A 242,910-nucleotide genomic window follows, 5' to 3' on the forward strand; every position below is an offset into this window, starting at 1 on the left:
CCTATTACGGCTCTCTCTTGCAGACAGCTTACAGTGGATTGCTGATGCTTAACTAGGGAGCAATTCTGCTGCAGCCAGTCTGCACCGTGCATTGTTTTCTCACTGCCAGAAACATTTCAGCCTCTGCATAAGGCGCAGCAGACTTGACTTAGCATGATACGTGGTACAGGCTTGCAATGGATGCAGCAGGACATGGGACAGCCACGTTCATGGCCCCAGGATGCTGCAAGACTACAGCTCTCCCAGACATGGTGGGTTATTCAAAGGTGACTGTGGTATCTTCCTATCATTGTTCGGCAATGAGGCCTGAAACTGTCCGCCCAAGACACCCAAGGCTAAAGGGCTCTTTAGGCACAAGGACCCTCTCTCAAACATCCCAGATCTCTGCAGAGCCTCATGTCCCTGGGCTGATACTTGTAGGCACACGCTGTGGGAAAAGTACAAATATCAGACTGTGACACAACTGGAAAGGGCTCAGATTCCAAAGACAACTGGAGATTCACTACTTTAAAGTGCCTCAGGCTGTGAGGCAAGCTCTAGTCGAGAGTTGCTGGGGATGGGAAGGGGAAAAGCAGCATCTTCCAGGCACACAAATTGACACAACACGGCAAACTCCAACTAACCGACGTCCACCGGGACAAAATCCAACACCGACCGAGTGCCTTCTCCGCGGAGCGCGCCTCCCGCCCACACCGCCCCCGCCGCCATCTTGTCTCTCGGCAGCCGCCCCCCGAGACTCCATTTCCCGTGGAGCCCAGCGGCGCCCTCACGGCAGCGGCGCGGCGCTCCGAGGCGGCGGCGGGCGGCAGAGCAGGTACGGGCGGGCCGTTGTCCTGAGCCCCCTTCCCGCCCGCGGGGGCTCCTCGGCGTAGCTCTGCGCTCCCTGCAGGTCATTTCTGAGAGGGCCCCGGCGGGCCTGGGCCGGGCCCGGTGCGGGTGGCTGTGCCGAGGGGACCCGGGTCCGCCCGTACCGTGCCTGCAGTCGGTGTACGCGGAATAGCCGCAGAACAAGGCCCGGGGAGGGAAGTTGAAGACTTTCCACCTTTTCGTAACGACAGCAATAATTTTGCTTTTTCTTTCTGACTGTAACCTCTCTTTTGAGGAATACCAGGGCAGAATGTGGTTCTGCCTCACCTAGCAGATGGTGAAATTAAGGGCTTGAATTAAAACATGAAATAGATCTGTGAATAACTGAATGTGTACTGACATTAGAACTTGGATGGATTTTAATGTGTATATTTACAATGTGTTTTATAGGTCAATTTCCTTAAATAGTGCCAAAGGAAAGAGGATGGAACCAGAAAATAGTGCCAAGGAAACAGTCCTCATTACTGGAGGAGGTGGTTATTTTGGCTTCCGGTTAGTGCATTAAATCATTATTACATACAAGAATAAATGCAAAAGATTGCTGCTGGTAAGGCAACAAAACCCATCTGTAAGAGGGAAAACTGTGGGCCTAAGATGCCTGCTCCTGTTCATCCCCTCTGATTTATCTCAGACCTCAGTTTTAAACAAACATGTTATTATGTTTCCGCGTTTTAAGTAGATATGTTGTTCTGTATTACCTGCCTGGTCACCTTTGTAAAATGGGAATTTTACAAATTCATCATCTTTCAGCCTACTCTGAAGAGCAAGCCTACACCTGTATGCAGATCTTTCTTTTGACAGTAGGCCATGGCCTGCAAATAGTTACACAGAACCTTGGCTATGTAGATTAAATACTCCAGATTCTCTTTACTGTCAAAAATATATTTATTTTTATGGACAGTGATGTTTTAAGATTAGAATTTTTAATAAGGTACATATTTCAATGAAATCCATTTCCCCTTACTGTAGGTGGCTCTGCACAGGCCATGTAAAGAAAAAAAAAACTTATTTTGAGCCCTAGACTATCTTATAGAGTACCTTCAGAGTCATAACTGATTATATAGGTGAGAGATTACAGTCATGACCAAAAAGTAAATTTCAAGTGGTGGGGGGGGGTAAAGTCTCAGAAAATACCTGTCTGACTTCTGTGGCTTTTTCCTCCACTGTCTCCTTTAAGCGCTATAGAAATACAACAGCTGTAGGAAAGGGGGAGAGGAATACCAGACTTACACTTTGTCTCAGTAGCCGTGTTTATACCTGTGACTTGGAGTAAAATGTAGACACGTGGCAAAGTAGTCATACCAGCTTAGAAGCATCTTGCTCGTTCCTCTTCTCCATAAATTTCAAACACAACAGCAAAGACCACCCTGTTGTTCTGACAGAATTGGGATGACACAAAAGCTGTAATAAAACAGTAAGACTTCTCTTTTTAAAAACTATTTGGCTACAGTTTTACATCTGAAAGGTTTGCTACTGCTGATCTGTAGTGGACAGAAGCTGGTTTCTTCCAAAAGGCTGCTGAAATCACTTCAGTTATTTCTGTTCTGAATTTTGCTTTACAGCAGTTCTGCCTCTTCCCATTTCTTTTTTTCTCCAAAGTATTGATGGAGCCCAAGAAATTAGTTCATACCTAAAGTATCACAGTTGAATCTTCCCCACAGTAGATGGCTGAATATTTAAAAGACTCCCATCAGAAAAAAACCACAACAGTATTAAAATAGTTAATAGTCTTCTCTTGCCTCCAGGTGAAATCTTTCCTGCATCATTATGCTATGCATGCTAACATACGGTTTCTATCATGTTTTAGTTTAGGTTGTGCCATATACCAAAAGGGAGTTGATGTGATTCTCTTTGATGTCGTGAAGCCGCTTCAAACCGTGCCAGAGGGAATAAAGTTCATGCAAGGGGATGTCTGTTGCCTGTCTGAAGTGGAAGAGGCTCTTAGAGATGTAATCTGTGTATTCCATATTGCTTCCTATGGAATGTCTGGCAGGGAGCAGCTGAACCGAAAACTTATAGAAAATGTTAACGTGAAAGGAACAGAAAATGTCATCCAAGCCTGCAAGAGCACAGGAGTGTCAAGTCTGGTTTATACAAGTACATATAACGTGATATTTGGAGGCCAGATTATAGAAAATGGGGATGAATCTCTGCCTTACCTACCTCTTCACCTTCATCCAGATCACTACTCCCGGACCAAATCTTTAGCTGAAATGAAGGTGCTGGAGGCAAATGGTGCTGAGCTTGGAAATGGGAAAGGTGTATTAAGGACTTGTGCTCTCCGACCTGCAGGCATCTATGGGCCTGGAGAGCAAAGACATCTTCCAAGAATAGTTAGTTACATCGAAAGGGGACTGTTTAAGTTTGTATATGGAGATCCTCTTAGTTTAGTAGAATTTGTACATGTAGACAATCTCGTTCAGGCTCATATCCTTGCATCTGAGGCCCTCAAAGCCAACAAAAAGCACATAGCTGCAGGCCAAGCCTATTTTATTTCAGATGGCAGGCCTGTAAATAACTTTGAATTTTTCCGACCATTAGTGGAAGGTTTAGGTTACAAGTTCCCAACCTGTCGTCTTCCTCTCTCCCTTGTCTATTTTTTTGCATTCCTTACTGAAGTAGTTCATTTTCTTGTGGGACACATTTATAATTTTCAGCCTCTCCTCACTCGCACAGAGGTTTACAAAACTGGCGTCACACATTATTTTAGTATGGAGAAGGCCAGAAAAGAGCTGGGGTATGAGCCTCAGCAGTACAGCCTGAATGAAGTGGTTGAGTGGTTTAGATCTCAGGGATGTGGACCAAAGCCGAGAAAGTACACCATTATGCATCTTGTAAGGGATGGAGGATTGCTGTTGCTGCTGATTGCTGTGACAGTCTCATGGTTTCCATCCGCAGTTACATTTTCACTCTGAAACACTGAATATGGAGGACACTGAATATGGAGGACAGAATTTAGTTGGGTTCTACGAGTACTCTTGGTTTTGACAGACAGGTAACACAAAAAACCCCCAAGAAAATACGTATTTTTGTCATTCAGGTCAATACCTTTAACAGTTTTATCCCTGAGGAATGCAAAGCTGAGTAAAAAGGTGTGATTTTTATACATAGTTCCTCTTCAATGTAAAATTGATCAGAACACTAACAAGATGAAGCTCAGTATTACTGCAAACAGCATTTTATTTTCAGGTACAACAGCACACTACAGTGTACATGTACAAATGTCCTTAGACTGACCCTTCTTCCTCCCTGATGGGATTATACACTCTTGATCCCTGCCCTTTATTCCTAAAAAGTTTGTGCTACATGATCCAGAGGAGAATAAACTTATTCTTTGATCACATTCCAAAACCAAATTCTGCTTTCCAGACTGGATGTATATATGCCTAACCAAGATTAACTGATAAACTGCTAGAAATAAATAAATGTTTTGGGGTTTTTTTTAATGAATACATTCTGGTATGCTTTTCTGAGTCAACTCTGTGATATCTAATGACATTTCTGGAAAATGCACAATGGTTAATCTAAGTTATAGCAAAGTGCTTGAAGCAGCACAGATTTGTAGATTTTTCTAACAGTAAAATATGCCTCTTTAAAATGAATGAGCTAGCTAAAGTGCATTCATAAATAAGACCTATGATTTTTCCCAGCATTATTGAGTGGTTAAACAAATAATCCATCAAAGACATTTGCTAAGTGATCACATTCATGTTCCACTGTTTATAAAACATTTTTAGTCTTTAATAATATTTAACACCTGACACCATTTCAATAGAACTTCACCTTTGTAGTACAATGATAAACACTTGATACAATGAAACTCATAATTTTGTGAATTTTTAAGAACAGAAAGTAAGACCTGGTTAAGTACAGGTCACTACTGTCTCTAGCAACTCCCTCATCTCTGTCAGTTTAATACAGGAAGAGATACTGAGAAACTTCACATGAAAATGTTAAATCACAAAGTTATTTTCCCTTAACCCATCAGTATTAGTTGCAGTACTTCTTGATGAAAGGACAGTCCTTCAGAAAGTTCGCACTTCTCTTTAAACTTTAGTCTTTCCATTTTAATAGCTGAAGCTACACTGATCTAAATTTTGTGTAAGTTCCAGTTACTTCAGTTCTGTTAAATTACTGTGATTTAAATGGGGAAGTGAAAAGGAAGAGACAGACAGTAGTTCTACTGTGTTGTTAAAGGATTCTCAGAAAACCAAAATGCCTAAATAGTGAAACCATGCTAAAAGTCCACTGCCACCCGTGTTTAGAAGATGGAGATTTTTGTAGTAAACAATGACTGAAGACAACATTATTTTTTTAATGTTCTTTTCCTGAGTTTACCTTTTTAAAAAAAAAAAAAACACAACTATTGATAACTACATGTTTTGTTTTGCTTGAAATCTGACTTTCCTCCTCCTTCATTCCTCTATCAGTGTGTACACCATGAAAGAAACTGAATGTAATACTTAGCTTGAGGGACAGCTCAAGAGAGAACTACTTTTTTTTTTTTTCCCCTATAATAGCAAATAAATTGAGGGGGCCTGGGGCACTGTTGTTTGTGTAGCAGTCTTGCACTCCTTTATAAAGGGCTTGTGTGTCCCCAACAGAGTGCTGATGGCAGAAGGGCCACTTTCCAGACGTTATTAATATACATCATCATAGTCTGCAGAAAGAAGAAACCTTTTTTTAATGAAGAAAAAAAAAGACAGTCATGACCTCATGAAAGCATTGGACTGCTGTTCTCTTTCCAAGAGGCCCTGTTTTTTCAAGGAAAAACCACTTAGTTATTTTCCCCTTTTAAGTTCTCTGGTTTTGACACAATGTTATCAGAAATAGATGAAGAAATTTTAATGTCAGCAGAAGCAACTGACAAAACCAAAATGTACAAGAAATTGCACAAGCCTGTTCTGCAGAACTATAGTATCAGTATTTCATGCTAAGTCTTGTAAAAAGATCTTTTTAAGATATGGAACATAACTCCTGTGCCCCAGAGAAATTTCTTCTGCTATTTCTGATCTTTTTATTAGCAAGACTCAGCTACTGCCATTCATAATTATCTCCATGGTGGGGTTGGTGGGAAAATCCATGAAAGGGTCCTAAACTCATGAAGCCTAACTCCACACTGTTAATACAGGCTGAGGTTAAAGCCCTGGATAGCTTTTTAGGTACAACAGAAGGGGAAGCTCCTGAGAAGAAAAAAAAAAACCCACAAACCCAATGAATACCAGAACTGCAGAAGCTGAGCTCAACACATGAACCTTCTCATCTGTCTGGAGTCAAGGGCAGAACTTTTCACTGATAACAGAATAGGAGGCATTATTTTGTCCTAACGGCCCAGGACTTCTGCTTCAGCACAGGGTACTAAATCAGGTACTCATTAGGAGAAATAGGCAGCTGCTTGGCAATGGCTACCCTGGACCTCACCACCAGTGTACTAGTACATTCATTAATTCCCTGTCATTCAGCTTCATCTAGTAAAAGAAGCAAAGTCCTGACTACAGAAGAGGGGAAGGATACTTTTTCAAAAATGAAAACAGGAAATCTGTGGCTTAAGGAGATACTTTACAATTGCTTAAAAATTATGTATGTATAAAGCCAGTCACAGATGCTCTATTTTAACTATTTTACAATGAGAATGCTCTCTCCTTCTTGCTGTTTTTTATTTGTTATTACTACCTCTGCATGAATAGCTGAGTAAATCAATGTTATCTTTGGTACATAGCTAATGCCATCTCACCACTTAGGTTAGTTTGAGAACTGCAAAACAAAACAAAAAATATTTGCAACAGAGAAATTTGCATTGGGGTGGAAAAAAGTGAGAACATAGGCAACGAAACACCTGAATGAAGCAATTTTTTGGACTTCAGAACTCGTGCATACCAATAGTCATAAATTAAAAGGTGATAAAGACCATTTGGCTCATCTAATGACCCTTCACAAGACCTAGGCTGCAGATACCTCATACTGATTCCTGCTCAATATGTATATAATTTTTATCAAAAGACTGAGAAAAATTTTGTTCCCAAGACTCCCAACAATGAAAAAAATCACAACATAAAGACAGTGCTCATACACCCAGCAGCACTTCTGCCTATGCAATTAAGGTGACTTTACGGGCAGAAATAATGCTGATATAATTTTATGGTGAACATCTAGATTACTGTGCTTCCAAATTACTACAAACTCACCTTTGCCTTGTTCAGACTTTATTGTTTGAGTTAATCCAAACCTGATGCTCACTAGGGCTGAGGTTTATACCTACCTATCACTGAAAAAGGTCGGTTAGAGGTTGCAAGTTAAACATGATCTTTGACCTTTTCCTTCTGCCCTGCTTGTTTGCAGCCAGATGAAGTGCAACAATAACCACGTCTATGGAAACAATCAATAAGTCAGTTCATCTTAAAAACACAGAAATGCCCTTCCCCTAACCTGTAGCAGAACACACCATAATACACCAGCAGACCACTTTTCCGTAAGAACTCTCATACTGCCTCAAATGACTGGCAAAGTTCACGAAATTCAATAAGCAATGCTTAAACAAAGAAGCATGCATCTGGCATCATTCACATCACTGCTGAGATATCAAAAATTATTTATTAAAAATAAGTTATTTTAAGGATTTAAAACAGTTTCTATAAGAATATAACAATTTCACAGATATTGTTAACTTCAAAAAAACTTATAAATGTTTTTCCTCCTAGATTATAAAATTAGCACACACATTCAAACCTACTTTCATATTAAAACAGTTGCAACTGTGAAAAAGTTGCTAGGGTCTGCCCTGACAAGGAATCAAGAGGTGAGGTTTTGCTGTTAAAACACAGAATGCAAAAAACAAGAGAAGAGTTAATATATAGCCTTGCCTATCACTTGCAAGACAACAAAACAGTCAATGCAGTATTTTCCTTCTGAATACAGTGTAACATTTTACTCTGGGGAAAAGTCTTACTGTAAAATGAAATGCATTTTCATAAACAGTGAAGGAGCGCCTCATAACTTTTGACATCATGTATGTGTAGAGAATGTGCACAGGACTTTTCAAAGGACTATAAAGTGTCCTAATTCTTAAATATTTGCACAGCAGCAGCACAAGGAACTCCTGTGTTCATCACACAATGGCTGTGTATTCCTGTATCAGGGATATACACATCAACAAAAGAAGCCAGGACAGATAGGCAATTTGGTTATGTCTGCTCTGGAACTGAGCTTAAAAAAAACCAAAAGTCCCCACAAAAATGGAACACAAACCCCACCACAGCAACCGCCTTGAGCTCTAGGGTTTGATCTCCCTAAGCCCTAGCATCTTGTAGTCTCCTATTTTTTGTGATCAGTCCAAACCTAGCTGGTACTCAGCTGCCTATAAATCCTCTTCCACCTGTAGCAACAACCTCAGGACCTTCCAGACAAGGCTTTGGGCCACGTTGTCTGATCGACACTGACAACACAATGTTCCATTAAATGGGAATCATGGAGGTTGTTGAATGAAATATATAGCACAGGGACTGATCATATGACAAACTAACCACATCCTGGAACATGCTACAAAATGCACATGTGCCAAAGGTCCTCCACCTCAAGGACCAGAAACTGGATCATCCCATTACACCTGGACACTGCAAATAAGCCCAGCTTTACACAGCAGTCTAGGTTACAGTTCCACCTCCCAAATCCACAGTTGATGTGATTTTTTTTCTTTGTTTGAGGGGGGTTTGCTCCCATCTAATTCTTAAACAGGTCAATCACAACTAGGTACTGAAGAGATTTCAGGCAGGAGGAAGAAAAACAGAGAATTGTCTTTAACTTTGTTCTCTTTTCCAGTTGGGTGATTAGTAATTAATTTCTTTATAATAAAAACTTTACAGAAGCCACCCTGTTGTGGGACACACTATTATAGCACTTTCATCTTCAAGACAAGACTGTCTTTACAGAATAACTAAAACCTCACTGGGGTTCCTCAAACCATCATCTGTGAATGCACAATGACATCAATTAAGTGCCTCTTGAAGCAACAGAAGTCATAGCGTGGGGAGCAAGAGAAACTGAAAATTGCTGAGGCAGCTTCATCAGGCTATGAATCCCAAATCCATGCAAGTTTTCTGTGATCAGAAATACAGCACTATGTATGCAGCATTTTATGCCTCAGGCAGTCACTTAGAAAATCTTAACTCCTCTGCACACATCTGAAAGTTAAAGTCAAGCATACAGGTAGCACAACTCCACCCATGTCAAGATAAAGCAACTAGGAATTTGGTAGTAATAACATAGTGCTAGCACAAAGAACCAACACAAACACAGATTACAACAACTGGTGTTAAATACGCCATTGAAGGACTTCAGTTCTGCTCTGGGAGGAAAACACATTTGCTAATCTAACTGTAGCTCCATGTTCTTCATTTCATTAAAGCCGTAACAACAATGTACCTCTATATTTGTGCATACTATCATTCTTGAATTAGATATATCTTTGGAAAAAAGTCTACATTTACAGAACACTCAATTTGACGCTATCGTCTAAGTAGGATTGCAAGATTAAAAATGGACAATTCATTAAAAAATTTGTTTCTAAGCACATTAACAGCTGAAAGGGTTTGCAAAATAGTATACCAAAGTAAATGCTTTTCAGAATTTGAAATACCTTTCCATTCTGCAGACAGATACTTCCTACCGCATATCTTAAAACTTTTCGACCAGTGCGTTGAGGTTGTGAACACAGGTTCACAGGGGCTATGAATACAGGTTCACACATTGTTCCTTTCTTAAACCTTTACAGAGAGTTCAACAGGAAAAACACAACTACAGTCACAGAAAATATTTGGTTTCAACAAAATTAACATATTATCTAGTTCTCAAAAATGTAACAGAAAACTTTTAACAAGAGACAATACAGTATGAGCTATCAGCTGCCCAAAATACTTTATGCAGTATCAGAAGTACAATGTGCTGCCTTGGGCACTGTAACACACATGACATGACAATGCTGGTGTAGAAGTGCTTTTACAGCATGTAATAAATTAAAAACTCACTACCAGTTAATCTTAAGGAGACAGGTTGTTAAAGTGGTGTGATTCCATGCATGCAAATTATTGTGAATGTCTTATCTATAGCCTGTGTACACAAATTCAGTAGATGATTTATACTTGTACTTCAGGTATTGATAACTGAAGTGAGGTCTATCCAACTACATGCACTCAAATTTTTAAAATCTTGAATACATAGAAGGTCTGGCCTGCACAGAGGGTATGGTTTGGACAGAATATAAATTATTAGAAATTAAAACAGTTTTTCTTTTAACAAGAAATTATTAAGGAAACCCATCTTTCCTCCTCCTCTTCTGCCAGTCACGCAGTCTGATGAGACCGTCATTGAGTAGGATGGCCAGGATAAATGAATATCTCTTCCTGAATTGCACCACCAAGTACGCATCAAAGAATGATTGCTTTAAGAGTAGAACTTGCTGTTACTGACTTTCTTCTCCTTTAATCTTAAGGGAAAATAAAAGGAAAAAGTCAAGTCTACTAGGAATTTCTCAGAGGAAAACAGCCTACCAAGTTCAATTTACTGAGATATGAACAGTGAGTAATGTATTAGCAACAAGCATCGCTATTTTTTTCCTCAATAAATGGGAGTAAACCAGTGATTCATATAGCTGTTCAACACACAAAAAAGGGTAAAAATATTTAAAGAAAAGTCTTCCTCCTATCCCATCCTGAGACCTACTCAAGACATCCTCCTGGTACTGTCTGTCTCCCTCACACCCAGCCCAAAGGTGGCAGCAAAGGAGAAAGATCCTTCCCCTAAGCTTTGGATAATGTACTGACACTTAACTGACAATTCTATGCTGTTTCAACTCAATACTGTTTTTATCTTTCGTGGTTTGTGTATCTGGAAGCACCTTCTGTTCCCACATATCTAACATGCTAACAGCATTTCCAGGGACATAACTTTGATAGTGTAGATGGAGTGAGGCAATTTATTTATTTGAAGTATATACAACTTCCAGGCTTTCCTCATGGAAAGAAGGAGAAGAGAGGAATATAAACTCACAGGATTACATGTTTCACTGTGATCACTGAAACTAAGATTTCACTGAGCAGACATTTCCCAGCATCTGCTGGCCTCTAGTGGCTTGCAGCCCAGCCTTGCTTCACTGCAGCCCTTCCTTGCTTCAGATATGCTCATTCTACCCTCCCCACTCTTTAGATGCTCGTTTTGAAAAATCTGAGATTTCCTTACCATAAATCATGTCTAGATAAAGCTGTCATGGAAAGGAGAATGATTATCAACCCACCTGCGGTTGCATGTCTCTTGATATATCTGTAGTTTGTGCTCATTCACACTGAATTCTTTTAATATAGCATCTCTGTTAGGATTCCTTAAATTCATATGGGTGTCATAAAGGAACAGCTGGTTATTAAGCTCCTCCTGGCGCTTTCGAAGTTGCCGACATGAGGAATAAAGCTCTTCTTCACTTTCCTTCAAAAGAACATTGGTAATCAACGTAACTTGTAAGACACATACCCAAAATGACACAGAATCAACATAGCTTGGGGAATTATTTTGTTTTCCTAAACACATTCTGTTAGCTTTATAGAATGTTTTATAAAATTAGTTTTAAAAGATGTTTCTGGAATGTTTACAGAAATAAACTAACTAAGAAAATACTAAAAAACCCCTCAGCCTCACAGTATGAACAGCCATATCCTTTCACGGGGGCATCAGGAACATTCCAGCAGAAGTCATTAAATGTGTATATCTAAGCACTTCTAGTAGAATATTTTTCTCTAATAAAACATGGCAGTCTGTTGAGGAAAGGACAGCAAATGGTATATCACAATGGGTTATCAGATTATAACTGGTTTAAAAATACTTTTTTTAAAAGTTTAATTTTTTACTGTTCCATCATACTTGTGTATTATGCAACATACTACCAATCCTGGTGCTTTCCTATTGAAATCTAGACTAAAGGTGAAAATACTGACTAGTAAATAGGGCCCCTAAGTAAGTACTCAGATGATCAATAAAGAAGGATGGATCCTGTGTTTCTATGGAGCTATGGCAATTCAATAGTTGCAGAAGAACTAAGTATTTAAAGAATAATTTGCAGCAGTCTGAGTTTCTGCTGTTATATGCAGCCCACAGTAGAAGGTCTCAAAATATTCCACAAGCATAAAATAATCATCATGATTCCCTTTATTACTTCAAATTATACAATACTTTAAAACTTTGGTTGCAAAAGCTGTCTCCTTTATAGAGTTACTAGTGGGGAATAGTACTGGCAGGGCTGAAGTCTTAATTTTCACATCAGCAGCAAAACAAGATACTCATCCTACAAGAAATGACATGCAATCAATAAATGTAATAAATCCAAACATTTTCAGAGGTGGCATACTAATAAGAATGCCTCTTTCTGCAATCAGTTGAGATCTAGAAAAATTGATAGGTTAGCAACATATCCAAGGGGTTTCAGTTAGGGCAACTAGATCCTTTCCTAAACCTTCTTTTGCCTCCCAAAACACATTCCTACCCAGGTAGGGGTTGAAGCAACTGAAACAGCCTCAGCACTATGTTACTGATTAAGATTGTTAATGTATTTTTTCTTTTCTTTTTTCTTTTTTTTAAAGGGGAAGGAAACTTTGTATTCCCAAATCATAAAGGGAAAAGCAGATTGCCAATTACCAATTTGCAGGTGTAATCATCAAGATGCACACGTACTACTATTTGTTGTTGTAAATAAATGTATCCACAAAGCTAGACTTTAAAACCCCATTTAAGAATGTCCACTTCAATCTTTATCTTAAAAACATATACACCATCAAGGCTGACTGTAATCAGAAAATGCTGAAGAGATACACACACTTTCTGAAGCAAATAAGACATGCTTCTAAATGTAACAAGATCCTCAGTATAGTACAATTTCTACAGTATCAAAAAACCCAATTAACTTCAACAGAAACAGCATAAGGTCCCATATAATACTTCACAAATGTGTGTGCTTACGTCTACAACATTCTTGCTTCTCTAATCCTGAGAAATTCCACAGCCATCTGTAATTCCCCTTTATAATTTTGTATTTAATCTCCAAGAATATGCAGATGGGCTCTGTATATAAACAGGCCTGTTATTAAACTATATAATTTCATGGAGGGTCATCATTTTTTTAAAAAGGGCAGAAGAACAGACGGAGACAGCCTTGATCTTTTGTCATGCTTCTTGAATGATCTGGCAAAAGTTCTAGAAGCTGATTAACTATGGCAAGTCTTGCTTTGTTGCAGACTGCCAAACAAAAGGGAAAATTTTTGAAAGTTCTCCTGCCACTGCATTACCACTGAGAGACATCAGACATTGTAAAAATACAGATCTGTGCTGCATCTTCATTTGGCTTAACAAGCAGAAGGGGCTTCAAGAGTGCGAAATGTGCTACTGTCAAAGGACTCGGTGCTGACAGATTGGGAGACATACTGCTGCTATGAACAACACTTTAAGAGCTACTCCTGCCCCAGGCAAATAATGATCTGAATTTCTGAAGAGAAACCACAGCAGGAGGAATTCACAATATATCTACAAGTGATGTCCATGCTCAACATATTAGGCAATGGTGAGTTGCTGCCAGTTTTCCCAATGGCAGCAAGCCAAAATGTAGCAGTTTATCAGGCCTCCTCTATCATTGTGTCCGTGAAATACGAACATTTTAAACGTTGTCTTCAAAGGTCATAGGTCTCTCTTGTTTACACACACACATACTTGGTCTTGCCTTCTAGCCCTCTCCTGCTCGCATGAGCCTTTGCTAGTCAACAGAAGGAACCTACCACGGCTGCCAAACACTGTCATTACACACAGCCATTTTACATCCTGTGTTATAAGGTGGCTTTATAGAAACCTTGATAAAGAATGTTTGAAAAAGGCTGCCACTCCTTTGTGAAAAAGAATGAGACTGAATTCAGTAATTTCCATTTCAGTGTATGCAACTGCAGGCGCAAATCCCTCCAGAGATGTAATGACTTACAGTTAGCAGAAGTTGATGCTTTAATCAGGAAAAATAATGTACACTGGTGTGAACTGCAGCATAAGCCTGAATGGCTGTAAGAGACTACAAATAAGAAGTTGGACTTTTTTTTTTCCCTCTGAATCTGAATGGTACTGGAAGGCACCCTGAAATATCCACTTCCCAGAAACATCTTTAAATTTTCATTACATGGCCTCTACACCAGTTTATTTAAATTACATAAAATATTATTGAGATAGAGTCTGAGAATAATCCTGCTTCAAATCAACATATACAGCACAACCTTTGGAACACCAACAAATGCTGTTCACACATCAGCCACTTTAATACCTGGCTTCATGAGCAAGGATGCATCATTATTTTTTCCCCTGTACATTTAAAAGTACTAGTGCTTCAATTAGGTGTTTTAGAGAGGCTTAAAAGAAGCAGATTAGCACTTCTGTAGGAACCAGAATATGTCTTTCACCTGATAGGTTTTCTATTTTAACGAAATACTGAGAGAAATTACTATCTTCTCTTCCTGAAGTGATTTCTTTTTATGTAAGACCTTTAAGAAAGATTATTCTACAAAGTCAAAGCTGAATTTAGCTGGCTTTGCATGGCATCGGTCAGTTAACAGAGCAAGACAATGACTATGCTGTTACAGCAAAAACTAGTGGAGGTAACAAGGCTCTGTTAGTGCATTATTTCTTTTAACATATGTAATCGGTCCACCCAGAGGGACAGTAACTCAGTTTGCACTATTGGTCTTTCCCAGTACCAAAGACACAGAACAGAAAACTAAATCCTCATTTCCTGGTTCCCACAAAGAACTGGTAACATACACTCTAAGTTCACAAAAACCCCCCAGTGGTTCTCACCAGAACTTGTTGCATTTCACAGTGAACCAGAAGTGAGGCCAACTCTATATCTTCACTGTAGCCGTTCTTGAGAGGAACTGATCTAAAACCTGGGATGGGAAACATATACAAAGGACAGTTAGAGTCAAGGCAAAGGGTTATCTGCAATCACAAAAATGGTGCATACAGTCCTGAGGGCTAACAGATTCTTCACTGCCCAAATGCTCTGCTGCTGAGAGCATGCTGCACTGTGACAATAACAAGGAAGCAAAAGGCAAGAATGGCGAAATTGAGAAACACATGATTTCACATGCTCTTGAAAACTAAAGCCAGAAGTAGAGGAAAGCAGAAGACTTACTCTACATATGTCCACATCCAAGATAATTAACAAAACAAATGCACTGACACCAAAACAGAAAAAAAAAAATCTTCCCAGATTTTACTCAGAGCACATAACCCTGTTGCTGAAATGCAGCATGTGGTAAACACAGTGCAAATTATTCTACATCATGCTTTCCTATCTCAGTTTTAAAAAAAAGGAATTTCAAAAGGATGAGAGGATTATTTTAAATACTTATACACTACACATCCAGTATCTTAATAAACAATGGATTAAAGGAACTCCGATCAAAAAAGCGCTTGTCCTTTAGCATGTTGTAGCTGCTAGTTAGAGCAAAGTCACAATACAACAACGCTGAACAGCATCTTTCTGACTTAGCCCACTGATCTTACCTGACTTGATTCCTTTGATAGGAAAAGTAGCATGTGCTAAGAAATTGGGATCACTGAACATATCCTCCTCATAAACAACAAAGCGCAGAAACGCTAGATTTGGATCATAAATTTCAAATTTCACTTGCTCTGGACAGGGTGCCCAAACTGGATTAAGGCCATTGTCATCTGTAACAAAAAGGAAACATTTGCAGTATGGAGCAATAATTTCACTTCATTCACATATGGGTATATCCCAGGACATTTTCTGGGGATACAAAGGCCCAAAAATCCTATTTACCATCTGTCTCCTGTTGTAACCTTGCTTCAGAATGTTTGTATTTGTTTATTTGGGTGGGGGAGATAGGAGGAAACTTGGCAGGGATGGAAATCCATGAAGAAAAGCTATTATTTGTATTTAAACATATAAAACCTCCTTGGACATGTATTTGTGAATAAAAGCCTATTCGTTGCTCATATTCATGAACCTCATGCTCCATATCAGAGTAAAAGCATGAAAAGCCCTGGGAAGACTAATGTACAATGGCCCAATTCTTACAGTCCTTAATAGAACACTGAGTAACTTGGTATGTGTGACACAGCCAGAAAGTTTACTCTCTAAAGTCTCGGTCACTTCCCACAAAAACTTAAAATCATAATTCTCTTCTCTGAAGTACTGAAGAGCCACAACGTACATTCTGCTCCACTGGTATCAGTGGTTTGGACAATTAGAGCCAAAGCCTCTTGTCTACTAGAGGAACATTGCTGCATCCAGAAATATGAAATGGTGAAGTATTAAGTGGCTGAGATACTACTCCATTTCAGTGCACTTAAATGAAGCTTGTGTACACACATGCAAACACAAGCACACATCCCTTATCCAGAACTCACCAGTAACGAGCTTTGATTAAACTTCTACTGTGTTGTAAGTTATACTACTTTACAGCCCTATATACCCAAGCTGTCTCCAAGGGGATGCCAGTCTTAGAATCTGAGTTTAAATAAACACAGTCTGGATCTCACAGTAGTAACTCCCCATTTGGGCCAGACTTTTGGGAACTGACTAGCACTGTTGGAGGCACTTTCAAGACAGCAATTTTTAAAGATATGCAAATACACAAAATTATGCATAGGCAAAAACATAACAGAATTGTGACTTTTTTTTTTTCTATAAACTGCAACAGTACTTTTTTTCCTAAATTTAATATAGATTGAAGTTTTTCAAATTAACTGGCCCTGAGGCAAGCAAATGAATAATATTGTATGACTCACCAGTCCAGAGCAACAGTTAACTTATTCCTCCCTATATAGGCTGGTGGCCAATTACAGACAAGATAATTTCATGGTCATCCTCTACTCACTTTATTTAAGCACACTCAAAGGATAACCATATCCCTACAACACAGAGAACCACAGATACTCACTCACAACTGTTGTCTTGAATTTGTTGTTATCATATTCAGCCCCACAAATTTCTACCTCTACAAAGGGACAGGCAATGCTTCTACCAGGTTTAGGGAGATGACGAGCACCTAAAACCTGCAAACGCAACTTTAAATTATAACCACCTCCAAAGGAAACTTGGCACCGTTATTTCTGTACAGAAGGTAGCCTACAGAACTAGAGGGGGGAAAAAAATCCAGAACAACATGCAAAAATACACAGTCCCTCTCTTGAATACGTTTGCATGAATTAAACATACTATCTGCGTTGCCAATAATAATAATATCTCTTCCATTGTTTGGGCAACCCAATTATTTTCATTGTAAAATACTTTAGCTGACATTCATTACACACAATATGCAGTTCCAGACCAGGCCTGTAACATAAGCTTTGTTATCTTTCTTCAGTCTTTATTACATATCTATTTTAAGACATTCCTGCTTTACATTCATAGCCCCTGTTTTACCTCTTCTCTAAACTATAGCGAAAAGCAGTTAATGTGTTCCTTCTTCCCCAGAAAACATATTTTTAAAGGACATCTCTTACTGTATAGGAACTGAGAACAGAAACAAGTTCAATTCCTGTTTGGCACCAAAAGACAACAGGGGATAATTTTCAAATGACAAACCCATCTCTCCATGAAAAATGAGAATGACATCCTGATTAAGTCACAGTGTACTCAATATGATGAAGGGGGGGGATCAGCTTATTATTTTTCTGCTTAGTTTCTATATTTCATTATAAGTATCTTTCTTCCACACTGGAAATCTCTGAACTAGTTAGTCTGCTGCTAACCAGTTTCAAATAGGACCCTTCTATTGAGAAGTCATTAGATTAGAAATGCAAGTTAGTTCATTTGGAATTTTTATTAGCACTTACATAAAATTATCCCAGGATTCTGTTTTCAGTCCTATAGCATGTGCTTCATTAGCATGATAAAGATATGTATTTCTTTTCAGGAACCAGTGGAATTAGTTTTATTCTCAAACACACTGACATTTAAAAACAGTATTTTGACAATCTGTCAGATCTTGCTTTGAAACATAATAGCTTTATTTTTAGTTTTATAGATATTTATGACTTGTAAAAAATACAATTTACAGAAGAGATTTACCCTCACTGTCATAATCATCTGCAATTTCCTCTTCGAGTCATTTGGCATCGGGTCATATTCTTCATTTCGCATGCTTTCTGGCTGCAGAACATAGCCAGTGCGTCCATTAAGTGAAAACAAGGCATGGTTCAGTTGCATGTATTTATCTAGGGAGAGAGTTAAACAGTCATAACAGAAGATCCCTATTTGAATAAAGTGAAGGAAGTAGCAGACTAATGTAATTCTCTGTAATTCTTTCTGGTCACCACTTTATCAGAAAGGGCTAGAAAGGTAAGTTGGAAGACTCAGTTCCCTTCAGTAACTGAACCTGACAGGCCATTTCTCACCAATTTTAATCCCGATAAACCCATCTCCATTCACCATTAGTTTCCTATCAACGTGTCATAAACTAGCTGGCCCCTACCAGAAAGTGGAGTACAGCTTCACTGCGGCTGAACAACTGTTCATCCACCTGAAACTTACTGTAAATATCTCTGCTTATTTATCACAAAGAGATCAAGGTGAAATAAACCTTTTAGAGTTTGGGGCTAGTCAGGCCCAAAGACAGGGCTTTTGGAGACTGATTTTTGGGGACCAGCTCTATCAGGTTATCCACACATTCAAGACCAAACTTCAGTTCTTGCATATCCCTTCTTGCAGGGAAGTACAAACAAATAGGACAGCCACAGTGACTAGAATGGCAGAGGGGACAGAAAGGGGTTTGTTTATGGTGAAATGGAAGGTGGATTAGACCCTTTTTTAAAGCAAGTACTACCTGGAGTTTGGAAGTTAAGAGCCACCATCTGGGAGCCACAAAGCCAGAGGCGAAATGGGTCGTAATTGGATGAGTCAACCCTCTGTCCTTTAGGATAGACACGTGTCAGTCCCTTCAGGTTGTATTTCAACAACTCAACTGGCTTTTGCTTAACAATGCTCTCTGCCTTGGTTTCCACAAAAGAACGGATTTCTTTGAAATCAGGATTTTCTACAAAGGGTAGAGAGGAAAAAGAGTGGTTACTAAAGGAAGAAAGAAGTCGACATTTATATTGCATTTCTACTAACACTCTGTTTTACTTTGTTTTGCTTTGTCCTTTAATGCAATAATTGGCACAGTTTTCATGCAGACATGGCAAATTGGTTGAGCATCAAGTCTGGAAGTTAAAATTGCCTGCTTGCCACATGCTTTGCAGCAGGGCAGATAAGAGTCTATAGTCATGTTCTCATCTCATCATTGCTAATAATGTACTTCTGACCACTAGAACACATATTTAAATAAGACATCTTTTCCTGGGTTTAAATGGGGAGAAAGAAGGGTGAGCCAGGGTTAGCCAGTGCCTCAAACAATGATTATAATTATAATGTCTTAACCACACTGACAGCTTATTAAAACCGTTTGCAAGAAACTTAAAGAAAAAGGGCACATTTGCTGGCTTCTCCAACAGCAATGACAAAAAACTGGAATAAGAAGTCCGTATTTCAGTGTCAGATTCCACACCTGCACTTCACAGACCCCAGTTCTCATTTATATTATGAAACCATATACCATTCCAATAGCTTACATAAATAGCAAACAGGTTCTTACAGTAGAATGATATAATGCACAGCAAATCCATTTTGAAGGGTTTTACACACAATTTACAAGTGTTCAGCCAGAGTTTTTCATTTTAAAAAAGTCAACTGACACATAACTAGTGAGCTTCCCCACGAAAGACACCTATAAGAGGGTGTCTCTAGTTGACTAGTTAGAAATTTGTGACAGGTTTTTTGTGACAGCTGATCAAGTTCCCTAGTGTGCAATTTCAAAGTGCCACTGAAAACTGCATGGGTGAGGCAGAACTTTGTTTTCCAGTTGAGAAAGGATAGATTTTATCTTCAGTTCTAAAATTTCAACTAACATCTGGAAAGATGGTAGAAAGGGTAAAATTTAGATGTAATATTAAAGCAAATACCTAAATTGTCCTTGGTTTTGCTTGTTGGCTTGCAGTAGATTACCAGATCAGATAATTCAATAGCAATCAGTTGATTCTTTTCCCAGTATTTCCTCCTGTTCTCCTGTAAAACATAAGTTTTAAATTACAGATACACTGAGTATTATGCTACAGTAACTCCAGTGCATACCCTCATGAAATGACAAAGTTGATGCATTCCTTGTTGCCCAGATTCCTACTGATACTTTAGCTATATAGATGTAATGTACTTTAAGATCCAATTCAGAGAACAGGCTGACCAAGTGGTTTTGGATTTTAGTTGAGGGTGCACTTGGGGGGAGTGGGGCAGGCTGTGTTGTTTGGGTTTTCTTAAGCAAGTGTTTCAGTGCTTCCCTGAGCAGTCCTACTCCGAATCCTAGCAACAATTTTTTTTTTCTTTTAATGTGGCTCTACTCAATTTTAGTTACATTCTCAACTCTATACTTCATATAAATGCAAACGTATGCAGAAAAAATGCAAAGGGTAGTGAAGTGTCTCTATTTATTTACAATCCTGAGCAGGATTTAAGTTTTGTTAGTAACTCTCCAACAGCTAAATTCAAACCCTATGAGCATCATTCCTGTAATTTTCTATTTGTGCACTAAACCAATAACGTTATGCATGGAAAATCATGTGCAATCTTGTCATCATCAGCAATAAACCCACTATCTATTTCTGTGTTTGCAAGCACCTGCCCTGTGGAAGCTCAGCAACAGCCCCTGCAACCAGAGATTGGGAACTACTGAGATCAGCAAGACTTGTGGAGTGGAGACATTTGGGCTAGAGGCTTTTCAGACATAATAAGCAATTACAGGATAAAACATGTTAGAAGAGTCCCAAACTGAACAGCGATTAGCTTTGGTACAAGAGGTTATGAAGCAGCAGCAATTAGGAAGTCTTCCAAAAGAATTCCCTCAACAAGACAAACTGAAGAGGAACAAAAATCAGAGCTAGGGAGCCACGGGTTTCCAGAATGTTTCACTGAAACAGAGATTATACATTGAAGCCTAAGACAAGCAAAGAGGAATATGGCATTTAGACTTGGAAATAACTTGGGGAAAAAGCGGTATAAACCTCATTGTACTCAGTGATCCACCACAGCTTCCCAGACATTGCTCAACAGTAATCAGAGCTCCAAATAGCAAAGGACCACTTCTAGACACCATGAGCTCATCTGGACATAACCCTCTAGTGATAACCAAGCAGGAGAGCTAGCAATGAACAACCAGTCCTAGGAGCATGGCAAGTGTCAGCATTATACAGAGATGACAAGATACACGAAGCTTAGTTTTCCTCATTGTATAGAATGGACACAGCCCAAAAATGAACTCATAAAAAAACCTGTATTGTACTGTAGCATAATGTTGACTCACTATGCTTTTTCCTTCCCCAAAATTCAGCCTGTAGTGGCAAAAAGGGCCTTTCCTCATCTTTCTCCTCTCCCCATACAGCAGCCTATCACGTGAACTTTCTAGAGGCCACACTGCGAGAAAAGCCACCTGACTGATAGAAATTAGTTTTAAAGCACCTTTGAACACAGAGTGTTTAATACTTCTTTAACTGTACAGAGTGAGAAAAAGCTGCCAAGCTCCTGTACCAAAAACATTCCATTTAGAGACACTTCTTCTACGTCATGTTTCTCTTTTTCTCATTTTTATTTCTAAATTAAAGCCTTGCATAAGAACCATATCTCTTCTCCTCCAAGAATAGGTCAACAGCTCCTGTTGCTTCTTCCCTTGCTGAATTTGCAGTCCTCTGCTTGAGACGCCAACTTGCCTGCTATAAATAGGGTTATCATGACCCTCAGAGCATTACCACTCCAGATGACAGATAAACAGCATGAGCCAACATGATACTGAAACACATTTTTCATCATTCATCACCCACTTAACAAAAAAAAAGTGAATAAAAGCAACAAAGAATATACTTAAGCACAGTCATTGTAAGGGCTTTTTGGTCATGTCAAAGACTTCTTAAATACTAGAAAAGATGACAGGGAGGTAAGTTAGTACATCAGAACAAGAAAAGCAAGTCCTGAAGAATGTCTTTAAGCAGCAGTACTTGTAGAGGGGCGTAGAAGCTAAACTTAGGCAGAACCATTTAATTTTTAGGCAAGGATTTGGAAATACTACTGTTGAACATCTGGTAAATCCAGAATGTGCCCATGAGTTACAATTAAATAAAGTATTTGCCAAACAACTCCCTACCAGTGCCACTACATTCACTGGAGAGCAGAGTTAGTACACAAGATTAAGAAGAGTTTAGGCAAAGGCATCTCAGATTTCACATATAATGACTAGTGGATTCACAACGCTGAATGGAACAGTCTTGATATCTGAGTTTCTTCTGTGTAACACTAGGACTGAACCAGTGTAACCAGAGGTAAAATTGTCATGGTATCTACTCGGTACTACTAAGCACACTTCACTGAGGTGCAGGGTGCAACACAGATAGTACTCTGCTGAAAAACTCCTGTTAACATAAATTTACATAAAATGCTAATTTACATACAATTCCCAAGAGTTTAGGGAACAAGATTCACAGCATCAGTAACATGAACAGACAAACAGCAATATGCAATAGAGTGAAGGACTATGTGTTCGCAAGGTTTAGCAGTGTATGGCAGCTAAAGACAAATCCTATTGTAAATTTATAGCAGCACATTATAAAAAACCAGGATCGGAGAGTTTTTATCAATACCTCTTCTGTAGTTTTCCAAGTGATTTCACGGATACTTTGGTACCATTCAAAGAGTTCTTCTACTTTATCAGTTGCAAACTCAACACATGGATCTTCCGGATTCTTGGGTTCCAGAATGAAGACAAAAGACTTTTTGTGTTTCCCTTGTGGCATTTTCACTGTTAGGCAACACAGTAGCAAGAAATTTATACTAAAATCCAACAGTTCTTCTTCCAAGCTGTTAGTGTTGATTTATTGCAACAGTTAGTATCATAAAGCTTCATCATATTAACTGCATTAGCTATATTAATACAAGGTGGTGTTTTGTTTTGGTTTTTTTCAGATCTTTCCTGCTGAACATAAAAGAGTCTACCCAACACAGAAAGCTCAGGAGTCCACGTGTAAGCATCAGAAAATACATACCAACATTGTACGTATTGAGTACCAGTATGCCACGACACAGAGAGCCTAATGGATTGTCCTCGATAATCTGGAAAACATGAGTTAAATCTGACCCTAAATCTTCTCTTGAGTGAATATACACAGGACATTAACAAATAATAAACATACACCACTAAATCTAACCTCAGTTTCACTGACAGCATGCCCAGCCTGTTTCCATATCAAGAACTTCTCATTTTGAGAAACACATGAGAATATAGTGAAAATAGTCAAAATGAGGAGTACAGCTTCTGTCCTGACACAACTGCTCATTTTTCAAGCCTGCTTAAGGCTGCAACAACCAGGGGGCAAATCTAATACATGTGTTTTGCTCCAAAGACACCTGGAAAAATCACTGGAAGTGCTTCAGAACAACAAAAGAATTCAATGTGTTATTTTTAAAACTCTAAAATGTCAAAACTGCTTACTATGAAGTTTTGTTTTCTTTTGTTCAAGAGATCTTTGTCCAAGACCCTGAACTAGATTTTTAGACATTTCTGACAAACAGTATAGTGTTAGTTATGCATTAAAAGCTAATAATGGAGTGTGAAATGGCTAGTAAGATGTGTTTGGACACATAGTTTTCTTATTTGCAAATATTAAGGCAGTAATTATACAGCCAAACTAGTTAAAAGTTTCAGGCACATTAACGTTTAGCCAAACTATCTGAAAAATCTAAACGGGTATGATTTTCATTAGCAAGAAACCATTATAATCTCCTAAACCCCCACCAAATCAGCTATGTCCTTAAGTAGTTTTCTGTGAGGGATGTTCTGACAAAAATATTCAGCAGCAGAAAACAATGAAGAATGCATTCATTTCTCTATTCTGTGTTCTCTCAGACTTCCACTTCCAGTAGGTAGCATCCTCGAGGGAAATGCAGTGGACAAACCTTAACCCTCACCTGGCTTTCAAGGTCAGCAGAGTTATCAGATGACATGTCTTCAACATAATTAGACGGAAAATAGTGTTGGACTTTTTCTCCGTAATCCCCCTTCCACCTGAATTTAAAAAGAAAAGTATATATAGAGAAAAAATAGTTAAAGAGCTTCAATAGGTGATTAATGAAGCAATAATCCTCAAAAAATTGGTCATTAATACCTCATACTAGGTTGTCTAGCTGGCTATCACCAAAATATAAGTGATGAAGTAGCTAAAAGCTCTAACAAAGTGATCATTAACTGTAGTAACAGATGATTTCAGAGGGATTACGATTACTGTAAACTGCAATTAATGACTTAAGAGGCTTTTTCCCCCTCCAGTACTAAAAATACTATTATGTGGTTGATTACCCTGCAGAAACTACAGGGAAACATTAGATTCCCAAGCTTTCCAAGCAATTTACAAGTCAGCTAAGAAAGAAAACCTCTTACAAAAGGAGACTGTACAGATAACTAAAAAAGGTGGGTTCAATTCCTGAGAAGTACTTAGCAGAGCAAGAAAAGAAACAGAACAATGACAATAGTAATAGATGCGTGACTCCCCAGAATACACATGTTCCGGAAGGATGACTATAGTACAGGAAAAATACTGGATACACTGTGCTATGGAGGTTCTGCAGGCTGAGGTTATTGTTGTAGAATAGCAAAATGGAAAAGAGATGGAAGGAGACTTGAGGATGAGGGGATTTTGGTTTTTAAATACACTGGCATTAATATTTATAAGGCCACAGTTAATAAGCAGCAATCAGACAATAGGTAAAGTTTTTACAAACTACTACCCAAAGCTCAATTTTTAACTCCATCTAGTAAGTCACCAGAAGTTCTCCTATGAGGAATCTTTGTCCTTACCAGCCTCCAGTTTCCTTTGTGACATTATGAATTAAAGCTCCTCGAGAGAAGCTCAATTCATCACTTCTTTTGGCTCTGTAGTCATACAAGGCTTTCACTGTTCTCTGAGGCTTTAAGAGAAACAGAGCAAAGGGGTCATCTAGGGGGATGGGTCATAAAATAATCAATAACGCAATCTTTAAAAATAAATAAATAAAGGAGGGTGGAGTAAATCCCTTTTTTTTTGTTACGAAGCTTAGAAAATATAATACTAAAGTTCCAGAGTGCCATCTATTGGTGAAAGCAAGTGATGCTACTTAACTGCTATTTTTCTAAGCTGATACTTGAAGAAAGAAAAAAAAAAAATCTTTCTTTTATGGATGCTGCAACATAATTACTGTAAGGAGAAAAAAAAAAAAAGAAAAAAGAAAAGAAAACCACACAGTGAACTATCAATCCTCTACCTTCATTACATGTATTCATATGCAGTTAAGAGTCTGTAGGCTTACATGCCTGCAAAGCCTCTACTTCAAAACCACATCAGCTATCCTGCTGGTCACATTTCCTTTAGGAAGACATCCAGTTTTAGCAGGACAAGCAATTTCTTTATCTTGAATTTACTACTACCCAAATTCTTCAGCAGCAATGCAAATTCATCGTCCAAAAAGACTAAAAAGAATTACAGCCACAAAATTTACAAGCAGGTGAACTTTTATGAGAATTTACAAGTAGGCAGGCCCCAACAAGAATTACAGATAGTAGATATTTGCTGTGCCACTTGTTTTTAAAACATTATATGTATATATATATCTTAAAAGAAGAGAAAATTTAATAGCTCATTAATAAACCAAAGACACCGTTTTTATATAGAAAGCATGTAAATAAACCCTGCACCTATTTGTGCATGCAAGCCATGTTTGCTAATGGAACTGTGATAATTTTATGCACAGACAAGTAACAGCGCTCAAACACACAGACACACACATGCACAGACCCGCACACTTGGAGTTTACGTGTTGTACTTTCTTTCCATGAAGATTTGACCTTCTCAAATTGAATCTTCTCATAGGTTATTTAATTTGGGGGCATACCTGCATAAGCATGCATGTCAGATCAAATTGCCTCCACAGACTCAATAGCGGGAAGTGCCCAAATTCCCACTATGGATGAATCAATACATCATTTGCACACAAGGAAATGTGTGGGTACAAATTTTAAAAGAGATGCTAAAGTCACACCCTTTAAATTTCTGCTGTCCAGTCCCCCATAAATCAAGCAGCCTAACGCTTTCAATCATCCTTTTCACTACTGCTAACAGGAAATCAACAAACAAGCCTCATAATTTGCAGAAGTCTGCAGTAAGTGTGAATCTCTCTCTTTAAGCATACCACTGTAGGGGTGATTTCACTGGGTTCCACATACATCTTGACATCATAGAGGGAGTTAATATCTTTTTCCTAAAAAGAAGGAAAAAAATAATGAAGTTACAGGAATCAAAAATTATAAAAGTACTTAATGTTAATAGAACATTCATTGCTGAAACCATCTTTCTGGCAATACACAGGCAAACAGAAGAGGAGGGAAGCCAGACACCTATGTTATGGCCATTTCTATAGTTAAACATAGCTGAACACAAGTTTGTTATTTAACCTGTCTATGCTTCGGTTTAATGAACAGTAAAACACAATGAAACAGCAATACCTTACAAAGATATCTCTTAAGTCAAATAGCTTTGAGATTGTGCGTATCCTTTTATGTGCAACCAGGGAAGACAATGATTTCTGTGTTACAGTACTTTAGTTTCAGTATTGGCTTCACTATTTGATATAAATTCTAAAACAATATACACAGTCATATTTTTCATTTTATCTTCTCCTTGTGTTCCCATTTGGACCCAGTCCCAGGATACAGAACCTTAGCTATAGTCAACGTTATAAAAAATCCTGAGGTCTGAAGTCTTTTCAGTCCCTTTTGGTCTCCCCAGAAGAAACAAAAAAACCTAGACTTTGATTCCTCAAAAATGCCAGACATGTTTTTCCTGCAGCTTCTAAGAGACATATTTGACAACAGGAGACCACATCTCAGGCTATTCAAAAGCCAGTTACTTTGGCAAAGCTCTCTTGTCATGAAACACATCCATCCAGAAAGTAGGCCTCTATCCTAAGCTAATTATCCAGCTTCCTAGTTTAGTCAATGGACAGACAAGTATCACTTGGGGAGATTTCCTCATGCTTATCTCAGGGAATGAGCTTTCAGAGGTACTTCTGACTTTTTACTACAGAAGGCAGTTGAACACCATCCCCGAGATGGCTCCAGCGTGGTGAAGTGAATGCCTCTGCCCATCCAGACGGAGAGGTACAGCAGAATATTTCAGTTTTTCTGAAATGCTTAGTAACTGGCATCTGCATGATCGTTTCAAGATCTTTGCTTACTCCAGCAATAGAAGACAGGGCCAACTGCAAGCGAGGCTATTATCAAAAACTCGTATTAGCAGAGCAACAATCCCCACTGCACAGAGCTGCTTTTCTCATCAAATCATGATGAAGCCAAGAGTTGACCTGTACCCAAAAGGTGAAGCTCTTTCCTTCACGTATCTCAAAACCTTTGTGAGAGGAGTCAGTACCACCATCTCAGTTTCACAGATAAAAAAACTACCTGCTTAACCTCCCCGAAAGGTCACCTACCACAGCCAGAATCAAACCCAGCACCCCCAGGTCTAGATTTGGGGCTCTGTCTGCTACAGCAACTGGCACTTGCACAAAGACCATCACTTACCGTGCTGTAGCGCTCCAGCAGCTCCTCAGTCACTGGGTAACGCAATTTCATTTTCCTGTACAGCGGATGCTTCTCATAGTACATTACCAGCTCCACCAAACTCTCAAAATAGGCCGAGGTTCCAAGCACAAAATGGCGACCTTCTTGCTGAATTCGGAAGTGCTTCACCTTCCCCTCCGCTCTGTGAAACAAGTGCAGGTGCTGTAAAAGGTATTGGTACTTGCAGGAAGAGCACCACTGCTGTAAACTGGACCAAAACTGCTTTGTGCACCTTAATCATGTGAAATCGTTTCTCCCTCTTCTAAAGCCCCTTTTATTCAAATTGAATTCTAGTTGCCTGATTAAATTCACAGACATTCTCACTTTTCTACAACATACAGGGCCTTGGGACAAATCCATGGTTTTGCTTCAATTAAATTGCCCTATTCTTTTCCCCTACAGATAGGTATTCTGTCATCTTCATAATAACACAAACGTCTCCGATCAGACTGAGAGTCCCCCTGGAATCTGCTGCCACTATCCCTAAGCGACAGACACACTCCCCTCAAAACAAGTAGCTGTCTCTTCCCTATAATCATTTTGATAACTACAGGAATCAATTTTGAAAGAAAAAAAAATATCTTGTGCTTGAACACAAAGTTTGTGCTTGCATTGATAACAGTAAAACTATCCACTGACAACCATCCAACCCACAGAAGACCCCTGCATCCTTTTCAAGCTGCTGAAGTTTTGGTACTTCTTGTTTTCCCCACTGTGAAATGGTTTTATGGAGATGCTGCAGCTGAAGTTACTTCAATATCCACCTTGGTAACAGCAGAAAGCTTCAAACTAAACTACACAGGGGACTGGGGAATTCTGGACATCTTCAACACACAGTAAGGCATGTAAATAAGAGGAAAACAAGTATTTGTTTTTCCAATTTTATATGTTACAGAAATACACATTTTCAGAGAAACACCATTTGATTTGAAGGCACAATGGAGAACACCACAATTCTATACGTTTTATTAATGTTGTTGCAAGAACCACAGTTTCAAAAATATCTTCCCTGCCAAGAAAAGCTGACAGTTTCATTGTGACATTTCATTTCGATCAGTTATATGACAGGCCAGGATTTCCAGGGGATAAGGACCTAGAATCACTGCTGAACCTGCACCAAAGAAACTTAAAAATAACAGCCTGTAGTAACGAGTGTCAAGGAAGTGAAGAAGGGCCATGCACCGTTCTGTATGGGAAGAAACGGACAGTCGGTGTCGAAATATTCTTTATAAAAGCATAAAGGTTTATTCCAGTCACAAATTAATTCTTGTACACATTCTCATACATGGACCTGCTGCATAAATCAACCATGGGAATTACTCAAAGTTTGAAAGCCGAAACTTTATGACTCTAAAAAGACCACAGTATTTTTTAAATAAGAAAAAACCAGAACATTGTTGGGCTACTAGGTAATGTAGTCATATCTGTCTTTTCTTACCTGAAAGTCATGGCAAATGAATCAGGCTCATCTCTCTTTCTAATCAGAAAGGCTCCATCTCGAGGAATTCGCATTAGCATGTCTTCTGCCTCTCCCCGACTCAAGTTGCTATAGTACCAACTACAACAGGTGAAAATCCAAATGGACAAAGGATTACAAGCTTGTCAAATGTCATTCAGTAGGAATAACAGGCAGCGTTATTAACAACAGAGTTTCAAACATTACAAGGAAAATTATGCATTAGATTTTCCCCATCTTGCTACCTATGACAGCAGCTTATTACAAAACATTGTAACCCAGGAGCTTACTTCAGATGAAAGCGTCAAGAATGTATCAGAACACCCTGTCAGTCTGAAACCATAAAACATAAATCTGAATTTCTTCCTGAAACAAAGGCACTGGATCTTGCTTTTAGTTTGCCATTAAGTTTTCATTAGTTTATTCAGTTTTGACACAGTAGATTTAAGGAAAAGCCCAAACAGACAAAAGAAAAGCACCAGGCATTTGAATTCTTTTATCCAGAGCTTGATTTTATCTTTCACTGTAGGGATGGACCTATGTTGGATCCAGTGTGCCTTCAGTGAAGCTGTAGTCACTTAATACTGGCAGCACATCTCCACATTATACAGCAAGGCAGGAAAGTGTAACCCTTAAACTCTACCCTCCCCACTCCGTGGATTCCAAAGTTATCTACGGGTGGTCAGAGACTTCCAGATCCCAGGGAGGGGGGCCGGGGGGGGTGTGTGTGAAAAAATAAGTTTAAAGTCACAAATCAGTATTTCACACGCAAAGGAGATTTACTTTTTCTCAGTAAGGGCAGTGATTACAGTGTTCTGCCAGCAAACAAGAGCAAGCTCTGCCCAGGATCTGCATCAGGCAAACACCAACTGGAAATAAACACCAAGCTATACTACTTCCTATCAGCATGGGGTGAAGTCAGCCTAATCAACTCTGACAGGGGTGAGGTGGAGGGTGGGATTAGGAAAACATAACTGCGTAACTGTTTGGGCTCACTGCCCCTGTAAATAAGACTTTCCAGATGGCACAGACCATGACCACTTAGTTGCCAGACCACAGCCAACTACTAAATATCTAATCCAACCCACTGGGTGTTGTAAAACACTGAGCAGAAAAGGAAGGAATTGGCACACTTCCACAGCATTACAGTTCTCAGTGATTTTCTTAGATGCTACAAGTAAATTGCTTTCCCAGTGTCTGCTCTCTGTTGTACCAGGTTCTTACAAAGTCAGTAATCTTAGTCAGCATCTTTCAGGGAAGCCAATTCCTATGACATCCGCAAACAAGCAACACTCAGGTGTGCTTCTGAATCCAGGAAATTTTCTGTGCAAAAATCCAAGATCACCTAAACCAAATCAAAGGATGCTGACATAACAACCCCAATGTTTGCCTTCTGCTGTACATACTCTTTAGTCTCATGAGGGCTGGGATTAGGCACAGCATCAGTCAGACGCAGCTCAAATTCTGCACATCGCAAGTGGACCTCCTTGTAGTGTTGAATGAGATCATAGATGCTATCAAAAGTGAGGTTGTCTGTCAGGTAGTATTTCACAGTGTCCCCATCACTTGAAGAACGGATCCGGCAGTGCTGGACTCTACCTGACCTCCTGAAGAAATAAAGAGGGGCATAAGGAAAAGAAAGGTTTTATAACAGGTTTTCTTCTTTTGACGAGCTTCCTCACCCGCTCCTCGTCAACTACTTGGTGAGCTTGAGAACAGGCAAGAAATCTGTATCATCTCATAAAACAACCAAAGTAAGAGCAGCAACAAAGATCCTGACAAGTAAGATTGCAGGACCAAAAATAATAATTTTCAGCCCACAATAGTTTAAAATCTGGCATACACTTACTCCCTGCAAAATTTGCTCTGACAGCTCTCTGGGTCAGAAATCCATCTGACACACTATTTCTCAATGTCCCAACCAGAAGAAAAAATACCACAGACTACCAAGAAAACCCCCAAACACACACTCCCCTTCCTGAAAATTTTTTATTATTTTCCCTCTAGATGATCCTTTCATTGAAAAGATCAATCTCTGCTAATAAAGGTATACTCATGAGACTACCTTTTCAGTGTAGAAACCAGTAATTTATCCCTAAATTAAAAGATCAAATTTTGGCCCACTCGTTGAAGAAATAACAAATCCTTCATCCTGCTAGAGCACTAGAAAAATTGGGGGGTGGGGAGGAGGAAATCAAACCAGTTGGTCCTCCCTTGACAACTGTAACATTTCAAATAAAGCCTACTCTGCCAAAATGCATTATGGTACATGGAAGATTAATTTAGAAAGTAGTCTTTCACAATCCCATCAATAACATTCTAGTAATTACAGCAACTCCTTATTCCTATTTCCTCTCAGCTATAAATGCATATTTGACAAATACACACATTTTTGTGCAGTGCCATAAACCAAACAAAACCCACATAAATGTTTTATGACAATGACCATACCAGAATGACAAGGTGCAATCATTAGGGAAAGCCTCACTTTCCCTAACTAGGAATGTCCCATCCTTGCCACCCATTTCAGCACAATATTCCTGGAGCAGTTTCTCAGCAGTTGCTCTCCCCTCTTTCATTTTCCCATGGAACCACTTCTCTTTTAAGTGCAGTTCAGTACGTTTCACCTCCTAGACCAGAAAATAAGAATTTTTATTGTTCATTTCTAATTTTATGATTTTGAAACAACTTGTTATTGATATCTACTATTCCAGGATTTCAGCTCCTCCTAGCCCCAAACTATCCTACAAACAAAGCAATCACCTTTATAGTCACCCTTGACTCTCTTCCCCAGTCAACCCATTTCCTTGGAGCAGCAATCAACTTCAGCCTTATTCAAATCAACAGAAAGTGAAAGAATGCAGCAAGGCAAAACACCCTACTGCTAATTCACAGAGTTTCTAACCAGCTTTTTGCAGGATTCATCTGTGTTATTCCTTACACATTAATTATTTTACTGACATTAACATCTAGGTGAATGGCTAAAATGTTCAGCATGTGCAGAGAGATCTCTGAACCATGGACATACATGTTAGCAACAAAAGAGCATGCATGGAAACCGAAAAGGTCAGAAAAAGAAACCATGCTGAACATCACTGCTACTGCAACCCTTATCAAGCCTCATGTTTTCTGCTTTACCATGCACAACAGCCAAGTAATACATGCTCACCTGTGACAAAAACTTTGCAAATGTGACATGAACAACATGCACTGTGTAAGAGGTGTGCTGTATTACTAACCCAACTTAGTTCATCATACTGTCTGGTTTGAGAATAGCAATAATACTTAGCCAAAGCCATATAAATACTTTGATTGTCAGTGCACGCATCAGCATTGGCATTTTAGTACTAAAATTTTATTTCATTGTCTTTGTACTCCTCTTTGCAAGTCCCCAATTAGCCAAGGAAAAAAGTTATTTTATTAAAAATAGGGTTAACTGGAAAACCTTGACAAAGAGCCTTTTAAAAATATTTTTACATTTGTTATCTGGCAGGAACTCTCTGTAATTTCAACATCAGTATAAAAAAATACACATCTGTAGACACTGAAATAATCTGAGAGAATAAAAAGAACATGCTTAAACAACAAAACACAGCCATCACCTTTGATGAATCTTCATCAGCATTCTGTTCTATATCATCGCTGAATGAAAGCTTCTCGTCAGCAATAGCACAGTAGTGCCGAGTCCATTTCTAAAAGTTGAGTGATATTAAAACCATTAACAAGACAGAGGGAAACTCACTAACCACAACTTCAACAAGGTGTAACAATAAACAAAATACCTTCCTCCCCTCATTCACATCTGTTCAACTGACAATATCACACAAATATTGAGAAAATTCCCATATTACACAACCTAGAAACAAACTAGCAAATGTCACATAAATTATACCTGTTCTATTGTGTCCCACATGTAAAGTTCTCCTTGTTGCTTTTTTTCTTCTTTCTTGTCTTCCAAGTTCACATCAATGTCTCCCTTTGGCCCCAGTTTTTTGTGCTTAAAAACAAAAAAACCCCACCTCATTCATACACTCACATGGAATCATATATAAAATCGGTCATAATATTTCAGCATACTCCTATTACTGGTAGTATTTCCCTCCATTGCACAGCCTTCTTCTGTCATTACCATAACCACAGCTGTTCTACAAGGCTTTGTGCAACAGGGCTGGAATTTCTTTCTTTAAAATTTAAATCTCATAATAAAGGTTAAAAAATTATTAGATATATCATTCAAGCAATGAAGAAACAACTAGTTTGGTAAGAGCTCACCATTCTTCAGAGGTCAGAAAACATGAAGTGCCACATACTAACAAATAAGGATAAAACCAGAATCGCTCTGCAGAGCGGGACACAAGGAACAAAAACCAAAACAAAACAGTAAGGAATTAAAATGCATGGGGAATTCACTCTTCTATAAGAAAAATGCGTAGAAGGGAAATCCTTTATGAAAAGAGGGGGTAAATTCTACTTTCTTGAGAGCGCTCACAAAAAACAGTGGCTCAAGGGGCTACTAATGGTAACATCAAATAGTTAACTGCAGTTAATGATGGGATTAATTGTCTCATATCTAGTAGTTCTCAACTGCATTCAGTTCCGCATAGCCTACTGTAGACACATTTCAATTTGACAGGCTTATCTGGAAAATCCCACAGGCCCTAAAGTAGGAGCTGCCTCTGACTGTTTACTGACAACATTTTCCAAACAAAAGCCAAATAACACAACTAGCTCACTGGCAGGTGCTGATCTATTTAAAGACTCTTTAATGCTCTTTTAGACGGGACAGAGTGATACAGATGTTCTCTTCTACAGACTCATATATGTTTGTAATTCCCTTTAAATCAGATCTGTCATGTTATTTATGTGCCTATGCAACTCCCCCCTATGCTCTGCAAGGTAACAACAGACAGTTTGGAGGGAAAACAAAACAAAAACAAACGCAGAACTTTTGCACCTAATAGTGGGGTGCTATTATTTCCAGTCTTACATTCAAAAGCCATATGCTTATATCTATCTACCCTTATTCCTTGTGTTCAGAAGTTTAATACATAGGATTGAGTACTGTTACGAGAGCTGGGAAACTGAAGCATGGACAAAAGTAAGAATTATTTCACTAAAGAGATCATGAGCAGCCCTCAGATTCTCCACCTATTTTTGCCTTTCAAAAAGTTCTACTGCAGTTTCAATCTGAGAAGTCTTCTTTTGGTTATCTGCCTCATGTTGTTGCACAACAGCACTGAGTAAAGGATCTATATTGCCCAGAAGGTAAGACACTCTAACAGTAACTGCCTTCTAATAGGAGCATCTCCGCGTTTCACAAGTGGCTCACTAAACTGCATCTTTAAATCACACTGAGTTAGTAAACACCCATCAATTTTTGAAGTTTGCAAGCAGTCCTGACAACTTCAGTGTGCAGCCTGCAAGTGCGTTGGGTTTCAGCTGAATGAGACGCATTCTTTGGGAAAAAAGTTAATAACACTAATCTAACTTTCAATTCAAGAACATACTTTTATCATTTTTAAGCAGGCCACGCTATGTAAGAAGTCTACAACGAGCATCTGCAGCAGTGAACCCTTGCTGAAATGCACCAGTGACATTTCAGGATCTGGAAGACCTTTAGAAAAGAGCCAACATTCTGTCTGGCACCTGAACTAGCAATACTTATTGCAAAGAAAACCAATAGTGAGCACGTTAATATGTAGTATTACAGAACTCTGTACAATATTGCAAAATGTTAGTAGTACACACTTCAGGCATGGGGTTTCTTGTCTCTCAACAGAAACTAACAGCTAAGCTGTGAAGCCAGAAGTCACGTTTCTGGCTCCTGCTCTTGTTTTCCTATTTTATCTACCAGCACACAAAGCAAGCCTACCTTGATGATGATTTTTTCTTTCAGCTGGGTTGGTGATGGTAGCTGATCTGCACTGACTTCAATAGGCTTCATTAAAAGCTGATCCCCAAATACCTCCTTGAACACTTTGGCCATGTGTCGCTGCTGCTCCACACTACAGTGTTCTTCAATTGACAGAATGACTGGGTATCTTTGATGGAGAAAACAAAAGTGAATGAAAACAATTTCTTTTTGCTGCAACTGGCAAGGCAAGGAAAGGAAAACATCACACTCCCTCACCCTGAGATCAAAGAAAATACTTAAAGCAAACACGAAGACAAAAGAAACAGACACACAACAGATAATAACAGGTGTGCAATCATGAAATCGTTAAGGTCAAAAGGGACCTCTGGAGGCCATCTACTCCAAACGCCTTCTTTGGGAAGGCCCAATTCCTAGATTAGATCAAGTTGCTCAGAGCTCTGTCCAGCCAAGATCTGAATATCGGCAAGGACAAAGATTCTTTCCAAGTGCTTTGGGCACAGTTTCAGTGCTAAAGCACCATTGTGTGAAAATTTCTTTTTCCTCTCCTCAAAACTGTGTGTTTTCCTTCACATGCTGTCTGAGAAAAGAGTCTGGCCCCATCTTCTCTATAATCATCCACTAGGTTGTGGAAGACAGCAACCAGACTCCCTCATTAACTCTTCTTAAAGCTAAACAAACTTGGTGCTGCAAGCTTCCCCTTGGATATCATGTGCTCTGGCCCCAATATTGAAAACTGAGGCAGAGAAAGCACTGAGTACTTCAGCCTTCTCCAGTCACCAAGTCTCCTGACCAATTCAGCAGCAGGCTCACATTTTTCTTAATCTTTCTTTTGTTGCAATTGTACCTGTAGAAGTCTTTCTTGCTGTCCTTCACATCCCTTGGCAATTTCACCTCCAGATGAACTTTGGCTTTTCTAATGTTGTCCCTGCATATCCAGGAAATGCTTTGATATTCCTTCTGGGTAGCCTATCCCTTAATGCAAGTAGGGAAAGCATCACACTGCATTCACTGTACTGATGGCCTGAAACCATGATGCTTCATGTATTATGGTTGTCATTACCACAATATGTCTGTGCAGACACTGTCCCACACAAGAAAATAACGCTTCTCTGTGTCTAGCTGGTAAAGTGGAAAAACAGGACACTGACAGCCCTACCTCTTTGCCAATTTTGGGGCAGTATTTTTCATGTTAAGGACATCTCGGCACAGTCATAGAAGGGCAGAGCAGAAACACAGATCTAAACCCATGTTATCAGTTCAGGAGGCATGCTATGAATTCTACAGCTTCTCAGCTAAGATCTCCCCTACAACATGAACATCACCCAATAGACATTGTTTGTCACTTGTAGTATTTTATTATTTTAAAAAAAAGGCATACTATTCAGCATTTGAAGTTCCATGCTTCAATTTAATAAAAGAAGACCCGAGCAAGGACATGGGAACCACTTCAGGGTACTTGTTATCTTCCTTAGCAGTAAATTGTTATACAATGGGACTTTTCCTCAAAACTGAATCTATTACAGACCCACATTTGACAACAATGAAGACTACTGGAATGTCATTATTCTCCTATTATTTTTTGCTCCAGATTACAGAGAAAATAAGTTCAGGAAGGTCTAAGCCTATGAAAATAGGCTTAAGGAAAATAAATCAAAGCTTACTCAGATGCAACAAAGGCATGATCTTTGATTGCCTGTACTACGTCATCAAATTTGATCTTCGTTGTCCGTGTCCATCCATGGTAAATTATGGGTTTCCCATCAGGACCATCCCAGCAATCCACTAGGAAAGACAAGCAGTGGAAAAAGGAAGAGACCAAGCAGTTACTTAAATAAGTCTAGTAGAAAGAATACATCCAAATTTTCAATGTTCCACATACTGAGTCATAGACTTTAATGTTCTAATAGAATATTCTATTAGATTAATTTACATCTCTCACAGAGGAAATTAAGTTCACTTAAGTAAGAGCAATACAAATAAAATACAAAATTTTCCAAAAGCATTATCATGTGGGAATACGGAAATAAGGAAGCTATACTGTCAGTCTACTAGTTTACAGTAATTTTCCAGGGATAAATACACTCCAACAAGTGGCAAGTTGACAGCTTATCTCTTTTGTTGATTTTAACCCTGAAACTCTAATTTCAGACACATTTTGCATTAGCCAAATTGAACAGGCAGTTGCAACTCATTTTATAAATTAACTGATGAAATAACATGAAGTTATAGTCAAACTTTTCAATAAGGTACACAAGCACAGAGATGAAGACACATACACAGTGGAAAACAAATGCACAAAGATATCAACTGATTTACAAGCAAGTTAAACAGGATGACAAATGGCATCATGTTACAAAAATCTCTGTGCCTTAGTCTTGTCTGTATTACAATGAAGGCAAATAAACTATCTGTCTATCTACACTACACAAGTAATTCCAGTTTAAATACTATGTTTTCATATAGCAGATCCAAGATTTAATTTTTGGTGTACAGTGAGATGAGATTTAGAAAAACCTTAAAATTCCAAGGGAACAAGTATCAGAGCAATTGAACAGGGCAATAATGAGGCATAAGAAAAACAATTTAGGGAGTCAGTGGGTTTTATACGACCAACTTCAGAAAACAAACCAGTTCTTGATTTCGGTTCTTTTTTCTTTCTTGGTAAACAGGGGAAACACTACTTACATTGATAGCATGTTACAAACCACTCCACAAACTCTTTACTCACACTCAATACATCGACATCCCATTCTAAGGCACCTGATGTAAGCTTCTGTGGAGGATTCACTTCGAAGCTGGTCTCCTGTTAGATATCTACGGAGTAAAAGGAAATTGTAAAAAGATAGGCAGTCAGTTTCAACCATTTCCCACTCACTCACTGGGTGACATTTCTTCTCCTGTCCTGGAGAATATATGTTGATTTTTTTAAAACTTTTTTACTTGCAATGGAAGAACCGGACTCTGCTGAACCTGATGGGGAGCAAATCATGAGCTTTGAAACACACCTAAACCTCATCATGCTGAGGTGTAATCACGTTGGAGGGACATGAAGTTCAAAATACACCTAGAAGCTATATCCATATCCACTTCATTCCCTGCAATATCTAATTTGTTCATCTCTCCTCCCTCTCTTCACACCTTATTTTTATTACAATGCTAGATGAGCAAGTCCCCTTCATTTGAAGACAGTTCAAACTCATCATCACGTAGGTTTGTATTTGGGCTAAAGAGCTTGCATACCACAGATTGTCAAGGAAAAGGGCTAGATATCTTAGACACAAAATACAGAAATCAGCAGCTACATTACTAAGCATAAAATTCTAAAACCAGTAACAACAAAAATACAGTCCCCAGGCTTTCAAAGTTCTGGCTGTAAAATAAACTCAGGATAACAAAGAGCATGGATAGCAAATAGCACTCTTCCTATGCCTCAGGCACCTCTGTCTGCTCCTTGTCATCCAGGCGAAGGCCACGAATAGCTAAATCCAGATCAGTAGATGTGCTAATTTAAGGTCTCCATATTCCTTTCCTGCTCAGGACTAAATCTTTTACACTTTGGGACAGTGTAAACTGTCAGAGTATCTTATCAGTAGCGCACATCACTGCCTCCTTTCCCAAGGCAACAAATCTGATCACACGAACAGTATGGGATTGTCCCATAGGACAAGTAGCATCCTTATGGCATTCCTATGTTCAGGTACAATTAATGATGACACTAGTTCAACAAGGCTGTTGGTGCTTGGAGGAAATGGAAGCTCCTTCAATAACTTTAATTTCTGAAAGCAGAGAGGCTGGAACAGTTTCAATGCAAGACTGCTTTTTATTTTTGTAACAGGATTCAGGGTTTGAGTTTTCTGGCAGCTGAGCTTGGTTGTATCTCAAAACCTCTAAGATCTTAAGAGGAAAAGAAGTCTCACAAACTGTATTTGCCACATTTACTTCATACTTTAGGAAGGTTTCGCACATCCATGCAGTATATTTCTGGCATAATTTAGAAGTATTACTTTCTCCTAACACGTGCTAGGTCTGTTTGAACAGGGATAGACAATGGGACCTTGGTAACTTACGTGTTATGAGAGGAAGAAATCCAGTAGTGGGACAAAGGATTATTCATGTCCTGTGCATCTATTGAGTCGTATTTCTCATCCCAAATACTGTTTTCTTTTGCAAAAAGGTAAGTGAGGAACTACAATACAAAGAGACTCAATTTAAATATTTTAACCACAGAAGTCTAAAAGAAACCCAGCAATGTAGCAAGAGAAGCCTAGAGGATCTGCCATCCAATTAACAAACCAGGAACTAGCAGCAAAAGAAAAAAGTCCACGAGGAACTACTAGAAAGTACCATTATCTTACCTCATCAACAAAGAGGAAGGGTTCAGCAGTTTCTCTCATAGTGTCATCAATAAACTTCGTCATTCGTTCTCGGACTTTACTGAGATCTTGTGCCCAAGATTCCTTTAGATAATAATAATACAGTAGAAAAAAAAACTTTAGAAGCGTTGTTACTCTATATAAAATCAAATAAGGAACAGAGACACCTACAGATGTGATTTACTTTTCTCTCATCTGGCTAGTTTACTGATAATATGTTTTATTGTACCCACATATCTTAAATGAGTTTCCTCTGTGATGTCTAAGGGGGAAAAAGAAGATCTCCATGTAAGTATCTTTATATAGATTGGAGGCCCACAAGATACATACTACATAGGTACACATATGCATGCACACACACAGAATATAGCCGGCTTCCTTGAAGGATATGCCTTAACTATAATCTCTCTCAATTCTGAGTGCAATCTGAATGTCCTTTTAACACAGTGAAATAGGGAGAAAAAGAAAGTAACAAGCTTATACAGGAAGTGTAGGTCTCACTTTTCAATCATATTTGCAAACCTGGAGCTTAGCTGCACCTAGAAAATACGGCAGAGTTTTTTCCCATGGTGTCTGTGCTAAATAACATAGAAGACCACGAAGACATGAGTCCAATCCCTGCCTCCATCCTTATCTGCTTGCTGGTATGGGACATCAAACTGGATCCATTCAATAGAAAATTACCTTTGACTCAAACGCAGGCAGTCAGCTTAGCTTTTTATGTAAGAACTGCTAAAATGCGGCCATGGCCAAGGCATTACCCCAGATGTACCTGTGATGACAGCTGTAACTAGGCCAAGCTATCATCTCTGACATACATCCGGTGTTTGTTTCTAACTCTGTTTATCTACATATCTAAATGGAGACCTGTTAAAACCTTATTTACTTTGTCCTCCCTCTCATCCTCTGGTGCACCTTCAGAGTCTTTATATAGATGAAAAATAATAGTTCTTGTGAACTTCAATGGCAACAAAGAAGGAGAAATCTTTCCAAGGCCTAGTATCACAGCTAACATCAATCATATTTTATGACACCTCACATTTCGTTTCAATGAGCATAGAATTCTGAGACAACCTCAAGAAAAGAAAAACTCAGAGTTTCTGCAACCTTCCCACCTGCTGCTCATGTAGCAGGAATCTCTGAAAGTCATGGAGATGAACTGCTGAAGCATCTGGACGGTCAGTATTTCTTTAAAAAAAAAAAAATGGAAAGTGAAGATAAAGAAATAAGAGAGCAAGTGTCATCAGATGTTATAGCAGAAAATGACTTGGATTTGTATCTTGGATCTACAGTATAAATATGCTGCCACCACCAAGAAAACTTTTTATAACTTCAATGGCATTTAGATTAGGCCTGTAATATTGTATTATCTAATTTACTGTACTTTGAGCCTTTAAATAAAGTCTCCTGTATTCCTGATCTACTTTTGACAGTGATTCATTGGGAAAAGTACCAAATCTGTGCTCATTGCTTTGTAGCAAATGAGCAGCATTCACTTGACAGGGGTGTTGTTAAGTTTAGTTGCGGCATACGGAGATACTGTTCTTTTAAATTATCATAGAGCCACACTTCCACAAATAACTCCTTCCATGTATTATTCAGATGATCTACTGTGATAGATCAAAACCTCCTGAAAGAGGAGGCGAGATGCAGCTGCATCAAGAAAAACCAGCCCAACTGCTTTCCCTTTAGTAGGACACATGTGCCACATCATCTGGTAGCAATAAGGTATTTATAACCTACCCATCCTTGATTAATCTGTGCTTTTAAGCAGTCTCACAAAGTTTAATTCATATGATGTGACCAAGGGCGAAGGAAATACACAGCACACTCAGAGCAAGCTTTTTAAATAACTTCCTTAATCTGTTATTGTAATATTAAAAAACAAGACAAACTGGTTTAATTCACAGTCAAAATGTCAGCAATGCCTATGACCTCCTTTTTCATGCTGTACACATCTTACTTAAATTTTCAAGTCCACCAAGTGAAAGATGCAGAAACTGTTACTATCAGCATTCTGCTCAAGTCTAGGCAAAGCCTGTGCACCACACCACTCTCCAGACTGAAGTTAAAATTTCTCCATCAAATTGTCTTTCCATAGTTCTGTTCACCTCTTCGTAAAATCAGAGGATATGCAAATTCACTTGTTGAAGTCCATACCATTTTGTACTCAGAAAGTAAAAAACATTTATCAAATTACAATTCAGGACTTATTTCCATGGTAAGTTCACCTTTCTGAATGCAAAAAGATGTATCATTTCTTTTCACTTTCTAAAGCATCAGAACCAGAAAAACAGTGATGCACTTTAAAAAGCAATCCTGCAGAACTAAAACCATATGGAAATGAGGAAAAATAATACAAATTAAGAGTCTCACCCAAGAATGAACACAGAGGAATCCTTTTTGAATTCATCAAGAATCTTAAAACAAAAGAAACAAAGAAAAAAACACAAAAAAGGGGGAAAAGATAAATAATAAAAGAATATGCAATTTTCTATCTAATTCCATCTAATAATGTCCATTGGTTTGGGAAGGGGAAATATATGCCTGTCTGCTCTAGAGAAGCTGCATACAAGTTGGAAAGACACATTTTTAATTAAACACGTAAGAAAAAACATACTGCCAAGGCTGGCAACTGCACTTCAGGCCTTTCAGTGTGAACACATGCAATTCTCAAGCAAAAAACTTGCTATTGATAAGGTACCTTATACACACAATTGGTCAAGTTGCTGGGGAGCTTTTACTGCTTGATAACCCCAGAAAAACTGGAATTATGTATCATCCATCACATTTATTCACATGAATATAAAACCTAAATTGCTTCCAGCTTGGCACAGTATAGTTATAGACTGTAGGAAACTTATGAACTGACCCAAAGCAGTTGTTGACCAAACTGAGGAGTTTCTTTGACATGATCCACAAGGGGCAATAACAAGAGTTTAAGGCAGTCAGGTAGCCTTCTTACTTTGTGTTCTACTCTTCTACTTTCTGCTCCAGCTAATTAACTAGTCTTCCATGGCCAAAACTAAAACCCTGTCGAGTAACTGGAGATTCTTTATTACTTCACAATACTTTCAGCATCACTTTCAAACAGCACAAGAAAGCTCTATTGCCAAAAGAAACAGCACTGACTTTGACTATTGAAGCTTCTATTTTAGCAACTGCAAGTTGAATCAACAATCAACATGTCATCAACAAAGTCATTTATGCAAGTAATTTAAAATTATGTGTTTTCACACAGTTTTAAAGGGTTCCTAACTTTCAGAGACACTAAATGTATGCAGTTTCCAGCAGCTTCGTGAATCTATGCAATGAATGCATGGAAACAGTAGTCAGGCAGTTGCCCATATAAATTAGCTAAAATGTAATTCCTCTGCATTCATGCCTCCCAAGGACTGTCTGATGCATGTCTTGTAACAAACTCACCACAGATAATCTCCGAGCATGAGAGATGATGAGAACAATAGCTGTTATTTGATGCTCAGGATACGTCCCTGTGATTTATAGCATGTTCTTAGCGATAAAAGATTAATACAAGTATGGAAAAACCTTGCTCCTATTAGTAGAGAGATCAGACAAATCTAATGAAAAGACATTCTACATCCTGAACAAACTCACAAGAAAAGTTCTTCCTAGGAATATTATATCTGTGCATATCTGTACCACAAAGAAGCAACATGAATGACTTATCTTCTTAAGCCAATTGCTGAGGCGACTGTTATCTACACATCACATACAGTACTATACCCTTTTTCTGTTACACAAATGGGGTAAAGAAAATTAGTAACAAACAGAAACAAAAAAATAATCAGCATTCACTCTTTATTCTGATCAAGCAGTTCAACAGTATGGAGACTACTTATGAAAAAGCTTACCGATTTCTGTTGTTCAAACATGATTTTCTTGTAGAACAAATGAAATTGTTCAAAACTAAGCTCTTCCTTGTGAGCGCCTATTTCCTACAACAGAAAGTAGCACACAGTGAATTTAGAATTCCCTGAACTGCATTTGCACAGCTTACTCCAGCTGCCACCCTCTCACGCATTCCGTCCTACTCGAACTTCATTTGTTTTAACCACTTGAATTTTTAAAATTTTTTTTTCTTTTTTAAGAATACAAACAAGTAAACAGATTCTGGTTTGTGACATAGTGCTCCTAGCCCACATCTCTGGCCTTGCATTTTGTACCCTGACTCCATTTCCACTATGTTACTGAGAGCAAACAGTGCCTCATTTAGTTATTGTTAGATGGAGCAACAGAAGCAAGAATGTATGCTTTAAGGGTGGAGAGTTGGAAAGCAGGAAAAGGTGGGGATATTTAAAATTCCTGTAGGAATGGAAACGACCTTCAGAAGTTATTAATATTTGCACAAGTTGGACTGAAGAGGTTATTCCTTGATCATATTGAAAAAAAGTAATTTTCTTATATATTAATTTTATCTTAAACATAAACCAGCTTCCAGTGTGCTTGCATAGTATCACCACCAGAGCTCAAAACCCAGTGTTGGCTTTGGTCAACCATACAATGAAAAGAAGGAACTTTTATGGCTATATTTTCTTATAGCCTTAGATATAGGCAAAGCCAACTCAAGAAATTAACCGATATAATTTATTTAACTGTACATGGCAAGAAGCAAAAATATAGGCAGTATTCTGAAAAGAAATAGTACCACCTATCAAATAAGACCAAACAGATGGAAGTTATCAGGTAATTACCACAAATTTATCCTTCAGGAACTTCATGCTGCTCACTTTGAAGTTTACTTGGGGAAGGACAGTTTTCAGCTCTCTAAGACTGATACTGGAGAAAAAAGAAGAAAAAGAAAAAAACATAGCAAAATCTCCACATTTCTGCTGTGTCTAGTCAGCTACTAATATATTTTCTATCAACACAGAAATGGCACTATTGAAGCACTTTGGGTAGGGCTCATCTCACATAACTGTAAACTTCTATAAGCGTAACACCTACATGCAAGCAAGCTGGACATATTTTCTAGTTAGTGGGGAGAAATAGGCATTTCACTTAATTTGGGCATGCATATTAGGACGAAAAGAACCATGCTGCAGAGACACCCATTTCTCTCCATCACCAGTTAATCAGATCTAGATGATCAGCTCAAATATACATGTTTACACATGGTCAGATGAACTACAGCCTTTCTTCCATTGTTCCAGTCCCACTGAAACTGGAATATAGACACAGAAAACATTATACAAAGGATATACCAAATGGATGAGCGAAACAGAAGATAAAAAGCTCCAGTTTTCATTACCATTACAACCTTTTTCTCCAGCTGTTATTCACTTGGATGGTGAAACTGATTCACAGCAGCAAGACACTCCCCTTCTGCAACATCTGAACATGACTTCATCCTCCTCTCACAACCAACTCTTCCCAGATAGGATTGCCTTCCACACCCATTTACACAGACCTGCTGACCCCTTTTACAGAGTTTCAGAATGTCCAGTGATACACCAGCAACATCAAAACCCCAAAATTTTCTAGATAACAGCAAGGCCTTTCAAATAAGACATACTCATTTCAGATTTTAAGCAACACAGTGCTTACATACACCAAGTATTTAAGCAATACTTACATACAAAGCTACATGTATTAATCACTGCAACACTTTCTGGCCACACATACTTTCTGGCCATACATCAAATCAGGTATGTATGATGTATACATCAAACTTCTTTTGTTGAAGAAAGACTTTGTATTAGAAATGAACCTGTGAACAGCTTATTTCAAAAACCTCAATTTCCTTCACAATTTCCAGTCTTCTCATGAACCTCTTCTTTTATTCCAGTGTCCTAGGTGCCGCTGCCATAGCCTCCTTCACTGCAAGTTCAGAGCAGGTCACAATATTTGCTATACGTATCATCAAAATGGAAATAGGAGGTAGGGGAATGCTACTATAACTCCTGCATGAACAGAGAGAGGGGTGATTTCTAAAGGAGCTGGGTGTCCAAATGCTTTAAATGTGCCATAGCTACAGGTGAGCCAATCTAACAGCTCCCTGCTGTTACAAGAAGCAACCCCAACACCTCTCCTTGTGCCCCACACCATTCTGTTGCTATGGTCCCACTGTTTCCACAGGCCAGCTGTAATGCTCATCAAACCTTCTGCTAATCTGATTCAACTTGCTAGGTGAGCAGAAAACTACGTATCCGAGTGAGAGAACAAGTTTTCCACTAGCTTCATGAGGTCACCCAGCTCACCTCATGCCCAGATCCGAAATAGCACCATAGCCAGAATAAGAAAAGAGCTTGGAGCAACATGTAGAGATGGTAGAGGAAAAGGAAAGAGAGACTTTATCCATTCAGCAGCACCAAGCTTGTACACCAACTCAGCCATCTCCTGTAGCCCCATTTCAGACACCTGCTATTCAACTTGTCTTTGGATAGCAAAGAATGGAAATTAGGTTGCATGTGCTAGGACAGAGTCTCAAACTCTGGGTATTCTGGATAGGCACTGATGTGAGGTCTCAACAAGAAAGACACAGCATTAGAGTGGGACATCTGAAGGACACAGGGACAAGTCCTAGAGTGGAAGATGAGGGGAATCCATGGCAGCAAAAAGAAGTGGGGAAGAGTCAAGAGAATGCAGACACATCATCTGTGGGTCCTATTGCCAATGCCCACAAACTTTAATGCAATACCAACAGTACCTGAGAAACCAAGGCTAAGGTACTCTGTCTTGACCTACAGTGCAATTCATAAGCCATTAACTCTCTGCAAACACAGGGTCAGAACAGTCACCTGAAAGCAACAAAAGCAATCACCACCTGGTCAAAAGTAACACTGCTATTCTACTGTGTCCATACAAGCAGTTACCCTGTGAGATATTGTCATCTCCATTGTGTAGAGAGGGAAAGAGGCAAAGCAAGAAGGAACTTAGCCAAAGTCCATGCCAAAGCCAGATTAGAACTCAGGAAATTCCTGGCTTTCCGCCTTGTCGCCAGTCCTCTGGAAAAAACACTACGTTTAGGAGTAAGAACGAGCACTCAGTTTGTACCCTAAGCACCAAGCACAAGCAATTTCCTCTGGCCAGACAAGTGCAAGCCAAAACAAAGAGCTGGGACTTCATTGCCACTGGAAAAAAATTCAACCTGTGAAACAGAACTTGCCTGGAAGACTAACCTTTACAATTAACCTCCCTAGAAACTGCAATACTAAACACAATGAAACTCAGTCCAAACTCCTTTCCTGAATGTTTCTAAAAGCATGAATCATCTATCAAGAGAATGAAAAACCGCCCTCTCCACAGTGCAAGTCCCCTTGATCCTAAGCAGACTGCCTTGTAGTGATGAAACAACCCTGAAGCAACAAATGAAACCTCTTCAGCAGACATAGACTGTCAGCCACAGCTTCTCTATCCTAACGTTTGCTTTTGCTTCAAATCCCCGCCAACATATCCCTATTGCAGGTCTAGTTTTTCAGAATACTTTAGGAGGTATTGTCACGTCCCATTGACAGGTATAAGCCAGTATCCAGTAAAGGATGGTACTTTCCCCTTCACCACTCTGGGCATCTCAGAAAACACTGTTTTGAAATGGCGTCTCAGCTCACACTGAAGCCAGCTGCACAATGCCACAGGCTGTTTGCAGAATGGTGTTATTTCCTGCAATAACACGGTCTCATTTACACAATGAAACACCGCACTTTATTTTGCTTTTAGGAAAAAGCCTAAATGAGAGAAACGCATGTACTTTTCTACACTGAATTACATTATTAGAATAAAAAGCATGTTCCAGACAAAGAGCAAAAATGTGGTAAAGTAACAGTCATGGGGGCAAAAGGGTTAACATTGTTCTCAGTGTCACATGATTTCTGGCAACTCTAATGAGAGGTACACAGCTGAATTCATTTTTTTAAAAAAAACAAGTTTTCTTTGCTGCACAAAAGCTACAAACCCACACCACACATGGACCTGAAATGAACTACTGAAACTCAAACATAGAAAGCTACAGAGCACACTGGGAGCTGTAACCCATGGGACTTCTTTCACATGAGAAGCACCGGGTCAGAGGTGATTCTTTGGCTTTGGTTTATTCAAATATGTGGCAAAGAGATAAGCCCATGTAGCCAGGCCAATTGCTCAAAAGAAGAAAAAAAAAAAAAAAGATTTTGCCCTTGTTCCAAACCATTAACTTGGCTTCCTTCTACCCTCAAGAGTATCTTCTGTTTGCCTCTGTTAAAGCAAGTCTTTCACAGAGTACTACCCTGTCATACTAGTAGTCCTCCTCCTCCTCTCCTCTAATATCCTCAGGTACGTCTGTTATCTCCTCTTCCTCTTAATACTCTGTTCTGTTCTCCTCATAGGTCACTGCTGCTGTGACTAGTTTCAAAGTAGGTACCACACATACTAGCCATGTTCAGGCCCCATCAGGACTGAAACAAGGGAAGGCTGATCACTTAAACATTTACCCTGATCTTTAGCAGCCCATGTTGAATTCTGCTTATGCAGCTTCAGTGTTACAAATGCCCAAACAAGCTTTTAAAAGCTGGTTCTGGTCTGTCTACATTAGAGTGCAGTCACTCCGATGCAAACACACTTCAGCAATGAAGGAAGAACTGGTGGCACAGCTGCACAGGAAAGCTCACAGCGGATTATACAGTCCAAGCTGCTGGGCTCCAACTTGGCTACGAGAGCGCAAAGGCCTCTGTAAACCTAACATACCTGCACAGCTCTGCTGAACCTCTACAGTAAGACTGGAAGAAGACAACTCCCCTTTCTCGTTTGGGCAGGGTAATTCTAGGCTAAAAGCAAAACTATTTTTCATCATTATACCATGTACATGAACATGAGCGAGTGCTATGAACATGTGTTTAGCAAAAGGCAAAACTGAAGTTGTTAAAGCAGAGGCAAATGCCATTTTCAGGAGTCTCATATTTCACATCTTGGACAAAGAAGTATTTATTTCTCTTCATTCCACGTTAGAATCTGCAACAAAAGCTCAGTAAAACCAAACTGAACAAAGAGAGCGCTTCTTACCTATTTCTTCTAGTTTGATCAACAGAATAGATCTGCTTTCTCAGCCAGCTTGTGGAAAAGAGGGGAAAAAAGAAAAAAGAGGTTTAATCTAACAATTACAAAGAAAACACAGCCAATGAAATATCAAAATCCATAAATGAAATTCAATATAAATATTTAAAAGTCATAAGATACATCTCTCTTAATAAAGCAAAAACATTTCCAGGGCAGCATCTAAGGATTCATCCAGTTTCATAACAGTATTTGTAAATATATATTTTTCTGCTGCTTAATACTGCATTTTAAAGCCACATAAACAACACAGGAAGGGGAAGGGCGGGCAGGACAGAAAAGAATGAGCAACCAGAAGCTGTAAAAATATATATGGATAAAGTGAGCCAAGATTTCAGCTATTCTAAACTAGAGTAACTCCATCAAGTCAATGATTTATGCCAGCTGAGGCTGCTGGTTCAAACATCTGTTAGATGCATGAAAATTAAAAATTAGAGGGGAGGGAGAGGGGTTTAGAGAATTTTAAAGAAAATCCTCATTAGAGTGCATGTCAGTTTTAGGTGCACAGCAAAATACTATTAGCAGCATTAATAGTAAATATACACACACACACGATTTTGATCTAAGGGATGAACACAGCATGTCATTATTAAGTTTATCCTCAGTCTCTACGGGAATCACTCTGCTGCACAAACATAGCCTGGGCCACCGTAGCACCTTGTACAGCAGCTCACTGCAATACCATACCATAGATAAGAATACTTTCTGCCCAACTGGAACGGCAAGTAGGTAGAGACGTCAATGTCAAAGTCACAATTTGGGGAGGTAGCAAGCAAGGACAGGGTATATCCTCACAACAGGTAACAGCAGTGACCACAAACTAAAATGTCAGCAGTGATAAAAAGCAATCAGGTAGAGACAGCATTAAAAGCTTGTCAACAAAACTGGCATTCTGAGCATGAGTAGTTTTGCATGCAACATCCTCAGAAGCATTAACGGTGCAGTTTCACCATCACGTGACTGGCTGCTAAAAAGTAATCCTTAAAAATGTTCACTTTCAGCCTGGCTCTCCGAGTCAGCCGATCACATTGCCATACAATGCAATGGGTTCAATAAAAAGGAGAAACCACAAAAGCGCACCTCAGAAATATTGGGACACAGGACACGTGAACATCTACTAGAGCAAGCCTACTGTGATTGCATAAGACATCTGAACTTTCCAAGAAGCCAATGCACACTTACACCAGATGTTCTTGTGATCTCATTAAGAGATTTTTGGTTTGGTTTGGTATACAGAACAAGGTAAACTGCAGATCCACATTAGTGGATGCAGCACAGTGCAATTCGAGAACATGTATATAGCAGAACAGTCATGGAAAATTTCCATACGAGTTTTCTGTATCATACACTAACTGGAGAGTAGTTGTTCTTAAGGTAACTGGCAGGCACCACTTGTTGCACCTTCAAAATTTCTTTCAGATTTTCCACTTTCAATTCCAAAGAAACGTCAGGTCTCACAAAGTGAAAATATGTTCACATACCTCTCTGTGATCGCAGGTGTGGGAGCACTCATGACCTCTTGATACAAGATATTCAAGCCACACAACCACTTATCAGCATCATCTTTAGAGTCAGCTGAAAAAAATGATATGCTATGAGAAGCATCAAACCAAAAATCAACACAAAGTCAAGACTTAACTTGTGATGTTTAGACAAACCTTAGTATAGAAAGCTGCTGATAAATCTCACTGCAAAGCTTCATGTTGCCAATAATAAAAAACCAGCATAAATTTAGGGGTGGGAGGGTTAATTGTGGAAGGTCCATCAAAAAATATCTCCTTTTAGAAGTCTGCTTATCAGGGTAGGCATGTTTCAATATCTCAGCAGAAAGACTATGAAACTACTGCTGAGCTCCTGTAGTAACACAATCAAAATTTATTTTCTTATCTTCTATCTCCAAAGTGGCAAAAGCCCAGGGACCTAGATCTAAAGAAACTTGAAGCACACAGAAAAAAGAACTCAGTGTGTTATAGTGAAAAGCTAGTTCCTTATATCCCAAGCAACCTACAAGAAAATTGTGAAGTACTGGCTTTTGATGGACATAACCACCTCCTGTCTGTCCTAACCATGCCTCTAAACACAGATTGTTCCAGACTAGACTTAGGCAAGAGGAACAGGAAGGGAGCAATGCACAAATCTGATATAGTTTATATAGAACACATTTTAATTCAAGTTAATTTAAAAGGTCTAAAATTCTAAAAAAACTAGAAGCCAGGTACATCTTCCTCCCAACCTTACAAACTGGTTTATCACTATTTTCTTTTGGTTTAAATGTAGTTCACCTTTCCAATTCCCAAACCAGGAGAATCCTCCACTTAATGTGATCACATTTGGTAATGCTTTGACCCAACAGAAGCAAGATGATGAACTGTGTGCTGGGTATAGCCTTCCCTATGGAATACTGGTTAAGCTGAAATCAATTTTTTAGGCTTTGGATGAGATGCTACCATTACAGCCTCCAGTTGGGTAAAGTCCATTTGCTTTAGCATGCTGGTTCTGAAATTTCATGAAAGCATTCTTCAGTTAAACCAGTTCTGAAAAATTATTTTCACACAGGAGCTGTAATCTCTGCAAATTCAGAGAAAATTCAGCAAAACAGTTTCTCAAAAGATGAAAATTACATTTAAAAATATTTTCAAACAATGCTTTATCCCCCAAGGATGAAGCTAGAGCCCAGCCTCAGATCCCCATGAAAATGTTTTTCAATTAGTTACAATTTTGGAAAGAACACCCACTACCACTGCCAAACCAATTCTTCTCCCAAGACAATTCTGCCCTTTATGACAGCTACCATTCCCTTTAAGTAACAATTATTTTATATTGTTTTAAGAAACCACGACAAAGCACTTTAACAAGGAAAAGGATTTCCCCCTTAACTGAAAGTTACATCATGTTGTTCTGCAGTTCAGCATTAGAGCAACGTATCTCACGGTACCGAATGTTTTCAAAGTATTGGCAGAGGCCTGGTTTTGAGAACTGCCATGGAGGAGGGACAGGGGGGTTGTTACAGGAAATCAATCTGAAGTACCTGGCACAGCTGCACTTAAGCACAGCCACTTGCTCAAAATTTTCACAGACTTCAGCCAACAATGGTAAAACTTATTTAAAGTTAAAAGCCTGTAACAATGGATTAGTCACAAGCAGTCTTTAATTTCCAGGCCATCAGACTGCAAAAAAAAAAAAAAAACCCTATCTTCTAGTGCTGCAATAAGTAATTAATTCGATTTTTTAAAAAATATACTGTTAGCATTAAACCGCTTACAAAGCACTACTCTTTTCTCCCACTAAGATTCTGCAATGAATTTAATGATTTAAATGGACAAGCGTGTTCCTGCACAGGACAGAGAGAACTACCACTCCAAATAAATCATCTATATGATTCTAAACCAAGGATCCGTCAAAACTTTTTAGAGGAGAAATCTCTTTGTAAATTCCACTAGTTTAGAAACTGTATTCAGCCTGCATTGTAAGAATTTATATCCCTTTTCATTTCAAAATCTTTGGGTTTGTGACCCTAGATAATCTCACCTGAAATAAGAAGTGCCCCAACCCTTCCCACAGATACAGGATACAGCTTCCCTCTGTTTCACACGGACCTCTTCATTTTCAATTTATCACCTTCCAATTTTATTTATGGTCCCCTAGTACTTCTTTAGAAGAGGTTTAGTGTTATCGGGTGACATGCACACACACAACCCAAACTAGAAATTCATGTTTTGAAATTAGTCTGCAATTGTTCATAGGTGATAGAAAAGCTTCTGTAATACAGCTGTAGTCTAACTCTTGATGGCTATTGTTTCCAGAATCATTCTGGCCAGACTACAAATGCCAGGGCAATATTCTGGCCACACTGAATCCTTTGCTGACTTTAAAGAGGACAATGTCACCTCTGCTCTTCAGTGTTGAAAACCTTACTAGAGATATTTAACGAGCAAAAGTCTACCTTGCTAGAAATGATTGAGCAAATCAGAAATGACACTCACACGATACACTACTTGAAAGCAAAACATTACAAATGCATGAGTTCACAGACATGAAGGGCCGAGTAAAAGGTCTATCTCCAGATTTTAAATATCTGATGCACTCCTGAACTGCAGAAGTCAAAACTGCAGTATTCTTTGCATTTCTGTTCCATCAATGTATTTGATTTGTTCAATCAGTAGGTTTAAAGAAGAAATAAAAGAGGAAAAAGTACCTGCTAAGCTTAAGGTGTTGAGGACAAACTGAGTACCATAAAAAACAGTAAAGCAGTGTTCTTCTCTGTGCTTTGCTTTGCAACGCTCAAAGTCCTTTGAATTCTTTCCTGGGCGAATTTCTTTTATTTCCATCAGATCCACTGGAAGGAAACAACATTCAGTCAGTACAACTGCACTTATGTTCCAGCAGAGCCTGAGACAATAAGATGAACAACTCAAAGCATGCATATGTACATAAAATATACACACTACATAACTTTATTGGGCAAGAAATGCAAACTGCACCAGCTTGCAATCCATGAATCCACAACTAAATATGTTACTAAGACAACAGTAGAGAAGGACCAAAAGATGAAGAAAAATAACTTGTCATTTTTATTATTTCACTATCACTGATTATCCATGGACAAAGTGTATACACATAGACCCTTTGGGCTACAGAAGACATGATTTCACAAATGGCATTTACTCTAACAAGAAATTTTCAATTGCCATGACAACTGTTCAGAGACAAGGAAGAAAAGATACAACTTCTAACTTGCCCACCTAAAAATTATGCATCAGATCTTAGATAGTCAGCTAACCTTGTCAACTAGTCAGCTAGCACAGTCACTGACACTTGCAAGAAAAATATTTAAAGTAGGACTATAAAGAGTAAATCCAGCCTTATAATTAAAATGTTTTTGAGTTTTTTCCTGGTCAACTCCAAAAAGAGATCTCTGTCATTTAACATAACCTGTTGTACCACCTTCAACTTGCTGCTTCCTAGAGAACACATGTACATATTAGAGCATAGCAGAATGGGAACACTGCACAAGCACACATCCTCAAGTCGGCTCCTTTTTTATCAAACCCTGGCTACATGGCCTGCATAACAGTAATGAGACAGCACTGAAATAGAAATATGTGCACTCTCAAGATAAGATACTTATTAGAAAACTGAGGAAGTGGTTTTGTTCTGCCTGTGGACCAGACAAATAAACAGTTCTTCCCACTTCTGGGCAGTCTTGACTTACAAGCTACAGGATGAAGAGTGAAGAAAAACATTTCATGGCTGCTCCTGAAATGTGTTTATTGGACCTAGCAAGATCCAAGGAAAACAGCTGAGGGTTTCTGTCCATGCATTTAAGAATGCCACAATATAAAAACCCTGTTTTAAATAAGCACCTCATCAGTAACAGAATACAGTTAATAACATAATGAAAAAGCAACTCTGCTGCCAACGGAGGGGTAGCTGAACACTGATTAAAGCTTCGGCCTATGAAATGCTGGGTTTCTATGACGTTAACATGGAAGGGAGGGAGAGACAAGCAAGGAAGGTCATCAATAACATCTTGATAATGAAACACTAATGCATCTTGGAATTTCTTATTCTCTGCAAAGCATCCCAGGCTAAACTTTCCACCAGACACTTCTTTCTCCCAGTCATTAAACAACTTACCTTGGGAAAATGGGAACTCAGACGTTAACCTGAACTAATCACAGGACACAAGCATTTTTCTTAAACTAATTTTTCCAAGTGTAATTATCTTCAAGACAGAGCTTCTAAAGTCTCAACCTCTGTGTCTCAGCCACCCTCTCACACCATGAAAACATCTCCCAAGATCTGTATATCAGATTGGCCAAGGCTCCTAAATTTAGATGCAAACTTCTAAAATTCATGGCATTACCACAAATGACCAGCAACCAAAAGCTCCTACTGATGCCTCTGATCCCCTTACCATCCAGAGTCTCCCTTAGATCCCTAGTGGCGTATCCAAATACCCATTCCAAATTGCCACCGTCTGAAAAAGATGATCTGAGCCCACCAATTTACATTAGTGTCGGCAGAGAAGAATCAGGATGCAGAGACAGAAAGCACTCAAACGGAGAGTGAAGGACGGCATAGGACTGCACATCATGCTGGCTCATTCCAATCACGGGCAAGAAGAGCAATTCCAGTCACACCCTCTGCTTTCCCTTCACCCAACAAATCCCTGCTGAAAAACAGTTTTAACTTCAAAGTGAATCACACCTTTCATTTCAGACTCCTATAAATCCACACATACGAACACCACACCATGAAGACCCCCTCAAAGTATAAACTATAAGCAGAGATAAAACAGATTTCACAACGTGCACTGCTGTTGGCATTTCAAGTGGCTCTTACCTCATACTGACCTCTGAAACAAACACACAAACTTACTCAATGTCTCCCCTCAGTTACACATACTCACTACAGTTCTTTTCCTTGCATTACAACCTTTCAACCCTTGCATCCCATTCTCCTGCATGAACGTAGGTATATATACATATAGGCACAAGGATTTTTGTATGCACAGTTTTCACACTGGTAACCAAGTTTCTCCAACTTGTCTTTGAAATACTATACCCTGATTGCTAAACATTCAATAAACAGAGGAATGGTCCAGCAACAGAACAAAACCGGGGCGGGGGGGGGGGGGGCGGCAAGTATTTTATATAAAAAACCCTCAAATTCAGAATTTTAAATTCCTGTACTTTTCAGGTAACATATTATATATGTCCTTTGTGACAAGATACCATTATGGCTACTTAAATAATGTATGAAACAGATGTACAAAACACAAGTTTTATTAAACATTCTTTAGACTTTTACAGAAAGATATAATACATGTTATAGTTTCAAAAAACTACCAGAAACTACCTGCATGTATTTTAATGACATTTTATAGTGTCGTTTAGATGTATTATTCCATATTGCAGAAAATCAGAGGAGGAAAAGAGACATGCACAGTAAGCATAAATTTTGGTCTCGTGCTAAACTCTGCTGTCTTCCCAGGTAGTCTGGAGTCGCCCAGCACTCTCTACACGGTGCCCACTAAGTCCAGAATGGCTGATCCCAACTGAACCAAGAAAGGAACAGGCCAGGAAAAGCTGCAACATGTTTCAGACTCAGATTAGTAAATCAACTGTACCAACTTAGCTGTTACGCAGTTACTGTGAACTTTTTATAGCACAATCTGTCACTGAACAATTAAAATGTAACTTCATGCCTGTGCCAGAACTACAAGCACAGCGCCTCTGACACTCTATCTTTTTACTGCCTTGAAGTACCAGAGCCTTCCTTCTTCTCAATCCCTTGTGCAAATTGCAGAGCCGTATCCTGACCCAGCTTCACAGACAGATATTTCTGGAGCCTAATACACCTGAAAAAAGCACAGACTTGGACATACGCAGCTTGCAGTGTCAGATAAAATCCAATACGCTTGCAGGTGCAATTTCCATAAAATAGTGCAAGAAGATTAATTCACTTCCCAAGGAAACATAAATCAAAATATGCCCTGTAGAGAAGTTGACTCACACCTAGAAATACAAGAAGGACACTCCCAACGCACTCAGTCCCCAGCCAAACAGTTTAGAAGTCTAGTGCCACTCTAAAACACTACAATACCAGTTTACATTTCATCCATTCTTTTATGTGGTTATTTCCACGGGTTAAAAGAATCTCCTTGGCAGCCTCATCAGTCACCTACTGATTCTGACAACTCCGTCAAGTGGCTCTTTAACGAGACCGGACTCCAAGGCACCTTCAATTACCACCCTGTTTCAGGCTCTGATCTGGACATGCAGTATTCGTGGCAGTTCTGAGCCTGAAGCTGCTGAACTTCAGCTCCTGCTGTTGTGTGCTGCTCAGCAAATCGGTTAATTCAATGGATCATTACACTACAACATAGCTACTTTTCCAAAGACTGCACAGATTAATTGCTCAGTGCCTTCCAGAGCACCTGCTAGAGCTCTCTACTGCCATAAACTTAACAGGAAACTTTTGATCCTCAACATCTCCACTGATCTCCATTCAAATAACCTGGCAGTAGTGATCACATGTACTCACACACTGATAGGTAGGAACTGCTGTTACCTTTCCTCCAGTTATGCTTATAGGCAGACAGTAAAACAGAACTTGGATTCCACTACAGTAGGTGCTGTGCAAGCTGAGCAGAAGACATAAGGCAAGAACAATGTGAACAGGAGAACTGCAGAAAACATTACATTGTTGTACATAACAATACTGTTCTCATTCCAGTAGGAGAAAACAAACCAGCACTGCTATTCAAAGGGAGAAGTTCCGTCTCTGTCTGCCCTCATGCTCACACAACATTCACCTCTGGTTGGGAGCGCAAACATTCAGCACTGGAACAGACAACTGGGTTAGGGACAGACCCTGCTTAAAACCAGCCAAGGCCAACAGCAGAACACCTTATGTTAGCTGGAAGTGCCCGTCTAAGTTCACTGCACAGATCGGCTTCAGTCAAGTCAAGTAATTTTAGGCTGGACAGTCAGGCAGATTGTATGTAAACGGGATAAATCAGAAAACCTTACAGGCTGTCAACCTCGCAAAGTATCCTTGGCAGAAAAGTCTTGATAAAAGCTTAGCTGAGACTGGCATTATGGACTGCAGAGTCTTGTAAGGTAAGGCTCCTGATTCAAAGTCCAAAGTCTCCAGGAGTCTTTCAGTGTCTACAGCCACAAAACGAAGCTTGGATCAGAGCTCAGAGTTATGTACTTAATGAAAAAGAAAGACTCTACAGAGAGATTCAAAGGAGGCCTACAGAGTCAGAAATCAGGCCATGAGCACTATTTACTTCAGCAGGTATTTTCAGTAAGTCTCAAGAAGGCTAAAGGGAACTACTGGCAATGTTTTGGAGAGGAAAATAAGGGACTCTGATCACCTAAGTGCTGTGGACATGGGGTGGGCATTCTCTGCATGAATATATTTGCATTTTCATGTGTTTATATATGTAGCAACATTCTGCAATTTAGAACCAGTTTTCAGAATCCGTATTTTTTTTTCAACAATTTGCATTACAAAACATTCCAAAGAAGGTTTCATTTTGGAAAGGCAAAAACTGCCCCCTGCAACATAGGCTATGTGCAAATGAGCACCCAGTGAATGAAAAAAGTTTTTAGTATCCTTTTGTAAATGTACTTTACGGTGGTTAGTGAGGACAATGGCTTTGTTCTTACTTCTGCAGAATTAAAGATTAACTATACAAGGTGTGTCTTAAAAGCCTGTTTTATTCAGAGCAGAAATGAAACGCAGAACTTGTGTAACTCTAAAGGGAACAAGGTGAGGCTTCTCTCAGAGAAGGACAAAGTTGCATGAAAGCAGAAATCTGCAGCATGACAGTACAGACGTGGGATGGAAAGTAATTCAGCTCATACAAACAGTGAAATTTAGTGAGACATTCAGGGGGCAATGGAAGTCGTTATAGGTAAGCCACAAAATTATCTGAACAGTTACAAGGATGGAACATGAGAAACAGTGCACTGCATCCTGAGAAAGCACACATGACTACCTTTCCAAGGGGTCCTCTGGGGATTTAGCTGTGTGACTGACGTAAATTTTTGAGAAGTGGACCTTTTAAACCCACAGGTTTTTAAGTAATCAGGTCACACAGAGCTGTCATGTACAGTACCAACAAATTACCATTAAATTAATAACTTCTCACCGGACTGCTCAGCAGCATAACATTACAGACCCTCCCAGTTTGAGCTCTGAATTCAAGGGACCATACATCTCAAATGACTACTGGTTTCTTATTAAAAATTAAAAGGCATCTTCACAAAATAAGGTAAGAATAGGGTAAAATTTACATATGTGCCCATAAAAGTTTACATTCCACTCTCTGCAGCAAAACAAAACAAGATGTTGCTGTGTAAAACTCTGGGGAAAGTGTCCTGGAGTACCTACATCTCGCTCTCACTTTTATCAGTCACATTAGGGGTGCTCAGGTCTATGAAGTTCACTCCACCTCCATTTCGCTGGCTGGTCATGACAGGAAGTCTGGTCATTGTAAGTTAGCATTAACCACTGCAGAACTGAGCTGCTAAAGGGAAGAAATGATTTGAAAACAGCCAAAGGCTACACACATTCATTTTTTCATTTGACCACAGAAACCAAGCTCTAAATACTCAGCTGAAGATTTACACAAAGATCTCCTGGGTAACAACTGAAACACAGCAATTTCAAAACAGAAAAAAGGTGAATTTTAATGTTCCTTTGAAAAGATACTCCACAAAGAGCAAGAAGTGGATTCACTTTTTCAATGGCATACTGTTTTTTAACAGTATTCAGAATATAGAAAGAAAATAACAGATAAGGACTTGGGGTTTTCAATGTGAGTTAAGTTTATTATTACTTTATAGAAGGAAATTCAGACAGAAAAAATTCTGCTAGCAGGGAGGAAAAAAAAAAAAAAAAAGGCCACTACTAGAAACTAGCAAGGTCGAGTCTAACATTCAAGCCAAAAGAAGCACTCATTTTACACTCCTCAGCAGAATATGTAGGTAGTCATCACTTCGCCCAGAAAGGTACATGGTACCTTTGGTAAAGGTAAATGTTTATACCATCTTCTCCAAAGGGGGAAAAAAATAAGTTTTCCACCACAGAGGAAGTTCACATTGGCATTAACAATCCTACTAATTAAATGACTTAGCTGTTTCACCTATAGAGGAAAAAAACCCACCCTTCTATGTCTATGTTTAAGAACGTAAGCCACTTCCATAAATAGTCTCTTAGGTGTTAGGTTTTAAGTTTGCCAATGTATCTGAGAGCCAAAAGGATGCATGGAACTAAAATTTGCTCTCTTTGGCAGGTCATTTTAGGAAAGATTTTAAAAGCAAAATTAGAAAAATTTAATTTCCATGGAAAACATGCTGCAGGATAAAATTCAGAAAATACAGCAATAAAGATTAAAAAAAAAAAAACCTTGTTCGCTACAACAGCACCACCTGTAGCAATATACATAAGATGGTCATTACATTAAATTATACATCCCTGCATTTCACCTCACCCTGCAAATCATATATGGCCTGATCTGGCCCTGTTATCTATATGATTATATTACAGATGCACTGCTTCTCCAACGAGCTTTGAGGATTAAATATTCAGGTGCAACATTTTGCAGAAACTACTGATTTCTGCTTGGCAATGTAACACAATCTGAAAACACAGTGCAATCTTGCAGATCAAGAAAAAACAGAGCAGCTCCCACAGGTTCTAATTCTACATATAACTTGAATTTACTTAGTCCTTTGTTTCCATTCACTCCCTTTCTTAATATACCTCTGAAACATGAAAATTTAACTTTGTTTTACATTTTCTTAAAAAAATCATATTCTAGAGGACAAATTCTGTAAAATCTCATCTTTTCAGCAGGAAGAAAATCTCAAGTGAACTTAACAATCTTTGATAATTCTTTTTCATAGGTTAGATGAAAGATCACTAACACTAAATGAATTCGTGATGGCAAACATTTAAAAAGTGGACTGCAGTCATTTTGTCCTACAAACTATGGAAAAGTATTACAGAAGAAACAGCAGAAGAGAGACAATGTGAAATTAGCAGTCCATGTTAATCATAAAATAAAATGTTATGCATTGTCAATCATACCTTTCCATTAAAAATGAAAAAAGGTGTAAGATAGTCCTACTGCATTAATAAAGGTCTAAAGAAAAAAGAAATGGTTACTACGCGTTGTTATACTGAGGCATATCATCACCATCAAAAGCCTCAATTTCAGTAGCCTTTATTCCTCTGCTTCATAATTTTGCAGCTGCGTTAACAAGAGGTCTGCATCTCTGCCATTCCCAAACATGGGTATTTCATCCTCTGAGAAACAGAAAGTTTTCAGAATAAATTAATATTAACGCATTTATTCCCTTTTCTCTTTCAACCTTACCTGTACCCTAACCTCTTGGTCTACATACAGAAAGAGCATTTTAACAGCTGATATATTATATTACTTGTTTTCCTAAACATGGCCCTCCAATGCTTTAAAGCTGCTTCTTCTTGTGTGCTTGCACAACTAAATGGTCACTAGATTATTTTCTTGAGAATTTTGCAATAAATCAAAAAAATTAAAAAATATAGGTAATCTTTCTTTTCCAAAGATTAAGGGATTAAAATATGGCTTCAATCATTTTATAAAAGCAGGTCACCTCTTCACATGAAAAAAAAAAAAAAAATCCTAGGTAATCAAAAAATATGTCCTTAATAGAATATTCCTTGAAACATGCATGCTTGTACAGAGAAATTAGAGAAACACACACTTGCACATTCGAGGATTTCTTGGAGCATAAATTCTCCTGGCTGTAAATCATCACTTAACACAAGGATTCATGGAAGACTAATGCAGAAACTCACATATTTTCCAGTGACTAATCAGACTCTAGTCGCCACAGACTTTCCCTTAATATTGTCCTTAAAGCACTCTGCATCTGATAAAGAATGAAACATCCATTACGGATCAGCTTCCTGGAGATTTACACCTTGCCACCTACTTGCTCTACAATGTTAAATACCATAACCTCTTTGTGCCCTAGTTTATTCACATGCATATGTATACCACAATATGAGGAAATTTGGAACGTCTTATTTGTTAGTAGGGAAATGAGCTCTCAGTCAGCAAACCCCAGGTGACAGTCACACAGACATGTCTCTTAGCAGAGTACTGACAAGCACTTCTCACTCTTGGCCACCCCTTCTTTCCCCTCTGCCTTTCTGTCCAGTAGTTCCCTCCACTGCTATCTCAGCTATGACAGTACACTTGTTTGTGGGCCATTTGGTATCGAAGCAAAGAAACAACACATCAGAGTAGCTGACGCGGAGGCAGAAGTGACCCCCAGATACCACGGGGATGTACAACACACACCCATTGTGTGGCCAGCCTGTGCCAGTTTGAAGTGAGGAGAAACAACACAGGGTGTGCATGACCCAAGGGCCACCAGGCAGACCCACGCACAGTTGTAAAGCGTAAACACACAATAAAAATACACAGCAGAACCATAAGGAAGTGACACACTGAGCAACACACTGCAATAAATCATGCTGCTAAGTCACAGCTTCACAGTCATCTATCTAGCATGCATAAATTAGTTTCTGCAAGAAAAAGGCCCATTAAAAATTAAACAAGCAAATCAATTCCCTCCATACAAGGAAACTGAAGCTTCCTTCTTTCACGTGTTGGTAAAGCAAAAGTTACATTAGCTCTACTATAGTTACCAAGATCTGTAGTTCTTAAATTACAAACCCATGAATCTACAATGGTCAATAAAACCTATGGGTAAACGATCCATAGCCAAGGCACACTGGCTCCCACTTGCACAAGGTATCACTTGATGAAGAACACATTCCCCCACCACACACATTCCCCTGCTACATAATCAAAGTTGCCAAATACCTTCCCTAGCACCAGGCAGCTTCTAAGTCAGGCTGTGCTACAGCAAGGAAAAGCGGTGGGGGTAGACTGCGGTCCTCCACCCCACACTTCCAAGAGATTCATTTACTTTTCCTGGCAATGGTATCTGACACCAGCTGCAGATCTAGTGCCATGAGTTTTAGACCCATGGCCCTGCAAAAATTGTTCCTTTATTTCTGTGCTTTTACACTCAGAATTCCTCTCAACATTCAAATTACATTTTTATGCTTACAATGCTTTGCAACAGAACTCCCATACTTAAACCGACTGTATAGATGAGAGCAACAAAGCACAAAAAACCCCACACTGCCTCAGAGTTAGGAAGCTGATGTTATTATGCTTTTTATATAGTCAACGGCCAGAGCAAGAGACTCCAGCAAACAGTAATCCAGAGCAGGAACTAAACTTTGCTCTGGAGGAGCCTTCCATTCTCTCAGCTGACTATCTGAGCAGACAGGTGAAACTAGCCTTGTACATTATCTGCTTAATATTAGGCTGTGAAAATATTACCTCAAAGTTATTTCACACACAGTCAGAAATACTATTCCTATTAATAACCCTCACTCCCCAAGACCTCGTGCATTCTGCATCAAAGGCACTAACCTTTTTGTTGGGTCAGTCTATCTGTGGGGAAATATTAATGCAATGTTCCACCAAAACTTCTTATCGAATAAGCAGAGCAAATTTCTCCTACTGAAACCAATGACAGGGGCTCCACTGAAAGCAGAGTTAGTGTGCATACCAAGAAATATAAATGGGGGCAAAAAAACCCACAGTGGCTTCAAAGCATGGGTGATCCCATGAAGTATTAATACCACACTGCAACATACAAAGCACAACAGGAGAGGGGGAACAAAAGAAAACAAAAGAACTAAAACCCACACCATTCCTCGTCATCAGAAATTAAACCATTCTTTTGGCACTGATGAGCCACGTAACTTAGGATCAATAGCATTGAGATTCTGAGCCCCACAAGCAGTCCTATAGCCCAACTAGCAAACTTCAGGTTACCTTTAACAGTTTAAAATGAGGACAATGCAGAATACAAAGAAATGTCATTAGTAAGTAAGAGGCAGAAGAAAAAGCTCCGACATTTTGTAGCCAGCATCTACAAGTATTCCCCTCAGATGATCTTAAGAGCTATTAGGGCATCTAAAATGTCTCTATGTATAGAACAATAGCAAGATGACTAAAAGAAGCCCAAGCATGGGTGAACACAGTCACATTTAGCTCAGACCTGCTTCCTTCAGCTATTTGCATAGCTCTTTGCAGGCCCACATAAGGAAGCACATGTTGCTGGCATTCATTTTAATACACTGATGAAACACTGCATGCCAAACATCCACGATAAAAACATTTTTTCAAAGGTGCATTGCTCCCTTCTACCCATTTGGTTTTGACAGTGGGTTGTGTTGGACCTCGCTGACGTAGGAAAGGTATACATACATAACGTACTCTGCACTCTTAGCAGGTGACTAAAAGAGCAGCAGCACTAAAAACCTTCCTGGCCTCCACTAAACCTGAAAAACACTCCAGGACAGGCAGCCCCTCTCTTTTCATTGCCTATCTTTCCCCTCTCATCTAGAAGAAAACTTGAAGCTCCCACAAAATGGAAAACATGGACAAATTTTATTTAACTTGTCTTGAAAGGTGCTCATTTACCAGTCTCTCCTAACTCTACAGGCTAAAAAGAAAGGAAGACAATCCACAGTCACTCAATCTTTGTTTGGGCCTATAAAGCATTACATTTTACAACAGCAGGATCACAATAAACCGAAGAAACACAGATTGTACAAGAGGATCAGTTTCCTTACAAACAGCAAAATCCACTGTCTTCAGCAAGTCTGAATAACTTGGACAAGCTCAACAGCTAGCTTGACCTCATGAAAACTGAAATATCATCCAAGAACTCACTTGACTTGAACAACTCTTGGCTGCACAGCTCTACAGGAAACAAAGACTGTTCGTGCACAGGTTACCAACACCATTAGGACAACTCAGGAAGGGTGTGAGCAGACACTGATGGGTTGCTCTTTCCCCTCTCTTGCAGGTGGGCAGGGAGGACTGGCACTAGTAGAGAGCTGGTACATAATGTATCAAGTCCCCTCACTTTAATAGAGCAACTGAGGTTTTTGGTCACTCTTTTTAGCTCGGGAGTTACTGCGGTGCTGAGAATGGTGCTACACAATTTCTTAATTCTTCAAATACGGGGTTTTATTTTAGGTTATGGTAGATTCTATCTTTACAGATCAGAGAGGACTTGATACATACCAGCTTAAAATCTGGCCTTTTATTCTACTGTTGAAATAACCTATCCTTCCCTAAAGGACACTACCAACCTGTATTCTTTCATTTAGAGAAAAATACAGAGGTTTCATCCCAGTTCATTTTTATTAGAAAATTCCTTTTGTATATGGTGACTCAAGGCTTCCAGAAGGTCAGTGTAAAATCTCCAGTACTTAGACATTGTGTGGCCTGAGCCACACCAATGAAGACAGAGACTGCTTAAGCCAGATTTCCTAGCCTTTGTGTATCCTCACTTCTTACCACACCAAAGGCTTGGGTCTAGAAAGAGTTTTCTAAAGAAAGGTATCTCCATTTTACTTACTCATCCACAGAAACACATCTGCACTGAGCAGGAAACAACCATAATTTTAGCAACTCTTTTGCTCTATTCTAAACAGAAATGCTGACAGGTTTTTAATGAAAAGGTCCCTCTCAAGAGTAATGCAATTTAAAATACACAATACTGCCACATTTGGGGCCATGGGGTTATCTAAACAGTTATATCAGTATAGCTAATCCCACATCTCCCTTGCACAGGTCAATTTATTCTAGAATAAGAGTAGCTGCCTTTTTGTTATTGTGAGGTTTAACTTAAATCACTTCTAAAATAATATTAACCAAACTTGAAAAAGGCCTTTGTAATAATTATGAGCAACTCTGGCTTAGAGGAATTTGAGTGTCCTTCACACATTACAGTTCACCAGCAAGAAAATCAACACTATGACATCCAAAATTCCCAACACTATACAGGGCCGTTAGAGGGAGAAAAACAAACTTTTTTTCTTAATTTTCAAAGGAAGAGAATTAAAATATAAAAGTTGGTCTTCATCTTCTCTATTAGCAGCCTATTTCTGTGTCCCAAAGCTTAAGAACTCTCCCCACTATCTGATTTAGAAACACAAACCCCATAGCAGATGCAAACATTCAGTTCTCTGCCTTCTGTAAAGAGCAGCTGCCAAACTTGAGTTAAAATGGCACACACACAACAGGAAGCTATCTTAACTTTCCCACCCGTACTGACTATTAATTCTTATTGGACTGTAGCACATGTAAATAGCAACCGCTAAGACTGCATCACAAATATTTATTGTACAGCACAAGCACATTAAACAATATAATAATTGAAATGATAATTCTATGCCCTCAGCTGCTAAAAAAAAAAACACCTCAAAAATGTAGGTTTTGTTTTTCACAAAGCCAACACAATCCACCAGTGAATACTTGGGGTCATTCATATATACATTAATATATACACAAGCCAAAATAACTTTTCTCCTACCACAAAGTTGGTACCATCTCCTCAGTATAGCTCCAGAGAAATACAAATATTAATTGTCATCAGTATTCAAGAAGCTTATCCATTCAATTATCAAATATGAAAGCTTCAAATACATAATTTTTCCACTTTTCAAGCAAAAACAAAGCCTGAGTCTCAGTCAAAAGCAGCAGTAGCAACATTTAAATAACTAAATAAATAAATAAAATATTTCCTTCCTCTTCAGTAAAAACACTGTCAGCAAGTTAAAGCTGCAGTGACTTTCATTTCAAGTAGATCAGATACAGTTCATGGTAAATTGTAACAACTGTTCATAACATATTCTGAAACAATGCCTGCAAAATACATCTTGGTTTTGGGCAGATTTTTTGGTTTTTAAGACAACAAAACAGTATTTTGCATATTCGTGCTTTAGAGTATGACCTAAAGTTTCCATTGTTATAAAGGTCACTTAAATGTTGCTCAAGTAAAAAGACTGCTACAGTATTACAATTTTGGGGGAGAGAGGCAGATGACCTTTGGGTAAGTCACAGGTCTGTAGCTATATTCTCTGCTCTAGTAATGACTGCCTGTGTAACTGGAAGCAAGTCATCATCCTGTTGGAATATCCAGATGTAGAGTCCAACTATAATATCTACCTTCTTTTAAAAGAAGTGTTAAAATATATGCATAGAGCAAACTACTTAATTATCAAGATATATTACCACAAACACACACCACCCCCAGGAAGCTTTGATAAAAGGAGATTACAAGTCAAGCACTGAAAAAGTTGACCCTAAAATCTGGAATGCACAGTCTGTACAGCTTTAAATTCGGCCCTTCTGTGCGAACAGCTACGATAAGTCTTCAACTACATGACCACATACTGTTTTTTCCCAGAGGCCTCTATTGTTCACCCATTAAGTGGTCATTTTCTATTTTTTTTTTTGATCTCAGTGCTCTGTGCATAACCCCAGGCTTTATTTGTTAAGCATATTCAAGCCATGCTCTCATAACTGAATTATTCATCTCCTCTCAGGACTTTTTTTCTGGCACACCTCACTTCAGGATCTGGGCATATCAGAACCAGTAATGTACTCACATGTGTCATTATAGGAAGGGATAATTCCCCTCATTTTCACATGAGAAACAGGGGCAGTGCAAGATTATGATCCACAATACCTGGTAAATTAGGGGATCCAGACCTTTTTGCTTTTTCCCAGAACACTGCATATGACCATATTTTCACCACCAATGATAAAACCATCCTCCACACAACCAACCTTTCATTCCAACACATTTCCAGTTGCAGGTCCAGTCTGCACAAGGAATGAGACAGGAACCAATGGAAACAGTAGCAAACAGATTTACTACTTGTAAGTAAGGAGCACGAAGGACAGCTGCACAGATAATCCAAAAATCATGCAACTTTTCAGTGCCTGTCTTTGCAACCTTACAGATCAATGCATTTTTAACTTATTGTATTTACCAAAAAAAACCCTTCTAAAAATCCGCAACTCAACAGACAAACTCCATTCTCCTCCTTGCCGTTTGCTCTCACGTTAGTGTGTACTCACATCCAGAGAGAACACCAGGAGCTCCTGTCTGTTGCACTACTGGAGTACCTGCACAGTTGCTCTCTGTAGGGGATAGCACTGAAACAGTACCACGTAGATTTTTTCCCACTGGAATTCACATACATGTAGCCAAGCCTCCCCAAAGAGTAAAACGTTACAGGGAGAAACATCTGCTTTATTCTCCATATCTATGACTTTTTTTCCCCCTTAATTATGCCTCTGTCTCTTTCTTGCATTCAACCCTTTTTCTTCTCTCAGGCCTTGATTATCTTGTTTCTCACTGAAATCCCTCTCTGCCAAGTAAGTTTGATTTCACCTCTGTAGATTCTCCATGCTGTATTTATTCTCTCACTCCAATGTACCTGCTCAGCCTTCCCAGCTCTCCAACTCCAAACTCTGACTTCGTATCACAATTTCTTTTCCCAAATAGCCCCAGATCCTCATATTAGCTGAGGCTGACCAATAAATTATTCTGGCAATTCAGGCAAACAATTCAATGACTTTATTGAAGACAAACACCATTTAGCAGTTGCATAGTAAAATCATGCCCATAATAAATTTTTTAAAAAGTTACCATATAGTCATATGCAAGCACTGTAATTCCATTGTACTAACAGGAGCTGCACAAATGCCCAAAAGCACAGGCTGAGCCTGGTGGACATCAGCCATGTTCAGTAAGAACTGAAGATTAGTCTCACTTTATTCTTCTACCGTAGCTTTTGCAGTCCTATGTAGCTTTACACACTCCTATTTCCCAATCTTGTTATAAATGGTGGGTTTAGCCAGTTCAGATATCAAGAGACATTGTCAACTTATGACTTCATCACTTATATCTCACAGCTTCATCCTCCTAAGTCACTAGTGCTTTCCCATAATGGTCCTAAATAATGATTTCTAACCTGAAACAGCAAATTTCCTAAGAAAATAAAAATTAACATTTATAACAAAAATAAAACAAAGAATTTTAATTCCGTTTCCTTGTATTTTGAGTCATTTTCTTCTGGATAGAAAAGGGGTAAAGAAGTACCACTTGCTTGAATTTACAAGACATCTTGATGCTTAACGATTGAAAACAGTTGTCACTCAGTCACTCAATTCAGAGAACACTATATCACCATATTCAAAGATGAAGACTTTGAGAACAGTGCTTAGAGTAAAAGCACATTAACCATATTGAAGTGGTGTTAGATACCTAAATAACAAGCTGCAGAAGATCCTTCTCCTACAACTCTTTTCAGCCAAAAACTTCATTACGTCAATAAAGGCTCATTAAAACAATATTTGACAATCACATCAATTTATTAATAACTCCAAGTTCAGGTACACTTTGCAAATACTCACAGAAACCTTCAATCTTGTCGGCTGTCTTGCTCCATGCTACCTGCCTGGTTTCCATTATGACCTGAATAGTCCTCCTTTCTGGACTACTCTTCTTAAGGCTGAATACTGTCATAACAGTTCCCAACTCCAAGGTCCTTTTGATCTGGCTTCTCTCATACTCCGGCAGCACTCCATAGTCTACACTCTTTCTGGGCATTTTTTTTTCTTAATCAAACTTCTATGGTTTTCAGTGTCCTGGAAAGAAAAAAGAAAGAAAAGGGAGAAAAATCAGTATTTAAACCAGCATTTTTTTTCTTTAAAAATCACATTTGTGTAAGTTAAAGCTACCTAATAGAGACTCCTGCCCATTCAATACAAGGCAGATACACGGCTAACATTAACAGCATCCTTGCTGTTTCATCCTGACAGAAAGTACAAACAGTTTTCACAGAGGGCAGTATCAGTGACACTTTGGTAGACGCGCTGCTGCAAAATCTATTAAAAACGAAGAGCTGGGTGGAGCAGCTACTGCATGCAATGAATTGTGATCTAAATTTCTCAGCAAGACCAATGCCTCTCTTCTAGCTTCACCATACCGCTAACTGCTTCCTCAGTCTTCTAAAACAGAAGTATGTAGCGTTCCAGACCAAAATAAAGTAAGCCAAGGTCTGTTTAGCCCAAACACATAAAAATCAAGTTAAGGCGCATGACTCCCAGTATGCTTTTATGCACGCACATCTTCAACTGCATGTACATCCCCATCACTACAAATACAGATTTACATCTCTAAAGTCTCAGCATTATGACAGGAAAAAAAAGAGAGAAGAACTGGAAGAAATACAAAATGTAAGCATACCTGAGTAATAAGGACAAAAGAGCATAATACAAAGAATGCAAACCATTGAAATGTCAGGGAAAATAAAACCTAGATCATAACAAAGAAGGCATTTAAGCCTAAATAAAATTAACGAACGCATCGGAAACATAAAAAAAGGTCTTCAGATTAAAGCAAACTATGTTAAAAACCTCTTCTAAAGGAGCAATATTTGGTATCTCTGTAGCATTTTCTACCCTCTCCTAACCAAAAAATAGTGTATAAATATAAATATACTGCATAAATTGCTTTAACCACAGCAGTTTATTTCACTTACCAAGCCTCCAACATTTTTGCCAATAAAACCAGCAGCTAAGGAAGGATTACTTCCTGGGACGGTTACACAAACTACTCTTGATTAGATAGCCAAAAATGGTACCTAGTACAATTGTGAATAGAATACTCTTCCGTAATACCTAGCAGGTTTTCTGTAGTAAGTACATCACTTACAAATTATACATGCACATCAAATGTAAAATGTAAGCATAATACACCACATATTCTGTCCAAATGCACTTTTACCAAAACAGCACCTCATAGCACTAAGGAGTAAGAATGCAACCTCTGAAGCCTTCAAATAGCAATACTGGTTTTGCCCCAGAAAATGGCAACTGTTACTGGTAGGTCTAAAGTAAGACAGACTTCCTCAAACAAACTTCCAACCCCGACTATATTTATCTTGATTTGATGACTTGAAGAGTCTCCTAAGACATCAAAAAATGTGCACTTTGACCCTACCAAATTCATTTCAAGCATCAGATCTGCTTTTATTTGTTTTATAGAGTGAGATAACTTTGCTCACAGATATTTTCTCTGACAGAGACAGAAGTAGCTCTTATCAGAAATCACCATTCCTATAGGAATTTCTTTATTGTTTTAGGGTATTTGTAGAATTATGTTCCACAAAAACCTCATGAGTTCTATGCGAGCTGGAGGTTAAACTTTTCATTCTTGAAACTGAGGATAATTTAATTTCCACTACTGTGAGAAATATCTGGAAATCCATTTTGTCCTAAGTATTGACAATCTAGATATCAACTTGAGAAAAGAGATATTTGCAACAGATTTGAATCATACTCAAAATCTTTCTATTCTCCCAGGGCTTTTTTTATTTATATTCTTAAAGCTGTCTTCAGATAATCAAAGCGCTGTCCCCATGGTGAACTACAGCAGGTTTGTTCTTCTTCTTACCCTGTATTACTAAAGAAGGATCTTTGCTGCCTGAAAAGACCTCTGAAATCTGAGAAGCCTCACAGGCTCTGCAGCCAATGTTGCTGTCTTCTTGATACTACATCACAAGGAGCGAAGAAGTGCTGATGATTGAAGCATAGCAATCCAATGACAAGATAACACAAGAAATAATGACATCAGCTTGTGCAAACTCTTGCACTATATCAGAATTTAAATGTATATGAGAACTATATGAGAATTTAAACCAGCTGTCTTTCTGAGAGCTATAAAGAAAATAAGGGGGAAATATGAGTAAATACAAATACTGAAACAAATGTTGGCTATGTCTAAAAAGTCTCAGTTTATGCACTTTTAAAACTTCATGGCTGTGTTTCTCCTACACAGTCTACTCTTCCTTACTTACATGTCAGGTGGAAGGTATTTGTGTGCATACACTTAGGACACATCCTGGCACAAAACAGCCAAAAGAGAGATGCGTATACAGCAGCTGTCACAAATATTAGCAAGTTTCTGTGCTTCGGTCTCCCACACATCATTGCATCAAACAGCTAATTACAAGCATGATTACTCCTCAGAGAGATTATTTACAAACAGGATGCCCTGGAAGCTGCTCTTTCATCCATGCACAAAGAAGGAAGTGTATCGTTTTCACACAAGTAGCAGAAGCCGCTGCCACGCAGTTCCCAACCATCCCCCTTAACCACATCCCTGAGCCAGGCAGGTTTAAAGAATCTCTGTGCACATGCAGCCACCAGCCACAGCGTCTCCTCTGGTTCTCCTCCTCTCTCCTCAGTCCACTACTCTCCATCACAAGAAGTTTCAGTTTCCGTGTTAATAGCTAATTCAACCATACCACTTCTCGCTTCCCCTTCGTAACTTCTTCCAGCCCTCCTCCCCCTCACCCCATGTCACTATCTCCTGACCTGCTCTTCATTAAAGAGCGCTCTTTTCTGCTCGCTCTCATTAATACCACAAAACTGTCTTTCGACATCGTGTCACTAGCTGCTTTTGGTACAATCTGTCTGACTTTGAAGCTGTCCAGTGCAATCTTTCCAATCTCTTTTTAAATTCTACCACCTCAATAAACACTTTTTTTTTTTTTTTCTAAGCTAACAGAGAAACGAACAGTCCCTTCATACCTGTAGGGTGGCCTCTTCTGCATTGCCCACAGTGAACCTGAGGCACTCTACAGCAGGAACCATATCTCACTCAATGTTTTGCAAAACATTATGCAGGTTATTTGATGTTTAATATCTATAAGCTTGTTATTGTAATAAGAAAATGGAGTACTCTTTCCTTACAATACTGAAAAAAATACAAATACCCTGATCCTCCTTTCCTGACAGTGAACAGACAACTTTTAAGGGTATTAAGCAGTGGCAGATTTTAGCCAGAGTGTAACTGATCCTTTTTGACTCCCTGGAACTAATCAGATAATGATTTAAATTATCATGGGCTTGTATCTAACAAGACAGCCATAGTCGTCTTGCTACAATGACTTATAATAACAGAAATGAAAGGAGGAGAAAATAAAAAATTAAATTGAATTAAAATCTTTGTACAGTGTCTGGTTTTCTGACAAAAAAAGAAACCCTGTCTTCTCACTTTGCTCTTTTCATTAAGAAATGTAATAAAAGGAATATGCCATGATTTGGAACCAGGTTTAACCATTTTAGTAACACTTCGCTGCAATAAAACCCTCAACTTTAAATGAGTATAGTTTTTCAGGAGACTATAACAAAATACACATCTGCTCTGCCTTTTACAGTACCAAGTATAGCTGTAAAATGAAATATGACTTAAAACAACAAGGAGTTTCTAAATATAGCTATTTAACAAAAGGCAATGCAGCAGGTTTTTTGAGAGATTAGTCCCTTAGTACAAAGGAACTGTCTCTCAGAGGTGGCTTCTTAAACAGTTTCCGCTGAATATAATATACTGGACTTCCCCTTTTAACACAGCTCTTTCTTCCAAAAACAGACCAAATGGTGTTTGTAGTCTAACTTAAATCCCAAGTCATACCAACCTGCTCCAGTTTAAGAATAGTGTCACAGAGAGCTTCCTAACAGTAAAACATACTACACCTCCCAAAAGAACTAATGGAAGCCCTTGATATTAGACCTAACATTTTAAATATTAAGAGTCTTCTTACACTCACCCAGAGGTGCCCCTCAGCCTTCTTACACCCATCACTGCACAGCTATTTGAATCAACAATATTTCTAACTATTCACACAGCAGAACTCCGTAATGACCTTCATCACCCCATTATCTGGGTATCTCTAAACCAGCGGGCTGAGCTACAAGGCGCCCTTATGTGCAATGGAAGCATTACTGCTCTTCCACTGAAGAGTTATTGAAGTCTAAAGTCGAAAGGTCCAGCATCAGTTACACGATTCAACAAGTGAGATAATAATCACAGAGTTTAGACACAGACACCAATACATGACTTTTTCCCTTTGACTGCAGACACTATAGGAGCTGAACTTTGATGGCGTCCTGTACCACATGCAGAACTGGGACCATTTGTTACTGGTTTTGTAAGAGTGGTTTTGATACTATTTTTTATTGAAAAGCCTGATTTAGACTAAAAAGTCAGAAAGACTCGCTGTAAGCAACCAAGTGAACATGAACACAGAAAAAAGTCCCTGCTTAACCTATCCAAAAACTTGTATATTTAGTTTTACTTCATTACAGTACTTCAGCGTTTCAGAAACAAACCCTTCTTATCTGAAGATCAGTCTACAACTCTTAACTCTCTTTGTGATAACACAAAGAAAGGGAGGAAAAACTGTAGTAAAGGCAAAGTATAAATGTACAGGCTAGCAAAGGACATCTCAGATAATCACTGATGAAGCCATACTCTGTTATAACTTCACCCATATGACACAGCAGGTGCTTTCCAGGCACCCAAGGTCAACCAAGAAGTGCAATCCAAAATTTGACTCCAGTCAATTTCTAAGTTTTCCCATGTAATCTGGGGCACTGCACAAGGGTTGTTGCATCCTCTGCCCCTAGCCCTGCCTCTGGATGCATTTAAGGCGTCACTTCACCCGAGCAGGCACTGCCTCAGCACAGCACCGCCAGTATGAACATCCACCAGCAACACCAGTTCAGTACCACAGCCCTAATAATTAGTAACGATCAACAACACATGGCTCTCTGTGCAGAGCTCTGCAGTGCAGCTGCTGCCCTTGGAGCCTTGCGGTCTGGCGGAAAGCAGGGGAGAGGAACCACAGCAAGATGGTTGCCCACCTGCCACGGCCTGGCGGGGACCGAAGCCCTGGCCCCGGGCTGGGGCCCGCACCCCTAGGCACGGATGTGCGTGGCACGGGGCTGCCATCAGGCACAAGCCGACACCGTGAAGGTTTCCTTCCTTCTTCTTCGGCAGGGTGGCCTGCGGCAGAGCACGGCCAGTCACAAGGTGCGGGGTGTCAGGTCCCCTCAGGGAGCCCCCAGACGCCCTTGTCCCCTCCAGGCCAGGCGCCCTCCATGCCCCGGCACGGCTCCCCCTCACACCCCCCAGCCCCTCGCCCGCTGCCCAGCCCTCTCACCGAGCCCCCTCAAGCCGACAGGTCTCGCCTCCCCTCACAAGACTCTCCCTCACGCCCCCGAACCGCGCCGGGCACGGCTGCCCCGCCCCAGCGCGGTGCCACCTGCTGCCCACGGGGGCCTGAGCAGAGCCGGCGGGCCGGGGCCGCCCCTCACCGCCCGCGGGCAGCGTCCCGCGGGCAGCGTCCCGCCGCCGGCGCACCCCGGGGACGCCCTCACCTGCGCAGCGGCGGGGAGCTGCCTCCCGCGGCGAGGCCGTGCCAGCGGCTGCTGATACCGACGCCTCAGCTCCCCGCGCCCCGCCGCGCCGCCCCGGGGCTCCCACTTCTGCTTCTGCCGTAACCGGGAAGGGGCGGGGTCACGTGACCCCCCGCGGCCACCTCCTGGCGCGCGGGGCCGGACGGGCCGGGGCGGTGGTTGGTGGCGCGGTCTCCCCTCAGCCGGCCGCCGCTCGCTGGCCCGCCCCGGGGGCCCGGCCTCCCTGAGCGGGACGGGACTCCTTGTCCCTCCACCTCCCCCGGGGTTGGTCCGAGGCTTGTTCCCTGCAGCCAGTGTCCCCTCAGGGCCCCGGCCGCGGGCACATTGCCTCGTCCCCCTCAGCCATCCCGTGAGGCGGGAAGGAGAGGCGCGGTGTCCCCCCTCACGCCTGGGTTCGGCTGCGGTCATATGTTCTCCTGCTCATCTGAAGGGGAAATTTTACTAGTTCGGCTGAGAATCGATAAGTGATTGAAGAGTACCATGAGAGAGTGAGTTTAGATAAAGGCTTTAAAACTTTACTGTCACTGGAATTACGTTTTCAACTTAAAATTGACTGGCTTTATGGGGTCCACTACAAAGTGCATTATGTCACAACCACTTCAGCTTACGACTGGCAATGCTAAAAGTATTTCCCAGTTTGGGATTCAGAAGAGTGGTGATAGGAATGACGTGCTGTTTTCAGTTCAAGACCAGATACTGCCATGAAATTTGAGGTATGGGTCTTGTCCCAGACCTATTTGATAAAGCTGGGGGAAATTCCTACATCCCTAAGCAGAATATCAAAGTCATCACTGGGAAGAAGTCATGCCAGTTCAGAAGACTACAAAACAAATGCCTAGAAACCAAAGCTAGGGATAGTACAGGGTTTGCAAGGCACAGATTTCCCCACTCAGAGGAAGCTCTTGACCATTTCTGCAAGGGCCACTCCACGTTACAACAGCAGAACCCATGTTCCAAATGCTGGTTGCCAAAGACTGAGGTTAAGTGTGGCAGAGACAGCTCTTCATCTCTCCTCCCAACACTGGCACAAAGCAGTTAAAAGGACGTGCCTTTTAACAGAATAAAATCTAATCTATTGAGAGGAAAAAAGGTTTTCTGTAACTTCAGTCAGCTTTATAAATGGTCAAACAGTGGTCCAACGTTATTTTTTGTTAATGCTTTCACCCTATACATGCAGAAACTACTGAAAGAAAATGATATTTGGAGTGGGTTGGTGGCAACAAGTTCTGCAACACCAACAGCAATACTACCTAGATGCTTAGGTCAGAAAGAGAAGAAAATGTCCATTGTATCCAGCAAAATTTGTAGGAGCAATTTGGAAAACTTCCCAAAAGCAAACTAACCAGCCTTTATCATAGTTAAAAGCATCAGAGAGTTTCAAATGAGCATGACTTACCAGGAACAGAACTGAAGAGTGCATTCAAAATAGACTGCCACAAAAGGAAAAGAGCCTAAAACCCAGTACCTGTGAAAGGTGTGGATCATTTTAAATGCAAAATAAAAAGATGGCCGTTACAATCTCATCATTGTTCACTATTTCATGAACTGTCTCGCTAAAGATTCTTCACATTTTTCCAGATGTCAAACCTGGGCAAAGTTTCCCTCTTTATATCGTGTGATGCAGTTACAAATTCACAGACCAACATCTTACAGGAGACATGATAGTAAAAGAATGAGAATAGCAGAATATGTATCAATCACACCAAAGTGTCTCTCCCATACTTTATTTTTAGCTCTTCATCATTAAAACTTTCAATGTTTCATGTTGAAGCCGCCTTTGAAATTATATGAGCAGTGACAGAATACCAGCGCCAAGTGGCCAACTTCCCCAGCTGCAAAAGTTAATACCCAAACATTTATATGGTCTAAGCCACAAGACACACACCATACACCACAGAGAGCTGAAAGGTGCACGTGATCCTAGGAATTTTACAAGCGGGAGATAACAGTATTCTCTAAATCCCAGCTGTCAGATCCAGGATTCATCTGGTTATGTTGACAGTAAATCTAAGTTCCAGCAAATACCAGCTTCAGCAACCCCTCCTGGTTCTGCTTCACTAGGCCAGGTACTAACAGGCTTCTCACCAGTCATATGGCACAGCTTCAGCACAGGAACCACCCTTGAACAACCCACAAGCCACACAGACACAGAGCTGACCATCTTTATGGTATTCAGAGACTTTGCTGCAGAAGTTAAACATTGCTGCAAAGTATACCGGACTTTAGTCTAGACATAACTTTAGTGTGATTGTGCCTCAGTGGTGTCCTGGAAGGAAGACTAAAACCTACCAACTTCCAACCTCAGGCTTACCTGATAAAGCTCTCTCTCTTAAATCTGAAGAGTTATTACATACTCAAAATATGTACGTGGAAGAAAATCATAGCTGCAGTGGGGATCATAACATTGAATTCCATAAATTGCTGGATGTAACAAAATCTCAGCCATATAGATGGAGGAAGAAATCCTTAAAAACAAACCAATAAAATAGTAACTTTTAGAAATACCAGCTGTTACTCAGCACATCCATTACACCAGAAGTAAGAGTACTCAGACACCCTTGCAATCACAACAGAAGATTAAAAGTTACTGTCAGAATCAGCAGCTCCTGCCATCCAACTTTCAAACCTCGGAAGTGGGACCTTCCAGGCAGAGAACAAAACGAGTATGGACCTCAGAGTCACAGATGATTATCAGGTGACATTTTCTGTCCTTTTTTTGTAGTAAAAAAGCCTGTATATGTGTGTTGAGGAGAGGTGTGGGAGAATTAGTTGTCCGAGATGAAGAACCTGGCCCCAGCAAAGCCTGTGTGTTTAAAGAGAAGGTTAGCCATTAGAATAAAATCTTCCTTCCTTTTTTCTTTTTTTTTTCAGTTTAACTTTATTCTTATAATTTTAAAAGGCTCCTTAAATTGTTAAAAAATATAATCACAATTCATACTATAAGATCTGAAAAGAGAATTTTTCAGCTGGGAGTACATTTTTACATTTCAGTCATAAATCCCTCAAAAAGGAAATTTATAGTGTTGACACTGACACTTCCTTAACTACAGCATTGGAAACTTCAACCCTGTCTTATTGTCATATTTGGTAATGAAGTGTTGATTACTTCCCCTGAAGAATAAAGCAAGGCATGAAAGAGAATCACAGGACTGTCTAGGCAGCCTCATGGATATAATAAATAATGGTCACAAAACTAGTGCCACTTCCTCACAGGAGCTACAAAGAAAATACAGCTTTTGTGTGGAAGATAGAAGTTGAATAGCTTTATCCCATCAATTGTGAGAAATGTTAGTCATTACGCAAGAGGAACAAGTATTTTAGAGACCATCATTGACAGATTATCTAGCCTAGGTATTTATGCATCATCATAGTACTTACACTCCTTAGCAGGATGTACATTAGCTCAGCTAGATTTTCTGGTTAGAGCTGTAAAAGTTGTAAGCAGAAGTTTTATAAAGAAAACTTCATTTTCAAGCTTTTCTTTTATGAACTTGTCATGCCAATCCAGCTTCCTATCAGAAAGCAAGCGCCAATTTGTGAGAGAGAAGTCTCTGGTCATTCAAGACTAGCTGAAGACAGTTCCTGTAAGTGGAGTGGTGTTACCTCTGCAGAACTGTTTCCTGCTTCTTGGATGGATTTATGAGAGGGCACTTGCACGCACAACCACATGAACTGTTTGGCTGCTGGGATTCTAGAGGCCAGTGAATGCAAAGGACATGTTGCTTTTTTATAGCTTTTTTTCAAAAACTCCTTTATTTTGTCAAAGTTTTTCCCTTGCCAAAGAAAATGAAATTGCTTATGTACAGGACGTAGTAATCAAGGCTAGCCCTGGGCCTGAGGTTGCTTGTGGTGGCCCAGCAGCCATTGCCCAGCTGCCCTATTCCAGAGTTGAGATGGCAGCAACTGCTGCAGTCTGGAGGGAGGAGGGGAAGAACGTCCCTTCCAGTGGCTGTTGTCACTAGCAGAGCAGTCCTGTACCGTTCCAGCTCCTCATGGCAATAGCTTCAGCTACACTGGGAAGCCTTGATCGGGTTTTAAAGGTCACCTTTTGTATCTCAGAGGGCCTTCGTAGCATGAATATTCTCCAGCTGTAGCAGCACAACTCAAGTAACAAACTTTACAGGGGACCCACCTTCAAATACCATGTGACAGGTCCAACACCCTCAGCACATCTTCTCAGCATAACGGAATTCAGGCTCCATGCAAAGTGTATTTCTTGTAAAAGGTGTTCTAGTGTATATTTGGCTCCGTTCTTATCAGAATTTCATTTTAATCATGGTAAATTATTGTCACTTAATCATAATATTTAAAGTAAATATTGATTTAAAGTAAACTACTTAAGCTGCTAGCGGAAAAGCTGACATGAAGGAAGGGAGGTTGTACTTTTAAGTGGCTGGCCTGTTGCCTGCTGCAATGTTTGTCTGAGTCCTAAAATGTTCAACTACTCCCCAGTTCAATGACCCTGTCCCTTGTTATTTGCAGGCACTGAGTTTAAAAAAACTTCTGAGGAGTTACTGCACTCTGTTCTCATACACAAAATACAGTACTATCCCTTACAATTTCTGTAACAATTTTCATTTGTAGATGTCAAAACAATTTAAAAAAAGAATGGAAATCATTATTTCACATTTTCAAAGGCATCAGGCTCAGAGAGTGAGGAGGTTTGCCAGAGATCTCACAGCAGTAGCATGCCTTGGGCAGAACATGGCTTCCAGGTTTTATACTAATGTCCTGACTTAGGAATGGTATTTCCTCATAGCAAAGCTAGCTATGCCAGAAGAAAACTTTTCATTTGTCAGAATCGTATTTTTAAAAGTTTAAGTTGAGCAGAAAATCTGCGCTGTGGTTTGGGATGATCAATAAAAACCTAAAAATACATGTGAGAATATTTGAGCTAAGTGTCAAAGTGGGGTTTTTTTATACACATACTAACTAGCTATTTACTCAGTGTGTTAAGCTGGTTTTGCTGGCTGCACAAAACACCAGTATGTTTAAAGAGCCTGCAATCACACCTTCAGATGAAATGTGAAATACTACAGCCACTGCATCCACAGTGATAAAATGCCAGCAGCTCGTTACCAGTACTAACAGTGAGAGGTTTGATGTTAGTGAGGCCTCAGCAGAACAGGAAAACTGCAGGAGGCTCTACATGGAACCACGACAACTTTTCTCCTGTGCTTTTTGAGCCAGTAAAATGAAAATCTTTCATAAAAACAATGTGATTGCAAGTGGGAAGCTCTGAAAAAAAACAGCATTTGACAATAGTTTTGAATGAAGTGAGTTGCAACTCAGCAAGAAAAAGTCCAGCTCTTCCCCTTAGTTACCTTTCAGCCTTTCATTTCTTTCCCACTACGGAGTAGCACCACAGGAGAGTTTAGGAGAAAAGCGCTCTGTTATCATCTGCTTTAGCCTCCCACTCACATCATTATCCCTGTAAGCTCTGAGAGGCATAAAGAAGGTAACTTAAGGCAGGCTGGGCACAGCGATGAGCAAGGCTGAACTGGAGCATGTAGCCACTGCTCTGAACTTGTCACGGGGAGCCATGGTGGGATCTTAGAGTGTGCTGCACTGGCAGGAAGAACACACACTGAGCACTGCTGCAGTGTGCTCTCTCACTGGTCATTTCCCATTTTCCTCCCATTCTGCTGAAGTCTTCTTAACGTTGGCTTTGCTACTGATGGTGGAAGCTCTTCTGGGACCATTAAACAGACATAGCCCAGGTCTTTCTCAACTTTATGCATGGCTGATTGCAGGGATTTATTATTGTCTAAGGCCTTCCCTCAGGGCGCACAGGAAGGGAGGAGAAGTTCCTTGCATCTGTGCTCACTCATGGAAAGATCAGCTTTAATCTGACACACGCTACATCAGAAAAGTTTAGAAAAGCCCTTTAGCTAATCAAAGCGCTAGAATTAGCTGGGGATGGAGAGAGAACGCCGGTCCTAATACAGATAAGCGTGTAATCACGTAAAAACACATGTCAAAATCTCACCAAAATCAAAATATGATTGAAAAATTAATGATGTACTTGAGTGATGATTTCTGAATAGGGATAGAATGAGAGATACTCTTCTGGGATACGCATTGCAGACGCCTGTGCCTTGGAAGAGCGTCCATCTGGTGTATCTCTAGGATCAGCATATTTGTATAGAATGCAAATCATTATTGCAACTGCTGTTATCTTTATGCACTGTAGTCATAACTGAATGAGTCACATTAAAGGGTCAAAACCTTCTGTTCTACTTTTTATGATAAGCATCTTTTTAACATACAGTGTTAGAGATCTGTGCGTCAACAGATCGAGGTAGGAGTTGATGTTGGGTGAGGTATGACAGACCCTGGCATAGGGACCCAATCTTATTAACATATTTGTTAACAATTTAAAAGAGGGAATAAATGAAGGGGGAGAAAATGTAGATAATATATCTACTAATGACTAAAATCATGAATAAATCAGATATTGGGGATAGGCTGCTTAAGTTTTCTAGTCTCTCAAAATGCCTTCTATCTTGCAGAACGAATCAGGGTAGCTGTGTTAGAGTGTGATGGGTACTCTGCTCTGGGGCTGGTGGGTGGAGAAGACATGACACTGCAACCTGTTCAAATTTGCTGAGGCCCCAGGTCTGTAATAACGGTCTTCTGAGTACCCTGCAGAGCAAATTTAACTTTGCAGCTTCAGGAGAGCCTCTGTTTGGCAAAGGACAATTTTTCAGAAATTCAGGCAGGTATCAACCACCATATGACATGCTCTATTACTCAAATTCATCTGTTCACATATAGGTAGAGTCATATTATTTCACTTATATTAAAAACCATAAATAAGAAGCCTTTCTCATTTCCCAACAGATTCTATTTGTGCTACAAAATTCAAAAAGTTTGCAATATGTTTATAAGTACCAGCCACCAACACCTTCTCAATCAGTAACATTTGACTGAAAATCTGAACTTATACACTGTACAAGCTGTTTTAAAAACAAACAGTAAATCTGAACTTTACCAACAGAGAGAAAAACATGAAAAAACAACCAACCTTCTTTCAATGGAAAATTTCTAACATGTCTCTCATTTAACAGGAGACAATGTCTAGAATAAAGAACCTAGCAATGTGAATTTGCAAATGCTTATTTAGCCAGATCTCCATATTGGAAAGAATTAAAAATAGCTTGGTTATCTTCAGATGAGCATCCAGAACAATTTGAGTGTGTTTGTAATGATATTAAAAATTTCACACACATACACACAAAAATTGTTTCCTCCACTTTTTTTTTTTAGTAATTTTAAGACTAACAATTTTAAGATACCATCCCCTCTTTCAAAGAAAATGCTTTTTAGATTTCCTTTATGATTAAGCAATTTCTTTTATTCTGGAGCTAAGCTACAGAATAGTTTATTTTACAGGAGAGAAGACAAAAGCTAGAACACAGAAGGCTCTGCCAGGTAATTTAAGCCCAACTGTCTTCTCTCCAGAACGTTTCTGCCACACATCAGGAATTATTTAACCCCATTTCTGCAAAGGATAGATGCCCTGCTGAGTCTCAAAGGCAGCAATACAGAGTTTACCTTTAATCCTGTGCAGAATAATGAATTATATACTGCTGAGATTAGCAAGGAAGTGTCAAATGGAGGTTTCTTCCTCTTTGTACTCCGATTCCACCTGGATAAAAGCACACTGTTAAGACCCCTTAAGCATACAAAATCTCTAATTAAGTTTTCAGCAGCCTGGGTCTTCTAGTTAATTTAAAATTAAAAAAAAAAAAAATCTGTCACCTTTGATGACACTCTCTTCTCCTTCACCAGGACAGATTTTGTTATGGCTGCTGCTAACGGGGGGGGGAAAAAAAAAAAAGGAAGTTGTAAGAAAGCAAGTGGAACACTAGTTCTGAAATATGTCACTTCCAACTAGCAAGACTCTCCACATCTACCGTCTTCATGGGCTGAGCTCTTTTCATGCTGTGTCACTTGTGTCATGCATTAATAATGCAGTAATGCATTAATAACGCCCCCACCTGAAATCAACGCAACAATTATTACAACTTTCTGGTTTGTCTTAGGCAAATTTTGAATTCTTTGCTTTCTGGTTTCTAAACCTTTGGGATGCCCTCTCTTCCTGTTTTTAAGTTTTCTCTGTAACCAAGGGAGTTCATCATTTACTTTTTTAACAAACTAAATGTCTCATGGACTCTGCCAATTCCAGCAGCTGGGCTTTAAGGAAAATCTCTAGTATCTTTAATCCTTAGGAAAAAAAGCCCACGAGAATTGAAAGCACTCATTTCTGTTTCGAGATGTGCATTTATAATATATATATATATGCAACCTGTGTTCAGCCATGTGCTGTCAGGACAAAAATGGCTTACATGTGGAACCTAGGATTTAAAAGTTAGATCAGAAGACAACTCCTGGTTTATTACTCCAGAGGGAGGTAGATTAAGAGAAGGTTGCCTTTGTCGACAACTGATAATTTGCACCAATTTTGATTTTTATTTTAAAAATAATTAAAATGTTGAAGCTGAATAGTACCAGTTTTCTATTGATTTATACTTAAATAATAATAAAAAATTTTAAATAGGTCTATAGATAAATCCCTTTATAAATAAATATAATTTTTAACAGATTAAAACCAAAATCCAAATATTTATGTCAAAACAGTGTTCAAATGTGGCACAATGGAGTTAATTTTTCAAGGTATTTTATGAAAACAAAACATGATGAATTTGACCAAAAATAAAATATACAAAACTCAAAAAAACACAAAAAATCATGCAGAAATATAACTGGGGAAGTGGTTCCTTATAGGACCTCTAAAGAAAAGTAAGAACAACCTGCTTCCTGTACGTGACTGGCACCAGCTTCCACTGGTCTGGCAGCACAGATGGAGGGAACGCTCAGAGCTGCTGACTTGATGACAGAAGTCTTCAGTGGGAAGAGGAGACCTTGGCTACTCCTGTGAAAGGAAGGAAAGCCTCAGTTACAAAGACAAGAGCTAAAGTTGTTTTTTGATGATTTCTGTAGTCTAACAATAGCCAGACTTTAGCACTTGGCATTGCAATAGCAATATTGTTGCAGAAATTATATATTTTGCTAAGCAAATAGCCCAACTGAAAAAGCAGCAAAAGAAAATCCTTGCTAATACAGAAAGAGAGAAACAAAAGGTTTTCAGCCTCCTCTGACAGTGGACATCAGTGAGGTACTTTGATGTCAGGGAGGAGACCAGGCAACAGAATCGGAGAAGACCAGGGCTGGAGAGGCAGATGTCTCAAACCTGTCTCATCATGCATCACGCATATGCTCTGCTGTGTCTTTAGCTTACCTTCTTGTGAAGAGCAGCTTGCTACCCCCAGAAGATGAGAGATAAGGTCAGCAGATAAGCAAGGTATTGCCAGACTGCAGCTAATTTTTAAAATTTTTTTTTCAGAGAGGAAATAATGTGTGCAGAGCAACAGTGGTTCATACTGGGTCAGTCAGGAAGTGAGAGCCTGGGTATTTAAGAGACAGATACTTTTGTTTCATGTTTCTCTCATAGAAAAAAGCATATAAGAAATTTTTTCTTTAGCTAAAAAATGTAAAGTTCAAGTTCACCTATAGTTAGCTATCAGTGGACGTTGTGTTTCACACTGAAGAATGCCACTTCAAGTGAAACACTTTGCATCTGCCGCTGCAGTTCTATAGAAATGCAATTATTATAGCTAAAACCAGTGCGCTTTTGGATCATAGCACAGATAATAGCAGAAGACAGGACAGGAAAACAGAGATTATTAACTCTATTCCCACAGGTGAAGAGTTGAGGCATAATTGGTTTAAAGCTGAAGTTTCACATACATCTTTATCCAGCACTTACAATGAAAAAAGGCAGTCCCTGCTTCTGCTGCCCTTGTCTGCCTCTTGCCATCTCTACCCCGACTTGGCCCATGTAAATTAGAAAGAAGAGGGCTAAGGCATCTGAAAACATGAATCCAAAACTGCCATTGTGAATACTGCAAGTAATGGAAAAGAGAGAATCAACTGGAAGTATGTCTCTTTAAATTACAAAACAGCTTTTAATTTGGCATTTCATGATCATTACTTATTAGCAGTAAACTAGCTGATAAGCTTTACTGCTGTAAATGTTAATGAAAAATTAATGCAGCAAAACCACTTAGAAGCTTGCAACAATAGTCCTTGAACAGCATATTTGGCTGAACTACCTGGAATTTGATCTGCATGTTACACAGTTACATCTATCTTCTGATGAGGAAGCTGAAAAAAGTGACTCTGTAATTAAGCAAAGCATTGTGTGTTTTGAAATTTGTTAATGAAAAATCCACCCAGCCAGCAAACAACTGATTCTTGTGATGACAAAGAGAAAAGGAAAAATCTGTTGTGCCAAGACATCTGAATACCTTAAAATACATTGACATATCACAGTTGATTTGCAAGAAAAAAATAGAGTAAGCAATGAGACAATAAAAAAAAGAGCATTTTGCAAACAGAAAAAGAATCACCAAGATTTCTGAAAAATTCCATGAGGATTAAAAAAAAAAAAAAAGACACTAATAATTTCTGTTGAAATATTCAAGCAGAAAAGTTGAGAGTAGAGCTGCCTTGGAAATGCTATTTCTTGCTGACATACCATTTACAAATTTTTTTAGGCCTTCAAACATCATGGCTTTATTTATGTGTGTGCTGAGAACAAATTTGCTGCCTTCCCAGGCCTGTTCAAAAATGGTGTTTAATCATTCTATCAAAAATCAGGCTCTGCAGAGAAATTTGTATCAGCTGAAGATAAAACAAGCTGCAATTGCTCCTCAGTGTGTGTGGAGCTCCTGCATCACAGTGGTTTAACCCTACCTTCTTTTCACTTTTACTGTTCAAAGCAAAGATTAACATTTTGGGGATAGGCTGGTTCTGCCAGCATAATGAAGATGTTTTCTAATTAGTCTTCTCTCGAAGTGGAGAAGACCAGCAGTCTCTCTGGATATGTCTTAGTTGAGAAAAGACAAGGAAAAAATGGCTGTACTTCTTGTACAGAAGTGCTGGGTAACTGCAGAAGAAGAAGAAAGCCCAGGCAGGGTGACAATCCTAGTCGATTTTACAGGAAATGTTTTTTTTAAGAAATTACAGACACATTTTTAGCAGCTGATTTGCAACGACTTGTTCAAAAAAATACCCTAAAATCCCAACACAGGCACTCTTTATTTTTGTAGGGTTTGCTACAGGCCCTTGAAACCAAAGACCGTAATAGTAAAACAGAGGACATGACTGAGGCTGTGCTGTGGTTTTGTAGCATCGAGTCACATTTCAAACACCACCATCTGATGCGCTGCTGTGTGACCGCTGTTGGGCCGTTTATATTCGCACAAGAATGGTGGTGGCTCATTTGCTTGTTCATGTCGCCATGGGCGGAAGCCAGAGTAGGACTAAACAAAAGTCTTGCAAAGCATCCAGGAGAAAGCAGTGAACTCTATGAAAAGCGGTTGGCAGCTCATTTTCTTTCCTCATTTGATCTCAAATTGTTTGGGCAGCAAATATGATGAAAGTTGATATGGTGAAGAGGACAGGGACAACTCTCTGCAGAAAGGGCTGCATAAGCATCCCGAGAAAACAGCAGCACTGTGAGCCTTTTTCAAGGGACTCAGAACATCTCACTGCAAGGTGGTCTTCCCAGTCCCCTCACCAGAGCCCCTGCATCTGCTGTGCACGTGCTCCGCACAGCACGGGCTTTGCATGTCAGGGCAAATTTCCTTCTGGGATCGCAGCCGCAGCTGCACTCTTCTCTCCCCAGCTGCTCCTCAGTGACTTTGGGTGAGCCACTCTGTGCCTCAGTTTCCCCAACTGTAAAATGGAGAAGAGGATACTTCTCTTTGCTGAGATCTCCTCGCTTCAAGAGTACAGAGGGCAGTATTTGTGAATACAGTATTTATCAGCAAGGCAACTGTCTTCTCAACCACCATATGATAGAATCATGTTGGTGAAAAAAGAAGTATATTTAAAAACATCAGTTGTTTATGGCAACTTCAACATCTTCTGTTTCCTGAAGGCAAGGATTATGTAATAAAAAGCAAGTCAGTATTATAGCACTGAGGTTTGAAATTAGTGTGATAAATTGAATTTTAAAACAATACTGGCACTATCATGTACTTACAGATAATAAAATAAGAGCAGATGATTTACAGGTGTTTCCACTGAGAATATAACACAGGAGGAGACTGCCAAAGTAATATTCCTATTCATATGTGTCACATTACATTTATACGTCCCTTCCGTTGTGTTTCGCCAAACTGGAAGGCTGTGGTGTGTGGACTGTAAGCCTCAGTCAGGAAACTTGCTCCAGTTCCACTCCTCCTACCTAGCGCTCTCAGTGAAGATAAACCAGCAACCTTCCATGAGTTCCTGGCTGCTGTGGTTTCAAGCCAGTGACCCAGAAACACCAGTGAGCGTCTTTGTGTTATTCAGATCCTTAAAGTTCTCCTCTCCGAGGAGGTTAAAATATCATCGATGCTCTTTGTGAGCACTCTAACACTTGTTTTGTTACACATACCAGGATTCATGCACTTTCTTCTAGTACCATCTATGCCATCCTCCCTTTTAATGATAAAGTAGTATTGGCTCAGTGAGTCCAAATGTACCAGGTGTTTCCATCATCAAGATCTGTTATTTGTGCTGTGCATTTCTACAAGCCATGACCAAGGCACATCAGTTCACAGGGGGAGAAGAGATACATCACTACTTTTCTTATTGCTGGGGACTGTAGGGCAGAGAGGAAGGAGCAACACAAGCTCCACTGGCAGATGACTTTATTTCCATAAGCTACGGTGTATACAGTTTATCATGCTTGGGCATACGAACAGGAGTCTGAAATACAGGTAGGATCCCCATCCTGAGAATAACCCCTCTTCAGCCTCTCATCTGTCTCTCTGCTGTGTCTGATCATCTCCGGTTTTTGCTCTGCTGGATCTTCTGTGATACCACAATGCCACTCACTGCCTACATCCAGTATTAGCAGACTTTCTACTCAGGATTCATTTAGTAGAAATGTTGCCTCACTCAGCAGAAGCGTACAAGTTTCTGGATTGGCTCCTAAGAGCCTTTCTGCATGCTGGGCACCAACTGGATTTTTTTTGACTGGTCTCTTTCAAAGGGGAAACATAATTGAGCAGCTAAATCTAACTGCATCAGCAAAGTCACCTCCAGACACCCCAACAGCCACCAGCACAAGGTCTACTCCAGCCCTCTGACAGCTATAAAACCCTACAACAACCAGAAAAGATGCTCTTTCTGTCTGTGTCACAGCCCTTCATCCATCCATAGAAATTAAATTGCACAACATGTCCAAACACTTTCATCCCACCTTCACCAGTTACATCTGCTCTTTCCAAGGGTGCTGAGTTTGCATGGACACATGGTAAACCAGATCAAGGAACTCATGCAGAGTAACACCAGCCATGTTTTGTTTGCCTGGCACCAAAAAAAGAGGGCTGACTTTCTTCTGCCTTGCACTTTATACACTTATACCATTACAGTAGTTTTTAGCCTTCAAAACCTTGACTTTCTCAGCTACTCAGTGATTTTTCTCGGGTTTTATCGTTCAACTCATCCACGCAGGCTACTTAGTGCCTAGGGATCTTTTCTAGGTAGTGTATAACAAAGATGGATTAAAGATCAACTTAGCTATTAGCTCAGCTGTTTTAGTCTGCCAGCTTGAGTTTCTCCCAGAGATAGGCCAGTTTAGCAGCTTATCTTCACAAATCTGCTCTTGCACATGTGACCGATATTTGAATATGGCACATATCCCATAACACAGCGGTTTTGGTCCTTTGCATGCTATCCGTTACTAGCCATTGTACAACGAGCTGTCTTTGGTTTCAGTAATTGCTACAAGTGCGCACACACAGTTGTGCATCACATTGCAAATATTATCTTGAGATTTAACAACATGGAGGTGAACAGTAAGAACAACCTTGCACTAAAGTTAAGCTTAAATGAAATGAAAACAAAGGTCGACTCAATTATAACTAGGAATGGATGCGGGATACCGTACTGACCACATTCAGAGTACCAGAGTTTCTCATAGCTGAGAAGCAGGCTGAATTCAGACTTTCTTGATAGCTAGATCTGTAATTTGATACTTTGATAAAATACAGCGTTTACTTGTGACAGCAGGAAGAAGACCCTAATGCAAACAAAATTTTTACTATTATCATCAGGTTCAAACATCCTTCTTTTATATCTATTTAAAGCAGGGCTCGAGGCTATGTTTGGTCTTCAGGATGAGTAATATTTTCCTAGGTAATGATTTGCTCTTGAGAGGTCTAGCTGATTAGCTTCCTGATAACCTTGGATGGAGAGCATTAGTGAAGAGCAAAATGACATTATAAAAAAAAAAAATCACTTACCGAAGAGCAGACAAGGACTCCCTGTCTGGACAAGCGCAGATTGCTAGGTTAGTTTGTTAGGTATGTATTTCAAGACCTTTCTTACAGAAGCTCAGATTTATTGCTGAACATGGCTTTGAATGTGCCGAAGTCCAGCAACGACTGATTTTCAGTATTATTATTGTGGAAGGAGTTACATCAGCACTTGCAAAACTGCCTGCATTAGCCTGTATTAGCATTCAAAAATGAAAGATTTCATATTCAAACCATGCCTTTGAATTTGCCCAACAGGCTCGTTTTCTTACCTAGACGTGCCATGCGAGGGCAGCAGAGATTGTGAAACGGGGAGCTGCTGTGCTGGGGCTCTGCGGGGACAGGGGTGGCACTGACGGGAGGGTGTCCCCGGCCACCCTGGCTCCTGCCTTGGCTGCTTTCTTGGCTGCTGGGGACTAGCTGCAGGGAATCCTGGAATCTGTGCTGGACATCTCATGGGATGCAGAGGCTGTAAGGAACCAGAGCCAGCATCCAGAGAATCAGACAATAAATAAGTCTCTACTGAGGCCACAACATTTTAAACTTTTAATGTTTCTGATTTAGTTCTGATAAAAACGGCAAGAAGCATGCACAAAGCGCAGCTCTGCCTCAAGCCAGCAAATGTCACGTTCCCGAGCTGAAACAAAGCACAGTTGAAAAGGAAAATAATCAAGTTTGAAAGCCTGTTTTAGAACAGATGCATGTTCGCATCCCTCTCATCCTGTTGTCCACAAACAACTAGTTTACTTTAGCAGCAAGTTTCTCCAAAGCAGACACTGGGGCTGCAAATTTTCAGCCTCCCCAAAATTTGTAAGCAAATATTTATAAATTACATGAAAACAGAGTAGGATAATGGGAAGTATGGGGTGGCCTTTATGGTGGGCAGCACTACTCACCCCACCTAGAAAGCAAATGGGGGAAATGATACAGAGCAGCCAAAGCCTGTGTGCAACTTTCATGACTTGAGTAGAATTTGTTCAACAACGAGATTTTGGCTGCACCTGACCCTGATTTCCAGAGTCTCAGTTAAGTCTGTTTGACTTGGTGACACTCGGTGATTGTTTTACAAAGAAGGAAACAGTGTCATTCATCACCCCATGAGGCCAGACCACGGCTCTAATTCTTTCCTTGCATAATTGTGCACTTGCCATGAGGTGGAGTCGTGCACCAAATCCCAACCGCGAGCAGACCGCTAACAAGAGCTTTTAGCTCTTTTTTCTTCCACTTCAGCGAGGTTGATCCTAAGCCTCCATCCAAAGTCAGTTGATTGCTTACAAGCATCAATAAATCAAGCAAAAAGCACTGATGATAATGCTACTCGTTATTGATCAGGTGCTATAGGTGATATTCAGAGGAGGGTTAGCGGTTCCCACCAGTCACTAGGTAGCAGCGTTGCCTCTGGATGCAGTCAGCCACCAAGAAAGGAGCCGCTGAGATAATGTTTGGGGTTTCTGCATCAGTGGCTGAGTTGTGCTGTCCTGATTACCCTTGGAAAGGCCACTTTATTCTGAGGCTTAAAGAGGGCCGTACGAGTTTGAATGGATAAACCCCAACATGGAGCGGCAGCTACAGGTGCTTCTCTCTAAGCTGTTCTTGACCCTGTAAACTTTTTGTCCCCTATTAACTGAAGTCTTCAGCTTTTCCTGAAAGGCTACAGTGTGCTTCCTTTTACCTCTGTGCTCAAGGGGCACTGTGTTTGCTGGCTGCCAGGCTGGATTGCATTGCTCCACCCAGGAGATGACTGCAGGTGCCTTGGGAAGCCGAGCCTGTTTGCAGAATCTGGTGGGACAAAGCAACTGAACGTAAACCCCATTCATCTGATAGCAGCACAGGCAAGGATGGGTTTGAAATTGCTCCAAGCCAAGCAGTGTGATTTGGTTTCATTTGGACCACTCCACCTTGAAATAGCTATTCTATTCCTGGTATAATTTTCATGAAGGAAAATTGAAAACCTGCAAGATTTTAATTTTGCAGGAACACTATTTTCCACTTAAAAACAAACGTCTTGGAAAAACTCCCAAGAAGGTCTGAATAATAAGGCTGTAATACTGACAGGCGTTAACCCTGTGATCATATGTCTTTCGATGCCTGGGGTCTATTTAAGCTATAAATCCCATCTGTTATGCACAGGGATGGCTACTGAACATCCTGGTAAGAGAGGTACGATTTGTCTGGAAACACATCATACAGTAATGTTTTCTAATATTTGGTGTAATAAAGGAAATATTGTCGTCGATTACCTCACTGATATGTAACTTTCTGTTGGCAAATCTTTCACAGTAAGGTTATAATAACATCACTCTTTGGCATCTCTGCCAGATACTCAACTCTTTATTTTCTGTTCTGTCATATAAGCTGAGTAATTTATATGCCTGTTCAATACAAAAGGTGGTTATTATATGTTTGAAGAAAGAGATTTGACAATACCTGCCTTGTAAGAAATACCAACTGAGTCGTAGAGAGGAAAGGCAAAGGAAAATGCTGTAAATCAAAAGGTGACAAGGCAGTTTTCAGATGGAAGATTAGAACATTCTTCAGGGTTCCACAAACAAATATGTTGAATTATAGACAAAAAGCCACTTTCTAGCATTTGTCCCCTGTTGCTGCAGTCCTTTTAGGGACATAAATCCCACTGAAGTCAAATCATGTCTATAAACGAAATTCCAAAATTAATCCATAAGTAGAGTCTGTCATGGAAATGCTTATTATTAGTTTGATTTGTACAAGATGTATAGATATGATTTCAAATACAAGCAACATTATGGAAAAAATTACGTCAATTGCAGTTTTGTCTGAATAAGGACTGCACAGTATGAATGCTCTCCCAAAATAACACATCTGCAGTGATCTAAGTGAAGCTTAGCTAACATTCCCTGCACTGTATTTTTACACAGGTAATTTTGTGTGACTGCTTAACCACAGCTCTAAAATGACATCGATCCCCAGGCTCTGACAAATGTATAGCGAGAGAGCCTCTTGCTCTACCCAGTGAGAAAGAGCAGTGATGGACGCTGGCCTGATGCCAGCGCTGCTCTTCAATCCATATAAAGATGCAAGGAGATGTATTTTAGCTGAGGGAGTAAAAACACTTCGCCGTTTGCAGTTGTGCTGAAACGTGCCATCGCAGGTCTGCCTCCTGCCATACAGGCCAGCAGCTGGGCACGCATCTTGGAGAGCTTAAATAAGGCAAGAGCAGGACGTGACAGAAAGCCCGTTCGGGTGTGGGACTGGGTGGCAACACAGCTGAGAGGGAGCTGTGGAAAGCTCCTGCCCAGCTCTGCTATCCTGCAGATGACCAGGCTAGTTAACCCCAGCCCAGCAGGCAGGAGTCAGAGCACAAAGTATTAGGTAGGTTGGGTGCCAAGAACTGATCATGCAAACTGCCTTAATCCCCCTGAGAGAGGCAAAGGAGAATGCCTGAGCACTGTGGGAAAGAGCAGCTTGTCGTGGACAAACATCCAGCGTTGTCAGTCTAATGCTGAACTGCTCTGAAGAGGCTCACAGGACAAGCCCACCCTGCCTGTGCCGGTCCATACTGCCCTGCTTTCCAGGGCACTGCTGCTCTACCAGCAGCCAGCTCCTGGGCCATCTCCGTGGGGACTATCCTGGGGCCTGGACACCACTGTGCACCATGGTGGCCCTCAGCAGCCACAGGGAGCGGGGCTCATCCTGCTCCTGGGCAGCACCTGGTTTTTGCAACATCACAGAGGAACATCAGACCAAGGCATGGGAGGAGAAATCCATCCTTCATTCAGCTTCCCCATGCAGCAGAGACATCATTTCCCTCTCTGAGACTGGAAGCCCAGACCCCAATTCAGACAGCATGATGAGCTTGTTGTTAGCTCTCAAATAAAACATGAAGATCATTGCCACTGAAGATGGAAGGGGACATTCCCTGTCTCACAGCAGTCCACTTGGAAAAGGAGAAGCACCCTCACATTGTGCTGGGGAGAAGAACGCGCGTCACTGCTCTTTTGAAGAGGCGGCTCGGGTAGGAGCCTGGTGGCAATGGATGTAATCCTTCCTCTGGAGGAGCTGCTGAACTGTGAATGTGCAGAAGTGGATTTCCAAGGCGAGCAACACCTGCTGTCTTGAGTGACCTACTTTTTTGCATGCTATGTGAATAGGGTTAAGCAATAGTTAATTCGGTGCTGAAAACTAAAACTTGGGCAGCAACATTTATCACGTCTGGTGAACCCCATGGAAAACCTTACTGCCCCATGACAGTGGCTACTGGGCAATACCCCATTTCAGGCCTATGTTTTGGGTACATATCTATCAGGAACACAGCCATTTTCTAAATTGAGCATAATCATTCAAATTCGTTTATCAGATCCAATAGGATTTTTTTCTTATTGCTATGCACAGTAATTTACCAGTTTAGAGTTTTTAATGTTATCTCATAAATCACAAAAAAATGAAAGGCATTTTCATGCTGAGCATCCAAGCAGTCCAGTGCCTCTGAACGAGCAAGGCTGAGCGAGTGCGGCTGTCAGCAGGATGAGCACACCAGCAAATCCAGCTTTCCCAACAGCCTTGCCGCATATCACAAATCACACCAGCTATAAAATCCCACCCTACGTCATGTATCACTCTTCTCCTGGCCCTGTGCTAGCAGGTTTCTCACGACTCTTTCCTGCCATTATTTTGTCTCATCCAGGCCAGCAAGTGCTCAACTAAATCTATACTGAACCATTGCTAGTTGAGTTTTCACTGAGATTTTAAATGTTTGTTACCCATATGGGGAGGAGAAATAAATTAACAAGTTAATCACTCTTTTGGACTTTGAATTAGTTTCTAATGCCTGTGCTGAATGACTAACAACTGTTTCTGAAGTCAGAATTCGGTATGATATTTGCTGATACTTTGAGTCTATACAGATTTTTATTTTTATTTTTGAACAAAACCTGATTTCTTAATACATTGGCCAATTAAATTAAACAGCTCTCCTCAAAATGATCCCCAGTTACCAGCAAGAAACTTAACCCTGATGGTTGCAGCTCAAAAGCCTGCTATGTTTTATCTCCCTTTTTTTCCCAGAATGAGATCCTGGCACCCTAATTCACAGGCACCGGAGCTGATCTCCACAGAGAGTCGCAATCAAGTCAACTCTTTCTTTGCAGCACAAAGGAAATCACATTTCTTTGAAACGCCGAGGAAATCTGAATGTGTGTTCCTGTTTAGCATGATTAAGGTGTCACATAGCACTCCCACGCACCCCGACACAGAGAACTTCTTGCCGGCTGCTGATGTCAAAGCAAATCAGCTAAAAACACGGAAGGGTTCTGAGAAACACAACTAGGACGCGCCAGGCAGGCTGCCAGCGAGCCACCCAGCATCATACAGACCAGGCAACCTCAAGGGCCACCTCCATGCAGGGGATGGGGACAACACAGTAATGTCTCCTGCCCCCGCCAGCAGGTTTTTAATACAGGCATGGGGCATACGTCTTGCACCATGTAAGAATTTAATAGAATCATAGAACGGTTTGGGTTGGAAGGGACCTTAAAGACCATCTAGTTCCAACCCCCCTGCCGTGGGCAGGGACACCTTCCACTAGCCCAGGTTGCTCAAAGCCCCGTCCAACCTGGCCTTGAACACTGCCAGGGAGGGGGCAGCCACAGCTTCTCTGGGCAACCTGTGCCAGGGCCTCACCACCCTCACAGGAAAGAATTTCTTCCTTACATTAACTAATTTCTTCCTGTAGAATTCTTCATGCAGAATTTCTGCATGTAAGCTGCTTGTTACTAGTTATAAAACCCTGATAGGTAACAGTGCATGTACCCATCTCCAAGGGGTGCATTTCTTTGCTTTTGGCTTTGCCCAAAACCTTCTTTGCTTGCGCTCTCTCTTGATCTCAGCCACCTGGGACATCTTTCACCATCACAGTTCTGCCTCTCATCACCCTGATGGTTCCAGCTGCCATCCTCTTGTTTTTCTTCAGATCTTTCTTCTGTATATTTTTGCTTGTGTCCTATGGTTTGTCCACTATTAACATTAATAATTTAGGGAATTGTCTGCTTCTGCTGAAATCAATTCCTGTGCTACTGCTGCTAAGTGCTGGGCCCAGGCCCAAGAACCACTACGATGGGGCCCAAACAGAGCAAGTGAAATGAAATGAAAGCAGAGGAGAACAGACACTTCATCCTTCACCACCCTGTGAATTTAGGTGGGGACACCCAAAGCCTAAGGAACATGAGCCCCAAATTCCAGTTGAAATCCCTTCTTTTTCAAAGCTCTCCCACATATGTGTTATGGTCCTGGTGCTGGAAGGAGTCAGCCTCAATGCAGGAACCCCACAAGCTCTATGTCACCCCCAGGGCAAAGCTGCTTAGATACAGGGAAGTGGGACCGACTCAATGGAAAATACATCACGCTGTGCCTCTGCAGGTGTTCGCCTAATGAAAATTGTAAAGGACTGAGGTGCTTGTGCAAAGCTTTTGACGCAAGTGGCTCTTTCTCAGCCCCCTGTCACACCTTCACCTCACTGCTAGGATCCACTTCCAAGAGCTACACCAACCTCATGCAGAAGGCCTTATTTTTAGGCTGTTTGCCATCTTGATAGCAACCCACTTCCTTGCGAGTGGCAGAGGAAGAAAAGCACCTTGTGTCTCAAGGCTTAAGCCAGTGGGAACCAAGTTCTTATTTCTTTCTCTGGCATACACAGCTATGCTGCTGAGGGCCACACATGGGGAGACTGTCAACCACAGAGGGCACGGACTCTGTCTTGGAGAGACATTTTATGTTCTTAAGCTCAGGGCTTTAATAGCTCTGTGAGGGAGACAGAATAAATAACAAGACAACGTAGACAATGATTTAGGGACCAGGTATGCAGACAGTTTGACTAAGGCTGAGAGGATAAATTCATCTGATATAACATCATTGAAGCTCAACTCTCATGCATGTCATTGAGCCATACAGCTGGGCTTCTCTGTCCTTCCTTGAACAGCATTTTAGCAGGAGAAGGACTTTAGGACTTTTTTTTTTTTTAAGCAACTGGATTAAGACGCCTCCCCCAGACACAGGCAGGCTGCAGCTCTCCTCTGCTGACAGCTGACATTGGCTGGCCAGCAGGACCTGTGTAAGGGCTGGAGCTGGGCTCCCACCCGGACCTGCTAGCACCCCACAGAGGGACCCAGCCCCTGCACGCTGCATAGCCTGGCTCGTCCCGCACCCCGGGGCCAGGAGCATTACCAGGAGCACAGCAAGGATGCCAGCACACAAATCCCAGCCTGCACACCCTGGGGAGCAGGCACGCCGAGCAGGGTGCGGGCACCCAACGCCTTCTCCTCAAGGGCTTGGCTGAAGTCCCCCTGGGCCTGGACACTGGGGACCCAGCACTTTACTCACCGAGCCCTCAGCTGGATTCAAGTCACATCCTTACTCCACTGTTTGCTAACCACTCGCAGCACCCAATAGGCAGAGATGTGAGGACACGCTTCCCTTACTCACTGCTCTTTGAGAAGTACTTGGAGCCTGGGCAGGAATGTGGTGCCAGTTGTGATGGGTTATGGACAGAAGCCAGAGCAGCGTACCATAGTCACGTAATTAAATAACAAGAACAGATTAGGCAATCTCTGTGCTTCATGTTGACAAGCCTGAAGGAAAGAACAGAACATGTAATCAAATGAGGGGGGGTTCTTTCTTTCGTTATTTTGAAAGAAATACAATATTACAGCAATATAAGAGGTGGCATAGCATGCACGAATTATGCTGCCATGGATATTTCTCTCTTGCAGGTTAGAGGATAAGACCGAGATTTTTATTGAAGCCCAAGGGAGCAAAGAACTGGAGGAGCTGGCACTCACTGGGAATTAAGCGCCCAATTCATTTAATGCTTATTCAATAATTTTTGCCCCTCAGTTTGGCTAACCTGCATAAGAACACATTCAGCTCTCTCACATCAGCAACATGCAATCAGAAAAATCACCCATAATCCAACTTCCTCCAGGAACAGACCAATATCTACATGGTCTTCTTAATGACATGCCAGGCTAAATAAAAAGCACAAAATCACAGTCTGCTATCAGGAAACATCTAAGGCTTCCTTCTTTGATGATTTCTGCAGAGATATTCCTGCTGAGTCACTGGGATTGCAGTGTCATGTGCTAAGGGGAGTTGCGAGAGCTAACCCGGGGCAGGGGCTGCCCACTGCTGCTGCCTGCGATCGCTGGCTTCAGGGCCTGAACAGGAGATGTAAGGAGCACCCAGGTGCTTTTCTTAGGCTTTCTTGGCCAAAGCTGCAAGCCAGGATTGGAGTGAAATTGTACCGAAGAAATCATCTGACCTGTACACGAGGCTTTTTAGCTGAATTGCTTCACTGGCTTAACAGGCAACTAGACATCTAGTTATCCAGCTACCCATTTCCCAACCCAAGGTTGTAATTTGATGACTCACCACCATTCAGGTACCAGTAATGACAACTGAAGTTTTTCCCCAAACAACTGATTTCAGATATGTAATTCATTTAGATCCCGTTAAAAAAAATCTCCTGATTTTTATCTCTATGGTGCTAAACACATCAATATCAAGTAATGCCTTCTGCAGCAGTGACCTGGCGTACCCTGCTTTTGGGAATCATCCAAATGAGGCTCTTTGCTTTTTTGAATCACCCTTCTGAAGTGATCTGCGGAGAAATGATCTGCCTGAGAAGTGACAACCCCAGATTGCTAATACATGTCCCCAGGCTTTAGCAAACCTGCTACAAAGCTCGCTGAAATTAGCCCAGCATCTTTGGTTTAGTAAAGACCTCCTGCAACACGCAAGACAGCAGGTATCCTGGGCTGCAACAAGACTCACAGCATACACGCAAAGAGACATTTTGCCCTATTTAGGAAACTGCTGGCTAAGTTATAGGTGACACTATTCACTGGCAGTGTCATTTGCCCCGATGCCTTTTCAGTGGGAAGGCAACTCATCATAGCCGAGATGTGTGTGGAGTTGCCTTATTTACTCTCTTGGGGTGGCATGAATCAGAGTTGAAAAGTGCAGTATGCTGAAGCCAACCCGTATTCCCATGATGTGCGAGCGTGAGTCACTCAGTGGGGAGATTCTGCCAGGGTCCCTCCTGGGCGACCCGGCTCTGCTAAACGCGCCGGAAAATCCATGGATAAAAACAGCCCCAGTGACGCACGGGAGCCCAAGCAGGCTCCGTGCTTTTTGGGGAAGCTTCTGAAACGCCAGCATTTCCTCTTGATCAATAATCTGGCTGGCAGGGCAGGACTTTGAAGCAGTCCAGAAAACACAGCTTTCTGCTTGCAGAGTCACTGCTGTTTCTCTCTGGGAAGGTGACAGGCTGGGTAACACCAGGCGCAGGAAGGGGAAGGATTTCTCCTCCATGTATATTTAAAGCTGGCTTTCCCGTAAGAGCTCTTACTTATAGAAAAGATAATGCAGGATGTGAAAGACCCTTCTGTGGCGTGTGCAAAAAAAAGAATTTTAAAAAAAAGTCCCATCCCAAGGCCCCACAGCTGATTTCTGGTTTTCCTCATCATATCCTTTCTCCCTTCTCTCCCCAAAAATAAATACTGCTTGTGGGGTTATCCCAGGAATTAGGAAGCCAACCAGGTTGTGTTCTGCAGAAAGTCAGCCTGAACATTCAGAATGGGGTTTTTTGGCCTCAAAACCCATCACTTATCTGATCTTAAGCTTACCAGAGCTGATTCTCTGGTCCCTGCAACCATCATGGCGAGGGCACTGCTGTCCTCAGCGATCATTGCCATGCTATTGTCCCGACTCAGACTACAAAGAAAAGCCACTGTCAGGAATATTTCCAGATAAATATCTCATTAATTTCAACCACAGGCGGCTGTGAGTCACTTCCCCTTGACTACACTCCTCTCTTGTGACCAGAAATCAGGTAGTGGAGATCTGGTACTATGTAAAATTCATAATGATTTTGAAAGGGTATCAATAATTTGATAATCAGTCTCAAAAATTCAGGCCTAAAAAATCCTTCATTTTCTACAGAGATTTGCTATTAGTTAATTGTCTTTGCTCCTACCACAGCTGTGTAACAAAACTGAGTAATTTTACTGCAAAACTATTGGATTATTTTTACAGCATCTTTTAGAGTTCAAGCAGCAGGTTGGGCTTTCCTTGAACCGTAGTTCTGCCTTGTGGTAAGTCGTGTCTTTTTCCCCCCAAAATAAAAACATCCTGAGGCAATGCTCACCCTTGGGCACCGCTCTGCAGCCACCGCAGCCGCTGCCCATGGTGGGGGTTACTGGCAGGCCGGCTCTCCTGTGCCATGCGGGATTTGGCGGCTCCACCATGCCGTGCCACTGCTGAGCTTTTCCTTTCCTTTCCAGCAACTGGCTCAACTCAGCCGTGCTCTCAGCAGCGGCGCGACTCGGAGCCTGATTAATCGCAGATCCCGAAGCTTGAAAGCCAGCAGTGTCTCACATGCCAGCAGATGTTTCTCTTCTAGATGGATTGGTTCTTCTTTTTTTTTTTTTCTTCTTTTTTCTTTTTCTGAAATAACAACAGCTTGACCAAGATCCAAACCCCTGACTTCTAAAATAAAGCAGTACCTCAATGTGCAGACAGGCAACCAGAGGGTCTCCGCTGGGGTCGTGCAGGGCTGGCCGCTGCCACATTTGAAGTGATGCGGTGGCATCATTTGCCATGATAAATCACTGGAGCCTTTAAGCCTGTACTCAATATTCACTTAAAAAAACAAACAAAAATCCCCAGACTGCTTAATAATCACTCAAGCCTGCCTTAAAACATGCTAAAAAAGAACCTTTTCCATCAACTTTTGTGGGACTTGGATTATACTTTTTCATGAGAGGTGAATTCATGGCAGGACAGACCCCTTGGCCAGCAGCCACCGAACAACTTTACACGATGCTGGAGAGGTCTTTGGGATCCTTTTAGGCTGTCAGAGCTGCTATGGGAGCCCTGGTCAGGACGCTCATGCTTGGCCAGGCTACAGCACTGAAATCGGGGCTTTATTCAGACCCAAACCTCTTGTCAAATATTTTTCCTCACTTCAATCACTGCTTGTTAGCCCGTAGGTTCACCTTGGAGACTAATGATTGCTCTTGTCTGAAATCAGTGGATTTCAAGGAAATAACCAAACTTTAGGAGGAGTTTCTCATTTGTACTGATGAAGAGGGGGAAAACATGGTGGTAGGGAAGGATAAACACTGTTGCATTGTCTCATGAATTCCCTTAATTCTCCCTGGGGTGTGGTCGCAGATGCTGAGGGTACTCACAGGCTTTTAACCTGAATGACAGGAAAAGAAATGACACAGAACCGGCTTGTGCTGTGCTGACCTGGCCTCTCAGCAAAGAAACAGCCACAGATGGGTTTGCTTTGTGCTGTGTTTCAAGCCATGAGGGAATGTGAAATGTCCCACCCACCTGCTCCTCCACTGGTCGCCCCTCCAGCTGCTCGCTGCCCCAGCAACGGGGCCACACCACACCGCAGCCAGTGCTCCCCTGGGAAAGGAAGGGGCCCCACGCCAGGCCGGGCTCCCTGTGGCCCCTGAGCCCAGTGTCGGTCCAAACCGGACCCCAAAAACCAAAGTATCTTCACTCATTAGCAGGTGGAGGCCACCAGCTTTGGGCCTCCATGAAGATGTTGGAGTCCATCAATGGACAGGAGGGGACTCATGGTGCTGGCAATGGCTGGTCGCAGAGCCGCCGTGTCCCCATGTCATCCTGGGACGCACCGGAGTTTCTGGGACAGCAGCAGGGATGAAAAATGGACGATTTCACCAACTAACTTCCATGAGGGACAGGAAGCGGGGTGTAACCCACAGCCCCTCGGTGGCGGGGCAGGGCGAGGAGGAAAAGGAGGAGGAGGAGGAAGGCCCCAGGGCTGCCGCGGTGGCTGTGTGCCGGAGCTGGGCGGGTTTCCTTGGCAGCCGCAAGCTCAGGGCGCTCACCATACCTAAGTGAAGATTTTGTCACCATGGCAACATTGATGTCATCGGCTCTGCAGCGGAGAGCAGCATTAACCTCAAGTGCAACTTTTTTTCTTCGCCCCCCCCCCCCCCCCCCCGGTTTGGGGTTTTTGTTTATTTCTTCATTTCTCTCAGGAGGTGACCCCGCCGCTGGGGCCTGCAGCAGCAGCCATGGATGTCCACCAGATCCAGTACCCTCCTCATGTCATTTGGGGGTGGCGGGGAGCCCCGTCACTGGTAGCGGTGGGATGGGGCCATATTTCAGAAACTGAGCCAACAGGACCACGCTCTGCCCCACACACGCCGACCCGTTTCTCCTGTCCTCATAAACCAATGGTATTTCCAAGACAGACAGTTTGGAAGCTCCCGAAATATGAAGGAGATGACCCAGGGAGAGGGTTTGTACCCCAGGAGATGCCTCACACTGGCAGACCTACTCTGGACGGCGCTTGCGACTCTCACCATGCAGGAATACAACAAGCTCGCTGTCACACCGCGTTACGGCGGAGCTGCCACCGCTTGCTTTCCCATCAGGAGGAGTCAGACAGACCCACCAAGGTGGAAATCCCACGTCTCCACAAGGGACATAACACCTGATGTGAGCATCCGATGGCCACTCATGGCTCCAGCTGCATGGTGGAGGCCAAACTCTGCCCTTGGTGCTTGGGCGAGCTCCCTGCATGCGCCAGCACAGTGTCCCCCCAGCACTAAAAAGTCCCTCCTCAAATGATACCCAGCATGGTTTTTGAAGAAAAGATTTGCGAGGGAGTCAGACCTGGCTTCTTCACCAGGCTCAAGCGAGGAGACTCAGACTTCTGCCAGCCCCAGTTCCAGGGATGGATATAATCCCATTAGACAAATCTTCAATTCCCCTGGAGCCTCCTTTAACTTCCACGTATCAGGGCTATTGCTGTTAATAGTGGACCGTTGCAGAAGTCTGGGTCAGGCTGTTCCAGCCAAAAATATTCGACATGTTACCCAGCTCACTGCAATGTTAAAACAAGCATTTCACCTAATGGACAGGGCAGGAGTAACATTACAGCTGAGCTTGGCTTTCCTGCCTAACCCTCACACACAGCCCTTCTCCCTGAGTCACAAGGAATTTTTGTTTTAGCTGTAGCTGGGTTTTTTATAAAGGTCTGATTTTTTTTTTTTTTTTTTTTTTTGTTACACTGGACAAATCCTGTTTCTACACTAATTCATCATGCAGAGCGGGATCTGCTCCTTTCCTTACCAGGAAGGAGATCTTGATGGGCCTCATCCACCCGGCTCTGGGCACACATGTGTGGGGTGCTCACCCAGCCCCACCATTGCTCATCCCATTCCTCAGGGCTGGAGAAAGCGCCACATGGAAGGGAAATGGCTGGTAAAATAGGATCAGAGAGCAACATAAAATCCTAGTCAATAGACTAGTTTTACAATACTTCTTCTCTTATAAACAACAATCAACCAAAACATACTTCTTTCTAACATTATGATGCTTAAACTGAAATTCAAAGCATTCCTGATAAATGTGTTTCTGCAACTTTCAAGGTTCACAACCCTGCCTCTCAGTGCAGCAGTAAATAACAAAACCTAGCTCCAAGATCTCAAAGCACCTGGCAAATGAGTCAGTAACATTAGTTATCCTTGATGTTGTCATAATTGGTAAAATATGGAAAGAAAAGTATCCCTAAGCCAAAGTTTCTGTATTTTAAATATAATGAGGCATACTGCATACCAAAGACACTAGCAACACTTTAATAAAAGTGAGAGTGTCAGCAGGTTTCTGACCCCATATTCAAAGCAAACTTTTCTTTTAAAAGGAACTTCATGTAATTTAATACAAAGACACTGATTTTATGGTAAAGGCATATGTAAATATGGGAGATTCTGGGTAAGAGAGACTGCTGAGATTTAAAAGTATCTGTTAGCTACTGTGAACAATGCAACTTCAAATGTATGCTGTGTTAAAATTAAAGGATTAATGTTTGATATTATATCCCAGCTGGAACAAAAATTAACAAGAAACTGGTTACTATATCAACTGCCAGACCTGTGAAGCAAACTAGTTAATTTAGGTGTCGAGACCAATTCAAATGCTAGTAATGAACTGAACACGAGCTGTGAGCTATATTCTGATATACAGACCCTTGTTTTGATCTTTGTAGATTGGTAGGAAAAGGACACATATTTACGTTGGCAGTGCTGTATCAACAAGGTTCATTCATGACCAGTGGATCTCTGTGAGGTTTGTGTACGTATATATTTAAAATCTGATAAGGCCTATTTTAAAATTACAAATATATTACAGTACTTGTTCTAGCTTGTTGGTGAAAAGCATGAAAGTGAGATTGCCTAAAAAAAATAATTAAAAAAGCAGGTACCAGGCTAGCAGAAAACATACCTGCATGTTTAATATTACTGGCAAAAAGGATATTCCAAGATCTGTTATTAATAAAAATGGCTTATCTCAAATATTTACTTAAGATGTTCCCCAGTCAATAGAAAAGAAAATGGAAAAAAACTGCATGGCAACATCCGCTTAAAACAAATATTTTGATACATCTAGTCTATTTAGTTGGAAAAAATCATTAAAAATTCAAGACACAGCAATATAGTTGACTGATGTGTTCTAATAGGTACAGCTGGTCGGCTTTACAAAGGCTGGGAGAGGTCAGTGTTGCCTTTAGCGTGAGAACGATGGTAGCACCATGGTCTTACTGCTTACATTGTGCAGAAAGTTTCAAGGAGCTCTTTTCCAGATTAGAAATCCTTGTATATATGAGACAGGAGGTTACTCCTGCTCCCAGCCATCAGGGGAGTGGAAATCCCAAAGATGGGAACAGCCCCAGCTCCTGCTGTTCAGAAGACAGGATCTTGGGTGGAATTGGCATCCATGCTTTGCTTTTGAGCCCGTCATTACTACTTCGTACCTCTAGTGCATTTAGGGATTGCCAGTCCAGAGCCCAGGCCCTACACCCATCTACCAACAAGGTCTTTCTGCTCACACCAAAGACCTTCTTGCTCTATTTCCAAGAGAACCTTACCTGAATAGAGGCTTGATGCTCTCTAGGAAATGTAAGGAGTGAAAAATATCAGAGACACTTTTTGTGCTCAGTGCTGAGGCTCAGAGGTGGAGCCCCTTTCCCTGCTTGGCAGGGGTGGCCCTGACACGGGGCCAAGTCTGCTCAAAGCCCACTGGCCAGGCTTGCCCGCTGTGGGGACACGCAGCCGGCTCTCAGAACTCGACACCCGCAGACTCAAGAGGGCACGGAGCAACCTGTACACCTGCCCCGAGGACAGCCCAGATGCTCCACACCCGACTTGGTGGGGGTCTACCACATCTCCCCATGAGGTCCCACCACCAGCCTGAGGCAGGTGGCCTCAGCTCCTCACAGACAGGACTTGTAGATAACCCAGGCTCCACCCGGTGTGAGAGGACCATGTGAACACAACATACCACGCGCTTACCTGGTAAAAATACAATGGGACAACGCTTCAGGTCAACAGCCGTTTCAGTACTCCCCTCCAAGCAAATCCATGCTGAATTATCAGGATTTTAGGCATGTGTTTTACTCTTTGAGCAAGCTGTACCCACCCAGCTGGGAAACTGAAGGCAACTGGTACTTTGTGAGATTCATCTCTCCGTTTGGTCTTCTGAAACTCAAAACGTAGCTGTGAGCAGCGCAAGAAGCAATAGGAAGGTAGGACAACCGCGGGGTTTTAACGAGGACATGAGACAATTGCTCCTGAAACAAGGCAGTGCCGTGGCTTTGTGCTCTTTGGACTTGCATCAAAGCTATCGCACTAGTTCGGGTTGAAAGCCCAAAGCTGTGGGTTAGACAAACCCCTGGTATTCACAGTTCCCGGGAAGATGGGCTGCAGTAACCTCCCAAATGAACTCGGGCAGCTTTTTAACGGCTTTTTAACCAGCAAGCAGCAGCTGAAAGGCAGGCAGAAAAGCATCATTACCCAGGTGAAACCACCGGGGCCCCCTACAGGCCCCAGCGCTGTTGTAGAAAAACTCAGAAAAACCTTTCTGAGCGCAAGCTGAGATGCAGCAACTCTTATTACAGCATGTCTAATCCTCCCTCTTTGTAACCGATAGGAGAATCCTTAGAAACTTCTAACAATGCCACTCTAAAATCGCCGCGAGCTGGAGGCCAAAGGCACCTGCACCGGCAGAGATGTCTTCCACAAGTTGAGACAGACCACAAGTACCATTTTATTTAACAGCACACTGATCATCTCTGAGCTTGCTCCGATTTTTAGCCTGCTGCCATTACAGGGACAAATATTTGCTGGCTCAAGATTGGGAAGGATGCACAAAGGAGCGATTTGTTGGGAGGCCGCTGCAGAAGGCAGGACTGGGGCAGGTGTTGAAGGGGGATCTCCTGCACGCCCTTCCCCTGCTCACTCCATGTCACCCGTGTGGCATCACAGCAAAACCAGTGCACCGGGGATGTTCAAGCTTCCTCCACGGCTGAGGAGCCAGCTGAGGCTGCAGAACCCAGAAGGCAGAGCCTGGGGAGCAGCAGAGGTGGGGGTCACTGCCCACAGGAGGAAGAGAAGCTGCATCCAACGTGTGCCCGCACTCCGTCAAGGCCTATGGCTCCCCTTCCCTGGGCACTTTCTCAGTCCCTCATGCAACACCATGGGAGTATTTCTGGCTGTTCAGGGTCCAGGAGGGCTTTGTGAAGTCCCTGCTGTGGCCAGGGGAGGACAGCCCATACGCAGCAGTGGCTGCTCAAGGGGAAAAGACTCAAAAAGCCTGACAGCCTCAGCTACAGCTGTCTTGTTTCAGTGGGAAAAAAATAAAGGCACGGTTTATTCTCTTTATCAAAGGCCATCCTGTGAGCACTTCTTACCTTGGCTGGAACACAGTACAAATGCTTGTTTCTCCATGTGTCCTAAAGTCTGTTTTGTGGAATAAGACAGAAATATGGATAAAAATGAGAGTAAAAGAGCCAGGTAACATAGGTGATGAAGGTGGCTCTCAGAACATCTGCGGGAATTGGTTTCAAGTGGGGCCCGCTGGTTTAAAAGCTAAAGAAGTTTAGTAATTGTCTAGACAACCGAAGCTCCAGCTGATTTTCTGCTGCTGTCCAGCCCCCACACTGATGTGCTTTACTAAGGGCAGCGAGTAGACGCAAACGCTGTGTAGCCCTCCATTTGGATGCTGCCCTGAAATGCACCTTAATATACAGAAACCCCTCAAGTCTGGAAACACGCCAGGGTTTCCAGCACTGCCTACTTCAGGCAACCAGGGCAAAAAAACCACCAATGCAACTATTTTGACGGCCAGCGCGAGAACTCCTTGAGCCTGTGAAGGATTAGGAAGGAGCAGAGATAAACGGTCTTGGGGAGGGATAGAAGAACCAGACGCGCAGGGACTCAGCTGTCTTCCTCCTCCTCATCATCCCTTCTAGGTGACGGCGCCTTGAAACCTGGTGACTGGTGGAAAACACCCACACCAGCGGCCTGCTGGTCCCCCACCTTGTGACCGGAGGAGAGGGGCAGTGCCGAGGCACCAGCCTGTGGAGCAGAGCAGCAGCAGAAGCGAGCTGCGGGAGGAGCACGGCACTGAGACACTGTCCTGGGTAAGCTGTCGTCCTTTGGCTCTGGCATCTCTGCACCTCCCACAGCAGCCCCACGTCATCGGGCCGAAGAAAGCTTCCTTCAAAGAAAACACAAAGCACGCAGCTAAAAGATATTCACTTACAGTTTATTTTTGCCTGAAATTATTTCACATCTCTTTGTACACAGCTACAGAACAGTAGTAGTAAACCATTGGTAAAAGCAACAGTGCTAAGGAAAATGTTGGCATAATTTTTCTTCTTTTTTGTTTTTTTTTTTTTTTTTTTTTTTTTTTTTTCTTCTTTCTTCCCATACTGCATCCGCATACAGTTTGGGATTTGAAGGGGAAAAAAAACCTGGCACACTACATGAGTTAAGACTCAATTTCTGTTTCATTTATTAAAAAATAAAAAAACAAAAGAAAAAAAGAACATGATTTGGGTAGGGGTTGTCTATGTAGCAATAAAGTTTTAAAAACAAAAACAAAAACAAAAGCTTGGCTTCCATTGAATAAGATTAAATATATATATATTTATATATAAAAAATTACATTGGCTGTATGTGAAACCTTGAGGTGCTGAAGAATAAAATAAAGGTGTTAAACAGAGGAAAAACTTCTTTTTGTTTGTTTTTTTTTTTTTTTTTTTAAATAAGCAGCTCTGTACAATGAAGGCTCATTATGAAAAAAAAAAAAGTCAACAGCATAGTTATAAAAGAAACCACAATTTTTAAAAAATCATCTTCTAAGCAATTGTGGAATTTGAAAAATGTAGCAGTCACATTTACAGACAGGTCAGAGCTATCAGATCAGCAACAACGCTATTTTTTCAGTCTCCCCAGAGGAACATGCAGAACAATGCGTGCACAGAACAGGTAGGGGGAGGGAGGGAGGAAGGGAGGGTTGAGAAGAGGAGGGGTGAAAAAAATAGAAAAAGCTGATGCACAACATGGAGGGAGAGCTTTTTTTTCTCTTTTTGAAATATCGGACGTAAACAGAAAACAACCGAGGCAACTTGTAAAATCTAGTTTTGCGAATACCCCATTGGCAAAATAAACGACGTCTTTTCCCCATCTCCCATGTTTAAACTTGACATGGTTTAAAGACTAAAAAAGTTTACAGACTTTGGAAGGAAATGTGACTTTTATTAATCCCTGCGTCCCCCCCAATAACCATACCCGCCCTTGATAGATATTTTCCTTCCTATTTGATAACATTTGAGGCATTTTGAAATCAAAAAGACAACGCGATGAATGTTGAGAGAGGGAGTATAATACAGTATGCATTACTAAAAGGCAATTCTTCAAGGAGGACATTTCCTTTTAAAAAAAAATAATAATAACAACAAGACAGCAAACTAGTTTATACAGTACTATACGCCAAAAAAAAAAAAGGGTAAAAGAATTAATTCATAAATAAAAGACAGGTCCCAGACCTGTTATTTGTGAACCATTTTCTTAAATAGGTGCATTATGTAAATCTTATGTACAACAAAATTACTTTGCATAACAACTGCAAGGACACAGGAAGGAGGTGAAAATCATATTAGTTTTGGTTTTCTTCTCTTGAGATTTTTGTAAATTTGATTCTCTGGAGCAAAACTGGTGAAAGAGGAGTTCTGACTGGATGGGTGCCAGCCAAGGAAACCCAGGTAAATAATGACAAATGAATATATTTTTCTCCACACGGCATAAAACACAAAGGCAAATAAAATCCACAAAGGTGTTTTTTTCCTCTTTATAATCCTCTTGCTGCTACAAAGTCCTTTTTGTGGTTTGGGTTTTGTTGGGTTTTTGTTTTTTGTTTCTTTTTTTCCTTTTCAATTATGTTGATTCCAAAATCACAAAGCTGAAAGAATCCAGCCGGGTCCAGGCTTGCCCTGTCCCCCCCAACACACACAATGCCACTCCTCTACCCCACAACCACGACTCCTACTACCAAGTCCCAGGACTCACTGCTCTACACGTATTAGCCAAAAGTTATTTTCCGGTTTGCTTTTTTTTCCTGTTTGTTTTAAAAATCTTTTGCTTCTCATGAGAAGCAAAAGAGAAGAGTCAGAGGCAGGGAGAGTTCACCACGCTTCGGTGTAGCGGACATCCACTTCTTTCAGATTGGGTAGTTTAGCCTGTGTGGGAGGGTAGGAAAAGGTCAGAATTAATGACACGTGTTCAGGACGCAGGAAAAAAGATCCCATCAAATCTGTACTGTCAGCAAACTGGGCGGATTGATTTATCGGCCACAAACTGCAGGAAAACGTGCTATGACCTCGACCCCGCAGAGTACCAGTGCTGAGTTCAGCAGTGAGCTGACGCATACAGGTGTTAACGAAGGAACAAGATGCTGAGCCTTTACAGACACACAAGACTAAGTCACACCTGCGGCAAAAACAAGTGGCTCCAGTAAAACCCATGCACCAGCAATCAGGTTCAGATGAGACTCTGATCTTTCTTTTTTATACAAATGCAAAATTTGTATGTCAAACTCCAGCCATGAAGGCAGCGGACTCAAACTGCAGCAGACAGCCACATGTTCCTTCTTCAGCCTCTACACTAAGTCATTGCTTGATTTTTCCCTCCATATATTAAAAAAATTTGCAGGGTGTTGGCAACTTTTGGTGTCTTTGTGGTCTCCTTCCTGTAACTCCACTGCATTTGGATGTACTGTTCCTGAATTACCCTGCGCGAGGCAGATGGGAATTGGCTGTTTGCACTGTTCCTACTTGTCGATCCCGTTTCCATGCTCTCCGACCATAATTGTACGGCTAATTCTCTCAAAACAAACAAACACGTTTAATTAGGCTAGGGCATAATTGAGGAGTTGGAAGTTTCTAGGAGTCATTATTACCTCATTCCCTGATTTATGTGCACACATATTTTGATAAGAGCTAGTCATAATCCTACAGACACTGCCAGCAAATAATTTTTCAGTTAGGCAATAATGACTTCAGTAGTGGGTGTTTATTTATTGTCTGGTTCAGCCTGCCTGGTACATATGTGGGTGTCTGTGTGTGTGCAAGTGTGTTTAGTGGGGTGGGGGATGGAGCAGAGAGGAAATGTCATCACTGGTGTGTGCCCCAAATGCTCTCGCAGACCAAGGGGAGAAGAAGGAAAGATTTGTATCAAAAATACGTTCTTTGAAGTCTGAGCTGTTCTCAACAGACCTACAACCATGTGCCCGAGGGAAAGAAACTATTACCCTCCCTTTGAACACACACGGAGCTCTAAAAAAATGGCCACTAAGATAAATCTCAATGAAAGAGGTGAGAGGGGGAAAAAGTGATGCATGCCTGTTTTCTCAGCTTTTTTAATTCTCTGCAATCATCAGGATTTTGCTCACAGCCAGTTTTGCTGTTTGCCCTGGCAAGTCACTTTCTTGTGTTGCTGCTAAGGACTGCTAATGCAATACTAGAGCAGAGGGAACGGGTTAGGAAAATATGACTTTCGGTATTTCGGCAAAGGGGCTCAGAAGCAGGGGTAGGACTGGGGAAGCCTTTCAGTGGCCTTGATTTCAGAGCCCCGGGCCAAATAACAGCATTGACCTTGATTGTCTGTAAATGCCTGGGGCTTGATACAAGCTCCATTGTGTGAACCCATCTGCAAGCCAGCTGTTAATTCCAAGGACGACTTCTTTGCATATACAATTGTAACACAAGTTTTGAAAACTCAATCTTGAAATATCCATGCTAGCAGCATTGCAGCTGAGTCCCTGGGGGAGCCCTGGCTCCACAGCCACCACCAAAGACATACATTTGCAGTGAATTTTGAAAGCTTCAGTTTCAGGACTTGCCTCAAGTTCAAAACTCAACCCAAGGTTGTGACCTTTTTGAGTAAACCTGGCACAACCTAAGGTTTCAACACACAAAACAACATGATGTTGAGTTTCATCTTGAGTACTTGGGTTTATAAGGTAAGACTTTGGGAGATGCGACTCATGCAACACCAGAGTGAAGACAAAGCCCACGTGAAGTCATGAAAGCCAACGCATCTCAGGCAGTCTTTGTCTGAAACCACCTGGGGCCATTCCCCTCCCACAGCTACATTCTAGTTCTTTACACCATTTTGCCGAAGTGGTTGTAAATTCACAGTACAAATGGTAACACCGGACATCTTAAATGTCAAACTTGGGGACGGGGCATTTGTGCAGGTGTTTCTGTTTAAAGCCCAGCTCCAGTCTAAGAGGCATCAAGATAAACTTGCACCTTCCTCAATGCTTTTAATTCTCCCTTTGCATTCTGAATCAAAGCTCCATAATGCTGTTCACCCACGTTACTTTTGGTCCTGTTAACAGTACAGGACATGGCTTTGGAGGTGCACACTAGATTTTATCTGTCTGTGTATCCTCATCAGAAACAACCAATATGCTATTTATGAAACCTTTACTGTTGATAGCACTGGCAAAAAGATTCAGTTTCTGATTCCATCTCATACTCATCCATTCATCATATTAAATGTTTCCTGGGTCCATCAAAGCCAGCAACCTCCAAATGCTGTTTTCAGTCATTATCTCCCCAAAATAATCCACTTCACCCTCTTCAGATGACTTTCATGCTACCCACACCGTGGGGTCAGTTCTCTCTGCACTAGGCACTGCCACCACGCGCTTGCTAAATCTGCAAGTCCTCCTGGGCCAGCTACTTCTCATCTTTAGTGGAAGCAATTCAGAAATACCTTGAGATCTTCATACGTATCTGCTGAAAGTTTGGTGCTGTTCATATTTAAACTACACAGGCTCTTCATGGCTAAAAGAGAAAACACACAGATATTTATGATCATGCTGCATTTTCTTAAAATATCAGGCTTACAGTAGGCCAAAGCATAAACAAGACATGACTATGTGCAGCACTCTCAGGAAAAAGCTGAATAGTGTAAAATATAGAAGTACGAATGGATAAACAGCTGTTTGGGCCCTCATCCAGGAAAAAGTCCCTATTTAGGAAGGGCCATTAAGCATATGCTTAAGTCCGCTGACTTCAAAGGAGTTCAGGCAACTTCTCATAATCAGTTTCCTGCACATTATTCTGAATAGTGCCTGTTCTCAGTGCTCCGCATGGTGCATGCAGGGGCCATGCTGATCTAGCAGTCCTCCCTCTCCCCTCCCTCCCCCCCATTTCCATTTTAGGCTCCAGTACTTAGCAGAATAGTTTCCTAAGATGAGCCATAACTACTGGCTTGTCTGGCACGTCTGTGTAGGATCAAGCCTATTAAAGGAGCCCTTTAAACCCAACAGGCAAGGTTTATAACACACTGTTGGTTGTAGGAAAGGGTCTCACTCTGCCACATCCAGCAGCTCTCGGTGCACAGGGGAATTCTGAATGCTGCTTAGATGGCCCCACTCTGCCTTCCCCTATTTAAATTAAGAATAGTGAGAGTTTCACCTCCCCAAAAAAGAAGGAACAAAAAAATGCCAGAGAGGGTATAAAACCTGCTGTGCATGGTTGCTAAACTCACTAATAAGTTGCTACATGGCTTTGCAACCTTCCCCTCCTGCACCACAAGGTCAGACTCCCACCCAGAGGAGACAACCACAGGAGGGCGCGTGAAAAAAACCTGGGAAGTCCCAGGCCAACGGGTCACCACGTGTGAGACCAAGGCAAGTGCCATTGGTAAAGTTAGAGGCGAGAGAGCTGGAGCACAGTCTGGGACAACAAAGCCCACACGAGGCCACTGAGCGTGGTCAGGCTCAGATCACCGTCCTGCTTCCGCTGCCTGCAGCTGAACGACCACCTGAGTGGGCAGGGAGGAGGGAAGTTTAAACCCAAACACAACCACTGCCTGCCCTAAAGCCCTGCGGAAGGAGTGCTGTGGCAGGCAAGAAATCAATCTTCTATCTGAACCCACGTGAATTCCTCCGAACCCACATAATTTTCCTCTGTAGCTTATTTTGGTCACTTACAACTCAGTGCCAGCAGCCCAGCATCCGTGACAGGAGTCTCGCACAGGTTGAGCACTTGCAGCATCGTGAGGTGTTCAGACAGAAGCCGCAACCCTGCATCTCCAAACTGTGGGGCACAAGCAAAGTTGTTTTCAAACAATGCAGGAGCGTCGTGTGCAACTACCACAGTGCACACAGGGCACATTAAAACAAGGTTTGCAGATGAACCCTCAAAGCCACGCTCAGATTGTCTACCGCAATCTCAAATGACAGGAGAGAAAGCAAATAGTTTTATCCCTATTTTGCAGAGGGGGAACAGAAAAATTAAGTGACTTGTGCGCACTTAACCGCAGGCCATCATTTAATTAGAATGGTGCCTTTGAAGTCTGGACTTCATATGAGAGAGCTCCCACCCAGGCTATACAAGATGGTTATGGCAGTCTCAGCCAGTTCCCAACCACATCACAAAAAAAAAGCGTAATGCAAGTGGTATTAATTAGCTATTTTGGTCTCAAGAACAATGTACTATTGATTGGTAATTGTTCTATTGACCCACTTCGTTTCTGCTATTTCTAAAGTCTAGATTAATGGAAACCAGGATATCACAAAATAAAATGGAATCTAAACTTTTTTTTTTTTTAAATTAAAAAAAAAATCATACAAAAAGCAGGCTCTTTGTCCAGTGACATCAAACTCATTTTGAGAAAGAAGCATCAAAGTTTTCAAATCCAAAAGTTACACTGTTAGGACAAATCTGGAGGAGATACAAGACAGTCTTAAAATAAGCAAGCAATCAGATCCTACTTCATATTCCCCACACAAAAAGAGGAAATTTCTAGGATGCAAAAGCAGTTAGGAAAACAAACCAAGATATTTACATGACATTTGAGTGAAAAAAAATGCTGCTTTTCATGGTTGCAGTGAGAATAATCATATTTTCAGCAAGCACTACAAATAGGTGCTAACAGAAAATGGGGAAAACTTATTCAGTGGAGAATCTCAAAGACCAAAACCAGCAGGGAAATGGAGAATAAAAATTTAATTTTAAAAGCTCTTTCAATTAACAGTGGAATAATTTATTCGGTCAATTTGGCCTCTTTTTGCTTACAAAATAACCACATTCTCATTATAATTTCCTTCTATATATTCGTTATTTGCGTTTCTTTTTGTTGCTGTTGTTTTTAAAGAAATTCTGGTTGATCAGCATTCAGAGCAATTAACTGCTTACATTGCATAGACTGTGTTTTGCTTAACCAGATGAGCTGCACAGCCTCATTTTTTTCATCCTAAATGGGTGAAAGCATAAGCACTTCTCAGATGAACAGCAGCACATGTACTGCAAAGTACACAGTATCAACAATGCCTAACTGGAACATTCAACCCAAGATAGCAGCAACCCTTTTATAATTAAAATAAAAATTTTTAAAAGTCAATTAAAAAAAAGGGAAGAAGAAAAATCAGCCTCCAAGATGAGCTAGACCATAGAAAGGCCCTGTAAAAATAGCATGAGGACAAACTCATTCTAAGCAAGCCTCTTCACACACTCTTCTTGTGCTGACGTAACGTGAAATTTCAGAATTAGTCAGCTTTGGTTCCCGCTCTGAGTTTCAGTCTGCAAAGCACTTACCTGAGTTGACCACAGGTTCAGCTGCTTGAGTGAAGGCAGTTTAATGAGGTGCTCAGCACAAGCACTTGTCACATTGGTAAAGGCCAGGCTGAGGTTTTCCAAATTTCCAAAAGATCCCGAGCTTAGCAAGCGGGCCAGGTCTGCATCCTGAAAGCAAAGAACAGAGATTGATAAGCAAGATTGACTCCTCAGCCTGCAATCGTCTGCAGTGGTGTCACTGATACTGTTAACCAGCAAGAGTTGCACAATTACACCACTTGTTTACAGTAACAGAGAACCACACAGAGAAGTTTCTGTTTGTTTGGCAAGCAGCTGGGTTCTTGTGGCACTGTTGCTTCACACACCCTGGGAAAAATTTATCCAGACATTAGGACAAAACTTTTCTTTGCGTGTGTATCCTTATGAGACACGAAGGCTTCAGTGTCAGAACAAATGTTGAAGACGGGTCTTTTAACGTAATGAAGATTTCACTGCAAGTTCTAGATCCAAACTGTGGTCAGGACTGTTACCTGGCCTCAGTGAAGTTAGTCTGGGTTTACACCAGGCCTAACTGCAACAGCAATGGGTCTCTTTCAGACTTTTATATCTGAGATCCGGAACTGGACATTGTGAAGTCTGCTTTTTTAATGCAAAATTCTGTCCCCAAATCTACCATTAGATCCTACTGTAAATTCCAAATCTGCGCACCAGTATAAATCTGACAGTCTGATGCTTGTACTGGTGTTGGAAACTGCTGCACAGAGCTAAGAGCTTGTTTTACTTGTGTAAACTCCAGTTGTGTTAACAGAGCAAGTGGAATGGCTCCCCTCTCACTGACCAAAACCACTGTGTCACATGGCAAACATAAATCAAGTGTTTAAATATGGAAAGACAAAGCCTGTTTTTCTATTGACATGATTAACTTACTGTGGACTTGGATGGCAGTGTTAACCTTGTGGGACCACCTTTTCTTTGCTGCAAGAGAGAAGATATTTTGGTCAAACAAACTGCCATTCTACATTTCAGACCAACTGAAATACAGCAAGCTCTTCACTAGAGCAAACCCTGCTCTGATTTCAAAGCTCCCGGCCTGCCCTTCCACCTCTTCCCTGCTTTTTCTGCACTGACAGATTTTTTTCTGAGCGTGCTAGATGCAGGCCTGTTGCTACCCAGGGGACATCCACTAACTGCAGCTAGTGGTCTCTGTGCCATGGGTCAGCATTTTGTCTGATTCAGTCTGCCATTATTTGGTTACTTTCACTTTAAAGGAAACAGCCTTAAAATGCTGGACTAAGATAGCAAAGGGGTTGAGCCTGTGCAGCTGATAAAATCATTTGTTTGACTTCAGAAAAAGCATATACTTTTCAGGCTGGGAGCAGGGGTTAAAGAAGACAAATATAAATGTGAAAGAGGGAAGAGGAAGATTGTGGGTCTGTCTGCATAGGTGAAAAAGTGCTAATGAAAGCAGATCTATCTTCAACCTGTAGATCCTGTCTTTAAAATCAGGAAAAGTTATTTTTCTCATAGGCTCTAGCTCTGAGAACTAGACCTAAAGACCATCTCAGTGAAATGTTGTGAATGTCAAAGCATTAAGAAATGCTGGCCTGCATTAGAACCATTTGCTACTCATATGTCAAAAGGTGGCAGAATTTGACAAGCTGACTTGTAAGATCTTAAGACAGCAGGATTTCACCTTTATTCTTTCACACAGATTCCAAGCAGGTTATTGAATAACATTTAGAAACATAGTATGGGATTAGACACATCAGTAAATATCACACAGTATATATATTCACAGTAAAATCCTCCAAATACTGCTCCCATCCTGTTGTTAACTGGGAATTTCACACCCTGCTTGTCTTTCTTTTGTACCTCCATTTCTGGAGAGTACAGACCACAATGTGCTATGGCAATACTGCATGCAGGGCGACATACCAGCTCTTTTAACTCCCTCTGCCTGTCACACAGCTGTTCATACATTCTCTTTCCCACGTCTGTGCTTTCCAGGGTAGAGATGATCTGGAGCTGGGTGTCGTTATTATCGATGATGTTGTATTCCAGCATTAAGCACAAAATCTAGCAGCAGAATGAAAGAAGAGTGGTCACTGCAGTGCTTACATTCAATTTCTTCCAAATATCCTAATTACACTGGGCATGCTAGTTTAAATCACTGGGTCAGTTTTTAGAGCATGCATTATGCAGGCTAGATGAGAGGATTGTAGCAACATTTACTGACCTTCCAACACAAGAAACCATTTTTTTATTCATAAAGAATGAACGCTAGTCTCTGAAAGTCAGCCTATCTATCCTGTCTTCCATTTGTGCTCATTCCTTCTGACCAAGAGGTGCAATTACTTTGCATCAGTCCTGGCAGATGGCTTCATGCCACAGCCCTCTTCAGAACAGGTATGATCGATCCAGTATTTCCCAGGTACACCAGCTAGACTGCAGGTTGGCAGACCTGGGACATTACACCTGAGCAGTAGAGCCAAGCAGCTCTCCAAGCGCTGGATGTTCTGTCCCCAAGTGCTGGGGTTTCTGTGCAAGCAGAACACATGTGAAGTGTATCCAGTCTATGAGGCAGGATGGGGAAAGGCCAGAGAGGCTCCGAGAGAAGGTGATGCTGGGAGCTCGCTGCTGTGGGCAGGACACACCCTCCACCTCACCGGGACACGCCTGATCACCCCTGGGCAAGGGGCTGCCAGGAGCAAGTCAGACACCAGGGGATGATTCCAGTGGGTCACATGGGCTCAGGAGACAAGCTGCCCCCTCCTCCACGCTGCCCCTGTCCTTTTCAGCTACCTATCATGCCATTGCAATTAAAATGCAAAGTTTTTATTCCCTCTATAATTTAAATTATTTTTAATTAAAAAAATCAAGCAACATTATATTCCAATTCATGCAGCACACTCTTTTATTTACTGGATTAAATTAGTACGCACAGATCTAAGTCAATGAAAAACTGTAACTCCTTCCAGCAATTTAACCACCCTCTATTTCCATTTAAAATACACGATGACATTTATCAAGAAACTTCTCTAAAGAAACCCACAAAAATATGTATAAACCATTAGTTCAACAAAAATAACCAATCATAAGCACAAAATAATGTGTATTAATGCAAGTAAAGAAGGCTTTGTAAGTGCACTTCTTGTGCACTGTTCATTTTGCAGGTGGCAAGATAAGCATCAGGCATTTAGTCATGGAAAAGCCTTGTGGTACTGAATTCTGACCCCTTGCCACAGCCTATACCACCACAGCCATTTATTTCCCATCTTAGCCTCTCCAACTGAATTATAGCAAACAATCTTTCTCTCCAAAAATTCTTGCACCCTCCTTTCATGTAATTCAGACTCATATCTGCAGAACCACAATATTTCGTTCCACTTAATCAAGAGAAACACAACTGCCTGCTGCTGGTGTTTGACACGACACAAACCCGAACTCGGCTTCTCTAGTTCCACTAGATCTAATTCTGGGAAAGGCAGTGTGAAACCGAATCTGAATAGTGCTTGTAAACGTATATGACTACATATGTTTAGGGCTTACCTCTACCATCGTCTGGTTACCCCTCAAAGCCAGTAGCATGCAAGGTCCTAATTTATTTTCAGCCAGTGAAAGAAGGAACTTCTTTGTTTTATAGCAGGATCCCATTAAAATATGAACCTATTTGAGAAACAGAGCTAAAATTAGAGGTGTAAGCCTAAGAAACACATATACCTCCAGAAGGGACATTGTTACACAGTCAAACAAATGTAAGCATTTACAACAAACCTAAAGAAAAGGAGGCCCTCATCACGATTATGGTTGCAGTCTCTCAGCAGCTTTATTGCTGATGGAAGTGACTTTTTGAAAAAGGTGATGCCTAGTGAGATCTGAGGGAGTGGGTAGTTTTCCTCCATAAAGGAGCTCAGCTGACAGCCCAGAGGCATGATACAGGCTCTCCAGGAAACATCAGAGCAGCTGTGCAATTGCCCCCATCCCTAGTAACACGATGAACCCAGCCTCAGGGGAACCACAGTAGATTTTGCTTTCGCATCTGTTTGCATTTCAGTTTCTCTGGAAATGCCAGCTGGCGAGCAGGGGTTGTGTGGGCTGGATGTCTAGGTAAAAGGCAGTGGTGCTGGCAATCTGCTGGCTGAACACTAGCCCTGGTAAGGGGTGGTGATGGACAAAATCACCAGTTCAGAGTGAGGAGCTGACTGGGAAAGAAAGGAATGCCTTAAGAAAATCCAGCAGTTCTGAGCCCTAAGTCAGAGATGACTTCATGGGCTTTCAGGCTCTTGGGTTTTCCCTGAAAGAAAAGACATGCTGAGAACACCTCCTGAGTAAGACTCCTTCCAGTCCACTAGCTGACAAACATGGCCTGCAGACTCCCTCCTAGCTCCAGAAAGCACTGGGTAATATCACATAGTAACACCCATGGCAAAAATGCAAAGCCACTTGTACAATTCAAATATAAGAGTCTCTTCTCACAAAAGAGGTTGGCAATATTCTTTTGCGTTTAAAAGCCCTAGAGATTAGCTGCAGAGAATTTCAGGTTCCTAGCTGAAAGTCTTATTTTATGGCCCAGACGGCTGATTCACCAGCTTGCTCGTAGAGCACTACGTGAGAATTTGTACTTTCCCATGACCGGGGCAGTAAGATCTCCATTATGTAGACTCAACATCAGCACTACTCTACAATAAGCTTGTAAATACGTTCTGTGGCCCCCCTGGTTCATGGTATTGCCCGGACTATGTTCAATACTGCTGAGAATATCACAACCACGCCATGATGGGGTCAATTCTACACAGATCATGCACTACCACGCAGTTTGTCTTCCTCACGGCTTCATTACCAGCAAGGCCTTTCACAAAACAGAGAATCTTTTTTTCTTCAGTATCCATCAGCTCAGGTGGCCATTAAAAACAGTAAGCTTCAAGCCAAAAAGGATTTAATTTCATGCAGTTATCACTAAGCTTTTTTGTAGATTTTCTTGAGCATGGAAAATACTGCTAACACTAATGTAAGGTCCATCTCAGAACAGGATGTTTTTCAAACTTTATGGTTAGTCGTTAACAGCTCTTTAAGTATTTATCAACATCCTTGGAAAGGGCACAGAGCACTCCATATTAATGTGTGTTAACATTGTGCTTTCTCATGCACGCCATCTCCTGATGCTCATAAATATCTTGGACCACAAAAGCTCTCAGAAGAAATTAAGTAGTTCTGAAGAAATTTTCTTTTCAAATATAAAAGACATAGAATCAGTGAAGCGGGATGAAACCTTTTGTGGACAGTCTGTGTCCATTATCTGTTTCAAAGGTATCTGATCCATCTGAATTTAAGGTAAGGGTATAGACAAACATGCATATTCTTCATGTTCCAAAACGTTCAGCACCTGGGAGATGCACAAAGTGTAGATCCCCCTGAAAGCCACTTCCCTGCATACCCAACAGCCAACTTCAACAAATGTTTTGCCCCTTACCGGGGAAAGGAAGTAATATAATTTCCATCATACTTGCTATACGGAGAATTAATACACAGTGAGACCTACGTGACCTGACCCAGGTCGCACAGGAAGACAGCGCCAGCATCAGGGATTAAAACCTGTTATTTTCTGTCTAGTCCTTCTAAGAATTACAGAAGAAATAACTGCGGGAAATGGAATGCTGGTTTCTAATTATACCTCCCCACAACAATGTAATTGGGCAGAGAAATTGCTAACTCATTTTTATATCTATCTATCCATCCTTTGATTAATTCAGTGTTACTGTTGTTTTTAAATTCCAGGGTGGCCTATAAATGAAAACTATAGGTGTGGATGTGCAGAACAGTCTGTTTCCCCATCTCCCAGTATTCCATAGACTCTGAGAGAGTTTTTTTATACAGACACACAAACACATGTATTTATAAACGCAAAAATACATACATATATATGCACTCATATATATACATGCATGGTTTTGTGCATTACACTGTGAGTGCAAAAACATACCAGTGTTCAAAAAGAGAAAGCTAACATGTTAACCAAATTGCAACAGCAAGGAAGTTCAATCGATTTGGTGATATAAATATTTAGCTTTCCTGGTGAACACTTGTGGTTTACAGAACCATGGTTTTGGTAATTTTTTGACAAAAGCAAGTAAATCTTGTTACTGCCAACTACACATTAGCTACTTACTGCAAAGAAGTTACTAAACTCACATTATTGCAGACACGTACCATACTGGCAAACAGCTCTCCATCATCGTCACATGCCACTCCTCCAGGGCTGTAGAGCTGGAACCAGCCGTCTTTGCCAGCCCGCACACTCAGCAAACATGAATGGACCTGCCAAAAAGTGAAGGCATTGGGAAGGTTACAGTTCCTGCCAATAATCACCAGTGTCCCCCTCACTGGGCCAAAAGAAGTAACTGCAAAACCAGGGTCTGCTGAAAATTTCATGGTTAATATTCCAATCTACAGAGCTGCAGGCAAGTCTCCACTCACAGAATCCATTTTTTCAGTATAAACAAGGAGGGAAGCTGTAGCATCACTAATTGCATGGCGTTTTTCATTCCCTTTACACAAATCAAACACAAAATGGCTCTCATCTAGAATGGCTTCTCTCCCTTGGAAAAAAAAAAAACACTACCAAAAAAACCCCCAACCACCACCTCTAATTCTGAGCTTCGCCATTTTCCCCCCATCCTCCCAGCATGTGTGTCTATACTTCTGATGTGATCTGCATACCAAACGCAGTGGCTCATTCCAACCATTAAAAATTTTTATTACTCCTTCTATAATAAAATTTGACCAGAGTCAGGGTGAAGAAAGTCCACAAGGAAAATTCAACAGGGATACGTAAGACAGAAGTTGCACAGAAGAACTGGCACCAGTGAGCAACCACTAGACTAAATTTGGCCCACTGTAGAGATTACTATATCTAGTCCCACAGTTTAACAGAGGAGTCTTAATTAAGCTTTTTTTTTTCTTTTTCTTTTTTTTTCCCCTTGAAGAGGCAGATGTTCTATTCAATTTTTGAGGGGGTGGGGGGGGGAGGTAAAGTCCATGCTCTTTCCTTTGGGCATGTAACAACTAGTGACAGATGAAATCCTGGTGCCATTCTAAGACAAGGTCTCTCTTATCTGACAAGGATGACTACTGCTCAAAAAGGCAAAAACCATGAAAGCCAGGAGTTCTGGGCAATGATGATGACGACACAGCCTCCTCACCCACAGTTTGGGGGAGCTTTCTTCCCTTTATGCAAATGTTACCGTAAAGCCGGCAGAGGAACCAAAAATTAATGCGGATGAGAGGTTCCCTCTGACTCAGCCAAAACTGATGATGTTGAACAAGCTACATGTGGAGCTACGAAGCAGTCAGCCACCATGAGGCTACAGCTACGCACTCATTCCAGTAACACACCTCCCACCCTCTTTTTCCTGCTAATTCATGAGAATTATGGTCATTTGCACACAGTGTAACTGAAATGCAGCTAAATAAAACCTGTTATTTTGTAAGCTATATGGATCCATGGATTTTGCTTCCCTTTTTTGTACAAAAGATAAAAAGATCTGAGAGATTCAAAACGGGGAAAATCTTGCTGGTTGCAGAGCAAGGACATCAACTGATACTAGACAAGGAGGTTGCAACACAAGTTTATACATAAGGCAAGAAACCATTCATACTAAGACCACGTGCCCTGAACGGCTATTACTCCCTAAAAGAGACTTAAGCACAGCAAAACCACACCATGCTTTGAAACAAACTACTTAAGGAAAGATCTCCTGAACAAGTATACTTGCAATCCCTCCAAATAATGCTCTGTGTAAACTGGCAATAAACTCACTTCTTGCCTCGGGTCTTCTGCAAATCTCTGAATCACGTATTTCAGCTCCCTGAAAAAAGAAGTTAGAAGGACAAGAATGAGCAGTTGCTGGCTGCAGTATTCACACAAGTGTCGCATTTCTCTTGGATTACACTTTAAATGATATATATTCATGCTCTTTAGAGAGAAACAAGTTGAACTGCTTCCACAGGAAGGAAATATGAGGTCTAAAAGTAATTCCCAAGGACAGTGTCTATTCACAATAACCTAGAAAAGCTTTCAGAGAAGTGCAGTGACAAACTCATTTGTAAATTCTATCAGCATCCAGTGTCCTTAGTCCTTGGGCTCCTGCTGTCACAGTAAATTACAAAGAAAACTACATCTTCTTATTGCTAACAGAACATGCTTACAGCCCCTCACAGATAAAAAACATTAGAGACACAATATTGAATAACGCATAATGCTATAATTGACTAGTACAAGTATTTTAAGTAATTACCCCTTCAATAAAACAAACAAACCCCACAAACTTACTTTGTGAATTTCTCATGTGCAAGAGCCCTGAAATTTAAAACAGAGAAGAGTATGAGGATTTCAGAGAAAGGAGCTAGAAAAACAAAACAAAATAAAACAAACCAAAACCAAACAGCCACTTTTCAGTTCTTTCCAGATAATAAAAGGATTTGCTAAGCAATTGCACCACACAAGACAAAAAGAATAATCTTTCCAAAAAAGTTCAGGTAAAGTCTCCTTCATTAATCCAGGGGGAAAAAAATGAAGGGAAAAAAATAATCACTTGGGACAAATCTCGTAGCTTTTCCTGAGTCCCTTCTTAGACAAGGCTCTGACTAACGTTAGTGGAAGCTCTGGGTCAGAAGAAAGTAAAAGACAAACAGAATTTTGGCTACCTCCAAGAGTCGGGTGGATTCTTTAATTCCAATGCAATTAAGGTATAGTCACAAGTAATTAAAATCACACATCAGTAAAGCAATTAATGGTCATTCTGTGAAGTGCCTTGCATTATGGTATGGTTTACAAGTCCCCCAGGACTCACGTTTGACTTAGGTAAATGATGTCTCTGTTGTCTATCTCCAAGCTCTTGCTGTAGCCCAGGTAACCTAGCACAGAGGATTAGACCTCTCTGATTCAAGACATCAGGTCATTAGGGGATGTGATAAGCTAGCAAATTGTACAATTATAGGTTGTAATGTTTGTCCGTGGAGGTCTGCATTTTATAAACACTGCTGTTCATTAATAGGTTTCCGAGGGAGCTTGCTGATCCGTAGGGTAGCTCCTTCATTTAATGCAAAATACAAATGATACGAGTCTCTGTGACGCCAATAAGGCATCCTCCTCCGCTCCATCTCTCACTTTGCTCTCCTCCTCACCAACTTTTCTTCCTTTCCTGTCTGCCTGTCTCTAGTTAACCGTTTTTCTCTTCAGGATCGTCTTAGAGAAATTGGGAAAGATGATGAATATGAGGAAGTCTTCACATCCTTCTGCATCAGCCAAAATCACCTCTAGATTCTAAATCAATACTAGAGGCACAAAGCTCCTATTACCATCAGTTTTTATCTGACATTATATTTCACCATAAAGCAACAGTAACAAGAATAACCCAGTACATACTAAGACAGTGCAAACTTACTCCTTGGGAAATGGGATAGGTTGAAGCAAGCTGGCCAGGGCTGGTCTCCAGTCATCATAGTCTGACCTGAAAAATGAATATTTTATTAATGGGTTACCAAGTATTAAATATGGTTTGTCAACGGTTAGTTCAAAGAATTAAAAGCTTTTTACTGCAGGCACCAGCAACCCTTCTGTTTTACTGAGACACTCTAAAGATCTATGGTGACATTTCCCTTTCCATTTTCAGCACATTCTCCACTGAGGCACAATAAATCTGGTATTTACAATGACCTCCAGAGGGGCCTTCTTTATGTCAAGTTAAAGACATTTGCTGTTTATGAAACCTGTTGACATTTAATCACTAAGTAATACTTTCATCTAAGTTGGTACAGCAATTACCAGGCCATTGCTATTTACAGCTCTGCTCTGCATTTAATTGAAATATTTTTTTATTTTTTGCTGTAAGACATCAGGCCATTTGTAAAAAAAAAGACACTCCTCTGATCCATTTTTGACCTTGGCACAAAGGAATGGGTCAATCTGAAACAGTACAAAGTCTTTAGCTTAAGAGGCAGAAGAGTAGAGAAGGAAGCACTGTCAAAATTATTAAGAGTGAAAGAGGACAAATGAGGATAACCACAGCAGAGAGCTCAGGCCAGGTGAAGCAGGTACAGTTTCTCATGTAGGAATGGCACTTTGCACACTGCCACCCCTCTCCTTCAAAGGACCTCAAACATTTAGTGGTTAGCACTAATTAACTGCCGTACCAATGCACTGCACAAAGGTACAATCATTGTAAGATGGATGAAGTGAAAAACACAGAAGATAAAAGAATTTGGCAAGTCAGCACCCAAATGGGGTGCAGAACCCACCAGCCAAAGCCCAGACCCTGGCACTGGCTGCCAGGCCACTCTCACTCCAATTAATACCAATGAGTACACACAGAAGTAAGTGTAGTCAGTCTCATACGGGGCGCAACACCTCGGGCTGTCTGTAGAAAACAATGTAGAAGAGTCTACTGACTCCTCTTACTGCTGTTACCCTTTGGAATTCAGTTTTAAAAGCCAGATTATTGGCTGCAGCTTACTGCAAACTTGGCACAAAAGTATGGTGTTTCTTCAGGAAAGAACGAAGTGTAATGTTCTCAAATGGACAGTACCTACTGATAGCATTAGAAACAGACAACATATGCGCAGGAAGTGTTCCAAAATAATGCATTTTTTGCAAAGAGAAGGTTCTAGCCCAGAGAAATTGACGATGGATGCGTTTCCATAAAATCTCATCCATTTTTTGAACCACATAAACCAGAGATTTCCATAAACATTATAATAATACATATGACATTGGACAGTCCACAAAGGCATGTTCATGGACACAAAGAAAACTTACGTGCATGAGAAAGGTATTCTAAAGAAGCAACATGCAGAGAAATTTTAATTGAAGGGATAATCATGATGTAAAAATCCACTAGGGAGGCAGTTATCACTTGCCCAAGAGTAGTATGAGTTCAGGTTACAAAAATATTATATATCTCATGCAAGTAACCAATCCACAGGAACAACTGTGATCTGATAGTAGTTTAGCATATTAAAAAAGAGGAATGCCATACAAAAACACTGTGGGATAGGTTAGTAGCTCTTCTTCCATACTGCTGTGCAAAAGTCCCAAGTTCAATACAGACACTTTTCTTTCCCACGCCAGGTGCAACCTAGCACAAAACCAAATGCCTGTAATTTCAGTAGGCAACTTCAGCAACTAGTCCTGCCCTTTTCATGGGTGCCTTACCGGATAATGCTAGCACGTACTTTCCAGTCATTTCCTGACATCCCTATATCAAGAGGCCAAGAACCACAACATTGTTTTGAGTTCAGGGAGATGTCTCCTCCCCCACGTGCAGTTGTTAAAAAACCTTAAAAGCACTTAAATACAAGGCTGGGGCTTAAAGGCAGGCAGTTCAGCAATTGAGGTGGCACTAGTAAGCAAAAATCTCAGTGATGATTCTCTTCAAAACACCAAAAAAGTATCATCTGAGAGTCTTGACAATGTCCCCTAATAAATACAACTTGTTTATTTTCCTCTTGTTATCTTTAGCATTTGAGGCAGGAAGCACAGCGCATGTGAAGCTACAGTAATCCAAAAAAGAAACCTCATGCCCATGCCAGTTGCGCTAGAAGCCACTGAGCCTAATTTTCTCCTCCATCAAAAATTCTGTTCTCTGGTCTAAGCTGGCAGTAACTCTGAGATAAGGGGTGTTACATTAACCTAAAGCGAGCACAAGTCCATCGCAGCGGCTTTGCGATCACCCAGTCACAAGGTTCTTTCCAGACACCAAAAAAACCCTTACCTGCTTGGACACAAATAAGGAAGATGACCAACTTTGTTTAGTGCCTCAGAACAGCAAGACATGAAGCAAGACTTCATTACAAGGGGTTGTTTTTCCACTTTGTCTGTGTAAAGTGAGTATCGTGAAACACCTGAGGATGAGGCTTGTCATATAAAGTGAAGTAAGTCAAGGAAACCTCTGACATAGCACCTCTGAGATGAGCACTCTGGGTTCCTTTAACAAAGCTTTGATTAATTAAGGCTCTCTACAAGACTGTTGTTTCTGACCTACAGACAAATTGAATGTGTCATCTGAAAGTCTTGTTTACCACAAGAAGTGCCAGAGGTCTCAAATCCACACAGCCTGGGTTTCACTACGTTTGTTAGGTGTGAGAACACAGACCAGACCACAAGAAGTAGTCTGACTTTGAGCTGGCACCATAATTCCACGCAAACATCCATCTCTGTACTCAAGATGTTGTGTGCTACTCCTGTTACCATTTACATTCCCAGAAGCAGTCGGTCCTGCAGTGCTGTCCTCTTAGGATCACTGCTGTGCCCAAGCCTCAACTCACCCTCTGCATCACAGCCCCACTTCTTGCAAGCAACCTCTGAGTGACACCTGAACGCTGGCCCTGGAGAGCTCATGCATGGACCTTGGTGCCAGCACTTGGGTCCTCAAAGAACTGAAAAGTCTAATGAGCAGTCTTTTTTCTTTTTTTTTTTTTTTCCAATACACATACCCCTTGGAAATTCCTACTAAACCAGTGACTGATTTTACTCTAAAAATGACACATTTTTATTGGTAGATGCAAACAACTTTAAAAGCAGATTTTTCAGAGGAGAGACCTGAAAGTCAAAATGCTGAGCTAAGAAATTCAAAGGTGTTAAAGATGTTTTAGATCACATGAGATACAGATATAGCACCTACAAATCTTTCCTAACAGAAGCTTAAAAGCTGAGACCTACTTGGAGGTTCAGTTGCTGTGACATCTCAGGTTAAGTGTTACACCACTGAAATTCCTCCTTGAGCAATCTGGAGAGTTGTGATTAGTAATAATGTGAACCAATCAATTTTTCACGGCTGATCTTCAAAGGAAATTGCAAGAGGAAGAAAAAAGCTGCTTTGTAATAGACTAAGACTGAGTGAAACACTGCAGGCAGAATTGGACAGTATCAGCCTCTGACTTTTCTTGAAGCTGGGAGTTACGTATGGCATTCATTTGCAGAGGAGGTCTGTGAGAAGGCAGTGAAAATAAATGATAGCCTGTTTTCCTAGGAGGAGAAGAAAGAGAAAAACATCTCCTATGAAATATATAGAGTTTGGTCACATGAGTGGGACCTGAACATAAAATCTACACAGCCTGTAATCCCTTCAATCTGAGCTAGGAAACATGAAACAAACATAGCACAAGAATAAAACTAAACTACTTATTAAAAGCCTACGGTGTTTCTCCTCCTCCCACCTATTCCCTTTTCAAAAACATTTTCCTTCTGTCTGTGCTCATCTCATCTGCACTTTTCTTTCATTTCAGACAGTTGCTTTTTTCTTTTTTTTTTTTTCCCTGCATTTTTATTATTTTTGGTCCATTCAAAGCTTCAACACAAGACAGAAGTGTTTGAAGCAGGGAAAGAAAGGGAGATAGATTAGCTCCGGCTGCAGTTAACAGCCACCGCAATGAGCCAGACAAAGAGGCCATGCCAGGAAGAGGAGGGAGCACAGAGCTACAGGGAGAACTCTGGAGACTGCCTGTGACAAGCTCTCTCTGGAGCTCTTCAAAGGGTGCTGAGCTAAATGCTCATGCTCATCACACAGCTTAAACCCCAGGACTGGCCTTACAGAAGCAGAGGGGGAGAAAGACTCCCTGATGCACTCACTGGCTCTGATTTTTGCAGAATTTGAAATTTTAGGTGAGTAGCACAGCAGTCAACCTGCAGCCCAACCTATGGGTTCCTGGGAAGTGCGCGCTAGGCTGGAGGTCAGGGTGCCAAGGCTGTCAGAGCAGTCACCTGCTCCTGCACACAGCTTTACTTACCCAGAGACCTTTTTTAGGGGATTGGCCAGAATGTTGGCCAACCATAATAATTAAATAATCCCCAACTACAGCGACTCTGCCTTTGGGCCATCATCAGTATTGGCCTGCCAACATAATACATTTTCCTTCCCTGGGATCACCTTTCACCAAAATGAAAACCTGCCCATATGTCATGTGCAGCACAAACAATCCAAAACATATTAGCAGCCCAGGGCAACCTGATAAACATGACATAAGAGAATCCACTTGGGATATTCAGAGCATGCCACTGACCTATTGGGGAATGCAGAAAAGGCAGGGGAAGCTCCAGTGGGCCCTCGCGTGTGGAAAGCTGTTGGTCTTATCACCGAGAGACGGCAAGCCCCATGTCCTCTGTTTTTAGAGGATAATAAAGAGACAAGGAGCAACTACTTGGAAGCAGCTTGTTTCCCCAGACTGAGCAGCTTGACAAGATCAAAAATCTTTTAAGTAACTCCTCTGTTATCAGATCCCTGGCTGCTGAGAACAGAAAAGGTCTCCAGTGCTCACAGTTGGCATGACAGCATCAGGAAACAGCAATGCAAGTTTGCCCAAAGTAGCCGACTCCACCTTGGTCACACAGGCCCCAGAGAGGGGTGCACGTGTCTGGGCATCTGGAAGGACCCTTGCCACTACAGGTAGCAAAAAATAACACAGATGAAGGGTGATAGCTTTCAATACAACAGCATCACAGCCACAGCCTCCCTAAGAGGTGTCTATTCTTGCAGCCAGTTTAGTTTGCTATCTGTTGATCCGGATTTCCCTACAGGCACAGTTTAAGTGTTCCCTCCGTACACTGGGTGTTGTCAGGGGAATCAGTGGGGTCCTGCAGGTGACACGCAGACTTTGAAGTTATCGAGTCCGAGGAAGAGGACACACGGCCCCTTTTACTGCAAACTTCTCTAACCACAGTTTACAAGAAATTCTCTAATGCACGGAAACATTAACATGCAAGCAGGAGCTGGACAACACTAAGAAGCTCTCAGAGCCTCTTATTTAATATGATGAACAGAAAGATTTCAATTAATCTAGTGCATTTTCTACGCACCAGTTTAAGACTCGTAGCATCCAGGAGGCACTGACTGGCATCAATAACACTATCAGAGTCCAGAATGCATTAGAGAATATTGACACAGAAGTTTGATCCATTTTGGAGTGCAGGACAAAAATACCATGTTCCACTAGAAACTGTCTCCTTTAAAATCTGCCCAGACCTTGGGTCATCTGCCAACATCTTTAAAACCATGATCTTCTGTTTCCCTTTAGTATGCAATAGTCATGTTCTGTTACTCAACTACATTAGAAAAAGGGTCAAAGACGTTCTTGGTGCTATGATAACAGCCACGCAGATGAACTTTCTAATCCGCACATTTAGCCTTCTGTGTGAGTTGTCACGGTGATTATTAAATAATTGCTGTTACATTTTAATCAATATTAGAAGTGCTTTTTTCCCCAAAAAAGTAAGTATTGTGTAGGAGTTAGGTGAACAATAGAATGTCCTCTGCTGAAGATACTGTTAAGAATTCTTATTTGCTAGACTTTCAGTAATTAAAATCTGCCTAAATAAATTACTCCCTGCTGCCCTAAGTTAATTATGTAAAAAAGATATCATTGTTGGTGACTCTCTTGTTTTGATGATGATATTGAGTCAGACACCTAAAAGAACAATTAAATTCAATGCTAAGCAACTTATTTATGTTTGGCTTACCACTGTTATTAATAAGAACATTATTTTAGTGACTGCCCGCTGAGAGCTCAGCTCCTGGATAGCAGTTGTTTTATAATTCATGTTTTCTTCCTACTGGCATGTTCTTCAACTCTCTTTCTTCATATTCTCAAAGTACATTAATAGTATTTAGTGCATCAGAAAGAAGAGTTTGACCATGCAAGGAATCAGCATCACAAAAGCATTATCTTGCACTTTCATTAATAAATACTAGTCCTTACAATGCTTTTCCATCACTGGTTTCAGAGTTTAAAAAACAACATTCAAAATCTTTACCTATATTTTACAGATAGGGAAACTGAGGCTCAAAAAGCAGTGAATTATCTAAAAACCTCCCAGTAAGCCAGTGGCAGAATCAGAAGCAGAACTAGTTTCTGCATTAATGCTTTCAGGTCTGAAAAAAACCAAGGGATGAATAGAAACAGAAGGGAACACAAATCAGTGGAGCTACAATATATACCAGTCATGGCTCTACCTTAGAAACCATTCTATATTCTCACAGGTTGTGATTTCCCAAGCAGGGTGTGGGCTCTGGCAAGGCAATCTGAGCGGAGTTACACCAATTCTGAAGCATCACTGGTCCTTCACTACACACATCCTGTGGGTTTCACCCTTCAGAATTATCATTGTACAAGCTGAAAAAGGGGCACAAAGCTGTTCCACATGTACAACCCGTGCAATAAGAATAACAGATTTCCATTTTCACTGTTGCTATTGAAGAGCTTGATTTTTAAAAAGACAGCAAACACATCAAAAAATGTGTTATTTTAAGGTATGGAGTGAAATATTTAAAATGTTGAGAGACTGTGAGGAAGAACATGCCCATTTGTGAATTTGTTTGTAAGCATGTCAGCTGCATGATGAAACCAGAACTGTCAATGCTTAGTGAATTAGCATACAAGCCAGTATCAGGACTGAGAGAGTTCATAGTGTTTACGGAAAACATCTTCAGTCAAGGGGACAGGAATAAATGCACGAGGTGTTTAATGTAGCACCTGGGTGTGTGAAGACTTAGAAGCCAACAGATGAAGCAAAGTCAGATGCTGTGCTTTATTAATCCAAACATTTTTGAAGGCAGAAGAGGCTAGGCCAGAGGGGGAAAAAAAAATAAAATTAGCCTTCAGCAAGTTCCTGCTCAAGAATCTAATGGGTACTGTATCTTGGATTCACCTATCCTGTCACCAGTTCTGAGTGTGTGCTTAGGTATGTATTTACAAGCCACCTCTGCAGTGAGTGAAAAAATTATGTTGAAAATTGATACTATGCATTCTGAAAAAAAACAAAAACGTGGGATAAAACTTTCACAAAATCCTCCATCACGATAGTTGGACTTCACTTAATTCCCAAAGAGTGTACACCCAGATTTGCATTTGACTTCAGTGTAGCCACATGCTCATGGTTTACAGCAGAGTCCAAATTTCACCCACCATGTCTTGTATTCTAAAAAACTATTACTTCATTAAGCCTTACATTGTTCAAAAATAATTAATGTAGAAATATAAGAGTTTGCCCAAAGACATACTGCAACTCAGTAGCAGAGCTGTCCGTCAAAGTCAACAAAGTTGTTTTGGGTTGTTTTACTGCACTTCTATTACAAGCTTCCATTCTGCAGCCCACCTTTTGTGTTATTCCTTTTCATGTATTTATCCAGGAGAAAACCAAGCTTTTCCTGAATAACTTTTTATTTAACTTCATCTTGAAGATATTCAGAAGATCTGCCTTCCAGGAAACAACAGAGCCATCATTTTGTAAAGGCTACTGAAGTATTTGTTCACTAATACAGGTCCACTGTGTCAAAGCAACTGGTCAACAAATAGAGGTTGCACTCTAACACAGGTAAATCTGAACAAGTCATAAAACTTCTACAAACATGTGAAGGGAGAACACCTAAGTGAAACACACTGACCTCATCCAACCCCTACTGAAGCCAGGGGAGCAGTGCTGCCTATCACTGCACAGGCACCGAGCCTAGCACAGACCTGTCTTTTCTAGCTCTGTCTCGGGCAATCCCCAGAGCCCTGGAGGAAACAAATGGATTTTTTTTTTTTTTTTTTTTTTTTTTTGGGTGGGCAAGAACAAAACAGAAACCACTGGCAACAACATCTCGTCTTCTGTAATATGCCTGAGGCTCACTGTACAAATAAGCTTTCCGTTTTCATCTTCTAATGCTATTTTTAGAAGATATTGGCAGTGCCAGATGTCTCTTTCAAAGGCTGGACTCTCTAGAACTGGAGTTACATTTATAACCATGTGCTGGCTGGCCACAGATGTTGAAGATGACAGGCCTGTGGGAAAAGCCCCCCATTGTTAAGATTACATTGTTCAAAAAGCTGTTTAAAATAGTTACTCACAGCATCTTGAGTATTTCAACATAACAGCCAAGGATCCTGTCTGCCTGGGCACTCAGCTCAATGCTCATGGTGCTGCAGGTAGGACTGACCATCAAGCAGTCAATCAGGTTGGGCTCGCTGTCATTGCCAACATTGGCTGTCATCTTCTGATTAGCTGTGTTGTTGCGCTCCACTTCCACGTGGATCTCATTTGAAGTGACAATAACTGGTTTCAGACGAGATTCAGTCAAGGTGGCCTCTTGAGAGACCAGGTCAGGACTTGTGTGAAGAAGGCGGAGGGGGAGATTAGGCTTTCGGTCACACTGCTGCTGGCAGCCATTCCGAATTTCTTTCAAGCTTGGCGAATTGTCTCGACTGAATTTTTAAAATAAACAAGTAATTTCAATAGACAGACATAACAGCAGCAAGCAGGAGAGAGGGGGCAACACTGAGAAGCCAAGATCTTTTGCAATTTCCCACTGAATTTCACCCCAACCCACGGGATTGCTTTCTTTTGTGTAATCGGATTACCGAAATCAATTAAAAACATTAAAAGGCTCCAATAGGACTGTTCTGCAGCCCCTATTCTACAAAGATTCAAGCTTTTTATTACTCTGATTGACAAACCAGTTTAGTATAAAGGTGAACTTTCCCATCCAAGTTGTGCAAAGCTGTAACAGAATCCATGCCCAAGTATGTATCTGGCTACAGTACATGCCCAGACATTTGTCTGCAGCCCTCGCGTCTGGAATTTTTGTTGGACACTAAGCAGCCCCTGTCCATGTTCTACCATGAGGAAAGTCAGATAGGCATAAACAAACAGGAAACATAGTAGAGGGGAACCCTCAGTGTCTACTGGAAACTGGCTCGTGTGTCAAGAACTGCGGCATCTATTTTGCAGTTAGTCAGGAATCAAATTTTCCACAATAACGGAGACAGCGCTGTGAAATCAGCTCAGGTTCAAAGCTGCAGACACACAGGGATTTGCACACAAACCCTGGTTCAAGATCTCGCCCTTCCCTTTGCTTTACGTGTAACACACACTTCATGTGCCAGAAAGGGAGTAAAACGGACACTGCTCCGGGTAATTCCCAGAGACTCTTGTAGAGCACTCTCATCTTCTGCTGGCCTGAAAAGGCTGGTTACAGCTGCAGTCTGCCTTAGAGCAGTATCTCAACAGTGGCCAAGATCAGCATGCAGCTGGCTGTTGAGCTTCATCCTGGATACTGCAGCTCGCAGTACTTCTGTACTGGGAACTGCTGAGCTCCTTCCATCACCAGCACTGCCCCCATTTTCAAGCATGGCAGCCAAAGATGTGCAATAACAGACTGTCGTGCTCACTGCCTCCAAACATGCCTCAGTGAGTACACGTGAATGAAGGTTCAGCATCTATCAGGTTTTCAAGCACACAGTGTGTAACAAATATAATCACATATCTACAGAAACATGCATGTGATTGACCAGAACTCCCACAAGTAATGAGCTAGTGAGAATGAAGGCACACTCTCTCATACCCACACCCGTACCCACACCAATCTTGTTTACAGATGCCATGGGTTTGGAAGTGAGTAGCATGCGGTCAGCTGGGAATTCATACTGACCTGTTGATAAATTCCTCATAACACGAATAAATGGCTGCTAAGCAGACAGCTACAAGATTTGGCAGGACCCTGGGATGGGGGCATTGTCCAGTTGGACCATGCATGCTGAAAAACAAAATCCAAGATGACATCATCGTGAGGGAGACTTCAGCGGGCAAAAACAGTCAGACAGAACGGGGTGCCAGACCTGGATAGAGAGCCTTGAGGAATCTTCAGAAGGGTCATAACAGACTTATTTTAACCCTGTAAATCTCTACCCAATGGCCCTATTTATGAACAAGGCTAAGAGGCATTGTCAGTTTATTTGATGTGGTATCTCTACAGTCCCCCAAAATCTCACACACGACTGAGCATTATGAGGTTTAAAGTTAATGGGAATCTGTAGAGGCTCCGAGTCTAAATGTATAAAAAGAACGCGCACACAGCAAAGACCATTTGCTTCCAGTGTCTAACTAGGCAGAAAACCCCAGCCATATTTGAGAATTAGTTTTTTTTAAAAAAAATACTTCAGCAACATTGCCTCATGGACTCTTCTAATTTATTTGCTGTTCACCAGTACTAGAAAGCACCAGCTATTCTTAACAGCCAGTAAAAAGATGAGCAGGGCTAGGAGAAATAACACAGCAAAGCATGTACTCAGGACTGGAAATACACCATAAATTAGATGTAACTAACCTATGAATAAACTTCTTCACCACCTCCATTCCAGCATTCAGCTCATTCAAAGCCAGAATATACTCCTGAGTAAACAGCCGCAACCGAGGACACTTCCCAAAATCCTGTCCAAAAAGGAGAAACTCAGTGAAGATAGTGAAACATGTCTGCAGTGTACATCGAAACTGTAAGTTTTCAAAGGAAATCGACTCAAACACATTTGTTATTATGCTGACACATTCATGCTGAAGTAATGTTCTTCCCACTAATGACATGCTTTCCAATTCTCCTCTTTCCCCCATATCCACCTTGAAAGAAAAGACGTGTTTAATGAAAAACATTTAAAAATCCTACCTGCACTTACCTTCCTTTTGTACATTTCACTTTATACCTTTATTTTGAAATGGCTTTTTTGTTGTTTTGCATTTTTAATTCCACTTATAACTGTACTTTTTTACAAATAAAACTCAAAAATAATTTTCTACTTCCATGTTTGACACAATATCTATTCTGGTTTTGGACATAATCTTTTTGACACGCAATCAATAAGTGATCAAGTATAAAACCAGATATCAGTTCTTTCTCCAGGGATTTCACTCCAGTTACAATGTGAATTTGACAGGTGAGCTCAACATCACTTTCTTCAAATCCCGCAGTTGGAAAGGCACCTGCTAACTGAAATCCTGCATCTCCTCACATCACCTGCTATTTTTAGATGTGAAAGGAGTAAAATCTGCTGTCTGGTGAGTGTTATTCCACAGCACATTTCTTCACATTTACACAGATGCAACCTTTATTACACAGGTGTTACAGAACTACAAAGCTAAATTTCCAAGCAGTGACCAAGGCCCACTGAGGACAAACAAGCCCTCCCAGTTATCCCTCAAACAGCTGGCTGAAGAAGAAGAGTCATCCTGAAAAAATAAACGGCAAATTAAATTTTCAAGAAATGCCACAAGTGGTAACAAACTGGTGGTCTTTAAAAGGGAAGATACATTCCCAAAGCACTAAAACCTTCTGTTACTTATTTTGGTTTCAGGTACTTCTGTAGCACAACCTATATTAACATCTCATAGGTTTTACAGCTAGAGAAAATTACCAAAAATGTGAATACAAGCCTAGGCAGAACAGTGTCTCCTTCAGGCCTAAGTGTCACTCTTTGCTAGCACTGAATGGCTACCTGGTAACTTCACCCAGCAAAGGGACTGTGGGCAATTCCACAGTTGGTATTACAGTTAAAATCATTGAACTTCTAACAACTCCCTCTGACAGCTGCAAATACACTTGGTTCAATGGATGAGACTATGTGCTTCGTATATCATTTGATGCCATGTAATTTCATGAACACTCCTTGCAGGATAGCTTTTGCAGTTGCAATTTGTTTATGAATAATTTTTCAACCTGTGATGGTATCCTAACTAAAGTTAGAATAAAGTCCAAGAGATCATACAGAGGATGTCATTGCTGACCACTCTAAAATAAAATATCTCTCTAAACATAATACAATGCCCCATCACCATAGCAGGTACAGAACAATATACATTATCAATATTGTTTGCTCCCGCCCCCCAAAAAAACAATAGTGCTTATATTAAAACATTTGGGCTGAGCCTACAAACAGCTGAGTACTCCCCAAACAACTGGACAAGGACCTACTGGAGCAAGTCCAGAGGAGGCCACGAAGATGATCAGAGAGCTAGAGAACCTCTCCTATGGTTGTTCAGCCTGGAGAAGAGAAGGGTCCAGGGAGACCTTAGAGCGGCCTCCCAGTACTTAAAGGGGGTTACAGGAAAGATACACTCCTTTATCAGGGATAGGACAGGGGGTAATGGTTTTAAACTGAAAGATGGAAGATTCAGATTAGATATAAGGAAGAAATTCTTTACTGTGAGGGTGGGGAGACACTGGAACAGGTTGCCCAGAGAAGCTGCGGCTGCACCCTCCCTGGAAATGTTCAAAGCCAGGTTGGACGGGGCTTTGAGCAACCTGGTCTAGTGGAAGGTGTCCCTGCCCATGGCAGGGGGGTTGGAACTAGATGATCTTTAAGATCCCTTCCAATTGAAACCATTCTATGATCGTATGAATTCAGCATACAGCAGCCTCCAGTCCTGCACATAACCAGCAGTATCAGTAAGACAAAAAGCTATCCTTGTTCTTTTGAGATTTCAAAATGATAGATAAATGACACACTCTTTCCTCACTTTATAGGTAGGAAACTGTGGAATAAAACTTGTCATGAACTTACCAAAGACCACAAGGCAAATTAACAGCAAAGGTGGGAACAGACAGCTAGGTCTCCTGCTTTAAGTACACTGAATTGCATGGGGCCTCCTAAGGTTATGAAGTTTACTGCCAACAACACTGTTCCCCTAAAGGATAACTTTATTTACATGTATACACACACACATTCTCTAAAAGACTATTCAGTACAGAAGTCCCTGGAGAGCAGTAAAGTGCCCAAATCCACTCCAATTAATATATGACACCATAAATTCTCTGACTACACACTGCGGTACAGACATGTTGATTTTCAATCTGCAAATGTTAAGTATGGTAAATATACCCAATTCTCTAAAGCTAACCAAATACAAGCATTACACTACGCATTTAGATTTTATTTGAGACCCCTCAAGAGCCCTGGATGCTTTAAAAAAAAAAATCAGTCTGGAATCCAAGAATAACATTTACAGAATATTTCACTGAACACTACAGAATATTCAAAAATGTTTACATGTCTGCAGAGTGCAGGCACAGAGCCAGGAATATGACCTTTTTGCCATCTTGGGCTTTCTACCTAGTTCTGTAAACTCAAGGAGTTAAATAATAATACTGTTGTAAAAATAAGAAATATGAACTGTTTTCTACTGGGCTTATGCTATACACAACAGAACAGTGGATGGTCTCTAAAATTGTATCAGTTAGTGAAAAGAAGTTGATTGTGTAGTTACAGAGGTATGAGACCCATCCTTAAGATCACAGCCAAGTCAACTGCCTTAAATATTTTATTTATTTGTTACTCTTTGACACAACATTGTAAAGTAAAATTTCTTCATGTAACTTAAAAACCATGGCAGGAAATTTAATATGCCACAAAGAATGGAGGGCTTGGAAACACCCAGGCATCTCTTAGGAAAGCAATATGGGTCATGTAAGAATATCTTTGGAGTTAGCAGGGGAAAATCTGGTATACAGGGTGGAGAGAGCAAAGCTGGCAGGGCAGTCTCCTGGCATTTATTTCAAATCGCTACCAAGGAATTGATCAGCAATGAGAATAGAGAAAGCCTGGGAGAAAACAATCATAAAATGACAGAGTACACAATTCCTGGAATGAGATGTTGGAAGAATAGCAGAAAAGCATAAGGAAATTCAGGAGTCCTAGGTAAGGACTCATTGGACATGAGTCTAAAGAAAAATGGAAATCCAGAGAGATGGGAGCGTCTTACAAAGTCCCTATTCTGATTTTATTATTTAATTGATTTTAAGCCATTGTAACTATAAGGATGGCATGCGGGGAGTAAATAAGGAGCCAAGAGCTGGAGCTGCATCTGCTGGCACTGCCGCCAAAAGAAACGTTCCTCAAATCATGGCTTTGCTTGGATGCTTCTGAAAGTCCCAGTGAATGCTTATTAGTTCGGCATTTATAAAGCAACACATGATTACATGCAGCATTCACAGTTTGGGGGGTTAGATTTAGATATCACAGTGCTTTGTTCATTACAGGCAACAGAGCAGCTGTTAAGTACAAAAGATATCACAGTAAAACTTCTCCAAACTGACCAGGTTCCCGTAACACGTGCACTCACCATGTTGTGTTTGAGAATCCTCTGTACCACTGGTGTGAACACTTCTATCACAACCATGGACCGTGGGCGCTCTCGGCAGTGCTGTAATGAGCAACAAGTCATTTTCTGAGCTGCAGAAATCATGAAGATGGGTCTCGTCTGGCTTCACACTCTATGCATTGACTACCCCAAGATTAACAAGATCCAAGGGCTAAATTAATCTTTCCTGGGATTAGCGTACTCATAACACTGCTCTCTCCTATGGATTTGCTGGCATCTAATAGAATATTTCCATGGGAGCTCATGAACCACACAAGTTTCTTTCCCTACCACCTATTATTCACAAAACTGGCTGGAATGTAGTATTTTTGGGACTTCTACACATTTTGCCACATTTGGTCATTTTAAAAATAAAGGGGTTCGGGACAAAAAGATGTGTAGACACAGGCAGTGTAATGGCACAAACATCCTTTCCTTGGGATCCACACTAAAAACCTGTGGTGGATCTTGGAGGGTACCAATAAGCCACCCCCCCATCACAGGCTAAAACATACAATCATAATGTATCAGTCAGAGAAATTTAGGTTGGGAAGGACCTTTGGAGGTCATCTAGTCCAACCTCCCACTCAAGGCAGGGTCAGTTTTGAAGATACGTTAGCCTTCTCATCAGCCTTGCCCATCTCCGTTCTGAGGAGAAGTCCAAAACCTGTTTCCCTTCCTGCAATTACACACAGCCCATCCCACACATTTAAAGATCATTAGGTGCCCACCTCTGATAGAGACCAAAGACCAAAAAACCATAAGTTGAGTCCAAGGCTAGATATGACCCTAAGACTGGCTTATAAAAATGCAACAGTTGGAGGAGTTTCTGAAACCTGACTTAATTTTTGTAGGAAGAAGCTGCTGGTGAATAACTTCGGATGGGAATTATAAGTGGCATCCAGAATGTCTGACAAATGTACACCCAGTCATCAGTAAGCAAATTTAAGTAGAATTGAAACTGAAACATGAACAGGCCTAGAGGAAAAGTAGTATTTTCAAATCCAGAAGCTCTGCAATCCAAAGTACTCAGAAGTTTATGGAAAGGATGCAAAATGCAGCACAAGCATGGTTTTACTAGAAAAAAGGATGGGTCCTTGTGATCTTCCCACTGCCATTACCGAATGACATAATACCATTAGGGCCAAGTTACGCATCACATTACCAACTCATCCGAACACAGTGACTCCAATGATTTTTGCATTAGTTAAACAGAACATGCAGTAAGACATCTCTTGTACCCAGACTGAGGGGTGGGAGTCTGAAGATTTTAACTCTCACAGAGTATCAGGACCATGCAGTCTGATGTACTAAGGATATGGATCTATTTATCATAATGGTGCTGTTAACTATTCCAGTATCACTGGTTGTTGACCAAAAACTGAAAACAATTTTGGCATGAGGTATGGAGTTAAAGAAAAACAACAACCCCCTCAAAGAACTACACTCATATACAACTACGAGATTTCAGAAAGCAAAGCTGTTCTGATACCTTGCAGAAGAATTCACAGAGGTCAGGAGGAGGATGGTTGTTTTCCAGCAAAGGTGCAATTGCCTTTAAAAAGAAAGAGAGAAAGAGAGAGAGAGAAAAATTTAATTAGAGGACTGCAACTGGAGTAAGTATTTTGCAGGGAAATATTTTCCTTGGAGGAAAAAAGGCTCACTTTTAAAACAGAAGGACAAAAGCATCAACAGAGAAATTAGAGGTGGGCTGTGTGTTTATTTCACATGTAAGCTCAAGCACACCTCTGCTATGAATCCTCTCGAAAATTTTGCTTTTAACTACCTTGGTGTAGATACATAAAACACAGCAAAGGAGTACAGTTTTTATAATGGTTTAAATGAAAACAGGAACAGACCAATTGTTTTAGGATTTAATGCAGCAAGGAAGAGTTTGAGCTCTTTTTGTGAGAAATACCTCACTAAAAGTAATATAGCACTGTTCTTACCCTGGAAGACCCTATCCATCAAAATCAAGCACACAACTTTGTGAAAGTTGAGATCAACAATTTCTTCTTTGTTGCTATGCAAACCAATGTGCCTATGCTTGGTAAATATATTAGAAGTCATACCTGTCACTGAGGGTGTAATGAACTTATGTTGTTACTTCCTTTGGAAATTAGAAAACAGTACTAGAATAATGTATTCTCTCTCTGTGATGGTGCCTTCGGGCTTTTTGAGTCTTGAGCTAAAGGGATTCCCAGTACCCATTTAGAGTAAGACTCTAAATACAGCAGCTAGGACATTTTGTATCAAGCAACTGAACACCAGCTACTTTATCTGGATGGCATCTGGAGTTTTACTAAGGCAGCCTGAGTTGTTTGGGTTTTTTTTTTGCTCTCCCTCTTGTCTCCTTAAGGGTTTCAGCCCCAGCAAGTCTGCTTGCAATGACTGCATTTCACAATAGCAACTTTCACAAACAAACAGGTCAAGATGAATGTGAATTTTAACAATGAAATCCAAGCACATCTGCAAAGATCTGTTGTGGTTACAGATAACATTTGTGAAGTTTCTGTTCATTATCATCATGTGCCATCCTTCTGCAAGTGTTCACTCTTCCTCTGGTGGCGGTCCAGCAACAGTGGACTGATGGAGACTGCGACACTATTCAGTTAGACTAGAATATCCTCACACCTCATCCAACACCTGAGCTCAACATCTTCCTTGAATCCATCTTTTGGAGTGTTTGCTATAGGACCTGCCAAACCACAGGAGCCACGTATTGCAAAATCACCAAGTGTTTATACCTGTCTGGTAACTGTCAGAGGATCACCACATCAGATCACCACAATACATCAGAGATGTAACTGGCTGGTTGTCAGCCTAAGAAAAATGAGCTTTACTGTTTCAAGCCAGATCTTACAGAATGTAGGGAATAAGCACAACAGACACTGTCAAGCGGGTCATGGCTCCACCTGTACGGTCAGCATGGAAGAGTGAGAGCATGAAAGCACCCTGTATTTTCCTTGTGTGCACTGTGGTTAAAAGCAGAAACTTGCTGTCTCGTGTTGCGAGTTATGACAAGATGTGCTTCCCCTTCCTTACCAGGAATGGATCAGTTCTAACACTGATCTGTTCCAGCACCATCTAGAGAAGGAAAGCTGGTTCCATCTGCATGGCAAATCATTGTGTACCTAGAAAGTGCCATCTCCTTAATGATTTGGGCACAACCCACAGAAGGGCAGGACTTGAACTGAAGAACCCATCACCCAGAATTGATGAATAATGTAGGCTGAAAGGACCTTTGGAGGCTACCTGGTCCAACTTCCCTGCTCACAGCAGGGCCACCTTACATCTTTTATTAAAAAATCCTTTCCCCCTCCAAAATAACCAGCCATAACTGGAGGCCTGAATTACCCTTGGCACTAGAGTAAAATGAAACCTATAGCAGATCTCAAAGAAAAGTAAATGCCACTTCAGAAACTTCTCTCAGTGACCCGATTCCATAGTATCTTAAGCAGAAGTTCAACACAATTCACACCTACTAGCAGCTACCTGCCACCTTGTCATTTTGCAGAAAGAGTCACAGAGATGCAATACTATCAGGTGAAGTTCTAGATCAGATTACTGGGAAAATCTCCTGGAAATTGCCAGTGACTGAAATTAAATTACAGTGATGGGGAACCAAGTTGCACCTTTCTGATAAATTGTTGAGATTTTTATATTTTGTTGCACAAGGAGGAGAGCTGCCATCTGATTCACTTATTTCTATGTCTAAATAAATGCAACCTACAGGAAAGAAAGAAGTTGAAGAGGAAATTTTTATAAAGCAAGTAAGCAAGGGGTTAAACTGCAGTGACACAACCCATATCCACACTTACAAAAACAATCACTTGCTCACATACCATGAGCAATGGAGACATTCTGTATATGGTAGCATTAGCCCCTCAGGAAACTACTAAGCCCAAGGGGTTTTATAGGGCACATCTGGAAACGATGTTTTTTGACTATTTAAAGTACATATATAGATATGAACATTGCACTGTGCAGCCTAGTAAGGAGGCCATTTTGGGAGATGATTAACCCTCAACATGCTGTGCTGTTTCATGTAAGTTGACAAGGAATCTTTATTGTTACTCATCTATGAAACAAGAGGAATGACAAAACCACACAAGAAGCGGTAGAACAAATGGGTTTGATCCTGCTTAAGTTCACCAGCATTGGTGGAAATGATTTCATATGTGCTCTACTTTACTGAGGCAGAGGCAAGCATTAACAGAAGTGTTATCAAACAATACAAGATTTGTCCTCAGATTTTGACAGAAAGGTACTCACCACAATAATGCTCTCATGGTCTTGAGTGGTTAAGTTGTTGTTCTGAAGGAGTTGAACAGAAAAAATGAATGAGCAAAGAGCAGTCTGAGTTGGCACATCAGCAGAGACAGTCCTCTTAACTACCACCAGACACAAGCAGAAAGGCTAAGGACTGCAATTGCTTATTTCCAGAATAAAATGCATCAAATTAAAATCATTCTCTTAAAGAAGGTGGTATACTATCTCCTATGAGGGGTTGTGTAAGCTTCCATTTCTCCCTCAGCACCTTCAGATTCAAGCCACACCAGCCACGAAAGCTGAGCATACAAACACCACAATACCAGAGAAGGTCTCAATCAGTTGGAAAATTAAAGCTAGCGATACATTTCTCAAAAACGTTTTCTTAAGACAGGCTGTATGTTTCTACAAAAATTAGTTAAAGGGTGGTTGTGGTGTTCTATACCATTTGTTGGTAGTAAACTAACTGCTGCAGTTTTTCTGAAATTCCTTCTTCAATCATGGAACCAGCAAAAGCCAATAAATTTACTGGAAGTCACCTATGCTACCACCTATGCAAAAGAGTTTGCAAAAGAGTTTCTCAGCAGTATGATCCATTCAGAGGTTACAAAGTTGTGAGCGGCTAAGATCTTTGCCTACTACGAGAAAATTAGCTAGCATCTCTTTTGCTTATCACAAAACTTTGCACATCAGAACCAAGACATGAAAAACCTGCTTGGCATTACATTTCCTGCCCATGAAGAGTTAACTGTTTGAAACAGATGCTATAAAAGAAGGATAGATACCTCTGAAGAAGGAAAATATTTTTGTTTGACAGAACTGGTAATAATAAAATAGCTGCACAATGAATTTGTTGCTATAGACATATTGCTACAAGAATTATTGGTCATGGAAACAAAGCCAATAGAATAGAAGTCAAGTGGAGTTTTACCACTGACTTGAAATAAGACATGAATCAGACCCATAATAAATTTACCATAAATAATCAACAACCACAACAAAAAAGCCTCAAGTGAAATGTGTTTTGTTTTGTTTCTCAAAATTTACCTAACATGGGTCAAATTCTCCTCTCCAGCAAGTACAAACTCCACTCAAGTCAGCAGAAGTCACGAGCAGACTCAAAGGCAGAATTTTGACAGCCCAAGTTAAAATAAAACCCACCCACAAACTTTTAACTGTTTATCTCTTGTCTAAATGTGACAGTGTCTTGCAGGAGCACTGCTGAGGTCATACCTCTGAGAGCAGTTTTGAGACAATCTCCAGTGGTGCTTGGTGAATAGAGTCATCCTGAAGCGGAGATGTCAGCGCCATGTCCACCAGCGTCCTGATCTCCTTCAACACCACCTCCCAGCGGCTGGGGTTACTGAGCACCTTCTTGTACTTGTAAATCTTTTTCTGCAAGAAAAATTAAAGGGTCACACTGACACCACCATAAACCCCTTGAAAAAAATTGACTGGATACGTGCTTCCTACATGCCACTGTCAAGTGGGCTGCTTTGTATTTTGAGTTTTGCCTTTTCTGTTTCCTGACAAGCTGTACTTAATACATTTAAATGGAAAAGAAAATCTTGTATGACTAAACCAGTTTCTTCTGTGGAAGCAATGAAAAACTGTAACTCCCTTTTTTAATTTTAAAATAAGTTTTTTAACTCCAGAGCATCTTTCTTTCCATCATCTCCTCTTGCAAACACCTTCTTCCTCAGGCTAATAAGATACCTGCTATTGTACTGTTTCCAAAGCTGTAAGTCCTTTTAAAGGGAGTTACAGTCATTAAGGAGAGATTCTACATTCTACAGATACTTTATTCTGCATTGCTAATTGGTGAATTCACATTCAGAATGAATTAAAATCAATTTCATCAAAGTGAAAAATTCCAGTAGACCCACAGGCTTTTTTCTGTCTTGAAGGATCCTGAAAAGTCATGCTGTCACCCTCCAGTTGTAATAGAAACTAACTTGTAAAGTCTCCAAGTCTTCCACGCAACAGCATTTCACTCTGAAGAAAAGCATTCCTGACTGCCTAATCCCATCTGCCCCAGTCCTCTGCATGTCCTGGCATTGCTTCTGGCCATGCCCGAACTGTTTCACTGATTGCCCCATCCACAGACCAGGTGAATAAGCAAAAGACAATTCTTACCTCCTTGGCAGCCATGTTGCCACAAATGACTGGAACAGAGGCTGTTCTGTATTATAAATAGTAGAAAACCCACCCTCCCGAATTCCCAGAGGCGGCTTGATGAAACTTTAGAAGTACAAGGAAACGACGACGAGCATTAAAACACCACTCCCAAAAACAACACGAAGCGCGCACTAGAACCGGGAGAGGCTTGCCAAAGCGAGCAGTGCTGGGGGCAGCGCGGGGGGCAGCATGGGGCCACGGAGCTGGCAGGGAAGGAGCTCTGCTTGCTGACGGAGAGCAACGGCCAGGACTGCAGCGTTTTGTTTGGTTCACATGCCCTTCCACATCTCTCTGTGTGTGAATCTGGTCCTCCGGTCAAAGGGATGTCAAGAAGTCTGGATACATCCTCAGGTTTATTAAACAACAAAGGCTGGGCACTTCTCTATTTACATGAAAACATCAGTGTTTTGCACTAAAAATGGATCTTACATTCCTCGGCAGCATTTCCAGGGAAATCACAAAAACTGCCCATGTTGTGCAGCTTGAAGATTCAGCTTGCACATTTCGGGCTATACATCATCAGTGTAATAAAGGCAGAGGACTTTGCAAAGGGTCGGTCTGCTTTGTTTTGTTTTGGAGCTTTGCCACTGCACGGCATTTCCCCCTCCACTTGCACAGGGCAGCCCCTGCAGGAACCATCTGAGCAGGCTGGCTCTCTGCTTATCAGCCACTTCCTTCCCACCATGGCAGCAGATCTCATGCTCAACAGAAAACACAGTCACCTCTGTACCCTATCCGAAACACAGGAGAAGAGAACAATAGAGAAAAATACAGATTTCAGATGCCTTGGGTTTGTCAACGTTGTTAGAGGGGGGAGAAGAAGTTGGCACTGGGCTGACATGTAAAGGCTGATAAAGCAATCCAATTATCTTTTTAATTAAATTCATGCAAGTACAAAAGCACGCTGGCAGTAGTTCACACTTCCAGAGCATTTTAAGCCACTGAAAACCAAAAGGAACATAAAAACACGCTGCAGACACTACCAATGTGTTTGGGATTCCAGAACTGAGCAAAAATCTTTGTACTTTTGAGCTCCTTGGGGCAGAGAGAGTCCACTGGCATTTTTAAGCTACCAGCACTACTTCTACCATGATCAGAAAGATTTCTTAGACTCTTTAGGAAACCTGAAGCAGAGAATTTATCTTATTCATGTAGTGCCTTTTTTTAGGGTCTTTTGTTAGACCCACTCCAGCACTAAATAAAATCTAAACTTCAAAGCCAACCAGCCAGCTTTGTAACTTGAAGCAACTCCTTTCTGACTAATTGAGGATACTAAACAAAGCTAGCTCAACAGATACATCTTCCATGCTGAAATTTATTCCTTGGTCCTGTACTATGAAGAACTCAAATTCAAAGCAGAATAAAAAGTAGGGGCAGGGAGACTGCGAGAGCTAGACCACTGGGTTATTGTATCCCTGCCTGCTCTGGGCTGCCCTTTACTTGGGCGAGTTACGACGTGATTTTGGAGATCAGCTCCTTCAGCCTAAGGGACAGCTGCTGAAGGAAACCCTCTTGCCCAACAGGTCGCTGCTCAGACAACCCTACCACAAATATCTTTCTTCCGCTGTCAAATCCACTCTTGCTTGGGGGGGGGGGGGGGGGGGGGGGAGGAGCAAGGGAGGTTTCCTTTCCCTTTTAGAGATGTCCATTAAAAATTAAAATTCCGATGATGCTGACGTACATAAGAGAAAAGACAGCAGGACCTGTACTCCCTGCTGTGCAAGGGAGACCTACAAAAGCTGCTGCTCAGACCAGGCAGACAGTGACTCAAAGGGAGCATCAGGGAATAGCTACTTTTGCATCCACGCTGAGCCCACCGCAAGAAGAAAATCCAAACTTATCAGTCTCTGCTTCACGTTTTCAGCACAAAGGATTGTGCCGCACTGATATACTGAGCTGTAATCTGCAAGCAACATTACAGAAGTCTTGAATGATGGTGGGAAAGCAGCAGAAAATAAATAAATAAATAGAGGAGCCGTCCCCAAGAGGGTTGAACTCTGCTATCCTGAACCTTTGCCCATGGTTACGCTGCTGTTTTTCTCAGCAGAATGCTTTTCACTGTTGAGCGCCTTGCTGAAAGCCTCAATTAAAGCTTGAAACCTATCAGTTGGTTACAGAAGCAATTTGCTGTGTATCAGCAAGCACTTAGCCAACACTGAGCCATCTGCTCTATTCTACCTGCGCTGACTCCGGAGCAAGGAGAAACAATCACTCAGGAGCTTAAAAGCAAAGCTGCCTGGTAAAGACCCGTATCAAAGAACAGACATGTCAACACGTGCGAGGAGTTCATTCCCCCTGGATGTAGGTGTAAAAGATGCCTTCAGTTGCTGAAAATACTCACATACCATTCGTCATTAATAGCATGTACAAGAAAAATACTGGGGTGGGAATCCAGTTTCACTGGGATTTCACTAAAAGCAGCAGCCCCTGCGACAATTTATGTGAGTGAAAATAACACATGCCAACTTGGAATTTGACCCTCCTAGTTACTGACCAGCCAGAACCACACAGCTAGTACCTTTCCAAAATCTTCCTATGCTGACTTTAAAAGCAAAACCACTGAATTTAATAAGTACTCAGAAGAAGGAGCATGGGGAATAAGTGACACTGACAGGACATCCTTCATTCTCAAATCACTCTAATTAATTAAGTCTTGCAGAAACCCAAAGACCTATGTCTCAAGCCTCTTTTACAGGAGGAGGAATTGAAGTCCACATGTGAAAAATTACTTTTCCAGTGTTATTAAGCAAGCAAATGTGACAAAAATCTTTAAGCAGTGGTTTTTGCCATCAGTTCTCAAAACCTCCTGAACACTGCTGTGAACAGAAAGTTCAGGAGAGCCTAGGAAACTTTCAGCTTTTTTAAGTAACATCTTCAAATGGTCTTTCTATCCCATAATGGCCTCATCCTGTAGCCCTTGCTCATACACCACTTCCTTGGACAAGAATAATACTGATGTAGCTGACATCTAAGAAAAATGGACTCTAATGCACAAAATCAGATGGCATGGAACAACTGCTGGTTTAGTCCTAGGAAGACCTTTCATGTTAGGAACATCTTAAAGCAGCTGGCGCACCTGATCCAAAAAGGGCAAGATGAAGTTAGCCTTCTTGATGACTAAATTTCATCCCTGCTTTGCTACTAATGGCCAGGAAACACTGTGTACTCTTGGGAACCTGTCCTTCCATCAGCAAATACTATCTTCATTACATTAAAAAAATTGCCAACCCTAATCCAGAAGAGCCTAATAAATTCTAGCTCTCTGCTCTTCAGCCCTTTACCGCGCAATAGCATGCAACTAATGCTTCTTTATTGGAGAAGCTAGAGCTACTGCAGGAACGTACGCTGACTTTGAGGGTTGCGTGTGCCAGCAATTGTTTATTTCTTGCTGAGCAACGAGAGCAGTTCCAGCAAAAGGGAAAAGGTCAACCTCCCGCACAGAGGTCCTCCCCAGCTCATTGCGGAGATGGCTGAGCCAAGCTAGTGTTACAGTTTAATGTTGATGGCGCTTATGTAAAATGGGGGTGCCTCTTACTAGATGCAAATGTACAGAGGGAAAAAAACACTGAGAGCAGACACCGGAATGGTTTTCTCCACTGCAGCAGAACATTTTGTTAAAACACTGCATAACCAGAAACAGGAAGAGTTGCTTGTGATGTTCAACACAGATGCTTGGCTTGTCCTACAAAGCCCAGGAGCTGTACCATGTATTCTTGAGCACCACCTGCTGGCATTTTGTCTAGTAACTCATTACCTTCAAGAAAACAAAGACAGCGTGGCATCCCCAGAACTCCACTAGATCCATATTCTGCTTTTAACACTAGCAGGCATCACTCACTTCATGGTATTCTGAAAAATATGTAAGAATAACTTGTTGCTAACAGAAGTTTCCCTGATAGCCAGAGACGGACTTAAATCACCAGCTGGATCTACTGAAAGCCTTCTGAACTAAGTTCCTACCTGCAATATTTACCAAGATGAAGAAAAAAAGCAACTTACCTGAAAAAACTAGGTCTATAAAATGTCCCATTCCAGGCAGGGCTGGGGCCGGGATAAGATTATAGAAACTTTTCCAAACTGGGGACTTCAGACTGCTCATGCTGCAGTAATCAAACTCTTCATGCCTTCTGAAGGTTTTGCACAGAAAGACTAACGTGCTGCTCTCTAAAATAGCTGCAAAACAGCAGCAGCAAACTTTTGCACTCTACCACGTTTTCAGGTCATGGCATTTTCTGCATTTTTCATTCTACCCGATGCTAAATGCTGAAGTGCATCAACATCTCTGCTTCGGTTGCTTCTCTGAACCCAATCGCCTTAGTCATTCGAGACTCACTTGCCCACAAGCTCAGTGCCACAGGCAGGCCAGAGAACTAGAGAGAAACGTTATAAGCTAGACACTTCCTGATTCTCACTCAGTTAAGGTCTAAATAACATTTCTTTTTTTGCCATTTCATATAAAAAAGATCCTGACGAAATCGCCATTGTTTATTGCATGAGATTGGCACCCATGAATCTGTGCTCTGAATAAATATATCAAGTGACAGTCTCTGCCCTGAGCAGCTCACGGTCTTGATGATTAAAGGCAAGAACAAGAAACAGAGCAAGAAAACCGAGGTGATTTCCTTGAGGTCATATGGCAAGTCAGGACCAGAGCAGAACTGAGGTCTCCTGATTCTCAGGCCTCCAGGCTAATTGCTAGATCATGGCACCCCTAAGTAAAAGCACCACCCACATGCACTGTGGCCGTAGGGAGCAAGTTGAATGTTGATACCCTGTTGCTGCGCTTCCCCATCACAACATCTTCACCCACCTCCTTTTTCAACCTACACTCATTCACCTGTCTTTTTTCCCACTAGTGTCTACCACTTTGCTCCAGATCTCAGCTAACCCAAGCAAGAACCGCCGGACACTGAGATCAGTGCTGTTTCAAAGCCAACAGAGTTCAATGGGTTCAGCAAGTGGTGATGTGGGTTCAGCTGTTACTAATGCACAAGCTGGAACAAACACACAGATACTTCCCACGGGCACAGAGTTTGTCCTTTGCTCAGATACCACTGGACAATACCACTGCAAAGTAAAAGAATGCTGAAATAAACAGAATTTTAGAAGGATGAAACACGGATGAAACACATTTCTGCTTGGACAAAGAGAAGTGCAAAGTGGAAGTGGAACCAGGGGGCTCACAGGGCAGCCTCCTCATTCGCTTCCCAGCATGACACTGGGCAGCTGTGACATTAATGCACTGAAGAACTTGCTCCTGAAGCGTATTATGTATTTATATATATTAGAGAGAGAGAGAGAGAGAGAGATAAAAATACGTATCTCCACCTCCTTTGCACATGGCTGTCACCTGACTGACCATCCTTCTGGGCTTCTGCTCTCCCATGTGCTCAAGACTACTGCAAAGATATCCTTCAGCAACAAGGATGGGAAGAATATTCTATCCAAGGGGAAAAAGAAAACGAAAAACACTGGACAAGCAGATTTTAAATTTATGGGCTCCACTGAAGACAAATCTGCATGCAACTAAAGTGTGTGCGCCTCCAAAAACTGAAAGCAACTCAAAAATTGTGGTTTCCTTCTAGCCCCCTAAGTGGGGAGGGAAGAGGTCATCTTTGGTAGACCTTCCCACTGCCAAACAGAGAAACTGGGCTTTGTTTATGCTGGCATCTTGTCTTTCTCTCAAATCCCTGCATACAGCCCTTTGGTCACTAAGACAGACGGCTGATCCAAACCCAGCTCTCTTAGCTGTGCATTTGAGATGCCGTTTCCCCAGCTAGAAAATGCAAAAGGCCAACTGTGGCTCCAGCTGCACTTTGCATGGGCTAACGCGGTTACTATCGTAATCAGACCTGTCCACAGGGGAGGCATTTTTGGCACGGCCAACATTGATGCATTCCCCGAAACCCTCCATCCCTGCTTCCATTTCCTTTTGGCAAACACTCCCATTCTTCAGGCCCCAGTTCCAGCACCAGCTTTACACTTCAGGTTGGCAAAACATCAGCTTTCATCCTGCACACAGCAACTGCTGTTCCGTATTTTTCATATTGAAGCCAAGCTGGGGTTTGTTTTTAATGTTGCTTTGGCTATGCGGAATTTCACTATGACTGCAGATACGTTTCTAGCAGAAGCACACGACACTCCCTACTTGCAAAAAGCGTTGGTAGAGACACAGCTGCAATCTTGGGTTGCAAATCCCATGTAACATCTCCCCAAAAGAAGAAATATTTTAAAATATGTTGTCCATGAATGTTTGGGTGTTTTGTTTTGTTTTATTTAAAGCAAAAGTCACTTTCACTCCTGATCTTGGGCAGAAGGAAAAATGTCAACAACTTCAATACAGTTGAACAACACAGTTGTCCCACATGTACAGATCATGTACAGGAAAGATCTGCCCTAACTGCAGGCTGGGGGGTGGGGTTACAAAGCATCCTGAGTTGCTTTAAACTCTCATGCAGAATGAGTGAGAAAAACCTTCACATAGAGGTTGCTGGACTCACACAATTAGGGCAGGAGCCAGACACCCTGCTTGATCTACACCACTTCAACAGCCTCTGACTCATCGTCAGAGGGAAGGTTTCAAACATGTTTAGGCACAACTACCTCCTTCTCTTGCAGGACCTCACTGCTGCCTGCTGCAGCATTTCTGGCCCTTTTCTCCAGAACAGCAAATGCTCAACACGGACACTGTCTGGGTGTCGGGATCTCAGTGTTCTGGCACAACCCACAGCTTCCAGAGGGGTGCGAGTCTGACGTGCTCCAGTATTTGAGATTATGCAGTATGAGCTGGAGTCAGCAAAATCATGTTCCATTTAAAAAAAAAAAAAAAAAAAGCAAAAAAAAAGGCAGACTTCTAGATGAAAAGCAGGAATATGTGTACCATATACACTCCACACTTTGCAAAACCTTCAGAGGACTAACTGCATTGCAGTGCATGGGGGAAAAAATAGTATTAAATAAATAAACTATAGCAGGCACTGTAGGACTGGAGAGTTTAGCATGCATCACACAGAAAGCAGAAGACACACAGCACTATGACATGAACCTAGGTGCGGTCCTTGCTGTGGGTCTCTCTGTGCAGAGACCTACCATTACTGACTGCACTACAGAATGCCTCTGACACCAAGCTGAACCAATCAAGGTTCCTAATACCTTTATATTCCACACTTTATATTCCACACATGATGGCTGTGTCTGTGGAGCCTAGTCCTTGACATCCACCAGCTCTCAGCCTGCGGTGGGAATAAATGACTTTGCCACTGCAGAGAAGAGATAGTGTGCAGGAAAAAAAGAACACGCACAATCTTATCATCATTGCACTTTGACCAGGTCTGCCAAAGGAAAAGCTGTGTGCAAGGCCACCGTGGAGAATAGCCAGGCAGCATACCTGCTGTGCAGAAACCCCCCCAATCTGACACTACACTCTTCAGATCCCATTCAGGCACGAGAGAGCTGGACATCACCGGGAAAACAGGACGCTGCCTCATCTGCAAGGCTGCAAAATATAGGCCAGTAATTTCAGGCACATAAGAACTCTGATCAGAAGAACTTGCCACCTGAGAAACCACCCCAAATTGGGATTAAGCAGCTACTAACACTACACATTGTAGGAACTGCTGACAAAAAATAATATCTGAAAGATAATCCATCCCACTTCTATTTTCTGGGAAATGCCAGTTAGCTTAGGTAGCACCGAGTAGCACACAAAGCAATTATTTCTTCCCAGATATGCAAACAGGATTAAAAAGCCACGTCATCCCTTTTCCTTATTACTCTCCACTGCTAGCAGTGGGCACCCTCAGCTTTTCCTGCCCTCCTCCCCTCTCACCAGTCAGCAAAACCTTCCAAATGGACATTTACCCACCTGTTTCACTTTTTCCTCCTTGGCAAATGTATTATTTTGCTGAGTTTCTAGCACTTCAACACCATAAATGGCTTTGAAATTGGCTTCTCTCTCTTGTGCACCTGCATCATCAATGTCGTCAGCAAGAGAGATGTGCACGGCTCGAGGAACATGTTTGTGTCAGAAAGCTGCTGCAGAGCCTTAGGGAGAGCACAGATACTGGATGCTGATGTGATGCTTGCAAGCATCTTAAAAGGGACTTCAGAAAAGCAGGGGTATTTCTGTCTTCAGATCACTGGGCTTTGGAGATCTGAATTTTCCAGTTTCTCACAGGGAGATACCACATTTCAGAGCTGCATTTGTATCTGAAACAATCCCATCACTTTGTTCCATGTTTTTATATCACATCTTATCGCACCACATCAGTACAAAACCCCAAACCTCCTGCAACTCTTTAGCCTACCAAAATGCCACTGAATCTCTGCAATTTGCTTGTTTTCTTTCTCCTTTGTACAAATGCTGCGTGACGTGCAAGACTGAATCAAGTCTCATAGCATTCAGTTTTCTGATCCCAAGGCTAGTCTCCTTACAGAAGATCAGAGATCACTCGGGTGCTACCAAAACCACTGCCTTCACGTTCAGAGATGGGCCGATGCATATAAGTCACTCACAACAACCTCGTCCTTGATGGATTTTGCCTCTGGTCACACAGCCTAATCTAGTATTCCCATCTTAAATACTACAAGTAAAGAGCCCAGAAACCAGGCTATGGTAAATAGCTGTGATGCAATGGCTTCTGAATGAACACAGGAGAATGCAGGGCATACATACTTTTACTAGTACTGTTTTCTGATACTTTTTTTCTAATTTTGAAACAATCACTATGCTGGGAAAAAAAGACAAGAGGGTGTGACAGACAACATGAACATGTGACTTACAGCAAGAGCTAGGGCAGATGACACAGGCTGTGACACTTGCAACATACTGTTTCGGGGTTTTCTGTGGATATTGTTGGCAGTTTTATAATCTTCTAATACATTATGCATACTATGATGCACTCAACACACTAATTATATTGGAAGAAATAAATATGAGGACAAAACTGTGCAAAGAAAGAAAAGAGAAACTTAAAACAACATCTAGATCCCCTTTGCTCCTTCAGACTCAGCTCTTCTGACACCAAGAGTCCTGTAACATCCATAATGCAGAACTGGGCCCCATGACAGCAGCTTAACAAGGCACTTAGCATGTGTCAACTCCCAGAGCTAGGTTTTCACACCCAATGCATCATGCAAGGAGGATAATTACACACCTGGGAAAGACTACTAGTCTTGTCCTGTCTTCATAAGAGATCTCCTAAAACCAGATTTTTCTGCAGCTAGGAACCTAAATGAGAGACTAATTTTGGTGCAGCTCTATATTATGACAGTTATAGATAAGAAGTTGTAATTTGGTGCAACAGTGATCACCATGACCTGGAAGTCCTGAATTGCAAAGAATTAGTCATAAGGTCAGCCCTGGAATAATGTGGAGGAGCAATTCACCAGAACGAAAACCGAGGATCCCTCTTGGCCAGCAGTTCAGCATTCCTGAGAAGCAACATACTCCAGCAATTGTATTTACTCCTCTTCAGAGCCAAGACCTAAGTACACAATAACAAGCTGACCTGTTTATTCAGCTGGTTTTGACACCCCTCTATCTTCAGACCTAATATTAGTTTGAAAAGGGTAGCATACAAGTCTAGAGGAGAACATTTAGAGCTGGTCCTGACTAAGCTAAAGCAAAACAGAAAATAACTATCTACTTTCTACTCAAATTTCACCACTAGGCCATTAACTGGCTTGAGGTCTGCCTCCTTAGAAAAGCCTGTTTTGGCAATGCAGGAGGCATCTATGGGTATACAAACCATGTGTGCATATGGCTGGATGAGGGCAGAGCAGCTCAGAGCAGCAGCTCAGATCCAGGCTGGCATCTCAGCACATTGCCGAGAGCCTCTTTCGGTTGGACAAAGTGCTGTGCTGACATGGATATGCAGCTCCCAGATTTAAAGTGATTCACGTTAAGCCAATGCAGAGCACAGGCGGTAATCAGCTACCACTGCTGCAGATGTACCTTATGGGAGGAATTGTGCTGCAGTGTCCCCCAGAAACAGCGATCCTAATGCAAAGGCAAAGGCAGTGAAAGCTTAAAAAGATGAAATCTTGGTAGTAAACATCAACCTAACATGAGAGGGGGGGGCCATCAGGAACTGAAAAATGCCACAGTATATTTTTAGTCCCACTGTGTTCACCAGAAAGCTCTAACTGGCACCAGCTTCTCTTCTTGGCAACACAGATCCATTAACACACCACTTGGACCCTGCATCTGTTCCCTATGGAGTATAAAGTCCAGTCTGAAACTCTATCAGGATGCTCAAACTCTTTCAGGGGAGAGGCTCTGGCTATCTTAAAACCCTGTTCATGGTCTCCCACAACTGGTACCCGCGCATTCCATGGGAAGAGTAAAACCACCAGCCAAAAACTCATGAGCTGCCTTTTGTCCGTCAAAGAAAAAAACTTGCTCCTCCAAAACTTGTGTGTCATCAAAGCCCACAATGCTTTCAAAGCCCTGAGGCTTTGAAAGGCAAAACTTAATTCCACATCTTAGGTTCCCATCAATATATTATTGACTTGTATAGAGACACCAAAGGAAAAAGAAAAAATACAGAGAAAAAAAGATATCATTGGCCTAATTGTATGATAATTATTTATTGTTTCACCTCAAAATAACAGAAGTTGGGATCTTCTGTGTTCCTCAGGTTTTCAGCTAATGAAAACAAAGAAACAGCCAAGACAATTACAGTTGCATGTGCTGTGTAACCACCAAAGAGAGGGTCTGAAGTCCAGGAGCCACCACTCCAAAAAACTGCTGAGCTCTTTGAGTAATATTTTCACTATGTAGTACAGCACAGGGCTATTGAATTGTCACAGGGTATCAAAGCTTCCTCTCTCAAATCATAAATTAGGTTTTTAAATACCAATGACAGACATAGGCCTTTTTAACCATAACCAATACAATTTTTTCCTGATCTCATAGTTTTAAGGCATGATTTACCAAGATTTAAGGCTATAAATTTCTTTAATGTCATCATCTAAATTCTATATAAACCCCACTACTGTATCAGCACTATTTTTAATCATTACCATGGTGACAAAACCGTAAAGGTGCTTTACACAAGTAAGGCTTTACCACACTTTCAAGAACAGTTTCTCTCAACTTAATTTCTTGCAGTTTTAAAGCACAGAAAAATAACTACTTCAGAACTTTCACTGTTAGGTACAAAAATGGATACTCACCCACAGCTAGCGTATAAAAAATACTCGGTACTAACAGACAAGGAATTCATAAGATGGACAGAGGAACAACCAGATAGCATACTGTCATTCAGGTCAAGTATGACTTTATATACAGTCAATCCCTTTGCAATTAATAGGGCTGCTTGTGCACAGAAGTATCTATTTCCTGAAGACACAGATACAGCAATCCCTATGAGAACCAGAGAAATATTAACCCAAAATTAAAGTTTTTGAGTGAAAGCCAACATTGCTTGTTTTAGCATTCAATGCAAAATATTTACAAATCCCAAATGACAGCATTGTTCCAGTTTCCCAATTCATGGGAATCAAAACATGGAGTCCATGTAGAAAATTGATTTTAAAACAGAAGTAATGCGACTGTCGACTGCAAGTCAGGGATGTGTACGCATGCTGGGCTGCACGAGCATGAGCGGACAGCAGATGAGGGAGGTAACCACTCCCCTCCACTCAGTGCTTGCAAGACCACATGTGAATGCTGTGCCTGGTTTGGGGCTTCACAGCTTGGCTGTACAGGCTCTCAGCAACCTTGTACAACTTCAAAGTATACCCTGCACTGAGTGAGAAAAAGGGCAGCATAGGTGGGAAGAAGACCAGATGATGTTCAAAGGTCCCTTCCAACCTAAACAAGTCTACAATTAACACAGTTGCACTGTCCATGCTAACAGATGGGTAAAACCCCTAATCAAGCAGCACTACTCATTAGGGGACAGTCAAGGACTGGTTAAGAGCATCAATAGGAAAGGCAAGGTATAGGCAAGCCTTTCTAGAAGACCCAGGTCAGAGACGCACAAACGCTCAGCTTGAGTCATGCTTTACTGCAGACTTAGGTTTGTTCTTTCTGTATTGTGTCAATTCAGGACATTCCCCCAAAGGCCATCAACTGACACGTTTCACTGCTGCACCGTTCAGCTAACTAGAAAACACAAGCAACCCACATCCCACAATGAGGGCAGTGTTCAGAGTTTACTACTAAGCATGCTAAAAAATGCAACATGCCCTGTGTAACCTTTAGGTGTACTCCCCCCAACAAATGTAAATCTATACCTGTACTCCATATCACAAGAGAAGACCTAAAAACCCCAGAAGAAGACCTCACTTATGTCTTTTTTAATTCAAGTGCAACATGGTACTAAATTAGTCAAGCGGGTCTTTTAATGACTAATACTTTAAGCATGTGGTGTAGTAGGGTTCAATGTTTCCTTCAGAGGATAGTACCTCTACGTGCTAGGCACTATACAAATACACAGAAAGTCCTTAGCCCAAAGATGGCAAGATATAAACAAGCAAAGTAGATAGATACTGTCTGAGAAAATGCCAACAGTACATATTTGCTTATTTGTGTGTGTTCCAAAATTACTAGTCACAAGCCAAGCTTAGCTGCATTCATCCCGTACAGAAGTGATTGGTTACCACTGTATCTAGTCTAGATCCAGAAAGGGCAACGAACTGCATGTGCTATTCTCTTTTGTATATTCACAGAAAGTGTTGTTATCTTTATTGATACACTGTTATGACTTATCAGCTTCCAAATACCAAAGATTACATATCATGGTTTCAATCCAACCTCCCTGGTTGAAAGGAACATTTCTTACACAATGGATTAACGATTTGTTTATGTTTGAGGATCTGGACAGTTGTTAACATGTTCTGTTTATTCTCTGGACAAACATAGTTTGGCTTAGCTATAACCCAAAGGAAATTGGGATTTCTAAAAGTAGGCTGAGGTGGCCAATAATCCTTTAGGAGTTGTGATACACATGGATACCCAGATTAAATGAGGAATTATGAGTAACCTTTAGTGGGAGGGTTTGAAATGGAAAACCCAAAGAGAAAATGACTACGTAAGGAACAGTCTGTCCCTACATCCATACCCTCTTCAATGAACACAGTATTTAAGGAGAAAGGCACATCTAAAAAGCTGTGCAAGCATCTTGACAGCTAGTTAGTTGGATGACACATAAAACCTCTTGGAGCTCGATCTAAAACATGGATAATTATGTGTTTGGTTTTCTTTTATTTCTGTTTATCTGTAGCATCTCTTTTATTATTCTCTGGGCTGCAGAAAGAAATTATTCTTGATTTTTATTTCCATGTTTGTCTCTAGAACAAAAATTATTTCCAGGGTACTGGCTAGCAAATTGAATTCCCACAGTGTGTTAATCCTTAAAACCGCACCACATAAAAGCTCTCTCACAGACCTCAGCACCTTCATACAAGACCAAAGGATAACCAGTATGTGCTTGAACCTAAAGAGCTTCTCCAGATATTTAACAGCACAGCTATTCACTGGACCCAGACATTTTCCAGGTAGCTCAGACTACACGCAGCATCTGACTCCCAAAGCTTGAAGCACAGGGAAAAGCCAGGAGGACACTGACAGAACACAAATCTGCTCCCACAGCTGTAATTTAAGTATTGCTGGTTTAAGATCAAGGGGGACAGTCCCCAGTGCTGGAAACTCTCAGAATATCAGTTTGCCATCTGTAAAATGAGTTCCTCCAGCCTTGGGCAGGGCAGGGGAAGTGAAGGTCTTATGCTCCACCTACATCTAGTGCCTAGTACAGCAGGACTCTGGGTTCAGCTGGACCCTCTAAATGCTTCCACAACACCAGTACGAACAATAGCAAGCTCATCTCTGTTGAATGTTTTCCCCTGAATAACTGCTTCAGCTATCTGCACCAGTTTGCATCTGTGTTCTATATGCCCACAGAAATGTTTTGACCTATTATTTGTAAGACTACTGGACAAATATATCATTCATCAGCGCAACCACCCAATTATAATACAGCTGCAGCGATCTCTCTGCCAGCTGGTGCTTTGTGTAAACGACCCATTCCAGAAGAATAGGCTTCCTGTTTTTTTGTGGGTTCCCTCACTACCTGCTTAATCATCAAACCATACAAATTATGGAGTGAGATGAACCTTTGCACCTGGCTCTTAAAGTCACAGGCTGTGGTGCTAGCAAAGTGATAAACTTTACTAAGGTAGACCACATAACTGCACTCCTCCACTCTCCTAGATGCACCACTTGTCCTGCCTCTTAGTGCTGTTGTGTTTCACTTAAACCTGCCAAATATCAACCAAAGTAAAGAGCAGAATGTTACCAGGTGCTCTTCCTCTGAACTATTAAGCAACAAAACCTATCAAAACCATCTCCATTTTAGCAAAGAGGAATTTGTTAGTGAAGTACCTGGGCAGTGACTAAACCCTGTCACTATTCTTATGAGAAAAAGCTACTTGCTATTCTTGGTAAAGGGAAGGTCTTTGAAATCAAGATAATGTTTCACTTGTTTTTCAGAAACTAACTTAATGGGGGTGGGGAGGGAAGCAAGGAAGCAAAAATAAATTCTACTTTGCAACAAGTTCAATTACTCAGACTTTCCCAAAATGAGAGGCTTGGTCAGAAGCATTGGAAAGTTTAAGAAATACTCCTTTAAAAACAACTCCCACAGAGCAAAGCTCCCTCTCCATGACCAAAAGGCATGTGAGCAAGCCAGGTCATTCTGTCTAGGCTTTTTTTTGATATTTTAATTGATGGGGTGGTTGGTGGTGGGGCCAGGTTGCATCTTTACCACTTCTCACTTTTTCAGAGTTGCACCTCCGACCCCAATTTTCCCCTCACTGCAGGAGCGAAGTGGGCACGTGCCACCAGCACATTAGTGTCACAGCCATCCTGGTTGGGGGTGAGGTAGAAAAAGAAATTCCATCATCACTTCTGTCCATGCTTTCTCTGATCATCCTTGCCTGCCAAAGCAGGAGGGAAAGTAACGGCCACATGGAGATACTGTCTCTACATGCTTTAAGCTCTTTGTTATCCTCAGGAGTTGCAAAGAAAGCAAGGCTGGCTAGGCATCGTGTTAATGATACTGTCAAGAGGCCAAAATAAAGTGCCACACCACAGCACAGCCTTCTGCTATCAGCACTACTGTCCCACGCTCATTTAGGCAGTCAGGGTAACAGGCTGGAGAATATGCCAGTGGTCTGGAAAAGGAGATCTCGACACTTGGCTCTTACTGATAAGAACCTGGATCCGCTCAGAATATGATTCTGCCAGATGCTGATGGCTGTAACAAAGCACACCAACACTGTAGTTTTGCCACACAACTATTTTGCAACTATCAAACACACCTACAACAAAACCAGTTTGGTGGGAGGGACTTCCTTATATTTTCACATGTGGTTGCTGTCAGCAGGCTGAAATCTTGATAAGCTACACAGCCAACCTGGCTGACTTCACTGAAACCCTGTCGAAGGCAAGTCCTGAGCTGAAAAGCTACTGCTTGTGTTTCCCACCACAAGACGAGAGAGGACAACCATATTCTTCATCTGGCCAAAACTTGTTTCCAGCAGCATCAAAGATCCATACAGATTCCATCCAAAGGTCAACAGCTACAGTTTTTGATGAGGAATGTGCTGCTTTTGAGAGACAATGTTGTCACTGTGATCCACTTCCCCTACTCACGGCAATCAGTCCATTGTTCTCACTGAAAATGAGAAAGGGCTCGAGACCTCTGAAATGGAAACTGCCTATAAATCCAAATCATCCTAAAGCATAAACACAGACTGATGCATAACAGATTGATGCTACTTAAAATAAGCAACTCTAAAAGACACCCTTTCTCCCTAGTTTCCCAGAAAAATACAAACAAATAAAAAAAAGAAGTATCCCAAGAGTCCAGAGCATATGATTAGGCTGTAGTCATTCTGTAACATATTACACTTCATAGTACAAAACCAAATCCATCTGATCTCTACACCAGTTAAATGTGAATTTACTGGCTATCTACATTTTGAAGCCAATCACATGTTGATAAAAGCTGGGCTATGTAACAAGTTAATTTGTCCACTTCATTCACAATATGAACAAGTTGAAATTGCATACATGTTCTGATTTAGGGTTTCTGTAAGAAGAAGAATATGCATTCAGGGCTCTTACAATGAAGAAATAGGGAATGCTAAGAAGTATTCTTGGAGGCAGACGAGGAACACAATGAAGTGCAGAACTTACCTTCCACTGCAAAGAATGGAACCACTGATCCCTCAGGTAGCTGTTTGCAGCCTGCAATAAAAGTTACAAACAGCATCATTATTTTGTACCAGTGTTTCAGATCATCCAGTCAAAACTAAGCAAATCACCCATGTGTGCCCTAAAACCAGTAAGGGTGCACTCACGGTATTCTTCTGAACTTTATGACCCTGGCTAACTTCATCTCTAGCCTCATCAGAGTGAGCGAAACTCTTTGCTCAAACTACAACTTCACATTATAACCAGTTTATCTTCACAGAAAGCAGTGACACGAAGGCCTTGCTGCAAATGTAAAATAATGAAACAAAACCTTACAAAACATTAATCTCCTATGAAATGGTGTCCAACCCAAAGACTGTGAAAAATCCTCCTTGATTTCAGTCGGCTTTTGGTCAGATCTTTAAAGTCAGTGGAACATTTGCCTTTCCTATTAATCATCGGGAGCAGAGTAAGAAGATGGGTTGACATTTAACTAGGAGGGGTGGGGTTTTTTCCATACTCTAGTTTCCCTTCTTGTCCTGTTCCTCATCTGGCCCCAAAGCCATTCAAATAACGTTTTAGCTCTTTCAGAGATAAAACAGAGTGAAAAGCATAACACACAGACGTGCAGATACATGCACAGACTGTGCAGCAATGGCATAAATGTTGCAATAATCACTCCCAGCGATCACCCGTTTTTGTCTGTATTAAGCACAGCTGCCAGAAATTCTCAGTGTGAAGCCAGGTCCATAGCCAATGAAGGAATAGTTCAGCACTCCCAAAGGTCAAAAGGCTCGGTATCAAAAAATATAAAAGCATCTACAGTGACATAAATATGCATGCCTTAACAAGGTGACATAAGTTTGAAATATTTGAGTGGGTAGAGATGCCCTTTGGTTTTTCCAATTCTATCTCATCGCTGCTAATGGGCAATTTTTACTTACAATTCAAATGCTTTACACAATCAGTGAAAATTACAGGATAGCCTATAAATCTATGTTTTTTATTAAAAAAAAAAAAAGGTGAGGTTCTTCACCAGCTAAAAACCACATACTTCTTGCAAATTAAAGCATCATTCAAGAAATTTCACTCCCCAACACCTTCTCAGGTAAGTATTCAAAATCCACACCACAGAATTAATTTCATTTCCTGACACTGGTTCAGTTCACTTATAATGGCAATAATACTAGAAGTAAAAACATTGTGTGGTTACCAAAATCGTGTTTAATCTCAAGGTCAGATACAAATGTCTTGCTGACATAAATTTGGACTGACTTCTCTGAATTAAATGGAGTAATGCTCTTTTATATATGCATTACATATTATTTATTTATATATTGATGAGAATCAGTTGCTCCTCCAGTAGTACTATCTCTAGGCAATAAAGCAGAATAAATCTATCATAATCTTGGCTGAACAGAGTTTTTCAAAACAAGCTTTCCATTTCACAAAGAATGCTGACATACCAGAATATGAATTTGCTACAACTGGAAATAAAAAGCATAACTTCCTTTTTTCTTTGCATGTAATTAAAAATTGTAAAAACATTTAGAATGTAGATCTTCAGGATATTTGGTTTGCTGCTATTTAACGATTTTCTGTAATTTACACAGTACTTTATATATGTGCATTACAACATCTGATAAGATAGACCTTTTACCTATATATGTTACAGAACTGAATTTCAATTCAATATACTTTATACTATATTTTAATATAATAAAAAGGTCAAAAATAATTTGCCATAAAAAGCCTGAAGAACATTTTTAACATATATTTCTTATCTTTGTCCAGACAAAATGCTTCTAAAACCCACCAGATTTCTTTGAAAGATTCAATTTCAAATTGAACCTTTTTTCTTTTTTTTAAAGGAGAAAACTGCTTCATGGAGGGGAAGAAAACCCTTCATTTCCAATGTTAGCATCAAAACCCTTTAAAAAATAAGTAAAACTGAAAGGTTTTGTAGACTTGAGCATGTATACTAAGCAATAGCACCAATAATATTTCAAGTTACACATCCACTACTTCCTTTAAAAAATATATATGCAGATTGAGTATATAGCAGCTATGCAAACTAAGATACTGTTCTTTAAATTGATAAAATCTAAAATATTCTAGGGAGATGTAGTACTTCTCTCAGGCAAATGTCAACCTGATTTAGTCCGTGGTCTGACCGTTACATGACTTGAACGAAAAATGCACTGAAGTCTGAAGTAAGAACAAATGTTAAAGCCCTAAATGGGAACTGTTGAGAACTGTTAATTATTCTCCTACTTTTGGGATGTCAGTAGCTACAGATTTTAAGAACACAACAAATAATTAGAAAATACTATGTGTAGATAGACTGTGCAACTGACAGGAGTCTTACATAAACTGGATGACAGAAACTATTAATGAGGACAAGAGCATCAGGCAGAGGTAGAGACACAAGTGGACTGCAAATACTGGAACAGAAAATAAAGAATGCTATAAAAGGCAAAACCAAAACCAGTAAAGGGAAGACTTAGTGACACCAGCAATACACAAAAAACATTTAAAAAGTAAAAATAGCAAAGTGACCAGGTTCCAAGTGTGAGACCAAGCACTGTCTACACGTAGTGTTAGCTACTGTAGAGAAGTGATCAAGAAAACCTGCATCTGAATCTAGGTTAGGAGTTTTAACCACTCTAAAAGTAGAAACCCTTAGAGCTCGGGCTGTCATTCAAGACCACTTCCAAGGAAAACGAAGACAAAGAAGACAAAGTGAACACAAAAGTGGAAAAACAAACCTTTAGGGAATCCCCAGACTTCTATTAATGATCAGAATTCAACGGTAAGAGGAACTTGGAAAGTCAACGGTCATTTCACCAGCGCTCTTTCCACAGTGTTCAGCACAGATAGACTGAATGCATTTAACCCAACCACCATTATCTGGATGGAGCTGTCTGGCACCAGCATTTCCCACTTCTCTCAGGCAGCAGAGACTAATCCTTCCAGTGCACCCTTCCGTCTGCCTGACTCCAGCAAGCTGCAAAACCACAGCAATGCGCAGGAAACACTGGACCTTTTGCAGAGGACAATGAAGAGCTCATTCCTGCACAGAATCCCTTGTTCCTCCCTCCTCTTTTTCAGGCTTACAGTGAGAAAGGGACTACAGGGAATATTTCTTTCTTACCAAAAGAACTGGGAGCTTCACAGTATGCCAGGATGACAGAAGAGCCACCAGGTTCTCGTCAGCGCTCATCCAGACAGCTGTCCAGCCCATGGCCACCTCCACACACACTGACTTATTGTGCATAAAATTTCTGAAGTTTGGAGCAATAAGCGCCAAGGGGTAAAGTAGGGAACTACAATTCATTTATAGGGGCTGTAACACACATATTTACAGCTTTATCTGATGTGCATTCCTGGAGCCCAGCACTTCTGCACTGAAGTCATCACTTCCCGGGAACTGACACCTCCATTTTTTCACTCCAGCTAAGGGCATAACCTACTATATTTATTCAGCTCTAGGGTACAATAAAGAGGAGAAAATGAGACACAGCAGACTTTAAAACAGGCTTTCCTTAAGCATTCTGACCACACGGGGTAAGTTTTTCTTACTCTCAGCCTTGCCCACACAGTGGATCTGGTTCTACACCACTAATCTTACAGCTACCTTTCCAACTTAAAAAAGAGATTCAACCTGGAAACGTTTTGCCTGCTGTTGTTACAAAGAGTCAATGAGATGTACAATGGAGATTTCATAACCTAATCTATGTAAAATAATAGTTTGGGCTCCCTGTGTGTTTGGTATGTTTAGGCCTCAATTCTGCTATGAATTTTGTTCTCAAATGCAATGGCTTTAGCAGGGTGTGGGTGGCACACGGTCCAACTGATTGGAGCTTCTTGCACAATCACGGCCTCCCATTGTTTTTGCACAACCACAACATAGTAGAAAAGTACTTTAGAAAACAGAAAAATGCGACAGTAAAACTCTGAGAAGGTGCAAGAAGATTCAAACTACTTGTAGCTTGTTTATTATTATTCCAATGAGGACGGCGAGTATCTACTTTAAGTGTGCCTACTGTAGGTAATATCCTTTTTTAAGATGAGTTGATCCTGAAACTGTGTTCTGAAGGATTTTATATTCTAATTTTTGGGGTGTAAATGTTCAGTCAGGGAGGAAAAGCCACCTGGGATCAGCTGCAGTACCAACTTTACTCATAGGATTAATTTAATCAGCCTCAAAAAGACACTCACAGGAGGAAAATTGTGCAAGAGATTAAATGCCTGCATATACAGAGCTTTGGCCAACATGAGTAAATTTACATCTCTGCTCAAAAAGAGAAGTATTTTTTTCTGCACCCAAACTACTTCATTTCTTAGTCAACCAGTAGGAATACACTTTTTCATTAAAAAGCAGCAAACTTTTTAAAAGCAGATTTTCTTTTTGCTCACAAAAATAGGAAACTGAACACTTGTTTCATGCCAGCATTACATCCCCTGCAGTAATTTCCACCCAGGTGAGGAGGAGACAAAATAGGAAACTGCGTGCTGCTGAGAAACAGAACACCTGAAACTCTGCAAGAAATGAACCACTTCAGAAATGATGGTGAAGACCTTTGGCTAATATAAATACAGCTCCACTGATACCAATATGTCTGTAGCAACAAGCATCAGCAGAAAATTTGTCATTTCCACCACACCACACATGTCATGCTACCAAGTTCCTTTAACAGTAAGTTAGCACTATGGCATCCCTTTTTACTGGCATGTGCATTACTCAGAAGAATACAAGAACAGACTTGCCCACGTAGCAAGAAGTTCCCAGATTTTTTCCTTACAACAGCGTTCTTCACACATACCCTCCTAAGGGATTTTGCCATCTGAAAAGATGTGGCAATAAGTGGGATTTGACAATCCAGATTCTGTTTTTAACTCTTCCTGGTTTTATTCTATGTTTCTATTTCTCTCCCTTGTTTGCTCTCTGGTCAGCAGGATGGGGTTTTGTTATGCTTTCCTCCAGCTGATATTCATTACTGGGACTCATACTGTAGGCTTCTCTGCACCGATTTATTATCAGCCACAGGAACAGCAGAGCAGAGCGGCTCAGGGCTGCAGGAAGTCAAACCCCCACGGCACACACACTGCTGCCTCATGCAGACTGTACAAAACCTTTATATCGCTGATGCAAATCCCAGCATTGCACCTCCACAACACGGGCAGGCCTGCAAGTGAAATCTGCCACTCTTCTGGCTTAACTCAAGGCACAGAGTTGCCAGTAATTGCTAGAAATGCTGTTTTCCTCCCGAAAATATTCCCTGTCTCTGCTGGATTCTGGTCCTTGCATGACCTCTCCACACCAGCAACATCAGCTGGACTCACACTTAAAACAAAAGCCAGGTTCTCTGAGGAGACCAAAATAAAACGTTACCAAAAATCCAGTGGAAACGTTTACTGTGGGGACTCCCTGGCAAAAACAGCGTGCTCAAGCACCGAGCTGAACGTGTGACTGTTGTGCTTGGTCAAGGCTTCCTGTTCTGTTTGTTTTTCCTTCTGACTACACTTAATTGCCAAGAAATTAATAAAACAACACTAGCAAGGTGGAAGTGGCACCTTTAAGGCATTTAGGACCCATCTGAAAGAAAGGACACCACAGGAAAGCAGGCAGTACTGTCATGACTGAAATACCAAAGCCTTTTTCCTGGGGCTCTTCCTACATTTAGTGTTAAGCAGCTTGTGAAATTATACTCTAAGTTTTTTTTCAAACTCTTTCAAAAGGTCTTTCCAGTTATTTCACTATCAATAGCAGCATCCTCTTCATAATCATCCACACAATACCATAATCGCACATTGTGCTTTACAAATGAAAAGCAGAAGAGCAGAAGTTTAGCCCAGCTGAAGGAGGCCCAGCTATTACTGATACTAAAGAGCTCACACTTCTTCAAAGGCTAAATTTAGCTTCTACTTCCTGGCCTAAAGAGCTTGTGGCTTAAGAGCCAGCTTCAGCAACACCTTCTTTCACACCTGCTATCCCAATTGTAGGAAAGAAAAAAAATCTGCGAGAGTTGATTCCTGCTCATCAGAAGGACCAGGGACCACATAATTTGGCCAGAGGAAAGAAAACACAAGCCCCCAGCATGTCTAGAAAACTGACATCCCCCCCATAAGGGATGATGAGAATCCCCAAACACCGGGCGGTGAAACACTCCTGTGCTCAGGCAGTTGTGCTTATACAACAAACACTGAGTGGGAAGCACATGCACGAAGACGACTTTTCAATATGATCCCAGCCCAGATTAAGCTGTTTGCTGCCTGAGAACCAAATCACCCTCTGAAACCCAGGTAGACACGTCCTGTTACAGTGATCCAATTTCCTAAGAGGAGCTGCATCACCTCCGGCGTTGCTTGTCAGATCTTCACGTGTTAAAATAGGTTGGGATGGGTCAGTATTGCTATGGGAGGACATCAGGATGATGTAAGGAAAGGTAATGGCACTCTTCCTTCTCTGACTCATTACCGTGCAGTAATAAGCCAGAAATAGACCTTGGTGACAGCAGACAGGGGGGATGAGAACTTGAACATGGACTCGGGACTCTCTTGTGGCATCTGTCATATCTAACACAGACAAACACATGAAGGATGAACTGACACCACATGCTGACATCCTCCCGCAAGGATTGCTGGAAATTAATTTCCATCTGAGAGAAATGCCAGTTGTCCAAAATTTGCTTCTGTTTCAAATCAGAAGCAGAAGTTGGAAATTTTAATTTTTCTGCAAAATGAAAAATCAGGAAAGCCTGTGATTCAGAACTACTAAAAACGCTTCATTTTCTGTTAAACCATGTCAATAGTACCCTATAGTATTAAAGAATTTACAATACAGCATGTGCAAAAAACATGTATCAAAATATAAAATTGAAATTACTCAGAAATGTGAAATAAATCAGGGGTGGGGATCAAAACAGTTCATTTAAACATTTTGTAAATATAAACCTCATGTAGATCAAGTCTGGAAAAAACAACCCAAACAACCAGATTTCACCGAAAGTGCACTTCAGAAGAAAGAGTACTGGGAGCATGTTTTGGACTAGTTTGACTTGTTCCACTATCATACATTTCCTGATACCAGAGTTGGTCATTACAGCAGAGCATGCTCAGACCAGCAGGGCAGAATGATTTTATAGAAGATCGGAAGTCCCGTAATTTCCCATAAATGTTTTGAAGTCGCTCAGAAATCTGGAAATAACTGAAGTATGCAAGGGCTAATTTCTCAGTATCGCTGTTTCCCAGCACCTCAGTGAACATGTCTTTTGGATACTTAAACTCTTTGTCACATACACTAGACAGTTTCTGCTGAAGTCTGCCACTTGGCAAGTCCAATTTTTGCATCTCAATTTCTTAAGTATACTAAACGTAATTTTTAGTACTGTTTGGGATTTGTGAATACACATTACAACTGTATAAGGGAAATCTATTTTTATACTCACTCCAATCTGACCACATTTGATGAATCAAGACACTACCAAGGACCAAGTCATACTAAAAACATTTTTAAGTTTGTATTTTCAATTATGTCGAAATTCCCATAGTTATAATGTAATTTGATCCAGTCTGCTCAGCCAGGCAGCAATAAACTTAAGAGAAGCACAGCTCACTCCATTTTTTTTATCAGTTCCTATGAGGTTACATAGAGACACCAATCTTTTCGAAGAAAATACCAAAACATCCATGCTTAGATGTTACTTTCTCACAAACGTAATTATTTATGTGTTTGGTTTGTTGGGGTTTTTTTTAAAGACAAATGGCAGGCTGCTCCAGATTGAAGTCTGCATGCCCTACCCAACAGGGAGCTGTGGGTTCAAACTTTTGTGCAAAAGTGGTATCGTTAAAGTGTGTGTGTACACACCCAAATACACAAGCTCTATTATGATCATTTCTTTGAAGTTGCTCATATTTTTTCAAGAAAAAAAAATAGCCTTTTTAATTTTTCATGAGTTATCCACAGTTTAAACTGATATTTTCTTCACATTTTCTGCAAAAATTGCTCACCCAGTCTGTTTACAGTCCTACCTGCATGAAATGCATATACACAATAGTCATGGCTGTATATTCAACTGAAAAAGTAAATTTCCAAAGGGTAACAGGTAACAAATTGTGTTTGAAACAATGTTGAGAACTATGGTAAGAGTTAAGTTGGTTGGAGTCAATTAGGTCTTTTTAAGTTATGACTGTTCAAAGTTCTTTGAGGGTCAAGCAGCTGGGTTTTCAGATGCTTTTCTTTTCCTACTCTAGAGCAGTTCCAAAGCTCAGTGCTGTGGAGTGCTTTTCTGTCACTAAAACTTGCAATGACCAAAGGAGTCTTACAGAACCTCACAAGTGGATGAAGAAATCTAGAAGAACTAGCATATGTAGATATCCATACAAATATACTGAAATCTTTCAGTGAAGATCAGATATCTTTTAAGAAAAGATACCTGTCCGTTCCAGTGCAAATTATGGGTTTCCTATATGAATTAAAAGATGAAATTTTGTATTTGTTGCATGCAGGAATAGGACTATATGTAAAAAACCCCAATTGTTCCAGATCTGCATCAATTTGCCTTTCCACGGAGCACTATTTTGATGCACAGAATCAGCAAGAAGATTTAATCACTGTGGCCCAAAATTTCCATTCTGACTGTCAAGCATCATGAAGAGTTGCAGAGCTATCACCCTGACCAAATTTTCTGGTGGTTAGATAATTCAACAGCACTGAGTTCTCTGTCTTTTCTGAGTCTATTTAATTAAGATTTCATGCATAGCAAGCAGAAGTTAAACAAGATTCATAGTAAGAGAGAAAGAAAATTGTACTTCTGTGTTTACTGTACCTGCAGTAAGACAGTACCCCCTGGGATTGTGAGCTGTAAACAGTACTTAGGGGCATTCTCCCAGGAGAGCAGTTGAACATCTTCAATAGCACTGTAGGAAATGGAGTTTTCCATGTACCCAGTTGGCTGCAAGAAAACAAAGGAGAGGAAAAAAAAGTTTACTTAGTCATCAGAAGTTTCACAATTTCAAAGTAAGAACAGCACTATCAAAATTACTTCTCGTCTTGAAAATATCTGCAAAACACCTAATTGGAATGCAAAATTCCCATACAGGCCAATCTACAAAGAGATCCAGCCAGCCACCTTCATCCAATTCATTCAAGTGTTAAGATCACTCACATAAAAACAAAACCAAACCAGACCTAGGTGGCTGAAGTGTACTATATTAAGGTTTTTAGTCCACGCGTTCTAATTCTTCTCCCTGGCTGCAAGGTTGATCAAGCACATCATCAAAACCTAGACTGCCACATTTGATAGTGGTTCTTGGGGCTCTAAAGATTCAGCCCTCAGCGTTTAGACTCAAGCAAACGCAGAGCAACCAACCTACGCATCAGCATAGACATAAGTACTGGTGTCCTGCACATACTGCTGATGCCCAGTTTAAAGTGAAAGTCACAATTAAAACATAAATAACTAACTTGTGTTTGCAGTTACATGTACAACATAAATGGATTGCAGCAAGGAAACAAACTTAAACGTGAAACTCCTAATTAGTAAATTCCTAATTCTTAGGCATTACAGAGGCACAACTATCTCTGAGATAGGCTGAAATATAAATGTATATATGCAAACATACCTAAAATCATGTCCTAAACATACACAGAGATATAGCTGTGTATCTATTGAGTATGAGTACATACATTGTACTTTATGCCAGTCTTTTGTGTTGTTTAAGTAATTTAGAGGTCCTCAAAGACGTTGTTTATTTCGCTTTGTTATAGCGTAAGCAAACTGATCAGTATTGCTATGGCAGAGAAACTCTTTTCATACAGAAATGACTAATGCCACCACGTGGATAAACCCTTGGGTTGGCCATGTCTTGCAAGAGAATAGAGCTCATTACGTTTATGAATTATTTTCTCACTATTACTGGTTTACATAGAACTTAAACTTCTCAAACTTACTCCCACTGTGCCCAATACATAAGTTATTTTTAACTGACAGCCTTGAAATAAAGAAGGCAAGGGAGAAACCACATCTATTTCAGGGTCAAACAGGGCCAATGCTTAAAATCACAACACAGGATTCCTGGGGGCGAGTGTGAAATAAGCAAATTTCATTTGGAACGTCTCTACTTCTAATTGGTACAACTTTCTTCCATAAGTTAAGTAGGTGGTGCATCTGGAAATCATACTTTGAAGTTATACACTTCATACATGTTCATAAGGCCTTAAACGTCATCTGCCAAAATGCAATGATGTCCCTGTCATCCACCTTTGCTGCTACAAAAAGTCAGTTGTCTTTTCAGCAAGAAAAACCCAGCCAGCCAGGGAACTGAACTTTAATATCTTTTTCAGTAACGCTTGTTGCAGCAGCACTCATTTTACACTAGCCCTTGCTGAAAACAATTTTTGCTGTCTCTTTAACAAAAACCTTGTTATGCAGGAAGTATGATAAAGTTCTGCTTATTCATTTACCCACAATATTGTTCTACACTAGTGACTGGAATCCCAGTGGCTTAACGCTGATACCGTACGTCATGCATTGCCTACTGGAGAGTAATTATCTCACAGGAAACCAAAGGCCCAAGATCCTTCGGTAATCAGCATTACAACGCTCTGGGAAAAATATGAAAACAACCAGCATAAAATCTAGTATGCTCAGGAGGCAAAGTTATCAAAAACATGGTCTGAAAGACTAGAGAAGGCAGAAACCCAGACCCAGCCGACACAAATATAAAATGAAATGAATCAAAGCAATTTAAATTTCTCTCTTAAGAAGGTGCTGACTGCCCTTAATACCCTCCATTAACTTCAAAGAGGATTTGAAGAATTCTCACAGAATCTGTTCCCAAGAGAAGCCTCTTCTGTACTTTAAATCATCCATTTAAACAGCATTAAAGACAGCTGATCCAGCTCAGTCACAGCTCTGTAGCCATACACAAGTGATTCCATCCCAGGCATAAACCTCTTCTCATAGGACAGTCCTTTTCATTAAGGAGAATGGAGGAACACAAGAGTCCTGCAGTTTGCTAAGGATGGGAAGACTACCTAAACCATCACATGGAATTACACAGATGGTTAATGTCTCCAAATGAAAGCGTTATGCCATTGAGGTAGTTTATTTGGCACTCATATGATCCTACTTCCATACCTTCTATCTAGCCATACCACACACAAAGCTTTACTACAGCTGTTTGCTCTTGCTCAGAAAATGAATAGCCCAAATCTACTTTAATCCCTATAAGCAACATCATATGTATTGTTTCTGTTTTCATTAAAAACACCATGTTCTACGAAGTAAAATGTTTCCAGTTCTGAAAACAGCGGCTATAGGCAGTTTCACCTATGTTTCACAGTTGAAGAGCCTAAAGCGAAGTGATTTATCACTGTGTAGAGCTCCTTGAAATTGTGCTTCTAGATGTTGTCAAACACTGAAGACCACACTCCCACATCAGGGCTGTGCTGAAAAGTTCTGAAGCACTGAAACAGAGCTGTCCTTGCACCTGAGGCTTCCTGGGCCTCACAAGGCTCTGGTGCTCCTCACAGAGAGACCACGGCACTAATGAGGTGAAGGTCAGCCCCACACAAAGGCATCCCTTCCCTAATCCCTGCGCACACACAGATGTGAGGACAGAGCAGGACAGAGCGGTGTTCCCCGGTTGTGTTTTCTCAAGACCAAGCACAATTCAGCTGTTTATCAGGAAATGGCCTGAGGTAAAACCACAGCCTGAGTCACTGGTTCCTCTTAAAACACAGGCTATTTTGACATTCAGGTATGCAAACGTCAATCACAGTGAATCATTGTGGTTGATAAATAAGCAGTGCAAGTGTTGCATGTTCTCATGGACCAGCTGGTCTTGCTTGCACACAACCCCCAGGAAGCTGCATCCTCACCCCCAGGTCGCTCCATGGGAAATACAAATTAGAACAACACGCATGACCAGAAATGTGGATTCAGAGATTTAAAAATACCTAAAATGACACAGATCCTCAGTGGGTCACCATGAAGCATCTGGCATCAGTACTAATCTTAAGCATCATTCCCACCTCCATCCACCCACTTTGCCTCTGCCTGTACAAATACTAGTCTGGCTGTGGCATTGGGCAAATCAGGGAACCCATCCAGCTTTTGCCAGATTACTTTTTAGCTCCTTCGGCCCCATTTCTAACATGAAACAGAAACTAGTAAATTAACATAATTTGGGGGGCAGCATAGAAGGGAGTGAGCAGTGAGGACCTGAATATTTCAGTCTAATTATTGGTATGAGATAGTCTAAAGCCACAGCATTTTTGAGCAGTAATAGATGAAGTTCAGTTGAAAATGCCTTTATTTGAGAAAACAGTAATTCTTATTTTTATAGCTGTCACTGTTGAAAGAAGATTTATATTTCTTGGCAAAGTCTGAAATCTATCAAACGAAGCAAGATAATGCACTTTTCTCATTCACTCTACAAAATTAATCCTGACTTAGGAAACTTTGGCCAGAGAATCTACATATGTCAGCTTACAGATTTACAGTTACAGTTTTAACTTCTGTCTGTTTGCTGTTGAACATGTTCTGAAAAACTGTAAGATACTCAGAAATGAAAATGAAATTTATTACAACAAACAAAAACCTTAAGTCAAGGAAACATTTTTCTCTTCACTTTAGCCTTTAGCCTCCTTAACGAAACATGCTACTTCTCCATTGGGAAATCAGGTATGTTTTAACCTCAGTGAGAACTTTGTCTTTTTTCAGTTCCATAAAGATTTATTAATCCTACCACTTTGAAACAACTTTGTACCAGAATAGCCACACACCAAAACCTACTATAAATCAAATCTTAGGGGAATCCAGTGCTCCCAAAACTGGAAGAACATGTAGGCTCACGCATAAGGCTAGTTTTCTCTTAGAGTTTCTGGAAAAAGTTGGCAGCAGCAGACTACTCAATAATGCAAAAATCTGCCCACTTGTTTCCATGGGAAATTCTAAAAGGGAAAGAATAAACATGACGTCCATTGTTAATATGAGGCTTGTATGCACTTACTCATATAATAACGTACTAAATTTTCAGCTGCATAAGCGTCTAGAAAAGATGAATTCTACAAATAGAGATGGTTATTTGTATTAAAACATATTTAGACTGACAACTCCCACCAAGACAACAACAATGAAGAATGATTTTCCCAATTAAATACTCCGGATGGTAGGGGGAAATGGGGCTATTCTAGACCCTTGCTCTTCCACTGTCAGGTGCTTATTTCTCTCTTGGATGCTCTTAAGAACGAGCCATGCTGCTGTAGCCCAGGATGATGAGCATACTGTATTACATGTAAGTTTTCCATACCCAAATAAGATTCAGTCCTGCTGAATAACATGTAGGAAGAGTTGATTGCTCTCTAAACTTTAATGGGGGTGGAGACTTTTCAGTCGGCACATTGAAGGGTAATGGACTCTGAAACTGCTGAAAACAATGGACGGTTTGAAATAAATCTCTGTTAGGAGACATCCCCGGCTCCAGAGAACGCCCCTGCAAATGTAGCTATTTCAGATAAGAGCAATTAACATCTTTGTTCATTAACTATATAACCTATCAGAAGACATTTATCAAGTTAAGCAATTAGTAGTACTATGCCATAATATGCAGCACAGTACAATTTGTCTCACTCTTGATATGGAAGAATTTACTGCTATGCTCACTTGTCATAATGACTTGAAAGAGTTTAAAGTCAATGTTAATCTCACAGAGATTAATGTGATAAGAAAACAGACAGAAAGGCTAACAGTGGGGAAACACCTGACTCTTCCCCAAAACTGCACAAAGGAATTTCTGCTGTTGCAAGGAAGCTCATTCTCATCTAATCACACTTCCTGGACCCCCGGCCTGCCCATCATCACCATTCCCTTCCCACTCCTCCTGTTAGGTAAGAGGTTTCATGTCTTGGACCATAAGGGAAGGGCTCACTTGCTCTTTGCATTGGGAGTAGGACTACATTAGGTGAAATGGGTGCTTAATCCAGGGATCCATGGGGAAGGGATCTCTCCATGGGGGGAACCTAAATTATTTCTGCTTGTAGCTGCTTTGTTCCCAAGTGTCTCCAAGTTTGGTAGCAATGCTTGGTGGGGTTTGGTTGGTTGGTTTTGGAGCTTTTTGATACATGGAAACAAATTTGGACACAGTGGCCCAAATGTTCATGAGGCTCTACCAGTCCATGTCAGCTGAAGGGTGTACTAGTGCATAATTAATGACAGGAAAGAGAGGGAGGGGTTTTCCTACCGCATTTATTTGTGTGTGGGTGACTGTGTGTATAAACATCCATGTGTGTATGTATGTGTATAAACGTACACACACACACCCCTTTCTTTATAGCTATAGAGAGATAAAAGATAGTAGAAACATATCCCATATCTCTCTATACAAAAATACAGCAGCAACTGTCATATGCTCAGTGCAAAGTAGTTCAACCTCAGTAAGTGACATGATCTAATTAAGAAAGGCCAGATCTTCAGCTGAGCTGATCATCCAAGAGACTTCAGTGGAACTTCACTAATTTTTACCAGCTGGGAATCTAACTCAGAAATTCAACAGAAATTCAACCAAATAGAGCTTTGCAGCAAAAATGTGCATATATCTCCTTCTTTCCTCTAAATATTTAAGACGACTAAGACTTGAGGCTGTTGCATTAATTAACCTTACAAAACCGATAAAAATGTAAGAGTTGCCAGTAAGAAACAGATTACCCCAGACTGTGCAGAAAAAAACACCTTCCACTCTGCAGCAGGGCTGAAGTATCAGTTTTGTGGAGCTACAGAAAATGGACAGGCCGAAACTGTTCATCAAAGGGCTGAGAAGAAAAAACTGGTCTTGACATTAAGCTCGACATGAGCTACAAAATCTGTGAAATTGGTGCAGCAGACACCAGCAGAGGGAAGAACTTCAGATTAATTCAGATCTGACATAAGTTTAAAGCATGTAAGTTCATCATTGAGAAGAATGGAAAATAGTCATATTATGGGATATGTACCATGACAGGAGAGTCAAATAAGCAGGAAAAAATTACTGTGTTAGCTGAAATGCATATAGAATTTTTTTTTTTTTTTAAATGAGATCCTTCTCTTTTACTGTTAAACCCAGCTGAAGGTGCACTTCCAAGCGTTCAGTTTATTTTATCAACAGAACCATTTGACTTTCTGGGAGTAGAAGACGACACATATCTTGAAGACTTTCTGAAGATGCCCATCATCAAGATGACCTTGTCTAAGTGCCCCATAAGAAATAAACCATTTCTCTCTGGCTAGCTTAGCATGACAAAGGGAACACCACTGGGACTTCCAGTAGTGCTGAAGGCTTAATCAGTTGCAGTGCTGGTGTCCAAAAAGCTCTCTCTGGAAACAAGCCTATATAAGAAACCTTGTCTCCTGCTATCAAACCTCTGCTAACAGGGATGACAACATGCTGCAAGGTGCACGTGCCCCACTGCAGAGCTGGAGGCTGACCACCGCTTGTCACTGAGATGGTGGCCAAATCCGCCCGATCACGGCCCACAGGCAGCAAGGCTGCTCCCAGACCAGTGACCAGGAGCAGGAAGGGGATGGAGCTGTGTTTGACGCAACCTGCCAGAGACTTTCACAGACACTGGCCTGACTCGCCTGTCAGGTGGAGGGCCTCTGGTTGGAGCAGCAATTCTCCAAGCATGTGCTGCAGCCTTCAACCCCTCCCAATGAACACAGGGAACTTGAAGAGAAGAATTACTAACCCACACTTACCAACCTAGAAGAAAAAAATCTTAGTTAAGATTATAGCTGCATCATGCTCTTGATCATGCCTTAGATGACACAAGAAGCCCGAGAGATGTGGGAAAAGGGCTCAGACTTCCCGACTCCAACCATGTGAATCAGCTCTAAACGTATCCTCCTGCTCCTCCAAAACTGCATAACCGATTCACAAGAAGGACCATTCCTTAGCAGGATTCATGTTTTCCATCCCCTTGCATGTATCACCGCACTCCGTGACATCCCTCCTGGGGAGGAAGTACTCAATAACCTTGACAAGACGGGTAGGTTATTTATCCACACCACCAGCCAAAATACAGCAGGTACACACCTCACAGAAGCAGCAATAAGTAACAAGAGTAGTGGGGACTTACTGCAGAAGACTGTACACACACGTACTTCTGTAAAACAACTGTTAGAGGAATATTGGAAAATCCCTAACTTTTGCCCAGAACATAAAACATCTAGTGACTGCTAAACAGATCTTTGCTAAGTCACCATAGCAACAATGATGTGACAGAAAACAAAACCACATCCACAAACCGTTCTTGAGTCAAGGCTGCTCTCTATTTTCAATTCTCTTTCAATAAATCAGCCATGTCACATGCCATGAAATGTATCAAATGCTGATAAACCAGAAAGAGGAGTAAGGGTTGGGTGTAAGGATTTCAGACCAAGCCAGACACAATGTATGCTATACTAAAATGCCATCCTTTAATGACTACTTTAACCAGGGGCAGCCTTGAGAGCTGGAAATGAAAGATCATGAGCTGATTTCAAATACAAAGCTGGCACCTGAAAAATAATCAGTCTGTTAAATAACTGGAAACACGGCCAAACTGACATGTACTACAAACAGATCTCTGTTCAGTTGTGTTTTTCAGAACTGGTTTAGGTAATTGCAATAGTATGTTTCTAGTTCATATTGTCCTTGCACTTACAGTGGTTTTTATTTCTTGTTTACAGATCTCCAAAGGCCGGTCGTTCATTATCTCTAGGTAGGTCAATAAAAGGTGAAGAAGGAAACCGCATTAGTTATCAGTAGGGTCACATCTGCTGTGCAAGGATCTGCACCTCCCAGGGAAAATTTTAGGGTATTACAAACTGAAAAAGCAGAAGGCAGCTGCAACAGAAGCAATACATTCACCTCTGTTGCCTGTACATACTCAGTCTAACATGAGAGGTGATCCAAGTATAAAATACTGAATTGGTAAGAAGCTGAACTACCCAGGATCCCACGTCCCATTAGGAATACAGAATTTGACTCATGGACTCTGCAATCCTGACAGTTCTCACCACCTTCTTAATGTGCATTCCAGCTCACTTCTTACTACAATTTATTTACAAGATCTAGAAATTAAATTGTAAAACTAAGCATAGCATAAATACCCTATATATTAACTTCTTGTTCTTCATTTAAACAAGCATTCTCCAACACTACTTATCATGTCCATGCCTTTTACCTGTAGAGCCATGAAACCCTTAGACACTGTAATAGTCAAATGGTTTCCATTAAGAATTTTTTCCTTTGCTTTTTAATGGACTTTTAACCCTGCAGTTTCCACGATGCCACATGCAATCTCAATTTGGTGAACAAGTACAGGACAGGGAGTGCAGTAACCCAACTACGCTTCTGAATTCCCAATAGGGAATGCTCTATTCTGATCTTTTCTGGAGAAAAGATGAGCAGCTCTTGAGTTCCCAGCAAAATATTAACACAGCTCTCTGCTGTATGTTAGATAAGAGAAAGGACATGCAGCAGAGCCTTCAAAAAAAGCTACAGATACTCTGTTTATGATAGTCTCACTAAACGCTCACTGTTACTAGGCAAAAAAACCCAGGGACCTCCTGAGGATGAGTCACAGCCACTTGGAATCACCTTCTGCTACAGGAGGAGGTGGCAAAACATTGTTAAAGTGCCAGTGTTTTGTTTCACAGGTCCTACCTTCAACAATAATTTGGACAGTTCTACATAATTTTAAGTGAGATCCAGCTCTCATGTCTGCAGCAGTGATTCCCTCTTGATTTTGTATCTCGGCATTACAGAATGACACCATGACACTAACGGAAAAGTGCCCTTTTACTTCTCTTCATCAGGAAGACTTCTGCAAAATTGTGGTTGCACACTCCTGGCCCCACCCATAACCTCCTCCACTGTTGGTCTTCCTCATTGTTTAATGACTGACTGACTGTTTGTACTGGAAGGGAGTGTTGCTGTCTAAATAGAGGGTAACTGAAATACGTGTGATACCTCCATGGAAGGGAGATGGTGAGGGAATGGAGAAGGAGAGGGAAACTGCAGTGAAGTATCAGAGTAAATATTTGAGAAAAGTGTCAGTTGACTGGTAAATGCATAATGGAGAAGACACAGAGCACCAGCCAGAACCTAAATTACCTTCGTAAGCTCCCTTACTATGCAAAAGGATACAAATAAGTATTTAAAGTGACACTTTCTCTTAAAAAAAAAAACAAACCTGTATTTAGCTAAAATCATAAAGGCATTGTGCTTACAGAGAATGAAGTGGTATGAAACTGTCAAACTCAACAAGAAAACATTCTGTTTCAACACAACATTTATTAGCCTAGCAAGTTATTCTTCAAGATAGCTAAATAAGAGTGCCTAAAGTGAAACATGGGCACCTGCTTATGAAAGGTGTCGTTATCATCATCTCAACAGACACACTTTGAAAAGCAGAACAAAGAGCAACCCTACAATCAGACGCTGTGAAACTGGCAAACCCTTTTATCTGGGCGGCTCCCGAAAGGCTGGAGAACAATTCCAAGGAATTGCAATAGTTCCCCCAGGGATGGCGATGCATGTGGCTCCCAAGAGGTGTGTTTCAAGAGAAGCCTGGTTTATCAGATGCTAATGCATCACACACATGGTTCTTCTCTCTCGTGCTGTTTTTTGGAAAATTAAACCACCTTAGTCCTCCAGTAGTATTTTCTGCTCCAGTTGGATGATTCAGCCCTCAACAAGACACACTTGCTCATTTCCTCTATATCCTCTGATATCACTCACACATGAACAAAGAAACAGAGGCAGATGCCCTCCCTGCTGCTGTTTCAAGGGACCAAGCAGGGGCTCACACAACACACCAGACCACGCAGATGTGTCCCTAGGTGATGCAATTTTGGAAAAAAACCGCTACTTAACCAGCCAGCACCTAGTGATGCACATCTGAAGGTGAGAAGCAACACAAATGCTTCCCAGGCTGCAGGAAAAATCAGACAGCTTTCAGGATTTCCTCTGCCTATTTACTTGGCCTTACTTACATTCTCAGACCATAAAGATGCCACAATACTACTGCTTAAAGGGAAATTTATGCAGCACACTACCTATCAACATAGAGATGGCTTATACAGTACCACTTGAGAGTTATACATTCAGTGAAAAAACACCCTCCCAACAAAGCAGCTTTGCGTACCAGACTAGGTTGACTCCTTCCCTTCCTTCCAATTTCATATCAAAACTGTTTTAAAATAATTCCAGCCTTTTAGACAAGATAGATCTTCAGGTTGTGGCAGCAACAATGGCTGCAGGTTTCACTCCCACCCTTGGCAATTCTGTTTTGGTTTTCAAGCTCAATTTCATTGTCAAGTAAGCTTTTCTGTGCATAATTCTGCAGCAACATCCTTGCCCTCTGTCAAGATTATTTTATTATTTACTATCTCTAAAGAAAATAGCTTGTTTCTATAAAACCTTAAATATTGCAAACACAACTTTGTAGACTGAGTTTTCCACTCAGGGAGGAAAGGGCGAGAGAAGCATACCGTTTCAGAGCTTTGACCTCAACCACCAAACAGCTATTACTATTAGTCCAAGAAATTTCTACCAAGGAAATCTCAATGGCCTTCAGTGAACTGTTTGCCCAAAGTTAAGCTAGCTACAGATTTTCCAACAGAAAGCTATCAGAAAGCCAATATTACCAAAGTACATTAACGTTTAATGGTAAATCTGAATCCAAACCACCATGGACTTCTAACTACCAATGAGTGTTATGACGTGGACTTCAAACATTGATGAAACCATGAGTTGCTTCCCTTCTATGGCATTTTGGTTTTAGTAAAATACAAAAGCTTCCAAATTAGGCATATGTTTGAACTCTATACCTGAATACACATCACAGGTTTTGCCCACTTTTGCTTGCATAAGCTTTACCCAAGGCAGGAATGGAAAAAAGGATAAATGTTGCTGCCCTCCTCTATGTAATTAAAACCCACAAATACCACCATGTCACTGTACAACACCACCACTGCACAGCACACAATCATACAGTGACTGAGAAAAAGTCCTGCTCCCCCTAATCCACAAGTCAGGCTCCCTCCAGCTCAGGACAGCTCTGTTACACACCTACCCTGCGTCCCTAAGGGCAGAGGATCAGTGACACAGCAGGCCAGCCCTACAGTACAACCAGCCACCCGCACTGAACTGTGCACAGATTTGTTTATCTTCTTTCAGTTTCTTTCAGTATTTTATTTGATAAACTCAGTTCTCATGAAACATGGCTGAACAAAAGGTACATATGAATTTACTCTTAATATCGGCTTTCCTCCTTCTAATTGCTTTGGCTACATGTTACTACAGCATTAACAGAATCTCATAGCACTTACTGTGTTTGCAACTACAGAGAAAAATCTGGCTTATGAGAAAAACAGCCAGAGCAGAATTATTAGGTTGAGCATCAGGAATGTAACAGCTTCATTTTCCTACTTACATTTTGCCAGATAACATTTAAAGAAGAATGCTTAATATAGAGATTGTTTATCAATCATTTCCCCAGAGAGAAATAAACAGGTTAAATATCAAGCATATTAAAATAAGGCACAGCATCCATGTTAAGCTCTGAAAAAGGCCCAAGTGATCAGCAAGCTTCAACTAGGCATCATCAAGGCATTTTAGGAAAGTATTGTTACTGGAAAGGAAATAAAGCTTGCATTATAAAGTAACCTCTGCCTTTTTCTCTAGCCTGCATTCTGCTGAGAAAGACCTTTTTGCTTTCTGTTTCTGAAAACTATATAATTTTAAAATATAGATCTTTGAATTCCAAATCAGACTGTTCTTGTTTCCATGCAACAAATTACCAGCTCTTACTGGAATGAATAAAACAGAAACCAAAACCAAATTCAACGCTGTAAACACTGTAGCAGATTACTTCCAAATACTCCATACTACTTGCAAGATTTTGGATCACTAAACCCAACTCAAAAGTTCATAGAACGACCAAGGAATATGCTTCTGTGCTTCAGATTTTTCAGAACCTTAAGCTCAAATCCTATTCTTTGGAAAAAAAAAAAAAAAAAAAAAAATCATTTGGATCCAAAGTACTGATACAAAGTTTCAGTTTGACCCACATCCTAACACCTCCGCAGCCAATCCTAATAATTTTCTGCCAATACCACTCTCAAAGTACAGATCAAATGCTTCACTGTACATTCAGAGCCATTCCTGTGATGCAAGGATTAGGCATGAAGAAAGAGCATCATATTTTCAAAGGCGCAACCGCCTATAAGCGTATCTCGCGCATATCAGAGCATTACGAGTTCCGCCACAAACACCAGCGCCAGACAAACCACACCTCTGAAATTCTTGTCTTGTCTCCCATTTTCTTTTTATCTCATCTAAGCACACTGTCTCTACACGCCCAGTTACCTAGTCATGGGCCACTCTATTTTTTTTTTAATTAATATTTTCATCAACGTTTTCAGTTACTTTCCAGTATATCATTCATTTGGGAGGTTATTACACGGAGCTAGAAACACAATGTTCCAGCCTGCTGCTGTGACCCCTGCAAGAGGCAGCCATGCAGCAGTAATGCCTCAATGGCAGCAGATGTACCATAGTTGTCATTGAATTCTAACAGCACTTCCTAAATCATGGCCCGCACATGTAATCCTGGCAGTAATCTAGCGTTAGATTACATATATTGTTGTCAGTCCAGAAGTGTTATACCTGACTCTAAATATACAGCTGCAGATGCACACAAGATTCAACAAGACTGCATAGAAAGTACTGTCTTCAGGACGAATACAATAACAAAGGCTGCATCATGAAGCACCAAATTGGTTATTTCAGTGGCCACACTAGGCTTTACTCATGCGAGGAAAGAGAGATGTAACTGTCCTTCAGTAACTAAGAGCAGCTTGAGCAAGTCATTAGGAAAACTGTTGGTGCACTTCATTTAGAAGTCCAGACCCTGCAGATGCATTTCGAGACAAGCAACCAGTGGTTGCAACAATCTTCATCACATGAGTAAAGAACTGAGATTCAACCCCCAAACTTGTCATCTATTCCCTCACACCTTCATGAACAGAATGAAAAAACTAGTGAACTGCAAAATTACAAGTCAATGTAAAACTCACTGGATGAAGTTTTGAAGATGTCAGACTAGACAATCACAATGTTTCTTCTTGGGCATTAAAAACTACGGTCCTTGACTAATGCTGTGCCCATTCTGTTTTCCTAGTAGGAGAAAATCATACTAGGACAAAGAAGAATGGCAACCTTATTGTCCTTCATGAGAACTAAGTACCACAGGCTCTCAACGCTGCCACAACAAATACACAGAGCTATTGACAAGGCATGTCATGAGAATTGTCCATCAGGCTTACCAGACACAAAAGCATAAATAGCCATGTTGGACCATTAAAATGTTGAATAAACAGAGCTGAAGGTGACACTTTTACTGCCAAAAAAATGGTGTTTAAGGCATAGAGACACACAAAAAAAATCATGTATTTCACTAGCTGCTGCAGGATGAACACTACCCCTTGACTTTGTTGGTCCTCTTAACAGCATTCAAACCTGTTCTGAGTATCCCAAAGCAGTTGAGAGTTGCTGAAGGTCTACGGGAAAAAAGAAAACCCACAGTGGCTGAAGCTTTATAGAATTTATTTTTTCCCTAATAATCTACATCACACAATTGCTCTCCACAACACCTAATTAAAATGCCTTTGAAATTACTATTCTACAGGAATCTTGGATGCAAGTTATCAGGCCATTCCCAGAGCTGACTCCAGCCACTACTCAAGTCAGACACAGACGATCAGCAGTTTCTACGCTATTATACTTGAAGTTTGGACTCCTTGAGCTCTTATTCATCTCATGAACCATTTTAATCAATTAATGACATTCATTATCTAGATTATCTAGAGACAGAAATCAGCAGCTCAACCATCAGCACAGCTTTAAGAAGTCTGAGACTGAACCAGGCTGAGGATGGAGATGACTCAGGTGATGCTCTATGTGACTAACCAGAGGCTGACACTTTTGTCCTGAGCTGTAACCAAGTCTAATGCCCTCCACAAAGGAAAGCATCAAAGGTGTGAATTCAGACTACAGACAGAATTCAAAAGGCTGAAAGACAACCCTCTCAGTTATCTAAAGACAAAAGTAGAGTAAATCAAGTATAGCCACATGCAACTGCATTATGGAAAATAAGAAGTACATACTCCTGCATCTTCCTTTTTCTTCTGAACAGCCCCAAAATGCTCTAAGGATATCATTTAAACCATACGTGAAACTGGAGAATTTAATGAGACAACACGAGTCTTTGTTTTCCCAATTCCCATAAGCAATTGCATCAAGCCCAGGAAAATCCAGCCCCCAGTGAATCAGATGCTAAGACCCGAAATCAGGTGCCCTGGTTTCTGTACTGTGTTCCAGTCCTGGCATTTCACTGTGTCACCAGAACCAAGCCCAGTCAGATAACTGCCCAGAAAAGAAGACATTCCTGTGGCAAAAGCTGCACTTCTGATCTAACTTGCTCAGCTGGCCAGGCTAGTGCACATCCTGCTAACCTCCAGTGCTACCAAGGTACAGACTCCTCTGTGCTCATGTTTTGATCCTAACAGAAAAATCATACAGAATGGAAGATCTCAAACCTTTGAAATCAAGTGGGTTTTAGCAGAATTTAAACTGTGGTTTACAGAACCGGCAAACAACAGCAAGTAGTAGAAGTCACCTCACAGTGTTAACAGGAGTCCTGCCCTCTCCCTAGAACCCAGATTCACCGGAGTGCCTCAGACAAAACTAACTCCATGCTAACTAAGTCTATACTTTATAAAATTCTTAGAAATACCCTATGAAATACTGCAGGTTTTTCTTATAAGTTTTCTTTTTGGTTTTGGTTTGGTTTTTAATATTAATTAGTGCTGTATGATGCTCCAGAGACCTAAAGCTAATGGCAATCATGGCTGAGGACACACAGTCACTCTGCTCTCATCAAGATTCTGCATTCACAAAATACAAAACCTTACCAAGTGAATGTGTCAGTTTTTACAAGTCTCTTCTTTCACTACGTTTATCTGAAACAGTACTTAGAGATGAGTTTAGCACCACCTATCAGAAATGGTAAGAGCAGAGACTGAAAAAAGCACAAAAACCCCAATCAAATAAAAAATTTGCCATGTTCTTTTTTCTTCTAGCAACATACATCTCCAGCAAACGGAACAGTAAATCTCCAAATCCAGTGGGACTGATCAGAAATTACGTCTTCTCGGATGTTGGCAAGAATTCATCAAAAACATGCAACAATATCTCTTCTATCAGAAGAAGGTAATCTAGGACAACTTTCTATGACTGCTGTTCAAATATAAGCCTTAAATTCCTGAACAGGGCAAGAACACTGAAAAACTGAAACCGCTGGTCCGGCAAACATAATGGCAGGTCTTTTGTGTTCTCATTCTACAACACTGCACTTCATAACTCGTGCATAACTCATATTCACAGAAAACTGAAAAGTAAAACCACCATATGGTGAAAAGGAGCAGAATGGAAAATAGTCTCTTGCTTGATGTTTTAATCCTCTTCTGTTAAAACCGTGAGTTTGTGTGATGCTAAGTAACAAATTATGTGTCTGCAGAATCAGGCTCCCTTTTAAATTATGAGCTAATTATTTCAATACTGCAAAACAGAAAACCCCAGTCATCTTTCCTGCTCCACTCAACTTCTTTATAAATTATTCTCAAAGAGCAAATGAGATTTCTCATTGCAGTTGTATTCCAATGTGATCAAGACTTACTCCTTCCAACTCAGAACCTGTAACACTCTTTCATTTTAGGGACTATTAGAAATAAAAGGATGCCAATATTTTATCTGGCAATCATGCAAGCCTTTGAAGTTTGATGTCTACAATGTCAAAGGACAAGTAAGTACAGAAGCTAATTTGTGCAGTTGAACAACTGTTTAAAAATCAGCAGGGAAAATTTCAGCAACAGCCAGTTAGGATCTGGCCTCTCTGAATGTATTCCAGTGAACGCTTCCACCTCCAACCAGAACGTGCCTGTACACAAAGGTGTGAGTTTGAGATAGTGACCTTAAATACACACCAGGGGAGTTCAACATCCACCCTCTCTACATGCTTAAAAAGAACAGGGAAAAAAGCACAGCATACTTTTCAGATTTCACTGTACATTTTTGGACAGTCTTTCTGAATGCTTGCTTCTTAAGCTTGGGTTTGCTGTGCTTGGCAGTCACTTTTGTGTCTTTTGCAACACTGCGCACACACAAATGGCCTGTGGTTTCATGCTTTGCTTCCCATTTAAAACTAACACTTAAACAGTAGCTTTATTTTTGTTAAAGAAAAGCTTTTCTTTCCTTGAATTTTGACATTGATTTCTCTTTTTCAACATGAGGGAAAAATGATTTTTTTACAAGTGACACCAATCATTCTTAGGAGTAGTATTTTGTCTTTACCACTTTGATTCACTAACTCTCATTTGTACTATTCCTCAACTTTTTGTGCTGTGTTCCACAAAAGCAATGACAGCAGGTAGCATAATGCTGATTTTTGGGCAGTAAACTCTTGATGACACATATCTTTTGGTTTTGAGGCTCTGAACTGCAAAGAAAAAAGCTCAGGTAAAGAATACATATAAAGAACCACTTTTCACAAATGCTTATGTTGAGGGAAAAGAAAAAGAAGTTGGACAATTTCTACATATGACTGCAATCCATCTTCTCCTGAAGGCAAGGTGGATTTTTTTTCATTATCCACTTAGCATCAGATGAAGCCTGTATGGTTGACAATCTGGTTCAGGACAAGAGACCCCTCGCATTTCCTTTGGGGTGTTAACAGCAGCTGGCTCTGTGCCTTCAGCTTTTGCCTTCCCCAGCAAGCTGAGGTGCCAGCCAGCCCCCAGCCACCAGGTACCACCACACATCCCAGCAGACACAGCCTCAGTGACACGCAGACAACTCCATCGAGCGCTCAGCCCCAGTGGCAAGTCCCCTTCCAGTGAGAAGTCCTGACATTTTATACACCCACCAAGTCTCCACATTCCAGCAATATCTGCTCCTCGTGCCAACAAAGCAGCCAAGGGTGGAGGGAGACTTTGTATTTACTACTCTGTATCAGAGTTGTGATGCACAACTTCTGCAGTGACGTGGTCTGCCTTCCCACCGAAGATTATGAAACCACTTTCAATCGAAGAGCTTCCTCCCTCACACGCCTTCCAGGACCAGCGAGGGGAGAGCTGAACCCTGCAGCTAGCACTCCCTAATTGCTTCAGCAGAAGCTGAAAGACGTCAGCAACTGGACTTTCTGCTCCTTATTCCCTGAGAAAGCACAGGAAAATCTGCAAAGAGCAAACCTCCGATTTCAGGTTCGGTGTTAAAAGCAGCCTGATCTTTAGCCAGCCATGCAAATAAGATAAAGACTGACCTTGCGTGCAGCAAGCTGTGCTGCCTGACTGGGGCTCAGCAAGGGTTACTCCAGCAAGCACAATGTCAGTGAATGTACTGAGAGTGCTACTGTAATCTCACAAACATCTGCAGCTAAACACCTGCCAAGGGAGAAGCAGACCTTTCAAACAACCAACCTGAAAAATCAGAAGTGTTTTAATTGCATGACAACGGAGAGGAGCCGATCAGCTGCTAAGTTTGACCAGCGTGTTACTGCATTTCTGGCAGAGCTTTGCCCCAACTTCCAGCAATCTATCCTGCTGATTTTAACAGGTTGCTTTGACCTTTAAGGCTCTTGAGGGTTTCTAGGTTTCATATGCCTTCCTTTAGGACCTGCCTTAAGACTGCATCACTGGCTACCCGCAGACTTTCTTGCTTAGCTCATTTTGAAACATTTCAGACACAGAATCTGCCTTCTCTTTTCAGAGAGTTACTTTTATTCTTGGGCAAATGAAGCTGAGTCCATCAAATACAAAAAAATAAACTACCTAAACCCATTTGCTGTCACAGAGAGACAGCCACTTTGTCTTTACTTTGTATAAACAGTGAAAAAAGCACAGCCCCAAACTTGAACAATCTGTCAAAGTAAAATCATTTCACACATAAGATGCCTTATCGCAAAGTTGCATGCAACAGCTGAGCTTTGTTTTCTTAAACTGCCTAAATTAACTTAGCAAAAGTAAGGACAGCACCACTCATAACGCGGTATTGTACAAGCTTACACTATGTGCCATTCTTACAAAGCATCCCATCCAGCCTGCGAGTCCCAGATCCCTACAGGCACCCTAAGTTTCTCAACTAACATCATCTGCTTACCAGCAAAGAGAATGTTTCCTTAAAAAAATTTCAAGGGCTGCTGGGGTTGGCTCTCTGTAAGAGAGTGGCATGCTGTCAGAGCACAGTCTTGGTATTAAAGCACAAGATAACCAGCAATATCCCGAACATAGGGCACCCAGCTCATCCTCCCCCCAGCATGCCACTACTGCTAATATTCCTTCTAGGCCACTTACTGCCTTATGCCAGCAAACAGAATCTCTTCCTTTGACCAAGGAGTCAACAGACTTAAGCGCAACAGCAATCAGTACATAAATTGTACTGATGTCAGCTTTTGATGAAGTACAGACTGCTACATCCTTGGATCACAGAAGATGAACGTCCCAACCACCAACATGCACAGCAGTACTGACCATGGGTACTTCACACAGCAAGAGCACGAAGGACATTTCACTGTGAATTACATAAAGAAATGGAGAAATAAGGGAGAAACATACCCCCTAGGACAGGAGACAGCATTCGCATTCCTGATCTTGATCTGAAAGCTCTTGTTACAAACACAACACTGGGGCTTTGCAAAGTGACAGCTGGCTATCAATGAACAGAAGGAAAGCAACGTCATTCAGCCTCGAAATCTCTTTGTCTATCCCACTTAATTTCTTTGTGCTAAAATCTTGGAACACAGCAAATACAAAGCCACCACATATTTACCTCTGTAGGAAAGAGACTGGTAATAACCACTATCTAGCACAACTACACTTGGTGTGGACTGTCAGTGACAAGCAAAGTCAGAACAAAAGCCAAAGGAAAAACTGGGTCAGGAGTGTTAAAGCACCTCTGACCTTGCATGCTGTCCCCAGTGAGCAAGGGATAGGATGTGTAGTAGTGGGAGACTGTACTGTTGATACTCCAGCTCTGTAGATAAACAGAAAGATTTGATTCTGGAAGCAGATAAACAAACATCTTTCATCAAGACTAAAACAGATATATTTCAGAGCAATATGCAACTGCCACTGATCGCTATCAGAAAGTCCCCTTTTGATTTCAATTTCAGAAAAAGATCAGCTTACAAACTGAAAAACGGCACTGCAGCTAAAAACCACTCTCCACTTAGACAAGCAAAGCCTTGGCTAACTGTATGTGGGATTATTTACCTACGTCACATATCTGTATGTCAGTGAAACCACTATTTCACCAGCCACTTTCCGAAAAAAGGCGTCAGAAAATTAAATGCAACACAACTCTCTTCGCTCCCCTACTACCCTACTTCCAACTCTAGAGAAAATGGGAGGTGTCACAGGCATCAAAGGAAATAAAAAACCCAACAGAAAATACACACCTAACATTCATGCAAGAGCAATCTCCAGAACCACAAACTATAACAAAATCTGAGAGGGTTAGAAGGAAATTACATATAACTTTCAGTTAGGAGAAGTAATACAAGACAAATCTTCTAGAAAAAGATAGGCATGGAGTTACACAGCATGTAGTGCAAGGGTAGGTAAGTAGTCAGTAACAGTGGGCACTTGTACAAAAAATAAGTACCACTTAGTCCGCTGGGACTCAGAAGACCTTGCTTTCCCTTAGGGTTCAGTCACTGTCAGGCTGGATATTCGCTTTGCTTCTCTGTGCCCCAGGTTCCCCATGTTCTACTATGAAGGAATTTCTTTGTAAAGCACTTGGACATCCACAGATGAAAGGCACTGCAGCAGAACTAGGTCAGACAATGCTGGTGTATACAATTATCTCTGCAATTTACGTGGCTGTAAAGTGTAATTAAAACTCTAGGTCACTTTTCTCAAAGGTTCAAAATAAGGGTAGTTTTGATTCAAAAATATAAGACACACATTTACACTTTGTATAGTTGCATAGCAACTTTTTTTAAAGTAAATGCTGCAGTTTAGGAGAAAGAAGAGCTCAAATCCAGGGATTAGCTAGCAGCTGCGTCATTTCCTATGACCTATCTATTACTTTACCAAAACCTTAAAAAAAAAAAAACCACCACACACACACCAACACAAACTTCCTGTACTCTAACCACTGAATGAGCAAGCACAGTTACACTTCAAGAGATCCTCTGAGTAGCTGTACTATTGCACAAGCCGCTGCATACAACACCCAAAAACCAAATCCCAAGTTGTCGGTTTCTTCTAGTGCTACCTCACCATAAATCCAAAAATATGGTTGCACATACCAGTTAGACTGGGCCAAACAGTTTCTCATGAAAGATGCACACAAACTATTGGCTTTACAGTGGCATGCAGTGATAATGCAACATAGACATTTCTTCCTTTCTCTTCTTATAGAACCAAATCCCACAGGTTTCCCTGATTTCAATTACTAGTAGAGACAGCACAAAAACCACCATCACAGTTGGCAGCAGCTGGCACCTTTTCAAAGAGCATCTGTGGAGAAGTCTAGAAATGACTGGCACGGGATCTCTTAGAGGTGGTCTCACCACAAGGGCAGAGCACTGCAAGGAAACTTTTTTCCAGCCCTCTGTCCTCGCTACACGCAGATGACATCACTCTGCAAGGCTGCCTGTGAAGAGCCTCAACCAGCAGTAATTCCAGCTGTAGGAACATACCAGCCACTCATAACCAAAATTATCAGGCTCCATCTCCAACGCAGCAGCCAACACTGCCTTTGAAGTGGAAACTGAAGCCCAGGGCTTTTTCACTGGGTGAGGAGGGTGCAGATAAACAGAGGCAGCCTCGGTTTCCTGGAAGAGGGGACAGGAGTGAGGGAAGAAGTGCGTGGCTGGGGAGGTCTGACGTTTGATTCAGCTCAGCAGTCTGTCTCCTCTACTTACATACCTTTGCACAGAGGGAGCTGGTAAACATACAAAGGGCTCTGGTTGCTTGCTGGAGGTATGATGGGGACTGGCAGCTTCTGCTCAGGAAGTGACCAAGAAACGTAGGTGCTTGCAGAAGCAACTGTTGCTTCACCCACGCAACATCTGTAGAACCCATCTGTAGAAGAGATGGTCCCCCCATCTGTTCCGTCCCTCCCTGGCTCCCCAAATTGCAGAAGGACAAGACACAACAAATGGAGCAGAGACTGATGTTACTATCTTTCTTTTTTTAAAGCTGGTCTTAGCACTGGCAGCATGGTACAAACTGTTTCTAGACAACAGTTTAAAACATAAAGAAAGTAAGTAAATCTCAGTGAATCCTCCCAGAAGTTATTCATTTCAGTGGGCTGAATTTACAGGAGGGCAGGGGGAAGAAACAGTAAAGCAGCATTCACCCAGAGTTCTCTTTCTTGTCTGTTATATAGACAAAACCATAGGTAAAGACATTTTTCAAGCTAGTGATACAGTGAAAATGTACGAAAATAGACACAGATAATTGCATAATCTTTCCTACTATCCAAAGGGTTAAGGCTAGTCTGGATGATCTCCAATTGCATCGAAATGATACACTCAAAATGAAAAGGCTCTGTAGAAGTCTATGTTGGAGCCCTAAATGTTAAGGGTTTTTTTCCTCCTCTATCTCAAATATGTCAGCTGTTACTGGAATTTATTAGTTAAGTGGCAGCAGAAGACCATTTAAGTAAAAAGAAGGAACATAACGACAAGGGAATTTATTTTATGATTTGCAACAAGGTGCAAATCCTGCCAACCACTTTAAATAATCAGAGCAAACCTAATTTCCCCTCACTGGAAGGACAGAGAGTGTATAAATCCAGAACAAACAGAAAAAGGTCTGTCTCACTTCTGATCCATAAGAACCTTCCTGGGAGCAACTCTGATGAGTTACGGTATCACCTCTACCTTTTTGACAGGAAAACTAAGGCACAAAACAGTCATCTCTTCTTACACAATAAATCAGTAAGAAGGCTAGAAGGATGCCTTGCCCACAGGTGCCCAAGATGCTGCAAGAACTTTTCCCAAAACTTTTTTCCCCACAGCCCAGAAGCCTAGTGCCATTTGGGACACAGCAGGACCCAGTGACTTCTGCAGAAGGGCTCAGGTCTACTCCACATTGTTGTATCTGCCTGCCTGTGTATGTCCTAGATATCTTTAAGTATATAAATGGCCCTTCACTCTTATGTACATGTAACTGAATCACATCCTTTGTAACTACTGTTCCACAAAAAGTTATATAACTGTGTAAGACTGCCCTCCCCTCTTTCTCCTCCATGTTTCAACACCATAAACTGTAAAGAACATTAAACTAAAATCAAGGTGACAGAACAAGGCTTTCTTCAAAGGGTTGGCACTGGGGAAATGAAAAATAACCTCTTAGAGATGCAGTTGTATACACCAGCTGCACAAACCACCACTGAAATCCTCCTTTTGTACATTTAGCATCTGTCAGAGCACAAAATAGGGGAAATAAAAAAGCAGAGTCTTTAAAGGACAGAGCACTCTCCCAATGCTGTTTATGGCCTGCCTCTTGTTAAAATGTTTATTTGTATTGATATATTTAGATGGATTTTAAATGCAAATGCTCTCTTCCTCACGTCGATCTTTCATGGAGTCCACTGGTTACATCTGTTAGTATTTATATGAGAAACAACAACAAAAAATTTGCAGCTCTTGCAAACATGGGTAACCCACACATTATCGAGTGTGTGACTGTGGTGCACTTATACATTCCTTGTGGAGGAGATGAAAAGGCACTAGGCTGCAATCTGAAAGCACCACGCAAGACCAGCTACTCCAAAGAACTCAATCGTCAAGAAGCCTCCGCTGTCCCATGGGAGCTCAACAGCTTCCCTCTGTGTGCTGGAGCCTGCGGTGCAGCACAATGCAACTTGGTCCCAGGAGTCAGCAGGCAATAAAGGTGGTACTCTGCCTTGTACACAGCAGAACAAGTGCTCTCTTAATGTCTCCTTCTGACTCAGGGCAGGACCAGGCGAGGGACACACTGATCTGCTGCCGTTCACACCAGTGACTGGATGATACAGACAGAGGCACAGCATCAGTACACTATCAGGGAAGTTTGCAGGAATATTGTGGGCACACCAATTAATCACTTAAGAAAGCTACCTGATGTCATAAATATTGACTTTAATTCAAGCAAAAGGATACATCAAAAGGGGCTTCTTGCATTCATGCAAATCTTCACAGCAGAGCCTACACCCAGGACTCCTGTCTCTGCTAGACCTTTACTTCTGTAAAGACAAGTCTGAAAATGAAAACTTCAAAACTGGGAAGGACCATTACCTGAGCCTACAGCTACAGTGAGGAACCAACTCTGACCATCCCCACGCACATCTGAACTAGCAGATTCAATCATGCACAAAGATCGGCCACCAGTAGGCTATCCCAGAGAAATCTTTTTATCTGAGAAAGAAGAAGAGTAAAAAACACAGAGGGCAGAGACCTCTCCTCCTCCACCTGTGGCCAGGAAGCCTAAGCCAGACAAGCAGAGGTGGGCCCGCAAGCAGAAATGAAAGGTGGACCTCCCACGCCAGGGCTGGTTGCTGAGGAACATGGGAATCATTCATAAACGCGGCTGTTCCAACAAAGGGCCTCAAAAGTGTGGTCACTGTATATTTACACAGTTGCTTTATCTACTGTAGCTAACACCGTGTGTTTGCTTCAGTCTTTAAAAGTACAAAGTACCCACAGGCAGGAGCACCACAGCGAAGATAAATTAAATAAATAAATAGAAACCTAAAGAAAGACTCACCAAGGAGGAGTCTTCACCACCTCATCTATGAAAACAGGCACCGCACTGTGCACGGAGCAGAGGTCTGCAGGTGAACAGTCAAATGCCACTAATCATCCTAAGAAATGACCCTGCCCCCAGAAAAGTTTCAGGCCTGAAACTTGGATGATACACTTGTACGTCTAGCTCTACATTTTTGGGATGCTTGTATTCTGAATCGCTGTTGTCTTAAGAGGTCAGTGTCAAGAGGAGAGAAATTAGCTGAAGGTCAGCACTACCCATAAGTAAACAAAGGAAGAGAGACCCACACCAGGAGGCAGAGACACATATTAGGGTTCCCACTTGTGCACAGCTGCTGCCTCTAACAAAAATCAATTGCTGCGTGATTGGAAATGACTGCGTGCCTGGTCTGAGGGCTAGTCGGTAAATGCACAGCATGGGTGTTGCTTCCTGTCCAACTTGTTGTAAAAGTTGTTGATTGGAAATTATTTTTGTTGTTGTCCTTGCTGTCAGCCTCTAGCAAAATGTTAACTAAGTTTTCTGTGCAAAAGATAAAGGAGTTCAAATTCCATGTGTCAAAAATCCCAGTAGGAACTGCAAGGCGTTGACGAAGAACAATAAAATGAGCAACGAGTGTGACAGACAGATTAGACATCTCAGGACGTCAGATTTCTAGGCCTGCAATTAACCTCATCACATCTCCTAAGTTATCTTTGGTCAGAAAGAACTACCATTAGCCTGTAAAAGAAGAAACAGGGGATAAAAGGGAAGTAGAGCATGTATGCATATGGAGAATAAAGAAAATACCTCAGGGTAGATAGCTAGTTAAATTGATTACCTTGTTCCTTCAATCTTTAAAGATTAATAACTCAAACAAAAAGCAGAAAGATTCATTTGTATTTAACACACAGAGCTGTGTTCCACTCTGATCTATTAAATACTCCTTGAGATATGACCAAGTTTCTTGCAATCAAACATTTTTGGAATTTCCCATTAATTCTTGGTGACTAGTTATTCACCAACAGGACCTAAAGAGGGCCTACAGGAAAGCTGGAGAGGGACTTTTTACAAGGTCATGTAGTGACAGGACAAGGGGTAATGGTTTTAAACTGAAAGAGGGTAGATTTAGGTGAGATCTAAGGAAGAAATCCTTTACTGCGAGGGTGGGGAGACACTGGAATAGGTTGCCCAGAGAAGCTGTGGCTGCTCCCTCCTGGAAATGTTCAAGGCCAGGTTGGACGGGGCTTTGAGCAACCTGGTCTAGTGGAAGGTGTCCCTGCCCATGGCAGGGGGGTTGGAACTAGGTGATCTTTATAATCCCTTAGAACCCAAACCATTCTATGAGTCTATGGCCTAGATAACTAGGATACAGACTTCTGAAATCCCCATCACAATCAGGCTTAGAAGAAGATATGTAGCTCCTCTGAAAATGGCTCACAAGTATCTTCAGTCACCAAAACCGGAGTCACCCAACCAGTCAGTCACTCTCAGAGCTTATCTTTCAGCATATCAGTTTTCCCTCAATTAAACGAGGCTATTAAAACTTAACTGTAAAAGGAGCTATTCATTAAAGTTTTGTCACATCCTTGGACGAAAATGCCCAAAACAGATGTGAAGAGTTACAAGATCCGCACTCACAACTGAACCAAAGATGAACGTAAACAATTATGGTACATTTGCACACAGCATGGGAGATTCCCCCTCCTCCCAACTTCCTTCATACTTCAGTGCTCCCTTTTCAGAGGACAGCAGCTGTTAGCAAAACAATGAAGGAAGCAAGAGTACAAGAATATTTACACCGAGAATATAAGATTAGAACTCAGCAAACAATTTTCTCTCCTACTTGCACAGGCCAAGTACTCATGCATGCACATATATATATACACACACATATGCACGCACAAACGATTCTGGAAGAAGAGAGGATCTTCAGCACAAATTGCATCATCCTTAAAATCATAAAAGCACAGACCACTGTTAGTCAAATATGGACAGAAATTACTAGATGTTCAAGTTCTATTTGTAATTACTATTTATACACTAAACAGTAAAACGATGATAGTCTCCACCCAACTCCTGTATTGGTAACACACATCATAATAAAGGCCACACACCTCAGGTGTCTGTGAAACAGTGGATAATTCTTCCCAAATTTATTTCTAATGTACTTTGTCCAGAGTCAATGTTCAGGGGAAATGGTATAAATATGGACATTGTTTTGAATCAGAAGTGTACTTTAGAAAGTATAATTTACAAAAATCACCACTGGACATTTATGTGAAAATATTAAATAGATCTAATTTTGTAAAAAACACCTCATCCAATTCAAAGGACTGAATTCAGTATGTTCTCAACTATCATAAAAGTACTTTTTTCTCCCACAGCAAATCTACTTTACCATCGTATTTCCTGGAACACGTGCCTACTTCTAAAATGCTAACACTTTCTTTTAATGACCAACAAAAATTACAGTCACCAAATTTCCTGATAAAGTTGAGTAAATGTCGTCTTTGGCAACCATAAAGAACACCATGCATTTCTGTTCATGCCCCTCTATCTTCCCTACTCTTTGCTTGGTACTTCGCAGATTGTTCACATTAGTATTAGCTGGAGTTGAACATAATCCATACGCTAAAACGTAAGCACCATTCAAAAAAAAAAAAGTGTAATTTGTTGTTCATGTGCAGTCTTTGTACAAATTCAAAAACCTTCCCTAAACACGGGCAGACCCACAGTGCAATGGCTGAATTCATCTCCACCTGCCCTGAACTGGTTAATGGCGTGTGACATGAAGAAAGCAGAGCAGGAGGAAGGGACTGGGTTGAAAGCGATGCAGAGTGGTATTCTGAATGTAGCTGATGGAGGAGTTTAATAGTCCCGGTACACAAGTTTGCTGGGAGATCTATTACGCAGGTTGTGACCTTCACCAGCCCAGACTTTTATCAAAAGCCATTTTATGAGAATGTCAGAATGCCACACCACATTGCAGCATTCACATCAAGTCCATTCTCTTTGCCTCTTTCACTCTCTCAAAAACTGAAAACTCACACAGTGCTGAAAAGATTGTGAATACATCTATAGTCCAGCAGATACTGGAATACAGAAAACAAATTTTCTGCTCCTATTTCAAGGGAAAGGTTCCCCCAGAGTTCCCAGGAAATTAATCAGACATACGTGTTAGTGTGTCCAAAATGCCTGAAAAGTTTGTTCACGTGCCTAGATAGGGTCAGACACAGTAAAATACTCCCCACCCAAGCATATCTTTACCAGTCTGCTTAGGCCATGGGTGGTCCTTCAGAGGCCTATTTGTCTATCTGCAGTAATTAACAACTCTTCTGCGCTCCTTTGGTTTTCCACTCATCAGAGTGCCCTACCCAGCAAGGCAGCAGTTCCTGGCAGCCGATGCTGGCACTGAAAGCAAAAAATACAGATGCCAATTTCTCAGCTCAGTGAAAGACGGTGAGAGTAAAGCCAGATAAATTGAGCTGTCTTTCTCGGAATGTTCCTGTGTGAAGTTTCTTCCCACCACAGGTCTACTGCCACCAGGCAAACTATTTCACCTTAGCAGAGCACTTTTAGGAAATAAGTAAAACTACTTCTCTGTGGACTAAATTTTACAACATTGCTTCATCATGGACACTGGACTAGGGAGAGATCCACCACACGTTCTCTTTTCACACGACTGCAGATATTTATACTGGCTGATGATGAATATGGGTCAGTTTGGGGCCCAAACTCCATAAATACCTGCAGATCCTTCACAGCACTGGCTCAGAACAGCCATTTGGGGAAAAGCAACAAGAAAAAATTCCCTTCTCAACATGCTTTTACTGGCCAACCATTTACCTATTTATGGTAAAACTTTCCAAACCTTTGTGTGGTACATAGCACCAGGCTTGGAAAGACAATACAGCGTCCATGTTAGCAAGCCAGTGAACTCAAATACATTATTTGTGTCAGAATTGCATTTTAGTAAAATTTTGCAGGTCTTGGTATATGTACTCTCAGTGGAGTTTGCAACAATGAGCAATTAGTTTCCAAACAATGAATGGTGGGAAGTAACTCTTCCTGATGAAGTTTGTTCTGCAACAGTTACCACCACTTCAGAAACTGGAAGTATACTCCTCTTTTGAAAAAGAAATAGAGCTAGTTAGCAGTGCCTGGCAATACTTTTCTTAAGAAAATCTGAGATTTCAAAACCAGAATTTTAGCTTTTTAAATAAAAGCTAGTACAACATGCCAGCTGGTCTTGGGCATTGTATAGGGTATTAGGACAAACCTACAACTGGGCCTATGATTTGTAGCTACAGAGGCCGGCAGAATCGGCTTTTCTCTTCTGCAGTCCAGAGAGAAATCCTTAGCCTGACATGAGCTCAGGGAGATGTTCCCTGGTATACAAGATCATCGACCCACCTTTACATTTTACTTTCATAACGCAAGGCTTGACAAAGCAGCAACCTTGAAAGCTGATTTGACATCAACAAGTTAATCCTCTCTAATTGCAGTGTTGCCTCCAAAATTTAATATATTACCTGATGAAAAAAAAAAAAACACACCCAAAAAAAACCCCACACAACCAACCAACCACCTTCTCACACGCACACAGATTGCGCCACACCTTTCCCAGCAGTATGGTGCTGGGAGGAGACGTGCATTTTAATGTACCCGGCATTTCAGCATACAATTGAAAAGTCATGCCTTTCTGGAGCAGACTGGTAGGTGGATTGCCAGTTCCACTCCTTTCATTGCTATTTGGGTCTCCATGGCAAATGGCTGAAGAAGTGACAAGAGCAAGGAGAAGAACCCCCCTGCTTCAGTTTTCAGCCATCCCTGGTTACACTTGCTCTTTTTTTTTTTTTTAAGGGAGAATTCAAGCCAAGTTTTAGTTCTAAAAATTCCCAATAATAAAACCATAGTTATCACAGAGCTCTAGCTAATCTAGAATCTTTACAGGAACAGCATGGCAAGAACATATACCTACACTGAAGTTCATAAGGTTAAATTTGTCCTAACACAGCCAGAACTGGATGAATGCTACGTAGCCAAAGCCCTATCCCTGATGAAAAGTTTAGCAGTGAAATTCACTGGGCTGATCAAATCAGTTTATTTTTAAAGAGAATTTGGTGCTTCAAAAATTGTGATGGAGCTGCTTCTATAGCTTACATGAACCAGCACAACATACAATAAACCTCTAGCCGAGAAGCCAGCCTTAAAGTTCTTTATTTAACCTACGGTCAGTGAAAATGGACTACTTCTCTCAGGCAGGGTTATGATCTAACCCTTTCCCTTCTCCTGCATCCCATTTCTGCTTCACCATTGTCCCATCAACTGAGCTAGTTCAACCATTCGCAGGCCTGGAAGGTAAACGGGATTAGAGAACTGATGCAGGCCAAAAATAATCCCCCTTCCATTTTTTCAGTGCTGATGGATTTCTTGACCTCACTCACCAGGCTGCCTGTAAACAGCTGGACCACCCAAGCAAAGGATGGCGTGGGGGTGGGAATGACCGGACAGGAGGCCTGAGTTGCTGCAGCCAGCACTTACACAGAAACAACTTCTCAGCTGACAGCTTTTGTCAGTACAGCGATGCCCTTTTCCACCAGCTCAGAAACACCTCGTTCCTATCACAATACCCTCCTCTAGAGACAAGGAGACCCCCTAGATTCACACATTTCTTTTTCTAAAACTTGACTCTGTTTTACTTTTAAACCCAATCTCATTTCTTTGCATAGATTTATACTATAGAGGATTTGTTTCTGTTTACAGTCTAGTATTTTTTTTATAAAGCACTTGATTTTCAAGCATTTGATTTGGCTTCACAAGACATACTCAACTGGTTAGCCAAGAAAGAGTTGAAGGGCTGCGACCTGCAGCATCCATCCTTGCGCTGTATTAAGAATGACCAGGGGTATTTTCCCCTGAGCACAGATTTAGAAAAGAATGAACAGCCATATACATATACATTGGATTTCTACATGTGAGAACCATATATTCAAAACTCCTGAAGGCAACGAAGCTGGTGACAGGATGGCAGACCCCACTGAAGATGCAGCCACCTAGTTCAGATAGATGAGTGCACTGGTTTCCACTAATTGCTCAGCAACAAGACACGAATTAAAACAAGTGCTTTGGGCAATACTTGTTACAACTAACTTCATATTTTACAGCTTCCACTGAAAGCTGGTTGAAAGTTAACTAAAATTTTTCACCATTTACCTGAACTGAACAATCCAGTGCAGTGAGGTCAATGAGTAATTTCAGCTTCACATTCACACTACTCAAAATATTGAATAACTCCCCAATTCTACAATATTTTGCCTTTTTTAAAGAATCCTAATTCAAGGTCTGGGAAGAAATGCAAACACACCGAGTTCAGCTACATGCAGAAGCATGAACACGAATTAGCATCAGGGTATCCCACACCATTCAGCATTGGCAGCCTGCTGCTTCTCACAGCTGTGAAGAGCTTTGCTTAGGTAAATGATGAAAAGCAAGCCAAAGCCAAAACCAGAGCACAGAGTCCATACAAAATGTGGAAAAGCAGTTGTTTTCCTCTACGGTCAAGCCCGGCTGTGAAAGAATTTCAAGCAGCAGTGACCTATTTCAGTGTTTCATCCTTTCCAAGCCCAGAAACAGCCGAGAACACAGGACGTGTGCTACTCAAGTGATAAAGATGAGTAAACTCTCTATCCAAGTATCGCTGGGTTAGTCAACACAGTTGAAACCTGGAGCAGCGTGGTGAGATGCAAGACCTTGCTTCGAACTGCTGTTGGAGCAGGTTATTGCAAAAGTAAAAATTCCTGAGGAATCTAAGCCCATATCTCCCCACTTTTTAGAGACAGCACTGCTCTGGCTGCCACCAGTCAGGTACCTGTGTACAAAACAGAGACACTACCTGGTATTTCATAAAGGCCATTTAGACACTGTTTCAAGTGTAGCAAAGGAAACTGCTCTCCTTATGCTGTGATGCTTATCTCTGTCCAAACCAAAAACACAGCGTTAAATTTAACTGTTGTTCAAAAGCACATTTTAGCATCCAAACAGGAAATTGGAATAGTTCTTAAACACTTGTTTTACTTAGAACTATTTTAACAGAGAGCGGTTCTCAACTTCCAGTAACACAAGTAACATTTTCATAAAAAGTTGAGTGTTCTCACAGATACATATACATGCTCCTCTATTCACAACTACACAGCCAACTTTAAAAAGTGCAAAAGCAAAGCACATCCAGCTATTGTTTCCATTCAAAATGCCTTTTGTAATCCAAACTTGAGGGGTGGTGCACATGGAGGAGATGGGGTTTCCAAATAAGGATGTTGAACTAGAGGCCAAATTTGAGAAACACTGAGCATTCTATAGCATTCTTCATCAGCATCTCCAAAGGGCTCCGCTCTATTGAAAAACTGGGTATTTGTATAAGAGACTAACATCAGCTTTTGGCCAAGGAGACTACCAGCTTTAGGTACACTCGAACCATGAGCTAGGACACTTTATCTGCCATTCTCTATTAGCACACTGAGGCACATTCGGTTTCAAAAGTCTCTGCACTTGTGTATTTGTATTAGTCTCTGCATTATTTAATAGAGAACCCTGAATGCATATATACAACTGTTGCCTGCTGACCTACAATGAACTTGTAGACATGTTGATTTTATCTGTTTAACAGATTAGGTTTGCACTGACAGATGGACAATGCTACTGTTAAATTAATTAAAAATGAATACCATTAATGTTGGATGAGCATGAAACAAATTACCTTTGAGGTAAGACACTTCTAAATAGGGGGAAAAGGAAAGCAGTTAATAAGGTTTGAAGATAATAGCTCATGGTACCTTTAAAGATATTTACTTCCAATTTTTCCTCTTCTTCTGTTTTTCCTTTGGCAATGCTTTTACTAGCCTATACTCCTCTATTACCTCTTTCATTTGTGTTAGCTAACTGCTAGTGTACGTAATTACTCAAATTTATAGAATGTAATGGCAAGCCAAATCATTTCAAGTGTCCCTTTCATCGAATATAATGTACTGGTCAAGATTTAGAGAACTATTAAAAATACATCCAATCACTCAGTTTTCTACCATTAGCTCTCTGTTAGCAAAAAGTCAAATTAGTATCTCCTTCAGTTTCTCCTAACTGGCATTCTTACAAAACCCATAGATCACTTCAGTTTTCACTCCCATTCTCCTTACATTTCTGAGGCAGAAGATTTAGGCTTCTGGGTAACATGCAGCTGGTAAATTTTTCTGACATCACTACCCACACAATTTTGTGAGTGAGCCCATTGAACCATTGTTTGCAAGCAAGTCTTCAAAATTACTAACCAGCGTAAAAATTCTGAAGTGCCAAGAAGTCAAGCTGAGCTACTCATTTCTTAGTATCCACAATTCAATTAGCTGCAAATACCACACCAGCAGCAAACCAGTGTTTCAATTTCTGCTGGCACATAACTCTATAAACTCGTTTTAGTGTTTGGATTTAAAACAACCTCCCCACTGCATAAATCAGATACTGATACTTAGAAGTATCTTTCCAAAAGAAAGATAAATGGGGGCAAGGGGGAGGAGTATTTTAAGAACTGTAATTTTAAATCTGAACTGTAAGATCAATTGCTGTTGCAATTATCAGGTTTGCATTTTTACATTCAACAATGGCAGATTAAATACGTGGTAAGAGATGAAAGCTATATCTCCACAATGATACCCAAATATTAGAAATCTGATACACACTGCAAGCCTACAATGTAAAGAAACTGAAGAACAAAACTTCCCAGTGGTCACGCTGAGCAAATGAACTCACAGAAATGAGGACCCAAGTTACTAAAAAGGATGATGTTCTTGACTTCAGTGGCAGCACTTACATGGATAAACTTTGGTCATATATATAAAGAGGTGTGAGAGGGCACAATTCACACAGATTTTACTGTTTATGATGATCAAGATAAACTGGCAATGGATGCAGAGTTGCGCGAATTTCGGACCCAGCTATAAAACTAGCTCAAATATAATGGTTCAAGCTCAACGTGGGAAAAGACCTTGTAGCCCACAAGCTGCAAGGGCAGGTTAATAGAAGGCAGAGAATAACAAGCAGAATATGGGCAATAGCATGGAGTGTAGCAGTTTGACAGCCCTTTCCTCATGAAACTTCATGTCTCAGGACGTTCAATGAAATTCAAAGGAACATTTGCAATCAATTTCAATGGCAAGCACAAGTGACAGACTGCCACGTTTTGACATCACCTGAATATCTACAACACAACCAGCTTTTTATAGGTTCATGTATGATTCTGGTATTCTGTGTTTCTGCTCAAAATGGCTCAATTTCAGCACACTACTCAGCACAGCATTTAAATACATTTAAAATTACTGATAGGTTTTTTGAACGGTCTTTTCATGCAACTATTCTGCCCTAAGGTTGTATAAAACCTTTCTTTTACATTTGTTCTGCAAGGGCAGGGAAAGGGGGAGGAAAGGGAAGAACTCTCAGCTCAGTTTCTGGAATTCTGGAATATTTCTTTTCCTAACTACTGCTTTCCATTCACTTTCTTTGGCTTACACTGCTACATCCCCACCTTTTTGACACAGTCCCAGAGCATTAGGAGCTCTTGGCCCACCTGTTCACCCATGCAGTCCAAGGCAAAATGTTGGTACTCTCCGTGGGACAAGCTCCACTGGTAACACTGGACTGGGAGGGCATCTAAAACCCTTGCCATGTAGGCTCTTCCTCTGGCCTCTTCAGCTACTGAACCACTTACTAACTTTGCTGTGTTTGACTTGTGCCACAATTTGAAAAAGTAAGAGAGAAGCTGTTAAACAATCACTACAGATATCAAAGAGCTGTCTGGCATCCCAACTGAACACAGATTAACAAAGCCTGTTTGCACTCCAGTTGTCACAACAGAATTTAGACTAGTGACTTGGTTTCAAAGGTGAACTTGAACAACAGATATGAGCAGGTGAAAGGCGTCATGATGAGGTCACCACCCTATTTCACCACAGAGCAGTCCCTACATACATAGCAATACAGTTCACGTCCTTCAGTCACGTCTGGACTGAGTCTTGCATCCAAGAAGCAGTGATATTTGAACCTCCATCAACAGTTTGTTCTTTGGCCTCTGATCCAAGTCCTCCAACAAGAATATTGATAGCTGCTGTGGAACCACGGTTATCTGACATTTTGTTTGAATTCTTAGATGGCACAAATACTTGGGAACAGATTCACAAAGGGACAGAGGTGATACAGCTCTGCATCACCTAACTTCCAAGCACACGGCCTCCCCAATGTAATGCACACAGCATCAGTCCAGGACTTTGCTGCCTGGTCACAGCAGAGTCACCTCGCACCAAAAGGTGCCTGTGGGCAGAAGAGGCATTCCTAGAAAGAACAAAACCTGCATCAGATGTGACCTGAGTTGCACAGATGTGAGAACACGCTGGTTGTTTTCCTGTGAAATCAGATAATTCACTTACACCCATGATGCTTTAACGTCTTCTGGGTAGTTACAGAGAGAGAGTATAAATAAAAAGAAAAAAATTCCAAAAGATGCAGTTCAGTTGTCAAAAATAACAACCAACTTTGTTGGATCCTGAGATGCACCAGAAGCCAGACAGGCAGTATCAATGCCAGTAGAGATCAATACTCCCACAAAATAGTGTTATGCTATACCTAGAAAGCAGAGGGAGCAGTAATAAATATCTAACACAAAAACACCCAACTCTCTTCAAGAATAGCTGTGAGAGTAGTAGCAATGATTGTACCATACGTACAAGTAATTACTGTCAGGGCTCCATCTGGATCAAAAGTTTGGCGACTGTTTTACTAGCAGAAGAATCTCCAAGTTAAAACTGAGTTTGAGTTATGAGCCAGTACCTCCCTGGCTTCTCCGTTCTCCTTCGTGTACAACCACAGCACTTATCTAAGGATATTTTTTTTGTTGTTTCTTGTTCTTATCCTGCAGAAGAATTTTGATTCACCCAGGAAATTCTAATTCAGGCAGTATTATTTTCACCACAAACAATCCCACTTTTCATTTTCAAACTACTCTGTGGCAACGTTTTTGTGTTCCCAATAAATATAAATAAATTAAGATAAAAAGAAAAGCAAACAAACATGTAATCTAGGTTTCCCTCTCTCAGACCCTGATGAAAAGAACAGAAACAAGCCCTGCACAGCTGTGAAGCCAGGGTTTTCAGGCAAAAACATGGAAGTTCAAGCTTTGTTCTGCCCAATTTCCTGCTTTTTATAAAGTTCTTGTTAGTGCACAAATGAGATCATGCAGGAGGAGCTAATTAACTGTACTTTCTTACCGCTGTTTACCTTGCAATAACTTATCTATGTAGAAATGTCCTCAGAGCAGAGACTCGAAATCCTGTCTCCCTCAGTCCACAAGAATACCCTGACCAAACTAAATGCTCTTTTTTAGATGACATCTTTCCCAGCATCCACTGCTAGAACTGCCCCCCACTACTCCCTGGCAGAGAAGGAACATAAGAAACATCCACCTCATCCTCTTCCTCCAGCACTGTTCATCAATGTACTTCTAGTGAAGAATCTAAGAATAGGAAAACACAGTGATTTCCCCTGTAATACTTTTCCAGCCTCCAACAACTCACAGCTTCCCTAGAGAGAAGGAAATACCTAGATCAGTTCCACTACAAAATCCCTTAAACTGCACTAAAAATAAAATAAAGTAGGTAGTAAAAATCAAGGTCCAAAAAGTAAGTTTTCAGGTTTGAACAGACTTTTATGATACTCCAGTTGTAAGGTCCTTATTCCTCCTTCCATGGTAAAACCATCTTCAAGGCCAGAGCTACAATAATCCTGACACAACCTGGAAACTGTGTACCACACAGTCAAAGGAACAGGCCACAGCTATTGGTAGAGTTCAGACAGCACATGGAAGGTGACCATTTTGCTTTTATATTTCTAGTCCCAGTGTGGGGTTTCCTGCTTGGAGTGGCACATTTCAAATACACGTCAATATTGACCAAGAGAAGCTGGTTTTAATACAAATTATTATTAATTGCTGCTTTTTTTTTAAATTGCCTTTTCCTCCTTGCAATTAACTTAGGAACAGCTGACTGCATTATTACATTGCAGGTTAGGACTCTGTTTTTGAACACAGGGACAAGCCAAGTTCTGTGGAGTAAAAATAAATAATGCTACAGTTCTACCTGTAAAGACTTTTCTTTATCATATTTGTAAGCTCAAACTGTAACTCAAGTTTCATCTTCACCCCGTAATGGTAGTAACTCATCAACCACTTCCTGCTGAGCCAGCCTCTCTGCTCAGCCAGTTCCCTCACACGGCTCCTGATGTCTCACACTGTAGTCACTCTTTTCTCCATCCAAGTACTACGACATGCGTATACTCATTTAAGTGACTATTGCACTGAAGATAAGCCCACTGCAAGAACATTAGATGAATAATACTTTTATAATCTATTGTGCAAAGAGTTAAAGATTAATACTGTTTTACAGAGAAAGAAACTAAGGTGGAAAGAGAAAATAAATACCATTCTGAAGACTATGTACAGGGTCAGCTGCAAATCAAAAATTCTTAGTGTATTACTCAGCTAAACACACAAAGTTATGATAATAACACATGCAAACATTACTTATGTCCCAAGAGATCGACTGCAAGTGACCAGAAGTAAACACCCACTCAAAGGTTTCATGCTCAAGCAGAATTAATAACTGATTAACCTAAAATGGAGTAATTACAAAGGTGAACAGTCACTGCCTATTTTTGAGGAACCATGACTAATTCTTCTTACATATTGAGGCCTTGATACAACATTGTTTTTCCTCATGAATCTCAACAACTCCTTCTTCAACCCTCTGGCATTGGTTTTCATTGAAATCATACCCCATTACTGGTTCATCTAAAATTAAATCAAACAGGAAATAATGAACATGTGTACCTGTTACAGACCCTTCAGCGCCTGAAGAGTATGAGCTGGAGTTAAAAGTGATCACGAAGGTTGGAGCTTTTTGGGAGCCAGTTCCACTCTGTGAGCATCGCTTGTACAGAAGGCTAAACTAAGAGGAAACCACACTGCTCAGTGAGCACCAGCCCCAAGAAGAAGTCAGGATTTGGTCGGTAGAGGGACAAATCTGAGATGGTAGGGATGGGGGCCCAGACAATGTTGCTCATTTTTCAACCACCTGCCAAGTTCCCATGCAGGTCAATATCTATGAATCACATTCTGAGATGTCAGGTAAAACCTGGTTAGTAATCCAATACAATACCGGAATACAGCCTGAAAAGGATTTAGCAGTCCTGTGTTTACTCCTCATACAAAAAAAATCACTCTGTTTTCATTTCACAGGCTGGTTTACTGTAACTGTATGCTACAGTGATGTAAATTGGTGTGGCTTTTCCAGTAAAATAGGAATAATCTGGACTATCTTCTGTTCTGATCAGAGAATTACCCAAGAAGTTGAAATGGTTGGTTATTTATGTGGCACAACCAATCTTATCCAAGGACACATATTATTCTAGAAGGAAACAATCAACCTCAAAACACAAGTGGAAAAATGCAATGTCAGCATCATACTGTTTCCTGAACTGTTCTATATTAGGTAGTACATTATTTTCATCTAGGATACACCTAAATTGTGTAATTACCACAATAACTCACCTAAAAATGGGAAGACGCCCACCTAAGGTCTATTGCTGTTCCAAGATGAAGGGAAGAAAAGGGCAAGCATATTCTTCCAAACAGCACTACCATCTTCAAGGTTTTTTCATGTCTTACCATAAATATAAAACCTGAAACAAATGATGAGCATTCAGACTAGACCCTGGAAGTGAGTGCGAGCAGCTGAAGAAAAGCTGTATTCAGTGGTGTCAAAAAGTGTAGTGAGAAGAAGCAAGATTAAAGTAATAGTGAAAATACTACAAAGCCATTGTATCAGACTGATCCATTACAAGAGATTAAGGAAAAAACCTCCCTGTGACCCTTGGCCTGAACTGACCAAGGTATCACTTACCCCTCTGACTGCAAAGCTCCCGACAGAGGCTGTCCTTGTGCTCTGCATCTGTACAGCTGCCAGCCCCAAGACTGGGGCTCACAGACACACCGTGATATAGGGAATACACGCAGAAACTGATGAAACATTCTCATTTACAGTACTGCACTGAAGACAAGTGACCCTATCTCAGAAGTGTATTAAAATCTCAAAGGCTCCAAAGACAACTAAATTAGTTATTTCTAGCATGCGGGTCTGCCTCACATTAATCTATTGTTGCACGAGTTGAACAACAAAAGCACTACTGTGCTGCCAAACCTGAAAACGATACATTGGAGAAAGCCAAAGTTTTAGCAAAATAATTTTGTGGGAGGCTGAGGGATTATGAAACAACTCCAGTTTCAAGATCTTCTCAACAGTCCAAAAAAAACATTTAATGAATGTTAGATTTTTAACTGTCTGCAAAATAGATTGCTCAATGTACAGACCATACATAAATGGATTATGTATGTAGACCATTTATGTAAACAAAAACACATGTCATTTACAAACAAGGAAGAGCAGCTAAAAAGAGGGTTTTATTTTAAAAGTCCTGTCTCCCTGTCATTGCAACTTGTGCTCCAGAAATCTCATTTGCATGGCTCCCATGGTAACTCTGCAGTACTGCTCATTTTTACAAATAATGATCCAGACACAAAACGAGCAGCCACTCGAGGTTTATTCTAAGGCCAGTCTCAAAAGCCATGAAGAAAAAGAAAGGAAAAAGAGAAAAAAAGAAAACCAACAGAGTCCAGAACCAGACAACTTTATATTGTTCAGCATCATCAGTGAAAACTGCAAGACTCCTTCAAAACAGAACAACAAACAAGCTTACAGAGTTAATAATCGCTTCCCACAGTCAATACATACAAAACCAGCCTCCTGCTAAGGTCCTTGGTCATCTGCTATTATGTCCAAGAACAGCAGCAGCAGCAGAGTCACATCACATAACAGGCAGGACCTCATCCTTTTGCTGGTCAGATTCAAACCCTACCTTAACGAAGGCTGTAAACCAGTTGATAAAAGTCTGGAGTTTTGGAATAGGCATTTAAAGATTGGTAGCAACTGGGAGAACCTTGTGCAACTTCCATGATACCTCATTTATGGCATGCAGAAAGGTGAAAAGGCCTTTGGCCACAGGTAAACTACAAGGAAAGTTATGTTTCTGCTGCCTTTTATGTCTCCCCATTTAAAATACATAATTGTTTTAAATGGCCTCTTGGTTGCATACTGGGTTCAAACTTTGGTCATTATGCTCAGGTAATGAATCAAATTCCTCAACCATGTTGTTCTCAGCATGTGTTTTTGCATAATTATTTCTTTTGTAAAGACTACACTACCCTTCTGGCCATAACACAAACACTGCTTGTCTCTTTTTTCCAAAGAGGCCTCTTTGACAGTTTCCAATGCAGGATCACCTCAATTAAGAAGCAAGCTTTAAAAAGCAAGGTCACTTGAATTTACTGAAAGCACCCCATCATTTAATGACTCTAAATTAAGGGATCAGCACTATTCACTATACTAAATCACTTCCCATCTTTTTCACTAAGTTTAGCATATAACTGGATTTATAATTCTTTTGTTAACAAAAGCATAGCCAAGACTCCCAAAACACTGCTCCAAACCAGCCACATGTAATAATTTATGCTCCCCCAACAGCGAGCCTTCAAGTGTTTACTTAGGAGAAATTCTATAGGATGTTTTCGGTATTATTAATTTGATCTCAGAAAAACAACACTCAAAAAGGAGTCCAACCAGCAGCTATGGGGGAGAAATACCTGCCAAAGGACTGTCATCATCTTACAGTGTCCCTGTTAACATTTCTCAGATCTACCCAGGAGAAAATTCATCAGGCAAGTTACCAGTCTGCTGAGGAGCTCAGTGAGAGGCATCTCTATAATCAAAATACCAAAAATTGGAAAAACACTCCCAGACAACAGTGTAGGTAACAGCTGAAAAGTCTTTACATATTGAAGGCTTCTGGTCACTGTCGCTTTGTCCGTCTCTACAGCGACAGGTCACTATCAAAGTAGGCCAGACTCAAAATGGGATACAGTTTAAAAGCTCTGATAATTAGTAATTTCCTGATCTCTGGAAGTTTTCATACCGTTGCAAACTGCTTCTTTAAATACTTTTAAGTATACTTGTCTTACAAAGAATGGCTCTGCATATTTTAAAAATCTTAGTTCTGGCAGTCGGTCTCCCTAAAATGCCTGGGGTTCACTGTGGCACACAAGCTGCAGGTGCTGCCTCCTACCCCCAAGCATTCATAGGCAGTTGAGTGATTCCAAACCTGTAACCATACGTGTGATGTGCATGCACTGGGAACAAAGAAGACTCAACATACAAATCCCATTTTAAAAGCCCTGTAGCGTCTAAATCTATACATACACTCAGGACCATCACCAAGACCCTTCAAAATGGCTACAGAAAGGCAGCCTCACTGTAACCTGCACTGCCTGAGAGTATTCATGCTCCATAAACACCTGATTCGAGTCCCGACTACATGACTGTCCTTTGGACACTAAACGATTAAATCTGCAGAGTATGAATTACTCTCAGCAGCCACTGAATTCAGCTGACAACAAAAGGATTTTAGCAGACTGGTTTAATTAGAAGCCTTTACAACAAGCTTTATACTGTTAAAGCCAAGTAAACTGAATTCCATCTCAAGTCTTTCATCTTGGGTCAGCAGTCTGGCTAAAGTAAACCTGTCCACAGCCCAAGTAAAGACTGAAGGGAAGGAGAAGAGGCCAAATATTCCTCTAGTGGAGATATCAAGAAAACACACAGCTATTTTTAATTTTTAAACTAAATTTACATTTACACTGTAGGCTATTTCCTTGCATTTCTCCACAGCAACCGTTAACAAGGCACTGAAGGCAGTAACTCTTGATTGCCATAGACCAACCTTCCTCTCTTTTTTGTAATATTGGCAATCTGCACTTGGAAAAAAAAAAACCCACCAACCCACATTTAGAAAAGTTGCTATCAGGGAAGATAAGCAAAAGTGATTAACCTCTCAAAAAACATGGTCCTTGATGAGAAACTTGCTTGGGGCAAAATAAGCAAGTCTTCAAAGGCTAGCTGGGCAAGGGGTGGAAGTTTCCAAAGCCTGAACCAAGGGGACTGCAAGGCTGTAAAGTTTGATTTCTAGGGCGGCAATGCTAGAAAACATCAGGTAGTGCAGAAAAGCAACTAATTCTGCTGCAAGTTTATGAACTCATGATCAGCAGAGCTAGTGCTGAACATAAAACGAAGCCACATGAGCAGGACCTGCAGGTCTGTACAACAGCCAGAAAGGAGAGAAGGGAGGGAGGGAAGCAGCAGGGATCACATTTCAGCCCTCAAGCATCTCATCTCTTTGACCCTCTGCGTCTGATTCCAAGCTCAAATACAGTTCTGACGTCCAAGGTGACACCCTATCTCCAATTAATCAAAGGAGAGTCCTGTTTAAGTAGCCCCTTCTCAGGAATTCCATGGCCTGGCTTGGAATTTGATCTCTGTCATAGCTGTCAACAGATCCACTTCTTGCTTCTCCCTTGCTTTTGTTTTTATCTAAGGCCGCTCAGCAAACCTGGAATGAAACATGAATGGACAAAGAGGGATACTGGGGCTTTTTAGCTGGAACAAAGCATTGGGGTTTTGGTACAGTGAGTAGTGACTAGCTCATGAAGGTGCTGAGGACAGAACTGCTAAAGGTATGTTCAATGCTCTTAAGCTACCATACATTATTCTTAAAGACTATGCATTATTCTTAAAATTTGAGGGAACATGAAGCTTAATTAAACCTGACAGTCAAAATAAATACCTACCAGGCTCTATTTCATGAAGCCTAGTGTTTTCTGGTTTGGGGTTTTTTAATTGTTTACCAATCCATCAACAAACCTTCCTGCAGTGCCCCCATGAGCGTAAAGGATCTGATCTTTAAACAAACTGCCTGGAGAGACCAGTTTGATAAGCAGTGAAGAAATAATTATGCCATTCAGAAATCAATTTATTCTCAGGCAGAAATGTATTGCAGCAATTATCTTAAATATGGGGTGAAGTCCGTGCAAAATCACTGAGCCAGACTTTAACATAACACTTTCAGTAAAGTATGAGAAAGCTGACAGTATTATCATCTCTGCGTACGAGATTAAGAGTGAGACTGACCTATCTTTTTCAGTGACTTTTGATCAAAACATGCCTAATTGTGTAGAGGGAGGTCTCTACTCCCTGATAGCTATAGCTTTCAAAAAACATCTTTAGGAAATCAATGCCCAGCCTTTTCAACACACATTTAACCTTTGTCCTGTCATTCACTGCCACGCATTTTAGATAAACACCATTTCTTTCCTCACAGGATACACCCATCACATGCAAACTGCTAAAACAAAACCTTCACAGCCTGAAGTTATGAGAAATTATTTGAATTTTTTCTGTACCAGAAAGGCAGGAAATCTCCCACTTTTCCCCAAATAATCTTCTACCCAAAATATCTCAGGCCGATCTAAATACGTACACTGTGCAAATCACCACAGCACTTTGTGGTCTAATCCTGCAAAACACCAAGGGCTTCCCGTAAGGGCTGAGTACCCTCAACTCCTACCCACTCACAAGGGAATTTGAGAGGCATAAATTTTGCAGTTTAAACTGAGAACTGAGGGCTAAAAATTAACCCTACAATAAATAAAATTTAAAAACCCCACAGGTCAATCACATCCTTAATCCAACTATGTAGCTGCACAAGTCAAGCAGGTGTACAAGAGGGATGGGACTGGATGGCAATTTGCAGGGCACATAAACCTGTTGTTTCCAATACGGATTAAGTCTGGCTTAAACCAAACCATGAAATAGCATCCTCAGGAACTTTTACAGTTCTTGAGCCCAGACAATGCATGAGAGAAACCCAGCGTTGACAGGAGCCTTCGCTGTAACTGTTCAGCTCAGTACCATTAACTCTCCTTTTGATATTTTTGGTTATCTGTCTAATGAATCAGAATCATCACAACAGAACAAAATAAGATAGCAAAGGATAAAAAAAAAGAAGGCAGCATTGATCCTAGAAACAATATATTTGGGCCTGGTTATGATCAACTACTGAAATGAATGAGAGAAAATTCACCCCTCTATCTCCAAGCTCATCATACTCCCAAGGTGAATCTGGGAGGGGAGGAGACCTAATTAAAGGCCTGAGCAACATCAGAGCTCCAGTTGAGAGAACAAGCAGAACAAAATGGAGCTGCCCACTGCAGTTCATTCTAGCTAAGACTAAGCAGGGGGTTTGGTTGTTGGGGTTTTGTTTGGTTTTTTGTTTGGGTTGTTTTTTTTTTTTTAAATCAGTGAAAAAAAGAGATGTCTGTGAGTAAGGTTAGTCTCTCAATTTGAATCTACTTCCTGAATCTTTTGACTAATAAACCTTTCACCTTGCATATCTCTCAGAACAGTTCACGAAGCAGAAAGCCGAGACCTACAAAATGAGAATTATATGAAAAGGCTAACCCACTTCCTCTCTCCTGACATGTCTCACTTGCAAGCATACACTTATCCAAACATACATTCAACTAGCAAGCAGTCTTGTTTTCTTAGTTGTCCACAGAGAACATAATCCCACACTTTCATGCAGATTTTAACTTTAGAATATTTCAGTTCTCTTTTCGAGTGCTGTATTTTTATTTGCAATATTTCCATTCATTTTCCCTATGGAAACACTTCCTATTTTGTAAAAAACAAAGGATTGACTGAAGATTTTCTAACCAGTTCATAACTGAGAAAAAGCTTAATCACTTCTCCAACCTTACTTTGCTCTACTATTTCTTTCAGGAGCTAGTTTTGCTTTTGTTTTTCCATCATTTGATCACTATTATTAGGGGATTGAGCATGGAGAAATTGCCTCCATTTTACGGATGGTAAATCCAAGATATTAAAAGTTTATGTTAAGTAATTTTTATAGCCAAGAACTGCTCGGGTCTTGTGGCTGCCCCCTCTCCCATTTTTCCCATTCACCCTGCAGAATGTTAATGCACATGTAGTCTCACTCTTCTCATGTCAAAGAGACATAATGCATATTGCACAGGGAGGTCCTGAAGCCAGAAATACCTCTTCTACAGTATTTGTCATGGTGAAACTGTGAGCCCCTAGCACAGTTGTCTGAATGGATCCCACCAGAAATCAGTCTCTCCCCATTCCTGATCTCTCAAAGGATACCTGGTACACTAGCATCAACCCGCCAGGAAATACAGAGTTAAATTTTGTTAAAGCAGGGCATTCCCCTCCATAAAGCTGATTAATGTGCTGAAAACCCAAAGCCAAGACACTGGGAATGGGAAGTAGAATTACCAAACATGCGTCACTGAATCTAGGTTCCCCTTTTCTCCTGTTGCTGAATTACTGTAGCTTGCATGTTCTCAGGGCACAAACTTGAGTAACAGCAAGAAAGCCATTCTCCAAATCCACTGAGCTGAAGAACTGCCATCATTTTTGGGGGAATTTCACTGATCAGCTGGTTCAATGAAAAGAAAAAAGGCTACTGTGGCCAGTAAGGAACAACACACACTGCAGCATTTTAATAAGTTAAGCCATTATAACTTGCTCAGCAGAAACGTCAAGAGGTTTTGTTTGCTTAAAAGGAAACAGTTAAAGTAGCTGTTACAGTATTTGCAGTGACTCTTTCCCCAGACTCAGAGCTATTAATGACTGTAATTCTGACTAGAGTGTGATTTAGCAATAGTCACGTTGACCCCATACAGCGTATCATGGGACCATACAGCTTCAAAGCACTCAGCAAATATTAACCTGGTTATTCCCGAGGACACAGAATTTTTATTTCTATTTTTCAGGTGGGAGAACCAAGACAGAAAGACAAAGTTACCACACCAAAGCATCAAAAGATGGAAAGAGAGAACCAGTTTTGGAAAAAAGTGGCACTCTTGCTGATGAAGCATCTGTTCAGTAATATAAATGTCATATTTTGATTGCAGCACAGCAACTTGCTTAAATCAGCCATGGTATTTCAGTGGTACTCACATTGTGCATGGCTTGTGCAAACCAATACTAAAGGTCAGTGTATTTAACAGCTACATAAAGTTAACATTGTTTATTCAATGCTACTGGCCTAATACAGTAAAAAACACACAAATAAAGACACAAGAATTTGCTCAGGATGACCACAAGCACAGCAAAACCCTGTTTAGGGTGAAAGAGAATGAATGCCCTCAATTCTTTAAATAATACAGTGCCGTTGAATGTCTGCAATTCTGGTCAGAGCAAGTTTCCCATGTGCAGTAAAACTCTTCCTGAGGAAAAAATGTCTTCATTTTCAGAAGGTTCCAGTTCCAGTGTTTATCATTCCTCTGCTGCTGTTTGAAAGACCCAGACAAACAGAACAAAAATCTGACTCACTGAAATGGAGAAAACATCACGCCTGACATCACATTCATCCTGTGAGTTAAAGTAACTTTTCCAACCAGAATCACTCTCTTCGCTTTCATTCCCTGCAGCAGTCCCTCCTAACCAGGTAAATCTGCAACACATGCTTTCTTACTCTCCCTTCAACATTGGGAAGGTATATTATTAATTTCCCCTTAGCTGTTACTAGGGGGTTTCCAAGTCATTCCCCAAGGGACAGAAATGCAGACTTACCAGAACAACTCTTTAGGAAACAGTCAACAACAATGCTAATGAAATAGAAGAAATGCTTGTCTGGTACCATATGGAAATTAATAATAACATATTCATCAGGCAAACTGAAAACCTGCTTTCTAAAATTCATCTCTGACCTCCAGAGGTAAAGAAACAAGCGGCAAGAAGTTATAAAACATAAGAACTGACAAGTGAGGTGTTTTAGCACTGCTGAAGATAGAGATACTGACTGATGCTGACCTATTTTCCTGGCCTTTATTATATATTCATACATATGACTGGGAAAACAGATTAATAATACCACATAAGACACAACCAGAGGATCAGAAAACACCTTTACCACTGCAGAACAAGTGACCCATTAATAAGAAATATCTTTTTATTAGAAGTTCTTTGGTGAATGAAACTGGAAAGAGGAATGGCTGAACGAGGCACTACAGTTGAACATTGAACCTTATTTTCCAGTAGCACATAGTTAAATACTTTATTTCATGTTTGTACAAGGATTTGAAGATATAAACCTGTCACCAAGTATTAGAAATATCATTTCTCAAAAAACCTTCGGGGGGGCAGGAAGAGGTTGTGGGGGGTGTTGGAACAATTCTGTAAAGTTTGAGCATTTCCAGGAGGAAATATTCTTTTAAGAACAGCTCATCAGCTCTTTTTTTTTTGATCTTTGTACAACTCGAAAACCATTTGACTTGAAAAACCTTAATCACCAAAGGTGTCTGTAATAACAACTGGCTTGCAATGCTAAGAGAAGGTTGTATCAGGGTTAGAAATGCCTGTATACAAGACAATTTTTTTTTTCTCCAATATTCATTCAGTTCCATTGTTTAACTTGGACTTCTGAAGTTCTTCTTTCACTTTTTGCTCTGATACAGACTTTGGATTTGGTTTTGGACAAGAGTATATGGCTCCACTTCCCCACCAAAGACACACAGGTAATACTGATCAATTATAGAGCATATCATGAGAAATCACATTGTGATTTATCAGATTCACTGGGGTAACAGTCCGCAATGGGTATCTTAAGAAGTGGCAGAACTACACCAGACAATCTTACTGAGTACTAATAAACGCCTCTTTGTATGACATCACACCAATAAGCAGTTTGCCATTTGACATAGCTATATACAAAACCTCTAAAACATTTTAGAAATATTCTTCCTTGTAAATTATACTTCCCAGCAGAAAAACAAAGCACTCCCCAATAATAACAACTGTTAGAAATCATGCTCTTCAGTGTATACGTTACCTACACACTAAGTAAAAGTCTTCTTCAGAACTAAATCTCAAGATTTAATCCAAAGGCTGTAGCCAATTCAAACATCTCCCAATTTAATTAGGCTTTGCAACAAGGTTCTACACTGCAGTTGTGCGTGGCTGTAGCTCAGGACCAAGGCATTAGGAACCTGTAAGCATTTACCATCACAAACAGCTCTGTCATGATGCAGGGAATGTTTGCCAAATCACTTCCTAGTGCATGTCTACCTGGCTTGATAGCTTCTTGGCTCCAATTCTGCACATTGCAGAGCACTCAATTTCCAACAGGATTTCAGAGTATGCAGTATTTTGCAGTATCAAGACCTACAAGTCCTAGCTGTTGATTCCTCAGGATCTTTAATTCATTTTTAGCGTGCTTAACGCCTACAGTTCCATTTCCACTTGGGACTGTCGGAAAGCAAAGTCTGAAATTAGCACGCACCTCCAGCAAGCTGATTTTCTAAACATATATCCCAAATAAAACCAAAACACAAACATTAAAATTTAAATAAAATAAAACCATTTTCTCATCATTTCAGAAGAGTCTTTTGTCTTCAGTACAAACTCATTGCCTTAATATTTTCAGTTTCCATTTCTATAATTCAAAACATTTTACTTTTGTTTGGCAGGCTTTACAAATTCAATTCAGTAAGCCATCAGGCACATATACAGACTGGGACTTCCTAGTGGGTAGCTGTTCTTACTTACATTATTTAAATTCCCTTCAATTGACCTGAACATCATGCAAAATGATACTAAAGCAATTTTACAAATGTAAAATTGTAATGGGAATCCTCCAGAATTCATGGGTTTTTTTTTTTTTGTATACATCTACTGCCAGTCATTCAAATGGTTGTAGCACAGCATTTTAAATATCCAAGCAAATTCTCTTTATATTTTGCAGGCAAACTGCCCACATTAACTACAGTTAAAATGGACTAATTTGTGAAAACTGCTGCTAGCATATAGTGGAGGCTTTCTGTTTTCGCGTTAACAGTCACTGCAAAAGTCTCAATGGAGTAAATTAGATTAACGTGCATTAGGCTGACAGCTTAGAACAAACATCTACAGTTTCTCAGAAAAAATCAGACCAAAAAAAAAATTTAATTTCACTTCTAGTTTCTCTTTTGCACTCAAAACCTAAAGCAGACTTCTTGTTATCCTGTTGGTGACCCCCACGTACCGTGGCAATGGTTCTGCAGGCAGAGGCAGGCTAAACAGGGTATCAGTGTTACAGTTTACTATCACCGAGATGACTACATGTGTAAGAAGCGCATTCTTCCCATCACTGCACTTACTCCATAAGGAAACCAGAAAGGGCACTAGGCCAAAGTCTGGTAGTTAAGCAGACACACTATCAGGTTTCCCACATTCAAAAATCTTGCTGCCAGGGAAGCATGAAAACTGCTTCCTACAGCCTGGGTGGCAGAAGGAAAATTAAGCAAAACCTAGGCAAGACCATTATTCTGCTGATCTGCACAGGGCTTTTAAGATTTTTATCTAGCTGAAGTCCAGCTCTCAAAACACAGGAGCTTCCTCTTATCACCCAGCAGCTCTTTCATTTTCAGCCTCAGTTCTTTTATCATTGTCCCCTGACAGAGTTTTAAATCCAACCATCCCGTTTTCGAAGGCCGTAAGATCTCCTGAGCAGTTTTTATCTATCTGCAAACACACATACAAAGGTTGTGCCTGCTACAGCCTTTCTCCTAGCATCTCTGCTAAACTGTTTCCAGAGAGAAGCTGTGAGCAGTACTGAAGAAATGAAAACCTCTCATGACTCTAATATATACCTCCTGCTCTGGCAGGCTGACTCCCAGTTCCTCCAGGGCAGAGCACAAAATCCATATTGATCTTTACATCCTTCCTGATGCGAAAAAGGGAATCTAGTTTCACATATCCAGGTAATTTCTGATGTGGGGTACATCATGCAGATTACGGTGTTTATGCTGAGGGTGCTACCACAAATTACCAGCAGAAGACCGGACTGAGTCAGGAATCATTTTCCTGATCCCATGCCAGCGAGCCCAGCGGGTCGGCCCTGACAGAAAGGTCACTCTTCAAAACAACCAGGTCCAGCCCCTGTGCAAGGAGCCAACAGACAGAGCAGAGAGGCTCTGACATGGAGTTCAGATGAGGTCCACACTTGAGGGAAAAATCCCTGCACAGTGCACAAGCAAGGCAAGCTTAGGGTAACTGCTCAGTCCATGACTGATGCTCTACGTAGAAAACAAAACAGTCCTGAACATCCAAGAGATGAGCACCAAACATGACATGTCACAGGAAACACAGTCATGTGTGTACAAAACCTCTGCTAAGTGATGAAAGAATTACAAGACATGCCAAGGCTGAAATCTTTTTTTATGGCATTTCTCTGTAAAAGAACTCATTTACTGCTGTCCCTGGTATTCACTGTTGCATAACAACTTTGTAATTGCATGTCCAACTGCTACCACGTAGCATGTGAATGTGCTGGTGAACATTTAGCTCAAGTTAGAGAATTCATCATGAAAATTATTAATTATTTTTATGCACATGGCTGTTCTGGATACTTCTGAAAGGCAAATTTTGCACTCTCTGACCCCAAGGCAGGATCTGTTAGTTACCCACTTCATGTTTATACAGAATCCAGCCAAAAAGACACACACTGGCTTGAAGACCAGAGGGAACAAAACTGATTAATAAAAATAAAGTAATCCTACTGGCCCAGATAATATGCAATACAGTCAGGCAAGTAAACCTTCCCAGCTGTGTTTCTATCAAATAGGGTCATTGCTACTCCGTTGTTTAAAAAGGAGCTTTATTTCACTCTACAGAAAAGCTTTCTATTAGTACTCCCTGAGCAGCCAAATACACATATACAATTGTAGTAGGAATCCCAAAAACATGAACTGTGGCCAACACAGAGCGTGCTGGAAACTCTCATTCCCCACTGCAAGACAGTACCATCTGAAATGCCTCCAGACTCCTGCATCCTACCTGTTTTGACCACTGTCTGTACCAAGGATGATCAGCTACACCAAAACACCTGGTAGATCACAAACGTTTGAGGACGCAGCGCAAAGCCCGCTAAGCCAAAGAAAAGCTTCACATCAATTTCAGTGGAAGCTGCATCTAACACAGGGCTGGATAACAGATACAATTTAATTAAACTTATCTGAACCTGGCCAATCAGAAGATAAAAGCTAAGAATTAAACCAGATGATCTTAAACCTGCTGATGTTCTGCAAAGAATTTCTGTCACATACTGTTAAGTCTCCTTCTGTCCAGTAACTAAACTGTTGTTAAAAATAACACTACCTTCCCAATACTTTTTTCTCCTCATAAGCTGCTGTGCTGTCACTAGAATGTTAAACAACAATAGGTGGCCCATTCAGTCGCAGTTTATTTGAATGCTAGGCCAACTTCAATGGAGTGCTTAAATACAATGGAGACAAGTGCTTGCATAAGTAAAGATAAATGACAGTCAGTTTATCCTAGAACAGTTCTGATATTTTGAGGGTTACCAGGTTTTTCCTATCAATAATTTCTAAGACATGTAGGCAGAAACATTTGCAAAAGAGCACTACAGAATATTTCCTTTGGATGCTATCTAATTGTTGACACGACATATGCCTCCAAATAAATCCTTTTCCAGTGTGGTCATAATGTGCATCCTGACCCAACAATAGGAATCATGATGAAGAATCACAGTGCTGGCAAACATCACTGGTGTTTTAACAGGCACCGGGTCCCAAGTAACGCAGTTGCTTCAGCTGCACGGATGTCGCACAAGCCTCTGTTTAAATACTGCAAAGTGGTAATCTCCTGCTTTTGCTACTTTGAAACTGAGGAGGCAAAGGAAAATATTTGAATGTGCAGTCCTGAGGTCAGAGCTGAAGTTTGATTTGGGTTGGTTTGGATTAAGGAGAAACGTCCAAGAACAACTCACTGATTTACTTTATTTCAGGACTTGGCACACAGCTTGGACCAAGTTCAAAATCCAACGACACTGCGCCAGAAAATGCTACAGAAAGAGCAGAGATAGGAGACATCTGGACTGTGTTAGGAACTTAGAGCCATAAAGTCCTTTAAAAATATTCTCTGCTCATGTTGGGACTTCTCTTGTTTTTGTTTCAAACAATCCAAATGTTAAAACTGTGTTTCAAATTAAAAGTAAAAAAAACAAAACCAACAAAAAACCCAAAGCCTCCTCTCCACCAAGAAGGGCAACCTAAGCCAATTACAAAAGTAAAAACAAGATTATTTTAATGATCTCAGATGAAAAGTGAACACTCCTACAGTGAAAATGGTAATTTCTAATAGCACTGCATCAATGCTCCTACAGTGCAAGTGATAATTTTCAGTATTATTGCATCACTACAAACTTCTCATGCAAGTAGGACAGCAAACATGTCCTATAAAAACATGGCCTCTGTGACCATTTAGTATTCCTGCTTTGACAGGGCATACTGAAAACAGTGGCATTACCCAAAAAACTTCTGTCTAAAGTATTGTGGTCTGCATTCTAGGATATAACTGAAAAAAAATATTTTGAAACGGTCATTTAATTGTTTCCATCGTAATTCCATGCATTTGGCAGCAGTCATGCTGATCATTTTATGGGTCCTTAAATACAATGTAATCAGTTGTGCACTCCCTTTCCGGAAAGGCCCTTACAAAAATGAATGAAGGAGATGGATTTGGGAAAAGAAAAAAGCTATTGTCAATTTTTGTATTTATTACAAAACTAGAAGAAATACAGGATGAATTATTCAGAGAACTCTATCAGAAAACCAAGTGGTTTTATAAATTAATTCGTCTCAAAATTCCAGTTGATGATGCCTAATTGATCAACCCTTAAAATAGATACATACCATAAGAAAGCCTATTAACACCACCTCTGGAATGGGAAAGCACGCAGGGGTCCCAAGCACTTTGCTCGTTAGGCTATGAGGCAGTGGTAGAGGAGCTCCTGGTGCTGCGGTCCCTGACGAGTTGACCACCCCCTTAGTGAGAAGCAGGAAACGGGCACCGTAACTCTGGCATTTTACCTACCTCGGGTAAGTCAACCATTTTGTTTTTTATTCAATGTTTCCCTCGTCTGCAGCTTTCCTAACTGGCTGGAGTTGCATGACAGCTAACTCCAGCAAGTGCTGAGATCCACAGCACATGACAGGCACATAGTGTCCTCACCTGGATGAGATTACACTTCCACTAACTGTAATACATGAGTCCCTCTGCCCTCGCCGAGGATGAGATCAGTTGATGGAACAAGGTCTTTAACATAGAGTGCTGGGACCTTTCAAGATCCGGCAAAACACAGGTCAGGCTAGCAGAAAAGGAATTTCTCTGCATAGAAACTGTGCTTCCCAAAGCTTGTTGCGTGTGAAGAATTCATCTTACCTTAAAACAAGTAATTGTCATTAAATGACAAGGCAATTCTAGCCCAACCTGTCTTCCAACACAAGTTCAAGCAGGACACTTAAGAATGAGTATCAAGAGAAGAGTCTGCACAGCTGAATTCAACACCATGACCAAAGTCAAGGCTCAAATATACTCAAACAGGTTTGAGTGGAAAATCCTTGCAAGTATTCTCCAACAGTGAGAAGTTCTGGTAAGGGTGGATTTAATTTAAAAAGATGCTACCTTCTACCCTTCCACTTGTTGGAAATACTTTAACAAAAAAAACAAAACAAAACAAAAACACAACCAAACCCACAGCCAGTATTTCATTTATTCCTTATTCTTGATTACTTATACCAATTAATAGGACAGAGTATCCCAGTCTTCCAAGTACATGCCTTGGCACAGCAAGAACTATTCTGCATTCAGCAACTTGCATCATTTCCGGCAGTCCAGCTCCAGGAATAGAAAACCAAGGAAAGCAAGACAGCCAGATAAACAAATCATTTGGATACCTGAAAACCCTGGAGATACTGTAGCTATTGTCATTTTACACCTAAGCTCCTTTGAGGCATTCTGACAGCGCCAAATGTAGATGAAAATAAAAAATTAATGGCCTTCTTGGAAGTAAAAAGAATTCACAGAATTATGCTCATAAGCAAACAATCCAGAGACTAAATCCTGCAAAGGACATTTTTGCCTGCACTGAACACCGCCCTGTTCAACATAGTACACTGTGTTTGTTGACTGCACTACATTTGTCAATGCTTAATGACACACCTCACTGAAGAGTATTAGTTGTGTCGTCTGCAAATTCTTCGGTATTTCATAGGTCTGATGCTGCTTCTACCATTTGCAGTCATTTGCACCAGCAAAATTTAAGTGTAAACTTCTATCAAACTTCTATCACAGCATTTTACATGCAGCACAGGAGGTAAGATTATCAGCTCTCATTCAATATACTTTATTTCAAAAGACAAAGAGTACCAAAAGTACAAAAATAACAGAAAAATTACCTGCTAAAGACTGCACATTAGAGTAACATCTCTGCAACCACTTAACCTCAGCCATGACAGTCCTCAAAGACATCTAGGCAGGAAAGTTCTTCCAACCCAATGGAGTTGGGCCAAATCACCCTCCCTCCCAAAGTCCAACAACAAACCCCCTTTACTGCAGATAATATTCCTCTCCTACGTTCCCATAATAACTCAGAAAGCCAAATTAAGGAGGACAGATGCAGGCCTGAGCTATAAAATCCAGATTTCATTTCCTATCACTCCCCTCCCCCAGGAGCTCAGGGGTGTTTAGATTCTGGGCTGTGGTTTAAGTCCATCTGTGTTCTTCAAGTATAAACATCTTCATTGAAACCAGACTCATCCTGCACAGCCATTCATTTAGTGAGCTCATCTGTGAGAGACACAGACTGGCACATTTCTATGACAACCAAAAAAAAAAAAAAAAAAAAAAAAAGTAGCAGCTTGGCACAAATTAAACAGCTTTTTAAAGCCTCCCGATTGTTCCTGAGGCTGCTTTCTCTTCCTCTAGCATCTATAGTTATCTCAGATATACTGCCCAGAACATCAACTCTCCCTAAAATGGTTCTCTTTCCATCCGGAAACAGAGGCATTTTGTATGATTTCAATGTGGGGAGGAATGCTCAATAAAAGAATCAAAGCAAAAGGAGTACTGTCCTATCTCGTTCTTCACTGAATTAGACATACATATACATCCTGAAGAGACAGTCCAAAGAGGGACCATAAAAGTCTGAATCAATAGTGTGTTACCAAAAAAATCCTCTCTTTAAAAACTTAGTCTGAATAGCTTGTTTTGTTTTGTTTAAATATCTTGCTGTGGATTAACTCTTGATAAGAAAAAGTGAAAGTACCGTTGCTCTCCATCAAGAACAACAAAACTCAAAAACTTTTTGATTCACCATTTGAAAACCATCATTCTTTCACTTGCTGGATCTCAATCTGGCTTTTTTGTTTTTACACTAAGCCATCCTATTTAAAAAAAAAAAAAAAAAAAAAAAAAAGGCAACAGGGCACAGGACTGTTATTTTAGTATAACCAGTTCAGGTCAATGGTTTATTTTCCCACCTAGTAAAACCAGATAGATACACAACAGGGAAAACATGACAGCATTTTCTCCTCACAAGGATTTCATGTCATGATACACATGATATAAAACTATGCCACTTTTTCAGGCAGGATATAGGCTTCAGTTCAAGCAACTGATACTTTCTTAAAGCACTGCTTATTTAAAAGTCCACACACTAAAGCAATCCAGCACCAGATAAACAAAGCAGCTCTTTCTCTGACATACATTGCCAGTCAATGCAGAATTCACATTGTCCTTATGTTTGTTATTCCATTCCCTCAAATCAGTGACTGCCAGCAAACACAATTCATTAATTATAAGTAGTTAAGATTGTTTTTACTAGTATGGTACAGATGCCAAATCACTCATAGTGATTCCCAACAAGAGGAAAAGATGCTATGAGTAAAAACAATGGAATGGACTCCCAGGATCTAGATGTGCCAAGCCACAAATATAATGCCAGAAGAATGATCTTCTTTTCACTCCCATTCTCTCCACCTTAATTTTCTGAGATTTAGTCTCAAGTCAGACTTTGCTGAAATAGGCAACCTGTTGGATCTTCCACTAAGACTCCTTGTATTCGCAATAGCTTGTATCATGTGACCACAGAAATAATAAATCACAGGAATAAATTTATTTTTTTTTTAACTCTCAGAAACCTCAAGTGCAACTTTGTCTACCATGGTCAATTTTTCCTCCTGGCATCATTAGAGGTTTCCCAGTCACATATAGACTGCACCCATCAACTCAATGATTTTCATTTCAACAGTGTTTTGACTTGATCTTTTACTCACAAGTCATTTTGTTTAATTTGCTTCAGACATTTTTCCACGCACAATTCAGAGTAGTGATACACTGCCAGGCAAAGTACTGAAATGTTCCCAAAGGCATAGATGAAGGAAAACTCAGTTATTAGTGGATCTAAAAGGTACTTCTTATTACTTAACCAGCTTGCCACAGACAAAGAGCATAGCTAGCACATTATGGCTGTTCATCGTAGATGCAAGCTTGAGTCAGTCAACTGAAACCACTGTGACCTCCTGGTGGAATTAGATGATATAAAGACAAAAGGTGTCTAAGTCCAGTGCTAAGGTCTCGTTGATTCTCCCAAAACTCAGGATAGCAGAGGCACATAAAGCCACGGGAAAAGGCATCTCCTCTCACTGACCAGCTCTTCTTGGTCAAGGATCAGGTCAAAATTTGTAAGATACAATCCCTTTCAGAAATGCTTTACACTTAGAAATGCAATCACAATACAGGAATCTTGATTTAGACTAATTTCTAGTCAAAAAAGTAAGAAAAGTGCATCCCTGGGTTTTTTAACAAGTAGCTATTAAAGTGTTAAACTGTATTTTTCTGTGCAATGTTTCCCATGTCATAAAACTAATACAGGGATAAAACTCAGGCTGAAGCAGTGTCTTAAGAGGCCACCATATTACCATATGGTAAATGCCACAGGACTCATTCTGTACTAGCTCTCACCTGGACCTGCAATGGGCAAGACAGTCGGAAATACAGGCACTTGGGGAAAACCAGATTCTGAAAAGTGAGATATCGCATACGGCAAGACTGATTTCCGTAAATACAGCACATTCCCTTCTCCAGTTTAAATCTGCAAATGGTGGGCTGCACTGTTTATTTTCTGCTGCCTACACAATGCATCAGATCTGCCTACTAGGAACACATTACTATCTGCAGGAGTATATTCCCTAGAGATACGTATGCTCCCATCCACTCCAGAACAGGCAAAGACCACACAGTATCACATTGTATTTCCAGCTCTCTGCAGGGATATCCTATGCCATGTCTTCTCTCTTGAAAAAAAAGATATCCCAGGTCTTCCGAGACCAATGCAATCATCACAGATGTGATCAGTTACAAACTGGAAGCATCCATCCTTCTGCTGCACTTCACTGAAGAAACCAGCAGCAAAGAGTTCCCTCCTCATCTCCACTGCTCACTTCTGTGCACTCAGAAGTGCACATCTTTACACTGCTGTCTCTGTCCCCGCAGCTGATGGGATAGCAAGAAAAAATTCAAGGTACATGGCAACAGGTTCAATACAGGACAATACGCTGGGCAACATATACAACCTTTTTTTACAAAGATTTACTCACAACCAGAGAGCTCCTGTTTTCTCCTACACAGATGAGCCTTCCAGTTCTCTGATGAGGAAATGATGTGACATTAAGCTCCTCATGAATCTCTTCAATTAATGCATTCTGCACAACAGAGACTTCCAGGGAATTATCTGCAACCACAGCAGTGCCTCATTCCCACTGCCATATCCCGGAGAATGAGTCACTTCAATTCCCATATTCTTGCTGCAGGCAGAAAGCTACAGACTATTCCCTGTTTTCGTTAGTCAGGCAAATGGTAGGAATCAAATGCTGAAACTACTTGCACAAAACTTTAATTAGGTTACCTTATTTTCTGCAACTATTTGAGCATAGTTATCGTCAGCTCTCCACTCTTTATGCTGATTAGGGCTTATGCTACGGAGATAACATTTCCATTCCACCATCTTCAGGGAACAACCGAAGAGTGTGCCGTACTACCGTGCAGAGGATGGCAAAGAGAACAAAAAATAGTACCAAGATAGCCTGAACTGCAGGAGGCTTGCAAGAAGCACACCTCCAACACTCAGTTATAGTACAAATCAACGGCAAAGCTATCCTGGCACAGGACCCTAAGTCACAGGAGGAAATAAGGCAGCAAAGGCTGAAGAAGCCAACATTGGTAGATCATTCTGGGACCCAGATGTACGACCAAGCTCATCACCATCCCACAGTGAGATACAGGGCCACCACTCTCATTTCTGAACATGGCAGCCCTTTCCGGAAAGTCACGTGGAAGCAGAAGGGGGAAAAAGAGCGTTTTGAGACAGGTGGTGTGCCTTACTGCTCCCCATCAGATGCGAGGGGCAGAAAGGTCTGCTACACCTTCAACAGGGCTCTCTCAAGCCATCAAAGTCTTTATTGCAATACTATGTCAATGTAAAAGAGATTTTATCATTATTAAACTCGTTTGGGGGATACAGGGATGTGACTGTGGCTGGTTTTACATGTTTAGGGATACCGTAGTTTTCATTTAGAAAAAAAATTCCCAGAAGAGACACAAAATCTGTATTACAAGTACTTTCAAACTTGAGAAAGCCTTTGCTGAACACAGCTAGCAGACTGTAGATGCTTCATGTGATTTGCAAACTAGAAACACTGGAACTTTAGGCCAGGAGGGTGTCATTGACTAATGGGGATTCTCCCTTCCCTCTGGAGTATAGGTTTATAGAGAAATAAGATCATGTTCTGCAGGCAAGTTTATATGAAATGATTCATCTCTAGCCAGCTGCAGTCAAGACATCTGCTTGTTTTCATTTCACTACAGGGAGATTCGTGCCCCCCCTCCCCTTACTTCCAAAGGCGGCCAAGGTTATATCCAATCATAAAAAGAAAACTTCAACAATTTCAAAAATAACGAAGTTGGGTAAATTACACAGAGGCCACAGTTGCACCTCTGCCCCACCTAAAGCACTCCTAGGAAACATGAAGTGAATACTAGGCTGAGGAAGTCCTATTTAATCAACAGTCTATTGACTTTAACCCAGAGACATCACCTCTGTATCCTGTGGTTTACATGCGGATCTGCCCAAATACATGAAGCTATTTCTTTGTTTTGAGAATCCCTCACACATTCCACATGGGATCATGCAGACGGTCCTCATGTGGTCAAATAAAGTTTGTGAACCCATGCCTTTATAGCTTTTCCATATTAATCTGCACTCTGGGCATATATCCAATTAAAGCCTCATGTATAGATCACTAGGTTACTAACTGGCTTGCATACTTGGGGGGAGGGGAAATAACAAGCTCATGACTGCATAATTTAACACTGCCTGTGCTTTCACTTTTACATGCACAAGTCTCTTTTAATCTAGTCTTACCATAAATAAAGAGTAATAACGCTTGCTGAAGAGAAACTCAGGTCCCTACGTGCTGGAACACACAGTAGCTAATGCTGAATGCATTTACATTAACACTAACTCCAGCACAAAGAAGACAAGGTCTTTTCACAAACACGCTACAAAAACAGGAAGCAAAGGGGAAAACTTCACAGTGTTTGAAAACAGCAGAGCATTGTTTGTACAGGCTTTTCTTACAAATGCAAGAGGAAAAAAAAAAATGGGTAACATGAAATCCGAGCACAGCAAGAGTCTTAGATCAGACACAAGGGTCTCAAGACAGCAGCTCTCAAAAGATCTCCAGGTACAGACTGTACAGGCAAGAAGATGCACAGAGTAGGGGTTTTTTCTCCTATTTCGGCTAAGAAAATCCAACAAGTAAAGAGACACAACCTCCCAAACCCCTGACGTTAAAGCTAGATAATGTAACACAGCAGTCCATCTTAATCTCAATTAAAGCAGGTAAGATAAATGAAGCATTAGGAAACACAGAGTCCACCAAATTTAAACATGTCTATCATTTTTAAACTGCATTCAAAAGGGAAAATACAATGGCACAGGCCTCGCACATTGTGGGCTGCCCCAGCAGGCCATCTTCACGTCATATTAAGAAGCTGCACTGGGGACTACATCCCTTCAAGTTGAGTCAAAAAACTCCAGTCACAAGCATGCTGCAGTCACTAACTCTGAGACTTCCCTTTTCAGCTAGAGCACACAGATCCAATCTCTAACTGGAAGCTGCTTTGTTTAATTTTTCGTATCACCTCCTTTGTTTCCCTTCCCCCTTCAAGTTCACTGGGGCCATGCTGTAGTACCATAAACACATACAGCCTGCACAATATATACATAATGCTATAGTTAGTGCTGCCTCAATCCCGACTCACCTCTGGTTTAAAACCAACCAACCTACACACCAGTCCACAGGTTTAGAGCAACACAGGACTGGTCCTGTATTTGGGAAAACACCAAGGAGGACTCAGTACTTTCCCATGTCGTCTATGTCCATGAGGGAACAGCTTATACACGGTCAACTCCCACGACAGATTTGATTTCACCAGATTTAAAGTACATTAGTCAACCCAAGTCACTGGGGACATTTGAAATAACTTACAATAAATCAGAGAAGATTGATTTCAAGGAAGGCAGTGACGTAGCACCAAAAGAAGCCTAAGTTAGTATTAGGAGAGAAGCCATTAGCAATACTTCTCAGTGCCAATACTTTTTTCACCATAAACACGAGAGCAAGAAGACGTTACAGTCTTCAGGCAAATGCTTGGCTCCAAAGGCAAAGTGGTTACCTAGAAGGGGTATGTCAATATTTAATACCAAAGTGCATGTCTGGTCCTGCACATTTCATTTAATTTCAAGCTTTATTTCCTGTTTCATTCACAGCAATCACAAAAGATGAATTATCTAACCTTAGAAAATGTGTTTTCAGTCAGACGAGACATGTTGACTGTGTCCGTACTTTCACCTTCAGCAACGAAGTTCTGTGCCAGCACAAGTTTTATGTTTTCTTCAATGTCCACATTATTTGGTTGCAAAGTAGATGAGATTTTCAGTGCCAGGACTCCACTCAAGCTGCTTGCTCCTCTGGGAGAGAAGGAAGAGCCTGTTCTGTGCCTCTGGATGTCAGGCTACTTTTTAGTTAAAAATTTTGAAACTTTCCTCAAAAGTCACCATAATCGCAGTGACAAAAAAAAAAAAATAATGAAGGATCTGAAAGAACCATGAAGAGTTGAAAGAAAAACTAAACAAAGTAATGACTAATAATTCGCACTTGCATAGTATGTTTCATCTATGCTCCTCACTTCCATATACCAGGAAAGAAAATTGGCTGCATTACGTAACAAAAACGATCAAGAATACTACTTCGAGCCCTTATGACACAGCTGGAGTTGCTATTCCTTTGGTAAGAATATGTGAAGAAGTATCAATATTCCTGCACTGAAAGAATAAGCTGAAGCTCCTTTTCCAATTCCACAATCATGCTACGATAACCTGTTTACTAAAGGTAGAAGTTTACAGAGCAATTGCACAGATTTTCTTCTGGTTTAAACAATGACTGAATGACATCTGTAACATGACGTTGTTTTCTCTTTTTCCAGACATCCAAATAAACCTCTCTGTTCTATGTTACTGTTGTATAAGGAACACGACTGCTTCATTGAACATGATTTATCTTCCACAAGGAATCAACGGGTACTCAAACTACAGGCATTTCACTACTAGGCAGTAAGACAAGGACACAGATGGATCTCCTTCAGCACTGTCCACCAAAGGAAATGGAAATCTCTGCTGCAAAAGTAAATGCTGTTCTTCAAAGAACCACTGGGCCTTTCACAGTTTTGGTCCCCTCCTCCCGCTTTCTTACACAGAGCCAAGATACTAAGCAAACTGTTCAAATGACAGAACACCATAGCTATAGTCAGAGCATCGTGGAGTCAGAGCATCCAAGGAAGGCACGCAGCACTCACAACTCCCTGTCACTGACATCCAATGCCCTGCCTGGCACTGTAACAGCCAGGACAAAGAAATCTCTCCTTGTGCAACTACCTTTCCAAGCTGCCAGGAACAACTTGATGCTCAGATCCCCAACTAGAATACCTGCATGGCTACCAGAAAAAAAATCCGCAGAATTGCATTAGCTTACACCAATGGCTCATAGATCCACTATTTAAGAGTCCACTTTCTACTTTCAGCTTCCTACCTTCTTACAGCTTACATTGTAGCAGAGAGAAACGTGATGCTTTGAGATGCCTCTGCAATCACATCCTTCTCGAGTGATTCCTAAATTTAAGAGCTCAACATCAAAAAGTTTTTCTAGTATGAGGTATGAGAAGGGAGAGAGAACTGCCGATCTTTTTTCAAAAACGGATCACAACACCCTGCTTCTATAGTAATTTTGTAAGATCGCTCTCATCCTGAAAATTTCAGTGCAGTCAAGGTTTCCCTGACTTACTCTCTACTTCTGAATTCAATCTTAACAGCCTCTAAAGCAAAAGCAAAGTGGTAGGTTGTCAGAAGTGACTATTAAGAGAACATACAAAGCACGCACACCGCAGAAAGCAAGCGACTTGAACTGACTGGCACCTGGTTCCCCGACAAGATATTTTCTTTGCAGAAAAATTGAAGGGTAGTAGGAAGAGCACAACACCCCGGGCCACGTTATGCTGTCAGTCACTCTCCCACACTTTCCCTGATTTTTAATGAGACTTACAATCATTAAGAAAACGAATAGCCATCAAAATCAGGAGGTAAGATGCAGCCTGGCAGCCAAAGCAAAGAAACTTTGTTTCTGCTCCAACTCCCACCAGTGATTTATCATGAACATTAGGGCAAGGCACAACATGCTACCGATTCTTGGTGTTCAATGTAAAATGCTCCACAGTGAACCACAGAAGCATACACCAACTGAGAAGGAATTGCAAATTAAGCATGAACCAACAGTAGCAGACATGTCTGAAAAGTCTGACTGATTGACATGTATTTGTGTCTTTGTTTTCCCCATGTATAAAAACTGACCATAAAGCACTCTGAGACAGTTGAAGAACAGTGAAGCTGAAACTCAAGGACTTGTAGAATGAAGTCATCGTATGTCATCCAAAAATCATTTTTTCTGATTGTTTTAAAGGCCAAAAATAATCCTTCTTTTTTGTTCACAGAAGGTCAAACAGACGTTCATATTTATGGAAAAAACATACACACCCTTAGTATTTTGATTTAAAAGTTGGATTTCACTTGGCAAATTTCAGAAACTTTTTTTTAAAAGCGGTTTCTACTTTACTATTAATAATGCCCATCCCTGAAAATGGATAACAAAGTCATTCAGTCTTATTTTAGGTGCTTGCACAGATAGAGCAAAAACATAGTGCTCGCAATACACACTAACTGTATTACAGTAGCAAACAAAAAACTCTGTGGTACATGAGAACCCCATTACAACAGGCACTAGGCATGGTAAGACACACCTGCTGATCGCAAAAGTTTATGTTCAAATAGCCAAGACAAACAAAGACTGGGAGAAAAGGGCCACCACCATGTGAAAAATAGCAGTATCACAGCTTTACCATTGAGAAATATCTGCTCCGTATTGTTTGAAACATACTGTTGGGAACACACCATGCGTATCTTCAGGAGATTTAGAAAAATAAAAGTTTTCTTTTACAAATTCTCCAAACTGTCTACCTGCACATGCAATTACCTAATTTTGCTTAGTTAGGTGTTAATTGTCTATACACAAATAAAAAATGAGGCGACTTTTTTATTTACAAAATACTTGCCTCACCTTTGGGTTAACATCACCAGAAATTTCATCCATAAAATATACATAAATATCTTCAAAAATATGTACAACTTATTCCTAAGAGAAAAAAATATTACTTCTGATTATCACTTGCAAACAGTTTCTCTTTAGGCCTAAGAAAAAGATTTTATAAAAATAAATATAAAATAATTATACTTGGGAATACAATTATGTAATCTCAAAAGAACCCTCTGATTTAGCTTAATCTCAGCTTTCTTCAGGCAACATTTATTGTACCACGTGTGGCATCTTTGTAAACAAAATCTTACAAAACCCAAATCCATTTATGTGATAACATTTGAGTTTTCAGTTTTTCAAAAGGAGAAAAATATTTTATTTTATTCAGCATTTCTTTAAGCACTGGAAATCCGAGAAGTAGAAGTCCTCTGGTGATAGCTCTAAGCATTCAACATCCCCATTCTTAATATCATGAAATTAGAGATCTGGAGTTTGAGAAACATTGGATATTCATTTTTTATTCATATTTTGAAGCCCTGGTTATTATTCTTCTCCTCAATGAGAGTGAAAGCAATTTTTCATTTTAAATTTTTCATCCAATGAGAAAATCATGAAATCTCTCGGTCACAAGAACAAGAACTTGAGGGAAACTGCAACATACTTTGAAAAGTGCAAGAGCTCTTATTCCTGAAACAAGTGGCAATTCTGAGCAGACAAGGGAGAGAGACACTTCAAGGGCCCATAAAAGGCTTATCCCATTTTAAACCTCACACTTTGCCACTGTCTCCAAAGTGAAAATGGCTACAGATGCAAAAATCGAGCAAGACAACAGCAGAAGCAGCAACACCATCCTCCTGTACCTCCAAGAAACTGGGGGCAGCTGCCCCTGTAGAGGACTCACCCTCATGCAAGCTTCAGCCAGGACCACATACCACAGCAGTATTTTAGCAAATTCCAAGACCAAATGGGGGAAAAGAGATCAATTTGCAGTGAGAAGCACTTTTTTTCCTTAATAGACCTCTATAGTGTGGGGAAGAGAGGCAGGAGGGAGCTGGCACATGCAGCGGAGCAGCGGCAGCGGCTGGCAGGGCCCTTCCAGGAATCCTGAATGAGAAGGGCATGCACCCCTGTGCAGCCTGACCCGGGGCCGCCCAGCGAGCCAGATCACATTTCCCTGCCCCACTGACACCCGCTCGCACTCCTCCCACAGTACCTTGACTTTTCAGCTATGGGAATGCAAATTTAAAAAAAAGAAACACACCCAAAAAACTTGCCCTGTCGGTAATTACATTTGCTGTTCCAGCACGACTCTACCAAATAATTAAACATTAATACACTGCAGCAAATCACATGGTTTTCCCCAGATTTGCAGGATATGAAGGTGCAAGGAAGCACTTGGTCCCATGATCTGTCACGTCTTGAAGATGTTCACTGCTGTTCTTGCCGAGCTTTCAGACTGCGGTGAGCAGTCCTTATTAGCTTCTCCATCCTCAGCCCCTGTCTTCCCCATAGAAGAAAGTAATGTCCCAAACTAACTTTCCACCAGGACAGTGCTGTCTAAACGTTGGTATAAAACGGGTGAAATAGCAACAGCTTCTACACTGGTTCTGTCTAACAGGGAAACTTCCAGCAAGCCTCTCTCTTACAAAAGAGCCATTTCTCCTAGTGCAGACTGATCAACACCTAGAGATCTGCCAACCGAAGAAAAAAAGCGGGGCTCTATTTTGTGGAGAGCTGTACAAGCCTAACAGTAGAGCCAGCCATCTCTCCCAACCAGCAGTCAACCTGAAAGCTGCATGGTGATCTTTCACTGAACTTTTCTGGCTTTCTGAACAGCACATCCTGCCATTCACATTACTTCACATTACAGGCAATGAATGGTAATCCCCCTCCTCAAATTACCCTACTGATTTCAACAGAGCGAGACCAAGAATGTACGTGACCGAGTGTACTTCCAGTTCAGATTTTAGTCATTGCAACTTGACGAGTTTCTTGAGCTCAATTAGTAACAGGCACACATCTAGCAGACACACTCAAATCCAGAAAAAACAGATGCCTTTTTTCCTAAGTTTCTCAAAAAAAGGAAAAAATACTTTATTTTTTTTAAATATATATATATTTAAATATATATATATACACACACACACACATACTGAAAACTCATATTCAAGTAGAAGGAAATGGCCTCCACCATAAACTGACACCCTGGATACCCCAGTCTGTGACCTGGCATGTTACCTGCTTTTGTATTTCCCACTCTGTTGGCCCCATCCCATCAGCCATGGGACAGCCCAAAAGGCAAAGTCAAGAAATCACTTTAAGTACTGGAAATGCCAGTACTGGTAACATCAATGTCCGCAAACCCTAAACAAGACCCCCTCCTCCAAAACCTAGAGAGTATCGTTAAATTATCCTAATTTTTAAACCTATGAAGTGAAGGCCATTTAATGTAGCATCTGGTTCTGACTTCATCATGTTTTCCTCCACAACCACTCACCATTGATGTGTTGGGTTATAATGTATGCTTTTCAATTGTCTTTTCCCTTTCCTGGTATTGCCCCTGCATTCTTAAATATTGTGCAAAACAGGAAAATTTTACGCAATGATTTAATAATACATTGTTTTTGGCAGCAATTCCAGTCTACCATGTCTCCCTCTCTCTTCTTCCTCAACAGTCTGGCGGACTATACGCTGAACAGACCAGTTCCCTGATCCAGTTAAAAGACAACAAATCTGCAAAAGGCTCAAACACAGAAAGTGTCCTCCAGCCAGTTCACACAGATTTTCTCAACTTGACCCTGCAAACTGTTAAATTTCGGTATGGCACAGATGCAGAAATGAATAGCACAGGCCAGGACTACCTAAGACAGCATTACTGCCAACAACACTGCATCCTCAGACTGTCTGAAGAATTTATTTTCATGAGTGCTCATGCACAAGCGCTCTATATGGATTATACATGCTAAAGTATCAATCATCTTCAAACACACGATTGTTTATGGAATTAAGCCGTACATACCTATAAACACATGCAGACACAGAACAAAACTGACGCAACTAGCACTGCTCAAAACACTAATAAACAAGCCACAATCTACCCATGCAACCCACAATCTAATTACTTCTAAAGGCTCCAGAAGGCTTGAACTATTTGAGGTAGGTCTCTTCTTTCATAAATCCTATGTGGGGAGATGAGTAAAACCCTATTAGTCCAGCCATGCTTACTAACATAGAAGGAAACGGGAGAAGCCTTTTTGTTGTAACACGTTATAACCCACCAGTTATTTAGGAACTTCAAAAGTACGAACAAATTATATGCACTAAATTAAACAGTTCCAAAAAGACCCACCTTTTTCCTCCAAAAATGTCCCTCAGTGTACACAGTTCTGTCAACGGTTTTGGTGGGATCAAGGCTTCAGCGTCTGTTCTCCCACTCTCGCTAACAATGCAAACCTAAGCTTGCAAACTGGAACGCCGATGCAGGTGGGACTCTCAACCTAGCCTTCTACCTCTGAAAAATGAAACATCCTTTTTGTATTTCACAGAATCATAAAATTGTAAAATGGTTTGGGTCAGAAGGGACCTTTAAGGACCATCTAGTCCAACCCCTCTGCCATGGGCAGGGACATTTTTCACTACGTAAAGTTGCTCGAAGTCCCATCCAGCGTGACCTTGAACACTTCCAATGATGCGGCATCCACAACTTCTCTGGACAGTACATCCTTTCTGAGATGGACCACACACCAACTTGTATGATCTAGCAGACTCTTCCCATCACTACTTACAAAGTGGAAAAAAAAAAAAAAAAAAAAAATTATCTCAAGAGCTCCACGAAGGCCCAGCCCTGTGAGGATGCTGAGCTCCTCCAGTCCCTGCTCTGATGCAGGATCACGTCCCCATCGAGGACCAGAGGCACTTTACAAGCTTGCTCGGGGGGACTATTACCACCACACAGTGGCTAGCACCACATCTTTACTCCTCAGCCAAAATGAAAAATGAGGCACAAGTATTTCTGAGTATCCTTTTTATTTATGCTCCTAAGCACGTAAAATTTACTGGCTGGGTGTTAACACTAATAGCCTTAAGAGCTCTCACTCTATCAATGAATATAGCTTCTGTCTTCATATTTTATATAAGCTCTGCGACATATAAACACATACCTTAACACTACTAACTTATAAATATGCTTTTTAACCACTGTAGGAACTATATATTCAAAGGTATGTTTGATAGGCATTAAACAACTTTAAAGAAACATCATTTTAGGTTTTCTTATGCCGAGCTACTAACTAATATAGCAATAAAATAAGTTTGTCACAAGAGAGTAATATTCCATTAAATCACCAAGTCTTCAGAAAAATTTGTGTTTTGTTAATGCAGGCGAATGCCTTCCTTCACTTCTGAAAGAGACTCTCAATTTCACCAGCACAGATAACATGGAGCAGTTTGTTCTCAATTTGCAGAGAATTCTAAATTATCATGGATTGTATGCAAATTACGAGATTCAATGCTCCTTCTGATGTGCCTAAAGAAAATACCTGAAAGATAGCAACAGGGTAACCCAGCGTAGGCAAAAACATGTACACCCAAAACCCATAGGTACCACTTCTTCTCAAATGAAAACAATAATTTGCAATACTAAACAATGAGAAATATTAAATTTAAATATTATCATTCCATTGTTATAATGGATCAAAAAAAAAAATCTTAAATTGCTTTACTATTTCTGTGTTCATACTTATTTATACACGTAATGATGGCAGGCCCATCAAGCTAGTTTTAAGTCACATTCATAGAGCCCCAACAATAGCACAGGACTTAAGGACAGCACTTGGTTTACTGAACAGACTGTTTACTTTACTTTTTATTATTATAGCTAATTCATAATCATTCTATCTGGAATCTGAATAATGCTACAATATTGCTTTTCCAGGAAAGGTTTTAAAAAAAAATTATTCTTATAAGATTGTTTTGAAACTTCTAAGCTCTGTATAATACTTCCCACTTGAGCTAATTGTTTTTCAAGGGAAATTTAATTTTAAAAAGTGTGTTTTTCTAACTAATGGGAACCTGTGCTAAAGTAAACAATGAGTCCGGCTTGATAGGAATTTTACTCTATCTTTACCAAAAGAAGGAAGGAAAGACATGTAATAGCATGCTGAAACACATGCACCAGCAGAATTGTTGAATTTTAAAAAACAATTAGAAGGCAATTTTCTACTCCACTTCTATTTGAAACAGAACATCCTGCCCTGCCTCATTTAATATTAATTGGGTATGTTCTTGTCTCTAGAAGAAAATATAAATGCAGTTCCCTAATCTACTTACGTTGTTTCAAATATATTTCTGATTAGCTAGCCTGTCAATAAACTATTGTCCTCACACATCACTTCTGTACAGAAAAGTTTAAAAGACACTCAAATCTTTTCAGGATCGTCACCAGCTTTGAATATAACATTACATTACACTCAACTTACCAGCCAAGGCAAAACCAAGAAATGTGAAATGGGCACGAAAAGCCAAAGTTTCCACCTCCTTGAGGGATATTAATGAGTAACTTCATGGTTTCAATTATGTCTTATCTTCCAGATGGGAATTAGAGAGGTCATCCCTAGCCAGCAAAAATGAATCGCTTATTTATTCCTTCCCTGTCTGCTGCACATACATATGTATCACAAGTCTGTCTTGTAACCTAGTGCTTTAAAACTCATTGTCTAAACATCTATTCCCAACTGGTGCAAGAAAAAGAACGAAAGAGAAGAGCAGGGCAGAGACATGAAAGGGACAAGGCAGAAGGATATTAAAGGCATGGAAGTTCAGTTATGACGGCTACCTTTAAACTACTGAAAATTAAATTTTAACATTTCTGCTGAAGATAGCCACAGGGTTATTTGTCACACACACACACACACACCAAAAAAAAAAAAAAAAAAAAAAAAAATCACACAAGGAATATTAAATTGGATTTTACTTCTGTCTTTGTTTTTACTATCACTGCCCTTCAAGCTGTGCAAGGACAGATTTCACTAGGAAAAAACTAGTAAGGGCGCTACATTTGAGTTTGTAGGTGTTTATAAAATAAACATTATTCCTCCCATGGGGGAGAAAGTCAGATTCATCCCCAGGCAAGCAGTTGTCTAGCAAACAAAGTTTTCAAGTATCAAAATTTCCTACTGGGACTTTAGTGTTCACATTAAAAAAAAAAATAAAAATTACAGAACTGTATTTACTTTCACCAACAAAAACTTAACCAGAATGAAAGCCTGGACAAGACGTGAGCGAAACTGTAATGGTGAAACCACATTTAACCCATTCTTTCAGAAATGAGAAACATGAAGCAAACAATGGAAACAATACATGAATCAAGATAAAGTCCCAACACCTACAGTTACGGGACTGTCCACTCCACAAGCTAATACCTTTCCCTTTGTTAACTGAGTGCATATACCAATTCAGAATACTTATTTTAACTGAAACAGTTGCTTATGATAATTTCAGAAAAAGCACTTCGTAGAGAACACTATTTTTTTCCTCCCTGAATTTTGCTAAAATAAGATGGCCTAACACTTGTTCCAGTGCATTCTTGCATAGTGCTTCGGAATAGCTACAGAAAGCTATCTTGTCAGCACAAAACACGTAACTGCCTAATTAAACAACGGAAGTAGTTACCTCTTGCAAAAAAACTGTAGGTAGAGTTGCATTATTCAGACTTATATGTGGGCACATACAGTGTCTACTTGTGGAAAAAACTGCAGATGAATAATCCATATACCAACTAACGCTAACTCCTATATTGCAGCTCAGGCATTGACAAGTAAGAGCTTGTGGGGAAAAGACTAATTCAAATATATGTCTCAAGTGACAATAAAAAGGATAGAAAGTGCCTAGAATCAACAAATAACTTATCCAGTGTACTCAGGGACATAATTTGCCAGATCTGGATTTAGCTGCCATTACAACTTTTGCTTTCAAATGCAAAACAAAGTGATGTTATTTTCCTGTTCAATTTTATTCATGTTATATAGAATGCAGTAAAACTCGTCATGCCAGAGGATTTGCAAAGGGATGATGTGAAGATTAATTACTGGCTGCTCATAAAGCACCCTGCCTGTGGAAAACCCTACGTGTAAAAATGACCTTGTAATCAAAGTTGTTGAGTGCTCCCAATGCTCACTTTCAATGGACAGTATGGATATTTTTCCACAGCTCCTGAAAACCAAATTAGTTGCATTTAAATATCTACCTACAGTTTCAGGAGGTTTTGCCATTATGCTTGCACCCCACTTCTGCAGGGGATGGGGGTTAAGCTACCACGTATTTTGCTTAAGTCACATCTTTTCAGCTCCAAAATAGAAGAGTAAAAGCTAGGTATCACAGAACTAATGTCTGAAAGATACCTGCTAAACATATCCATACCATCAGGCAACAAGTGAACGCTTACCCTAGTGCCCTAATTACTCCCTGGAAACCAAAGACACTACTTGAAACAATAAAGCACACCGTTGTTCGCAGAAACATCTATTTACTTGGTGAGTTAGCCCTGGAAAAAATTAAGGTGCAAGACCAAGCACCAAGAGCACTGCTTAACAAAATGGAGCCTGCAATGGTACGTACAATGTTTTAGTATCTTCTTGCTATTTATATACGTAAAATAATTAGGAATGAGAACAGCTCAACATTAATTAAAGCATGACCCCACAGGACTTTAGAAATTTTTTCAGATGGTTTCGTTGGTGACAGCTTTGCAGTTTGATGTCTCGTGTACTAATAGAACTTCATGCCTAATATTGCCACATTGCAGAGATTCAATGTCTAAAGCATGATCATGCCTCTCTCTACCAGTATCCTTCTCCTCTGCTCAGAAATAATCAACTGTGGATAGTGCCAGGAAAATGCCTCATCTCCACTGATACTCAACTTCCCCTCTACGCTGATGGTATCTTAATAAAATGAAGAACTGCAAAAACTCGTTGTGCTCATGTCTTTCAGGGGTTTTCTCCAGCAATGCTCGACTGAGTCTTCCTTCCCCCCTTTACACAGTAGTTCCATCAAAGAAAGAAAAATATTCCCTTGGAAACATCCTCCACAGCCCGGTGGACATGGTAAGCAGAGATGTCATTGTGGCACAAAAAAGACCTCCATGAGAATGGGCAGCTGGCCTACCTGAAGGTTAAAGTAGCTCCCACTGCAAACCTGCTTTAAATACTCCACAGCAGAGCATGATGCAGGAGAGACATTTACACACACTATGTGCCTGCGTACCAAAGTGTGAAAAAATCCAACCTCCGAGCACAGCACAGACTGGATGAAACCCATTTAAATACACCATTAACAGAAATCTACACAAAAGCCAATCCACTTTCTCCTATCACAAGTGTCCTATAGGAAGGCCAGAATGAAACCATTGAGAAAAAAATGAGACATTTACATATAAATCAAAAAACGACATGACCGAAGTGCTGAATGATTAAAAATCAGTATAAAGCACGTTTTGTGAATTGTGTTAATCGCTATTAGACAAAATCTGGGTGTAGTCACATCACATACAACACGAATGTTCAAATAATACTGGCCATGAAATCTTAAGTTGTACGTGAAAATATAAATCATATTTTTAAAGACTGTATCCGTCTATCGTACATCTTCTGTACTGTTGGTATCACCACCTTGCATTTTTCTCTTGCATCATTTTCCATTAGGAAGAAAACCCTGAAGGAATCTCCATGTTTTACGATCGCATTGCCTGTGTCTGGGCAGGGTATGTGACCGCCAAATCAGCTCCCCAAAACCAGGCCTAAAACAAAGCCGAGCAAGGACCGTACAAACGCCGAGCCTTCGCTCTCGAATTCAAAGCATCCTCCACCTCCCTCACCTCCAACTTGGCCAACGTGCCAGCAGATATCTGCCGACTTTGGTTTCGGATAGAAATGGTTCAGTGTGGCGATTTCATGTCGGTGTCATGTTGAGAAGGGAGGAATTAAAATTAAAAAAAGGGGGGGGAATGAAAACAGCAATAATAATAATAGCAATAATGACTGGGCTTGCTCGGAAAAACCCACCGAAACTGCAAAATTAAATACCCCTAGGATTACAAAGACGGAAAAAAAAAAAAATCCACAGGCGTTCCGGGATTGACTCAAGCCGAGCCCCCCCTCACACACCGACCCCCTCGGGGGGGTCCCCGCACGGGCCGGTAGCACGGCGACCGCGACACAAAGGCGCAGGCATTCCCCCCCCACCCCACCCCGCCCCCGCCACCCCGGCCCCGCAGCGGCAGCAGCTCCGGCCCCGCCGATGCCCCGCGGGGCGGGGAAGCCGCCGGGGCCGGGGCCGCGCCGTGGCCGCCCCCCGCAGCGGGGCCCGGCCGGGCTCTTACCGTGGCCGAGGCGACGCTGTTGTCCGCCAGGGTCAAGTGGTGCGGCTCCCACCGCCGCAGGAACTTGGAGGTGAGGATCTTGCTGAGAAACGTCCGGGGGTGCCGGATGACACACACCTGGATGTCCCCCTCCTGCAGCAGCTTGTACCTCATGCCGTTGCAGTGGAGCAGGGCTCTCCGGCACGGCGCGGCACCCATTTTATTCCCCTCGGGAGCGGACATCTCGCCCAGCAGCGGCTTGCTCTCCTCGGTCTGCCTGCGGTCGCTGCCCCCGCCGGAGCCGCCGGTGCGATCCATGGCAGCCCCACGGGTCGGGGGTGGCGCTCGGCGCCCGGGGGAGACCGGTCTCTACGGGCGGTAGAGACGGGTATAACCGAATAAAATAAAAAATAATAATCGGGGAAAAAAAAAAAAAAAAAGAAAAAATCCAACCCCACGCGGTGGATTTTTAAAAAAAAAATGCTGAAGGAAAAAAAAAAAAAAACCAAACCTGTCAGGGAAGATGGGGGAAGGGATTGAACCGCACCGGAGGGGGGAGAAGGGGGAAGGGGGGAAAGGGAAGCGATAAAAATCCTTATTCAAACTTCCAAATCCGCCCCCGGCGGGTCCCCCTCGCGGCTCTCAGAGCGCCGCGTCCATGCTCCCGGGCGGGCGCCGGCCGAGCGGAGGGTCGGCTCCCGGCGGGGGCGGCAGACAAAAGCCGGCGGCGGCGGCGGTGGTGGTGGCGGCGGTGGGGGCTCCTGACGGCGGCGGCGGCGGTGGGGGCTGCGGGGCGTCCGGCCGCGGCTCCTTCCTTCCCCCCGGGGCGTGTGCGCGAGAGCGTGCGGCGGCGGGCGCGCGTGTGCATGTATGTGGGTGCGTGTGTGCGCCCGTGGGTGCGGGTGTGTGTGGAGGGGTGTGAGCGCGTGCGGGAGGGGGTGGCGGTGGGTGTGTGCGTGTGTGTCTGTGTGTGTCTCTGTGTGTGTGTCCACGCGCGCCGCCGCCGCCGCCGCCGCGGGAGGAGGCGGCGAGAGGAGCTAGCGCTGCCGATCAGCCTCTCGCCGGAGCGGCTCCGGGCGCAGCCGATTGGCTCCGACGGGGTCATGTGCCGCCCTCCCTGACGTCAATGGCCGCGGAGCCGCTGAGGGCAGCGGCGGCGGCCGCGCGAGGTGCGCGGGAAGCGCCGCGCGCGCGGCCGTCGCGCCCCTCCCCTTCCCGCCTCTTCCCCTCAGAGGGGGCCGCGGCGGCGCCCCCCGGCCCCCTTCAGACTCGTCCCTCGGCGGGGCTGCACCCCGCCGAGGGACGAGGCTGAAGGGGGGCCGGGGGGCGCCGCCGCCCGCGGAAGAACTGGGGGTGTTGCGGGCACGCCATGAGGGGACCCCCAGCCCCGCGAGGGAAAACGTGAGGGAAAGGGGTGTGTGGGGGGGCGCGTAGTGCCGTAAATACCCTTTTCTGTCAGCCCCCACGCCGGGGTAGGGCGGAGGGTGGGTGGCCGCCTCGCCCCTATGGAGCAGGGAAGTGGTGAGGGCGCGTTAGAGGTTGAGTGTTTGCTCATCTTCGGTCCGGCGTTCAGCTCTTGTGCAACCACTGCAGAAAACGGCGTGTCTGGTCGCTGTGGCTTCACCAGTGGCTCCCACTGATCTTCTTTTCCTCTGGCTTGACGGGGGGACAGGGAACTGCTGTGCTCCCCTCAACCACCCGCCCGGGAATGGCAGGGGTCGGTGTGCAAGCCCAGGAAGAGTGGCACCTCCCCAGTACCATGCCGAGCAGGATATTGAGAACCCTCTGATCGTCCACCAAGCAGAACAATTGTTTACCAAAAAAAAACCAAAAAAATAATGAAAAAGTGAACTCCCTCCTAAGATCTCTAAACCGCTTAACGGCTCAGTAATGCTGTGTGCAATATGGATGCCATGGCATGAGAAATGGTACCATTTATACTTGCATTTTTCTCAGCAATTTAAAAGGTAGTGATAGAACTTGGATCTCGTTTCCAATTTCCTCCTTTGAACAACCGGGTTAGGACCAGCAGAAAAATTACATTTTATATAATACGTGCACATGCCATTAAACTGGGGAACTCATCGTAGTGGAAATTGTCAAGGTCCAGAATT

At 41.1% G+C, this 242,910-nt stretch overlaps 3 protein-coding genes across 5 annotated transcripts; 1 reads left to right on the plus strand and 2 right to left on the minus strand.

The window, feature by feature from the left end:
* Positions 1 to 1,261: 1,261 nt before the first annotated feature.
* On the plus strand, positions 1,262 to 4,223 carry SDR42E1 (short chain dehydrogenase/reductase family 42E, member 1). Its single transcript, XM_074839313.1, has 2 exons — positions 1,262 to 1,359; positions 2,675 to 4,223. The coding sequence occupies exons 1-2, from the start codon at positions 1,292 to 1,294 to the stop codon at positions 3,780 to 3,782; spliced, it is 1,176 nt and encodes a 391-aa protein (XP_074695414.1). The 5' UTR covers positions 1,262 to 1,291; the 3' UTR covers positions 3,783 to 4,223.
* Positions 4,224 to 4,567: 344 nt separating this feature from the next.
* On the minus strand, positions 4,568 to 74,183 carry PLCG2 (phospholipase C gamma 2). 3 transcript variants are annotated; one of them, XM_074839311.1, is made up of 33 exons: positions 74,066 to 74,183; positions 68,252 to 68,485; positions 52,571 to 52,711; positions 49,857 to 49,950; positions 48,325 to 48,372; positions 44,043 to 44,127; positions 43,203 to 43,286; positions 41,704 to 41,747; positions 40,443 to 40,515; positions 39,310 to 39,411; positions 39,022 to 39,140; positions 37,683 to 37,768; positions 36,616 to 36,736; positions 34,952 to 35,120; positions 32,972 to 33,076; positions 32,682 to 32,771; positions 31,531 to 31,709; positions 30,486 to 30,686; positions 29,062 to 29,181; positions 27,585 to 27,765; positions 26,198 to 26,266; positions 24,831 to 24,940; positions 23,945 to 24,041; positions 23,023 to 23,089; positions 22,621 to 22,778; positions 19,903 to 20,005; positions 18,729 to 18,938; positions 17,975 to 18,120; positions 16,842 to 16,956; positions 15,439 to 15,606; positions 14,728 to 14,816; positions 11,153 to 11,337; positions 4,568 to 10,345 (listed from the first exon to the last, which is right to left on the minus strand). In XM_074839311.1, exons 2-33 carry the CDS (start codon positions 68,445 to 68,447, stop codon positions 10,303 to 10,305), a joined length of 3,798 nt encoding a protein of 1,265 aa, XP_074695412.1. In that variant the 5' UTR covers positions 68,448 to 68,485; positions 74,066 to 74,183; the 3' UTR covers positions 4,568 to 10,302. The 3 variants fall into 3 exon arrangements, 2 of the variants coding, with proteins under 2 accessions (XP_074695412.1, XP_074695413.1); XM_074839312.1 differs by lacking the exons at positions 22,621 to 22,778; positions 23,023 to 23,089; XR_012625070.1 differs by lacking the exons at positions 4,568 to 10,345; positions 11,153 to 11,337; positions 16,842 to 16,956 and having other exon boundaries at positions 14,730 to 14,816.
* A 31,897-nt stretch (positions 74,184 to 106,080) lies between these two features.
* On the minus strand, positions 106,081 to 241,794 carry CMIP (c-Maf inducing protein). The gene is made up of 21 exons (XM_074839471.1): positions 240,818 to 241,794; positions 168,846 to 168,971; positions 160,018 to 160,068; positions 142,866 to 143,027; positions 141,636 to 141,677; positions 138,853 to 138,915; positions 137,343 to 137,423; positions 133,561 to 133,664; positions 132,886 to 132,990; positions 131,306 to 131,659; positions 122,872 to 122,937; positions 121,758 to 121,784; positions 121,245 to 121,293; positions 119,636 to 119,743; positions 116,978 to 117,094; positions 115,364 to 115,504; positions 114,356 to 114,403; positions 113,450 to 113,596; positions 111,844 to 111,949; positions 110,619 to 110,689; positions 106,081 to 108,076 (listed from the first exon to the last, which is right to left on the minus strand). Exons 1-21 carry the CDS (start codon positions 241,112 to 241,114, stop codon positions 108,023 to 108,025), a joined length of 2,319 nt encoding a protein of 772 aa, XP_074695572.1. The 5' UTR covers positions 241,115 to 241,794; the 3' UTR covers positions 106,081 to 108,022.
* Between the last annotated feature and the right edge of the window lie 1,116 nt (positions 241,795 to 242,910).

The sequence above is a fragment of the Strix aluco genome, chromosome 14 (genome assembly GCF_031877795.1).
Source record: "Strix aluco isolate bStrAlu1 chromosome 14, bStrAlu1.hap1, whole genome shotgun sequence".
NCBI classification, from domain to species: Eukaryota; Metazoa; Chordata; class Aves; order Strigiformes; family Strigidae; genus Strix; species Strix aluco.

What these genes read in the sequence shown, in the direction of transcription:
- PLCG2 (XM_074839311.1), bottom strand. Translation starts at nt 68,447, where the DNA reads ATGCCCAGAAAGAGTGTAGACTATGGAGTGCTGCCGGAGTATGAGAGA. An exon ending in TGTTTGAACAACAGAAATCG is followed by an intron (nt 41,748 to 43,202) that starts GTAAGCTTTTTC and finishes TTTTGTTTTAAG; the next exon opens with ATTCTTGATGAATTCAAAAA. An exon ending in TCCTCTGTGTTCATTCTTGG is followed by an intron (nt 40,516 to 41,703) that starts GTGAGACTCTTA and finishes TTTTTTTTAAAG; the next exon opens with AAATACTGACCGTCCAGATG.
- SDR42E1 (XM_074839313.1), top strand. Translation starts at nt 1,292, where the DNA reads ATGGAACCAGAAAATAGTGCCAAGGAAACAGTCCTCATTACTGGAGGA. An exon ending in GGTGGTTATTTTGGCTTCCG is followed by an intron (nt 1,360 to 2,674) that starts GTTAGTGCATTA and finishes ATCATGTTTTAG; the next exon opens with TTTAGGTTGTGCCATATACC.
- CMIP (XM_074839471.1), bottom strand. Translation starts at nt 241,114, where the DNA reads ATGGATCGCACCGGCGGCTCCGGCGGGGGCAGCGACCGCAGGCAGACC. An exon ending in TCTGTGAATTCTTCTGCAAG is followed by an intron (nt 137,424 to 138,852) that starts GTATCAGAACAG and finishes TGCTCATTACAG; the next exon opens with CACTGCCGAGAGCGCCCACG. An exon ending in GTTGAAATACTCAAGATGCT is followed by an intron (nt 122,938 to 131,305) that starts GTGAGTAACTAT and finishes TTCATTTTTCAG; the next exon opens with GTCAGACTATGATGACTGGA.